Here is a 209,623-nt window from a genome sequence, read left to right as displayed (position 1 = left end):
TTCACTCCTGGCTTACAGGAGCCATTAATTTCTCTCCTCCACAGAGAAGAAGTCTTACCTCTATTTTAACACTCATCTTACTGGAAACACCACCTTTCCCCTTCCTGTCTGCCAGTTATATCTGATCTTCTCATCCCAGAGGAGCCCAGAGCCCTGCAGCAAAGCAGCAGCAGCGCAGCATTGGCCAGCAAGCAAAGGACATGTCCCAGTATCAGGGAGGATTTGGGGTCAGGAGAAATGTTCCGTCTGTGTGCACACCCATGTGGATTCCAGCAACAAGAGCTGAGGATCAGCACCCTATGGTGGTGGCACCTATGGACCCACTGGAAACTACTGGGGTCCCCAGCGTCATGGCATGGGGTGTGTCAAAACATCTTGATGCTCACACATATGAGGGCTTGCAAATTAAAGCAGTTTATACCTTCACCCCTCCAAAAATACAATGGTGGGACTGGTACTTTGGAGCAAAGCACCGTCTCACCAGGTTTTGCTGGTGGTCTCTCCAGTTGCCTCTGCAGGGACAGAAATTTTGGCAGCCCTGGCAGGACTTGACCCATGCAAACCTTATGAAGTTCAACAAGGCCAAGTGCAGGGTCCTGCACCCGGGTTGGGCAACCCCCCTTGTCCATACCGACTGGGGGATGGATGGATTGAGAGCAGCCCTGTGGAGAAGGACTTAGGGGTACTGGTGGATGAAAAATGGGACATGAGCTGGTAATGTGCACTTACATCCCAGAAAGCCAATCATCTCCTGGGCTGCATCTAAAACAGCGTGACCAGCAGGTCCAGGGAGGGGATTCTCCCCCTCTACGCTGCTCTGGTGAGACCCCCGCTGGAGCACTGCGTCCAGCTCTGGGGTCCCCAGCACAAGACACATGGACCTGTTGGAGTGGGTCCAGAGCAGGGCCACAAAAAGTGATCAGAGGGCTGGAACACCTCTCCCATGAAGAAGGGCTGAGAGTTGGGGTTGTTCAGCCTGGAGAAGGCTGCAGGGAGACCTTATTGTGGTCTTTAAATATATAAAGGGGGTTCATAAGGGAGATGAGGAGAAGCTTTTTACCAGTGCCTCAAAAGGTAAGACAAGGGGCAGTTGTTTTAAACTGAAAGAGGGTAGGTTTAGATAGGACGTAAGGAAGAAATTCTTTACAATGAGGATGGTGAGAGGTTGCCCAGGGAAGCTGTGGATGTTCCATCGCTGGAAGTGTTCAGAGTCAGGTTGGACGGGGCTTTGAGCAACCTGGTCTAGTGGGAGATGTCCCTGTCCATGGCAGGGGGGTTGGACTAAGTGACCTTCAATGGTCCTTTCCAACCCAAACCATTCTGGGATTCTGGGATTCTATGCCTGCAATGGGGCTGGACGTCCGGGGAGCAGCTTTGCACCACTTGGCAGTGGCTCACTGAGGATTGGGGCATTTAGGCTTTTATCCCCATGAAGGTTGGTCCCACACTAAGTGTTTTGGCTGATTGGAGAGCAGGGTGAGGTCTCCATCTTTGCACTGGCTGACTGCAAAACTCCCCTTTCCCAAAGAATTAGGGGACATATGGGGTGAAAATGAGATCCTGAAGGGTTTGGTTTTTTCTTTCTTTATCCATGAATTAACTTCTGTTTTCCCCCTTCTCTGGAGCAGAATAAGCTTTTGTTTAAGGCAATAAGCTGCAGAGATACTGGCTTCTTGTGTTTATGTTTTCCATTTCCAGGCAAATCCCATTTCAGAGCCCCCTGAACGCGAGTCTGGGAACTGAACATCCCAACCGCAGCGAGCCGCGGTGGACTGAGGATCAGAATAGAAGATTGTTTTTACACAGGGGATTTAACAGCCTGGGTTTGGCTTCTGATGTCCATCCAAAGCATGCGGGTGGAGAAGGAATGCTCTGTTTTCAGTCTGCAGTGGAGTCACTGTTTTAATTTTAGCTTCTCCAGAGCAAAGCTGTAAGCAAGCCTTTACCAAAGCAAAGCACCCTATGGAGGCTGGAAGGGGCAGAGGAACCGGAGCCTCCCTGCTCGTCTACACGTGGCACACAGGGGTACTGGGGTGTCCCGTCCCCTGTCCCCCCCCCGCCACTGGTGATGCTGAGCACCCAAAATCCATGTGTCCCTCTTAAAAACACTGATGTGACTCATCTGTGCAGGTCAGAGGAGGTGTTGGGACATCGTGTGGCTGCCGGTGCTGACGCCGGGAGGGCAGAGCTGAGCTCAAGGAGGAGCCATGAATGCACCAAAAGGACCTTCATTTTGCAAGAGCAAAGCTCCATCAAGTGGTGCCAATAAACCCCCACCAAAACACAGAGGAGCTTCAGCGGGTGCAATTTATGTGTATGGCAGGAAAAATTGATCCCAGGAGAAATCAAGCAAGTTTAATTTCCTCTGTGGCTTTCCATGGTTGATAGTTACTGCTGGACGTGAGCATCAGCCTCTGCTTTGCTCGCAGCTCACTGATGTCCCAGCGGGTTGGTGCTGCCCGCAGAGCTCCAAAGCCCCTTTTGGGAGAGCAGCCAGGTCAAAATGAACCCCAAAAGGTTTCAAAATTTCACCACCTTCTTCCTAAGCATCCTTTCCTCTCTGCAAGGGCTTGCAAAGAAATAGATGTTGCTGCTTTTCCTTCAATAGCTGCTGTAAGATCCAGCAAATGCCCCTGCTCACTCACTAACTCGCAACTCAGTATTTGTTGAGAACAGTTTGCTTCCCCTTTCTTTGGCGGTATTGTGAAATTCCCGAAACCTCATTGCGCCGAAAGGATTTGCAAATGTTTTTTAGCAATGAACCCCTGAGCGGCAGGTTGTGGAACGTGGGAATGTTGCAATGGCAGCCGGTGTCGCAATGGCACTGGCCAAGGACAAGCACAGGTCCCTGGCTGGGTGTGCTCTCCATCCAAGCTCCACCAAGCAATGCTGGTCAGCATTGCCAGCTGAACAGGCAAACCATTTTTCCAGCGCAAACATTTACAGTTGTCAATGTATGGATTTCTTTCATAACCTTTCCAAGCAGGGAAAAATCCAATGCCCAAGTGCTTGGGGAGCAAAGTCCTCCCCCCTTCACAACTGAAGCTGGACCGATACGAATTTTTTTCATGTGAACAAATATTTATGGAGATGCTGCCACGGTCTCATGCCAGCTTGGTTGTACCCTTTGGAAATGAGGCACTCACTCACTGCAAGGGAAACAGCCACGGAAACCAGGAGCTGGTGGAGTCCCGTGAGTCAGCGTGGTCACAGACACCTCCTTGTTCAGTAAAGGAAAATGCATTTTGCTGTGGGGTGTCATCAGCCCTTGTCCCCTGCCCCACAGAGCAGAGGGCTTGGGATGTTGTTGGATTAACTGAGGTGTAGCTGCTTTTGCTGCTTAGAAAGGTTTATGGTTCGTGGTCGGTCCTTGCTGCCTCCAGGCAAGCTCAAACCATCCCGATTTCAGCTGAGGAGAAAAAAGAGGCTTTGCTCTCTCTCCCCACTTTAAATATCTTGGAAAATAATTGCCTTGAGTGGGAATGACAGCGATGTGGAAGCACGCAGATCATTGCTCTGATTTCTCCCCCTCCCCAAATACATGTATTTAGGTCTGCATGCAGCTCGTGCACCAGCAGCGAGACTGCAGGCGAGAAAGAGGGCAAAAAAATAATCATCACAGCAGAAAACCAGTGCCCACTTGATAAATGACAGTGGCTTTTCCTTTAGGATCGTGCAGCAGTTTCTTTTCCTGTTACTGACATTTTCCTCTCTGTTTTCCATCTAACCCAAGGGACATCTCCTTCCCTTGAGCCTGCGCTCCTGAGTCCTGCTATTATCAGCAAAAATGCAATTCTACAGTTTGTTTGCCCTTGGGAAGCACTTTTTTCCCCTCAAGTTAAAATAGGAAAAACTTTTTGGAGAAGTAACTTTCTTCAGTGGTAAATAGCCACCGAGCTCCTCTTGCAGCTGGAGGCTGAGCATGTCTGGGGGTTGCTGTATGAGCAGTGCTCTCGCTCCGATTTGCAGCAGCACGCAGAGCCCAAGACAACGTCAGGAAGGGCTGAGGCTGATAAGCTGATGCTCCAAACGGGCTAAAAACAGAAGTGAGACACAAAAAGGCACAAAATAAGCTCCTGGATGGTGAGCCTGAGAGGAAATACTGCCCAACTGCTTGACCATAGGCAAGGTGGTTTATTTGCATGCATTTGCATCTACGTCAGGTCTCCACTGCACGGCAGGGTTACAGGGCTGCAGGTTGCAGGGTGCAATCTCATTGGCAGGGGGTTGGACTAGATGACCTTCAAAAATCCCTTCCAACCCAAACCATTCTGTGATTTATTGATTCTTGCTTGAATAGATCTTCCTTTTCCTGCAATATTGCCTTCTTCCTCTGACACATTTGCAGAGAGCAGCCGTATCATCTCTTGGTGTGCAAGACTAAGAAAACTCAGCTGTTTTGGGCACCTCTAGTGAGAGGCTCTCCATTCCCTGGAGTATCTCAGCAACCATTCCCTACACCTCTTCCAGTCTGAATTTATTTATCTAACACAGCCATGGCATTGTGCATACCATTGCAAGTTAGTTTTCACCACTATCTTGTACAATGGTGTTACTTATTCCTCGTCTCTAATAGAACCTGTCCTACAATCCTCTCTGCGGTCAATTTTCTCTCCCCCTTTTTTTTTTTAATTCTTTGTATTGCTTGAGTCTAGCCAGCAAGCTGCTGCTGCTACTAAAATTATCTCCTCTGCCTGCTGCTTGGCCCGTGTCACGCCTCCTCCTGAAGCTTTGCATCGGCTCTTGGTCTCCTTCCACAGCAAATTCAGATGCTGCATCTACCTCCTAAGTGCCTGGCTGGGTGAGCCCCTGCCACCTGAGCAATGCATTTTGCAGAAACAGGCATCTGGACAGCCATGAGACTGGTCCAAGTGGGAGGCAGAGATGTCAGCAGCTGGAGCTTGGATTTGGGTCTTCTTTCTAAATCAGCGGCTTTTGTCTTGCAATCAGCTGGACTCAGAGCTGCGGGCGTTATGAAACAGTGTGGGTTTGTGCTTGGGTGAGAGCAGTACAGGTCCATGCTATGGCCTAGAAAGGAGGTCCCCATGCTGTTCTCCTCCCATGGACCTCTGTCCCATCGTTTGGACTCCTGAGACTGCATGGTGAATCTTATTAGCAACAAGGTTAAGCTGAAAAATAAACAAGGAGAAGGAGAAGGAGAAGGAGAAGGAGAAGGAGAAGGAGAAGGAGAAGTTGTTCTGCAGCCACATCACATCCCATAAGTCCATGCCATGGCTGTACAAGTGCTGGTGCTGGTGCAGGAGGGAACTGGGAACTCAGCTGAGGATGCTTTTCTTCACGATGCTTCAGCAAAAGGATGCAGGACACAACCACTGATGTTGGGACTGCACATGCAAGATGCCAGGAAGCTGACAAGACTGTAAAAACAGAGGTCAAAAACAAGATGAGGAGGACACCTAAATCAGAGCCCCCAGCAGGGTTCTGCACCTATCAACCACCCCAGGAACATGCTTACCTTAAAGCTTCCCATCTTCCTTGGGTAACCTCTTCTCTGGATAGCTGGAAAATTCTTCCTGAGCTGCAGAAAATCTTCTTTGCTGCAAATTAAGCTAATGCCTCCTTTACTACCAGCAGCGAACATCAAGCACACTCAATTAGATATCTATTTCTAATATTATTTCCCTTCTCTTTTTTAATCAAAACCTGAAAATCTTTCAGCTTTTCTTTATAGGTGAAGTTTTTTTAAACTTTTACTCTTGATTTTTCCCTTCTGTCTGGATTCTCACCAATTTTTCTACATTTTTATTGACATGTCTTCCTGAAAGCTTGATGCAATGCTCCAGCTGAGACTCAGAGGTGCCCCCAGAGAGAATAATCACTCTGCTGTCCTATTCACAATGCTCCTGCAAATGGATTCCAGGCAGTGCTGGGTGTTTTAGGCAAAGCAGGAGGATCCAGGAATCCTAGGAGATCCCTGTGCCTTTGTAAACCCACTTGTGGGAGCAGGTGGCAGAAACACCAGTGCCTCCCACTCACCCTGTCATCAGGTCTCTGCAATCTGCTGCTGCAGCGCTTAACGAAGTTTGCTGTTTTAGCTTGTCTCAGCAAGTTTATGGAAAGCCATCGAGAGACTCTAGACTAAACCAAAGCTGATGAGGCCATGATTTCAAGTGTGCGAGCAGCTTAATTCAGTCCTATTGCATGCTTGTCACTGGATCCGCAGTTCGGGTGGTGTTTAAGGCCATTAGAGAATTAGCACCATGTTTATTCTGGGCTGAATGAGACAATTTAATTTCTCTTAAATGTGCTACCCTCCCTGGGGCGTTTTCTCACATGCAGACACCCTGCCAGTGCAGCGTCAAAAACCTACACTTGCTTTTTACTGTTTTTTTAATTAAATTAGACTTACAAACAAGTGTCGTACAAGCGTAGTGCTATGAACAAAGAACAAGTGCCGTGAATTCCTGTAGCTTTCAGATGTGTTGCTTGTAAACGGGCATCGAGTGGCGAGGTGGCTGAATGGGTAGTGCTTTCTCACAGTGTGCTGAAAAGAAAAAAAAGAGTTTGAGTGATGCAGCACCCTTGTCTCTCCTTTGCCCTCTGCATGCATCTCAGGGGAGATAGGTGCAAGTACTGCATGCCCCGATGCAGGATGCTCCTTTCTGTTCCCTGGAGAAGATCCAGTTCATGGCTAAAATGGTGTCCCTGCTCCTCTGGATGCCCCCGCCCCACCAAAGCTCTTCTTGTGGGGAGGACCCAAGGAAACCCCAAGGAGCATCAGAGGAGGATCCCAAGTGGCCCAAGACCCTCCAGCAATGCCTTACCCCATGCTTTCCTTTTTCTAGTTACATATTTTGGTGTAGATTGGCAAAACAGGGCCCACTGCTTTTAGCTCACTCTTTCCTGAGGTTGGGTTTTGTGGGAGTGGTGGATACATAGCTTCCCTATGTTAAAAATTAGCTTTTCCTCTGCATGTGTTGAATTAATTTTAATTCAGAGCAGCCCGTTCTAGCTCATTTATGCAAGCCACTCGAATCGTTGTGCCAGCACAAGGGAGGGAACAAGCAGCTGGGAGCGGAGGAGGCTTCTTTTGGCAGAAGTGCCAATTTCTGCCAGTTTAAAGCGGTTATGAAATTCTGGGTGGGGCTTCGTGATCAATTGAAGCTGGTCTGAGGCAACCCAAAGGGAGGAGATCTGCCACCTCTGCCTGCCTGGTCCCCAGCCTGTTCCCATACATGCAGGACTTTGCAACAAGAGAGGCTGCAGGATTTTTCTGCAGTCTTAGGGCTTCAGGGAAGGCTAATAAGGGCCAGACTCCCCGACTGCTTTGTATTTTGAAGCCTTTGCTACCATCTGCACAAAGTGGTTTATTCCTGCAGGCTGGCTCTTCCCCATATTCCACCGCGGAACTGCTTTAAAAGGCCACTAAACACGCTGTAAATAATTTACTAAATCTACCTTTCTGAGCAGGCAAATCTTGGGCTTGCCCCGGGGACGTTATTTGATCAGAGCTGGGACAGGCAGAACTCCCTAACTGCGACGGGAAGCAAGATATCCCAAGGGACAGCTTCTGTTTTACATGATTTGAGGTTGATGATCAGTTGCTTTTATAAAGTTCTCATCATGGGAGTGTATAGAAGGAAATAGCGTTGTGCTGGTACAGCTACTTGGCTCGGCTTTTTTTCCCCAAATTGTTTAAAAAATAATTTCAATCTGTTTTTTTATCTCCCTTGCAGACTTGAGATTCTGTTATGGCTTTATTTAAAGTTATGGGTTTTATTCCCTTAGGGAAGAAGGAAATTATTCGGAAAACAAACTCCTTAAGGACAATGTCCATATAAATGACATTCTTCTCTGTTTGTGCTCTTAATTGCATGGATACACTTTGTGGATACTCCTGATTTATACTGGTAACACGGGGCCACCTGACTTTCAGGTTGGGACACGTGCTCTGAGGGTACAGTTCAGGTCAGAGAAAGTCTTTTTAGGGGACAGGGACTGGGACCAGACCTAAGAAAACTGCCTTCTGCTCTCGATTTGCCCCTGGTTTCTGGGAGGAATTGAGAAATGAGGAGGAATGTGAACTGCTCTAAGAGCTGCCCATGAAACGTGTTACAAAATGTGACTCGCAGAGCCACTCACCCTGTTTTCTTGCTTAATTAGAAGGTGCAAACTCCTGTGCCCAGACGATGTCTCAACATTACCCCGACTGCAGCAGCTATTTTGCTCTGCTGCTGCTGAAGCCTTACCGGCACATCTAACGCACAACAAAGCCTTTAAATGAGGGACCAAACTTGCCCGTTCTTGCAGGAAGCTGAAAACATCTATGATTTCCTTCATTACCACAAGTAACCTTTGCAGCTTCGGGACTAGTTCTCCTGCAAAACGTTTTAAACAATCACAGCCGCAGTATGAGAAATAAGGACTTTGCAAGGCTGATGTGTGAAATTAAAGTGTTCTTTCTGGAGATGGTCCTATAGGGTCACCAGGAAATCCTCCCCCTCGTGCCTGCAGGCACAGGGTGGGGTGGTGGCGGGCTGTGGGCAGACACCAGTGATGGGAGAAGGCAGAGATGGGCAGGGGATCACTGGCTGGGCAGGGGACAGGGGATGGGGACAGCTGGACCAGGCTGGGATGGGGACAGGGGACAGCTGGGATAGCCCAGGCTGGAGGCAGGGGTTGGGGACAGCCGGACCAGGCTGCGCTGGGGACAGAGCATGGCTGAATGAGGCTGGGCATGGGACAAAAGATGGGGACAGCTGGGCCAGGCTGGGATGGGGACAGCTGGACCAGGCTGGGATGGGGACAGGAGATGGGGACAGCTGGACCAGGCTGGGAGGGGGACGGGAGATGGGGAGAGCTGGACAAGGCTGGGAGGGGGACGGGAAATGGGGACAGCTGGACCAGGCTGGGATGGGGATGGGAGATGGGGACAGCTGGACCAGGCTGGGATGGAGATGGGAGATGGGGACAGCTGGACCAGGCTGGGAGGGGGACAGGAGATGGGGACAGCTGGACCAGGCTGGGATGGGAACAGGGGACAGCTGGACCAGGCTGGGATGGGGACGGGAGATGGGGACAGCTGGACCAGGCTGGGATGGGGACAGGGGACAGCTGGACCAGGCTGGGATGGGGACAGGAGATGGGGACAGCTGGACCAGGCTGGGATGGGAACAGGGGACAGCTGGACCAGGCTGGGATGGGGACAGGAGATGGGGACAGCTGGACCAGGCTGGGATGGGGACAGGGGACAGCTGGACCAGGCTGGGATGGGGACAGGAGATGGGGACAGCTGGACCAGGCTGGGATGGGGACAGGAGATGGGGAGAGCTGGACCAGGCTGGGATGGGGACAGCTGGTATAGCCCAGGCTGGAGACAGTGGCTGGGGACAGCCACACGGGGTCGGGTTGAGGATGGGAAATGGGAACAGCCGGACCAGGCTGGGCAGGGGCCGGAGGAACCGGAGCCGAAGCCGGAGGGACCGAGCCGGGCACAGAACCCGAACCCGCTTCAGGCCCCGGCCGGGCCGCGCTTAAGGCCGCGGCCGCCTCCGTTGCTAAGCGACGGGCCGCGCGGCGGCGGGCGCCACGTGACGCGGCGGGCTCCACGTGACTCGGCGGGCGGGCGCCGCGCGCGCTCTCACGTGACGCGGCCTTCAACGGCCGGCGCTGAGGTGATGACGCCGTGGGTGCGGGGCGGTGCGGGAGCGCTGCGGGGATGGAGGAGAGGGAGCGGCTGTGGCGGCAGATCCGCCTGCTGCAGGGTACGGCCGGGACGGGGCCCGGGAAGGGAAGGGAAGGGAATGGAATGAAGGGGGGGCGGGCGAGCGGCTGGCTGTTATGAGGGAAGTCCGGGGGAGGAGGTGGGGGGAGGGCGGACGGGCTGTGAGGGGACCCTGGAGGCCGAGGGGGGAGGGGCGACCTGTGAAGGGACCCCAGAGTCTGGGGGGGTGAGGGGAGGGCGGTGAGGGGGACCCCAGAATCCGGGAGGGGGGTGGGCAGGCTGTGAGGGGACCCCAGAGTCTGGGGGGGGGAGGGACGGACTGTGAGGGGACCCCAGAGTCTGGGGGGGGAGGGGAGGGCGGTGAGGGGGACCCCAGAGTCCGGGAGGGGGATGGGCGAGCTGTGAGGGGACCCCAGAGTCCGGGACGGGGAAGGGCGAGCTGTGAGGGGATCCCAGAGTCTGGGGAGGGAGGGACGGACTATGAGGGGACCCCAGAATCCGGGACGGGGAGGGGAGAGCGGTGAGGGGGACCCCAGAGTCTGGGGGGGAGGGGAGGGCGGTGAGGGGGACCCCAGAGTCGGGGAGGGGGATGGGCAGGCTGTGAGGGGACCCCAGAGTCCAGGGGGGATGGGGAGAGCGGTGAGGGGGACCCCAGAGTCGGGGGGGGGAGTGGAGGGCGGTGAGGGGGACCCCAGAGTCGGGGAGGGGGATGGGCAGGCTGTGAGGGGACCCCAGAATCTGGGAGGGGGGGAAGAGGGCGGTGAGGGGGACCCCAGAGTTGATGGGGGGGAAGGTATGGACTGTGAGGGGACCCCAGAGTCCGGGAGGGGAAGGGGAGGGCGGTGAAGGGGACCCCAGAGTCCGGGAGGGGGATGGGCGAGCTGTGAAGGGGACCTTGGAGTCGTGGGGGGGGAGGAGGGTTTTGAGGGGGATTCTGGGAGTTTGGGGCGGGGGGGGGGGGGAATAGGGAGGACCCCGGAGGGGGAGGGCTGAGGCCTGGGAAGGGCCCAAGGGGTGGGGGAGGTGGAGGGGACCCAGGAGCGCTCGGGAGAAGTGGGGAAGGGAGGGGACCCAGGAGTCTCGAGTGGGCCGAGGCAGGGAAGGAGTAGAGACCAGAGAGCACTGAGGGGGGTTTGGGGGTCCCTGCGGGGGGGGGGGGAATCCCCATGCTGTTGGGCCCTGCAGGGCCTGTGACCTTCCTGGCTGGGGGAAGGGGGTGTCCCCTGCCCCACAGCCCCTGGGGCTGATGGCTCAGAGGTTGGATGTGTCCCTCGCCCTCCGTCCCTTGACTCCTCAGCATGGCAGAGGAGCATGGGGGGGGATATATTTGCGTGCCCTTTCCTTGCTCTAGTGAGCATCAGCACTTATTCTTAGCACGAACTCGCTCTATTTATAGACCCCAAGGTAATTTTTCCTCATTAGTAAGGCCACAAACTCTGCTTGGGCCTTGCGGGGGATCTCCTACGTCAGGGGTGTGTGATGAGAGGGAGGAAAACGTGGTCCTCGCCTCCTCCAGGAAAGGTCTGCTGAGGCTGCTCTTCCAGCAGCTCTGTGACTCCTCGTGTAGGAAAAACTTTTCTATGTTGACACGTGCCTAAAATATAAGCCTCAAAAATCCTTTGAGAATCCCTTTTGTTGGAAGAGTTTTCTAAACACTGAGGCTTAACAGGCACAGGCCCTCCCTAATTGACATGTATCTATTATCCAAACGACTTGTTAGTAGACCCAAGCACTGGGGAGATGTGGTGGTTTGGCAGAGGGATGTTGTCCTGGTTTCAGCTGGGATAGAGTTAATTGTCTTTCTAGTAGCTGGTATAGTGCTATGTTTTTGAGCTAGGTATGAGAAGAATGTTGATAACACACTGATGTTTTCAGTTGTTGCTAAGTAATGTTTAGACTAAGTCAAGGATTTTTCAGCTTCTCGTTCCCAGCCAGCAAGAAGGCTGGAGGGGCACAAGAAGTTGGGAGGGGACACAGCCAGGACAGCTGACCCAAACTGGCCGAAGGGATATTCCATACCATGTGACGTCATGCCCAGTATATAAACTGGGAGGGGTGGGGGGATGGCTGCTTGGGGACTAGCTGGGTGTCAGTTGGTGGTGAGCAATTGCACTGTGCATAATTTGTATATTCCAATCCTTTTATTATTACTGTTGTCATTTTATTAGTGTTATCATTATCATTATTAGTTTCTTCTTTTCTGTTCTATTAAACCGTTCTTAACCCACGAGTTTTACTTCTTTTCCTGATTTTCTCCCCCATCCCACTGGTTGGGGGGGGAAGTGAGTGAGCGGCTGTGTGGTGCTTAGTTGCTTAGTTAAACCATGACAGATGTGTAGTGACTCAACAGCAAAGCTGGGGCCACCTCAGAGCCTCCTTCTTGCTGCTTTGAAGAAGAGCAACAAAGCTGGTGAAAGGTGTAGAGAACAAGTTCTGTGAGGAAGGCTGAGGGAACTGGGGTTGTTTAGCCTGGAGAAAAGGAGGCTGAGGGGAGACTTATCGCTCTCTACAACTACCTGAAAGGAGGTTGTATGGAGGTGTGGGTCAGTCTCTTCTCCCAGGTAACGAATGATGGGACAAGAGGAAGCGGCCTCAAGTTGCACCAGGGGAGGTTTAGATTGGATATTAGGAACAATTTCTTCACTGAAAGGGTTGTCAAGCACTGGAACAGACTGCTCAGGGAAGTGGTAGAGTCACTATCCCAGGAGGTATTTAAAAGCCGTGTAGACATGGCCCTTAGGGACACATGGTGGACTTGGCAGCGCTAGGGTAACAGTTAGTCTCGGTGATCTTGAAAGATTCTGTGCTTTGTGTTTGGGGCTGGTGGTGGATGTGCTGGGCTACATGCACGAGCAGACCCTCAGAGACTGCTCTGAAAAGATATCTGGAAATCAAATTAGCAATTTTAAAAAATTAGGCTCCAAAAACAATAATTCAAGCATCTGTTTTGGCACATAAAAAAGATCGTAAAGGGGCAAAAGGTGGCTGACAGCACTAGTGCAGTGTGTTAAGGGTCTGTTGGTAAGTCTGTGGTTTAGACCTGCGTTGAGCTGTCCTGCAAAATTGCTTTTGTTACTGACTTTCATGAGTATTGAGGGGGATATTTGTTTTAACTTTTTCCTTCCAGCACTCATTATCTGAAATATGGCCTGTGCGAGTCTGCATGGAGCGATAGTCCCCACTGCAGCGTGAGGAAAACCAATGCTTTGATGCTGTCAAACTCCCATGGGACCACTGATTAACAGATGCCGTCTTCTTCTCTTTAGGTCTCATAAATGATCATAAAAACACACATGGGGACGCGCCGCGACCGCCGCCATCCGCACCACCGAGGTGGAACAACCCCCGCCAGCCCGCCTTCAGCAGGAGGGGGACGTTTTCAACCAGATATCCCCAGCAGGCTCCCAGGGATTTCCAGCTGCGCCAGGGTCACTCCTGGAGGAAAAAATATTCCCTCGTCAACCGGCCACCGGGATCAGTGTGTGATGTTGGAAGCAGTGGAAGTGCCAGCACGTCTCAGGCTTTTGAAAGCCATGGGGAGAGCCAGGCCCCTGAGCCACCAGAATTGTCCCCAGAGAGACATGTGGACTTAACCACAGATGGTAATATAGTTGTGGGGATCCAGCTGCCAGAGAGGGCTGGCCCGTTTGTAGATATGAAAGGTTTTGCTGATGTGGGTTCTTACTGTGAGTTTTCTGGGCTCAAAACAGTGGTCACTGCTCCAGGTGACAGTAAAAATGTGCAGAAATCGCTGTACGCAAGCCGAAATGAAGAGAGGAGACCCTCTCTCTCTGTTTCATTTAGTTCATCTCACCGGTTTGTGAGTTCAGCGTACGTGAGCGTGTCAGATAAGCCTAGAATGGTGCATCTGGCCGGTGATGTGGCCAGGAGCTCCCCTTCCTCCTGTGGAAGCACCAGTGAAAGTGCTGTGACACTGAAATCGGAGCCACAGCAGCCTTCGGTGTTGCCAGATCACGAGCTGGCTCGGCACTTGGTACGGAGGAAGGCAGAACCGCCAGCTCTAGGGCAGTCTAGTTGTGAGCAAGTCAGGGATGCTTTTGGAGAGCCGAAGCTCCTTGGAAATGGTGAGACATGCTCTAGACCTGTGCAGGCTGCGACTTTGGTGGTTGGGATGACCAGTCCAGCAAAGAGCAGGTTTTCTGTAGTTCCCAAAGCTGCCGGTCTCCAAAGAGCTGCCTCAACATCCACCTCCAGCAAAGCTCCAAAGTTCAGGAAAACTAACTACACGTGGGTTGCAAACCCTGGTAAATGCTCTCGTCCTGTGAAGAGATGGGTAAGCCCCAGAGCTTCTGAAAGTGCCAAGAAGGTTGCTGGTGGAGCGGACAGAGGTGCTAAACTATCCCCAAAAGCAGACTTGGGAGCAAAGCTGAAGAAATCAGGATTGCAGCCCAAACTGGGTGTTTCTCCCAGCAAGTATAAGTGGAAAGCCTCCAGCCTGCAGACCTTGCCTTCCACCTCCAAGTCAGCATTCAGGTGGCAATCTGAGGATCAGAAAAAGCCTCCAGCCCCCAACCTCCCTCGAGCCAACACCGCCCCACCGACTCTGAGTGCTGTGTCTGTTGGTCTCAGCGGGGCGAAGTCCTCCTTCGTCGATGCTGCGCTGTCCAGTTATAAAGTGAAGAGTCGGACAAAAATCATCAAGAGAAAAGGAAGCTCGGGGTAAGTTGCTGGTTGTCTTCGGAGTGGTATCATTGCACTGGTTGTATTTTTGTGTCCATTGGCTTCGCATAAGTTGTGGCTATAAGTGAAATTCCAACAAGGGTTGTTGTATACTGGAGGGTATATTTGCTTTTCTCCTTCCAAGTGCAGTGACTTTGTTCTGTCTGGAGGCATCCCGCTTTCCAGGGTTGGAAGGCCTTGGTTTTTAATTGTCTGTGTAACTCTGACTTGAACCTTCGAAACAGAGCTGGGTTTTCTTCTCATCTCCCATCCCTGTTCTCTGAAGACTTTGCTGCAGCATGTAGGAGACTCCTCCCTGACCCGAATAACAGACTAATATTCAAAGGGAAGGAAATAGCTGTCTTGATTTATTTTCAGACTCCCATAACCTTGTTGCATTGGGGGCTGGGCAGAGGAGGAAAAGTGGCTTGAATTGCCGTATCGTGTGTGGTCTGTCCCTGTAAAGCATTGTGCAGACCCTGGGATGGAGCAGGTATGGGAGGTGAGCTCTGCATGCCGGTAAGAAGTGCTGTCCGTGATGCTCTGCTGGTACTTCCCTCCCTTGGGTGCCATCCTTTTGTGCCATCCACCATTGTAGCCCAAAGCATCCTCCCTGAAGGCTCTTGCTCTTCCTTCTCCTTGTCAAGTCGCTGACAGATCTGTGGCTGTTGTAGCTACCTTGGGAGAACGTGCCGTGCCAGACCAGCAGATAATCCTGGGGTCTTGTGGAGCAAGTTCTCCCCCTGGCCGTGTCTGACAGGGACAGAGTACAATGGGAAGGTTATAAATGAAGCTTGGCGGAAGGAAAAGGCGTGTGGGCTGAGTTATCTGCAAAAGGGGTTTGCACTGGGCTGGGAGTTGAGGGGAAACAGATAAGAGATTGGGACCAAACTCTCTGAAATCCGGTGCGTTGTGGAAGTGCTGCGAGGGCTTTGTTACGTTGTGCTCTCCATGGGAAAGCTGTGTTTTGTGCTGCTCTTCTCGGCAGGGCTGGATGCAAGCCCAGCCTGTGCTGCAGGGAAGGGATAAGTGGGATGGGGTGACGGTTGGTGGCACAGCTGCCTGACCTCTACTCTACCACTGAACTCGGAGGTACCCTCAGTGTAGCGCACACGTGGTTTGGCTCCTTTCTTGCTGCAGTAACGCCAAGCCTTGAGCCCTTGAAAATTGAGGACTGTGGCCTAAATAACTAGTTTAAGTGACACAATGAGCTGGTAACATGGCACCGACTGAGAATCTGGTGCCTCGATTACTGCTTCTGTTTCCCAGATCCTCTGCTCACTGCTTCACCACAGGTTTCCATCCTTGCTTTGCCCTCCTGTTTTGCTGGGGAATGTGTCTGTGGGTGGATTGTGCTGGGAGGATCACTCTGGAGCAAGGTGTCTGCAGAAGCTGGGATTGTTTTGGATTTTTTGGCAGTCAGGGAGATGAGACCCCCCCCCCTCATCTCACTAAAGGCCAGCAGAACTAGGGAAGTGATTGTCCCCCTGTACTAGGCACTGGTGAGGCTGCACCTTGAATCCTGTGTTCAGTTTTGGGCCCCTCACTACAAGAAAGACACTGAGGTGCTAGAGCGTGTCCAGAGAAGAGCAACAAGGCTAGTGAAGGGTCTAGAGAACAGGTCCTTTGAGGAGCAGCTGAGGGAACTGGGGTTGCTTAGCCTGGAGAAAAAGAGGCTGAGAGGAGACCTTATTGCTCTCTACAACTACCTGAGAGGAGGTTGCTAAAGATGTGGGTGTTGGTCTCTTCTCCCAAGTAACAAGTGATGGGACAAGAGGAAACGGCCTCAAGTTGCACCAGGGGAGGTTTAGATTGGATATTAGGAACAATTTCTTCACCGAAGGGGTTGTCAAGCACTGGAACCGGCTGCCCAGGGAAGTGGTGGAGTCACCATCCGGGGAGGTATTTAAAAGCCATGTGGATGTGGTGCTTAGGGACATGGTTTAGTGGTGGACTTGGCAGTGCTAGGTCAATGGTTGGTCTCAATGATCTTAAAGGTCTTTTCCAACCTAAACTACTCTATGATTTTATGATTCTGTCCTCTCCCACGCATCTGTTGAGCAGAAAGCAGAAGGGAATGAGTTGAGTTAGGCTGTCAAATACCTCATTCTCCATCTGTGCTTTGCCAGAAATTCATCACACTTGCTTATTTACTTGTAATTTTCTGTTCAGTGCTTCTTGTCACCCTTGGGTTAGGAGAGCAGTGTGGAGCTTGGTGACCTAGCTTCTCTTCTCAGCTCTGGGCAAGGGGACCAAGTGCATTTTGGTCACTCTCTACTCTCTTCTAATTGTGTGGTGTTCCCCTTCATAGTTCCCCGACAGATAAGAAGAACAGCTCCTCGCCCACCATGCCTCTGAAAAGCCACTTCCATCTCAGGAAGAAAAACTCCTTGCGGGGGAAACCTTCTGCGACGCTGAAACGCTCCTCGTCCAAGGGCCTGGTGCAGATCACCAAGCACAGGCTCTGCAGGCTGCCAGCCACCAGGATGCAGGTCTCCACCAAGGAAGGTAGGAACAGCCGTTGCAAGGGGTGATGGTGCTCTCTGACTGGGTGCCAGTGAAGCGGTTCCAAGGGAGGGTCTTGGATTTGGAAATGGGTTACCAGGTCCTCCAGGAGATGAATCTGCTGTTGTTGGTCATGGAGCAAATGTTAAGGAGAAGAATTTTGGCTGGAGTAAGACATCTGCCTTACCTCAGAGCTCTCTTGTGCATTGACATCTCCAGACAAGGCCATTTTAAAGCTGCTTCTTGCTTTTAACGTGGTTTTGCTGGACTTGCAGGCATTGAATAGGAAGGTGCTCAAGGAGGGAACGGGGCGGCAGAGGCAGTAACACATCTGTAAGACTAATTTCCCTTTTTGCACTGGGCAAAAGCTTGTGCATGTCATGAGATACTCCTCTAGCAACTACAGACCTACCTAATGCACCTGTATCCCAGTGCCATATCTGCGGGCTTCTAGGTTTTGTATGTAATTTGCTTAAAATAACAATAATTAAAGGAATACCGGGTCCATCGTGCTTGTGAACAGGTATTTTGCGTCCATGTCCTGCTGCCTTGGGTTGGCAATGGTCAGAGCAGAAATCAGCTGCTTGGGGCCTGGAGAGCTGCACCTATGTGTGCGTGAAATGGTGGTGTTTCTGGCTCAAAGTCTGGCTCCGCTATTCAGTGTTGATATGATCACGGACAAGTGGCTTCGCTCCCTTGAGATTCAGTTTTCTCAAATGTATATGAAGTACGTTTTGCTTGCGTGCCTGCGCTGTGCTCGTTCGTGTACGGCAGGGTGGCCAGTGACACTGTGGGTAGGCATTGCTTGAGTGAGGAAGGCTGTTTGGGCCATGACATAGCTGTGATCTGCCTCCAAAAGTAAAGCTGTTGAACCTCTGTTTTCAGGAAGACAATTCTGTGGTTTCCTGCTCTGCACTTCAACTAGTGAGTTTGCATGTGTGATTATAGGTGGTTTTTTTGCCTTCAGACAAACAGCTGTGTTGAGATCTTGCTGTGTTTTGATGGATGAAAAGACAAGAATGGGGGCTTGTGGTTCAGGAAAGGGAAAACCTTTTTGTGGCAGGAGAAGAAAAAGATTTTCCTGTTCATGTGTTTTTGAAGAGGGGTTTGGAGGGATAAGGGGGACACTGGGAGGAGAATTTTGGATCTGGCGCTTTAGGCAGTGGGCAGTGACTCATGGGAGAGGCAGGGGCAGGGAGAATAAGATGTGCATTTGTGCAGTTGCATTGATAGTCCAGCATTCAAGCAGTTGCCTGGCTTTGGGGCTGTCTTGCTCCATTTAAGGATGTCAGCAAACCCTTTGGTGTCTGGAGAGGCATGAAGGCTGCACCTCCAGACACTGTGGTGGAAGTTTGCATGCAGTGCTTGAAGGCAGCACGTACGGTTGGAGGTCTTGGTCATACTTGCACTGTGGTTGCTCTTCTGTGATCTGTGAAACCAGAGGTGGTGAATATAGCATGTGGCCAGATCCAGCTGTGATGGTAATGTGGGGGCAACAAGGCTTTTCTTTCTTGGATGATGGTGATGTGTGGGATGGGGAATGCAGCCCTTCAGCTTCCCAAGAACTGTCTATTCTGGGGTGAATTTAGGACTCGGACCTCACAAACTGCTTGGTGGGGACCTTTCTCCAGTGTGGCATGTCCAGTATGAGACATTGAATAAATCTTTTTGCTGCAAAGCACAGTAAGTTCTTTAAAAAGGAGCTTGCTGAGAGCCTGATATGAGCAGCTCTGCTGTAGGCTCTGGAGATACAGAGTGATTTGGGGTTGCCCCCCTGGGAGCCTGACTGGCAGCTGCCAAAAGCCTGTGTCTTTTGGGAATGTATTCTGAATCCTAGTTCCTTGATTGAAGGTAATGTTCCCATACTGAAAAGATTCTTGATCTTAAACTGCATAGGGCTGAAAATATGTAGATAGAGCAGAAATATGGTTGTGCTCCTGGGTTTGTTCAAAATAAAGTTGGCAAATAAAGAAGTTTAGAGAAAGTAGGAAAAAAATGGAATATAGATCTGAAAGTGACTTTGGGAGAGCATGTAGATCATCCCCTGTCCAAAAGCGGATCAAATTATCAAACCATTCCTGATAGATGCTAGCCAAGCCTAGCACAGACAAAACCGTGGTTTATAAGAGTTATGAGTTGTCTGCATTGAAGTGACTTAATGTTATTTTCAGCTTGAATCTGTGCACTTCTCAGTCTTAGCTCAGAGATGTGGAAACTAGTACCTGCTTTAATAAAACTTGGTGGCCATGCCTCGTGGTTCTTTTTCTTTGCAAACTGCAGTACCTACTGTAAAAATGTGTCTTGATTTTTTTCTTAAAATGACTAAAAGCAAAAGGAAATGTCCTGCCTGCCTTTTCCTGTGTGTGTTTGTGCATGCACACATGTGAGACTACTCTTCCTCACTTCATAAATGCCACAAATCCTTTTTTTCCCCGTGCCTCGCTGTGCTAGTGGGAGCACGGACACTGATGCCTTAGACGGTGAATTAAAAATGCTTCCCCACCATAATTATGAAATGGCTTCTAAACTTCTTTCTTGCTTTCTGCAGTGGAGAGGAATTACACTCCGGTAGATGAGCCATTATTTGGACTGGAAAATGGACTGGCAAGTGGCACTGGGATCTGTTCACTTGACGCTCTGGAAGGACTCCTCAGGCTGCCTTTCTCCTCCCCAGGGAGGAGGTTACAAGGTTGTTTCTGCTGTGTTTGCTGCTGCTTTGTCCAGCCTCTCTGCAGAGCTGAATTAAATACATCTTTCTGCTAGGAGGACTTTGTGCAGTTGAGATCTCTTGCTGGGTGTGTTTTCTGTTGACATGGTGACTGTGAGAACTTGGCTGCATGTCCTCTTCCTGGAGAGGTTCTCTAAGATGCGACGCAATGATGTAAGTTTGAGAGTTCTTGTCACCTTTTCTCTACTGCACTTAGAGGCTTTCCCCTCGCTGCTGGAACATCAAGTGCTAAATGCTCATATCATACGGGTAGGTGGTTGCTGGTAATCTAACCTCTGTTGTACCATCGTCTCAGGGGATCCCAAAGGACTCGATTTGCTCCTTCCCGTGCCATTGGCAGCTCTGTGAGGCAGCTGCTGAGTGATGCACGGCTGCTTTGCTTCTCCAGTTAGCAGAGACATTCAGCAAGTCTTGACTGCTTTGAAATTGCCAAATGAATTTTGGCAGGGTTGGTGCTGCTTGCTGGGCATCCGATTATGGCTGAGGAGCAGCAAGGTGCCAGCCCCACACATTCCTGCTCTTACCTTCCTCTTGGCAGCAGCAGCCTTGCCTGTAGCATGGAGGCTGAGCGACTAAGTCCAGCAGACCCTGGCCCTTCATGCTTACCTTCATAATTAGCCTGTGCATTTGGTTCCTTTGATTAGAATCGAGTTTATAGGTTTGAATCCTTTATACCTTAAGGCTTTTCTTTGAGAAGGTTCAATCCTAGGCAGTGTATTTGCAGCTTAATCTGTTGAACTGTTCTTATGCTCTGGGTTTGTACAGCTGTTGAATTATTGCTGGAGTGTTCCTACATGTACTAGGACTCTTTGCCCAGGGAGACATGTATGGTCTAGTACAAAAAGCCTGTTAGATGCTGGGCAGGGATGTTTTCAAGGCAGCATCCCAAAGTCTGATGAGAGAGCCTAGCCACTGATAGGGCTTGGAGCAACTCAGACTTCAGTCACATTTAGTGCCTCTAAACATACAATTATGTATATAGTGGTAGGTGTCTTCTGGTTTCACAGTGGTCCTATAGTGAGCTGGTAATAAGTGAAGGCTTGTGGGTTTAATTCCTGGCTCTCAGGTTATCTGAGAGGTTTTGGGAGAGTTGTATTTATTTCTCTTTGCTTGTGCAAAGTGGGGGATTAATCAGGTGGTAAGAGTTTTAAGTCTTGCCATTTCCTGCAAGACAAGTGCGACAGGAGTAAATGGGGTACAGTGATGTTACTGGGAGCCTCTGGGAGCAGAGTGGGGCACGAATGGAGCAGTGACACGGATGTTAAAGTCCCTGGCTTGATGCCAAAGCAACACACCTTGCCTCTCTTGCTGGGAGCAGACTGGTGACAGTCCTGGGCCAGCTGAGCATCTTACCTCTGATTATTTTGTCGTCTTGAGTCTGGACATGCACAGCCCAGCTAACAAACTGATTAAAAAGCCGAATAAGTCATGCCAGGCTCATGATCCCACTGGATGGATGTGATCCCACTGGATGGATGTGGTCACGCTGGAGCCTGGATCTGATGGGTGCTCATGTCTGTGTGATAAGTGAGCATCCAACATGCCTGCATTCCCATGGAGCTGTAAGATCCCAGGTCAGACAGTGTGTGTGTGTGTGTGTGTCAAGGCTGAGGACGGAAGGACAGCTGGGGAGGAGAGTGCCCTACTTCATGCACTGCAACATGGGTGCAAAAAGCTGGGTCGGTCCCTTTCTTCCCGCTGATGCAGGTGGCCTTGTGACACAGCTTTGCTGTTTTCTCGTTTGTCCTGTTAAGCAGGCTTTTGGGATATGTGGCATGAGCTCTGTGGTACATACCGAGGGTATTGGTCCTGCCTTTCCCAAGCGTGTAACGCCCTTTTTGGATCCAAATGGACCTGCTTGATCTTATGCAGTGGGGCAGCTCTCCCAGCCACTGCCAAGACTTGGTTTCAAACTGGTGTTTCCCGATGGTCTATATTCAGAGGTGCTTGCCTCTGTGGGAATTGCTGTGTTTTCATTTAAGGTTCAGTAATTGTATTAGAGAGGAAATGGAAAGTGGCAGACTGGTAGCAGTTCTCTTGGGATTATTTGGGCTGCTCTCATGACAAGCATTATACCTGCAGCTGTTATCAATTAACTCCAAAATACTCATTTGATTAAGTGGAACATTTAATAACTGCTCAGAAATAAAGGTATATCCCAAACTGAAGTAGTTCTGATGGGACGGTAGAGCAGTGAAGCATTTCTAATGCAGTTAGTGGTCTGCTCATCCAGGTATTTTAACGCAGGGCTTGTGCTGGGGTAGAATGCATGTGTAGGAGGAGCTCAAGTGCTTGACCAAAGCAAAGAGGAATAGAAAATGTTCTGTTGCTTAGTGGAGCCAAATTGATGTTGATAAAACAGCCTTTAGATGTTGGACTTCTTGACCACTTAGTACTTAATATTAATGTGCCATTAATATTAAAGAGATTTTTTTTTTTTTTTCTTTCTTCCTATAACTTCTTAGGCTCTTTTTGGAGGGAAGGAGAACTTGGAGATAATTGCTTTGCTGGGAGTTGTGACTCCACTTGGGTAACACACCCCTGCTTTGGGCATGGTGGTGAAGCCTGATGAAGCTGCTGGTCTTCCCCTTGTTTGAAGCGGCTTCACGACTTCTGCACAGGGTCTGCTTCATTCGGCACCTGCATATTTCAGACTTCTGTCTGAATGTCAGGCTTCATGTACACATTTATCTATAGAAGTGGCAGATCAGGCTGTCTCACTTGCCTCTGGTGTAGGCAAGACAGTTTGGATCTGAATCAGGGATCTGGTAGAAGAGGGATAAAAGGCAGTGGTTGCTTCTCTCCTTATCCAGGGAAAAGCTGGAGGACCAGAAAGGATCATCCGGCTGCTGAATATGGTCCTCAGGCCACTGGTGCTACTGTGTTGCGTGGAAATAATACAGCCTGTTTAAATGCAAGCTGAAGTTAACTATGTGATTTCTATTTTTTTCTTCAAACATATAGATATATATATATCTGCTTTTTTCAAATGACTTGCCATAATTGGAAGTGCTCTTACAGCCTGAACTTTTAATTCCCCTGTTAACTGTGTAGGAGTTGCGCTGGGGAGATTTCTGGGCTCTGCCCTCATACTGCAATCCCTTTTCAGATGCAAGAAGCAGGGGGAGGCTAGCTGGTAATTAAGATGTGGGTGGAGTTTCCACGGATGGCAATTCCTCCAACCGTATTTTTTTTGGCATCTGAACCAAAGGATTTGATTTGGAGAATAAATACTGGGCTCCTGCTCTATCATTTGCTGGGTAACTTTCCTGCCCATAATGGTATGTTGTAATTATGTTGTCTAAATGGCAAATGTCTATTCTGAATTGGCTTTCTGTTGCTTATTTGTTACAGCGAATAGCCAATATAATAAAATTGTGGTGCGTATGTTGGGACAACACCGCTTTTTGGCCGTGTGCTGTCTGATTAGCTTGGGCAGCCTTTATCCACTTTCTCCAAACTGGAGATGGGATTATTCCTGAAAGTGCAGGGGCGTGATCTTTATATGGGCAGTTTCAAGGGAAAATACCAACTTTGAAGTGAGGCTTGGCTAATCCAGATGCGATAGCAGAGGGATGTGCCCGCTCCTCCTGTACTACAAGTCCTGTGCCAGCAGTGCGGATGGTGGAGTCCCCCCTCTTTCCCAACAGCCTTTTACTTCCAGCTCTAGCTGGTCGCTTATTTGAAGTCTGGCAGGATGAGGCCCTTTCTCAACTCTTGTTTTTGATGAAAGACAGGTGAGTGCTTGCAGTCGTGAACCTTTCCTCACCCCTGCAAAAAATCAATGCTGTTGCCCTCCTTGGCTGCCGCAGCTCTTGCGCAACGTCGCTGTGCTGGTAAATGTTCACCCTGCTTGGGCATTTGGCATGACAGCGCTGTCGTTTCTTATTCCCCTGGCTTTTTCTCTAGGAAGAACTAGAAGTAAGTGCTTAAAATTAAGATTTTCTTTCTTCTTTTTTCTTATTTCTTTTAATGTCAAAGATGTGGCAGCTCTATGGATGGGGAGCCACACCATGCCTGTTCACCACATGTCCGGCACTGGAACGGTGGCTGTACGCTGTGCTCCGACAAGGAAGAGAATTGGGGATTTCGGGGAGTCTCTTGTGCAGCCCTTCCTTCCCCACAGCCCTGCAGAGGGCACTCGTGCCCCTCGCATCTCCCCGGTCCACCTTTTTCTGGTTATTGATGGCCTAATTTCGTCTTTATGTGAAAGAAAGCAGATATCAAGTAATTTGCAGCAATAACCTGCTAATGCTGGGCCAGTATCAAAACTCCCATGTTCATTTCAAGTGGCAGATAAAACACTAATATATAATTATCCTTGCAAATTGGATTGTTTTAAATAACCAAAAGGCTATGGCCAGGAGAAAACTATCCCATTTCCCTTGAGTTACTATTGCAGTGTAATTGCTGCGTTCAATCAATTTCCTTGGCATTAGAAATTCCATCACAATCAACATTAAGCTTTATTCATTGTGATGGCTAAGAGCCGGGCCATTTCTCCTCTTTTCCTTAACTGGCAAAATTAATCAGGGAAAAGATTTTAAACATTTACCCGTGCGAAAGAGGTCAGCTCTGCCACTATATTGCTCAGCAGATAAGGGGGCTAATAAAAAGAAAATTGAATTACTAATGATCGCCAGGAACAGAGTATATAAAACCTGGCAATCGCCCGGTTCAGGAAAAAGGAGAATCAATTTTCTTCGGACAAGGTGCGCTCGTTTTTTATTTTGGCGCATATTATCAGCAATTTAATTTGAAAGCGCATAAACAGGAGGAAACAGTTAGAAAATAATGAGCCTGAAGGTGTAAAATGCTGCAGGATATATGCTGTACACAATTTATTTGGCACAACAGATAATCACTTTAATTGAATTCAAAACTGCATTGTTCAGCAGCAGTGCGGGCTGCCCGCCTCGCCCGGGGGGATTACAGAATATTACAAAGATGCCGGCAAGAGGCTCCTTGGTGTCTTTTCCCCTCTGTAATGTCCCCTTCCGGGCAGGACTTCTCAGCCGTGTGCCTGGGATTGCTTAGGCGCAGTCACAGCTGGCTGAAAGCAGAAGATGGAGAAAGTGAGAGGCACATTTCTCTAGGGACCCTTCCTTATTGTCTCGCTATGTATATTTGTTTCTTAAATAATTTGGTGTTTGCCGGGTTTGATAGTTCGGTGCAAGATCATCACGTAAGCGTGCAGCGCAGAAGCTGGTCATGTCGTCTTCTGCTTCAGATGAACTTATTTTGCTGTGTCCCAACTGAACCTCCTGAGTTAAAAGCCTAACTACCTCCTCCTACTTGTAGGGATCTCCTGGTCTGTGTATTAAACTAGCTTTTAAGTAGTAGCTTTTGGATTATGCCTGGGAGAGGTGGGTGGCGGGAGAGACGCGTTTGCTGCTGCGGGTCAGCACGATTGCCGTGCGAGGAGCTGCGCTGCGAGGGATGTCTCTCTGGCTGTGCCGCGGAGGTTCATCCTCTAATTTCTTTTGTTCTTTGGGTTTGGAGAGCGGAGTGGACTCGTGATGGGGTGGGAATAATACCATTACTCAGCACTTTGCCCGTCCAGAGCGCTTTGCAGGCATTAACTAATGAAATGGTGGTTTGGTAAGGTGGCACAGGAGGAACCATGTTACCATCTCCACCATACGTGTGCATTGGCAAAGGAAGCCAAATAGATGGGGAACCACAGCAAGGACCTGTCTGTGGCCATGCAAATCCATGGCTGGAGCAAGAGTAAATTTTGAGCCTATCCTTTGTTGTATCTGCTACACGCACAGCTAGCAGACTAGTTTTTGTGTTTTCCCCCTTTAAAATATTCCTTTCCTCCTTATCTTTGCCTTTCTCATGCTCCAGATTGAGATAAGACAGCAGTTCGTGTTACAGTTCCCTGCTTGTCCTCTGTTGCCACCACCAGCATTGAGGCTGGCATTTGTGAACGTGCTGGACAGAAGGAAATCCTATTTGTATTTGCTTCTTTCCAGAGAGAAATTCCGTCAGGGTTTGTAAGACCCGCTTCACCCTGCCATCTGCAGAAGAGTTTCTACAACTCTTTAATTTCAGTCAGAGTGATGATCACCTTCCAAAAAATTCCCTAAACCCCAATTTCTCTTCCTGCTTGCTCAATAATGCGAGCTGTGTGGCATGAGGGTGTTGGGACGGGCAAGGGGCACTTGCATGGAAAAAGGCTGGCGGCAGAAGTGGAAGGAGCTGGTTTGCATTACTCGTGCCCAGGCGAGTGCAGAAAGTAAACGGGGCGTAAATGGTGAGGAGTAAGTTATGTCTGGCATCTGAATGCTCAGCTGCTGTTAATTTTATTGACACTGGGTGTTTGTATCCCTCTGGCAGCTTTGAAAATCCCAGCAATGCATTTTATACCCCCTTCTTTTTTTTTTTTTTTTTTCTTATGACGTGAAGGCCAATCAGTAAATATTTCTAATGGGGAGATTCTTGAGGCACTGTGGTTCAGGATTTTTTTTTTTAGCTGTATTCCTTGCTTTGTATTTTTTTTTTTTTCTTTTCAGTGAATTGCACAAGGTGTTGCTGCTGTTTGTGAGGTGACATCTGAGATCACGTTACATATGAGTTAAGCTGGTGTGACGTTTCTGTTACGTCTTATTAGAAGGAGTTAGAGGCGGCGATCCCTGCCCTCGAAGGAAGCCCTTGTATCACGCACAGCACCGCTCAGGACCCATTGGAGGTCGTCACGTCTTCTCTGCTCCGTCATTAGTCTCATCTTTCTGAGCAGGTCCTTCCTAGCTTATCTGAAGCCTTTGCAGGTTCGCTGCTCGAGGCCAGCAAGGCTAATGTCATTACGCTGTCATACGTAGATTTGACCTTGCCCATAAATCATTATGTTGTCAGGTTTCTCTTCTCACTTTCGCTGGCTTGTCCTTGGGAGCCGGGGTGGAGTGTGGCTGGTGAAGTGGCTGCTCACTTCTTCTCAGTAATTGGGAAAAGTTCACATACTTGGCTTTTTGCCGGCACCGGTTACGTCAGTATTCGTAAGTAACGGTTTTGGGTTTCTGGCTTTACTTGGCATTTACAGGTGACTTGTCCCAAGCTGCAAGAAGAGCTGCAGGCAGCCAGCAGTGGGGATTCTGTTTTCAGAGCCCTCTTTTAAAAATAACAAGCTGCTTTGAACGAGGGAAGTCAGCCTTGCTAAACGAGGAGGTGTCACCATGTAGACAGCCTTCTCCCCAGCGCTCAACTCGAGTGCTCCAGCGTTTGGATTTGGAGTCAGGTAAAATAGTGACTGCAATAGGGGGAACATCTGGACTGAAATGCGTCAGAGACGTGATCTGAAGGTGATAGTCTGCCTCTAGATAAAGATGAGTGCAGGGTGCTCCTTGTGCAGGTGTGAGACCTGTGGATAGACCTCTGCCAGGGTAAAGGTGTGGACCAAGTGATGAGGATCTGGGGAGCAGCAGGCGATGGCATATAAAACCACTCGGCTCTTCACATAGAGTTCCTTTAAATTATTCTTAGTTTCTGTGTCTGCTCTTTCTCCCTTTTCCTGCAGAATTCAAACTGCATGGTCAATTTAATGTTGAAAATCACATCTCAATACCTGTCTCCCCTATTTCAGAGAATCTCCCGTACCCATGTGCGCTGCCAGCTACCATTTGATTGTGAAATGCTGTTAGTAGCAAGAAGCTCTTTGGGGAATAGTCTATTTATAAACTAATAGGAAAAATATTTGGCTTTGGGGATGCATGACATCCTTCATTGGCTATGACCCTTGATATTTTCAAGTCCATGGGGGGCTCTTCTAAGAATTCAAACCTTTCAGGGATGGCATGGTGCAAAACAAAAATAGAAAAAAAGAAAAAAAAAGAAGGGGGGAGAGGGGAGAAATACAAAACAGAGCAGTAGGTCTTAGCACAGCGGTATGAGCTTCTCCCTTGTCCTCCTGGGGCTTGCGTCATGTCACTTCTTGGCGAGTGCCTGTAACCTGTTACTCCAAATAACACATCCTCAGATCAGGGTGGCACAATGTAATTTCGGTCATCAGTGCTTTCTTGTTGAATGCTGGATGTCTCTCCTTGCTGTTATTTTTTATGGTTGAGCTAGTATTCATTGCTGGAAGGGCAGAGAGTTGATAAAAAGTCTATGTTTATAGCTAGTGCTACTAAAGAATAGAGTCTGGATGCTGTTGTGCTGACTTTATGAATGCATAGCGTGTGATTTCTGTGCTGTTTGGGATATTTTTTTTGTTTGGAGTGGTTGAACGCTGCAACCTTTGGTTGTAATTTTGAGCTGGGTTAGTCCCTCTCTTGTCCCTAGCAAGAGTGCTCGCATGAACGGGTTTGTCTTCGTGTGGATGCTCAGGCTGCGTACTGAAGCTTTGAAAACAGTTTTCACCGTGTCTGGCTCTCTCTGCTGCTCTGAATTGTGCTGAATTTCAGTGCTGCTGCCTCTTATCCCCTTGGTTGTCTTTCCTTGGGCTCTTAGAGTAAAAATAAGGAAAATAAAAGCAGGCATTTAAGGCACTTAAAAGAAATACGAATGCCTTGGTAACCTGAAGCTTGACAGTGAGTCTCTTTTTCCTTTTTTGTTTCCTCCTTTTGCTGTTTTCTTTCACCTAATACACAAACTGACTGAAGGTATCCCCAGCACGGCTGCAGCTGAAATTACTGATGTTTCCCGTGCTGTGAACTGATGCCTGTGTGGATGATCGGAGTATCCTCCGCAGCTCTGTCAGGACTCCCCAAATCCCGCACCAGCAGATGCTCGACTCCCTGTAAAACCTGGGTAGGTTTCTCTGTTCTGCTTTCTGCTTCCCGTTCTTTTCCAAATCCCTATTTACAAGTCTTTTTTTTTTTTTTTTTTTAATTTTCTTTTGCAAACACTTTCCATTTGATTTTCTTAGTAACGACTCACAAGCTTCATATAGCGATTCCTCTCTATTGCTGCTGAGCTGAGTTAGAAGCCATTCATTTGAGGACTTTGCTGCTCACTTTGTGTGCTCTACAAAGCGATATAAATGAGTAATACCCCTCAGAATATGTAACAGATGCATAAGTGCACCTGGGGTAAGTGCTTTGTGGACTTGACAACATCTCACGAGTCCTACAAAACTGTGCTGTTGCAGCAGCTTTTGCGGTTTCAAGTTTCTGCTTTAGTCTAAGGGATGGGGAAATGCATTTACTTCAGTTGTCAATGGGAATTTTGCTATTGCCCCCAGGAAATTTGCATTTGAGGAACGTTTCTTTCTCCTTTATGCTTCTGTATAATCCACACGCGTGCGGTTTTTGGCAGACTTCTATTTTGGATCGTGCTTGGGATTGTTTTGAATAGTATCAAGGAAGGGTGTTGTGTGGGTGTATAGGTCCAGATCTGTTCTCAAAACTGATCCTACATGTTATCAGCCCTTAAGCCTGCCCTCGGGGGCTCTCCAGTGCAAAAGGGCATGAGCATACTTGGACCTATAGCATGGGCTATTAACTCCTGTGTTGGTTGCGATGGTGAAGCACGTGCTATTGCTCACTGTAGCGGCAAATGTCCTGGGACTTCTTGTCCTTGAGTGGGACAGAGTATGCCCAGGCAAGTATGTGTCTGTGGGTGGGACATGCTGTACAACTTCGTTTTTTCCCTGAAGAACGTCCCCAAAACGTGTGAGGTCTCTGTGGTAAAACCAGCAAGCTGGTGTGTATTGGCACCCCATTTGTAGCCTGGGTAAAAACCAAAGAGCTCTCCTGAAAAAAAAAAAAAAAAAACCCCAGTAACTACTGAGGTTATTGAAAGGTGCAGTGCTACTGTGTAATGAACGGCTTCTGGTTATAGGACAGTGGCAGCTGCATTTTATGGAGAAGTAAGGGAAGGTCCAGCTCAAGAACCTTGTTGAGAAGGTCCAGTGTGGTGCCAGCCATCTCGGGGCAGCCTGCCTTCACTGGAGGGGCTGTAGAGCTTCGTGTGCCGCAGGATGCTCTGCTGCATCTCCTGCTAGCCTCAGCTCTGAGCTTTGGGATGACAAGGAAACGCTTGAGTCAAAGGGCCCAGGTTGAACAGCTTCAAATGCTGCTTTGGAAAAAAAAAGAGATGAAGTCTCTTCTTTTGAAGCTGTTTGAAGAAGAGACGAACCTCTCGCCCAAATGGTGTTTTTTCTTGGCTGGGTCATGGTGATTGGGTTGATTGGTGAGCTTAATCTAGTGATGATGACTTTGAAATGGTTTCCTTGCAAGGTGGTTGTTTGCTTAGTTATTAGGAAAGCAAGGTGCTCGGTGTGGAAGTATCCGTTATCATGAGAAAAATCAAAAGGGGATTTGATAGGGTGAAACAAGTTCATCAGAGATACCACTCTCCATATATATATGTGTGTATGTGTTTTTAAAATAAGATTTACTCTACTATCTCAACATTAACTGGGGCATTTTACAGTGCTCCCCTTCTGTGAGCTTCCGCGATCCATCATTTCCCTGCTAGCATGCTGTAGTGGCTGTTAGATTTTACTACACCAAACACTGTAAAAGGGCATTAGAGCAGTTAAATCTGGAGTCTTGCTTTCATAAGGAAAAAGAAAATGCTGAATTAGGCAATGGAAAAGGCAACCACAGCGATACTTTAATCTTGCATAAATTATCAGAAGAGTCAGAGGCTAGCAATTTTATGTATTGTTATAGCTCTGCTAATTAATTATTCCAGAATAATTGATGTTTAGAAAAACCAAAGTTTGGTCCTTTTCTGTCTTAATGGACTACGGTATTTACTTTCAATATGGCAGCTGTATTTTTTATTATTCTTTTTTTTCTGATGTGGCAACACTTTAATTTTACCCCCCCCAACCATGGGGTTAATGCAGTAGCTTTCCTAAATACATACACTCTAAATGATAACCAAACAGGGAAATATTACTCCACAAATCGTCTGTGGGTCTAACTCACAGTGTTGGCTTTAGAGTGAGACATTCCTGACATCCAGGGAAAGTTCAGTCTCCACCATGAATATTTGAAGGATGAGGTGCTCTAAAGAAGCCGAAGAATTATTTAAGAGGCTATAAAATGGTCTACAAATTGAGATGAAATGGTCAACACGCTGAGAAGATCTGTGCAACTGGAACGAGTAAGTTGATATTTTTCTAGAATAAATGGTGAAATTCTGACCCTGTTGAAATTGTCTGGGCTTAAACTTTTACCCTTATGCTTCGGGGTATATACATTTTAAACCTTAACGTTTGCTCTGGCTCATGTACTGGGGCTAGGGTAACAATGTGTCACAGGTTTGTATCTCTCTCTATGTATATAGATAGATATAGATATGTATAAATATATAGGGAAGCGAGCAGGGGAATTTGGTAAACTGTGTTATATTAACATTGCTGTGTTAACATTTTGTTAATGTGACAGAATTCATGACATTTATTCAATTTCTGAGTTAGGGATCAAACTAGAGACAAATTCCACTTATGGAAAATTGAAGTATAAACCTTTCAGAAGTGGAACAGCGGGACTTGTTGTCATGTAAATAATTTCTTGACAGTTGGATTGTTTTCTCAATGTCATGCTTTGTAAAGGGTAAGTAGAAAATCATAAGACAAGAAGAGGTCTCTGCCAGCTCATAAAAAATGTTTTGCCCTTTTAGCATGCTTTCTTCATGCGCTTAAAATAAAATTGTGGTGCTTTGGTATGGCATGCTTCGTTCAGGAGGGACCACCTTGCAGAAGGGTGGTGCTGACTGTCTCGGAGCACTTCCCTGCCTCATTCTCTTTATCAGAAAGAGGAGGGAGACAGCTGAGGGATGCCTGGAAAAGAAAAATGCAGATTGGAGAGGATGATCAGGACCGTTATTGTTGAGATGTAATTAAATATTTAGTATTTAAATCATGTCTGATGTTTGCCTAGTAATAGTTAAGTCAGGACACTTGCTTTGGGATGGTAGATTGTCAAAAATAAGTACTTTGCTGTGCGTTGCAATGTAGGGAGCAGTTGAGCCTGCGGCTCGTCCTGGTCCTAGTTTCTAGACTTGGCAAGTTATTATCAACTTTGTGCTTAGCTTTGAATATTCTCTTTGATAGAAAGAGATTACCTTCCTCTGAATGGTGGAATTGCAGAGCTGCTCATCAACATGTTCATCTCTTTCTGGAGAGTTTGGATTCGTTGTTTGCAAAAGACTTCAGATTCCAATAAGCTCAATGCCCCGAAGTGGAGCTTAGGAAACCTATAAGCACTGGAGTTCCAGTGTCCTTGGATAGTGTGCACCTGACCCAATGCCCTGGAAGGCAACTGGTTCAGTAGTGGCTTTGCTAAAAAGGGCCTGGGGCTGTGTTGGACCCTAAGCTGGAAGTGCCCAAAATGTCCTCTCCTTACAAATAGAGCAAAGTGGATTGGGCTGTATTAAGAGGAATATGTCCAGCAGATTCAGAGATGGTATTAACCCTCTTTGTGGCACTAGTGGGGTCATACTGGTAAACAGTGACTGGTTTTGGGCATCCCAGTTCAAGAAGGATGTGAAGAGATGGTCCAGTGGCAGAGTATCTTGGGATGACCTTGGGCATGCAACCTAAAATAAGAAGCTGAAGGTGCTGGGCTCACCTTGAGAGACTGTGGAGTCTCTGCCTTTGGAGGTATTTCAGATCTGGGTAGATGAAGCTGTGGCTGCCCTGATTTGGTGGTGTTGATGCTCATGCTTTGAGCAGAGCGTTGAGCTGGAGACCTCCAGAGATCCCACCAAGATTTCTGTGATTCCAAGGAAGTAAGTTATCTGCTACAGTGCTGAAGTTTCACTTTACGCACCAAAATCCCTATGCAGCTTACTAGGTTTTGCAGCGTTTGTGACTGACGATATCAAACCTAGCTGACAAAAACATGCAATTCTTGTCTAGCTGTGAAGACGTTACCACCAACAAGACTGGTGCAGAACTGCCACTGTGTACTAGCTTCACAGTCGCGTCTGCAAGGACTGGAAACTACAAAAATGCAGGGATGCTGTGCCAAAGCCCTTTTATTAATCCTTCCTGAAGAGAATGAAAGTAGTTGGAAGATTCTCAGCATTAGGAGTTGATTCTGGAGCACCGTTGTAAAAAAAGGAAATTGCCTTTGCCAATGATGATGGTACCATGTTCTCAGATGTGAAGGTAAGGACCAAAGCAGGAGCAAACCCAATGACTTTATTTCGCTGCTTGAGAGGATCTTTAATCTAGCTGCTAGGTCTAAGTTAAGCCAGAGCTCCCAGACCACAGCAAATGAAGATCTTTTTTATGGACTCAAATTAATCTCATATTCACAAAACTGAGCATTCCACTTAGCACGATTGCCTCGCAGTAGCCCTGCTGTGGCTAGGGCTTGCTTTATTTTGCTTGTGCTGTTGTTCCGTGCCATTATTCATGCAGCACCAAGGCTGTAAATTACCCTTTACAGTCAGGAGAATGTGCCAACCAATTAATATAACCGATGTCCTGAAGAGCTGTTGATGGAAGGAGTCTAGGAAAAGAATGATGCAGAAGAAATGCTGGCTAACGAGCAACTAGGTTGGCTTGTGAACAGGTAGGGTTTGCTGTGACGTGCTTCTAAAGATTGTACTTAATGCAAATTTTCAAAATTGTGTTAGGGCTGAATGCTTTTTCGTGTGCCTTCGCTGCCAGGAGCTGCTCTGTGATGCGCTGGTAATGCAGACATAGCCCCCCCATCTTGCAGGACAGCCTTTAAGTGCAGAGAGAAATCACTTGCTGCTGACTGCTTGGAGTCTTTCCATTTACCCTCCTGGGAAAAGCAGGAAAGGGCGATGGATTCTGTGTTACTCCCCAGAAAGGTTTGTGCACAGTTTACATGGGAAAGGGGAAGAAGGGAAACATAATTGAGAGCATGTGAAGTAAATGCATCCTGTGTCCTGAAAACTTATTTTTCTTGTCCTGGATCCATGTGGGGGCACCAAAAAGCTGCTCTGCTTTTTCTGGATTTTGCAAGACTGCATGTAACCCGTCTTCTGGTGCCAGAGTAGACTGAGGATCACTGTAGAGCCTCAGCAAGGACATGGAAATACCCCTTAATATGTGTTTCTCTGCTCTTCTTTCCCCAGCTGATAGTTTGTGGCACATCCATCCCCATCTGCTGCTTCCCGAGTGTCCTTCCACGCTGTTGTCTGTTGTTTGTAAGGAGTTTGGACCTCCAAGATGCTATAGGTGCCTTGCTGGGATGAGGGCTGGTTCTTCCTGAACCCTGGTACATCATGAGCTGGTGGGGATCCCGCTCCTTGCTGCTGCCTGTAGACATTGCTGGGATCAGCGATTAAAAACATGGCTCGGCATGGGCAGATTGGGCTTTGCAGTTTCTTTCCGAAGCTTGGGAAACATATGCTTTACGGGGTTTAATTTCTTTTCTTAGCACATCCATCCCCTCCCCAGCAAATTTCAGCGTCGGCGAGGATGTGTACTGCAGAGGACAGGTGAGGACAGGGCAGAGCGGTATGTGAACAAACACTTGTTGAGCCGAAGGGGTTAGAAAAGCCAGGACATACAATGCCAGTAAAGCGATCTCTGCTCCCCAGCAATTCCTCCCCCCCGTACCAGGGGGATGCCCATCCCCAGTGACTCTCCCACTGTCACCACTTTCCTTCTGGGGCTGGGCAGGGCGTGGGTGACATGCCATTGCCTGGACATCGTGTAGGGAAAGCAGCTTTGTTGAAAAGTGCCCTAAACCTGATATCCCTGTTTATCTCTTCGCAGTCCCTGCCTGGCCCCTCTAGATAAACAGGTGCCAGCGCGTGCAATTCCCAACAGCCGCTTTGCTGCCTGAATAATGCTGAGAGTGAGTTGTGTCTACGTGGGGAGTTATTCGTGTCTCCCTTTGGGGCTGGAGCATCCCTGCGGCAAACGGGCCGTGACCCTGGAAACAGACCCAGGACTTGTAGTTGGTTTGGGGAGGCTGGTCCTGGAGGTGTCGTTGGCTGCTGCCACCCTCAAGAGCTTGCGGGATATTTATTTTGGAGCCTTTAGACTCGCGCAGGCAAGCTGTCAGGCCTGTCCGAGCCAGGGGAGGCAGCGTGTCAGCTTTCTAATAAGGATAAAACCTCCTTGCTGTGCTGAAAAGATCTCGTATATGGCTCGAAAGGGTGCTCTGACTGACAGCTCCAAGGCTATTATAGGACAGTGAAAACTCCTCTCTATTAGTGCTGCAAAACTCTGCAAAACGGGTTGTTTCTAGGTGTGTGTAAGACAGCCCAGCTGTTTAGACTCATTGGTAACTTGAGAAATGCCATCCTGTGCCTTTATTATTTTGCTTTATTTCCTGTCTTCGTGCCCTGCGAGGATCCCTGCTGCCTCTCCCCGTGCTGGCCGAGCGCTCACATGGCGCAGCTTAGCACGGTGAAGCCGTGGCACCTCTCCTGGGTGCTTTCAGCATTGCTTATGTTCCCCGAGAGGAGCCAGCGATGGGAAAGCAGAGCCCCGCTGCTGGGTTGTTTAGTGTTCTTGACTTGAAGATATTCCTGAATGAAACCCTCTTAATTCCCACCTGAATGCTGTGGTAGCGACATAAAGCCCAGTAATAAAATGTAATGAAGAATACCAGCGTGAAATCAAGATGTTAAACCTCTGCTGGTGACAGGCAGTAAATCTGCAGCCTGGTGTTTCCCTTTGCTTTTTAATATATATTAAAGTGGGCAGCTTGTTTTATGTCTTGTCTCATGGGCTCTTAAGCGGAGCAGTGCTCAGTGCTGGGTGAGCGGGACTTTTTCTGTTCCTTTTCTTCCACGCTGTACCTTGCAACTTTGGTCTCCTGCTTCAGTGATTTTCCCTCTAGAGACTTCTGGTTTTCAGAAGAGTTGCTCTTTGGCTCCTGTGTGTTTTAAAGGCTTTGGTGCGTGGGAGCTTTCCTTGTTGCTGCGTGCTAGCCAAGTTGCAAATTTCTTTTCAGAGCAGTGAATGGCGTTAGATCTACTTTGTTCTGTGTGACCCATTGCGCTCTCTCTCTCTCTCGAGGCCTGTGCTAAGCAGCAATGGTTGGGAAATGTGGACATGCAACTTGATTTCTTTTTTGGAGTAGTTCAGATTTATTACTACTTTTTTTTTTTTTATTTGTTAATGTGGTCCCAGATTTTTCAGGCTTTCTGGTAATATGTGGTAGGAAACATGTGTTCAAATAGTTTTTCTTTAATATGTGCTGTGTCTTCATGATTCCCAGACAGTTATACCTTTAAACTGAAGGGACACTTTTCTCTTATTTTTCCTTTAATGGTTATTCAATATGAATCCGCTTTCTGTTGCGTGTCAGTAGCTGCATGTGCCGAATGCGTGGCTGAAAGGCTGTTTTCATACTAAGTCGTGCAGGAGAGGACCTTCCCTTTTCCACACCACACTGGCCACTTTGTGTGTGCTGACACTTCCTTTGTCCTGTCCTCCCTTCTTGAAGATATTAGTGCGCATCCCGGGCTGCTTGGCTGCCTAATGCTTTGCTTTTTCTCTTTTAAATATTCATGTGAGCAGAGTGGCTGGGTTACTTAATGGAGCAGCATGGTCTTTCGAATCCAAAGCAGAAGTGGACTTGTTGTCAATAGCTTTTAAAAACTTTTCACTAATCCGGCTGATAGCCTGTCAGATTGACATATTTCCCCTCTTTTAAAGTTTAAATGAATTCTGGTGCAGGAACGGTTGCTGCTTATAAACATGGCCTTGATGTGCTGTGTTGAGAGAAGGACAGCCTCCATAAAGGAGAGGAAACTACCAATCCCCCACCAGACAAGGAGATTATCTGCTATGGAGAGGATCACTTACATGCCTGAGGAATTTTTGATGTGTTGCTTTACCTGTAAACCCTGGACAAGAAAGTAGTCAAGGTAGCAAGAAAGCAATTCAGAGGAAGAGAAAGTAGAGTTGAATGGGTATTACGAATATCTGCAGCGCTGTGGTTTAACGAACCCTTGATTGAAGAGTGGAATGAGCTCTGGGCTGTCATGTGTTGTGTAAACTCCCTGGAGAAAAGTAACTCATCCTTCTCGGGAGAGGACTTTCCCTTTGCTTTCTCCCATCTTTTTCTGTCTGTGGGGTCTCCAGATGATGGCTGTGCTGACAGGTTGTCATTCCGGTGATGTCTCTGTGCAGTGCAAACAAGATGCAATATTGTTTGGGGCTTTTAAGCACACTGGTGGCATGAGCAGTCATGTCCAGCTCTCATTTCCATTCAGATTTACAGTTCTCTGCATCTCTTTCAGGAAGCTAAGGGTCTTCTGCAACTTGCTGCCTCTTTAAGTGTAAAACCCTTCATCTTCTCCCCCTGTCACTGGAGAACTGACTAAAGATTGAAGAAGCTGAATGCTGTCCTTCCTTCTGCAGCTTCAGGGCTTGCAAGAGTTCCTCTTTCCAGCTTGTTTTATTGGCTTCACTCTCACCAGTCTCCCATACACTGTTGTACAAATAAAGGATTTAACTCTCCTGGATTTGTCTGGTGAGTGACAATAGTAACACTGTGGTGTAGAATAGTAAAAAAGGCTGGGCTGGACCCAGGTTGCTGTCTAGTCTCTCCCCTGCTCAGTGCACAGCCACCCATCTACATTGTTCCTGCCTGGTGGGCATCTAACCCTATTTTAAAGACTTCTAGTGATGGAAGCTCCACACCCTCCACATGGGTAACTTACTCCATTTCTTCTTTGGCTGTCACTGATGCTTCTCGAGCTAAGCGGAGGTGAAGGATTACAACTGGCTTTCCTGTTTATGCATCCCACTCTGAAATTTGCCTTTGTGCAACCGCATGACCTTGTCAGAGGATGAGCGAATGCTGAACGACATAGTGACAGAGGATTTTCACTTGCTTTGTTGTTTGTTAGCACTTCCTACGCAGCTCTTGTGGCAAGGGAAAGCTTTTAGGAATGGCCTGGTGCTGGTGTCCTGTGGTGGTAGTGCAAGGGCTGACGAGGCACAAGGTTTTAGATCCTCAGACAGCTTCCAAAAAGTTGGAGAAAGGATGGGGAGAGGTGAAGTTAGAGGGATTAATAGGGATTAATGGTAATAGGTGTTTGGTGTCTTTATTCCTCAGTTTACTTGTTTTAACCTGATTTGAGCCTGGCTTTCATCCACTGGTTTGCTGGGGACCATCTCCTGTGCCTCTGGGCTACAGAATTGCTGCGGTGCCAGTACCGATTAGCGTGTGCGTGAACGGTCGTGCCTGGGATGTCAAAGACTGAATTGATTTTTCAGCTCCGGTAAAGGATTTCTCTTACACGTGCTGGTCAGGTAATGTGAAGAGGAAACCAGCTCTGGGCTGGAGCGCTCAGACCTGCTTGGGGAAGATGTAACGGCCTCTCACTCTGCCGTTTCCCATCATGAGAGATGTCTCTGGGTGAGGAAATACATCTCTGTGACTTTTCCTTCTTCTAAGCGTGCTGGGCCTGTTCCTCTTGGTGACTAAATGACCAAATCCGTTTTATTCTTTAAAGTCATCAACTACTGCTTCTCAGAAAGGATAAAGGTGAGCCACTGCAAGGAGCTAATGAGCCTAGAAAAAAGAATACTGAAGGAAGAATCATCTCTTCTTGTCAGACAGGACTATCTCAGGGAGGATCAGAGTTTGCTCATGGCTCTGTAACTTTGGGTGAATCATGTAATCTTGATGTTTTATTTTTTTTTCCCCTCTTTGGAGAGGTATTAGTAATATCTCTGCAGTAGATTGGGGCTCTATTCAGTATTTGCAGCTTGCTTTGAGGTGCTCTAGAATATCGCTCGGGTTATTTAAGAGTAAAATAACATGCTGCAGGAATGTCAGAAATTCTTCAGGGAATGTTTTTGTTTCTTACAGCTCTGCCAACCAGTCTACTCCCACTGCATTCAGGTCACTGGTAGGATGAGGGCTGGAAGTCTGACTCTCCTGCTATTAAAATAGCCTGTAGATTTAGGAGATCACGCCTGACACATGGCCTGGAGAGCATAATTTGACGTGGCAGCTGAGTGAAAAATGCTGGATGCGATTTTTATTTTCAGTGCATGCAGATGCAACAAACAAACCACAAACAAACCACAAAGGAAACCAAAACACACTCCCCCCCAAACCAACAACAAAACTTTTATGTTAAAATCAACTGGGGATTCAGACAAGATACTAGAAGAGGGGGGATTTATTTTCCCAGTTCTGTAATTTCTGATGGCCTGAAGAGGTCTTCTCTGCTGTTTGGTAATACTCTTAAATTTGAATACCAAACATCCCTGTAAGACCCGGGGAGTGTCCTTCAAATACATTTAGAGTTGATTAAAACCAAACAGCTTTCACTGCTGCTGGATGGAGTTTTATAGACAACCCTGCAGGCTGCATCAGTGGAGGCTTAACTGTTCCTGGCTGGTGTTGTTGCAAGTAATTTTCAAGCCACTTTCAACCTAATTTTCAAGGACAGAAGCAGGCATTTCAATTACCTGAATAATTGGAGGGCGGGGGGAAACATTTGCGTGGGGAAAGGGGCCTGATAGAGCAGGCTCGGAGCCAGGAGACTTTGTTATTAATATGCACTTCTGCCGTTGATTCCCTCTGTGACCTTGGGGTAAATGCTTTTAACAGTGTACCTTGGTTTTGTTGCCTGTGTGATGGGAAAAGCAGACCCCAGCGCTGTGAGATCTGGGGGGGGGGGGAAATTGCCTATGAAACAACTGTTCCTGGTATTCTTTGCTACAGACTTTGCTGTTTGCATCTCAGCTGGCCAAAGATGGTTTGCTGTAGGCTCCATACTAGCTCAGAGGGTTTTTGAGGTTTTATTCCCTGATGTGAACCTGATGCCAGGTATGACTGCTCTACTGCAAAAGTCAGAGGTTTGGACTTTGAGCCCTGATCCAGCATGGCTGGTTGCCCATCAGCTGTGCTGTGGTCTGGCTTAGTGGGCAGATCTGGATGCAGAAGTCTCAAATTTTGCCTCTGCCCTCTGTTCTCCAGGCTGGGTAATAGCTGAATGGATGGGTTGAAGGCTATGGTGATGTTCTTGGCAAGTTGAGCAGTTCCTCTTTCTAAGACCATGTAGTTACATGGTGGAGGAAAGCGTTAAACCCAGGACACTGGTCTTTCTGTCCTACCTGGAGGAAGGTGGTGGTGGGTTTGCGGGACTGCCTGGGGAATGCTGAGGCTGAAAGGAGATGCTGAGCCAAGCTAAACTGAGACTTGTGCAACCTCAGGTTTAGTACTTGACCCTGCAGCATCTAAATGAAGCCAGCTACTGCTGGGGGAGCTGACTTGCCTGTGTCTTCCTTTTCTGAAGGCTGGAAGCTCCGAGAGTGCCTCAGGTAGAGTGCTGTGAGGTCCAAAGCCAGTCCACAGGTCCTAAATAGTTTACTCCCCTCTAAGGCTGGTCTGGGGTCACACTTGTGTTCCTGGAAAGGCACTTTGTTTTTGCATAGTCTTGTCGAGAGCAGTCAGGGCATCGCAGGGACTTTTTTCCCCGTCTACCCTGAGCGCTCCTGCCCTGGAGGTTCCAGGGTTTTGTTGATTATGCAAGTTATTACCTCACAGAAGATACAAGGGAAACTATTTGTAGAAGGCCGTGAGAAACGTTCAACTAATGTGTCTTTGCCACCACGTTTTGGAGTGGCTGTGATATGCTGGCAGCCGGGTACCGCGGCTCAGCTCACGCACAGTAACTCATTGGCCATGGTATTTCATTGCCTGTCTCGATGGTAGGAGTGAATTGGGATGAGTAACCTTTTGTTTTAAACCCCAAAGAATCAAATTGCAATCTGAAAGAGCTATAACAGCATAAAGCCTGCGCACTGGTCTTGTTTAAACCTGGATTGGGTCTATTCGGGAGGTCCAAAGCCTTAACGTGAGGATAAACAGATTATGACTGTACCTGCGTGAAATGTAGGTGCACGCCGCCTCTGAAAGCGCCAGTGCTCGCAGGAATTGGGCCTGCGAGCACTCTCTGACCTGCTTCAGTCAAAATGAGCTGGCTTAGCAAAGACATGGTATTTAAACCGTCTCGGTTAACGCGGCTTATATTGACTGATGCCGATTAAGGGGCGCTCACGTGAAGAGGAAGGTAATTTCTGGTGCGGGAGGGATGATGCTGCTGGATAGCCGGGAGCGCGCTGACAGCCGTAGCTTCTTGCAGGTGGCGAAGCGAGGTCTGAAAAAGATGCTGAGCCTGGTAAGCCGAAGCCATTCCTGTCCTCCTGAAGATGCGATTGCCCCACGTGGCTACCACAGGAGAGAGCTTGGGGTTGCTTTGCCTGGTGTTGGCTGCTGCCGTAGTGTGTGTTAGCCTGGAATAAACACGAAACTGTGGACATGTGTCCAGGCTCTGGCTCTTGTCTGCTAAAGAGCTTAATGTTCCCCGCTGGTTTTTATACTTGGCCGATCTCAGACTGTATCAACAGATGGACAGAGGTGGTGGAGGCAGTACATTTCTAAAGGTTTCATGGAAATCCGCTGGGCATGGATAAGTAGCCTGATGGGACTGATTAGTACCCTAGAAAAGCAAAGAGCCATTGCCCTTCTCCGTGGGCTGCCTGGTCCATCTAGGTGCAGCTTCATGTCATCCCTGTGTCCAGCCAGTATGCCTGGCATGGGGTGTTGGGGTGAGGTATGTGGGTTCCAGAGGCAGACAATGGGTGCTTGGAAGGGATGCATCTATTGATGTTACTAAATGCCTGATGCTCGTCAGGCTCAGGAGCTTGTTCCCCTCTGCTCTTGCTCCTTCCTGGGTGCCCACTTGTGGCTGTTGTTCCTATAGGTCCTTATTCCTGTAGAATCAGAGGGGCATTGGAGAGATAAAGCATAAGAAAATAGGGAGAAAACTGAAGGGTTTTGGGGATGGCAGAGGGGAGTGGATGAGAGCCAAAGAAGTGGGGAACTGGAGGCAGAGAGAGACTGGCTAGTGTGTCTGTGGGCTTTCAAATTAACTTGGTGACCAAGCTGGCCCATGGGCTTCTCACCAATCCTGGTGGGAAGGGCTTCCTCAGAAGCATGTTGTGCTTGGGTGGGAAAGAAAGGGATGAAGCATGCACAAGCTCCTTAGATATGTCTCTGAAGAGTGGTTCGGAGGTATGTTGGTGGGATGTCCTGCAGCCTGCTCAGGTGATGGTGGGTTGGGGACCTGAGAAGAAGCTCTTCGGGGCTGGAGGTGGAGGATGAGCAGGGACTTGGGACCAATGCTGGGGTGAGCTCAGTGAGGGCTCTATCAGTGAGAAAGAAGAGACTGAGGATGTCGTATGAGCAGGTTTTTGAGGTGTGAGAGGAAACTTGGAGGTGTTGCACTTCTCCAAGGGATGCAGGAGGAAGCTGTGCCATGGGGGGACCCAAGCAGAAAGGGAAGGCATCAAACTGGGTGGGTTTTTTTTGTTTTTGTTTTTTTTTGCTCTTGCTTTCTCTGAGTTTGGAAAGTTTCTTTCTGAGGCAGAACAGGAGAGCAGCATTCTTCCAGTGTGTAGTGGTGTTAATTGGTTTTTGTTTGAAATATTTACTGGATGGGAACATCAGTGATGATCAGCTCTCCCTCTAAGTGCGCCTGGGGAGCAGGCGTTGACAGGTGACATTCCTGAGCAGCTAAAAGTCTCCGTGGTGCAATCATGGGTGTATTTTAGAAGTGCTGACTTAAAAATAAAAAGGTTTATGTATCAGCCTAAATCTTGTCCAGCTCTTCTGTTTTCTTTTGGATTTCATGGAAATGTTTCATGTGAACTGTTTAATATTTTTTGATCTTTGCAAGTTTTCTTGTAAGGCTAGTTCAACTAAAATACAGTGCAAGGTGTTTTGGTAACCGTAAAAGTCCATTAAAAATATTTTCCAGCTTATTTGTTCAGTTGTGGTGTCAGTGAGTTCCTGGTACCTCACATGCATTCACAGGGGAGGAGACATGTCCTCCCTAGGTGGTGAAGATGAAAGATGGGTTTGATTTACTTTAGGTTCCTGGGCAACCTTCATCACTATTATGTATCCAAGCCCTTTGCAAGGGCTAAAAATCTTCTCTTAGAATTTAGGGAAATATTATTTTAATTGGTTAAGGAAGACCTGATGATAAGCAGGATCTCTTTGTTGCAGTACGAGGAGGAGATGCATTTTTGGGGGCTGGCATGTGTTTGGTACGTGTGCTAGCCCTTGCAAACAGCTGAGCGGTACCAAAGGAAAACTGTTGACCCCCGAGGTGCTGAACTGCATGCGTGGCCAAACACTGTAAAACAAATGTGACAGGCAAGCCTGCACCTGAAGGTGTGGAAACCTCTCAGAACAGAGTGTTGAAGGAAACTGTGGTCCTCTCATTTATCTTTTTGATAACAGGTGGAACTTTTTTTTTTGTCACGGAGCCCAAAGATTCTTAATTTTCTGAGAACCTGGCTCTGTAACTCTACTAATTGCTCTAACAGAGTTGTATTTTGCACAGGTCCCGCAGCCACAGCGTGCATGGGGCTGTTCAGAGCAGGCAAGTCCTTGTCGAGAGGTTCTCAAAGCTTGGTTTTACAGGTACTGAGCATTGCAATCTCAACGAGATGGAGTTGACGTAGAGGAATGATGTGCTGGGGGTGATGGGGGTGAGGAGGCAATGCCACTGCCCGGCTGACGCTGGTGAGGAGCGCAGCTCAGGTTGCATCCATCTCCGGTGAGTGTGTGTCCATTCTGATCAGAGGGGTGCCGAAAGCGAGGGGCCTGGCCAGAGGGGATCCTTGGAGCAGACCTCCTTTTCGTGAGTCCCCTGAGGCTTTTCTTGCCTGTGCCATGTGGCCCCGTGCTGTTGCGCTGCCTGGGTTGTTTTCAGCTCTGGGAAGCTTGCTGCGTGTATCCAGCACGTTCCTCGGGAATGCGGTAACCCCATTCCTTGGGAATACAATTTGAGCTATGACATAATCCCTGGAGCAAGTGAAGAGCCATTAGCAGCTTCTTCCTTACCACAGTTGGTGGAGCGGAGCTGCGCGTCTTGGGATTCTGCTCATTCCTGGGTATTTTCTCATGCTCCAAACACTAACAGGTGGCACCCTTCACCGGGGAATGGGTGGGGGTGAATTATGTTTTAAATCATTCAACACCTCGGTATGGCTTCCCCTGTTTGTCTGAATTATAGCGTTGACCTCCAGAATTCATTATGAATATGCCCTTAACGTCACCTCAAACTTGAGACTGGAGTGCAACAGGAGAACCCCATCCCGGAGCATGACATTACCTGCATCCCAACAGCTGTCCGAAAGGACTCATCTTGTCTCTCTTGGGAAAGAGAGAATTGGGGTAAATGTGAATGAGAAGGAAAGGAGCTTGAGATGATCCCAGCTCGAATTACAACTGGGTCGCAAGTGTTTAAAAACATTTATGGAGAAGAAGGTCTGGGGCCACGTGCGGTGCGCTCTGCAATGATGGGTAGGGTTCAACACATTTAGGTGCCGGTCTCTAAGTTCACACGCTGTCCTACAACCCCCTGCACGCCTGTTAGGGTATGAGTCCAAGGGTCCATGCCTGCCTGTTCTCTGTGCCCCCATGGGTGAGCATCGCCTCTGTCTGTCTAGCTTTCCCTTTCAAAAATGAGGCTAAAAATTAATTCCTTTTATTAGAGATGTTAGCAGAGGATCTCAAAGCACTTCATAGGGAGAGCTGCTGGGTCAAAAGCAAGTGGTGTGGCATGGTATCAGCAAGGGAGAAGGGCTGCAGGGAGCAACACTGGCATTTTCCTTTTTAGCTTGGGAATAGTGAACAGTTGGGTTTATGTAGTCAAAATGCTGCTTTTCTCAGCTGTCCCTGCTGCCAGTCAGTCTCTTTCCAGACATGGGATTTTCTCTGAATTTCCCTCTCTGGAAGCAGATACACATTTAAGCCCTGAGAATCTGTGTGCTCAGTCCTTCATCTCCTTGTTCTTAAGAGTTTTTTTTGTTACTTCCTCCACAGCACCAGGGAAGAGGGACAAGATTTAGCTGGTTATTTTGAAGTTTATCGCTAAACCTCTTGGCCAGCGGGTCCCAGCTCAGTGCCCAGAGAGCAGCAGGTTGCTTGGGAAATGCGTGTGGGAAGTAAAGAGCTTAAGATGAAGGACAAGGGGAAGAGTAAAATGAGATATCCACCTGTAGCTTGCTGCCTGCGGGACACTTCCCTGAGTGGTACCTTGGTAGTGAAACATCACTTGGAGCTGGCGTAGACAACGGAGGTGGAAAGCAGCAGCACCTCTACTAATACTCCCTCCCTTGCTATCTCTGAGAGCTGCCTCTGTGGGTGAAAGGAGGGGGAATGGATTAAAAAAATAAGTAATTAGTGCAGATAGAGCTCTGCTGTAGGCTCTAGTGTGCATTAATTAGTTGTCCTAGCAATTGTTGCATTGTTAGGAGAAATAAACTCATTAAAAGCTCTTTGTTTTGTGTTTGTTTGGCACCTACTGTGATGGGATCCTGGACAATGACCGCAATTCCTCTGCGTGCTGGCGTTGCAGGCAGAAAACACCAGTGAAGGAAGGCAGGCAGGACTGCTGAGCGACTGCCAGCAGCCTGAGTGATCCCATCGAAATAATTCCACCGTAAAGTAGATCTAGAAACCTTGTTGCCAGGCCAGAGTGATTTTTTTGCATTCAGTTTTTAGTGTGTAGCAAGGCCTTTTCAAACCAGAGCGATACATGCGGGGAGACAGAACCATCTAGAGGATGCTGCCTCCTGTTCGTCACCTTTCCCCTTTCCCTGCCTGCATTTCTTGGAAGGATTAGTTCATAACCTGCAAAGCCTTACATGAACCTCTTCTGCCTTCTTTAGTGTTGGAAAATATGTAGATCTGTTCTCTGATTCAATTCCAGCTCTGAAGACTGTCCCGGCAAGTTTTTCTGTTACTCCCTAGAGCATCCCCAGCTCCTGCTGTGCTGGTGGCAAAGCAGTGTCACGTCATCACCCCTCTGTACAGGCTGCCTGAATTATGACCATTGTGGTTTAAGGAGAAATATTAATAGAGCATCTCCCTTCTCATACTTTACCTCTGCCTTATTTTCCTTCCTGTAAATGTGCTCTTGTTTGTGCTGGTCTCTGTGCTGTCCCTGCAGCTTTCTGTGCTGGGTTTTGGTGCCGAGCAGCGTGATGGGCCAGGGCTGCATATGCAGTGGCAGGAACTTCACCCCTGTTAAATTCAGTTCATTATCTTTATTTGCTCCCAGATGCTTTCTGCTCCAGGTCACTGCTCCCTTCCCTCCCCGACACTTCCCAGGGAGCACTCTGCCCCGTGAACAAATGAAACCGTATGTCGTTTGCTAACTGTTGGGGAATTGTAGGGAAGCAGCGGCTTGCTTGGAAAGCTCCGAGTATTTTGTGCCTATAATGGAAAACAGTAAGTGCTGCTTTCTTGGGTCTTGTTGTGGGATTTCAGGGGATTTTTGTGCAGAGGAGCAGCAGAGGTGCAGCTTGGTGGAAGAAGCGTTGTCTCTGACTGTGGATGCTCACTGTGGCTCCTTTGGATGCTGCCAGTTGTATTGCAGCCAAGCTTTGATATCCATAATATTCTGCACTTGCCTAAATATCTGTGTCTGGATTTGGTCCTGCGAACAAAACGTCATGTAAATAATTACCATGATTTACTTATTTATTACTTACTTCCAAGTGTTAGTTTGGCAAGCCAGGAAACTAAAGCCCTTGCTTATGCCCAGGATGGGCAGAGAGCAGGCAGCAACAGGAGGAGAGGAGGCACATGCTAGTGCACACTAGAGGGTCAGCTCAGGCATCAGTTCCCCTGAAACTCTGATGTGATCTTGGACAAGACACTTGCTACCAGATTTTGAGGGTAGGTTGGGATCCACAGGTGAAGCTAGAGAACTTCAGAGGTCTTCTTGAGCCTATCAAAGGAGGCAGCAATAAAGATTTAGATAATTACCTAATTAAGGCAGTAAGGCAGTGTCCTAAAATGTGTTCAGTGTGCTGGGACAAGGAGGTTGCAGGAGGCAGCAGGTGAGGGCTGTCCTCCTGGAGGGATGTGTTCAAAGGCTGTACACCAGCACGTGAAACAATCCCAAACCTGCATTTCTTCCAAGAGCTGCTGGCCAGTCATGCTTTTAATCCAAAGGTTTGCTTGCTGAAAGAGGTACACGCATTCATCCTCTGCACGGCCAGAGGGTGCGGGCAGGGAGGTTACCCATGGTCGTGCATAGATCGGGGACAGAGCCAGAATTAGAACGGGCATTCCTGCCTCTCGTCCTCTGGTCGTGTAGCTCTCTTCTCCTTGGCTCCAGCTTCGCCCTTTGTTGGGGGTTGAGGTTAGGTGCTTTAGACACTCAAATTATAAGTTTTGCAGCAGTTCGAATGGTACAGATAAGACTTTGATACAATCTACAGTGGACTTTTCTCTGCACGGTTCAGGCAGTTTGTAGGCAGGGTGGTTCTTGCCCTTTCATCTTAGGTAAAGTTTGTAGTAAACCAACCAAAAATATCCTTCACCCTGGAATAAAGAGCCTTTTCTACCTGGTAATGTGCAACCGAGTAGCGTATTAGATTTTTATCAGGAATTTTTAATGCATAACAAATTGAATCAAACTGAGGCTTGCTTTGGCGCTGGATGACTGCAAGGGCCCTTGAAAGCAGTGTGCTCCCGGGCCGTTACTTACTTGGGGCTTAAATTACCGCAGGCAAAACCCCTGATACTTAGTTTGCCTCTTGGTGCTAACTCTGGTCCCTTCCCAAAGCTGTGGTTGTGACCCACATCTTATGGTCCTTGCAGGCCCTTGGTCCTCCCAGGGTTGCTGCCTCCTCTTTGCTAGTTCTACAACAAATAGCGGGTTGGTGAAGGGCTGCAGCTCGTGGCATGTTTATGCTGGTGGCTGGAGCAGTCCACCTGCATGGCTGTGATGCTCCAGCAGTTTGTCAGTATATTCTTCTATCCGATTTTTCTGAATAATACTGTGGCACTAAGCAGAGATGAAGGAAATAGAGCTTAGGCATTTTTTTTTCTCTTTGAGGATGCTTGAGCACCCATGGGGGAAGAGAGCTGGGAAAGGATAAGGGAGCATTGCGGCTCAAGGTAACTATTGCATTGTTATTATTTACATCACTGAAGCAGCATCAATGTTGCAGATACACAACCCCAAGCATCCTCATCCCAGAGTGTTTGCAGGTTGAACTGTGAAACAACAGAGTACAGATGGATGTGGCAGGTAAGGGAGGGTGTTGTAACTCCCTGTGGGAGAGGATAGGCCTTTCTCTTTGTTCTAGCAGTACTTAAAGTAGTTACAACTCTTGCTAATTAACTTATTTTTCCCCTCCTGTGCTATTCTATGGTTTTTTTTTTTATGAAGTTGTCCTTCATTAATGGATGATGTTTTCTGTAGCTTATATGCCATGAACGGTAAAGAACATTTCAAGAGTGTCACACACGGGTGTTTTTGAGGTGACACTTGTGGTTCTTGCTCTTTCGAGGTGACACTTGTACATCTTCAGCACTGGCCTGGGAGAGTGGCTGGCAGTGCCACTGCTCTGCACAAGTCTGCTCATCTCCGATCACCCAATTCTCATGTTGAATCAGCCCATGGAAAATGAACGAGGGATGTCCTGAGCTGCTCCTTTACAGGGTTTGACTCCTGGAAGGTGGTTTCTGCAGGCTGTGGAAATGTTTCAGCTGAAATCCTTAGTGAAAGCACCTGCTCCAGCCATCGTCTTTTCCCTTTTCCATCTCTTGTGTCCATATATAACAGCAAATGCTTCCAGCAAGAGTGATGAGAATTACCAATTAGCTGCCTGTGAGAAAGCAAGGGAACACCAGCTGTGAGCAAGCCACTTTTGCCTCCCAAGACTCACAAGTAACCCTATCCCCTTCCCAACTTGCCTCCCAATACCCTGGAGGATATACCCGACCCAGGTGGGTGTATCACTCATGGGGGAAAACGGAGAGATGGCACACGACTAAGAAGGGAGACAGGGAACAAGAGAAACTTCAACTGAAGGTTTATTCTGGTGCGCAAGAGCTATCTTTACCCGTCTTGGCTCAAGACGGCACTTCCATTTGTAAAGTCCCTACAGAAGCATCCAGCTTGGCATCCGACTCATGACAGGCATGTTGGCCCTGGCTTGGCCTCCTTGCCGCAGCTTCAGGAAGCTTCTCGCTCCCTTCACAGGTGCCTTTCCAATTTTAAGATTTGGTTCGAATGCGTAGAATTGATGGAATTTGTAATTGAAAGCTATAGTCAGATGCAATTACCGTAAATTAAAAAAGCATCCAGGGCCGGCACAGAGAGTTGTTGGCATCGGGGGCCTGGAGATCAGGGCTCTTGAGGCCAACGGGGAATCATGAGGTATTAAAAAGGGATTCGATGCTTGACACCTCCCTTGGTAATTTTTGCTGTGATGATCTCACCCCAATCCTCTTGTTGATTTGCCACTTGGCTCATCTGACTCCTTGTGTCTTGACCCCCTCTCCAACCCTTGTCTGTCAATCTGGGTGGGCTCTGAAGGGTAATTAGTTGCAGGAGCTGATGGAGGGCATCATGTTATTGCTGTGGCCGTGCTCCCTTCTCCCTTTCCCTGGATAAAATCCCTGCTCACTATCGGGTTGGTGGCACTTGCCCTCCGGCAGGTTTCCCTCAAAAATCAGAACTAGCGGTGGGGAAAATCTCATGAGGTTGTGCCACCAGTGCTGGTTTGGATGCAGACATGTCTCTGGGGTGCTTAGAGCTCCTCTTTGGCTGCTAAGCTTGCGTGTGAGTCTGCTCCATGCCTGGAGGCAGAGGTGTTTCTCCTTGGGTTTGGACCTTTAACTGCTCCATGGTCGATGTCTCAAGGAGTGGCCTGAGGGTCTCTGCTCCCTTGTCTGGTGGCTACTTCTGCTTTCCCTCAAGTAATCCCTGAAGATCAGCTCCTAAATCCTTCCTCTGAGTTAGGAATGGGCTGCTTCCATCCTGCTGTGCCTTTTCTCACCAATAATTTTGCAAGGCTCTTGGCACTTCGGGATGCCTGTGGACTGAGAATTGGGGGCAGAGTTGGGCAGCATGTCCAGGCGTCTCAACTCTTACACCCATCCTACCATGTCCATCGTGAGATCGGCCTCAGCATCAGAAAGGATGCTCTGGAGCGACTCCTTTTTCCTTCCTTCACCAACAATGTGTCTGTCAGTGACCATTTGGAGGCTGGATGTACCAGTCTGATTTGGATACCGCCTGCTTAAAGCTGGTCCCCCTTGCTCCTCATAGTGACAAGGGCTGTCCAGGTGCCCTCTCCCAAATGCAGGTTACCAAGCTCCAAGAGGCAGCTCTCCTGATACCACCTATACCTGCACATCTCCCCCCCTTTTCTTTTTTGGGCCTAATCCAAAGTTCTGAAACAAATGGGAAGCTCTTGGTCAGCATCCGCAGCTGTCTGCGTGCTAAGCCCGGCAGCTTGTGATGAGCTGCAGCTTGCAGGAGGCAAACAAGTGGTGTGGGGTTTTTTTTTTTTCCTTCCCCCTCCCCTTTTGCCCCAGGGAATGCAACAGGGCTGGACAAATCCAGGTGTCTGATTAGCCACGCTTAATTAAGAGCCCGGTATTCTGGAGTGAGCCTGATGGACTCAATGCAGTCTCAGCAGAAGGGAGCCTGGAGGAAAGGCTCAGCTCTTCCCCTGCGGGCACAGCACATCCAGGCTGTTTAGCCCTTCTGGAATGCCATGTCCTCGATCTTCCCAGTTTGATGTTTCTTTCAGAATAAGCAACAGGGAAAGGTATCCCAAGAGGTTGGGGAAGTGGCAAAACCACAAGTTGTTGCTGGCAGCAGAGCAGAATGTTTCTGCGCCCCGTGGAAAGCGTGGCCGCGTTGGCTGTGCCCTGGTTTGTGATAAAACAGGGTTGCTGTGTGCGCAAATACACTGATTTTTGGCTCCTCAAATTGCACTAGGAAAACACCGTGCCCCCTGCCAGAGGGTGCATTTAAAGAGAAGTAAACATCCCCCTCCCCATCCTCGAATGCCCCTCTGGCTCGCTTTCGTGTCGGGATATTTGGTTACCGTCCTTGCTTGCTGTAAAGCCTCTCTGCGCTGCTGCCGTACGCCCCGTCCCCTCCCTGGGACAGGAGCCTTCACCTTGGCAGCTCCTTCAGGCAGGAGCAGCCTCTCTGCATTTTATTTCTCTGCCTCATTGACTCCCCATCTGTTTTCAGTTGCCGGCTGCAAATGTACCTATTCCTTTTGGCTTTTGCCTCTTTTTCCCTTCCAGTTTTCGTTTTAATTGTAGCTGCGTTGTTTAACTCAGCATGTTTCCAGTGCTGAAACTAGGAGCAGCAAGAAAAGAGGTTTGCGAAGGGAAGGGTGGTCAGTAAATAACCTCACCAACACTACAGGGTTTGCTTGCTAGAAGATGGGCTCAGCTGCCCTGGAGGTGTTCAGCCCAGGGGACAACGAGAGTACATCCTAAAGGCATCATTTTTTACATGACTTTTAGAAGTACCAGGGCTCAGCCCAGCACCACCAGCTTCCCCGACCGCTCTGGGGTAGTGAGCTTAACTCCGTGTATGTCTCGCTCCAGTGAAAGCAAGAAGAGGTCTTTTCAGTGGCTTCCTTAGTTTGGGATCAAGCCAGGGTTTAATTACACATTTCCTAATTGGAAAGGAAAATTCTGAGCAATATGTAGCTACCCACAGCCTGTTCTACAAAGTTTTACATTCACATATGCCTTTGTCCCCCCCTCTTTTCAAATTCTTTATATATAATACTTGTTATAAAGCATATTCAGGCACAGGCGTGCCATCTATGGAAGGAAATGGCTTTTTTTCTTCCCTCTTTCCCCCTTTGGATTTTGAAAAGCGGATCCGAAGCCCGGTACATGCAGACCCTTGCGCGGTGCGGACCCTCACACCGCTGGGACCCGCGGTGGTACCCTCTAGGGGGCACGATGCACCCGCGTTCACACTGCACGCCGCCGGCGAGACCTGTGCCTTTTTTGCAGAGAAGGGATTTTTTTTATTTATTTTTTTTTTCCGTAGAAAACGACGGTAGGGAAATGAACTGAGAGTTACAAGAAGCAGCAAAATATCCGTGTGTTCAGCAGGAATAGCAGCCTGGCCAGAGCTGGTGGGCTTTTACCCGTCAGTGATGCTCTGCTTTAATTTTTGCAGTGGTTTAAGATGTGCAGCTTGCAAATGCTCCTGCATTTGGTTTTAATCAGTCCTGGAGGTTTAAAAATCACCCAGAAAGCAGCTGCATTTTGAAGCACGGTTGTTTTAAACTAGCAGAAGTACGAAGGGCAACTTTTTAAAAAGTCAAATGCAGCTAAATAAAGGATGCAGTTGTGCAAAAGCCCTTGCGCCCATGTGCAAGCTCCAGCTCCAGTGCAATGGGAAGGGGGACAGGCAGCTACATCACTTGCACAGGGACCTTGAAAGGTTCTGGCTATCCTAATTTTTTTAAGACAGGCACCACACGTGATTTCTGAGCTGGCTTGTTGGAACTTTGCATCTTTCTTTTTAAAACAAACCTAATTCAACTCTTCTAGCCCCAATAAAGTGAATATTAAACCAGGCAATGCTTGTGACCTCCTCTTTGGTTAAACACCCATGACTGTCACCGTGCATCCAGGATAATTTGGGGTCTGTGTCAAGGGGCAAGAATTTAATTTAAACAGTGTGCTGTTTGTTTTTTTTTAACTGTTACGTAGCTTGTATTATTGAGCTGCTAGGCACGAGAACTAGTAGCATTAATACGCAGAGAAAATTACTCTATGCACGGTAAAAACCTTTCTGAGTAAATCCTGTTTTCCAGTGCTCCTGTAATTACCTCTTGCCTCGCTGTGTCTGATTACTGTGTTAGAGATAGAGCCTGCATTGCTTTTGTACTGCCTCTGTGATGTTTCCTATTCGGTGCTGATTTCTGCCCTGTTAATTGATTCCTAATACCGGTGAGTTGACCGGTCATTTTTATTTGATCGTATTATTTCAATAAAGCCTGAACCCTGCCTTCCCATGCGTTTGGGAGGGTCACTTAAACTTGTCACTCTGTCCTCTCTGCTAGACCACAATTAATTGTTTGCTGGATTAATTGCTCTATCAGGCAGAGAGGAGATGGTGTGGCATCACCTCTGGACCCTGTGGTGAGGCTCTGGTCCCATCTGTACAGGGTTGATACTTGAAGACAAGAGCAGAACAGTGGAGGGAAAGGCTCCACCGTTTAATGAAATGCATCTTTGCCAATCGGTCCCTGCCGACCCGGATTGCCTCGGATTAAGATGGCAAATAGCTGTCTTCGTGCCAGAGATATTTAGTGACTGACCAAGTTAATGGGCTAGCAGAGGGCTGGCAATTGTTCCTGCTTGTCTAACATCGCCTGCAATAGCCCAACAAATACAGTTGTGCATGGTGTAATTCCCACAGGCAAATCAGTGGCATACAGGATGGTGTAGATAAACCTGGGTGCCTGGACATCTTGCTTTCTGGGTCTGTAATTACACAGCGGGTAACGATGCTGCTGGAAACAGCCTGGGTCTTTGTTATCCCTGCAAACCTTTTGACGAAGGGTGGCTGCACGAGTAATGAGATGCATGTAAAGGACAACAAGAGGAGGGAATGATATGCAGCCCCCTCCTTTTGAGGGCAAAAACGTGGGATTAAAAAACCCAAACAAAACCATCTTACAAGTATAATTTTAGTAAGCGTACGCATTCAATTTTTATGGCATAAAATTCCTTCAACTACAAAAAAAACCCCAGCAACCCCTGAAACTCCTCCAAACCCTCACCTTTCCATGAAGCATCCTTTGGCTGGGATTTTTTTTTTTCCATTCTTTCTCTTTTATACTTGCCCATGAGGATTTTGTTCTGGAGAGGAGGACGGTGAGGCACAAGCACTGTGCTGTAACTCTGCTTCAGCCCGACACTGCTGCATCTGCCTCCTCCCCGACACATCCTTCTTGACTTTTTCTGCTGGTTCAGTTTTTCTCCAGCTAGTAATTGTTTTAGCAGATGGCGGGATAAAGTGATGCTGACCAGGAAATTACCCGTAAGCTGAGAGCAACGGCGCCTTTATCCATCACAAAGCACCGAAAGTCAGTTTTTGGCACTGCTTGGCTTGTCCAAGGAGGGCATGGAGTTATGGAAAGGGGTGGGAAAAGCTCTCCAGGCTCTTCCCTGGGCCTTGGTTTAACAGCATGAGGGTTTCTTGGGGAAAAGGCTGTATTGGTGATTTAAGACTGCTGTATTAGTGATTTAAAGTGGTTTTGGTGATATGCTGCAAAGCAGTGCATATTTCTGCAGGGCAAAACTGGGTGCTCCCGTGGCTTCAGGCACTGGGTATTTGGTGTGGGAGAGTGGGATCTCCCGGAGATTCCCAGAGGAGCAGGGCACACCCTTTGGAATGTGTTGCCCTGCCAGTGCAGGACTCTGCGGAGCACATTTCTCCCACGATTTTAGCACCCAAAAGGGAGGGAGGTGAAAGATGGAGTATTGCATGCGATTAATCTCTTCCTCCCTCCTGCCCTGTACCCCTTTTTAAAGGATATCAGCTGGGTAAATGCTGCTCTGGGAGCAGAGCCTCATCTCCCCAGCAACTGTCCCAGGCTCGGCAGAGCACGGCACAGCCGGCTGCGGTGTCCGTAACGCGGCGTGAGTGGCGTAGCTGGTAAGTAAGACACTCGCCGGCTCACTACATTGTGAAGTAATGAAGTGGAAATGAACTCCCTGCCTGGCGAGGAGAGGGGGGGATTAGCTCCCGACAGCAGCACTCGGCTGCGGAGATTGATGGGATGTGCTGACGTCGGGTACCAAACACGACCATCTCACTTTGGCGAGCAATTAATCTAAAGGTTCGGTGATCTGTCATCCTCTCCCGCTCCCTGAGAGCCGGGAAATTTGTTAGGAGAGTTTGCAAAGAGCTTCCACATTGCGGTTTTTGGCCGGTCGCTCCCTCCCCTCTCTCCTTCACCCTGCAGAGAAAGAGTTGAGGTGAGAGGCAAAGGCATCTTCTCGCTCTGCTTTGCTGGGGCAGGAGTTTGGGGGCAGGTTCAGAGCTTTTTCGTGGGACCCCACGTCTCTGAGCATGTGCCTGGGCATGTTAATTCAGTGACACACATGAGTCTAAATGTGCTCAAGCACTTGGGTGAATCTGCAGGTATAGGAACTGCATGATATTTAAAAATTGTTTTACTACTGATTCTTTTTTTTAAAACGTGGGGCCAGAGAGGAGATCGGGTAAGGAGATACATCATCCCCAACTTTTTACTGTTCCCCTTGTTCCTTCTGAGGTAGCTGTGGGGGGTAATATAGTTGTTCTCTGCCTTTCCCAAAATGTTTCATGGACCCCTGAGGATCTGCAGACAATGGGTTGAAATAATGGGATGAAACATTACTGTGCAAGATACCCTCCTAAACCCAAACCCAGCCAGCTCCTCGTCTGTGGAGACGTGTTCCTTGCAACTGCACGTACAGTTTGACATCTCTTTTTCACTCTGCACTTGCTGCAGCCCTTTGCAGGGCATTTTTCCAGCCATTGATTTAAAAATATGCATTTAATCTGAAGGCAGGAAGGTTGGTGACTGCAAAAGTGATGGCTCAACTGTGCTCCTGGTACCAGGCCGGTCTGCAGGGTGAATAGCTAATGCATTAATCCGCTGTGCTGGTGAGACCAGGGGGGATGATTTAAAAGCAACTAGCCCGCTGCTCCACTTAGGACAGTCGAAGAAATGTCAAAGCAGCTTTGGGAGGAAGAAAAAGGTTAGTTTGGGTTTTGGGGGTTTTTTTTGAGTTTTATCCTTGATTCTGCTGTTGATCTCTTTGTCTGGTGTAGGAAGAGTCTGTTTGCCTTTCTGCACCCCAATTTTATTGTCTCTTAAGTGGGGAAAACACTGCTGAGAAGTTGAGGACTGCTGTTAAAAAATTCCTCTGAGATATCCTAAGGGAAGGACAAAGTATTCTCCATTGCGCTCATCCCTGAAAGATACAGTGAGAGAAGGTGCCTAGAGGTGGTAAAAGCTTTGAAAATAATGTGCAGGTGGGGAAAGATTGCTGAAAACATAAGAAATGATTAAGGAGGGGAAAAAAAAGGAAGAAAAAAGTTGGCCCTTAAGTTCAAACATCACTTTTAAACTGGCTGCACAGGGCCAGTGCACCTGCTTTTCAAGACCAGGGGCTTATTGACTGTGAGCAGATTTAATGGCACATAATACGTTGATGGCTATTAGGTGCCGGCCGAGGCATTGCCTTGCCTGTTCGGTAGCTACCACGGGCAAGCAGGCAGCTGCCAGCGCTGAGACGGGTGCTCCAGGTAATCGCTGGCTGGGACTGCGTGGTTTTTGCTGCCATGCAGAAACGCTGCCCGTGACTTTCTCTTTGTGTGCTGAGATGGATACTGTGATTTTTGTGCTGCGATGCTGGAGGAGGTTTTCTCAATTTTTTTGGGTAGCGCTCACGCAAAATTAATTTGGTTTTGGGAGGTGTTGGAGGATTATCGATGTGGGATTAATTTGATACATGGTTTTTAGTCCCAAGTTAAATTGGTGCTGCCTTTTAATTGACATTTTGGCTTGGCAGAGGCTAAAGCACCTTTAAACCTCAGCTAGAGATTTTTCTGCATGGATTTGCAGCAGAATTAAACCCAAACGCTGAGTGAGGATCCAGATTAACCATGTTTTATGGGTGAATCTTGGGTGGTGGAGGGCAGAACAGTCCCTGGAGCCTGGGACCTGGGCTGGGGCTGGTACTGGTATTAATAAAAGGGCAGCACAGTCGTTGGTCCAGGCTTCCTGCACACAGTTGCTACAAATCCGGAGGCACAACCGGCATGCCATGTTAATGTCCTAGCGTTTAACCCCCGCCCCCCTCAGCAGGCAAGGATGCCTCGCAATATTAATAGCTGTACAGTTTGTGAATTTACACGGCTGTACCGAAACCTGACGCCGGCCGCTTTCCCACATGTCGCCCTGCAGACGGACAGAATTACTTTGGAGAGTCACTGCGAGCTTGAAAACCCAGTGCCGCCGTTTCCAGTGCTGGCAGCCCCGATGGGGAGTGAAAACTGCAGCTCTTTTGTTTACATCCTGCTTTAATCTTCTCTCCGCTGTTTCAGACCAATCCATGGTCAGAGGAACAGATGTTAAATTGAAGTGAAGGGAGTCCTGAAGATGAGGGCATCAGTGATGTCCTCTGCTAGTTTTCCACCATGGCTTGCAGCAAGTTGTCCTGGCCACTCACTGCCTCAGTTTCCCCATCTGATCAATGAGGCTATCACCTTAATGCTACTGAGGATAAAGCCAGTAACATGCTGTAAGCTGCTCAGATGGTCTGGTTTTGAAGGGAATGGAGCGTGTCGGGGTGGAAAAGCAGCTGCATGTGTTGCAAAGCTGTGTGGTACTTCGAGGCTAAGCCCTCCTTGTAGCCAGGCGGTTTCTTCCAGCCCTTGCAGCTCGGGTTTGTCCTGCCTGCGATGGAAGCAGTACTCTCCCCTTTGTAGACCTTCTTTTCCCAAATAGGTGCCCTCCTTTCCATCCCTTGCTCTGGATAGACTTCTGTTCCCAGAATCGAGGGAGCAGCAAGCCCTTCTTCCTAATCACCCTCCTTAATTGCCCCCAGGATGCCCTATGCTGCATGGATAGGGGAATTTCTCCTTCCTTTAAGGAAAAGCATCTTTCTGCAGGGGGCTGGAGCCCTGAGGAACAAGTCCATGTCTGAGATGGGCACAAGTATCAGGTGGCTGAAATGCTCCTTCAAGGTGGCAGATGGGTGGGTCGACACCTCCCCGTGGCTCTTTTGCTGGGTGCTCCTTTAGTGGGTGGGTTCCTGCAGCACAACTGTCCCGTGGTGTTGCTCTCCAAGCTCTTCTGGTTGCTTCAAACCTCCTCAAGCTGCAAAGTCTATGAGATCCTCCAGCGCCTGGCACTGGGGCTCCGCTGGGTCTGCTGAGGCATTTCTGAAATGCCACCGTAGTCACGTACCTTGGTGGACGTTTGGTCCTGATGTTTAAAAGGAGATCTCAGCCCGCATCTTGGGTAATTTTCATTTATTGGTCTCCAGGCAAAAATACCTCTGCCCTCTAAGCCAGGGGTTTCTTTGCCTCGAGAGGTTCTCTACAGACATTATCACTGCAAATTCATGCTCATTCTCCTTTCTTCTTTCTCAGCTGGCTCTGCAAATTGCTGTGTAAATGCTCTGAGAGCAAGAAGTCAGACCTGCCTCACCTTTTATGTCTTTGCTGCTGTACCATTAATGCTAAACTGTTTGGGCTTTGCTGCTTTAAATATTGTGTGATTGCAACCCCCCCCAATAATTAGATGCTATCAAGAAATTGTGTGTGTTTTAGGGTGATTTCAGAGAATGTATTGTCTTGAAAATGCCGTTGCAAAAGCAGCTGCTGAGTTTGAAAAAATCTTTTTCTACTGCCTCGGCCAGAGTGAAGGGTTTTGCTCCAGGATGATTGCTCCTTGGCTCGGGGGAGTGCTGCAAACAGTCTGTACCCACACAGCATCGATGGGAGGGAAGCGAGAGCCATTTTGCAGCCGGGCAAAAGCTTATCGCTTGCCCACGATGACAGTAATAGCAGCTGTCAACCTGCTCGTGGCTGCTCTCAAAAGCCGTGATGATAACTTCACGTGGGTTTCACTTCGACGGGAGCAGGATGAAAGGGGTAAGCCCATGCAGAGGATTGCATTAGGAAAGCTGGCCAGTGAGGGCTTGCTTGCCGAGTGCTCTGTAGGAACCTCATTTTGCATATTTTCCCTATAAACTTGGCAAAGGGAAGGCCGAGCTTTGCTATTTTTTGCTACTTACTTTGTATTGCCTTGCACCCTGCTCCTCTTTATAGAAATAAATACGCCGGAGGTATATTTTGTCAGTGCTAAGTGTTGCTGTTGCTTTGCATCAAATGTGGTGCAAATTACTGAACCCTGTATTAATAATTGCTTCCCAGGTTGTTATAAATTTCCATGTAGCTAAATATTGATATTCCACTCCAGCTTTATTGATAGGCATCCTCCTGGGCTGCCATATTGTTCCAGGTTTTATGAATATGAAAAATCAAAGGCGTAAATAGCTTTGAGCTGGGTTGTATTGTTTTACATCTGAAACCACTTGCATTAATCAAGGGGGAGGTTTGGGGTTTATTACTCTGTCAACCAAGAGCTTTCGCTACGTGACATTACAATACCAAAGGAAGGCGGCAAGCTCGCCTGGTTGAGATAACGGATGATGTTATCTGTGGGGGGATGCAGAGCGATGCTGGGAAGCGGTGTCGCAAGTTAACGAAGAAGTTTTTGAGCTCTGAACAGGGCATGGATGGTTTTGCCCACCTGAGAGCAGCTTTGGCAACTTGTCAGGAGCCTGCAGGCACTGTGTACCGTTTTGTGTCATCCTCGCCTCGAATCTGGAGGAGCTGCTGGAGGGGCTGGCAGATCCCCGGGTGCAAATGAAGCTCTGTGTGGAAGGTGCTGCTCCCCAGGTACCTCTTCCCGCATGCCTCGGGGCTTCTTGCTGAAGCGGCTGGTGATCCTGTGGGCAACCAGGCACCCTCCCTTCTGATACCTGCACCTAGCAGGAAGGGAAAAAACCTAAAGAGACAGAGGATAAGAAGAGGAATCTGCCTTGTGCTGCTCTGCTCGCTCTCCCCAGCCTCTAATTGCTTGAAGACATGGCACTGGTGCTGTCTGTTCCTGGGAGCCACCACCCTGAAGGAAGCACGTTGCTTCCCCAAAGAGACAGCCAACGTCTGGGGACCTCTCTGCCGCATCTGGGACTTGCACAGGTACATCAAGAGGAGAAAATAATCCCCGAGAAGCATCTTTGCAAGGTTTTGCTGAGCTTGTAGGAAGATTGTGCTTAATTGATTGTCTTCTATTATTCTCAAGTATGTTTAGGCCCCTCTGGAAGACTAGTTCGTTGGACTGGTGCTGACTGAACGGGGAGTTGGGCAGACACCGGGGGTAGCACGTATTTAGCTCCTGGAGAAAAACAGTCAGCTGGCACATGTTATCCCAATGCTAGAGGTACAACGCTGTCAGTCTTGCCTCCCATTGAAGGTGCAATCTACAGTTTCTGGGCTGCCCCTGGGTCTGGCCTAACTGAGCAATTCTGCTTTGATCGAAGGTTAAAACTGTCTGGCAGCCTTTTCCCTCTGATAGAGAGACAGCGGGAAAAGCCCATGCTGGGGTGTTTTGGCTGGCAGACAAGTCAGCTTGACCCATATGTCTATGTACCATCAGGCGTGAGTGCCCAAGGAAGGTTTTCATTTGAGATTGTGTGGCTTTCTGCCTTGAATGCAGTAACGCTGGTGGTAAAGTTACCACGCGCTTGGCTATTTTTTCTCAAGCCAATCTTTGCAGCAAGCTAGGCTGCTGTGCATCTGGTTCCCGAGCGCAACAGCAGCTCTTTGAGCTCCTTTTGCAGCCACTGAGTTGTAATTCTCAGCTTTTTTTTCCCTGTTAATTTTTATAATTACTGTTAAAACCTGGCCCCTGATAAGGGGACTAGGTAGACACACTGGCTAGGTTTTATTACAGAACCTGCTCTTGCTAAAGAAGTTATTTTTGCTGAAGGCTTCCTTCAAACTGCTGAGTCAAGACAATGGCTTGATGGGATAACATCTTCTCCGCTACCTTCTGTTCAGACCCTTGAGCCCCATTTGCCTGGGTAAAGACGTTGTGTTTCTTGGAAGGCAGCTCGTGTTAAAGGAGCCTTCAAGCAAATGCGGCGAGCTCTTGCTGGAGAAGACGGCATGCGTGTTTATAGTTGGAGGGTTTGACCCCGGATCCAAGCATGACGTACCCTGAAGCTGAGGGTGATGTAATGCTGCCGAAAGTTGGTTCCCCATGTTGACCATTCCTTGGGGTTCACCAAGACCCACAAGTGGTTTGACTTCTCCAGCTGATCTTAGAGCTGGTCAGTGCTTCCCTCGCAGAGGTGAGACCACCTTGGAGCTCGGTGCTGGTGGTTAGCTGCTCTTCACTTGACTTTTCAAGCAGGGGCTTGGCCAAAAGGTTACGCTGTTCAACGGAGCCATCCATGAAGGGTGCGCAGAGAGGCTTTGAGGGGGGTAAGTGCGGGGCTTACACAAAAATAGTTACGCATCAGATTGAAATCATTAATGCCCGTTGCCCGCAGAGACTAATTAAGGAGAGCTGCAGCTGTTTTTGGAAGCACTTTGTGGGGATTACACAGTGAGCGCATGCTGGAGGAGCTCTCAGAGTGTGAAACATTAGGCAAGGCATTTCGTGCCGCTGTGTATGCAAGCGCTGCGCCCCGAAGAGCTGGGGGAGAGGGGGGGCTGCGGGGAGAGTGGGACAGAGTTTCCCGAACTGTTTGCTTGGAAACGGTTTGCTTTTGTCCAAACAACAGGCTGTGAGTGGTGACAGCCCGGCTTAGGCACTGTGACAGATCATGAAGCCTGGGTATCTAATGAAAAAGGCTAATAAGGTTTCCCCCCCTGCCTCCCCCTAAAAGCCTGCTGCCTTTTCCATTTGCCTCGTGTGGGCAGCGGAGCCGGCAGCCCCGCGAGTGTGGTGGGGCAGGTCGGGGTGTTGCTGCTTTGCTCTGCTACACTGGTGTCTGTAAACAGCCCATGGGCAGGACCTTGCATTTGCTGTTGCACTTGGTTATCTGCCTATTCGTGTTAGGACAGTGCCAAAATAGCTGCGTGCTCAAAGGGGAGGGTAAACAAATCCATCTGAGCTGGTTTTGCCCCTGCGGCGTCAACGCCTCGTGCCTGCGGTGTGATGCCTCCTCCGCGCCGCTGGCTGCAGCTGCCGCTCGAAGCCTCCGTTGCATGTCACATCTGAAGAGGTATTTCATCGTGTGCAGTTGCATCTCGGCAAGGCTCGGCTGTCATCCAGGAGGGACTGGGACCATGCTCCCATGGCAGACCTACCTGTTGCTCCTTGCAGTCCCCCGACCTCGTGGTTCACGTACCAGCGGGTGGTTTTACCTGTCTTAAAAGGCAAAGACACATTGTGTGCAAAAGCTCCTGAGATCTGTGTCTGAAGAGCACTCTGTGCTGGTACTTGAGGACTAGGAGTATTAAAGCTGCCTGGATAATCAGTGTAGTTTCTAATTTGAGTCACTTTATTTTAGAGCTGGAGTAATGCGAGTGCCCTGCAGATCCCCTGGGCGTGCTTTCGAGGGTGCTCTGCCTCCCGGCTCAACCCTGGCTCCTTGTTGTTGTTGCTCAGCTGCTTTGTGGGTCTGCAGAGGTCCCTTTCGCACGTTGTTCATCTTGGCAGTGTTGGCAGCACCTGGAGCTTTGCCTAGCCTGAACTGGCCCCAGTAGTGTGCGGCCATCATTCCCCCATCTCCTGTCCCGGTGTGCAACTCCCGATGAATTTAGCCAGCCTGCAAGGGCAGGATTCAACCTTATTTCATACGTTTGCTGGGAACTCTCTACCCCATCATGCTAAAATTGTGTTGTGCAAGATTTTCTTTATTCCTCTGCTTGAATTTTCTGGTTATTTTATCTACTTATGTATCTTGGCTTGCAGAAGATTGTGTTTTCTGCACGTGGGATGTAAAAGTATAGCATTTAATTCTCCAGCACCGTGGGTCACATTGGGTTATTGTAAAAGAAACGATAAGGATGCATTGTAAAAACTTGTACTGAGTTGCATGGGACTTCTGAGCCTCACCTGAAATCTTTCATTCTGTGATCTTAAACCCTCACAAAGCAGCACAGAGTTTATCATACTGGATTAGATTGTAAAGCCATATACTCTGGCCCCGTGCCCAAGCAATAGCCAGCACATGGTTCTTCTGGGAGCTAACATGAAAACTTTTGGAGGCGTCGGTGAAGTTGAGAGTCAGGCTTGGAATCCAGCTATTCACATGCCTTTGGTGAGCTGCCTGGTGGCATGCACAGAATCCCTATAGCACTGGGGATTATGGTTTTATGGTTTGCACGTGAGATTTGCTGTGAGCTCCTCGTTCTTTTTATAGAGAGACTACTCTGGGGGTGTTTCAGCGAGGGGATTTCTGACCTTTGAACAAGAAGCCATTGAATCGTGGAGCGGTGCAGAAAATCCAAAGTGACTTTGCTTGGTGGTCCTTGTTAAAATTCAGCTGTTTCCTGGTGTAGGACATCGCTCATTGGGGTGATTTGTCATTACCATATGCCGGAGCTGTGCTGAGAGATCTATTTTGGTGGGGTGCCCTTGCCTTGCATCTTGGCGTTGTCAGAGAGGGTGCAACAGCCCTGACACCCCTAGGAGACTCTTCTCCTGGAGCTTGCCAAGAGAAGTGCCTTCAAGTGAACTTAAATTTAAAGCCCTTTGCAGAACAGAGTGATGCTACAGGCCAGGAATTTGGGAGCATGAATTTGGGTATTGATCTAACAGGGCTGGTGATAAGTCTAAAAGAGGTGATAGAAGGCAAGGCAGAAAAAAAAAGCATGGAGAGGGTTATGCAAATAAGAAGTAACCCAAGCAGTGGAGTATTTTATTAACTAATAATACTCAGCACTAATTGTCTTTATGAGACTGTGCAAACATTAATTAAGCTGTTACCACCTGTGAGGTAGGTAAGGAGGAATACTCAAGTTTTATGCACAGGAGAGCTGATGAGGCTGCGCTTTTGCAGGATACTAAAATCTGTGCCTGTTGTAGGGCACTGAGGAGTCCCATGGGTTTCGGTTGGGCTCTTTGCCAACATCTGCACGAGATGCCCCATGCGATGCATTGCCTTCAGGTTGCCTTCTGTTTTTTAAGCAGAAATGGGACTGCTGGTGTAGTTGGATATTTATGAGCTATGTGAAGGTCAGTTTTGAAAACAAAACCACAACTCGTATTGTTTTCTTTTCAATTATAAGCATCTACACTTTGTACCAGAATGGGATGCTGGCATGACAGCTTGGCAACCCCACGAGGAGTGCCAAGAAGTTACGTCTTCTTAAGAAGAAGAAGAAGAAGAGGAAGAAGAAGATATGTCTGTGCTTAGCAAGGGAAAGGCTGCCTTGTTTTTGGGAGACGCTGTAGCAAGGGTGTGAAAACTTGCTTAATTGGGGTGAGAATCGGAATATTGTCTGAGCTGAATCAGAGCCACAGGAGCAAGGTGGTCCGTAGGGGAATTAGATGAAGAGAAAATAAAGGAGGGCTTGTTCAGGACCCTCGGAGCTGTGTGGCCAACAGGTAAGAAATTGCAGGTCAACTTTTTCTAGTGGCTCTTGGCTCTTTGCAGGAGGAGGATGCTAAGGAAAAGAATGGCAGGCAAGTGGTTTGGCTTTTCCCATATTTACCCCAAAGTAGAGCTAACACTGATGTTATCAAGAGAACTGCTCTCCTCCTTACAATACTGTCTCTTCATCCTTTGGTAGGTGGGAGATAAGGTAAGGTGTTGGAAACTTCCTTGAGAGAGGTGGAATAAGAAAAAAATTTAAGGCTTTTTGGGAGATATTGTGCTGAAAACATGCATGTGTTTGTGTGATGATCTCGTTAAATCTCTCTGGAAATGGACAATGTAGGGGGAGTAATTGATATTACAGTAAAGTCTTACAGCTGCTGTTTAAATCCTGTGCATGTACCTGTTCTCCTGGGCTATCAGCAAGTGTGACAGAGCTGCGTCTTGCTTATAATACCATGACAGTGCCAAAAGGCCCCGAGTGGGATTCGAAGAGGTGCCGTAAGTGTCTTGGCCAAGGTGGAGAGAAGACCTGAATGGGCTGTCGTGGTCATCTTGGCCATCGTGGTGTGCACGTGCTGTACGGGGACATCCTGGGGAGCACCCGTTGGCACCACAGCAGCACATCTTCCACAACATCCCTCTGCATCACTCGAGCAGGCTGCGAGGGGACCTTCTGGCCCAAAGAGCTGAAACCACCTGTCCTGAGATTGGTGAATGTCAAGAGGCCAAGGATGCAAGTCATACTGTTGGACTGATACATACGAAGGAGAAAGGAGCCAGTTTTCATCGAAAGGTCTGGAGAAGGGGAGACCTGAAATAACTGTGCTGAGAACTAGGACAGTTGTTGTTGCTGGAACAGCTCGGTAATTGTAGGAGGCTGGTCTGGGAATGTGGAGAGCGTCACTCCTGCCATGGTGTCAGGTTGTAGTTTGTTAGTATTTGCCTTTGCAGCCAAGTTTCTCTTCTGGCTTTTTGGATGAAGTTGGTGTTAAAAGTTGGAGGGTGGGATTTTCAAAAGCACGTCTCTGGGGGGTTTGCTCACCTGCCTCTCACAAGCTCTTTAGGAAACCATGGCTGTACTCACTGATGGGTTGTCACTGAATGTAAATTGTTCCAGCCTCTGTCTTTAGTCTTCTACTGGACTTCACAATTTGAAAAAACACAGCTGACAGTCGAAATGGAAAAAAAAAAATCCAGCAGGGCTTAGCTGAGCCCATGCTGGGGAGCAGAGGGCTTTCTTGTATCTGATGCTTTAGGCGCTGCTGATTGGAGTGATTCCTCACCAGTTTCTCCTTCCAGGCTGTCGTTCCCAAACCTGCTTTGCTCCAAATGCTTAGAGAAAAATGACTCACTAAAAATGATTAAGCTGAACTAGACTGTCTTACACAAGGCAGGCAGCAGATTGCAAACACAAACAATTACGCTCATACCTCTGGTGCAGGTTGGTCATGGCAATGTCCTAATGCTGGTGAGATGCAGCCAGAGCATCTCACCATGTCCCAGGCTGCTGTCCTTACCACTGAGCAGAGCCCAGCTGCTCCTGGGGGTCTGGAGACTGAAGAGACACTGCTGCTCTGAACTGCACTGTGGAGACAGTTTTCTCCCAAAAGGCTGTAGAAAGGCTGGTTCTGCTACCTTTGGTATGGAGGGTGGGTGGTGCAAGGTCCTCCCTGGCTTAGGAATTACCCTCCTCTTGTAAATAATTGTCAGTGAGAGGTTTGAAAACAGTATTTAATGATGAAATGGAGACCTGGCAGTTTTATGGAAGATTCTTGCAGTTTTTTCTCGTTGGCGCCATTATCGGTGGTATTTCTGGCCCTACTTTAATTTCTTTTCCTGGATCGAATGTTCATCATACTGGGAAGTTGACACCTTGGGCTTCTCGCCGTGTGACCTTTCTCCCAAGTGAAGTAACGAAATAGCAAGGAAAGAAAGGCTTTAAGGAAAGACTCCTCTAACTTAAATTATTTTTGTTTATTGATTTAACCAACACAAAGGGGAACTATTTGCCCCCTCCCTATAAAATGGGTCAATATTTCTTGGGCTGCTTCCCCTCTGCAGGGAAACACTGATAGTGGAGTGAGAACAGAGGATACCATAATTTCCCTTTGGAAATCTTTCTTTATTTTTCCTTTTTGATAGTTCTTTCTCTTGAAATTGTCAATGCTGTTCCTCTGCAAGGTGTGGTGGAGCTGGGTACTTTGGGACTTGGCAATCAATGGGGCTATCGTGCACTTAAGTGCGTGTTGCACTGCCTCTGGGGAAGGCAGAGGGGTTTGGTACCGGGATGGGGCCTGACTCAGACCTATAGAAACCATGGAGGATGGCTGTCGGTTTTAGCAGGACTTGCCTTCAGCCATCTCTTTGGACTTGAGCAGAGGTTTTGCTCTGTGTAATGTGGAACACTGGCTTTTTGGCTGGTGCAGGGTGCAAAGAAGTAACATCCCTCTGAGAAGCAGCAGTCGTGTCTATTCTTTATAAATAGTCACGGTTTTGTTCCTTCTGCCTGTCTTGCTTCTGTTGTCCATGGCTGCCCATACTCCTGCCCTCCTTGTAGCTCTTCCTTTAGTGGAGAAGCAGGAGGAAAGAGCTGGTTGGCCTTCATCCCAAGTTCATCTTCCCTCCACCATCAAGATCTGATGGTAGCTCCTGTCCTGGGTCAGGATACAGGCCCTTGTCCATTGCGGGCTAGCGTTTGTGCTCTAGGATGAGGGTTAGTGCGACTCCTTGCATGGCCGGGAGCTCAATCCAATGGCCTCACATGGTAGTTTGGGAACCACCACCGAGCTGTGACTCTGGTGGGTATTATTAGAAATGATGTGGTCACACTTAAGCCACAGAAACGTCTCTTGGCATTTGAGTACTATTCACTGTAAAATTATCCCCCTAAGAGAGAGGGGGAAACACGGTTGCTTGGGTGGTGAAAGGAGACCCAGAGCTAGCGGTGGTTTCAGCTCTGGATTTGTGCTGGGGAGTTTCCAAGGGCACCGTGTGGTGAACTGGGCTTCCATGTGGCTTGTGTGATGTATGGAGTTATGCAGGACTCGTACCCGGAGGATTTATTTGTAGGCAGAGGTGGATAGTAGCTGTTTCTCCGTCCGAAATAAGTATTTGGTTTAATAACAAGCAAGACCACATGCCCTTTCCCCTGAGACTACAGAAAACCCTTGTAGTGCTGTCAATAAAAAGATTTTCTGACAGCCTCAGAAGGGAAATGAAAATTTATCAAATATTACCACCCCTGTCTAGGATGGCTTGTCAAACTTGGAGGCAGGAGACGCGAGATTTCTTGTTCTTCTTTCCCTCTCCCACACTGACATCCCTGGGTGATCCTGAGGACGGTACAAGGGGAGCGCTTTGCTTGCCTGTCACTCAGGATTTAGAAAATTAGGTGTTTATTGGAGGCAGAATCTAGGCACTACCGGAGGTTTGTAGTAGCAGAAGAAGATGCTGTTTCCTTCAATGTGTGCTATTGGAGAGGCCAGGATGACTGCTTTGGGCTGCAGCGATGGGAACCTCAACATAAAGCTCTTGACTGGAGGGTAGAGATAGGATTATTGACGTGTGGGGTAAAACAGCATTTGTTTTCAACTGCAGATGGAAACGTTTCTTCTCCGTTTTGCTCCCTTCTTTGTTAGCAGCCTTGGATATAGCAAAGTTAATTGGGACCAGGTGATTTGGCGGTCTGACCTTTCCTAACTGTGGTGTCTCTAACTTTATCGTTGCCTTCGGGAGCTAAGAAGCCACCAATGCCAAAGCTTTCCTCTTTCCTCCCTTTCCTAAAAAGACGGTGTGGGGTTGTCTTTGTGCCATTATGCTAAGAAATCATGGCTGGAAGGACCTTGATCAAAATCAACACACAATCTCATGTAGTGTGGTGCTTATTTCAGATTTCCTGACGAGGAATGGCTTGCTTGAGCCATCCAGGTAGCCAATGGAAATTTCCTTCTTGTAATCCTCTCTTACGTTTTTAACACCATAAATTTAGATGACCATAGGCATCATGTGGACTTCAACCACGTGAAGGTCTGGTCATCGTGTTTCCATGGTTTAGGCTCCCTCTCACTATCCCCACCCCAAAGAGGGCTGTTTATTTGGATCAGACCCATGAGAAGATTTCACTTGCGGTGCAGGAACAGTGGTTTTGGCTTGTTGGGTCCCACTTAAGACCTAGTGGTGTCAGTTCCTGCAGCTCTGACCATGGGATGGGGTGGAAGGGTAGGGTTTGGGTGCCTCTCAGTGCCATCTAGCCCCACAGTAAGCATTCAGAGCTGTCTGTCAGTGGAGTGCTGGAGGGTCCTTTCTCCTCTAGCACAGATGAAGCCGTGGTCTTTGGGGAGGTGGAAGAAGTGGATGCATGCCAAACTCACCCAGCTGTATCACCCAAATGGGCAATACAAGCAAATAAACCACATGCACTGATGCTTGTGCATAGCTTAGGCTGTGAAAATACTTATTTATAGTAACTTAACGGATCCTGTAGCTGCTTTAAGCAAATGAGGACATTTCTTTAAAGCAACAGCAATGTTCTTCCTCCTTCCCTCACCCCTCCAAACTCTCTTGAAGTTCTAGCATATGAGTTAGCACATGCGTTTACTGCTGCCTGTGTGCATGCGGTGGCAGGCCTGAGTCTCTGGTGGCAAGCCACACGTGTACTACTTCCAAAATAACTGAGGGTAAAGTGGCCACAACCTTGGTTTTGAGAGTGGAGCTTCTGAGAAGCAAAATAATTGCTTGCCATGTAAGCTGGATTCGGGAGCAGCATCTATCCCCAACTTCATTTGTTGGAAGCAGCTCAGATAAAAGGATTTTTCTCCAATGAAATGAAAACTGTGTTGGAGAGAGGTTGCAAAAATTGGAGAGGCCATGTTATCGTGGTCTCCTTGGTGGACATGCAAGTGGAGGTGCAGAGAGAGGTGGGCGGCCACAACAAACTCAGCTTTGTTCCTTGGGAGATAGCTCCTCTTCAACCCAAGTTTCCCTTGGTACAGCTGAGTGTCTCCTTGGCTCTTACCTCCTTCCCTTCATGCCTCTTTTTATGGCTCAAAAGTAGCTTCCTGTCACCCTCAGACGATGGTTCCCTTCCTTTATGCCATTGGGAATTCAGTACAACATCCCTAGAGTACCGAATTCACTCCAGACTGTGCATTTGTATTCTGGGAGAAGACTTTTCTTTGGTGCCAATGCAAAGTTTTATCCAGTCTTTCTCTGGGAGCAAAATGAAATTAACTGACGGATGCTGTGGTAGATGGAAACAGGCCCCAGTGTGGTTTGTTGGCTGCCTGCGGCAGCAGACATCTGCATGGACAGAGATGCTAGCAGCGCTTAAGTTTTATCTCTATGGGTTTTTTGAGGGAGGATGCTGAAAAGCAATGCAATCTCCATAGCATCAGGTGGGCATGAATTCTTCCTCCATTACAACACTGCAGCTGGAGATGCTGGGTTTTCTCCTTCTCTCCCTAAATGCAGTGCTTTGACCCTGGGGAGGAAGGGAAGGAGTTCATGTGGATAAACCCATGCCGAGCTGGCAGTCCTGCATGTTGAGGGTGCCTTGGGCTGCTACCTCCCTCCAGGATCAGCGTTCGGTGATTTCTTTCCAACACAATCCCCTGATCTGTCTACGTGAGCATTTCCATGCGAGGATGTGCTTCTGAAGCATTGTCCTGGTCTTAGATGCTTGTTGGGATGATCTGAGTATGGCTTGTGTGCTAGGAGATGTGCGAGTCGGAGGAGGCAGGTTGGTTTTCCCAACTGGGGAAGTGTCCTGCAAGCGGCAAATTTCTAAAAGTCGCTTCGAAGATAAAGAGCTGGGATAGAAAAGGCACCTAAATGAAGGCGCATGCTTTCCTCTTCTTCCTTCCCATCCATTCTAGGCTTTGTAGAGCGATGGATAAAAAGGGGGGAAAAAAAAAAACCAACCCACCCACAATAATCTATAGCAACTGTCACCCAGCAAACTACTCCCATTTCATACGGATAGGTTAGGTGTCAGCGTGCGATCGATGGCTCTCGTACAATAATTATAAAAACTAGCGGGTTGTGTTGCTTGAGTGAGTTTAAGAAGAGTAGGGTCTCAATCTTTCCTCTAATAGGGCTTTGACAGTCCACAGCGCAGAGGCTTCGTCTTAGTCTGACAGTGTTGTCATTAAACACCAGGTAGTGTGGAACAACAGAGAACACGGGTTCGGAGCGCCAGGGAACACGCGGCTTTGACAGGAGTTATTTGTCATCGAGGAGCTGCCCAAACTCCTCAGCCTGCAGTACGGACGGCTGCTTAAAGTGACTTATTGCCCCTGTCTGCAGCTGCAGTTGTGATTTGATAATCGGTAAATGTTTGTCAAAGATGAATTCCTTCCCTGATTCAGTGCTGTGCTGGAAAAGCAAATGAAAAGCAGGGAAAAACATATTGAATGGATTAAAGACTGGGGCAGGATGAGGATGACGGAAACAACAGGTTTCCCAGCTAACTTGCCCTCTTTCCTTTGGGGAGGTAAAGTGTCAAGGCTTGGGATGCTGCTGCTTCGCTGGGGGACGAGGAGAGCTGCATCCATTATGAGGGTATTTTTCTGCAGGCTTCAAAGTTCCTGGAGCTGCATGTTGCATTCCTGTGCTTGGTCTTGAGAGATTGCAGACCGGTGGGGAGTGATGGTCATGTTCTTCTTTGCTTAACGACATCATGGTGCCTCTGACTTTGGCTCTGTTCTGCTCTGCCGGTCACTATCCTGGAGGTTTCAAGAGTAGTTTTCTGATAAGGAGAGCAAAGTATTGATTCTTTCTTTCCATTGACACAGTGCTCATCATGCCTTTTAGCAGATGCTTCCCTTGGCAAACACGTGTGCGCATACTCAGGGGTTGCAACTTGAAGTTGAAACCTTTTGTTTCTTTTTTGGATGGATTTGGAGCCTGTCCATTGCCTGCTTTATACAGAAGTTTAGAAAGGAGAATTGAAAGGGTCTTAACAGACCTGCTGCCTGCAAAGTTTTCCTTCGTTCTCACAGAGTTTATGCAAGTTTCTCTGCTGATGCTGGAGTCAGGTCAGGGTCTTTTTAAATGGATAGTTAGGAAAGGTAAAAGCTGGGTGGCCTTCAGTTTGATAAGTGGCTTTGAGGGTGGGGGAATACCAACGGATTCAAATTTCTCCTTGTTAAATTATTGAAAAAAAAAAAAATTAAGTCAATCCTAAAGCACGAATGCAAATGGATTTCCAGCCCGACAAGTGCTCCCCGTCGTTTCCTGAGGCAGAGCCACCTCTCTCCGTGCCACGGCGAGGCGTTAACACGAGATTCGTGAACCCATTTGATTATAGCCGGGGTTTTTCTAGTGTCTGAAGTGCTGAAAACGATCAAGAGCAGGAAAAGTGGAGTGATTTATTAGACTCATAAAAATTCATACTTTGTTATTCCAGTCGTCTTCCATCTGCAGCTTGTTAGAACGAGAACCCCTGGCAGCTCCCGCCGTGAGGCCGGGGGGAGGAGGGCATTTATCAGCCTTCCTCCTGCCATCCCGCTCTCATTTAGAGAAATGGACCCAGCTCCTGGAAACACATTAATAATCATTCACTGAAGGAAGGGGGAAAAAAAATCCACCACCCTCTTTTGTTATAATAATAAGGGTTGTGTTTGAACAAGGTCCAATGCTCCAGAGACCCATTCAGGCTCTTTAACATGGGCTGTAGCCGGGAAAAGTGTGTTTAGTGTATTAAGCATGACCACCTCTCACTAGTCCCAGCGGAGAGGTGGATAACGTGGTGTCTTCCCATCCTTAGCAGGCTCATCTGCTTCTGCGACATTTGGACGGGGCCACCCTGGGGCTTCTTGGGAGCGGGGATGGAGATGCGGTGGAGTTGGGTACCAGCGGGTGGACCCCAGGGTGGGGATGTGTTGCCCACCCACCAGCTGCTGAGAGTGGGAGCGTGATTTCAGGACCACGCATCTTCTTGGGTTACTGGGAGGTGTGTGACAGGTGATGTGTCTTCCTGTCCCCAGCAAGACCTTGTTGGAGTCTATCCATCTCTGCCTCTCTGTATTTTGTGACTGGAGAGAATAAACCTAGACATTTGCCAGAATTTCTGTTGCAGTTTAAATATTGATATTAAAATTGTAGAGCTGAGTCAAAGATGCTCTATTCTGCCAGTTATTCTCCATGGCTTCCCAAATCACCTGCCTGCAGGTGCTAGTGTTGCTCTGAAGCATGCTGACCCACACCAATGTAATACAGCTGAATCTTGCGTGGGTGATCGGGCTGGCTCGTGGCAGCCACTTGGGACCACACAGGCAGCCATCTCAGCAATATACATTCTTATCACTTGCTGGTGTGTCTGACAATGCTGTAGCCACCACCTATTTGCTACAGCTTGTGCAGCGTCTGCAAATTTGGCTGCAGCCGAAATTCATTTGAAAATCACTGAGCATCCCGAGGAGGCAAGAGCTGTGGAAGAAGCACTTGGTGGGTCTAGAAGCATGGCTGGACGCTGTGAAGTGCTTTCCATCCCGCTGCACTTTTAACACAGGCTTCAGTGTGGTGGTGGTCCTCGTGGAGCTGCCCTTATCTTTACGGATGGAGGAATGGAGATGCCACAGCACGTGGCTGTGTCCCAGTCCTTCCCCACTGGAGTTCAACTGGAAAAATTAATTCTTACTACCATGACTATAGGGGATGCAGAACCCTGTGAGCAACCGGATGGTTTCCTGCTAGCTGGAGGGAGGGGAGCACAGCCTGTGATGTATAACGTGCTGACGATTGGTGTGTAATGGGCTACCAATCATCAGTAAAGATCTACGTGTATTAAATCAGCGTTAGCCTTTCCAGGACCGGGAGACATACATCATGAATCTTCAGCACTATGTGCAAGATTTAAATGCCTAATTTAGTATGATAAAAAAAAAAGAAAAAAAAAAAAGAAATCCCCAGTGGTGTGGTCCAGGGGAATGGTACTCACAGAGTCACAAGCAGAAAGTCTCTCGCTTGTTGGGTTTTTGTGGCGTGCTGGTTCGGCTGGCGTAGGGCTCGTGGCGACTTCCGAAAGCAGCACTGAGGACTCAGTCCGTGCTGCTCTGCTTGCCAGCTCTTGCAGTGAAGTGCTGTGTGGCAACTTGTGCTCGGCAGCTCCAGTGAGTTGTTAGCAATTACCTTTCCTAAATGGAGATCTTGGCCCTGAGCATCTTTAGTCTGGTGCTGGCAAAAAAAACCCAAAACACAACAAAACCCAAAGAAACCAGGTCCAATAAACCTCCTTTATATGCAGCATCTCAGCTGTGAATGGAAATGGGGATGGGAGGTTGCAGGCCCGCGCCTGGGGTGAGAAGGAACAGATACTTGCTGTGCTGCTCGCAAGTGCACAGTATTCCCAGCATGTAGCAATAAAAGTTTGCATTTTTCCCCATTCCTTGTAAAAAACCCCAACATGCTGAACTACCAGAATTGTCTCACTTGGGCAGCAGAGAAATTGGCAACGACACTTTCTGTAGGGAGACGTCTGTACTGCGCCATGTCAGTAGACGGGTCATGGAGGAGATGGGTGGAGGAGATGGCAGAGGAGATGGGATAGATGAACCAGATGGGTGAGTTGATCAGAAGAGTGGATAGATTGATTGGAGAGGCGGATGACCTAATTTTCTCAGTGCTAATGTGCATACAGGTGTACGCTACAGAGGCAGGAGTCCCAGCTAGCATGGATGCATGGTGGTGTCTCTTCCCCTAGTTTTTGTGCAAAGGAGATATTGCGATCCTGCTCCTTAATCTCAAGAAGGAATTACCAACCTTCTGTGATGCTGTGTGGTTTCCTTCTCTTGAACTTGTCCAGCATCAGCCACAGCAGTGGGCTGAAAGGGGAGTGCAGGTCCTCAGCCTTTCGGGAGGCTGATCCTGAGTGTCTTTTGCAGCAGCATTTTTCCAGGGAGTTTCTTGGAGCTCTCTGACTTTCACGTCTGCTTCTTTTCATTCTGCTGCCTCTCCTTCTCTCCTGTCATGCTCGCTGACAATGTTTCCTGGCTGGCAGTATTCTCCTTGCCGTGCCATTCTCAGCTTCTCCAGATGCTCTCCTCCTCGCTCCCCTTCTTCTCCTTTCTTCTCAACAGCCAAGGGATCGCCTGGTTCCCCCATGACATCTCCACGCATGGTGGGGCTTTCTTAAACCTTTGGATTATTTCTAAATAGGGAGTGAGAGATGCTGTTTCTTCCTTTGCGTTGTGCTGTAAGCTTTGTTGCTGTCTAACAGCCTTTAAAGTAATCCCAATGTAAACGTCATCTGCGTTCTGCTTCAGAGCATCTAGATGTTCACTTGGATTAGTGTGATGGGTTCTGGCCAGCAGCTGGAGGAGCTGTAACCATTGCCAGGTCCTGCGGGTGGTATGAGATGCTGCACACGTGACGCTGCTGATGGGTTTTTGATATGGTGAAGTGTGTCACATCTGAAGAGAAGGCTCAGGGAAGATCTTATCAATGTCTATAAATACCTGAGGAGGGGGTGCAAGGAGGATGGAGCCAGGCTATTCTCAGTGGTGCCCAGTGACAGGGACCAGAGGAGGCTCCATCTGAACATCAGGAAACACTTCTTCACTGTGAGGGTGATCGAGTGCTGGCACAGGTTGCCCAGGGAGGTTGTGGAGTCTCCATCCGTGGAGATATTCAAAAGCCATCTGGACATGGTCCTGGGCAGCTGGCTGTAGGTGGCCCTGCTGGAACAGGGAGTTGGACCAGATGATGCCCAGAGGTCCCTTCCAACCTCAACCATTCTGTGATCTCTTTTCAAACCATTTTTTGGATTCAGTAATCACAATTCAACCATATTTTGAGAAAGTAAGCAATTAAAAAAAAAAAAAGAAAAAAGGTTGAACAAGTAGGAAGGAGAGGACAAGCTATTGAATGGTCCAGGTGCTGTGATTAAAATGAAGCTTGTTCTCCAACACTGGAGTTCCTTCAGGGCAGCACTACCCAACCCTACCTGATGGTGACAGTGGGTCTGTGCCCATACCGAGGCACACAGGTGTATCTTGCAGTCAAAATGAGTGGAGAAGACATTGGAGAAACGTGGAAGAAGCAGTCGCCCTTCTGCACTGTGGTGGACATCATTGCCAGGTCCGTCACCTCTCATTCATGGGTCCACACCCAAGCAGAGGTGGCAGGATCAGCGCAGGGTTTTGCTCTGGGGAGGTGTATGAGACCGGTGAGCTCTTGCCAGCCCCAGGCGCAGGGGGAAGGTGCTTGTCCTGGCCATATGAAGGGGCAAGAGGGTTTGATGCTAAGCAGAGAATTGGGAAGTTTCTGAGAGTTGTGATGGTTTCAAACTGGCTCTGGAGTTTCTCAGTGAAAGGCGAGCTGTGTTTTCACGGACTGCTATTAGGCTTGCTTTGATATCTGGAAAAAGCCCTGCAATCAAACGTTATTCCAGTTCCTGTTGTGCAAAGATTTTACTCCATTCCTGGTGTGTGTTTGTGCCATGCTCCGAGTCAGTTCGTTGCCCAAAAAAACCTGGATGAAAAGCTCCTAATTGAAGTTGATTTTTGGGAAGTGTTAGTCCTTGGTCTGTGCCCTGCAGCTGGGAAAATGAGATTGTTTTCAAGTTTGTTTAAACTTCATAATGAATACCTTTCAGCACTGCAGCCTTTCTTGGGAAGATGGACATGGTTGCAACCATGACTTGAGGAGGAAGAAGCAGGCAGTCTGATGAATGGGCAGAATAAAATTGGTCTAATACGAAAATAAGCTTTTTGTGAAAGCTTGGTAAGGTTTGTTTTTATTTGCCGTCTCCAAAGCAAGAGGACCTGGGTTGGTGTCTGAGACTCTCAGCTTGTGTGTGATGAGAGCACATGGGCAAGGCTTTGAGTCCTTGTTGGGTCTAAGGCAAGCTGGGACATAACTCTTAATAAGTTCTCCTTTAACCATGTCCAGTGGTATTTCCATGCTGAAATGTTTCTTTTCTGGAAACAAGTTTCCCCAGGGCTCTCTCTAGACTTCTGGGGTGCTAATGAATTTTGGCTTGGTGAGCTTTTGGTAATCATTGAATCATAGAATGGTTTGGGTCGAAGGAACCTTTGAAGATCATCTGGTCCAACCACCTTGCCATGGGCAGGGACATTTCCCACTAGATCAGGTTGCTCAAAGCCACATCCAACCTGACCTTGAACCCAAGGATGGGGCATGCACAACTTCTCTGGGAAACCTGGTCTAGTGTCTCACCACCCTCACAGGAGAGAATTTCTTCTTATGTCCAATCTAAACCTACCCGCTTTGAGTTTAAAACCATTGCCCCTTGTCCTATCGCTACAGGCCCTGCTAGAAAGTCTCTCCATGTTTCTTATCAGCCCCTTTAAGTATTGGAAGGCTGCAAGAAGGTCTCCCTGGAGCCTTCTCTTCTCGAGGCTAAACAACCCCAACTCTCTCAACCTTTCTCCATAGCAGAGGTGTTCCAGCCCTCGGACCATTTCTGTGTCCCTCCTCTAGACCTGCTCCAGCAGGTCCATGTCTTGTCTCATGCTGGGGACCCCAGAGCTGGATGTGGTGCTCCAGAGGGGTCTCACCAGAGCAGATCAGAGCAGAGGGGGAGAATCCCCTCCCTTGACTTGCTGGCCATGTCACTTGGTTTTTCCCTGACAGCTGGGTGATGCTTTCCCCATTGGTCCCACTCCGTATTTCCAGGAAACAAAAGTCCTGGTCTTTTTGCTTAAAAAGAGGAATTTCAGGTGCATGCCGAGACACATGCAATTCATTTGAGTAGTATATGTGGATTTGAACACCTTGCCTGCTAAAATGGTTATTCCCTGACAGCTGATCTCCAGCAAGTGCCACCTTACCAATGCAGTGTCATCCCTGATGGGTTACGTTAACTTCATCTTTGCCTGCGGTCCGTTCAGTGTAAGGGAATTAGTGAAGCAGATTTGGTATTAATTCCCCAAATGTTCCTAGCTGAAAGCGGCTGCCGTGCTAAGCAAATATTGCAATGGGTTTGGAGCCCGCTAAAATGTTTCAGCTGCAAAGCCCGTGCTTCTCTTGTCCTCTGTGAATATTACAGCCTGAACAGCAGTCTTACTTGGGGTCACAGGTAAAGCACTTTTGATCAATTGGATTTATTTCCTATTAAGCAGCAGTTCATGATCATAAACCATCGTTTACATTCTGGTATAAATAGCCGTCGCTCTTGAAAGAGCTCAGAACTGAATGAGTGTGAAAATTAAATTCCCCTCTTAAACCGAAGGATGGTCCTTTTGGAAGCTGATTCCAGTAGCAATATAATTAACCTCTTGCTGTGCCATTCTGTGTGAACATATTGAACACGCTCTGTGATAATCATCCCGTAATACTGGTGTCTGCTTTCACACTAAATTCGTAACAGTATTACAGTAATCCCAAATCCTTTTGTTAACTCTAGGGACTTGGCCAAGTTGGTAGCCAGAACAAAAGGCATCGGAGCTGCGCTGCTCAGGGCTGACATCTTGCAGGTGCTTCTGGTGTAATGGGAAACACCAAAATGATTTGCTTCTGGGTGTAGGAGCTGCGATGAAGCTTTATTCAGGTTCACCCAGAGATTTATCCTCATTACAAGGTCATTTCATGCATGATCCTTTAATACAACTCTTGAAAGGTCCATGCATGAGTTGGGTAGGTCCACAACTTCTGGAGCTGCACAAGGTTTTTTAGGGCCATTGGAGGCAGAGCTATGCTGGCTCTTGGTGACTCTTAGCTTTTAAATTCTGAGACCCTTCCTTTTTCTCGTAAATTATTTAGTGTAATTGCTATTATACACTCTCTGCTCCCGCATCCTGTCCCCAAAACCAGCTGCTGCCCTCTTGGTTTAGCCCATCTTCTCTCTGTCTTTCTCACTTTTTTTACTCCATTTGCTGTGTCCTTCCCATCTACAGTATTTCTCACCCAGGGAAACATATGGTGTTGGGGATGGGGATATCCCCAGGGACTTTGGGTGCCGGGGTTACTCTGCCACCTCTGCGCCCAACAATGACCAGAAGCCTCTCCGAGATAGCAATGCTTGGCAAAAGGAAGGTGAGTGTTTCTTTACATCTCTCTGTCTATACCAGGGTAGTTCACCCTCCTGGTTTCAGGGAAGATGCTGCAGACATCGCTATTTTATCAGCAGCAGGCATCAGCATTATTTTTTGTGAGGCTCCCAGTGCATCCTCAGCGGCCCTGAATGTGATGGCCGTAGTGTGGGACCGGCAGGTTGTGCAAGCACAGCACACCTTCCAGGATCCGGATCAGCATGTTACCCTTCAAGTGCTGTTTGCAAAATACCTATTGCTGTGTACAAGTCGAACATTGGAACAAGGCAAAGCTGCTGCTCAGCTTAACAGAAGAAAACAAAACTCACCCTAAAAACAGACCTAACCTCTGCTAGGTTGCTGCAGGGCCCCTTGCCATGGAGATGTGCCGGCAGAGCTTTCTCAGACCTCCCTGCTGTGCTCCAGCCTCTTCTGTCACTGCAAACCCCATCGTTCCTCAACTCAGCGCTGCTCTCAGTCTCGATCATAAGTGCTAAAATATTTGGGATTGTGTTTTCTTTTAAAAAATATTGGAATCCCTAACGTGTGAATGGCGCAATGTTTTAAAATTCACTGTGTTTAAGGAAAAAGAAAAATAAATGTGTGGCACATCCCATCTTCAATGTGCCTTGCAAAATTTTGTTGGAGACCCTACAGCAAAGCAGTGTCTTTGTACGTAGTTATGTTTTCCCCTCAAGAAATTGAGCTTAAGGTATGCCTCAACTAAACCACCTATTTCACAGTTGGAAAAATAGTAATGGGAGAAGAAAGTGGGATGTAGGGTTTTAAATTCCAGGATTTTTAGCTTTCCTCCTGTTCTGATAGTGTGACATCACTTCTCTTTAGAGATTAATTTTATGCCAGAAATTAAGGTCTCGAGTCCTTCACTAATGAATAATCACCGAGAAAGCATTGTTTCTGCTGCTGTAGGAGAGCAGATAACACAAGGCTCTGGGTTGATCACAAGGGCAGTGGTTGGGACCCCTAATCCCTGTAGTCTGCTGTCGCAGCGGGAGGGGAGCTGCTGTATCCTTGCTGCCAGAGTTTCCCACGGTGCTTTTGCTGTTGAGGTTGCTCCTGGCTGCAAAGGAGCTACCAAATTTACCCTTACCTGCTGGTGTGGGGTCACCATGGGGGTAATGGAGGGACAAGGGTGATGCTTGGTATTTTCCCTGTGTTCTTCCTCTGTCTCTGCATGCTGTTTTGCTGAGAAGCGGAGGGCTGGTGGGTATCACAGCTCCAGCATCTGAAGCTCATCTGCATGGCTGCCCTGCTCCCGGGAGCTGGCTGGATCAATGCCTCTCACTGGCTTTGACCCTGCACCCCTTGCCCTTCCATTGTATTGCATATGGTGCAAAATAGCTTCTTGCCCAGTGTATCTTGGGAACTTACTAGAGATCCCTCCTGAGGCAGTTTGCGATGAGATGGTAAGTTCCCAACGCTTTTTCAGCCTGCAGAGCCTGTTCTGGGGATGCAGAGTGAAGGTGCTGGGCTCAGTGGGTCAGTGACTATCTTGGCAAGGCTTAGCGAGTCATTGGCTTGCAGTGCGGATGAGAAAATGTCTGTCTTCCTTGGTGTGCTGTTGTTAAACTGCTCTTTGGTAGCGCTGCATATGCCTCCAGTTTACCTGCAGTTAGGTAGTTTTGGGGCAGGACAGCTGCAGCCAGCTCCTTGCGCGCTGGAGAAGTTTCCTGCCTCTGTTGCGTTGTAAGATTTCCTTTTCTCCTAATAGTCCTTGATAACTTAAGCTGCACGTTTCCATTTCCCACATATTTCAGATACAAAGAGGTGAGGAGTTTGCTATGGATTTGTATTATTGCTGTTGTTGTCTGGATTCTTTTCGTCTTATATTTATCATCCTGATAATAGAGTTGTCCTGAAGCCACACGTCGCATTTTAGAATAGAATAGTTCAGCTGGAAGGAACCTACAGTGATCTTCTAGTCCAACTGTCTGACCGCTTCAGGGCTGACTAAAAGTTAAAGCAAATTGTTAAGGGCATTGTTCAAATCCCTTTTAAACACTGACAGGCTTGGGGCATCAACCACCTCTCTAGGAAGCCTGTTCCAGTGTTTGACCACCCTCTCAGTAAAGAAATGCTTCCTAATGTCCAGTCTAAACCTCCCCTGATACAGCTTTGACCCATTCCCATGTGTCCTGTCACTGGATCCCAGGGAGAAGAGCTCAGCATCTCCCTCTCCCCTTCCCCTCCTCAGGAAGCTGTAGAGAGCAGTGAGGTCGCTCGCCCCTCAGCCTCCTTTTCTCCCAAGTAGACAAACCCAAAGTCCTCAGCTGCTCCTCACAGGACATGCCTTCTAGCCCTGTCACCAGCTTTGTTGCCCTCCTCTGGATGTATTCAAGGACCTGAACATCCCCCTTAAATTGTGGGACCCAGAACTGCACACAATAGTCAAGGTGAGGCCGTACCAAAGCTAAATCTTAGTCCACCTAGTCGGCAGTTGGACTAGATGATCATTGTAGGTCTCTTCCAACTGGAACTCTTCCTCCTCCTTCTTTCTTCCTCCTTTCTTCCTCTTTCTTCCTTCCTCCTTCTTATTATCAGTACAGCGGGATAATCACCTCTTCTGACCAGCTGGTTCTACTGTGTTTGATGCACCCCAGAACGCGGTTTGCCCTCTTGGCTGCCAGGGCACACGTACTGAGCCTGCTGTCAGCCAGCACCCCCAGATCCCTTTCTGCAGGGCTGCTTTCCAGCCACTTCTCTCCCAATTTATACTTGTGTCCAGCATTACTCTGTCCTAGGTGCAGAATCTGACATTTGTTCTTCTTAAATTTCATGCCATTGGTGATTGCCCAATGCTCCAATCTATCTAAATCCCTCTGGTAGGCCTCTTGACCTTGAAAGAGTCAACAGCACCTCCCAGTTTGGTATTATCAGCAAATTTGCTAATGACGCGTTCAACTCCTACATGTAGATCATTGATAAGAACATTGAATGCAACCGGCTCTACGACTGAGCCCTGAGGAACACCACTGGTGACCAGTCGCCAGCCAGATGTAGCCCCATTCACTACGACCCTTTGAGCCCTGCCCTTCAGCCAGTTCTTCGCCCCGTGCACCGTGTACCCGCTCATCCCACAGTTGGACAACTTGTCTGGAAGGATGCTGTGAAGGACAGTATCAAAAGCCTTACTAAAATGCAGAAGAACTACATGCACCACCTTCCCTTCATCCATGAGGTGCGTGACGATGTCGTAGAAGGGTATCAAATTAGTTAGGACACGGTCTTGCTGGGGCTTTTCAGAAAGGAGCTGCGAGGGGCTCGCTCCATGCCTCAACGCTGGTCACCCCAACCTCCATGTGCTCTTCCCTAACCCTGCAATGTCCTGCTTAATCCTCTGCTTCCACACTGCTTGTTAACGTTTTGGTTAATGCTGCATGGTGCAGGGCAGCTTCCCAACCTGTTTCGCAGGTGTGCTTGCAAACAAGGATGCTCCTCATCTCTGAGCGTGCTGGGAGAGCAAGGTAAGCTAGCAACCAGGTGGTCTTGGGTCAGAGACAGCTTTCCCCGTGGAAAAGAGGGAGATTTGGTCCCGTGCCATCCCAGAGCATCACAGCACGGGGGTGATTTTCCTGCTGCTGCAAGTGCCTGCTGCTGTAGCGAGGGTTTGCTTTGGGTAGCAGGTGAGCGGCAGTTTCGTTCTGGGAGCTGAGGAAGAGATAACGATGGTTTTTGCTGAATCTTTACTTCCAGGCCTGGAGCAAATCCCGTGGCAAGGGTGTTTGTGGGATTCATCTTTGTGTTAGAAAGTGTTTGCTTTCAGAATACCCTTCGGCAGAGATTTTCAGTTCTTTTTGGAGCTGCTTTTGGTTTTGAAAATGTTTTTTAGATCCCTGCTAACATCAGAGCCTGTATCAGGAGTTATGGCATGCTTGTGGCGTCCTTTGCACATGTACTAATAGTCCTTAGCCCTTTATTTTTCTTCCTAATGGCTGTCTTTGATAAAGCAATGCAGTTTTTTCAGAGGTTTTTGGCCTCTTCTTTGCTTTTTTCTTAGTGGACTCGTCATGACTGAGTTAAAAGGGCCCCTTAGGGTGGCCCTGCTGCATTGCTTCACATCCCTGAGGTTTCCTCCAGAGCTGGGGACAATACCGGCATCGTATCAAAGGTACAGCTTCTGCTTCCCAATTTGCATTCGTTCCCGCTCTCGTCTCGCTTCCAAGTGCTGGAAGATCAATGTACCTGTCACTCACTGCTTCCCCGGCTCGCTTCAGATTGGGGTTTAATAGCAGCAGTGGCAGCAGCTCGGCGTTGAGCTGCTGGTGGTCCAGCAGAGACTCATGCACAGGAAGGTTCGTGGTGGCTGATAATGGAGGGTAGGAGACCCAGTAGGTCCCAGGTCATGTCATGGCCTATAGCACCGATTACTTTAGGTTTTTTCCTATTCCTGTGCCCATATCGGAAGCTTTTTCTATCCCATACGCTTTTCCAAAAGCTGCAATAATTTCTTGAATTTGGGAATCTGCACTCCTGAAATTACCCTTGCCTATTTAACTTTCTTTTTCCCAGCAGTAGGTGGACAGGATTTACACCACCAATATTGTGGTTTCCCTAATCCACCTTGAGCAGCATCATCTTCCCTTGCCGCATGGACTTGCACGCTTGCTCGTTAGGGCTCGGCTGGCTGACGATGCTGGCCCGTCCCTGGAGAGCTGCTGTAACAGCACAGTCACGCAGAAATAAATGGCTCAGGGTGCGGCGTTCCCCACTGCCTGTGTGAGCCCTGTGTGATAGTAGGACTGAGACTGTTGGACCTGGTTCGATTGAGAAGCAGGCAAAGTTAGCTAATATCTGTCTCTGCTCATTTTCTGGCAGAAGTGAAGGATTTAAATCTAATGAGAGCTTATAAGGATGAAGGATTTGGAGTAAATAACAGCAGGTCAATATTCTCCCTCCCCATTTTTCTTGCCATGGGGGTAAATACATCTTTTTACAAAAGGTTTTACTTTTTTTGTTGAAACTTCTTTGCAAGTGATCTTAATTCTCCACTTTGTATTGGGGTTGGAAAGAAGCTATCACTTTTAAATGTTAAAACTTCATTCATTTGGGGGAGACACAGAATAGAAAGAAGAGGCAATCTGGAGTGGTTGGAGAATATAAAACTTTAAGGTGTAGTGGTGCTTATATATTTTAAGGATGTCAGAAAGCAAGTCAGACCTCATGTTGTTTCCAGCTCTCCCACAGACATCCCAGGAGCCAGCCCTGTTTTTGCTCTCCCTGCTTCAGCTTCCCTGGGGGTTGGTTCTGGGTACCTCTCGCAGCAAAATAAGAGCAGAAATAAGGATCCTCGTAACCATGTTGCATTCAACCCCTTTCCTAGAGGATGAGTGCATTCATCCCAAAGGATGAGGTGGGTCCCGGATCCCATCTGCTCGGAGCGCTGTGGCAAGAGGTTTTGGCAGGAAATTGCCCATCTCAGGGTCAGCATTGGAGTTTGCACCAGGATTTTTTCCACGGGCACAGTAGGTGCAAGTGGTGCCTGGGGGATACACGGCTCTGAATAAAGCACCAACCTCAGCAGCGCGCGACCCGTTGCGATGGGCACGGGCTGTGAGCCCTGGCTGATAAATGATGCTCATATCCCATTCAAATATGATGCAAGCAGTTTTTTTGTAGTTTGTCTTCCATTGCGGTAGTAAAGTTTTTAATTAGGAAAGCTAATGAGATCGATTAGTCATTAGAACTGACCTCTGGATCTCTGCGAGGAGTGTGCATGTGTGCGCTGGGCTGATAACGGGGGACGCTGGGGTATTGTTTGTAATAAAAGCGTAAAGTGTTTGATTTGAGTGAAATGTGCCACGGGGAATACATCATGCGGAGAAAAAAAATTACAACCCTGGGAGCCTGTAATGAAGGGAATTAAACCAACATCCTATCTAAATAACATGATTATCTACACAAAACCCCTCAGCTAGCAAGTAATAATAGAAAACTGAGCTCTTCGGAGAGTCTCTTTCAGGAGGTGGTTAATGCTGGAGCCGTGCACGCAGGCACTTTCAGAAGAGCAGCTTCGGCATGAATACACCATCCAATTACCGCTGGGGAATAGAGTTTACCAGGTGCCAGCCCGTTTGTGCAAGGAGGGGGGGGACGCCTGCAAGCCGCAACAATTTGGGACCTGTATTTCTTGTGTGAGCGTGAGGCAGGGGACGATGTCAGGCAGGAGTTTGATGAGGTTCTGGGTTGATTAGTGGCAGCTAGAGCTTGTGTAGGGGCAAAAAAAAAAAAAAAAAAAAAATCGTTAATAATGTATTCAACAAATTCCCAGCTTAATAATTTTGTAAGGTCAGAGCGGCGGAGGGAAAGGGTCAGCTTGTGCTGTTGCTGTTCAGGGAGGATGCGGGATTGTGGATCTCATCCCTTCCCTGGTGCGAAAGAGCTGCTTTGGGTATGTGGTTGATGCCATATCGTGAGAGGCTGGATACGTCCATGCCTCCTGGGTGACAAGGGGATCTAGTAGTTGGCCAGCCGGTTCACCAGCCCTCATGGTAGCTGGGATTTCATCGTGTGTGTGCAGTGTTGGGCCATGCAGGGGTTTGCACGTCTGTCCTCTTGTTATTCCCATTTTGCAATCCTAAATACAGTTCCCTGAAGCAAAACGCTCCAACTTTGCCAGTGCTTGCGAGCAATTATAATTGTAATTAGGGCTTGAACCTTGCAAAGGGCTTTAAAAAGCTGTGTGATGGTGCAGTTGCTGCCCTGAAGAATTTAGTCTGGTACAAAAAGTCCCAGGACGGGGAAATAGTGATGAAAACCTGTTTGCTTTCTGTTTTATTTCCTCTTTCTTTTCTTGCCTCACCACTAAAGCAATGGGTGTCTGCAATTCCTCTGGTCATCAAATCATAGAATGGTTTGGGCTGGAAGAAACCTTTGAAGATCCTCTAGTCCAACCCCCCTTCCATGGGCAGGGACATCTCCCACTAGATCAGGTTGCTCAAAGCTCCATCCAAGCTGGCCTTGAACACTTTCAAGCATGGGACATCCACAATTTGTCTGGGCAACTTGGTCCAGTGCCTCACGACCCTCACAGTAAAGAATTTCTTCCTTATGTCCAATCTAAACCTACCCTCTTTCTGTTTAAAACTGTTGCCCCTTGTCCTGTCACTACAGGCCCTGGTAAAAAGTCTGTCTCCTTCTTTCTTATAAGACCCCTTTAAGTATTGAAAGGCCACAATAAGGTCTCCCCGCAGCCTTCTCTTCTCCAGGCTGAACAACCCCAACTCTCTCAGCCTTTCTCCATAGCAGAGGTGTTCCAACCCTCAGACCATTTCCATGTCCCTCCTCTGGACCCGCTCCAAGAGGTCCATGTCCTTCTTATGTTGGGCACCCCAGAGCTGGATGTGGTGCTCCAGAGGGGTCTCACCAGAGTGGAGTAGAGGGGCAGAATCCCCTCCCTCGAAATAGTGGTCACGCTGCTTTGGATGCAGCCCAGGAGATGATTGGATTTCTGGGCTGCAAGCGCGCTTTGCTGGTTCATGTTCCATTTGTCACCCACCAGTATCCTGAAGTCCTTCTCCACAGGGCTGCTCTCCATCCCTTCGTCCCCCAGAATTTACTGATGCTGGGGATTGCCCCGACCCAGATGCAGGACCTTGCACTTGGCCTTGTTGAACTTCATGAGGTTGACATGGGCCCACAAAACATCCGGTTTTATTTTAGTTTCTTTTAATTTAATTTTTATTCCAAATCACCAGAAGCTCTTTAAGTTACTGGCATTAACTTCCTGGCTCTTCAGTTTGCTCAACATTTACCGGTTGACTTAACGCACCCTTACTTGGAGCGTACTTTGTAGCGCTGCCGGTTTTATAGAGTCTGGCTGGTTAACAGCAGCGTGCTGGTCTTGAAAGCATCATCAAAAGTCTGCTGCTTACTGCGACGCTGCAGAAAATAATTTGCAGGCAGGCATTATTTTGATGCATTAATTAAGCAGGGGTCCCGCATAGGAGTTAGGAGGATGTAAAAGCATCTCTCTTAAAATAACACTTTGGTGTGAGGATCTGGCTTCATGCATGGTGCAAACAGGGGCTGGAGGTCCCGTATGCTGCGGTGTGGGCAAGTGCAATGCCAAGTTAGAGCTGGCTGGGCTATTTATACCAAACGCCTTCCAAATTTTATTGCAGCCATATAAAAGAGATTATTTGCATCGTGTTGTCAGCGTGCTCGGGGCTTTATAGGCAGTGTTGAAGGCTGTGAATCCCTCCATACGCTCCTTGCTCGGTGATCATTTATCTTACAGTATAGTATCAAGGAGCGTTGCGATCGTCGTCTTTATTATGAAAAATTCCAGTGATTTATCTGTCGTGGCAGAGCCTGATTTTCTCCTTCCCCCTATCGGAACTTGTAACTCTCTGGCTGAGTTTGGGAGTGGAAATTCGTGCTACGGGCTGCCTGATCCCTCCTGAACCCAACGCAAGATGCCAGCTTGCTTGGGAATGCACAAGAAGGAAAATATTATCCATATTAAACTGTAAAGACACGGTTTGCCATTACCACTGCTGCAGGGAGATGGGGAAAGTGCTCCGTCCGCTCTAGGGAACGAGATCAGCTCTAAAATGCATTTCCCTATTTTTCTTGTTTCGATATCGATCCAGCATCCTGAGATTACCAGTTTACCTGGAATCAACCTTACTCTCCCTTCTCTCGCAGACACAAACATGGGGACGGGTACAACATTTTCAGGGGAAATAATGATTCTGCTTTTCCCCTCTCAACCTTGCAATAATTTTAATTAGAGTATCTCCAAGAAAAACAGCCGGCCCTTTAAATCAGTTATAAAACCAGAAGACTTAGTCTCAGCATGTAGTGTCAGCTTTAATTATCTGGGCAGTTATAGCTGTATGTTATAAAAGTCAGGCAATTAGATGCATTCCTTAAAGCCGTGAAAAAAATTGCTAGCTATCAAGTGGAGGAAACCAGAGTCAAACATATAACTGTTAATTGCATGAAACATTCAGCAGAATAAACTGGTCTGTAGATCATCCTGCAAAATATGATGAAAACGGGAGTGATTAAATGTGTAATTCTGTTTCCAATGTAGATATTGGGGGTCAAGGTATTGGTGAATGCATGATTCACCTGGTAGAGTTTTGCTGCCGGGCTGGTAAAGCTGAACACCCCCCAGCTCATCAGAGCCTTTCTGTTACCATGAACCATGGTGGTCCCCATGCTTGATACACCGCGGGGGTCTTTTGCCCCTTTTGTGGGTGCTAAAGAGTTGGGTGTAGGACCTACATTGGTGAGGTCCCTTCTGTCCCATGCACACCTGAATTTCAAGCCCTTTTTTCCATTTGTTTTCTCATAGGAGCCAACTTGCACTTCATAAGGAACCCCCCAGCCAACAAGGTGATAAAGACACGCTACAGGATAGTGAAGAAGAACGTGGTGTCTCCAGCCTCATCGTCCTTCAGCAGCCCAGTTCCCAACTGGAAGACGAGACGCCCCGTGACATCCAGGTAATGCTTCCATCCCTTGAATGCAGCTGGTTGGGACACGAGAGCCAAGGGAGCTCCCACGTTGGCTCCGTGTTATTACTGTTACATGTTTGTTGCTTAATTTCTCTATTTGTTTAGCTGCTTCCACGCAGAGTTTATTGACTTAAAGTGTAAAATCGTATTAGTAATCACATTAGCCCGAGTCGGCGGCCAACAGCTTACCGCAGTCTGTGACTTCATATTTATTCCCTGTTTGAATTAATTGTTTCCATGAAGCAGTTAAATAAGCTGTAAGGAAGATGAATAAACGCACACAGCTTTTTACATCAGACCTAAGTAAACTTGCTGCTTCTTTTGGAGATAGACGTGGCCTCTTAATTAGGGATGGTCAAGCCTGCTAACGAGGCCAGACCTTCCCTTTATAACATTATTGTGTATGTTGGTGCTACAGCGGAGCTTACTGAAAGCGTGTTGGAGGCAGATGCCCCAAACCTACACCAGGAGATAGGTGCAGGCACAGACTTGTTTATTCCTGGGTTATCTGGGCGGGTGGACCATCAGCTGGGCCCTGTAGCAAATAATTTGACGTGCCAGCACCCATCTGAAGAAGGGTGTCACCAAAGGATGGTGCCGAACCCTTGAGTCTGAGTCTTCCTTAAATCAGATGTGCTGACGTCTGTATTTCAGCTATGAGCGAGCTGCAGCTGCCTTAGCTGGTGGAGATGTTACCAGGGAACATCTCAGAGACCAAGACAAAGCCTGGAACTTGTGTATAAGCAGAAGAGTCATTACGGTAATTGATGCTCTAAAAAAAGGCACTATTAGAACTGATATTTTTGGTTATAACCCAGATTCAGGCTATTCTTAGGCTGAGAATGACTTCTCCTCCCCTTGACATGCTGGTTTGCCACTCTCGCAGGCAATATTTTGGGCAAAGAGAGCCTGCTCTGCTCTGCTATGGGCTTGTTCGTTTTATTATTTATTCCAGTGTAGCAAACCCGAGGAGCTAGGGGATGCTGCGGGCTGTCCCCCACCATTGGCTCCTCCGGCAGAGTAGAGACACGGGTCGGCATCAACACCCTGCTCCAGGTGGTTTCTTCCAAAAGTTATTTCCCCCCAGCAGTGCCCCAAGGATTGATGACTTTTGTGGTGGGTGCTGCGGAGAAACGAAGATTGCGGTGATTGTTTTTAAAGCCTAACTTCACCTGATTTTTCCCTATACTAAGTGAATTTGGCTTTGAGTTTCACAAATATTGGTATCTGAAGGGAAGGTTGGTTTTGGAAGACTTCAGGGTGATAAGGCAAAGTACCAGGTAAACAGAGAGATTTAAAAAGGTGTTTATTTTCAACCTATTTTTTAAAATATAAAAATAGATCTATTATTTTGTCTGGTTTTTTTCAAGCAATTAGTAGAGAAACTCTGGCCTCTGTTTCAAAGTGCTGCTTCTTGAATGGAAACAGTGGGATCCTTTTGGGCTAATGGCTGATTTCCACCCAATTTTTTTTTCAGTCAATCTTACCTGCTCTGCCTCCTCCTTTTTCTTCACCTTCTACTTTTGCCTTTGATATTTTCCCACCTGCACATCATGCCCTTTTATCCAGTCCAGAGATCCACATGTCTCCTCTTACTGCCCCCCAAAAGTGGCTGGTTTGCCTCCTCCAATTAGTGCTCCCCTTGTAGGTGCCACCTCCATTTGCACGTCCTTGGGGCCAACTTCTTGCATTTCCCTTTCCACAAACAAACCACATATTCTTTTTCTTGCTCCCTTATCCTACTTTTTCACTGAATCAAGGCTGCATGTGTGTGCATCCTACCTGCCCGTGAGAGTTCTTGCTTGCTCACTGCTCTTAGGCTATGATAGAAAGCTAGACTATCAAATGAATAATTGTTGCATTTCTTCTTTGGCCCCAAAAGCAGCTTTTTAAAAACATTATTATTAATATTTCAAAGTGTGGCTTTTGCATTGTGAATGTATAAGTATGTTACAGTAGAATCTTAAATTGTATTGCTTCTTAGAGGTTCATAATTTGCTGCTGATAATTATGGTGCCTGGTATTTTGTGTGCAAACGAAGACTTTTTTCTTGTGGCTTTTCATCTCCTGTTTCCTCCTGCAGTGTTGGTGTAACGCTGACTCTGGTTCTGGTCACTCCTGTAGCTACAGTCACTGCTGTGCTACTCAAATTGCCCCTAATGAGTGCATTTACATCCACATCAACATGAGTCTTGCCCTTTCCCATCCCCAGCTCAGTTCACTGCTCTTTTGGTCCTGAACCAGCTGTTTTGAGCAAATCCTCCTCTTTTTATTTAGGTGGAAACAGCTGCTGCTCTCTGTTCCTGGTAGAGGCAGTCCCGTTCAAATGACCCTTCTCCCTCCGTCACTGCCCTCGCTGCAAATCCTGCTCATTTATTGGAGAAAAGATTGATTTTTGTTTCTAGTTTTTGTGACGGTGAAATGTTCTGCGACGGATCTGTGCAAAGCTGCTGCTTTACTGTCTCTCCGCCATTACTGTGCCTCAGCTAGGACTTTGAAAGGGAATATGTGAGCCAGGCAAGGCTTGCCCTGCTCTGTAATCACCCCAGTTTTATTCCTGGGAGGGGAATTTGCATCTTGTACCTGCTGTCTGTTGGTGGATTCGATTCTGCAATGGCTTTCCCAGCTGGTGAAACTTGATGATGTTTTCGCCACTTGATGCTCTTTATAGCGAGAATCATTGTGTCATACTGTGACATGACGCTGCCCAAAACTATTATCCCATTGATGTACGAGCCCGACTTGTGAAACCCTTTCAGGTGTAAGTGGTAAGGGAGCGAGAGAGAGGCTTATTTGTAGCCATATCAAATTTAATCTGCTGCCCCTTGATAAAGTGCAGATGCGTGTGTTTAGTCCCATACTGTAATAGACGACTAACTTGGTTGCCCAAATTGGTGGTTGATGCCCCATCCCTGGACAATTTTGGGCTGGATGGGGGCTCTGAACAACCTGATCTAGTTGAAGATGTCCCTGCTTATTGCAGGGGGGTTCGACTAGATGACCTATAAAGATCCCTTCCAACCCAAACCCTTCTGTGATTCTATGAACTTCAGCCTTAGTTAATAGAAAAGAACTCGTGCTCTGACTATTTGGCTCAGGTTCTTCTCTCGCAGCTTGTTACTCCAGATCTGGATGGTTGATGGATGGAGGACTTGCAGTAAGAGCCGAGGAAGGCAGGAGCTTCAGGCAGGGGATTCAGACAAGGTTAGAGCAGCAGTCTCCAGCTGCTGGGTGGTAGGTCTTTCTCAACCAAGCTGGGATTTTGTGGAGGAGCAACCTGTTCATGCTGCCACGATTGGCTGAGAGCTCCCACTTGTAGAATAATTTTATCTGTATTAATCTCTGACTTCATTAAAGGATGTAGTTTAGATCTTACAGCTGTTGCAGACAAATCTTGATAAAATGCCATCAGCAAATTAAAACAATTATATTTTAAAGAAGCAATAAATCTCTTACTTAGTCTCCCTATTACCTTCGTTGTGTGTGATCAATCATCTGGACTGTCTGGAGCAAGCACATGGCAAATGCTTCTCCTATAGTTTTTCATGTTTTTTTTTTTTCTCCATCGTTCATAGCATCCTCTTGGATCTATAACAAGCAACGAGCCAGGAACTGCTTTCTTGCTGCTTTGCTTTGCTTTTGCCAAAACTATGGTCAGCTTTGGTGGTGGCGGGACATGCTGTGCATGCCTGCAGCACTGGTTTAGTCACCTCCTCATTTTTATCCTTCGGTGTGTGTCATACTGAATGGTCAACTATTTATTCTTAATATCCTTTTCACCTTAAGCCAGAAGTGTGATGTTAAAAGGCTGGTGGTGCTGCAGTCAAGTACTGCTCCCAAACTGGTTTCTAGCTGAGGCTAAGGGGAAATTCCTACTATAAAATCCAGGCTTTGGGCAGTACAGAAGTGATGTGCAGGGGTTTTACATGACCACTGATCTTTTCAGAAGTAATACAATGCCTTAATAAACTTTAGGCAGGAGCTGTGTTCTTGTCCATCTTGTGAACTTGCTGTCAGTAAAGAAGTTTATGAGATTCCCTCCTCTCTTTTTGGGTATCTGTGCTGCAGTTTGCAGCAAGAAACGTTGCTGGGGCATCTGGGACATTGCCTTCGTTGTTGATAAACTCCCCCAAATCAGCAGGCTAAGATGAAGAGGGACGTGTCTTTGGGAAATGAGTGACAGGAAGAGTCGCTGCAGGTCTGGAGGTACCCGCTGCTAATCCCTTGGTGATGAGTTGCGTTCTCCCCTTATTGCTAGGTTGCATTAAACTTCGCCCTGCTGCTGACTTTTCTTAGAGGCGATAGATGGGAGTATATTTTAAATTAATTTTACTACACTTTTTGTAATATTTTTGTTTTAAATAGATTTATAAGCAACTTGGGGGCTATTTCTCCAAATTTATGAAGATAATTTTCACTCTCTTGATAAGGTTAAATTTACACCTGCTATTTCCATATTAATTCACATTGCTAAGTGGATCTAATTTTCTTCCGTTCTTCTATCTAGCGAGTGTGGCCTTTCCTAATGCAATTTCCCCCTCACTAAATCACTGTGATCGGGAGTCATGATCGAGTTAAATTAACTTAAATTAATTTACTTAATAAGAGCTCCAGATCATTGTGAATGAGGTTAAGATTTATTGATTCTCCTTTTCACTCCTCCCCCTTATCTCTCTCTGCTTTGCAGGAGCGCAGCTCAGAAGGGCTGTGATTTGCTTGCCTTAAATTTCATTTGCTCCTATTGACATTGCGGTTGGTCATCGCTTAGAAATCGCGGGGGGATGCCCTCTCCCCGCGCAGCCTCTCACTGCCGGGAGAGGGCTGAACGAGTTGCCGCGGAGGAGTTGCGATGGAAGAAGCGGTACGCTGAGCGACGGCGGCGATGCTGCTTCTGCTCCCAGCCTCTTTCCGTGGTTCGCGTGGTGTCAGCAGATGCAGCCACCAGTAAAACCAGGATGCCTGGGTTTCACAGACCTTGCCCAGAGGCAGCAGAAGCCTTCTGGGGCTGAGGGTGCTGTACGATTGTGGAAACTGCTAGAAAGGTAGGTAGGGTGTTTGCCGTTGTGGCTGGGATCCTCCACCCCAACGCACCTTGTCTGGAAGGAGCAGATGAGGGTAACGGCAGGAGGATACTCCTGGCCGTTGCAGATACCCCCCCTTGCAAAGCCACGTGCGCCACCGCAGGGACAGTCTTCTCGCAAGGGGAGCGGGGCAAAGGGGACAAACCCAAATGCCATTGAGTATCCGTCCCAAGGCAGCAGTGGGAAATGTCTGTGCCCCTGTACGGGGGATGATGTGCCCGTGATGGGCTCAGCCAGAAACTGCCAAAAGCAACAGAAAGGAGGAGGAGGGTGCACCAACACCTGCAGGAGACCCCAGCTCACCCTCTCATGGAGAGACAGAGCCACTTCAAGACACATTTTTGGGAGCAGAGAGACCTATGCTTAGCAGCTGATGCTGTGTTTATAGACCCCCGATGGGTGAGTTAAACACTGACCCACTTTGAAGAGTTTTCTTCTAAAATACTGATGCATGTGTTTAAAAGAAAAGTAACCTGTCTGCAAATAATAGTCTGGCCCTGATGGGGAAGCTCAGATATTTCCTTCAGAAAACTTAGCAGCGCCTCTTGAGGGACAGTCCTACCCCTCCAGCACTATAAATAAGTAAATAACAAGATAATATAACATTTGTCAGAGAAATGCCTGCTCAGTAGAAAAGAATTGTCAGCAGAGGATACGCTTGTGTGATTTAGTTTTGTTTTCTTCTTTTCTTTCTGTTTCTTGGCCTGGAGCACATTGAATGGACTAAGATGGAAATGAGAGCCTTCTGGCCTTGACTTGGGTCCTGGCCACCCACTCCCCTGCAAAGCCTTTAGGGTTTTGCGCTGAAAGGTTAAGTGGCTGATGCACTAAGGGGGTGACTTTTCCCCCAAGTCCCACGCCGGGGTGCTGAGCTAATTTCATGCAGTCCCTGCCATCCTCTCCTGGGGAAGCCTTTCAGATTTTCCTTGCTACATGATCCCATTTTGCTGATGTCTTGAGTCCTGTTACATGTTTCCTTGCAGAAGTGAAATAGTAGTTTCACCTCCTTGAGACAATGGTATCGCGTGGTCGGGAAGAATGTTCTCCTTGCCACTCCGTGGTGGAGTATTTTCCATGTCTGACCAGGGTGAGTGGAGCCACAGGTGCCAGTCTTGGTGTGCTGTCAGCATATAAGTTAACTCTTTCTGCCTAAACCCTTGGGGAAGGGAAAGATGGTTGAACAAATGTCATGGGTTGCAAGACAGAGGCGTGTGTACCCCGATGGGTGCATGCCAGCACGGCTTTCCCAGATCAATTGCTAGATCTAATTCCTGCAGAATGCGGAACAGTATGTGGCTTGCTGTGAATACTAGTTGCATGGCATGAACATGAAAACTCAATATATCCTGTCTTTTTTGGGGGAGGAGAGCATATCCTTGTGTCTTTCCAGGGAAGCTGTCTCTTCCTCTCTATGTACCTCTCATTATGTTGCAGTCTGGGGCAACGCAGAGCAGCGAAGCCCCTGTTGCACAGCATCTTAAACCCAAGTGTTTCAGTGTGCACCAAGTCATTTACCGTAATCCAAACAGATGGGCAGCAACATGTTAAGCCACAGTAATTCAATAGCTTCTGAGCTTTTTGGTTGCACTCTAAGGCTCCCCAGGAAGTCCATCTGTTCTGGAAATGGGATGGGTTCACCCAACTTTTGTGACATCTCTGGAAACTGTTGAGAAGTGTTTGAGATACGCTGCTGCCTGTTGCTTGTACAACAACCCAACATTGAGTAGCTTTGCCCACGCTGGCAATTACAGAGCCAGAGTGGCCCCTGTGGGCAGTTTATTTGTGTCCAGTTGGGCATGGTTTAGCTCTCATCTCACCTGTCAGCATTAGGGGAAATCTTTTCTCCGCTTGGTGTGCTTTGCTGGTGTCGTGGTTTAACCCCAGCCAGCAAATAAGCACCATGCAGCTGCTGACTCACTTCCCCCCCACCCAGTGGGATAGGAAGAGAACCGGGAAAAAAAAAAGTAAAACTCATGGGTTGAGATAAGAACAGTTTAATAGGACAGAAAGGAAAAAAATAATAATAACAATAATAAAGTGACAACAACAGCAACAATAACAACAATAATAATAATAGGATTGGAATATACAAAGCAAGTGATGCACAATGCAATAGCTCACCACTTGCCAACCAATGCCCGGTTAGTTCCCCTGCTCCTCCCAGCCCCAGTCCCGCCAGTTTATATACTGGGCATGTCGTCACATGGTATAGAATACCCCTTTGGCCAGTTTGGGTCAGCTGCCCTGGCTGTGTCCCCTCCCAACTTCTTGTGCCCCTCCAGCCTTCTTGCTGGCTGGGCATGAGAAGTTGAAAAATCCTTGACTTAGTCTATACACTACTTAGCAACTAAAAACATCAGTGTGTTATCAACATTCTTCTCATACTGAATCCAAGACATAACACTATACCAGCTACTAGAGAGAAAATTAACTCTATCCCAACCAAACCCAGTACTTTTTTTTTTAAATTCCTGATGCATCTGTGAAAATACAAAATCCAGCAGTGTCATACGATGGGATGGAGACCAAAAGGTGCATCGGTTTAGTGATGGGTGGTGGAATTAGAAGCAGGTTAGCAAAGCAATTTTCAGTGCCAGCTTTGCCCATGGTATGCTCTGTGTTGGCAGAATCCTTCTCTCTCCATCCCTAACCAACCGTCTCAAAAATCTCAAGGTGGAGAAGCCAGAGGCAAATAAGTGACACCTGATTATTTCTCCGTGTTGCTAAGCAGACACTGCTCTGATGTATTTACTCAACATACCTCCAGGAGAAGTCATCAAGCAATTTTGGAGAGCAAAGATGCTGCTCTCCATGTCTCTTCTAGATGATGCAGGGTCTGGAGATGTTTGTGCAGTTCTCCAAGAGGAAGACACGTTAAATCACGGCACGTTCCTGATCCCAGTGGGTCAGTGGTTGGGGTTGAGAGCTGACAGCGGGGTTTGGGACCGTAATGCATGATGGATGGAGCAAATCCTTATTTCTGTGGTGCTGGGGCATCATCTCGAAAGTTGCAGAGAAGACGCAGAAAACTGTTAACGTAGGCTTCTACCGTTGATAATTGCTGAGTGCTCTGATGGGGGGAAGCTTTAATCGAAGTTATCATATATTGTGAGCAGACAGGGATATTTTTTTTTTTTAAAGATCTCAGCAAAGGCTGTCTTCTCTCCTTGGTCCATTTATTTTTTCTACCAGTCAGTACCTTTGCGTTAGCGGGGAGAAGGGGTCCAAGACGTTGGATCCTGACCTCCCGCAGACCAGTTTAGAGCACAAACTGGACTGGTGCTGTGGTTGAGATGCTGCTCTTCAAGCTGGGGGGAGCCTGCAAGGACCAGACTGTAATCTTCAGTTTTTTGGGGGGGGTTTCAAGCACAGCTTTATAAGTTATTTATCTTGTTTAGAGGGTGCTCCAGTGGGATTTTGCCTTCTCTTCTCCTGGTGCCGATTGCTCCTGGGTCTCCCCTCACGCAGGCGAAGGATTGTGAGCATCATAACCCTATGGGCAGAGGTTGGGGCACCAGGAGTTAATTTTATTTTATCAAGATGATAAAATACCCCTCCGCCTCCCCGGCTTTTGATGCGTTAATCTGAAAAAGGAGTCGAAATGTGACTAATGTCCTTAAAGTTCCTGTCAATTTTTTTCTTCCCAAATTCATTTGACATGAAAGTGAGAAGTAAACAGAAAGCCTGTGTTTAAGCAGATAACTTGGAAAGCCTTTTCCATCACATTTAAAAACGGCCGTGTCATGGATTCTGCGAATTGGTGGGTTCTATTTTGTTTTATTTTATTTTGTCTGTGTGGTAAATTTTCTTTTAATAATCTCGACGTGGTTTTACGAGGTTTAGGGCTAAGATTTTTTTTGAAGGGATGTTAAACCATTCTCCAAAATGACATCTCATTAAAGTGAAATTCATCTGCTGGGATTGGAGACATTACAGGCAGGAGGAAACTGTGGCTCCCATTTGAAAATACGGTGGTTTTTTTTTCTATAGGAAGTACTTTTAATCTTTTTAATGAGGATGGTATGAGATACACAACCCCGTATTGTTTCTGAGAAGCCCTGACATCTGGCCTAGCATAATCCAGTTTCTGTTAGGGACTAGTTTAGAGGCTTTAAAAAACAATGTCGCCTCTTTTGGGCAAAGCTTGGGATTAATCTTTCATATGCTCAGTGCTCCCCCCCCCGCCTTGCAGAAAGACAGGCACTTTATAACACTCAGTATCCCCCCCCCTTTTTTTTTTAGATGTCTTTTTTTCTTTTTTTCTATGTCCCCCCTTTCCTTTCCCTTCCTTTCCCCTCCTTTTCCCTCCTTTCCCCTCCTTTCCCCTCCTTTCCCCCTTCCCCCCTTTCTCCTTTTCCCCCTTTTTCCTGTTTTTTTTTCTTTTTCCTTCTTCCTTTTTCCTTTTTCTTTTTCCTATTTTTCTTCTTTTTTTCCTTTTCTTTTTTTCCTCCCCCCCCCTTTTTTTTTTCTCCCTTTTTTTCCTTTTTTTTCCCCCTATTGCTTTCTCCCAAACCAGAGCTGACAGCTGGGTGCTTCACCAGCTGACAGGCTGAGCAGCAAGATTCAAGATGGGCAGCTTTGCAGTGGGAGCTGGGGGCTGTACCAGCCCACTCCTTGCCCTGGCTGCCCCCCCCCCCCCCCCATCCTCCCAGTCCCCCCAGTCCTGTGCTGTGCTGGGGCAGCCTCGTTTTGCTGCTTTTGCATGAATTCGAGGCTGCCGGCATTGCGGGGAGCATTCCGGTTTCCTCCTCGAAGGGTCGGCCACAGTAATTGAGCTCTACTTCGGAGGAACTAATGAAAACAAAATAAAAACGGGACTCAGAGGTTAACTACCAGCTTTAAATGCATATGAAAATACTTAAGAATAATGGGATTTTCTTTTTTTAATTTTGGTTAATGGAGTAGTCGAGTTTTGAATGGATTCTATTAAAAATAAAACTGTCACATCCGAACCTGGGGAGGCAATGATGGGTTATTTACTCGGCAGGGTGTTGTGTTGATCTTGGAACAGCCCTTCCCTGGAGCCTGAGGCATCCTTCTTTGGGGAGCACACTGTTCCCTAAACCTGGATCTTGTCTTGCTGGGAGATCCTGCAGCTTCATCCTGTACTGGATCTGTGTTGGCTATGAGCAGAAAAAGGAGATGCTTGACTAGTTTGGCTGAAAAAAGGGAGAACTTCTGCTTTTTTTTTTCCTCCCTTTCTGAATTAGTGGGGTATAGCTGATAGCCCTCGCCTTATGTTATTTGGGGCAAGTGCCTTGCATTTTCTGCAGAGGTATGGAAAATAACCTTTTTTTTTTCCTGTGGGCATAAGGCACTTTGGGATAATCTGGCTTCTTATTTGGCTGCTGAAGCGTGGCTTTAGATCTGTAGCCCAGCTAATGTCTTGCTCTCTGGATTTAGGGAAAGAAATGCAGAAAACTGGGTTTTGGCTATAGGGAGATCGTACAGATGTGGAAACGGTGAGTGTAGTTGAGAATAAAAGCGACATCTTCTTGTTTAGCGTCATCGGGGCATAGTTTTGCTTTTGTAACACTTAAACCCAGCCAAACACAGATGTCTGCTGTAAATTAAAGATATGTAAGAGGTGGTTTCCACCACCAGGCTCTTTCCCAGTGTCCACTGAGAGCCATCCTCCTGGCGAACTCCCAGCCTGGCGCTGGCTTTCTGCCGCATGAGATGTTGAACTTGCTGTACCCTCTTGGCCTGAGATGCCCACGTTGGGTGGAAAAGAGCTGGAAGCCAACCAGTCCGTAGCTTAGATAACATATAAATGGAGGGTCTTCCTTCTCTCTCATTTTTTTTTTTCCCTTGAAAACAAAGTGTGATGGTACAAAACCACTGTAGCAGAGCACCGTATTGTCCCTCGTGGCAGGCATCAGCTGCATCCTCAGCAGGATATTCATCTGGGTCAGGACATTGTTTCGAAGTTGGTCTCCTGAGCAGAACATCTCCAGTTGCTGGGCTTCAGGTGGCTTCACAGACCAGTCTTGGAGGCTCAAACTCAACCCCTCATAGATGAAACCGGTCCTGAGGATGTTCTCCAGCTGTTAGTGGGCACTGGGTCATCAAGGCCAGGCAGGAACAAAGCAAAGGACATGTTTTTGCTGAAATGGGTTTAATTTGTAGTGTGGATGTTGGGTCCTCAGCACCAGGTTACCTCTACAGATCTACTCTGAAGGATCCACACTACTTGCTAGAACAGGTATGGCTGGTGTGGGTCAGCAGTGTGGGCACCAGCCAGGACAAGAAGATTTTGGATCCATGATGGAGTCTGTGAAAGCCTGGTTGATGCAACCTCTTTCTGTTTTCAGCCTGCCACCTTTCCTCTATCTCCCTGTGAGAATGAATCCTTCATGCTGTGTCCTACTGCAGGCAGAGAGAAGAGGAGGTTCCCTGGGCCAGGTGATTTCCACTGTAAATGTTCATTCAAATCCCAATTCCTAGAGAGCTGAGCGGGCTTGTGAGCATGGCATCATTCTGCACAAATATGGAGAACTGTATTACACCCGTGATGCTCATTTGACCAAAGGGTTCTATAGAAAAGGATAAACCAAAATGAAACTGAGCTAAAAAAAACAAAAAAAAAGACTCTGCAGTTCAGTAAGGCTGCAAGAAGCGCTTGTTTTGAGAAATGCGGGGGAGTAATGGTGGGCTTGGGGCTTTTCACACCAAGCCGACCATCTCCCAGTTGTATTGTGGTGCTGCACAAGCGTTACCAGCTCCCAGGGCTGGACACGCCAAGTAGAAAGATCCCGTAGGGACTAAAATCAGCACATAGGGCATTGCCTACGTTGTGTAACAGTGCAGACGTGCTCGCAAGTGGTTGCGTCGCTTCTCAACGAGCTGCCGCTCATCAGCAACGTCTTGCTGACTGGCTGCTCCCACCCCGTGGCATATTAAGCTAATATGTTTTACTTAGTGTTTATAATAGGCAGAGAGCACACGCACAGTCGGTTAGTAGAGGATTTGCTGATGAGTGGTAATTCATTAGCTGGGATTTTTTTTCCCCTCTTTTGTGACTGCATCTCCTTGCTTTCAGAGTACAGCAGCTATCAAAGAAAAGCAGAACATCCTTAGCGAGGAGGTTTATACAGATTAAAAGTTAGGAGTTTTCAGCTGCAGATCAGCAGTTTTGAGTTGAGGCTGGATCATCTGGTGCAGGAACTCAGGTGGGATATGTGAAAGTTTGTGCCCAGGCAACCGTAGAGGCCATCTCCAGTGTTGGGGAGCCCATCTTCAGGTGCTGGGATACCAGATTTGAGATGGTCCTTTCCATGCCATGGCTTTGCAGAGGGTTTGCTGCTCCTCTGCACAGTTGGGTCTATGCGTCATCTCCTGGAGCCTCAACCCAGCAGCTCTTGTAACAGTGCTTTGGGGTGGCAGTGATCTTTGCATGATGAAGGCATCGATCGCTCCCTTCCTCTAGGTTATGTCCAAAATACCCTAAACGTGATGGCACGTACGTGACTAGTAGGTCAGCGCTTGCCCTTGCTCTTCATTTACTTGGAGTCCACATTGAGGATCTTGATATGCAGTGCCGAGGTGGAAAAAGCACTTTGAACTCAAATCATTAACTCCCAAGAAAAGCACAGGGAAAGCTTTAGTGGAAAAATGTTTATTACGGATGTTATAATGTTATTTATGGATCAGTATGCAGGTTCTAGGATGGATCCTGGGCAACCAGGGCAGGTGCCACGTGGAAGAAAGCGGAGGGTTGATACCCTCCTTGTCCAGTCTTGGGGACACATCTCGCTCCAGGTCACGCAGGGACTGAGCGTGGTGATGCTGGGAATTGAAGCAGGTCTCCAGAGCTCTTTAACCCCTCTCGATGCTTGTTCTCACTCTGTCCCAGGACATCTATTTGTTCCCGCCCAGGTGCTCCAGGGTAAAATATCTCATGAGACTACAAGGTTTCAGGTACTGCTGTTCCTTTTGTCCATCCAAATTCCCCGGATGCCAGCTGTAGCTTTAAAAAAAAATACATATTTTATATGATAGTATTCACCCTTTCTAACCCAGGCTTTAGCAAAAATACATATATTATATGATAGTATTCACCTTTTCTAACCCAGGCTTCAGCAGCAACTGAGTAGTCTGGCCAGATGAAATCTGCTTGGGGATATAGTTTTCCAAATTGCACACATGCCATATTTAAAACTCATTTTGAAGCAGTTCTGAACCTTTAGAAGTGGTTTTTCTAAGGCTAATAATCCCTCCTAACAGCATCCCATTTTGAGAATATTTTTTCCGGCGCTGGGTATTTACACAGTCACTGATTTTTCACCTGACAGTGACAGCTGCAGGAGTGAGTGATGTATTTAATTTCTAAATTTCTACCCTACTAAGAGATTAGTAATGGCAGAGCTTCTTTTTTTCCACCCCTTTACCCAAATGGGTTTTGCTATGAAGGGTCGTAACTTCTCCAGCCTTTTAGCAGATCGATGCAAGAAGTTTTCCTGTGCAGATTCTGGTGTGAAAGTTGGTATTTAAAAAAAAAAACCACCATGAAAAAAAGGAGGAAGGGGGGAGTGCAGAATGGCTGAATGGCAGCTCCGTGCTGCAGAAATGACCCAAATCACTTCTTATCAGCTCCCGGTGATGGTAAAATTCTGATACCTTTGTTTAAACCTCGCCGCGAGCTGCTGCGCTGAGCCGAGTCCAACTGCTGCCGGCATCTGGGCTGCCCGCGCCGGGCTGTGCCCGGGCAGGTCTCGGGGCTCGGGAAAGAGCGAACCGGTTTGCGGGGGCAGAGAGGTCACTTGGCAATCATTTTCAACTGATTAATTCTTTCCAGGCTAAGTAAACATTTAGTCTTCTTTCAGGCTGAAGGATGGATCCATCTGTTTCTTCCTGGCGTGAGAAAAAAAATAAAATACTCTAAAAAGGCTGGAAAAAACTCCTGGATTAGCGAACGCAGAGGGATGCGCACGTCGTGGGTGCTGCTGCTGCTCTGAGCAAACCCTTTGCTGGCAGCAAGCGGGCTGCAGAAAGCAAAGACCAAGTGGATATCTTGCTCTGCCACTTCATTAATCAGCCGTCTGTTAAAAGCGCAGCTATTTCCATGTCCTTATAGGCAACAGCTAAGAGGTAAAATGGCTTAATAGGATACAAAAGTCAAGTCTGGAGGATGGTGTGGGGCTGGCTTGCAAGCAGGACTGACCCTTCATAAATAGGATCTCTGAGGGCTTTGCTGGGCAGCAACAGCCATTCTCCGGGGGCTGGAAAGTGCTTCATGCAATGGGGAGAAAGAACAGAGGAGAAAGATGCTGCGGTACCCACGGCAGCAGGCTTATGCATCTCTCCCGGCGTAGGTCAGGTGCATTTTGCACTTGGGCTGAGATAATGAATATTTCCAGTTGAGTTTAAGTGTATGTTACACTCGATATGGAGACAAATACCTAAATAATAAGTTATATTCATACCTTACTGTACACCCAAGACCTACGTAATCAGCTTTCTCTATCCCTGGGCATTTATTTCCTTCCGCTGCCTTTGAAATAATCAGAATTAGCTTGTTTAGTACTGAGTAATACCACTCTGGCCAGTTTTAATCTCTCCCCAGCAGAGCACTGTGGTTTCCTCTTTCTACATCCAGATTCTCTGTCTGATGGAGGTTGCTCTGGGACGAAGCCGTGGTGTTTCCTCCAAACCTCGGGTTTTCTTTGTTAGGGAGTGTGTGGTTTTATATTGGGTGATCTTCACTGAGCAAAAGTAATGCAAGGACTTGTAAGAGGTGCTTTGGATGTCTCTAAGCACTGTGAGAAACTTCTAAATTAATTTCTTTTAGCTTGCCTAGCTGCTGTAACATCAAGGTGGGGAAATAATTTGTGGATTTATCCTCTGCCTGCATTACCGTCCTGCTTCTAGGTGGAGCCAGAAGTGCTGCTCATGGCTTAGGCTTTGCAAAGCCTCTTGCCCGCTGCCGGGCAGGAGCATCCTCTCCTTGGCTTTCCCCTGGGTCGGATCCTGGCACCCCTGTGTGCGGCAGAGCTGGGTTTCAGCACGAGGCCGGATTTACGCCCGCCCTTGGCACGGGTGCCCCTTTGGTGGGGCTCGCGGCAAAGCCGACCATCTGTACCCGGCAGCTTCCCCGCTCCCCGTCCGTCCGTCCATCCATCCCCAGGCGCCGGCCGGGCACTGCAGCATCTGCAGTTTGCGCTGCCCGCCGGGCTCGCCTGGAAGGAGGATTTGCAGAAGGATACGGGGAGGTCTGAGAGGTCACAGCTGTTAAAGCTGGAAAAGTGGGAAAAAAAGGGCCAAGGGGTTCCCGAACTTGGCATGAGTGCCGCAGCCACCTGTCTGTGAGCATCAACGGTTTTCCAAGCCGAAATATGTTTTGATTGCAAATAATTTCCTTTAACACCCCCCCCCAAGATATCTAGATTTAATAATTGCTTTTTGAATTATTGGTAGCAAATTCAGATCAGTGCTGCCACAGGCGTTCCTGCCATCCTCTGACATGGAAAGGAGCGTGTAAATGGAGGCGATGAGGGGTGAATCTCTGGGGAAACCCCAAAGCCGTTCCGGTTCAGGATATTTTATACGGAAAAAGGTTTTATGACTCGGGAGGGAGGAGCAGGGAGTGCAGAAGGCAGCATCTCTGCTTGCTTTAAATTCCTTTTAAAATGCAAGAATAAAAGGGGGCAAAGGGGAAATGTTATTTTTGGCACGGGAAGGAACTTCCTTTGTGGGAATTGCATTCATGAGTGAGATGGCGGGAACACTTTCCCGTTCCCTCCTGCTAACAAATTCGCAGTCTCTTCTGCACCTAAAATAACCATGTTTCAACTCAAAACAGGGCTCAGCACTGCTGCAGTGGGGATCAGGGCGTGGGCACCTGCCCTCAGTTGGGTGGGAGAGATGGGAACATGCTCGGATGCTCCAGCATGGAATTCCAAAGTAGTGAGTGGTTTTTTTTTCCCCATCCATGTAGAACTATGCGTGGGACAGGGTAATGGCTTTGGCAAAGTGAGTTAGAAAGTTTCCTTTCTGGTTTTATAATTTATATTAGGTAAAAATCTCCTTCTGCTCTTTCTGTTAATATTAGCAAGCCTGAAATTTCCTTTTAAGCATGAACAAGAAGGATGGGAATTCAGGCAAGCAGCTGAAGGTGCTTCAAAAAAGGAGCACATCCTTGAGGAGTAAAGAAAAAGCAGATTGAAAAAATAAAATATGAAAAAAATGTGCATCCAGGTTCCTTCTGAGCACTTGACCACCCCCGCCTTGGACCTATCTACAGGAAGGAATATTTTTTGCATCAGGGTTACTTCGTTTCTGTGTGCGAGCAGAGCACTTGCATTGCTCTGAACAGGGAGGGGTTTGGTGATGGAGGTGGTGGTGGGAAGGCAGGGCTCTCGTCTTCTGTGATCGGTGGGATCCACCACTTAAATGTTCTTCAGGAGCTTAGAATCATCAAATCACAGAAAGGTTTGGGTTGGAAGGGACCTTTGAAGATCATCTAGTCCAACCTCCCTGCCATGGGAAGGGACATCTTCCACTAGATCAGGTTGCTCAAAGCCCCGACCAACCTGACCTTGGTTCTCCACAACACAAGACGATGGGCAGGCCGTTTTCTCCTTGGTGAAGGTGTTGAAATGTAGCATTTATATGTGGATCTGAGTGTCCTGTATCTAAGGTGCTATAGAAATGTGTTTTCTTTTAATTACGCTTTTGGCCATGATGCTGTTCTGAACTCCCGGGGCTTTAAGAATAAAAAATCTGATGAATAAGGGGGAAGAAACAGGACCTCCTTGGACAACACATGAAGCTGTGTGGTTGGCACTAACGAGGCACGCTCTCGCTGCTTGTAATCACAGAGATTAATCCTTTATTATTGATAGGTTTGTGTATGGGCAGTGTGAGTGTTAGGCAGCACTGCCTTTACACCCTGACCTGCTCCCCAGTTCCAGGGCACGAACCAGCTTGCAAATGCAAGGGAGGGCAGGGTTTGTGTTGGCCGTATCCAGAGCCGTGGCATCGCACTACCCAAAGTGCTCCAGAGGTCTGGGGTCTGGCTGGGAGGGTTTCTCAGCAGAGTCTCCGCACGATATCAGGTATGAAGCGCTTCGGCGAGCAGCTGAGAGCGCGCTGCCCGCACAGGGAGTGGGGCTTTGGGCTGCTGGGAGACTTTTTGCCTGCGTTTGTGAAACTCTCGGCTCCTATTTTGCTTTTTTTCTGTTGGCGATGCTGAAGCAAGGCTTCCTCCGGCAGGTTTTTTAAAATTTTATTTTATGAGAACAGTCGGTTATGACTCCCCAAGTGCCGTAAAAGTTAATGTGATAGTCGCTCTGCGCCTGTGCTCATTTTTATAATTTTTTATTTTATGAAACAGGACAGGGAGCTTAGTGACTTATTACTATTCATTTCGTTTCAATGCAGTAAATATTGATTCAGTTGGGGGTTTTCAATTTAAACCACTCGGCGATTATATAAAATATTACTAGCCTCTGAAATTATGCTTACCGATCCCTTCGGCTGCTCATTAACGAAGGAGTGCAATTTTTAGATCCCTTTGCTTTCATCATTCTAATAAATGGGCTAAGCTCCCTTTTTGCACGGAAGGTGCTGTAGACTCAGCTAGCAGGGGCTTGACAGCCTCGATGCAGCTCTTAATTTGGAGCCGGTTTCAAAGGATTTTTATTTTTTTTTTTTTTATTTTTTTATTTTTTTTTTTATTTTGAGGCATGTAGGTCTCTTCCTCTGATTCTTCAGCTGTGGCAGAGCTGGGGAATGACAGCTGGGATAAATGGAGCTGGTTCATTCCTGCACTGTTCAAAGTGATGTTTCGCAGGTTTCTCCCACCGTTGGGTCCTTGGGTATTGCCTGAACTCAAAGGACCCGTTTACATGTGTCGCGAGGAACAAGAAGTGTGGGAAGAGAGAGAGGGGGAATGAAGCCTGACCAACATAATTAGCAATGGTAGAAGGGTCTTATTAGCTGGTCACTTGGGGCCTCCTATGGACAGTGAGTAGTCTCATGGCAAAACACTACGTGAAACTGGCTCAGTCAACCCACAAAGTGCTGCTTCGGCATTGTGTGGAGGCGTTGAAATGTGTCCTGATAGGGATGGGGTTAAATAAGCCTTTGGAAAATTTCTTTGGTGCCACCAGGGGCTCAGTTGAGAGCTGGTGGTGGTTGGGCTGTGGGCTGGAGATGTTGCCCATCCATAGATGAGCCTGTTTGATTTTGCAGGGGCTTTCCCTTCCCATTCTTAGACCTTCCCATCCCCACAGCGTCCCATTGAGCCCTTTGGAGTGCAGGCTCCTTGCCGTGCTCCTCCTGGCATCTCCTCACTAGAAAAACATGAGACCATGATATCCATATTGGAACAGGCTGCCCAGGGAAGTGGTTGAGTCACCATTTAAAAGACGTGTAGATGTGGCACTTAGGGACATGGTTTAGTGGTGGACTTGGCAGTGTTAGTTTAACGGTTGGACTCAATGATCTTAAAGGCCTTTTCCAACCTAAATAATTCTATGATTCTATAATATGCCACTTGCCCAGAAAAATCAGGGCAAGCTGCTTCTCCAGCTTCCCTGTCCTGAGGCCACGGAAAGCAGGACAAGGCCAGGTGCAGGATGTCCCGATGGGATTTCAAAGAAACTAAAAAATTTGGTCCTAGGGGAAAGTCCCCACATCCAACAGTTGAGTGTTGTCAAATTTTGGGGTTAAGCAGCTGGGCAGGAAAGATGAAAAGTGTAATTGTTGGGGAAGAAAGCAGCTGCTTGTTGCAAAGTGCCTTCAAGACAAGAAGAGGGGAAGGCTCAGATTGGCCTGAAGTTGTCTGCTCCTTTTTAATGCAACTAAGAATACGCAACAGGCAGGAGGAGACTCAGAAATCATCTGGTTTAGCAAGAGCTGCATTAATTGGATCAATGCTAATATGTGATTTAAAATACATTGTCAATGGAGCAGAGTATTTGGCTGAGAACCTGGTGTGACGGGTGAGTTACGATGTTGTATCTCTTGGGGCAGAGACGTTCTTCAAGTTGTGCTTTGCGCAGCACTTAACCCTTGGTGGACTTCCCCAAAAACAGGTGGCGATGTGGCCAAAAAGAATCTGGATGAGACTTCAGATCAGAAAAGAAAGAACTAAAACTCCACTGCTGTGCACACTGCCATGTAGCCAACCTACATAATTAAACACTGTTTTAAATACCACTTTTAGGCCGGTAGTAAACTACCTTTGCAATAATCAATAGATTTTTAGACTGCTTGCATATTTCAAACTTGCCAGCCCAATCTCCTTGAATGTTTCATAGCTAATCTTATCAATTTGTTGCAGCATGATTGAGACCATTGCAGTGAAGGTGACCGCGAATGGCTTCGCTAGAATGCCTTTGTGTGAGTGGACTTTTGTCTACTAAATTCAAAGAATTTATCCTTTTTTATGCAAACCTTGAGTGTAATAAGCTCATCAGGTTGTTGGGTTACCTATTGCTGTAGATGAATGAGTTTTATTTTAATACTAAGATTGAAAAGGAGTTTCTGAAGTCCTGCTTGAAGTATACCTTGCCAATATTTGAGGACTTAATTGGTGTGTAATGATAGTACGATCATGTGGCATTGCAGCACATGGCACGCACTGGGAGTTTTGGAACAAGGCAGAGCTACCACCGGAGACTGACAGAAGTTGGGTACGAGCTTCCCTGGATCCCCCTGAAGTCCCTTCTGTGCGCTTCACCCACTTTAGGATTTTTAATTGCTTAGTAAAATCATTGAATTATCGAATCATCAAAGGATATGGAAGTGACCTTTAAAGATCATCTAGTCCAGCCCCCCTGCCATGCAGGGACACCTTCCACTAGATCAGGTCGCTTAAAGCCCCATCCAACCTGGCCTTGAACACTTCCAAGGACGGGGCATCCACAACTTCTCTGGACAGCCTGCTCCAGTGTCTCACCACCCTCATCATAAAAAATTTCTTATATCTTGTCTGAATCTCCCATCTTTCAGTTTAAAACCATTGCCCCTTGTCCTGTCACTACAGGCCCTGCTAAAAAGTCTGTCCCCATCTTTCTTATCAGCCCCTTTCTATACTGAAAGGCTGCAAGAAGGTCTGCCCGGAGCCTTCTCTTCTCCAGGCTGAACAACCCCAACTCTCTCAGCCTTTCCTCACAGCAGAGGTGCTCCAGCCCTCGGACCATTCCCGTGTCCCTCCTCTGGACCCGCTCCAACAGGTCCATGTCTGTCTTGTACTGGGGACCCCAGAGCTGGACGCAGTGCTCCAGGGGGGTCTCACCAGAGTGGAGTAGAGGGGCAGAATCCCCTCCCTGGACCTGCTGGCCACGCTGCTTTGGATGCAGCCCAGGAGACGATTGGCGTGCTGAGCTGTGAGCGCACGTTGCCAAATATTTTGGTCTCTTGCAACGATGGTAAATAATGTACCAGTCAGTTTGCGTTCTGCTGGTGTGGTTTATCTTGGATGCTGAGGAACCAATTTGGGCTTCCCAAAGCGAGATAGCAAGTAGGAGATTTTCCTTTAATATTACAAAGCCAGGCAGTCGCTCTCGTTTGTGCCACCCAGGAACACGATCCTTTTATTGCAATGGAGGCTTGCGAAGTCATTTGTCCTTGTTGATTGAGTATTTATGATGGGAGCTCTGGATGGTGTTTCCCTTAGATTGAATTTCAGCAGCTGGCAAGAATTGCTCCAGTCCTCCCCGTAGGTCGCTTTTCGCCTGTCAGGACACATAGCAGCATCTTACCTGTTTATTCTTGTCCCTTGATTTAATTCCTGGTGTAGGTACAGCCCAAGTGTGGGGATAGGTGGCATTTCTATACTGCCCTATATGTATAGATTGGCCTTCTCCTCTCCTTTTATTCTTTAATTTTTTTTTAGCGCCTGCTCAATATTCAAGGAACATAAAAACATTCACCACTTATCATGAGCTGTTATCACAACAACTCTTCACAATTATTAATAATAGTGCTTAGTTTCGTGTATTGCTTTTCATTATAGCTCTCGAGGCAAATAATAGATGCAGGGAAGTACTGCTAATGGTCGAGTCGCAGGCTAGGAAGCAGCAGAGCTGTCATTGCCTCTTTGTGAAAGCAGGAGAGCAGGTTTTGAGCCATTTTTGTCGTTCCTGGTGGTCACCTACCAAAGGGGAACTGCTTGAACATGCTCCTCTGAACTGTCCTGTGTCCTCTTTACAGACCGTGATGCCTATGAAGATGCTCTATGGGCAATTTGGTACCCCTCTTGCATGGGGAGCTGTGTTTGGGGGAAGAACAGGGTAGATGTGAGCAGGTGATGATGTGTTCTTGTGCAGCCAAGACCTGGGCAGGTGATGTAGCCTGACCAGTCCCACCAAGGTGCTGGGGAACCCCAGGACCTCCCAAACCTTTGGGGTATGATCTCCCTCCTTAGAGGTATTAAAAAACCCATCTAGATATGGTCATTGGCAGCTGGCTCCGGGTGGCCCTGCTTGAGCAGAGGGTTGGACCAGATGACCTCCAGAGGTTCCTTCCAACTTCGACCCTTCTGTGGTTCTGTGATATCTCCTCAAGACCTCTGGGCATTGCTGTTGCAGATTGTGGCACATCATATCTTGGGGCTCCAGGACATCCAAGGGTATTTGAGATTTCACATCAAAAATTAGCCTGGGGTGGGTGGTTGGACTCACCTGCTGCAAGCCTGAGATGGCTTGTTCTTGCGTGAGCCCCGGGAGACCTGGTGGGTGAGAGAGCTCCAGCTCCCATGTTTGCTCTGCAAAATAGGTGTTTCCAAACCCATCTTTGAATTTTCTGCCCTGTGCTCCTCTGTGCTGCTGGGTTTTCACTGCTTGGTGGTGGTTGTCCCGAGCTTGAGTCCAGAAAGCAGTAGGTACGCGAGGTTTGGGTGATGAGCACCATGCTGCTGGGAAAGGCGACTTGTTTCTTTTCTTCTGCAAGTTAGTGGTGGTTTTTTTTTTCTGGTTTGGGGGTTGTTTTTATTTTCTCTTTTCCCAGCTCAGCAAGGTTCAGCGGTTTGGCCTTGCACACAGCAACACGTAAGAAACACCCGGTTTAATTTGCGGTTAGATATCTGTTAAGATTGCATCCACTTCCCCAGTCAGCACTTAATTGGCAAGTCGCTTGATTTAACAGCGTGGGAGCCGGCACCGGAAAAATGGCTTGAATAAATCACTGCCTGACGCCAGAAAATAGATATAATCTCAACATTAACTACATTAATAGTAGCAGGAGCCGAATTAAGAAAGCCATAAAGTATAGGCAAGAGAGTATAAATTATAGCCATCTCGCTGTCTTCTTCTCCAGGCTTTGCTTTCCTTCGTTCCCCAGAACCTCGACCAGCCTGTGGCATGCAGTTGTGCGGGTGTTAACTCTCGTTGGGGACAGGTTGTGGTTGTCTCCGTTGGGGATGGAGAGGAGCAATGCCCCTAGCCCACACCTTTCCCAGTTTGCGTCGCATCTTTGGGGCCAACGCCAGAGTTGGTCTAATCAGTTTTAGTGGCTTAATATTGATTTCAAAAGGATCCAGAATGGGAGGTAATTGCTCTGCTGTTGCAATCATGCATTTCTTTTCTTCCCTCCTTGGCCCTGGCCACAGCCATGTGGTCATTTATCATCCTCTGATCACATATATTTTTAACATGATTATTTTGGGCTGGGCAAGGGGAGGCAAGACACTTCCTAATGATGTGGAGGGAAAGCTTTGTTAGGGTACCAGCTTCACACATATTCACGTGGTGAAGTGGCCATCCCCCCAGGTCCTGGGGAACCCACGGCAGATCCCTCAGCTGTTTGCTTTTGGGTGTCCGTGCCATTGTTCCCAGGCTGTTTTGGGGAAAACTGGGCCTTCATTTCCCATCTGTGAAAACAAGGGAAAGCTGCTTAGGTAAGCGCTGTGAGGATTTGTTTTCCCTGATGCTGTTGCTGTGGGAGAAGGTGGCGTTCACAACTTCTTCTGCTCTTCAGGAAAGGTGTCCCTCCAGCTTTTGCATGCCGTGGGGTGCAAAAAAACATCTCAGCTGTTGCTTTTTCCATTTGTGCTGCTGTTGGCACTTATAAATTTGGAAGCATATCTGCTTGGTTGTTTCTTTTTCCTTTCAATCAGGTGTTAGGTCCCACTTTGGTCCAAAAGATGATGTTTTTAGGTTTTGCTGTAAACATAGTGGAGACACTTGGGAGTCCTGGGATGGGGGTACTGGCCGAGCATCCTTGTGAGGACCAAACCCGGAGTGGGGAAATGAGCTAGAGGTGCTGAATTGGTACCTGCCTGCTTGCATGTTTGTGCCTTAGGAGCATCATTAAAATCCTTTCTCATCTACCTTTGTGCAGAGGGGGATGATGTCATGGAAGTGACCCTAAGTACAAGTTACATCCCGCCTTAACACATCGTGGAGGGTCATGTCAGTGCTGTGATCTGGATGCCTGGTTTGGGTTCATTTAGGAAGTTTTCTCCTTTTTTTTTTTTTTTTTTTTTTTTTTTTTGTTCCGGAGCCATGAGTTGCTCTGGGTCTGGTGCCAGCAGAGGGAGACAGCTCTGTATGAGTCCTGCGTGGGAAAGGCTGATGACTAATTTAGTTTTAATGAGAGAGCAACAGTGAATTTGTTCGGTCTTCACATACAGGTTGAACACACTCACATCGCTTTGCAGCACCAACATGCTGAAACTGGGGACCGGTGGATTTTACACCCCAGAGCCGTCAAAATCCTATATAACAGAGCAACCTTATTAGAGATGTCTCTGCATCCTGCATCAGGAACCAATGTGCTGTGTAGGTTCACAGCAATTTCCCAACAAATGCCACAAACATTTTGCACATCATTTTGCTTCTGTGCTGGACCCCCCTTTTCCTAATTTCACTGTACAATCCCTGATTAAGGGCATCTCTGTGCTGTTTGGAAGCACGCAGGACGATGCTCTCGCTGCTGGGGCTTTATCTAGAAGCTGTGCATGAGCGACGGCTTTGGCAGACGATCATCCAAACACCTTGGCAACACATTGAACGCTTGCCCTGCCTATATGACCAATGCATGTGCTTTTTTGCTGGGTACCTGATAAATCGGTCCGAGAGGCACACAGAAATGATGCTGCTGTCTCGGCACCTTTGGAGTTGTCACCGTGCTGAGATTTAACGTGCTGACAGCTCGGCATGGATGAGGTTCCCTAGCAGGCTGGTAGATGACCGGCGTGGCTGAAACGTGCCACGCGGCCGTGTTTTTTTCTGCAGGCAGTCTCTTTTAAGCGCTCTAACTAGCAGAGCCATCTCGGAGTTAGTGGAAAAGCTCAGAAACTCCTCTGAGCATAATAGTAAGGTTTGCTCGGGATGATGCCATCAAGCAGTTGATTTTAGAAGCCAGATCCTGAGCCCAAGCGGGTGATTTTCATACTAATTGGTATCAGTTTTACTATTTCTCTGGCCTGATCTAAGGGGACTGTGTGTTTGTAAACGGTGAGCATGCACATAGAGATGCTGAGTGTTGTCAGCAAGATGCTGTTACACGATTAAGTGCAGATGCTTTTTCCTTATTGCTTCCGTGAAAGCTAGAACGGCGCTTCCCAAGACAGGGGAAGCTCTCGGAAACATCCACATTAATTTAGGCACGGCTGGACTCTGGCTTGTTGTCACTCTGCTGTATGAGGCAGCCAGTGCTGGAGTGCATCCTGGCATTTGCTGTGCTTTGCTCGCCTGGCGCTGGGATTTTTGGTGCTGGCAAAGCCCTTCCCTTGTGTGGGGCTTTGCCCAGTGCATGTCAATGAGCTGCTGGTCTGTACCGATAGGCATATAGTATATATTTAGATTTATGCTTCATTTCTGTTCACAGGACAATTGTTGGGAACCACAAGAACTGTTTTTTTTTAATGGGGTGCAGACCATACCCTGTCTTTCCTCTGTCCTGCTGCGTTTGGAGCATGGTCCCATGCTTGGGGAGAATCATAGAATCATCAAATAGTTCGGGTTGGAAGGGACCTTTAAAGGCCATCTAGTCCAACCCACCCCGCAATGAGCAGGGACATCTTCAACTAGACCAGGTTGCTCAGAGCCCTGTCCAATCTGACCTGGAATGTTTCCAGAAATGGGGTGGCTACCACCTCTCTGGGCAACCTGGTCCAGTGTTTCACCACCCTCACCGCAACAAATTTCTTCCTTAGATCTAGTCTGAATCTCCCCTCTTTGAGTTTAAAACCATTACCCTTTGTCCTATCATTACAAGCCCTGCTAAAAAGTCTGTCCCCTTCTTTCTTATAAGCCCACTTTAAGTGTTGAAAGGCCACAATAAGGTCTCCCCGGAGCCTTCTCTTCTCCAGGCTCAACAACCCCAACTCTCTCAGCCTTTCTCCATAGCAGAGGTGTTCCAGCCCTCGGACCATTCCCGTGTCCCTCCTCTGGACCTGCTCCAACAGGTCCGTGTCTGTCTCATGCTGGGGACCCCAGAGCTGGACGCAGTGCTCCAGGGGGGTCTCACCAGAGCAGAGCAGAGGGGCAGAATCCCCTCCCTGGACCTGCTGGCCACGCTGCTCTGGATGCAGCCCAGGATACGGTTGGCTTTCTGGGCTGCGAGTGCACACTGCTGGCTTATGTCCAGCTTTTCATCCACCAGTATCCCCAAGTCCTTCTCTGCAGGGCTAGCACGACCTTCTCAACTTCCTAATTTCCAGCCTTTTGGTTCGGTTGCAACCTGCTTTACAAAGTCCCGATAGCTCCCCTTGAAATGGATTTTTAAAAGCGTCATCTTACGGCGAATTTTCCTTTCCATCTTGTTGTTTATTAGGCTCTTAAAGGGAAAGCTTGTAATGCATCCATTGATCGAAATACCAATTGAATAGATGTGAGCACATAAAATAGTCCCGACCCTTTAATAATGGAGCAATATCATTTGTAATGTAGGCAATGCAATTAGTATTGCTAACCAATACACTGCCCCTTGATGGGTGCCTTTGAATCATTTTTATACATTACAGTATATACCGAGTGCAAGCAGACTTCCTTTAAGTGTCTGCCCGTTGAGTATCTTATATACTGACTCTCTCAGAAGTGTTGGACCTTTTCTCTTTCACTTGGAAGTAGATCTAAATTCTTTTTTTACATGTATTTATAAAATATACATGTATACATTTATAAAATATATATGTAAATATATATAAGTATATAAACTTATCCAGGCATATGCAACACTTGTATTAATGTATTTACTGCCTGGATCATTTGATTACAGGGATGCCAAGAGTTCATGCTAAGGAATCAGAGCTGACAGCGCTGCTCCAGTCGTTCTGTGGGTCAGCTTGTAAAAGATGCCTAAAAGCCACAATATGGGGTATATACATGGATATGTAACAACTGCCTGCTTTAGATTAAGAGAAATAAGCCTGCAGTAGAAACATATGTTATTTGTTCCTTAGGATAATATAAAGGCAGCAAAACCAACTCTCCAGGGAAAAACAAAAATCAGAAGAAGCATTTATACACTGTTTTCTATGCCTTAGTAGGTAAATTAAATTTACTTTTAAATGTTGCATTGCCATGGATATGTATCTATCCCTGTTAAAAGCCCCTATAGCCATGGGCATGCAGCTTTCCAGAGCCGGCCGGGAGCTGGTATTTTCTCGGTGGATAATTCCCTTTAGCACAGCCCCACTGAACTTCTTTAACCTCTTCCATGCTGAGTCAGTGCCTGACGCACGGTTTTCCATTGAGCCCTGCTGCCTGACTGAGATATTAGTTTGCTTTAATTAAAATATATCAGCTGTTCTTGCTCTTCTTAGTATTATGACTATTTCCTGCGTGAGAAAAAGAGCATTTAAAAAGAAGCTGTCTCTGGAAAATGCAATTATGCCAGGTATTTTTGGAAAGCAGGCAGGAGGGAAAGCCTCGAGTGGGATTTGGCTATATGTCTGGCTGATTATTTTGGAAAATATTCAAAGTTGAGACTGTTTTGGGTTTGAAGGTGATGCAGATGGCTCTGTCCACACCATTGTGGGTACGGATGCAGCGTTGAAATGGTTTTGAACCTCAGCAATTAGCCTTGTGGGTTGACCCTGTTGTTTAGGATTTCCAAAATGAGCTTATCCTTTGCACAGTGTGGATATAACTCGATCGTCGATCTACTCGGTAATGCAAAATGTAGGAAACGCCCGCTGTACGGAAATGCACAGTGTTTCGATCCGAGCGGTGATGGTGCTTGGCGTTTGCACGATGCTTCGTACAGATTTGTGCATTAGAAAAGCAAGTGGGAAGGTGCAATATTGCTGCGCTTGGAGCACATCCGGACATCTGAAATATGATTTACTAAGCTCCAGTATGAGCAGATGAAAGAGTATCACTTCTGTGCCAGGATGGGGGAAGGTCTATGACCTGCTCTCACTTTCCTTCTCATTTTAGAGGACCTTGTAACCCATCACTGAGGGTGGTAGGATCCTGCATTGGAGGGATTAAGCGTTAATGTCCTATCCCACGTGGACATGGGACCTGGCGCTGCCCAAACAGTGTCACACTCAGCGTGGGTGCCCGGCTGGAGTGCGACTTAGGTGCTAAAGCCGGTAACACCTGCCTGTCTCGTATGCTGAAAGAGATCCATTTCAGCTAATCAGAATTAAACCGTAATGAACTTTGTCCAATCGTTTGAGCTAATGGGGGTAAAAGGAATCTAATTAATGGGACAATGGTCCCCAGTCTTCCTGGTATAATTACTGATCTGCTGCAGCATTAGAGCGGCGGGTTGGAAAGCTGAGTATTAGGGGTTGTCAGCATTTCCATTCTCAATCTTAGCTTAAGCGGTTTAACGGGACGCTGTCATGGGTTTTAGGCTGAAAGTTGACCTACCTTGAAAACAGCTTCATGTGGGCAATCACGTCTTCTCGAACAGGTCTTTTGTCTTTTCTCCAGGCCAGTGTTGCAGCGGAGACGTTTTTATAGTGCAAACTTTGCTGGAGAACTTGAGTAACTTTGAAGTGTGTCAGAAGATCCTTCTATGACTCTCCGTCGGTGGGATCAGAACACCTTCCTGGAGACAAGCCAAGCAAGGTGGTTTCGAGTTGGGCTGTCAGATGAGCTGGGAGTGAGCAGAGCTGCTTTAGGCTGGGCTTGGTCAGAAGATGAACTTCTGAAAGATGGGGAGGAGGTATCTAACCACCTGGAAGCTCTGGAGAAGAGTCTAAGCACAAGGAACTGAAACAGCCAGGGAGATGTAGGATGAAGGGGGAATTGAAGCTATGGATTATGTAGGCAGTATTTGGGAAAGTGTGAAGAAAGGGATGTGCAGAGATAGGGGGAGAAATGAAATGGGAGAGAGTAGCCCGCAGTGCAGAAGACCTCAGCAAAACCCTGCTTAGTTCATACCTGAACAGAAGAGTCCACTGAGTCATTGGAGTAGACACGGTCTTGGCCAGAAGCACTGTGTAGAAATCCCCATGAATCTAAAATCCTGGCAAATAGTCTGAATGCAGTTGTCTTGGATGAGACCCTTTGGTCATGAGGTGGCAAAATAAACTGAATTGTTGTTAACCATGGGGGAAGGTTGTGGATGAAGACAGAAAATAAGAGGCCAGAGTAGTGCCAGCTACCCTTTAGGAAAGCAAGAGCCACAAGAAGATGAGTGATTGAGACCGCAGCAGCTGTTTGCTTTCAGGAACGATGATGAAACATTAATTACAGGAAGAAGCGGCATCCTGCCGAGAGTAATATTGTCCTACTGGCAGCTCAGCAAAGATGCATTTAAACTGGCGGAGCCGGGCACCTTCACACGGGTGAGGCTGATGTGATAGGGGCGCAGAAAGTGCAGAAGGAAAAGCCGTGCTGGTGCCTGGTCGTGGGTCTAGAAGATTCATGGCAAGAAATGAGATGGGTGTCATAATATCTCTCACAGGGTACGTATGCGGGTTGGAAGGGACCTTAAAGATCATCTAGTTCCAACCCCCCGCCATGGGCAAGGACACTTTCCACTAGTACAGGTTGCCCAAAGCCCCCTGGCCTTGAACACTGCCAGGGATGGGGCAGCCACAACCTACTTGGGCAACCTGGTCCAATGTCTCACCACCCTCACAGTAAAGAATTTCTTCCTAATACCTAATCTAAATCTACCCTCTTTCAGTTTAAAACCGTTAACCCCATATCCTATCACTGCACTCCCTGATCAAGATCATTCCCCACCTTTCCTGTAGGCCCTCTTTAAGTTCTGGAAGGCTGCTATAAGGTCCCCCTGGAGCCTTCTCTTCTCCAGGCTGAACAACCCCAACTCTCTCAGCCTGTCCTCACAGAGGAGGTGTTCCGGCTCCCTGATCATCTTCGTGGCCTCCTCTGGACCCGCTTGAGCAGGTCCATGTCTTTCCTATGCTGGGGCGCCAGAGCTGGACACAGTGCTCGAGGTGGGGTCTCAAGAGAGCGGGGTAGAGGGGGAGAATCCCTTCCCTCAACCTGCTAGCCACAATGTCCCGCATTAGCTTCTTAAATATCTCACCACCTCTGAGTGGTGGCACTCGCTGGCTCTTTCTGGCATCATTAGCTGACCCTCTTTTAACATCCCCTCATCTGATGCTCTCCTGTGTTTGCTGAGGATGATAGGAAACGGTTGTGCTTGGATCATCTTCCATCATCATTCTCACTGGTATCAGTGGGTTTTTCTTCTCATCTTGCTATTCCGTCCTGCCCTTCAGTTGCGAGCTTGTTTAGGCAATATGTCTCTTTCTAGCTTACAAAGAGAAGAAATAAAATTAAAGATTGCTGTTCTCCAAAGCTGGGAGGATGGGGGATAAGGTGGGCACAGACGTGGGAGCAGATGCAGTGCAGATGCAGTGCCCTGAGCCTTTATATATAGCCTTGTATCCCTTCTTTGCATTGGGGAAACATGAAAAATTGTATTAATTAACTAACCTGGAGTCCCTCCCAGTCTGTAAACCTATCTCCCAGCCTGCCAGCTTTGGGAAGGGGAGCGCTTCTGGGTAAAAGTGTCTTCCAAGAATTTTGAAGCATTTATAAATGAGAAAGGACCAGTCCTATAGGCAGGTTTGTAATATTACCATAAATTGCCTAAATACACAGTTCAGGCTGTGTGTGACACTGCTGGGAACAGGAATAACAGCAGGAAGATTGCAGATGTGGTGGCAAGCCTGTTGACATGCTGCTGTCTTGCATAATAGTTGAAGATGAAGGGGCTGGAGAGGAAATGCAGTCGTAGGGAGGCTGAATGTGTCATGGGACGTTAAAGGTTATTTGCTCCATTCAATTTGTTGTTGCTGCTCAAGCCATTAACCTCTCCTGTGTTCTTTGGCGGTCCTTGACCAACAAGTGATACCGTAAGCAGATAAGCAGATACAGCCTCAGGGTAGACGTTGTTGCTCACTGTACCAGCTCCTCCCTTTGATCTTCCCTGGAAAAAGGGGTTGAGGCATCAGGTGAGTCTTAGCTTAGTGAGTTGGATAGGACTCACTGCCAAATCACCCCTCTGAGGTTGGGCTACATGGACAATTGGGGCAATTCAACCAAAGCTGGGATTTTTACACCGATTTAAGTGGAGAGGGGACATCCTAAGTAACTTGAAACCCAGCCTGGTTGGACTTCTTTCTCTGTGTAAAATCTATGCAAATGATTTCAGCTGGATTAATGAAATTGGTGAGTGTACCTGTACCAATGGTTTTGGGGTGTCTGTGTTAGTTTGCACGGCGTGGTGTGTCATCCAAGAAGGCTCTTGGTGCTTTGGCTTTGTGAATCTAAAAAGATTTTTTGCAGCCTGCAGCTTGAATAGGCACTGGGTGAATGCATCACCCTCAGGGTCTGGGGGTTAAAACCCTGAAAGCATAAATCCGTCTGCCTTTGGTTTTATTGCTGTCTTGTGTGCTCCCTTGCGGTGTCTCAAAGCAATCTAGGGTTGATAGCAAGGATGCAGGATGCTCCCATTTGGCTTTCTTGGTTGATTAGGTAGCAAACATTTGCCCTAAGTTTATTAAAATCCCTCCTCTCTTCCCTGCATTTCATCTAGTTGATAGACAACTTCATAGCTTGCTCCTACAGGAAGATGTTTGCAAAGGAAGATGGCCATGACCGTTACCTGCTCCTGGTCCAGGGCTTTCATTTTTACGGTTGCTCGCTGCTGTCTGGCACATAGCTTGAGTGAAGCTATGGGAGCAAACTTTCTCATGAGAACTTTTGAGGCCCTTCTTGGTGCTGTGACCCTCCACTTTTCACCCTCCTCTAAATGAGCATCCCGCCACGCTGCTTTCTTAGGGGAGTGAAGGAACAGCAAAAAGTTTGGGTAACTAGAAGATGGATAAAAAGGGAGGGAGGACTCGGTCCACTGGGATAGCAAAAAGACTTTTGGCATCTCCTGTAGGTGAAACAGGCTACGTGGTTGCATCCTTTTTGGTGCTCTCCAGATTGCCTTCTGGACAGTCCAGCTCTAGCTGGTGATCTGCCCTGAAAGGATCTGATCCATCCCTGCCCTCCCTGCCTGGCCACGCCAGTCCTTCAATGCAGCAAGTCACGAGGCAGACGCTTTCCTCTGTTCTCCGTGCATGGCATGTAGAGCTGGTTTTGCAGCCAAGCTCTTCATCTCTCTCTCAGAAATGAATGAGGTTGCAAACAATAGCAGTGATTTAGCAAACAGGAGTGATTTTGGGCAGGCAGAAGAGCTCTCCTCTGTAACACTGCCGTAAGCTCCTTGAGGCGACAACTATATCTCCTCTGTGTTTTGTAAAGTCCTGGCGTGGTTTAAGTGCTTTCCCTGGCACATGGGCTCACCCTCGCCAAGCGACCGAGAGCATGAGCCTAGTGCTGCAGGGCTGCCAAATGCAGCGTGAAGCCTTCACTGTGTCTTTTCTTGGAGGCAAGCAAGAAATGAAAGGGAATGCCAGCGTGGGGCTGAAATGCCTTCAGGAGAGAAATGGCAATAAATCCAGTGGGGGGAAATAATGGTACGGTAGAGAGAAGGGATGCCAAACAGAGGGACTTTGACAGGTTGGAGGACATGTGAACCTCATGAAGTTCAACAAGGCCAAGTGCAAGGTCCTGCACCTGGGTCGGGGCAATCCCCAGTATCAATAGAGACTGGGGGATGAATGGATTGAGAGCAGCCCTGTGGAGAAGGACTGCTGGATGAAAAACTGGACATGAGCCGGCAATTTGCGTTTGCAGCCCAGAAAACCAACTGTATCCTGGGCTGCATCCAGAGCAGCGTGGCCAGCAGGTCCAGGGAGGGGATTCTGCCCCTCTGCTCTGCTCTGGTGAGACCCCCCTGGAGCACTGCGTCCAGCTCTGGGGTCCCCAGCACAAGACAGACATGGACCTGTTGGAGCGGGTCCAGAGGAGGGACAGGGAATGGTCTGAGGGCTGGAACACCTCTGCTATGGAGAAAGGCTGAGAGAGTTGGGGTTGTTGAGCCTGGAGAAGAGAAGGCTCCGGGGAGACCTTATTGTGGCCTTTCAACACTTAAAGTGGGCTTATAAGAAAGAAGGGGACAGACTTTTTAGCAGGGCCTGTAGTGACAGGACAAGGGGCAATGGTTTTAAACTGAAAGACTGTAGGTTTAGATAGGACTTAATGAATATTTTTTTTTACAATGATGGTGGTGAAACACTGGACCTGGTTGCCTGGAGAAATTGTAGATGCCCCGTCCTTGGAAGTGTTCAAGTCAGGTTGGATGGGGCTTTAAACAACCTGATGTAGCAGGAGATGTCTCTGCCCATGGCAGGGGGGTTGGACTATGTGACCTTCAAAAATCCCTTCCAACTCAAACCATTCAATGATTCTACGAAAGCCACTCAGTTGCGGTGTTTGGCCAGTGAAGCCCCTCGTGCGAGGGCAGCACAGTGCTTCCCCTGGCTCATGCTCTTGGGGAAAGAAAGACACGAGCTGGGTCCTGGCTTGCCTGTGAACCATGTGTAGCCCAAACTGTATCTTTTTCTGCAGGCTTAATTAGGCCTTTTTACAGACCTAATACTCCCGTTTTTAATCCCCAGCTTGGAGTAGGATTTATGACACTGGGGACGTTTCTGTCTCTGACTTCTCCCAAGCTGTGTGGGTGGTGAGGAAAGACTGACGTGGCTCTTGCATGGAGTGAAAATGTGACATATTTAAAACTGTGGTCAAAACAGGGGGTATTGAATGAGTCTCGCAGCCCAGAGTGAAGCACTGCTGGGTACTGGGGTTTGTTTGGGGGCAGATGTAGAGGGAGCCTGTGTTGGCTGTCCTTCAGGGTCCAGGACTGTCCCCAGACCAGCTGTGGGGTGATCTCGTGGGCTTGGCTGTGCACCGGCTTCTCAGCATGTACCATAGGGTGACCCTACCTTGGAGAGCTGGCAGTGACAGTGGGGTGAAAAGCTGGAGGCCCGTAGAGACTTGTCAAATCTCACCTGTCAAAACCCAAAGATGTGGCTTACGGAGATGTGTCTTTCTGCATCTGGACATGAGGACTCTGTGTGGATCTCGTCCCTTTCCTGGTTCTTCAGCTTCAAAGGAGGAAAATAGTCCAGAGAAAAGGATGAGAAAAACTGGGGAAGAGCAGAATCTGATCCTAGAAACATGTCAGGAACCCCAGATAATTTCTGCTGGTTATTCCCTTTTGTCAACTGTTACCAGCCTGCAGCAAAGGCTTCCTTGGTTCCCACCATCATCATCTCTACCTGGACCTGCTGTCATCCGGGGTGGTTTCTGGCTGGATCCTGGGGATGGGGGCTTCAGGGCTTGGCTTTACCCCGAAACACTTATAGAGCTACCCAGGGAAAGCCGGGTGCAGAGGTACCCCGTGGCCATAGCCTGGAAGTGTCAAGCTTACATTAGCTGATTTTGGGGTTCACTACCACTGTAATTCCCCCTTGCTGAGCTACCAAGCCTGGGCCTTTCCCAGAGGTGTCCCATCTCCTTTCCCAAACCTTGTAATGTTTGAAGCATTGGATATTGCTGTTGCTGCCCATGCTCTTGCAGCTGGCTCAGAAATGTCATTGTCTTCCCATGGCCTGGTCTGGTCCTTTGTGATGAGGATCGATGCAGTTGATGTGGTCTCAACTTCATTTTGGGTGAACAGCTGAAAAAAATTTAAATTTTATGAAGACGCTGGACCAGGTTGCCCAGAGAAGTTATGGATGCCCCATCCCTGGAAGTGTTCAAAGTCAGGTTGGATGGGGCCTTGAGCAACCTGATCTAGTGGGAGATGTCCCTGCCCATGGTATGCGTGTGGGTGGACTAGATGATATTTAAAGGTCCTTTCCAACTCAAACCATTTGATGATTCTATGAAATGTTCCCCATCAGTTTAGCACAAGGTTGGCTGTAAGTTTTACAGCATTTTGAGAAGGCACTGCAAGAAGATTGGGATATTATTTTCATACCTGGGTCTTTCCCAGTGTAATTATTTGAGGAGACAAAATCTCCAGCCTGTGCAAGGATTGGGGAGAGGTGTCATGCCTATGAGGTGTGGAAATTGGGAGAAACCACAAAAAACGCCTCAACAATCCTGCATTGCAGGTGTAATCCAATGTTTCTTATATAACATGCAGCCATAAAAGCTTCTTCGATGGTTTTGATTGCAGGATGAAGTAATGGGTTGAACTGTGAAGAAGAAATGCATTTAGATAGCTTTGATAACAGCATTGGCAACAGCATGCAGGAGAAGCCAAAAGCTTTTAAATAGATGGAGAAAATATTAAACATTTCAAAGGCAGTTTGTATTGTTTGCCGATGGTCCTGGTGGCTTTTCTGTTAGTGTTACAGCTCCTACGGTGATGAACGTGGCACATGGAAGGATGTTTGGGGCCAGGGGAGGAGAGGGGCCCATGCCACCGGGGCTGCCAAGGGAGGTCAGCGACTGAATCTTGCCAAAACCAGGACAAATCAACTGTATCGTAGTGGCTGGTCATCTGCTCCTCCACCGTATCGCCATCATACATCAGCACTACCCACCAATCAAGCGATCCCATCCCCATTATTTCAGCCCTTTGCATGTGGCCACATGGTACCGTTGCAGCTCACTATGATTTAATTGCTGAGGTTAATTAGGATTTAAATCCACAAGATGGAAACCCTTGATTTCAGTCATCAGGTCTAGTCTTGTTCCCCATCTTTATTCACCAGCTGTTTTTCTGGAGGAATCTTTAATCTCGTTGGTTGAGAACCATTATAATGTACCTGTAACTATTTTTCTTTCGCAAGTCAGGAGGATTTATTAGGTAGGTACATCTTTATTTAGGCAATTAGGTAGCTTAATAGGTACTCATTGAGGTTCATAATTTTTCCCAGGTTTTGAAAATGGTAAATGAGATCTGTGCTGGATTATTTTTTTTCTTGAGATTAACATTAAGCTGCATTTGTATGGAAATTCAGATTCAATTGAACCAAATTAAAGTAGTTTTTAAAAGTGTTTGTTTCATAATTAGAACTAATTATTGAAAGTAGAGAATTGTTTATGGATAAATTAATAGGTTATTGCTGGTCACTATGTATTTAAAACTAATGGATCCCCTGTGTTTATGTTTGTATATTGGAAGAAGACACGTGCTTTTCTATTTTTCAATTTCCGATCACTTTTTCAACCTCAAATATCCTAGTCAGTGAATGGGATTGTTTGAATAATCCAAATGAGGTTCTTTAAATAAATTAGGTCTTAAAATAGAAAGTGTTTATTTGAGATTTGACCTTTTTATTTTTAAGAAGAAAGCAATAATATATATAAATCAATCATTTTAATGGAATTACTTGCTTTTTTCTGTGGATTTGGGGTCCTTAGGCAGCTGGTGGGTGAGGATAGGGACGTTGCAGGAGATTGGAGCAGCTTCCAAGGGGAACTGGTGCAGGAGCTCAGAGGACTGCTGGCATGTTTGAGGAATACTTTTAAGCCTAAATCCTGTGTTTTGTTCTGCGACGTGCTAAGGAACAAGGATATTGTGATTTTTTTTAATTTTTTTTTTAGCTATTTCTCCCAAATCAGGGTTTTGCATTGCCTCCTGGGAGGCTTGGGATGGACGAGGTCCCTCCTGCCTCACTGCTCCCTGGTGCTGTCCATAACTGTTGCCCCAGTTATGATCCGCTTTTTCCTCAGGAATCAAATGCCAGCATGCAAATGTGATTTCTTACTATGTAAGGATTACTTTAAAAAAAATAAGTTAAGCCTAAAGAAGATATCCAGAAGTAAAAGAAAACTATCCTTTAAGAGCCACTTGTATTGCCGTCAGCGCCAAGAAATCCTCTCCGTTTCAGCTGGCTGAAACGCCGTTGGGATGTTGGTGCTCTGCTCTTGGTTTTGTGTTTAATTTATATGTATCAGATACTCTAATATTTCAAATATGGGTGCATTTATGCAGGTGTTTGTGTGGGTTTTTTTGATCAGATGGTCTTGTGTGTTGAGTGCGCACCCATGTGTGTAGCACGGGGGTGTTAAATCTGAATATCTCCTACAGCTCTTGCTGTGTGCCGGGGCGAGTCATCCTTGTTGCTAACCCTCGCTTTCCACTTTGGCTTGGAAATCTCCCTTTTTTTGATCTATTTAAGAGGGGAGCATATTCCAGTAGTGGCACTTGCTGGCTCCTTGTTGAAGTTTTGGTGGTTTTCTTCCATTCTGAGCAGCTTTGCTATGTTTGGAAGCAAGGAAAGCAAGTTGAGCTGGGCATCAACTGACTGTTGACTGCACATTGTCTTGCTGAGCCCTTTTCTCCCTCTTGGTCCAGTTTTTGCTTTGGTTTACTGGTCTGTTGGAAGAAACATTTCTGTTTCCTAAGCGATGTGAAGTTGGTCTTGCAGAAAAGGCTGGAGGAAGGACCCAGCATTTCCACTTTCTAAATGAGGTGAAGTCGGTCAAGCAGAGAAGACTGGAGGAAATTTTGTATTGGAAATTGTGTGGCCAGCAGGACTAGGGAAGTGATCGTCACTTTTTACCTGGGGCATGGGTGAGACCGCACCTTGAATACAGTGTTCAGTTTTGGGCCCCTCACTACAAGAAAGACACTGAGGTGCTGGAGCGTGTCCAAAGGAGAGCAACAAAGCTGGTGAAGGGTCTAGAGAACAAGTCCTGTGTGGAGTGGCTGAGGGAACTGGGGTTGTTTAGCCTGGAGAAAAGGAGGCTGAGGGGAGACCTTATCGCTCTCTACAACTACCTGAAAGGAGGTTGTAGTGAAGTGGGGGTCGGTCTCTTCTTGCAAGTAACAAGCGATAGGATGAGAGGAAATGGCCTCAAGTTGTACCAGGGAAGGTTTAGGTTGGATGTTCGGAACAATTTCTTCACTGAAAGGTTTATCAAGCACTGGAGCAAGCTGCCCAGGGAAGTGGTGGAGTCGCTCTCCTGGGAGGCATTTAAAAGACGTATAGACGTGGTGCTTAGAGACATGGTTTAGTGGCGGACTTGGCAGTGTTAGGTTAACGGTTGGACTTGATGATCTTAAGGGTTTTTTCTAACCTAAATGATTCCATGATTCTTTGAAGGACACAGCAGCTTGATGTTTAATCATGGGAAAGAGAATAAGAAAAATCAGACTTGGTCAACACAAGCATCTACAGAGCACTGGCATGAAATGGCCAGACTCAGGCAAAGTTGCTCCTGCTTTGAAGGATGCAAGGGAAGAGCCCAGATCTCAACCTACAGATTGTTTTATCAGCCTAGGACCTCCCACTGTAACTTTTTTAGCACAAGACACTGTGATTTTCCCATCACACTCGGGCCCAGCGTTGGTTTTGGACCTCCGACATCTACGACTCTGTTTTTAAACATTTTTATAGCATTCCTCTACCCCCTTTTCATTAAAAATTTTTCTTCCCCTGTCCACCCTGGGGGTGGGGGAAAGACAACCCTCAACCTTGTGTAGTCAAGGTTATGGCGATAAATTCTGTAGCATTGTCACTTCTATTCGGAGTAAATTGGCTGGCCGCTTTCGGGCTGAAGGGAAGATAATTTGCTGTAGTATTTCAAATGGATTAGAAATGGATTTGAAGGGAAAGTTCATGCCTCCCATTACAAAGGCTAGAAAGAAGACTATCTTAAGGCACTGTTCACACTCTGGCCTTCATTATCCACGCTTAATACCTTTCCTATTTTCCAGCGTTAATGAAATTTCCTGCCGGAGCGGGCCTTCTGGACGGACGGGAGGACTCTTTAGATCCACGGGCTTGTGCGGCAGAAAGGGAATTACAAGCCCCTTGTGTCGAAGGGCCGGCGTATTCTTCAGGTCCTTGGCCCAGCTATTATCTCATTAATTTTATCCTCTTTTCTCAATACAGTTCATTTCCAAAGGCCGTCCTTTCCATTAGGGTAACAATTCAACGGAGAGCTGTGACACCGCCGCCAATGAAAAGCGACTGGGTGTTTGGTGCAGCTCCTTGCCCTCCGTTACAGCCGTCCTTCCCCTCTCCTGCCTCGCCGGTGGCTTTTCCCCATGGCTGCTGGGTTAGATGTCACTAACGGGGAGGGGGGCACACACTAGCAGTTGTGTTGGGGCTACACAACTGCTTGGAAGCAACAATTTGGCTTAAGAGGAAAACAGACATTTCCTATGGGTGAAAGTTGGTCAATTAAGCTCCCCCCCTGGCTCTTCTGTATGGGCTCAGGCTCCACCAAGATTTTTTAAATCTCTTATGGCTCCTATAATATACATAAATAGAATAAATATTCTAATTAATATAGTAAATAATAAATATCATAAATATTCTACAAAATAATACTCTATAAATAATACATGTGGCCAAAGCTGAACCCGATCCGTGCGTTCAGCTGCCGAAATCCCCCGCGAAGCATCGCCAGCATTTCCCGGTGAGCAGCATCTCCTCTCCCATTGTGTTTGCATCGGGACCCCCCATGATGGCATGAACATCTACGGGCAGGGGGTCCCAGCAGCCCCAGGTTGCATCCCCCAGGCTCACCCCCCTACAAAGTTGCATCTCCAGTTTCTGGGGAGCGAAGAGTGGAGGAGGTGACCTCTGAGGTTAAAGGGGAATAAATACAAATAGTGAAGTCCCCTTGGGAGGTGTTTAAGATGGGTTTATGGGGTCCATTGCACCCCACGGCAGGTATAACCCCCGTTAACATTGACTTTTTAGATAGGAAGGTTTCCAGGTGAGGAGCTGGGCTGGTGCAGAGCCTCCATGGAGGCTGAGGGGTGCTGGGGACATCCCTGCTTGGACACTTCCACCACCCAGAAGGTGGAAATGGAGATGGTCAAGCCTCCAGCGAGCTCAAGTTGAGCCCTTGGTTGAGACTTCAGTCCGGTGGCCCTTGGGGCTTTGGCAGCCTGAGCAGATGTTCTGCGGAAGCTTTGCTTGGAGGCCACGTAAATAGTCATTTTTCTACCTCAAAAATGCAATGACTACAAATTGGAGGAGGTTCAGCCCCACTCCCTTTGTGGAGTGAAATGCTTTTCGATACTCTCTGCTGAAATCCTTGAAAAATCCCAGCGGGAACATCCCTAACGGGAGATACGATGCCCGTGGTCCCTTGCCTTTGGGGCTTGCCCATCCCTAAGGACTGCCAGAGAGAAGAGCACGCTGCTGCGCACATCGCTGCTCTGCTCCTCTTATACTGGCTTTTTCTTTTTTTTATTAATATTGCTTTATAAAAGTATAAAATGTTTTATAATCTGCAGCTGTTGCTATTTGCTCGGCAGCTGCTACCTGCTTGCTCTCTGCTCACATACCAGGGGTCAGATGCCACCGGGTAATAACTCTTGATAAATGGTGACTTTCGAACAAGGAGCGCCGGAGTGTGCAACCACTTCAGCGGGTTGAGTGAGTGCAGCAAAGCGAGAAAATAAATATCCTGAGGATTCGCGGGATTCAACCAGCCGGGCTCTTAAACTGGTGCTTAAACCAGCACTGTTTAGGCTCAGGCGGCATGAGCAGCCCCTGGGGCTACGCACAACTTGGGTTTGGTTGGATTTTATTGATATTGCAGCCATAAGAGGGGTTTTTTCCTTATATTTTTTATTTTGCACCCTGCTGATGTTTTTCTAAGGAAGTGCACTGAGGATAGGAGCAGTTCTCTAAGTTATCGTTTGAGGCAGAAAACCCCTGTGCTGGAGAGGTAGCAAGTATATGCTCAGGGACGTGTGCCCGTTCCTGGAGAAATGGGGAGAATTTGGGGTGTGCGAAGCCCAGGTTGATTATGGATGTACAAGGAGAACTGAAATCCGTGCAGGAACAGGCAAAGCTGCTTGTTTGGAGCATGCTCTTGGTGTAGCTTTTGTGCGTCGTCATTTTTGGGGTTGAGATGTCTTGAGATATGAGGCCCAGATATTATTTCATATAAATATATATATATGTATTGTATGTGTATATATATATTATTGAATATATATATTTATATTCTCTCTATATTGATATTAACTGTAGATAATATGTATAGATATGGAGATATCTATAGGTATATAGCTATATAGATATACAGATAGAGACATACGATAGAGACATAGATATATGTCTATATAGATATCTATAGAGAATGTATAATTCAATATATATTGAATATATCTCTATATAGATACAGATGTTATATATTTAATATATAGATATATCTATACAGATACAATCTCTGTAAACATACATAGATATTTTTCGATATAACTTATAGATATATAAGATATAGTCTATGTCTATATATAGTCTATAGATATCTGTATACATCTATAGGTATATACAGATTATACATATCTATAGATATCTCTCCATATATCTCTATTTTTATAAATATATATATGTGTGTGTGTGTATGCATATAGCGGCATGTCTCTGTTAAACACAAAGGAGGCAGAAAGGCTTTGCTTTGGGTTTTGGGGCAGTAATAAGGTTTTGCTCCCAGTGGAGCCAGAGCTTTGAACAGCTGTGGGAGGGCAGGGGCTTTCCCAGGGCCAGCACAGCCCAGGATTTGGGGCTGGGGGCTGCGAGGAGCCAGCACAGCAAAACCCCCGTGCCCTGGGTGCTGCCTCCGCTGTGCCCCAGCCCAGCCTCTCCCTGCAAACTGGAGTGGGGAACGTGGGTGAGCCTGGGGCTTCTTCCCTCCCCTCTAACAGGCTGAAAAAAAAAATTAAATATAGGTCAGATGTAATCATATTATGTACATATAAAATAATACCTATATATCATATCTATCATCTCTAACTATAACTGAATATATATAATTCAATATATATTCAATATATCTATTCAATAATATCTGAATAATATAAAATACTAAAAATAGCAATACTATTCAGGCCGTGTATCTCTATCAATTATCTCTAAATATTATTGAATATATGTATTGAATATAGGTATTGAATATCTCTAGATATTATTGAAAATATATAATTCAATATAGGTATTCGGTGTATAGATTCAATAACTTCTAGAGATAATTTATAGATAGGTAATATATAGATTTTTATGTATAAGTATCTATTTATTACTATATGTAATCTATAGAGAATATATTTCAATATAGGTACTCAGTATATGTACCATAATACATCTCTCTCTCTGATTATATATATGGAATGTATATAGAATTATATATATCCAATAATCTCTCTATATCTTATATAAAAATTTATTTTAAATATATAATACATATTGTATATATGAAACATATATATGTATTATGCATATATACACATATATATGAAATAATATCCAGGCCTCATATCTCAATCAATAACATTTTATAGGCGTTCTTCCATGTTTTCTATGTCAAAATCCAAGTAAATACATCAGTCACTAGCCATTCCCTGGGTGCTGTGTGTATCTGGGGATTATGGATAGCACAAGCAAATGCTCGGTCTCCGACTCTTACTCTGACTATTTCCTTTGCAATCAGCAGTTCTGGCTGTTTCTGTCCTGCAAACTTGGGAGTTTTCAGAGGGCTTTTTTCCAGCCTTGTTTTCTGAAGAAGACTTTATGGATCCTCCATGAAGGGACTGATGCTTATAGCTCAGTGCTGGGCAAAACAGGAGTCCAAAAGCCATCGGCACGGCAGAGCCCATGGATGGTGGCGTGGAGCATCCCTGTGCCCTCCTGAGCTGCTTCATCGGGAGGAAGAGGAGGAGGAGAGCTGGAGCTGGGATGGGTCTTGTCACAGCCATGGCGGTGCTTTGCTGTATTACAATACCGTTATTAGAATCACAGGATAGTTTGGGTTGGAAGGGACCTTTAAAGGCCATCTAGTCCAACCCCCCTGCCATGAGCAGGGACATCTTCAACTAGATCAGGTTGCTCAGAGCCCCGTCCAGCCTGACCTGGAATGTTTCCAGGGATGGGGCATCGACCACCTCTCCGGGGAACTTCTCTACCTTCGTTGTAACAAATTTCTTCCTTAGATCTACTCTGAATCTCCCCTCTTTTAGTTCAAAGCCATTACCTCTTGTCCTATCACTACAACCCCTACTAAATAGTCTCTCTCCAGCTTTCCTATCAGCCCCTTTCTATATTGAAAGGCTGCAAGAAGGTCTCCCTGGAGCCATATCTTCTCCAGGCTGAACAACCCCAACTCTCTCAGCCTTTCCTCACAGCAGAGGTGTTCCAGCCCTCGGACCATTCCCTGTCTCTCCTCTGGACCCGCTCCAACAGGTCCATGTCTGTCTTGTACTGGGGACCCCAGAGCTGGACGCAATGCTCCAGGGGGGTCTCACCAGAGCAGAGCAGAGGGGCAGATTCCCCTCCCTGGACCCGCTGGCCATTAGGTACTTGATATCATTTTTGTTGGCTGCATTAGGCCACTGATATGCCATGAGACCTTTCTCCAGGTCCTGCAGCCAATGCTGGCTGCAACCTCAGACATGCAGAAGTTTGCCATCAGCTGCTGGGTGGTCAACGGGTGGCCCTAGAGTCCCTCCTGCCATCGGTACCTTCACACAACGATGCCACCACTATGACTCTTTGCAAGTAACCTGGTTTTGTAAAAATTAAGACTTGATGCTCCTCTCCAGAGCAGTTTCATGAGGACCAAGCCCTTGGGGAAACTGGAAGCGGGGCAGCAGCTTCTTTATGCAATCCCCATCCCCTCCGCAAAAACCAGGCAGCAATTTTCCGAGCTCGGTAGCCAGTGGCAACAGCCCGATGAAATGAATAGGCTGTCACGCTAAGCACTAAGAAATGTAACTATTACATTTTACAATTCTCTTTTTCTTTGCAGCACATGTTCATTTAAAGGTAATGCTCTCCGGGGTTTGCATTCTGCTGATAGGATAGCGGGATCTTAATTTACAGATATTCTCCAGTAATGCGCGGTTTATATACGTTCTGCTAATAGCATTATGAGCATAGTTTAGACTAATACAAAATTAGAGCTCTAATTTGCATAAACAAATTACTGTTTGGATTAGCGCTAAATGGGGAAGACGACTGATATTTGAGGAGATTTGATTTGGCTGCAACAGCTCTGTTTGTATAACAGCGTATGTACGAAAATGAGCTGGGTGGCTCCGTGTGGGTTGGGAGGGAGGTGGGATGGTGCAGGAGGTACCAGGTCATGAACTGGTGGGGTTTTTGGTGGCAGCTGAGCCCCTCTGGGTCATATTTGTCACTTCAGAGCTTACTGATCCTTCAGAATAACCTAATGGGCAGCACTAACCGGATCGCAGCTCCTGACCCATTGCCATTCCGTTGCCTCGCTACAGGGTTTGAGGATGTAGGGGAGAGATGGGGAGGTGCAGAAGGGTCCCCAACGCTGCCCACTCGACCCCGCTTGCGTCCCAGCATCCACTCCAGGTGATAGATGGACGACAGCAGCGGTCTTGGGCAACTTGTCACATGCAGGGATGTAGCAAAACCCTTGCAAGAGCCAGATTGGGGGGGGGGAATAATAATATCAAAGTTATAGTGCCTAATAATAATAATAATAATAATAATAATGATAATCAAAGCTTGTAGAGCTCCGTAGAACTTGGCTAAGCTCAGGAGAAGGTCCCGTGTTGCTGATTCCCTCATGGGATTGCATCCACATTTCTTTGCTGCTGGGGTTGGAGCTGCAAGCCAAGGGTGTGAGATGGAGCGTCAGCCCTGGCTGCGTGGATCCTGTTTCGGATGCACCAGGCTGCCTGTTAAGAAGTACATACCAGCAGTGTGAATCGAAGCCACGCTGTATGTGAGGCATCGGGGTCGATGGCAAATATCTGTAGAGTTTAGGGACAAACATCTTGCTGTGTCCTGGCAGGTTATGGTTGGGTGGGGACCTGACCTTCAGTGCATGGTCTCTTCTCCTGTGGCATTGCTGTGAGTGAGCCAGGGGAAAGAAACGGCTTTTTGTTGCATGGGGGAAGCGGTACTATGGGGAGAGTCCTTGCAGGTTGTTTTTTTTGGTGTAAATCACGGGGAGTCAGAGCAGCTCCTCTGTCTACAGCGAAACTACATGCGTGGTTCTTCCCTGCATCACCTCCATCCTCAGGCAGCCACGGGTCTGCTCACGAAGCAGCAGCTCCTTGCAATACCGCCTCTAGTTTGGGCTTACCCTGACTTTCTTTTGTTCTTGTAGATCCCAGCTATTAAACCAAATGCGCCCATCACCTCAAGGTGGGAAGTCCCAGCATGTGCAACAGAGATGGAGGAGTAAAGGCTATCGCTGCATCGGTGGGGTGATGTACCGAGTGTCGGCAAATAAACTCTCCAAGACGTCCAACACCCCTGGCCGGGGCAGAGACCTGAGCACCAAGACCCCCGGCAGAGCAGGTGAGCAGCAAAAATTTGTCCCGGTCTGCATCCAAAATCTGTTGATGTCCCAGCTTCAGCGTTGAGGTTGGTTTTTACCTGCTTATTCCCAGCCTGCATGTTACAACTCATCCTCTTGCCTCGCAGGAGCCCAGACACAAAGGTGACGGGCATCCCGCTGGTGCCAAAGCGCATCCCCTAGCTGTTCTTGCTTTACGGTAGCACTGAAGGGAAAATAATGTAGAAGAAACAAAAGGTTTAAGAAAATTGAGGTTTTTCTCAACTCAGGCTTAGTTCAAGCTTGTAGAGTATTGTGCCATTAAACTGGTTTCTTTTTTTAACCTGAGCAAAGTGCTGGGCAGCTTCAAACAGCACCGCAAGGTTAAATGTATTTGAGATGCTCATCAAATTACCTTCAATATTGACCTAACAAAAGCTGGGAGGATCATTCTGCAGATAACTACGAAACAGGCATTTCGACACAGTTACCGGCTTTACATTTAGCTTCAATTAAATTTGTGTTTCAGCTCCTCTTGTACTTGATGCCTCTAGTGTGGCTCTTAGGCAAGAGCAGGTTTTAACTGTGCTTAAAGTATTTTTTTGAGTTTCTACTTGGGGTCAAATATTTTTGCTCCGTAACTGCTTTATTGACAAATTTTGGGGACAGTTAAGCTGGGAAAGGCAAAGTAATGGCTCTGTGCTATTGTTTTTCTTTACTGGAAGGATGAAGGGTGCAGAGACAAGTATGTTCACGGAAGATGCTATAAATGAGGCAATTTAATGCCAGAGTCATTGTACGTGTGGTGGCAAAGTGAATGAAGAGGGGCAATAAATAGCACAGTGTTGTTGAGAGGTGCAGCCTCTGAAACTGCCTGCATCCCGGTTTGTGTGAGCATGATGGGGCATCCTGGGTAGTTTTAAACCCACAAAGAACAGGGATTAGGGAGGGAAGGAGCTTTGTGCAGGCACAAAAATCCCATCAGCAGGAGAGCTGAGCAGCTCCGGGAAGTTTGAAAAGCATGAGACAAATTAGGAGCAAACAGCAACATCTCAATAAAGAGTAAGTAACAGCCCCCTGACGCTCACACGCAGCCTGTAAGTGGCATTGGAGGGAAAATGGAGAGAGAGAAATTAGGGGCAGGCAGGAGAGGAACGGCCGGTGATGATAAATCCTTACTCCACATTGTCGCTGGTGGGGAGGAGGGCAGAGATTTAGCTTAAACTGTGGATTAGCTGCCCCAGCCACCTGGGGGTGGGAAATGAAGATGCCTGCAGATGATGGCAGAGATGAGGATGCTGTGGTGGCCAAGGGGGCGCAGAGCCGATGGAGCATCACTTTCAAGTAATCTCCCTTCTGAGAGCATTAAAGGGATGCTCAGCATCACCGGTTTGGGGACGGTTTGCTGGTGGTTTTGCAACTCAGCTCTTCTCAGAACAGATTTTTGGTGGCTGACTAGCCTGCAACATTGTCGTTGCTGCTGGCTCTGCGAATAGGTGTGTGCATGCTCGTGAGTGTGTGTCCATATGGCTTGTTTTGAAGTCTGCGATCCTACCTGCGCGCTGTTAAATCCTTGGCTTTGGTGCTGTGTCTGAAGAGGATGGGCAAGGATCAGCCTTCGGAGGCATGAAAAAAAGGCCGTCAAGTGAGCTGAGGGGTCTGTAGACCAAGCAAAGTCTGGTTGTCAGTGACATTGGATTTTTTCAAGAGCTTTGCTAACGGCAGTGCGATTTTCCAAAGTGTCTGAATCAGGGTAATCAGCTGCACAAAACCAACTCGAGGGTGGTTCTGGCATAAGCACCATCCCTGGGCATTGAAGCTGTCACCAAAGGCAGCAAACATCTTGCTGGAGTGCAAGAAAAGGGGTGAAACCCCCAAGATGTGGGCAGGGAAGATGTTAGATGGAGCAGGTCTGGTTTTGGGGCCAGGTTTCAGGACAGAGTTGGACCACTGGGAAGGATCCAGGGGAGAAGTGATGGCTGGAAGGACCGGAAAAGTAGAGGACCTGGGTCTGTGCAATCTGAAGAGGAGGAGATGGAGGGGCTGCAGGTCCCCAAGTTCATGAAGAGCTGCCAAGCAAAGGAAGGATGTCTTCTCCATGGCCAGGTGGAGCAGCCAAAAACCAAGGGGCTTAAACTGTAGCAGGAAGGGTTCAGGGAGAGCTTTCGAAGCACGAGGATTATGAAGTGCTGGAGTAAGTTGGCTGGGTGGACTCTGAAATCTTCATTATTGGGGTTTTTTTTTAAAGAACAGGTTACATGAACTTCTGTCTGGGGAGGACATAGGTGGAGTATGTCCTGCCTTGCAGCAAGGAGGTGGACTTGACTCAAGCTGCTGCCTAATTTCTAGTCAATGCATTGGTGGCTTTAATGTAGGTGCTGGGAGATGGTGGGAGGACTGAACTGCCCACCACCATGCTTATATCACTGTTTCTGCTGCTGTTCAGAGCACCAGCATTTCCGAGGCAGCTTTTCCCAAGCCCAAATCTTGCACATGCCATATTTAAAATGCTTGTTGCAGACTATTTTTTTTTTTTTCATTTATCTAAGTGCAAGAAAATCTCTAAATTTGTCTGGCCACTGGGAAACAGCAAAGTCATGTGTCGGCAACTCAGCAAAGGCTGATGGATTCAGCCTGTCCATGAATATCCACCGCTGGGCTGGGACCAAGCAGAGGAACACCAGCTTAGAGTGCAATATCTGGGAGAGGTATTGAGCCAAAGGTATGACAGGAGGGTTTTTGCAAATTCAGGCATCGGCATTGCTCTTGGGGTTTTGCTGGGGGGGATTTTGGGTATTGGGAAAACCCTGGGGCTCAAGCCTTTCAAGGAAACAGCGATGACTTTCAAGGGATTTAGTTTGCAGAGGTGACCTAAAGCAGCTTTAAAACGCAAAAGATCGATAAAAGGCACAGGGTGAGCGTGCACCAGCAAGCACTGGATAGTTTTGTAGATAATTTTCCCCCTTTTTGATCTCAGTTTTAAAATAATGAGACTTTCATGGAGATGTGCAACAGTCTCGAGGTTAGCAGGTCAGACCTGCTGGCTGGTGGTGGGGTGGGAGCTGCTCCCCATTGTGGCTTTACTGGGAGTGATAGGGCATGGAGGAGATGCGATCCCTCCCATCTTTCCTTCCCCACTGGTACCACGTCCTTTACTGAGGTCTTGTTTAGAGAAACAGGTTTAATTAGTGCTGCTTTGGGACAGAAGGTCCCTTCCAGGGTTATTTTCTATAAAGTACAGACCCATTTTTTTTATTTTTTTTTTTAAGATATTTTGCTAGTCTCCTTCCCCCTGCCATGCAGTGCAGTGGGTTTGTAACCATAAAGCCTTGGTAACTGGTGTGTGTCAGTATTTGCATGTCATCTTTCAGTTCGGGCCATAATTCATCCTCCTTCGCAAGGATGGATTCAACAGATACCGGCGTCTCTTGCTTTACAATAACTGGGGCTGGCAGGGTGGAACATTTGTGTGTGCTCATCGGGTACGAGCCTTCACACGTTTACTGAATGCTCTGTGTTTTTGACACTTGACAAAGTTTATTTAAAAGATGAAAAAAACAGCTTTTCCTTTCCCTTCCAGTGGCAGACGCTGTGTGTTTGGGGTAGCAGAGATGGGAAATGCTCCTGACAGTTTAATAGCTTGGAGTTTACTTACAGTGGGTTATAATTCTGCTGTTTGCCTGAATTTATTGGGTTGGTATTTTGTCTCTTTGTGGTCCGACTACAGTAAGAAACGTGATGCTGGTTGCTGCGGCTGATCCATCAGTGCCATCACACTGTCCCTGCCAGGCGAGCAGGATGGGCAATCTTTTTGATGCTGGGGGTAAGTTAAGATTTGGTCCTGGGGATGCACCTCCTGCAGCCCTATGCTGTATCAGGGTCAATCTTGGGGCTACCAGGAGGGATAAAGCAGCTCATTCTTCTCCTGAAGCAAGGGGAAGAACATGGGTTTTGCCACGGCTCATCCGCAGCCTGCTTCCTTATCAGCAGTGTGGCATGGTGGACACCCAGCTTGGGGACAGGGGAAACATCATTGCAAACCCAGGAAAAGTTTCTGAAGGTGTTTTGAGCATAAAGAAGCTCCGTGGAGTGGTTGGTGTTTTGGGGCATCACAGTGGTCCATACAGCTGCTGAGAATGGTGCTGTCGTCACATGTGTGGCTCTGCTCCCAAAGGGCTTGCTGCAAGTTCTGTGCTTGTGTCCTGAACACTAAAGATTAAATACAGAAATAGAAAGACTTCTTGCCTTCGCAGCTGGCCGGTGAGCTCAGATGTACTGTAACTCAGCTGCTCAAGCAAGGATGGAAGAGGCTCAGAAGAAGACATCTAGCTGCAAATGCAGGGCATGGACACCCGCTCCTCATCACTGTGCAGGATGAAGATGGAGTATAAAACATGGAAAAGTGCTTTACCCCGGGATAACTAGTTATTTCTGCAACGATATATTTTTCACTTTGCAGAAGTATTAGAAAATAGGCAGCGGGATGGTGTGGAAAGCATTCAATACGTTGCAATTAATTAAGCAAGCATAATAATTGGGTTTCTCTGCTCACAATGAACCTTTCCTTCATTTCTTTCTACAGCTGCTAAGATGTTATTCAGACACTTGAGGAATTTCCATGAAATTGGGGAAGGAAGCAAAAGGTCCTGGCAACATAGCATTTCACAGAGAAATTCAAAAGAGAAAATAAAAAAAACCCGCAGCCCTGTACAAGATTGAAAGCAGCAGAAACCAAATTAAGGTTTGACATTGTCTGGAAAACAGCCCTGACCCCAATCTAGGCAAGACCCGCCACCGCTGCGGTGAGAGGTATTGCACACCGTGAACCGGGGCTGGCTCCGGTGGTGTTTTGCCGGCACTCCTGTGGTGTTTTGCTGGTGTCCAGGCTGCTTTCCATGGGCAAATCCTCACCTGCACGACTTCCTCATCCTCAGCTGAGGTTTTACCTCCTGGGAGGTGTGAGGGAGCCCCGGTGGGATGAAAGGCTGGTGGCTTTGGGGGCACTCCAGTGTGGCTAGGCTTCACCTGCTGGAGGGGTGCTCATGGGTGGCAGCCAGCCTCTTGAGCCACATGGTTTTATTTATTGGTGGTTTTCAATTTTTCTCTACAACCATAGGATCCAGAAGCCTTGGAGATACCCATGACTGCTGAGCTCCCAAAGGTGGAGGTTTAAGAGGAGCTTTAAGTTCTCCCAAGCTGCCGATGTATGTCTCCCAGTACAGCCATGGCAGCGTCGGATGGCAGAGGTGCAAACTATTTCTAAATACATGATTGAGTTCAACCTTCCAGGGCTGGGGGGCTTTCCCTGCATCTAAACACACTCCCTGTCTCCACCCTGTGGCGTAACATCCCCTCCTGCCTCAGTTTCCCCACTCTGCTGCGACAGCATCTTAGTAACAGCTGGGGAGACTGAAGATGCGAGCTTCTCTGCTGCGTCACACTGAAGATGGATGACTGATGCTCATGAACGTGATTTCAGATGCAGTGGGAGAACTCCACACTCGGCGAAAGGAGGAGGAAGATAACACGGCGCAGGGAGCCATGCGTTGGAAGAAAGTGCACTCTCGGCTCCTTGTTTACCAACTAATTTTAGAAGTGCTGAGTGCTGCAGAAATGCACTTTCCATGTTTGCAAGGATGATAAAGTGCTCAGCGCCGCTGTCGGGCTGGCCAAGGGCTTGCGTGAACGATGCTCTCTCCTCTGAGCCGCTTGGCTTTTTAAAAAAAGAAGAGAAAGCTTTAAGACTGGACACCTTGAACATGTTGGGACTGAGTGGTGGAGGGGTAAGGAAGAAGTTGGTGGAGAAGAGGACAACCCAATGCACCAAGGTGTGAGAACAGTGAAAACTGGATTGTTGCTTTCCTTAGGTTTCAGCTGGTTTTGGTGTTGCTTGTGCTGGAGTGCACTTCTGCTCAGTCCCTTGGAGCTGAATTCCCTGGCTTTGGGATTGCTCAATCCCTTGGCCCCTTCATGCTCAATCCCATGGGTTTGGGATTGCTCAGTCCATTACCCCTCTTGAGCTCAATCCATTGGCCCCTTTGAGCTCCATCCCTTGTCTTTGGGATTACTCAATCCCTTACCCCTTTTGAGCTTAATCCCTTGGCCCCTTCAATCTCAATGCCTTGGCTTTGGGATTGCTCAATCTCTTACCCCTTTTGAGCTCTATCTCTTGGCGTTGGGATTACTCAATCCCTTGGTCTCTTTTGAGCTCAGTCCCTTGGCTCTGGGACTGCAGACACTGGTGGGAAGAGACCTGGTGTCCTTGAGGAGCACCGCTGGATCCAGCACCGGTGTAGACGAGAGCTTGCAGAGCTCGGGAGATGCTCCGCAGCAGCCGCTCCAGGCTCCTTGCAAGCATCAGCTCACACAACAACATCTAACCAGGACCATGCTTCATTAATTGAGGTTGCTTCGTGAATAAAACATTCGTGACTGCCTGACCCAGGGACATGCATGATCCTGTTAGGAGCTGGGGTGCAACCGGGCAGGAGACTACAAAATGCTTTGCTCATGTAGTGGCAGCTCATCCCTTCTTTTCCTGTTACCTTTAGAGAGTGAGGGCTTTTGCTGTCCGGTGAGTAAAATAAATTACCCCCAGCAGCTGCTAGTGCTGATCATCTGAAACAGTGGAACCCACTTAAATGAATAATAATTAAAGAAATAAATTTCCCCGAGTGCCAGCCTCAAAACTTTTTGTTCAGCAATAAAGCGAAGGAGAGCCTCGCAAAATGAATCGCTTGGCTGTTTCCGAAGTAGGCTGCCTGCGCCGCGGCGGGCACAGCGGGGTTATAATGGGACCTGTTAAAGGAGCCGGCGTGGTTAAAGGAAGCCTTTTCCTGGGTGTCAAGGTCATGTTGGAACAGACTGAGTAGAAGCAAGCGTGGCTAATGGCAAAACCCCTTCCCTTGATGAGCAAGACTAAATAACGGGAAGCTGGGATGACCCTGTTATGGTCATCCCCGAGTCAGAGCATTGGCTGGTGGAGCTGATTGTCTGCCAGCTGCAGTTGCCTGGGCGAAGTCCTGGTTCTTTCCTTCCCTGTGTAAGATTTCCATAAATTATTCTTGATTTGGGGCAGTTGAAAGAGATGGGCAGCAATGGGCTCGGCGGTTTCCTCTGTCCCCAAGGAGGGTGACCTGCATGGCTGGCGCTGGCTGTCACCCTAACATGATGCTCTCACCCTCTTGTGCATCCCTTGGCTCTGCCACATCCCAGCTCTGTGACTTGTCCCTTTTTTTAGGTTATTTCAGTTTTCTACAGTCTTTCCACCATATAAAAAATAAATTACTAGATAAGATGCACAAACAGACCTTTCCACATGATGAGGTCCTGGTCCTTGAGCTGTGCCCTAGGAGCAATAAAGTCCTTCCTAAATAATTAAGCAGGTAATAATTAACTGCGCTCCCTCCATGCAATATTTGCAGCTGATTTTTAGTGCAAAGGAAAACTTCAAGCGTTCTTTTCGGTGTGCATTTGTTGCATTGCAAGCTCTTGGACAAGGGGAAGCTGAGCAGGGGTGTTGGAGCTGGATGGAAGCATCCTGCTCCCCATGCTGGCATCCTGGAAAGCACCAACTGCTGCTCCTGAGCACGGTTCCCGGGCTGCCAAGGCAAATCTCTGCCAACCTTTCCCTGGAGGAGAAGGACCAGGTTGCAGTTGAGGGACCCCTCAAGCCCGGAGATATGTTTTGGGGTTATGGGAAATAAAAGGTCCTAATTAACGTATGGGTGTTGGTGGAGGGGTGCAGCACCTGACCCGCTCGTTTTAAACATATTTTGTGGTTGTGGAGCCTTTGGCAGGGATAAATTGTGGCTCTTTGCTCTTTTCCATCAAAAGCTGGAATTTCGAGCGGGATGGGCTGAGCAGAAGCAAATGCTGTGGAAAACACCATGGGACCGCTCGGCTGTGGATTCCTTCAGAGGAGCAGGGGGAAAAAAAAGGAGTTAGGCTGTAGCCCCCGCTATTAATCATAGCTGTAATCATGCATTTAATGAACATGACAGCTCCTGCTCCCTCTGGAGAGACGCGTCGAGTCTCACGGCTGGGTTAGGTACAACAATCACTTCTCGACGCTCGCGCTTGATAACACCGAGAGCCGCCGGAGCAGCCAGTGTCAGGTTGGGATGATGCATTAAGAGAAACAACCCCGTTTGCATGGGCTGCGTATTTCCTTACAGATGATGCGCTTCAAACCGACTAAATCATTAAGAAGGAAAAAAAAAAAAGCAGAGAGAGAAAAACACCTGTCCCTTATGCAGGGTATAAAATATCAAGCCTGACGCCGCCGTGCTGTGTGTAATCAGTTAAAAAGCCCTTAATGTGCAGTTCTTGATGCTCTCCCCAGCAGCTTTTATTTTTTTCCTTCCTTTTTTTTTTTCTCCCCCTGTTGTTCCCACTGCCTTTGAGCGTGCACAGGGGAGGAACTTGCCATGCCACTTATTTAAATCTCTGCAGCAAGGGACTTTTGTAATATAGAGGAAAGCGTAATATGGGATGTGTGAGTTGCTCTCCTGATCCGACAGGACCGCTGCATCCCGATGCTGATGCTCTCCCCGGTTGGAGAGCAATCAGGGAGAAAAACAGGATAGATTTGGGACTGGCATCTGTCCTGCAAAATAAAAGTGTGTTATGTCTGGACCAAATGAGACTCCCAGAGAAAAGAGTCAAGCCCTAGGGGTATTATTTTGGCTTTTTGTTTAATTTAGTCAAACTGCAGCAAATCTCAGTTCCTAATTTTTTAATTTAACCCTTATCCAGTTCTCCGGGTTTTTTTGCTCAGCCCTGGTGTCACACTATGTGGGCTACTTTGATGATACAGATACACCCTGAATCTCCCCTGTCTGCAAAATATCAGACGCTTTGTATTTGTTAATGCAAATCTCTTGGTAGCAGCTCCAACTGGGCATCCTGAGTTGATAACCACTCTAAAAATCAAAACTTGGGCTCCTTGGACCTCCTTAAAGGTCTGAGACATCAAACCCACTCTCCTGCATTTCCTCCCTTGCTGCTTTGGTGCTCACAGAGCCTTGCTTGTATTTAAACTTCTTTTTGCATGATGCAAAAGCTTCTAAAAATACCATCGTGCCGGAGCCTGAGTTTTCTCCATAAATCCCAGTCGACAGCATAATGTGTAATTACGGAGCTTCTTAACCGGCAGTGTTACGGAGCCACTGGGCTGTCTCCTCCTGGGTAAATATTTAGGTGGTTTTCTAATAGTTCAGAGAGGATTTGCATGTGGGGTGACTAATTAGGTGGTGGGAAAGCGTGGATGAAGAGTTTCTTTGCCAGCTGCCAGTCTGATGCTTTGCCAGACCTGGTTGGCATGCTGGACGGACGCATCTTACCCGGATTTTGCCGTGGATGGGACTGGCTCTCGGGCGGTTAAACTGCCTCCAGGCTGTGAGTTAATTCACAGTAAGAGCTCGTAATGGGAGACGCACATTGCCTGTCCACGTATAATAGCATGACTTCTTGCCAGAACATAAAAGCTGGGCAAACTCCCCCTGCAAACATTATACCATGGATGTATTTTTTCTATATATAAATTAAAAACCAGTGGCATGAGGCTGTTGCACCCTTTATTTATTTACTTATCTATTTATTTCTTTAGCGATTCCTCCTTTCTGGCCAAGATGTGGCTGTCAGGCTGCTTTAACTAAAAGGATGGCACACAAGCACGGGAGCATGTTCGTCCCCGAGAGTCCACTTTTATGCCCGGGTATTAAATATTCAGAGAGATTGTCTGCTGCCCTGGGGAGCCGGCTCCTAGTGTAGCCCGTCCTGCTGAGCTTGCTTTAAGGAGCATTAAACATAATTGCAAAGGGCTGAGGGATGCTCTATCCTTACCCTAATGGTCAGACTTTAATTTGGGTCTTTCTCCCTGCATCAGCTGGGAGGTCAACCTTGCTCGAGCGCGCTGGCCTCTTAACCCACGTCCTCGCTAAAAGATGCTCTGCGGCATCTTCGGAGCGACCCAAAGTTGATGTGCACTTATTTTAGTGCTGAAAACTAGTTGGAAAGACGCTCCTAGAGTGAGGCAGCTCTGTGATGAGGGGGAAGCCAAAAAACAAACGCAAAAAACCCCTCAGCGGTAACTCAAATGCCCGGTTGATACTCGACGCGCTTGCGGCAAGCTCGAACGCGCTTGCCGGTGAGTTGCACGGAGCTTGCTCGATGCCTCTGATCGACAGGCATGTGCCGCCAGTGCCGACATCGCGCCTGCGCCAATCGCTTTTATTTGCAGAGGGAACAGATGGGGCTTCGCCGACGCCGGCAGCCCGAGTGACAGCTCGCGCGTGGGGAGAACGCGCTGCCGCACTATCAAATTCCACTCACTCACTCCCCAACATGCCCGGGCTGGCAGGTGAGTGACTGAGCTGCTCTCATACCACCTGGAAAGCTGAGATACGGCCTTTATTTTCAATTCATTCTTTCCTACGCCAGTCAAGGACAATTTAATTATGTGCGTGCACGTATCGAAGGCAGGCGCTGGGCTTCCCCGGCCGGCTGCGGGGAGCAGCCAAGCCAAGCGTGGAAATTTCCTGGACTGACAGCGCAAGCGTGCAAGTTGCCCAGAGGGGTTTTTTGGCACGTTCAGGTGCCAAGGGGAAAGGTCCCTGCTGTGTTTGGAGCTGGCAGGGAGCCCTTTTGCTGTGGACGCACAGGAGGTGCTGGCAACGTGGAGGTCCGTAAAGAGCATTTTCACCCATCCAGGCTCTGGGAGCTGCCTGCTTTGGGTTAAGCAATAAGATTGTAGAATCATAGAACGGTTTGGGTTGGGAGAGACCTTCAAAGGTCATCTAGTCCAACCCCCCTGCAATGAGCAGGGACATCTTGAACTAGATCAGGTTGCTCAGAGCCCCGTCCAACCTGACCTGGAATGTTTCCAGGGATGGGGCATCGACCACCTCTCTGGGCAACCTGGGCCAGTGTTTCACCACCCTCAGCGTAACAAATTTCTTCCTTAGATCTAGTCCGAATCTCCCCTCTTTTAGTTTAAAGCTATTACCACTTGTCCTATCGCTGCAGACCCTATTAAAAAGTCTGTCCCCTTCTTTCTTATAAGCCCACTTTAAGGGTTGAAAGGCCACAAGAAGGTCTCCCCGGAGCCTTCTCTTCTCCAGGCTGACAAGCCCAGCTCTCTCAGTCTTTCCTCATATGAGAGGTGTTCCAGCCCTCTAATCATTTTTGTTGACCTAAGATACTGAGAGCTGCATGAGTTCCTGCAAAATTTCTTGATTCTGAGCAAATTATCTATGTTTTCCTCTTTGTTTCCAACAGCAAGGTTGCATTGTACGCCCAGTCCTGGCTTCTCTCCATCCGGCTGCCTGAACAGATCAGCTACGAGCCGATACATCGCCAGGTCTGTACTTGTGGGGAGGAATGGCGTGCTCCCCCTCTGGATGCTGCTTGTGATTTATGCTCAGAACGGTGTCAGAAGCTTGAGACGCAGCTATTTAACTGGCTGTTTATTTGGTGGAGCTCTGGCCGCTGCTTTTCCCCCAGCCTCTACAAGGTAGTTGTAAGCTCAGCAGAAAGCTGCGGTTTCTGCTTGGAAATGGTTTGAAAGGTTATTAATGGATAGCAACACCTTTCTGCAAGCAAAGAATGCCAAATCCTGCTTGGAAAGTCCTTTTAAAAATCAACTGTATTGTTCTCAAGCAGTATTTTGGGTTTTTTACCCCAACTCTGAGAAGCCCATCTCAATTCAGCCCAGCAAACCTGCAGGTTTTCCTTCTCTCTGTCCCACCCACAAACTGGGAACCTGCCATGTGGCAACTGGAAGGCACTGTGTATGGGAGAACGACAGCACATTGCTGGTGTTCAACACCCTGCCAGCTTTCTCCTTGCTTTTTTTTTTGTGCTACAGCTGTGCCACATGTCATCACGGCCTTAAGCATCAGTGTTTGCAGACAAGTCCCTCTTAATTGTAGCAGACTAAAATTTATTCCCAAAGTGTGTCTGTTCCAGATGTCTGTATACAGACGTAAGGCCAAATTCTAGCTATATTTTATCATATCCTACCACTAATATCAACTGATTTAAAATCTACCATCGGAGTTAATTGGTGCTAAAGTCCAGCTTCGAAATGGTTTCTCTGCAGATCAATGTGTTGGTGACCTGGCCAGGTATCACAAATAGCCAAGACGTTGACTATGGGAGAGCCTTTTTTCAATATCATAATTTCAGCAAAGAAATGATCTTTTTTTAAATGCTTATCATGCCATATCATGGTTTGCCTTGCATTAGCTTTGGAAGCACCTCAAGTGCCAAGAAGCAATTTGTGGTGGGGCTTGGTGTCCCCCAGAGCCATTTGTAATGTGAGAGGTGGTGGCATTTGTGATGCTGAAATGAGACTTTCACATTCAGTATTTTGGCTGTATGAAGTTGTCTTTTTCTCATTCCATTTTAACTCAAGAGCTGCAGACAACCAGTAATTATAGAGGTAAAAATATGCATTCACCCCTAAAATAGTTTTCTTGAGCAAGTATTTATCGTGGGTAATGCTATTGTGACCCTTAGACCTGTGTTTCTCGCACCAGGAGGGCCAAGACTGTGGAAATACATAAACATTATATAATATTTATGTATTATACATATATGAAAATAACTTTATATATAAATATTTATCCTTAGTCTCTAAGGAAGCAATGCATACAGCTACCCAGAGAACCCAAGGTGAGTGGCTTTGTTTGCCCCCATCCAGAGCACTGTGTCCTCTGCAAACTTGAGCTGACCGTGCTGTACCATCTAATTATCTGCTCAGAGAGATCAAACGTGCCCTCCGTAGTGTTGCATTCACCCAGATCTCAACACTTCCCCTCTTCCTCCTGGTCCCGTACAACTCTATAGCTGCTGGGTAATTACCTCTTCAGCTGGAAGCTTGTGGGAAACGTGTGCTAAGCAACTTTTTATATCCTTAAGTAACTTCTAGTGGTACCAAGCAATTAATAGCGAGTTTTTCTGATATCTGGTGTTACCTTGTTTTTCTGCGGCCGTCACGTAGGCCCTCATTCATTGAGGTTCATAAGCAGGTGCCCACTTGAAGTCCTTGAATAGCAGCAGGCCAGCTGGCAGGGACTCATGCTGAAGTGCCCTCTAAGTTGTTCAGCGTTTGCATCCTGTACTGCACGAGCCCAGCATGGGAGAGGATGTTTTCTGCCTCACCATGTTCCCCAAAACTGCAGGAAGGTCTCTCCATGCTCATAAAATCATGGGAGAGAATCATGGTTATGGAGGTGGGAAGGGTTCTCTGGAGAGCTGTCCTTCCTCCTGCCCCAAAGGCCCTCTTGTTCTTCCAACATATCTCTCTGAGAAGGTCTGGTTCCACCTTCTCTACACCATCCCATGAAGAAGTCACAGAGGACCATAAGATCCCCCTTGGCCTTCCCCTTGCTGAGCAAATCAGCCCATGGCCTCTGCTGAGATGTCCTGTGCTCCAGCTGCAATCATCTTGGTGGCTTCCACTGGACACACTGCCATCCATCACTGTCTGTGTTGTACTGGGAGCCCCAAACTGGACCCAGTGCCCAGCTGTGGTCTTGCAAGTGCCAAATAGAGGGGACACATCCCCTCCCTCATCATCCCAACTGCATTCCTGCTCATACAGCCCAGGATGTGGTGGGTGTCATCACCTCAAGGGCACCTGGCTGATGCCTGGGCACCTTGTTGTTCCCCAGGGTTGGCTTCTGCAGAGGTGCTTTCCAGGAAGTTGGCGTGATTTTGTACCAAATGCAGATGTTTCCAGGAAGATTGGCCTCATGAAGCAGATTTCTAAAGATTCAGGGTAAAGTTGGCCAAAAATCAAAAAGACCTAAGAGCTTTTGGCCCAGCACGAACTTCCTGAATATCTCGCTCTCTCTTCAGAGTGAAACTTGGGCTCCTCTGGGATTTCAGGTGCTGTTGAGCTGTCTTCTCTACGTCATTGTTGTGTTGAAGTTGGAGATGTAACCTGACCCTGTCTTTCTCATTTAGCCGTGCTGTTCAGCGGAGTTTGGCCATCATTCGTCAAGCCAAGCAGAAGAAAAAGAAGAAGGAATACTGTATGTACTACAACCGCTTCGGCAAGTGTAATCGCGGGGACAGCTGCCCCTACATCCATGATCCAGAAAAGGTGGCCGTCTGTACCAGGTATGGATAGACACAGCAACCGTATGCTTTGGCCCATCACAGTAGACTGGGCCGTTGGTTGGCTTTGGTGCTTGCTCATGTGATATTCCCCAGGGAAACAACCTGATAACAGAAATGTAAGACCACGAGGACAGCTGTTCTGGGTCAGGCCTAGGGTCTACCCAACCCTATTGGGTTGGCAGGTAACCTACAGGAGGAGGACAAGACAAGGCACACAGAGAAGAGCTCTTTCTCCTGGCTGGGACCTCTCAGCTTCTGGCAGTGAAGCCCTGCAGCCTGGTAGGGTTTGTTTTTCAATCGCTAGAGGTTGCCACCAAACCATCATCATATAATAGTCAGCAGATCTTTTTTTTTTTGTGAATTTATTTAGTCCTTTCTTTAACACATGGTATTTATGACAGTGGGTTGCACAACTGAATTATGGACTGTGTAGAAAGTGCTTCCTCAACTGGCTGCTTGACTATTGTGCTGGGTGCCTCCTCCCTCGTGGTTTTTGAGAAAGACGGAATAATGATTCCCTGATCACCTTTTAGTCACCACTTATAACTGCATAGTCCTCCCCTCTCTGTCCAGACTTCCCAGACTGGAGAATGATGGTCTATTTAATATCTTCTGGTAATTTTTCCCTAAAATTACACAGCATTTTACAGCTATTAATGCTAATAAAGCACCACACAACCAGCCTCCAAGTTAAATACACACATTTTTGTTGTTCTCCACAACCTGTAGGGATTACAGAAATATTTATTTCACATTTTGGAGGTGGATACCATCACCAGGACGTTTATGTCTTACAAGTAACCTTCCATATCGCAGTACAGAAGCTCTAAAAAAATTAAAAAATCAGAGTAATGTTTTAAGGATTAGTAATAAAATAAAATTAACATTTCTTAAATATAATCAGAATAATAGTCCTTAGTGACTTACTTACTGCTGTCAGGCTGAGGATGCCATCAGGGTTTGCCAGGTGGAATTTAGAGGCTAAAGCATTTAGCCAGTCCCCAAAGAGACCATCTGACTAGAATGATTTTGTGGATCCTGGGTAATACCTGGTACCGATGTCAGAGCGGTGCAGATCTGAGCAGAGTGACCTGAGAGCCTGCCTTTATCATGCACCGAGTGATTTCTTCTAGCAGCATTTCTCAGATCCTCTTGGATCCGTGCAACAGGTTTGAATCCTTCAGCCTGTGACGCCATGCAGCTACGAGACTTGGTAATTTATTACAGGAGAACTGATTCATGTTGCCAGCTCATTATACCTGCCCAACAGTTGATTAAACTATATTATTAGTCGTTTAAAAAGTGTAGAAAAGCCAACTCCACTGATGAACTCCTTGAGTAATTTCTCTGTAAAATTGCTGCTGTGCTAGAAATCATTTGGAGGTTGCACAAAGCTTGATGGGAGACCATATAGGGGGGAAAGGTGATTTATTGTTTTTTTAACTGATTTCACTCGCTTTCACTCCTTCTCCTATAACACATCCTCATGAACACTGAGACGCATGTGTCCGAGGTAGCTGGTCAGGATTACTTCTGGTGACATAGAGGACAAGGGATGCCAGCTACTGAGTCCTCGCTTTGAATCCTTGGTTCTTCTTATGCTGGTGACCAAGTCTGGTTTTGGGCTGTGCTCCCTGCATACTTCAGGAATTGCTGGTCCTTGAGGTCTTTTGGGTCTCCATCCTGCTCCATTTCTATGAATCACTAGAGGTAGAGGACAACACTGATTTTCTCCTAGTCTTGTGTCTCCTTACCCTGGTGCTTTCTACCTCCAATCCTGTTCTTCAGCTTGCTGTTACCATCTCTTAATTTTCTCAGTCTGCTTTTGGTTTAGGGTGTCCTTTATTTTCCAGATCTGGTTGTTTTGAGGAGGTGCACATAGCTACGCTGTGATTGCAATCATCTGCAAACCTAGTTGCCATCAACCAGCTGGTTCTCACATCTATATGTTCCCATTTATACTTTGTTCAAACCATTCTCAATTTTGTTTTATTTTTAATGAATCTCTCCATGCTCAGCTCTACATTTACCCAGATTTTATAAATAATGCTGGGGGGCATATTCTGTGCTCCAGAACCTCCCTGCAAGGCTGTGCAACTGAGAGCATGTAACCCTGCAGTCTCCTTTCCTGGGGGGTTCAGACCAGTGCTCTTCCCACGATAATGTGTATTTTATTAATCAGCTACCACACTGGTAGCTCCTAGGAAAATTTCTGAGTCCAAACATCCTCACATGCTTTGGGATCTTGATTTCTGTTGTGCGCCTGTCTCTGCTCCTCCTGGTTGTTGGCCACTCACACCCGGAGGTCCTCCTGGTGTTTCATCCAGCTTCTGGTGTGATCAGGGCTCTAGGAAGGACCTTTCTCCTGAGAACATCATCTCTGAACCTTGGGGTACAGGCCTTGCTCTACCTACTAATGAGCAGCCAAATACAGTGAAAGAATAAAATCTATCGGGAAGTATCAGCTGCTCTTCTAAGAAGAAGGACTCAGACCAATTTAGGGTGTGAAATGGGCTTTAACAGCAAGCTCGGCAGCAGTCCTGTGTTTGTGGCCTTGGGGTAAATGTGGTAATGGGGCAAGACAGATGCTTGGTGTTTAAAGTGGCGTGTTTTGCGACCCACCTCGTGCTCAACCCTCTCTTTCTGGTGTATCTACAGGTTTCTCCGTGGCACATGCAAGAAGACAGACGGGACCTGTTCGTTTTCCCACAAGGTGTCCAAAGACAAGGTCTGTATGGCTTCCCAACGAGCGCGGTGCGGCTCTACGAGTGAGCGGACCTACGCTGGTGGTTGTAGGGAAGTCTGCCCCATTGATTGCTTCCAACAGAGTTCGTTTGTAGTTTGCTTGCCAAGCTGTTCAGGCTCACCATAGGGTTGTGAGAGCAAAGTGTGCCTCTTCAACCGGTGCGGTGAATCCGTAGATGAATGCATTAAGCAGCGGATTGGAAACCAGAGCACCTGGGGTTGCGTTGGGTAATGTGCTTTGGGTTAAGGAGTGCTTAAACTCCAGGGATCGGAGAGAAAGAGCAGAGGAGAAGTGTTTAATTGCGTCTAATCCTTAGCTACCTCCGTAAGATCACCCTTCCCTCTAAATCACCCTGTGCTGGGGTTGGAGGAAGAGGATGTTTTAACATACAAGAGCTTGGAGGTAAAAATTAACCTTTCTAAAAAGCCAGGCAGTGAAACTAGCTGGCAAAATGGCTTTTGAGTTCATCATCATTTTCAACCTTCTTGATGCATTTGGGGCTCTGCGGTTTTATTACACAGAGTGAGGTGGAAGAATAATTAGGTTTTCTTTTAGTGATTATCGGTTGACGATTTAGCAGATTAACCTCCATTCAGTGGCTAGGATCTCCGGTCGGACATAGCTTTGGAGACCTCAAGCGTTGAAGCCGAGGCGAAGTAGGTGCTGAAGGTTAAGTGTAGCTGCGGGTCCTTCACTGAGCTGGGATGTGCTTCAAGCACGTATTTACATTTCAGCTTTGTTGGACGGATTTGGAGGATCATTTCTCTGCTACAAAGGATCACCCAGACAACAGCAGTAAGGTTAATCCTACCAAGGTATTGAAACGCCAAGCAGAGTGGTGTCGCTGTGTGGGGAGCGGTTTGTGATCGGCTCTGGTGTCAAGGCTCCACTGTTGGGATGGAGATGCCAGAAACGGGGATGCGAATGAGGACTGGTTTTCCCAGAGAAGCCCATCAGGCTCCGTCCTTTGTCGTGTCACTCGAGGAGTTTGCAGCCCCCCTTGGCTGTATTTCTGGCATGTCATATGTCGAAAGCAGCTTTGTCAAAGCTGTCGCAGCTGTGCCTGGGGCACGGCAGGGACCGGAGCTCGCCTGAGCCATGCCAGATCTGGAAGCGCTGCTTTTAATTACTCAAGCTTTGGTTATTTAGTCCACGCCCTGTGAATTGTCCTAATAGCACCTTCTTCTCCCCACTCCCTTCGAGCATCACAGTCCTCCTTTTCCCATCTACGGCATCATGTCGGTAATTACAGTGCAATTACTGACCTGTAAAGCATTTAACCCATGGGATGTCGGGTCTCATCAGCATCTGGGACAGGACCTTTTCCAACAGCATTTGCCTTTGGGCACGCAGTTTTCTTGTCTCCCTTTCCCTCCGTTTGCCTAAGGCACGTTCGTTGTCAGTGGGGAGCTCATAAGTTATCCTGGCAGTGAGCAGAGTTGCTCTGAACGAGGCACAAAGCACCATATGTTTTTTACATGTATCTCTCTTCAGAGTCACTTAATCACGAGTATATAAAATAGAGAAGATAGACTGGGGACAGCTGTACTCCCTGACTCGTGGCATGTCAAAGGAGGGATGGGGATGAGAATTGATAGAAGGAAAAAGGGTTGGTTGGTTTTTTTTTTCCTTCCTATAACATATAGTTAGACTTCAGAAATAAAGGAGACAAGGAAGAAGGAAGCTTTGCAAAGGGACTGGCTGTTGGTGTATCTAGAATTGTTATATTTAATGCAGATTTGGAGTGGATATGGGGCCAGCAACTTCTTTTAACCTGAGTAAGTGATGTGCAAGTGCTAACAGCAGCACTCAACCCACTGCCTGCGCCTCTGAGCCAAAGGATTGATATTCATCCAGACTGCACAGGACCGTTGGCTTACATCTGTACCAGCGAGTTAAATGGTATTTTAGCAGGTGCCGGAGCTTGGTTTTGGTCCCAGGGCAAAAACCTGGGTGAGACTTGGGAGTTGGAGGTGGCCGAGGAACCGTTACAGTTGGTGGTTTATCTGCAGCCATGTCCATCAAAGGATGTGATGGCTGGATGTGGATGGCTTTGTGCCAGGTGGTCTTGGTGCGTGGAAATATTTCTCAGCATGTTTAATTTGCTGGTGGAGATGTAGCCTCAGTTTCCCCTCTAGAAACACTGGTGTGTCTTGGTACCTCAAGGAGGACCTCAGGCTTTTGGCTTCTGGGCTCCATTTTGGGTGTATAGGTGGAGAATGATGGCTGCAGCATGGCATGGAAAACTCAACCTTTCCCTTTTAGCAGCACCTTGCCCATTAGGAATTGGGGAAGAATAACAATAATATCATTGTGGTAATAAAACTGAATTAAAAACAAGTGGTCATGCTGAAGTCTCTTGCAGAAGAGCTGGTTTCCTGATGGCATTTTGGGGACAGAATCCCAAGGAAGGGGTCTCACGGGGCACAGGTGGCCTCTGCCCATCTCATCTTTTTCCCTAGCAGTTCACCGCTACCGAAGCATCCTCTAAACCCAAGATGAGTCATTAAATTAACAAGCCTACAAACGAAGCAGGCAGGTGCGAGCTCTCTTACGTGCCTTAGAAACAAATGCTTTCAGAGCACATGTTTCTGGCCATGCATGTCGCGCTCCGTGGGGAAGGAGGATTATTTTTCGCAGAATTAGGCACCCCGGGGATGGTTCAGAGGTCTCCGCTCACCACCTTGTCTTCAGCGCGGGCTGGAAGAGAAACAACCTCCTCTGCAGAGTTCAAGCCTGTTTCAGGGTGATTTATAGCTGCGGGGATGCTGCTACCCAAAGCGAGAGGCGACTTTGCTTTTCAACTCCCGTAGCTCCCTGTTAACCCGGGTGATTACTAGCAAAGGTGGCGTTAGCATCATTTATCAGCGGCGGAGAAAGGCAGGTGAAGTTGCTCAGCCGAGGAAGGCAGCGGTTTCCCACCGCTCGTGGGTTTTTTGGAGTGGATCCCACCTGCTCCTCAGATGAGGGATTGGGGGGTCAGCTTGTTTTTGGCTATTTGAATTGGAGTTTTAATGCAATGAAGTGATTTTTTTCTTGTTGTTAATGTTGATGTGGTGTCACCTGTGGTTTGAGGGTGTCCGGTTTTGCTGATGCCCTGTTAGATGACTCTTGATTTCACTTTGTGGTTATGGGGGGGACACCCCATAACCTCCTCATCAGAGAAGCTTCAGGTTATTGTCGTCATGTATCTCACCTCGGTGTGAAGTCACTGGGGATGGGGCCCCGTACCCAGTCCAGGAGGTGGAGGACCAAGGGCTTGCAGGGCTTAGCTATTGGTTTGAGGACCACGGTTTTGCTGAACCTTGGGGTGATCCCGTGCCTCAGTTTCCCCACTGAAAAATGGGGACAATCCCCCTCTTTTCTACGGGAAAGCTGCATGGGTTCAGCTGTCACAGCAGCGGGGAGCTTTTCCCCATACTAAGCAGCAAACCCCTTGCTCCAAGCAGAGGATGCTCTCTGGGGTGGAGGGCTGCTCCAGATGGGCACGATGCTTTGTAGATGCTTTCAAAAACCAAACTATCCCTCTGGCAATGGAAAAAGGAACCTGGAGGAGAAGGGAAGCTGGCAGTTGGGGAATTTTGCTCCACAGGGTATGCAGGGCAGAGCCCTCAGCTAAAGGAGCATCCGTCGAAGCAATGTGCAGGGAATTTCTCCACGACGGGGCAGAGCCACCGGCGCATCCTGGTGATTGAGAGAAACTGGTAAATCTGAACGAATGGGTTTGTGAGTGAAGGTTAGCGAGAGGCTAGGACTCGGGCAACCGCCCGCTGCTGCTACAACAGCTTTTCCCCTTGAGGAACTCGAAAAGAATCAGCATTTTTCTCCCTAATAGAGCTTCAAAACTCTGTTGTGAGCAATTTGGAAATTCACGTTGAGTTTCGGGTTCATTAGCTGCTGGCTCCAAAGCGTGTACATAGTCAAAGCTGTCTAATACGGACGCACCGCACCAGTGCCTTGAATTAATGTTATTGTTATTTGTGTGGACGTAGTGGGGTGCAAACAAGGTTAATTGAAATGAGAGTGCTGCTTCCTCTTGATAATGGCTCAGGCTTGACAGCTAGGAGGAGTTTAGTTTTGTAGAAGAGCTGCCTTTATTATCCCTTTTTATTAGAGCTAATTTGGGCTCTATATCAAAAACTACATTAAGGGAATCATTTACGGTCACACCACCACCACCAAAAAAGATAGCCCCAGAGCCCTGTCCTTTATGTTAATGTCTGCAGTTAAAAGACAATTAAAAATAAACTCTTCTCTTTAAAGCACCCTTTGTTTTCTTTCCTCTCTGCTTCCCCCTCCTTCTATTTCTCTCTTTGGCTCAAGTGAGCCAATTTAGTTAAAACCCTAACGTGCCCTTCAGGGAAAGGGATTTTTCCGGATAGCCTCAGCTGTGGTTATTGCAGAATTGTAAATATTAGTTTGGGGATGCTCGGACTGGCGGGACTGAGATGCTACCGAGTTAACGGAGGGATCGATACTGTGCCGAGCAGTAAGGAAATTCGGCGTGTAGGCAAGCAGCAACGGATTGAGCAGGAGGAGCCGGATCGGAGTCGCAGCGGCTTCGGGAAGCGCACGTTCCCGTCAGCAGCTGCCTATTTGGGTCGGGAAGTTGCCTGTGGTAGCCGGTGAGTTAAGGATGCTGAAATATCGCAGCAGGCTGGTAATTTGTTTTTAATTGTAACAGCTGGTGGAAGGTGAAGTTTGTGGTTTGAGGACGATGAGGATCCTTGCTCGTTTGCTTTTCCCCGTCGGCTGTTGCGCTGCTAAAGCTTGAGAGCGGCGAATGTGGGAGCGGGGCTCTGCTCCCTGTATCTGACCGCTCTCCTCCTCGACCACTGCGGCAGGAGCCTGGGCTCCCCTCCTCCTTTCCCTCCCTTCTGGAGCATCCCTCCTCCAGCGCACAGGGACAGGCATCATCACATCGCTCACAGCCCTTGGGGGGTGCCAGGCTGATGCCTTCACATGATGCAGCCCCCCCTAAAAAATGTTTGCGGAGGTGCAAGAACTTGTTTTCCCCCTTGCTAGGACCCACCTTTTGGAGTCTTTCTCTAACCACATGCTCCGCACCCTCCAGCCAGCTCCGTATCCATGGAAGAGCCACATAAGGGGGGCACCCACAGGTGCCTTTGCGGTGGCCAGAACCCCCAATGGGAGAGTGCAGCCAGGCTGGTTGTGAGCTCTGCGCCAATGTTCCCATCACAGCCACTGCATCACCCCTTGGGAAGGGTGTTCTCGGTCCTTGGCCACGCGACGGTGTGCTCAGCTCAGTGCCTTTTGCGAGTGAGGAGCCCAGGGAGCAGCCGCCCCTTCTCTCCTCTTCAAGGTTAGTTAGGAGAGTGTTGGCAAAAAATGAACCTGCCATGTGCGTCGTGCCAGCAAAGCCCTTGTGATAGCAGAGTTTATTACGATTCCCCTGTCCCTTCCTCATGCTGTACAGAGGCAGTTTTCTTTCTGGTGGCAGTTTCATGCTTTCCACCCTGTCTCCAGCATCCTGAAGGATGCTAAGGTAAGCATGTTCGTCCCCTGTGCATATATACACTGGGACCATGTAATGTCAGGGAGCTGCCTTGCAGAAGACCAATAGAAGAGCTAAAAATACCTCTGGGATCAGTGGCTGGCAAAAGGCGTGTATTTATTTTACGCATGTCATGGTTTTATTTCAGTTCTGGGTGTTGGAACTATTCCTAATCATGAGTCGGGGGGAGCACTAACAGGTTTCTTATCCTCTGCCTTTGCAGATGCCAGTGTGCTCCTACTTCTTGAAGGGGATCTGCAGCAACAGTAACTGCCCGTACAGCCACGTCTACGTGTCCAGGAAAGCAGAAGTGTGCCAGGATTTCCTCAAAGGCTATTGCCCCATGGGAGAAAAGGTAAAGAGGGGACCAACTCTTGGGGTCCCGGGACAGATGCGCCTTTGCCGAAGCCACAAGCTGTTTTTCGCGCGAGCTACGGCACCAAAGGGAGCCGTAGAGCTGGAAGCTGCTGAACACCTGGATGTGATGAACAGCAGTCCTGTGCCTTTCCAAAGGGTGATGGGCAAAGTGGCTTGATTGCCTTACAGGCAGGAAAAAAAAGGAAACAAAGGCTGCAGCTCACAACTGTCGTGCTGGTGTTTCCCCAGGAAAACCTTCCCCGGGGTGTCTGTGTTACAGGAGTCAGGTGCCTGAGCTGATAGCACCTGCCCTGAAAACTGCTCAGTTAAATAGATGAGAAGTGAAGAAAAAGGCTTATGAGTTTTATATAGAAAAACCATAGACATTAATGCTTATTTTGCACGCTGGCCCGTGACAGGTTAAAACTTGAGCCTTAGATCTTGTGGCTCAGTCTTAGCATCAAGAGCACCCTTGCTCACCTAGCCTGCAGCAACTGAGCCTCAAGCTGTGCCCAGATATGTACCTGGGGGCTTCGTGGAGCCCACCTCTAGGTCCTGGGGGCCCTCTGGTTTAGATCAATGCACTGAAGTCCTAGATGGACTTTATGTGCAACCTGGGTAAACTTGCAACGTCGTCCTTGAGCTTATGGCACCTGACGTAATCCACAGAGCTCGAGAGAGAGCAGCTTTCCCAGAGCAGACCCTGGAGCTGGCTGCCACTTGCTGGTTTCCAAAGGAATTATAGGGCTGTTACATGCAAAAATAAGAAATTTTGAGGTTTATCCGACATCTCGTGGCTCCCTCCGTCTTTGTAAGTGTTGTGAGAAGTGGGTGACAGTGAGCTCGGTTTATTGGTGGCACGGAGCTACGCTGCAGGATCTTACCTTTCCTTAATTGGTGGCAAAGGGACAGGGTTGGCCATGCTGATGTTCCCCTGGGAATCAAAGTGACTGTCCTATCTGACTCCTCTTTACTGTTTTCCATTAATTTAATAATTTTTTGGGCCTCTTAGTGTGAACCACTCTTTCATTAGTAGAGCATGTGGTTTTCTTTTGAGTCCCATGAACAAGATATGGGCCACCTTCGCTTGGTTTCCCTAAACCTGCAAGGTGATGCTGTCACACAGAGTCCCCAAGCAGTCATAGTTCAGAAGGGGCAGCCAGCCAATTTGCCACCGGGTTTAAATAAAGCAAAGGTGGACTCTGAGATTTATGGAGATGATGCTTTTCTGCTCTAGTTGAGAGCTGCCAGGCTTTTCTTTTTCGGGCTGGGTTATACAGTGGGATTTCTGCTTATCCTTTGACAATGTTCATCCTTTGACCATTGTGGCCAGCAGGTCAAGGGAGGGGATTCTCCCCCTCTGCTCTGCTCTGGTGAGACCCCCCTGGAGCACTGCGTCCAGCTCTGGGGTCCCCAGCACAAGACAGACATGGACCTGTTGGAGCGGGTCCAGAGGAGGCCACAGAAGTGATGGGAGGGCTGGAACACCTCTTCTATGAGGAAAGGCTGAGAGAGTTGGGGTTGTTCAACCTGGAGAAGAGAAGGCTCTGGGGAGACCTTCTTGCAGCCTTTCAGTACTTAAAGGGGACTTGTAAGAAAGAAGGGGACAGACTTTTTAGCAGGGCCTGTAGCGACAGGACAAGGTGTAATGGCTTTAAACTAAAAGAGGGGAGATTCAGACTAGATGCAAGGAAGAAATTTTTTACACTGAGGGTAGTGAAACACTGGCCCAGGTTACCCAGAGAGGTGGTAGATAACCCATCCCTGGAAACATTCCAGGTCAGGTTGGAATCCTGAGGCCATCCTCTTCCCTCTATCTGTTTCCCTCTGGGGAGACTGCTAGTTGCCTCTAAGGCATGTTTGATATGGAAGAAAACATCACATTTATGTCCTGGCTTGGTTCAGCTGCTTCCACAAGCTGACAGCAAGTGAACAGGAGGAGACAGTGAAAGTCTCCTCCTTGAGCTGGAGACTCCAGGTACCACGCTGAAAACACGACATGAACTTTGCAAGCACTGCTTTAGGTTGGCTCTTCGGCTGAAAAAAAAGAGCCGCTAATGAAACAATCATTTTGTTTCATTAGGTGCAGGGCACCATCCCAAATATGCCCCAGCGGGCCTATGGAATGATATTATTTTATTGCATTTAATAGATAACGCATGAATAAGTGTCTGCCTAAGCATGGTTTTGCTTAGACTTGCTGCTCCTGGAGGTTTCTAACTCCCTCGTGATTTCGGCTGCTTTTCACCAGGGCAGTTGCTGGGTTGAGCAATCAGATGCTTCTATCCATGTGCTGCTCTGGGCTGGAGCCCCAAAGGGCTCTTCACCTCCTTTTCTTCATCCCCGTAGCATTTGTTGGCAGAGGTGCAACCCAGCAAGAGAAGCTGGAAGTGTTCAGTGCCCATCACCGTGGCGTCATCGTGCAAAGCCACCAGCCTGTCCCAGAACCCAAACACAACGGCGGATGGTGCCTTCTGCAAGGCAAACCCATCTTTTCCCGAGGAAACTGCTACAGAGCAAAAACCAGGCAAAAGGAAGGGGAAAAAAAGCCAAAAGTGAGAGCTTTAAGGAAAGCAGGACATCAGCGGGAGTGAAGGGAAATGCTAATAAATTAGTCTGTGCCTAATTACTTTTTGTGGCAGTGCATGGAGGGGACTGCGTGCAGGATAAACATTTCCTCTGAAGGAAAACACTTCCTCCGAAGGGATCCTGCCACCTCCCTCCAGCACAGCACTAGCCACGCAGGCAGGGTCCCTACAATTATTTTTAAAGTATTCCAATTTAAATGAAAATATAAAAGAGATATTTAGAATATTTATTCTATTAGTAAAAGTGCTTACCGTGTCACTTTTAGAGTGTCAGAAAAGCATTCTCCTACAGATGATGGATAGCAGCCTGTAATTATATATGGGGAGAAATTGCTGAGCGGGCCATATTTAACTGGGGAGGAGAAATACCAGCTTGGGCCATTAAGGGTTAATTTTATTCTCTAAATAATATAAAAAGTGCTGAGTCCATGCCTTTGCTCAAAGTAGAAAGTCCTCAAATGGACCCCGGAGAGTTTATAATATTCTACTGAATCAAGTAAAAATGTTAACCTTGCTTCATAAAACGATGGCTTGTTAAAGATGCGCAGTCCCTTTTCTTTTGAATAATTTAGGATGGGAGTAAATCTTCTCTCGTTCTGCCTTTCCCTGTCCGAGGAACATCGAGAGCCGTCTGCCTGCGGTTTGAACCGCAAAGGGTGCGGATGGCAAAGATGTGCAACACCGGCATAGCATCCTCGGCAGATAAACTCAAACGAGGACGGCCAGTAATTAGGAATTTAGGTTCTTTTGTGCTTGGCTTTGGCACACTGGGCTCTTCTCCCAGTTGTGTTTTCCTCTTTGTGCTCCGAGGAAGAAGCATGATTTCTGATTTTTATCAGACCTTCGTAAAAAATGTCCATTATTATCCATAATTTATAAAGTGTTGTTGGCAGTGTTGCCTCTTAAGTACTTTCTAGAATGTCTTACAGGATGCTCAGGCCAAGTTGATCAGCCTTTGACCCATCTCATGGGCCATCTCCAATTGCATGAGTCTTCGTACAAATGATGCCGGGACTGGCCCACTCTGGCTTCATCAGGAACTTAGAATTAAGTGAGAAAGCTTTAAATTTGCATTCCCAAGTCCCTTTTTCAGGAATATAGACTTGTAGAGGGTAAAGGTCCCTCTGCCCTTGGGGAGAGGGGACAGCTCCTGTACCAGAGTGTAACCACGTCCTTCGTTAAGAGAATGTTGCCCCCAATATTAATCGTATCCAGGAGGGAGCTGGTAGCAGAGCCAGGACCTTGATTTCCAGCATTCTCACTGGTTCCTCGGTCATGGATTGGGAAGTTTTTCCAACCTGTACGTACTCACGTGGACCTACAGCTTCCTGAAGGGAGTGTAGGAACCGGCAAGTTCAGCTTGGTGAAGCAGTTGGTGAAATATGGCTCCAAATAGTTCTGCTGCCTAAATCATCTCTAAACACAATGTCATACATGTCTTAGCTAAAGCCATGAAGTGGTGCCCACCCTGGAAGTCTCCCTGCTGCCTTGCGTGATGATCCCTGACCTTCACCAGCACCACGAAACAGTCACGCTGGGTAAGGCTGGTCCCTCTGGGCTGGTCACCTCCACTGGAGGAAGCCTGAAGGGGGAAGTGGGAAGAGAGGAAGAAAAGGGGCCTCTTGCAGGTGCTCCCCAGGGTTTTCCGAAGACGTTTTAATGAGCTGCTCTACGGTAAAAGCTCCTCTCTGGTTCCCCATCCCTCTTCCCATATAGCCTGCATCTCGGCTTGGGGCATGGGTTCACTAGGAGAGGACCGGGTGAGGCTGGTGGACACAAGGGATGAGGTAGCCAGCGAGCGAAGCCATGGAGGCATGTCTCCTGGGCCTACGGAGAAGCAGAAGATGTGGTCGTGAGTGGGCTGCATGGCCAGCGAGCCTGGAGGAGAGATGATCAGCTTGTCCGAGAGACAATTTCTCTGCCAAGCCGCTCTCCTTGCTGCGCCCACACTTGGCTTCTGAAATAATACCCAAATAATACGAAATAATACTTGTACTAAAGGAAACTGTAGGGTGAAAAAGTGCATTGCACGTCGGGCTGCTGTCGTGATATTGGATGGCTAACTGTGAGCCAAGAGCTCTGCGTGGCTGAGGTCTTGGACCTGGGAATTACGGCAAGCGCTTGCATTACATCCATAGATGACCCCAAGGAGCAGGTGCCGTGAGATTTGCTTTACAGTCACAAAACATGACTTACTGGGAAATAAACCGTATTTGTAAGAATCGTGGCTGGGGTGGGTTTTGGTGCTGGCGTCCTCCAGCCCTTGCAGCGTGTCAGAGCAAAGGCAAGCGAGTCAGCCTGGTCCCCTCTAACTGCTGCATCTGTAAAATTGTTTTGTATTAAATAAGCTTTTCCCCCATGGTGTACATTAGCGAGCGTGCCGCATTAAATACCTATCTTCATATTGTTTCCATCAGCTGCCTTAAAGCCTGTGGGTAAATTGTTCCCCCGTGGGAACTGTTAAGCAGTAAGACACAGTGAGATTAAACAACGAGGCTACCGTGAAAAGGCACGGGGAGATGTACTGGAATAAATCATGGGTAAGCGGGGGCTCCGTGCTCCAGCGTTTGCTGGTAACCCATCCCTCCCAGGGACCCCGACCAGCACAACCAGCCCCGTCCCTGACGGTGAAGCTTGACTAGGGGACCTGCCATCGCAGCAGGGATGCTCATGGTTGACCTGGGCTGGGACTACCCGTCAGTCTCCTAAAATACATCTTTTCACTCCTGCTGAGTTTCTCAGCCAACAGCCTTTCACCAGAACTCTGATTTGCACCTTATTCACATAAAATAGTGGCAAAGTTCATGGTAGGAGGGTTAAGTCTGGTTAGCCCACACTGCCCGAGGAAGTGCTGCTTACTTGGGAAGAATCATTTTCCTCCCCCAGGTGGAGTGTGGTGTTTTTCACAGTGGCAGCTGCTTGATTTTTCTTAGAAAATTCAGATGCGGGGACTTTTTCTTAGCTGACGCCTTGTTTCTTATTTGTGTTTCTCTAGTCTGATGATGTGTTAGGTTGGTTATTTTCTGCTTTTCTGGTGGCAGTTTAACAGGTTCCTACCATAAGCTTATTTCATGTGTCTGATACATTAAATTTAATACATTTATTTAGGAAAAGCCACATGAGCTGTGTTAGCAGCAGCTAACAGTTAAATGTCTTTGGGGTTTTCTCCTAATTATCCAGTGCTCAGTTCACGATGGAGAGTGTCAGCCTGGGGTCCTTGTTCCCCTTAATCTGTTATCACAGAAAGGTGAAGATCAACGCTGTTCATATTGCATGTTCTCAGCTGTTTTTTTGTTGCCTGCTGACTAAAACAGCATTTTTCTTTTCTCACAGCCAACAGCCATCAGATATTGGACTTTCTAGGTCTTTTTTCCCCCTCCTTTGGTCCCAGGTTGACCCCCAGCCAGCTTGCCTTTTCCTTGAGGACATGCAGTCATTGAGGAACCTACCTGTGCACGTTCATCCAGGTAGTTGCTGTCTGATTCCCAGCTCTATAGTTACACTCCATCTCCATCTTTCATCAAATCATCGAATGGTTTGGGTTGGAAGGGACCTTTAAAGATCATCCAGTCCAACACCCTGGCCACGGGCAGGGACATCTCCCACTAGATCAGATTGCTCAAAGCCCCATCCACCCTGACCTTGAACACTTGCAGTGATGGGACATCCACAACTTCTCTGGGAAACCTGGTCCAGTGTTTCACTACTCTCATCATAAAAAATTCCTTCTTTAATATGCAATCTAAACCTACCCTCTTTCAGTTTAAAACTGTTGCCCCTTGTCCTGTCACTACAGGACTTGGTAAAAAGTCTCTCTCTTCCTTTCTTATAAGCCCCCTTTCTATGTTGAAAGACCCCAATAAGGTCCTTCCGGAGCCTTCTCTTCTCTCAATCCCAGCTCTTTCTTCCTAGGAGAGGTGTTCCAGCCTGCTGATCATCCTGGACTTCTGTCCCAGGTGGTCATGGTGGCCACCACAGCACCTGTCACACATAGTGTGGAGGTAAAGGACGCTGGCTTTCCTCTTTCTGCAGCACTGAGAGACTTTGTGACAACAAAAAACCTGGAGGTGCTTAATGGCAGAAGCTTCTTGAGTCTAGCAAGTGTAAGGATCACAGTAAATTATTAAGGTGCGTATAAATCCTTTAGGAATGATTTCTTGCTTCTCCATCCTGCTGTTCTGATCGGTTGTGCTCCTTCTCCCCAAGGCCCTCATTGCTGTGGTCAGGCTAGCGGTGGGACGGGAGCTGCTCTATGCTCGCTGCTGCCATTTCAGAGCTCCAACCTCTCCCTTAGAGGAGAAGCACGTGGACATATCTCTGGATGAAAAGTCCATTGAGGGTTGTTAAACATCTTCTGGCTGTGGAAATCCTGAAGGTCCAGGCTGCTCCTTAATCTTGTCCCTCCAAAACTGGTACTGGCTGTGGCCAGAGAGGATCTGGGAGAGGCTTTGGATATGTTGGGGGCTGTGAAGAGAAGCACCCCAACTTTGCAAACAACCCTCCCCTTTCCCTCCAGGCGTGCTAGCATCGAGAGAGGCCGTGTTTTGAGGCTGAGTTTCTTCCAGATCGGTTTTCTGGGTGGCAGCCTCGTACCTGTTGGTCTTCAGCATTGCATCAGTGGGTTGGCGAAGGTTTGCTCCTCTCCTGGAGGCCCTTCAGATACTGTGTGAGACTTTAAGCAGTTCCTTCATGTGCATATCATTTGGCCCACGCTTTTAGTTTGGGCCTGACTAAGAAATTTCAAATGCAGATGATTTTTCTTTCAAATTGCCCCAGGGCTGATGCCTGGAGACAACTAGCTTGCGGCAGGAGCAGATTTACCTGGCTCGAAGCACTCATCTCCAAACTCCGTGACATTGTTATGCTGAATTAGACCCAATCAGGCTGAGAAGCTCCTCCATGCGCAGCTACCAGGGGGGCTGTTTGAAGTGCAAGAAGTTTTAATATAAAACCTCTCCTCTTGGTATTAGCACGGGGAGGGATACAGGGAAGGCTAAGCTTTGAGCCATCCGGAATTTTCTGTATATATCTTGGCTGTACCTCCATCTTATTCCTTTTATGATCCTATCACAACTGCTTCCAATTTCCTCTCCCCTTTGATTCAGAGAGAGCTGGTGGCAGCAGGACACGCTTGCAGCATTGGATAGGGAAGGACAGGATCTTGCAGAGGGGCCATGGGGAAATGGCGCTGAGATCGATGGACCTCTCAACATGATGAGGGGCTGCCCAGGAGGGAACAGGGTGAGGTATTAAAGCTGTAAATCAGTGCAACGAACAAGCTGGTCAAAGGGTGGAGAAGAGGAAGAGGAGAAAGACTTGCCTGATTTTGCTGCTTAGAGACATACCACTTTTCTCTTCCATCTTTGTGAAATCTTTAAAGATGACCCATGTGGGGATGGGCTTGCTGAGCCCCGACATCCCGCTCTGTACCTCCTTGTCACCAAACACATCCTGCGCTGGGAATAAAACTCAGTTCTGCTCCTATTAGAAGAATCAAACCTCAAACAGATTTCACCGCCTGCGTTCATGAAAGTTGGGCGTTAGGGTCTGGACATCAGCAAATTGCTTCTTCTTAAGAGATGATCCATTTTATACACTTCCAGCAGGAGAGAGTGTGATGAGGAGGTGTCGCATTAAAGCATCTCCGCAGCTTCTCCTCCCCCTTCTCTTGCTTATGTGAGGGAAAGAGACATTTAAGATTTAAATTTATCTCCGTCTTGCACACAGCTGTTTTGGGCTCAGGTGGAGGAGAGGTGGTAGAAACGTCTGGTCTTAGCTACGGAGACGCTGGTTGCATGCCTGAAGCTGGTTTTAGAGGTTACAAGCCCTCTCTGGGCTTTCTCAGGTAGGATGTCAACATGTGTGCAGTGGGAAAGAAGAGAGGAGTTTGCCAGGTGGATGCATCGGCATCCTTTTTCCTAGTGCCAGAGCAGGCTCAGCATGGAGAGCCACTGGGGCATGGCTCCCTCACCTTCATTTTGACCCAAATTGTGTTGTGTCTGTTTGCCAGGAGTTTTTAGTTATATTTTAGGCATATCTGCAGACAGTAGCCATGTATCCACCTGTTCCAGCTGTGGGTTCATGGTCTGCTGAGTGGACTTCAACTTTCCTGATGATTTTCGGTGCTTGCAGGCATGTCTGGGTGGCACTGGAGATGACTCCTGGGCAGTGGGGCAGCCCCTTCTCTGGGGTGGGAGGTTTGTGGCTTACCGTCTCCCATCATTCAGAAATAGCTGATGGAGAGCACTGCCTTTGATAGCTCTTTTATAGTCCACTGCAGCTGTATGAAAATCAACTACAAAAGCAACTGCATTTCATTTAATTTTGGCTCTGGTTGACAGATGTTTTCTGGGTGCTAGAGTTGCCTGCTTGATTTGTTTTTTTTCCTATAATGTTTAGCAGAAATCTTAAGTCAACAAACTGGTTAGTAAATAAAATCTTTATTAAAAAAAAAAAATGGATAGACTTACTAATGAGTCTGCTCGTAAGATCATGAATGGTGGCCTGGAGCAGGCTGAGATCTGTCCGGGTGCACCCTGTTGGCTCACTGGGGATGTTGAGTCCTTGTGCATCTCCTCTGGGCAACGATGGCTGTGCTGCTGATAGTAAGTGATAAATCTCGGTACTGGCAATGGGAGCTTTTCATTGAAAACACTTTGTAGCCTGCAGAGGAGGTTTAAAACTAATCAGGTTTCTTCCATGCCCAATCCTACCCGTGTATCACTGCGGAAATCTTTGTGGGTTTCCAGTTGCATCTTATTTACCGTACTCTGTAATGGCATAATGAGGGTTCTTATTGCTACTTTAATTTAACTGTAGTATCTTCAACAGCATTCAGATGCTTACATTAAAGATGTTGCTTATCAGGGCAAACTTGAACTGCTTAATAGCCTGGACTAGTTGATAATAGTGCCTAGATAAATACTGGTCTGTGATTTTCTCTCTTGCACTTTAATATCTTTGTAGAAGAAGGTGCATTGCAAAACATGAAAATTAGAAAGTCCAGGGGAAAAGCAGTCGCTGAATCATGGCTATAAAGTGGGAATATACTGATGAGGCAGAGAGTTCTTGATTTCAACCTGAACTTCTGTACAGATGAACGCAAAGAAGAGCAGATTTCATCTTTGCTTCCCATGCTGGAATCTCCCTTTGTTTGCATCTGTTCTCTGTTGTCGGACGATCTCTGCGTCCCATGAGCGGTGGGTGACACCTTCCCTGAGCCACCTGGAATCATGCATGTGGTGGTGCCCCTGTCATCCCTGATGCAGATGACACTCTAGGGGATGTCTGGTGGATGTCTGTCTTCCTCCATCCCTGACGGTGATGATTTGGGGTTGGCAATTACTGTCGATGAGTTCCCCACATGAAACTGGCTCCGTCATGGGTTTTGGGTGTGATGGTTGAGATTGTGAGGTCTCTGATGGAAACAGGGTTCCTCAACAAAGCAGTGCAGGAAATGATTGAATGCCGTAGATGTTGCCATGCAGCGTTGAATGCTGGGTTGGGGATTCACCTTCTGGATGGCTGCATCCAAAGAATTATAGTCAATGGCTCAATGTCCAAGTGGAAACCAGTAACAAGTGGTGTCCCTCAAGGGTCCGTACTGGGACTAACAGTATTTAATATCTTCATTGACGACGTAGTGGGATTGAGTGTGCCCTCAGCAAGTTTGCAAAGGACAGCAAGCTGAGTGGTGCCATTGATTCCCTTGAGGGAAGAGATGCCAAAGAGAGGGACTTTGACAGGCTGGAGGAGTGGGCCCGTGTGAACCTCATAAAGCTCAGCAAGGCCAAGTGCAAGGTCCTACACCTGGGTCAGGGCAATTCCCAGTATCAATACAGGCTGGGGGATGAAGAGATGGAGAGCAGCCCTGTGGAGAAGAACTTGGGGATACCAGTGGATGAAAAATTGGACATGACTCGGCAATTTGCGCTCGCAGGCCAGAAAACCAATCGTCTCCTGGGCTGCATCCAGAGCAGCGTGGCCAGCAGGTCCAGGGAGGGGATTCTCCTCCTCTGCTCTGCTCTGGTGAGACTCCCTGGAGCACTGCGTCCAGCTCTGGGGTCCCCAGCAAGAGACAGACACGGACCTGTTGGAGCGGGTCCAGAGGAGGGACAGGGAAATGGTCCGAGGGCTGGAACACCTCTGCTATGAAGAAAGGCTGAGAGAGTTGGGGTTGTTTAACCTGGGGAGACCTTCTTGTGGCCTTTCAATATAGAAAGAGGGCTTATAAGGAAGATGAAGAGAGGCTTTTTACCAGAACAAGGGGCAATGGTTTTAAACTGGCAGAGGGGAAGTTTAGATTGGACATAAGAAGAAATTTTTTTCCGATGAGGGTGGTGAGACACTGGACCAGGTTGCCCAGAGAAGTTGTGGATGTCCCATCACTGCAAGTGTTCAAGGTCATGTTAGATGGGGCTTTGAGCAACCTGGTCTAGTGGGAGATGTACTTTTCCATGTCAGGGGTTTGGACTAGATGATCTCTGAAGGTCCCTTCCAACCCAAACCCTTCTGTGATTCGATGATTCCTCCTTATGTCTGCGGCTTTGCTTCTGTGGTGGCTCAACTGGTCCTGGCTGCTTTGGGAATGGAGTAGAGCTGAGTTGCACAGTGTTGCTGGCTGGTCTTCTTCCATCCTCTTGGCTTGCCTTGTATCTTTTATTTATATTTTGGCTTGCGCTGTCTTCCAGCTTTGTCAGAGCTGTGGGGCTCTCCTCCAGGCTGATGCAGGACACAGACAAAAACCAAGCCTGGAAAATCCAACCACTGGCTGCTGCCACTCCAAGCAAAGCTCTTGCCAGTCTGCATAGAGCCGGGGGTGAGGAGCAAGACCAGGCAGGAAGCAATTCCCAAATGAGATGATACATTTGAAGAAAAAAAAATCATTGGAAATGCTCAATTATGGTACTTCTGCTCCTGCTCGGATCTGAAGCCTGGAGGTTTCACGTGCACCCGTGCTGGGGAGGTGAAATGCTCGTTGACATAATTTTGCTATGTGGGAGATTCCAGTTACAAAGGAGTAACACGCCTAAACCAGGGAGCAGCAAGATGAGAGGAAACAGTTGACGGCAACTTAGAGCAAGCTGGCAAGAGGTGGTGGAGATGGGATACGAAAGAGAACCCCATCCCTTAGGTGATTTTTATTTGGGCTGGGCCATGGCGGAGGAATGGATGCCGCAAGGACAAGGCTTTTCCTTGCCCCCTTCAATCCCTCCCAGCTATTTTGCTGGCTCTTAAATACGATGTTCCCAGTGATTTTAGAAATCACAGTCTGATTCTTGCTCCAGCTCCAGAGGTATTTTAGCTCAAATGCTGTTTTATTGCCTGCAAATACCAAGGGAGAGGGTTTATGGCTTTGTGGTAGATCCTAGAGAGCATTAGGTAGATCCTAAATCATAGCAAGCATTTGGAGAAGGCCATCAGAAGTCATCGCTTCCCTGCAAGCATTTTGCTAGGGCACCAAACTCTGTTTTGAGGGCAGAAATCCGTTTTGGAGCAAATTCCTTGGTATAATTGTCTCGGCTACATTTCTTCATCATTATTCCACAGTCTGGATGATGGTCGGATGTATCGTCCTCCGGGTTTTAATGACAGGGAGCTGGAATTTTTTTTAAAAGCTGCTTCCATCTGCACCCAAGTATAAAAAAGCCATCAAAAAAAAGCTATTTACTGGCTGTCAGTTTGGAGCAGCATCAGAAAACAGCTCCACCACCTCCAGCGATAGCTTCCCAACAGCCACTTAGTGCTGAGACATGGCGGGTAAGAGGGACATTAAAACAGCCTGACATCAATCCAGCCGGTTAATCCTGCTGCTTGGCGATGGGGCTACCTGTAATAGCTCGGGCGAAGCTGCGTGGATGTGCAGAGGGCTTTAAAAAATAGAAAGCACTTGAGTTTGGGGGATTAACTCGTGCTTTTAATGCTCCCCTTCCCCAGAAGGTCTGCTTGGTGCTTTTATCACCGCTGTGCTCCGGGTTTCCAGGCAGGTGCTGGACTCGTGTCCATCACGGTGGACGGAGAGATGAACACAGGTCCAAGGAGATGGGAAGATGCTCCAGCACTTTGCCATCTCTTGTCTGTCTGCTGGTCCCTTGTCACCTGCCATCCCTTGGTGCTGGGAAAGGAGAGATCGAGCAGTCAGACAAGCCTGGTGATACTCGAGAAGTTCAACCTGGGCAAACTGCTGGTGGAATGGAGCTGGGAATGCCGGGCTGGATGGGACCCCTCATTCCCCCCTGTAAGGTCAGTGGGCAGTTGCTGGTCGGCCCAGTAACCCAGCTTCGCCTTCCTCCCACCCTCCGCTGCCTCCTGCCAAGCTTGTTCGTGGAAAATATTAATTAACGTCATTCCCAGGGCTGAGCCGGCACCTTCCACCAGTTGCTGCCTCCTTCTTTGCCAGGTCTGTGCTAAAGAAGGCTGTGCCCTGCAAACCCCCTCATCCCCGTCCGGCTCCCCGTGCGCGTCAGGGTCCATTGGGCCATTTAAGGCTTTGTGGGTCGTTAGCGGCACCTTGAATTTCACCCAGAGCTGCCTTGGCAGCCAGGGAGGAGTCCCGACCACGGGAGCTGCCAGCCGGGCACTGTCCCAGCACCGAGCACTGCTGCCTGTCTGGACTGCGAGGGGAACCCCGGAGCAGGGAGACCGGGATGGCAACAGCATCAGCAGGATGATGCCATCCTCATCAGCACCCGACGTAGCCGTAGGGTTTCTCCCCAGGGCTTTTTAGGGGTGCTGTGGGTTTTCTGTTGTCTCTGTTGGAAAGGACCGGAGGCTTTTTTCTCTTTTTATGGTTCAACCTGCGGGCTGGCGGGGGTCCCACGGGGGTATAATTAGCCACCCCGACAGGTGGAAGGGATCGGATGGCCCCCAGCATGAGGGTGCGCCCGTCACCCCGCAGCCCTGCTCGGCTTCACCCCGGCTGACACGCGACGGACAGCAAACCGCCTTATAGCAACCCAGCCCCAGCATGTTTGCTCTGGCATGCAGGGCAAGAGCAGAAGAGCTGCCGTAAATAAATAGAAGGGGCTTTTCCAGTCACCGAGCCCGGCGGGGAGGCAATCCCAGCCTCACCATCCCTGCCCTAAAACAGCGGTGATGGACGAGGTGTTACGGAAGAAGGGCCGAGCGCTGGGAACAGCGTGGAAAAGCCATTAGAAACTTGAGCTGAGGACACAACCCTGGGATTAGTCGCACATGGTTTGTTTTCTTTATTAAGTATCTCTTTGCCGTAGAGCCAATAAATGTGGTCTGATACAATGATTGACTTGGAGGTCAGTGCCGGTGAGAGCACTGGGCAGGTGGTGTATCCCAGTCCCGACACCAAGCTGGGACCATGGCACCATCCCCCCCCACCACAAGGATTTGTAACTGGTCCCTCGGGTGCCCTGCTGGGAAGAAACAGCTATGTTTCTTGGCTTTTCCCTAAATTAGCTTCATTCCCCAGCACAGCAGCATCACTGCCGGCTGCAAGGGTGATGCATCCATGTGGCTTTTTGAGGCCAGAGCTCTTTTTCCTGCTCTTCTCCTCTCCAAGCCCGTTTTGTGTTGGAAACCACTATACAGAAGTGGATCTTGCATCCTTGGGCAGAGGCTCTGAAGAGCTGCTGCCCTGGCAATAAATAGCAATAATCAACATCAGGTGGGTTTGTAATTAATAGAAAGCTTTCAGGGTGTCACCGTCATCGCATGGATGGAGATCTGGAGGTGGTGGTGGACTAGAAACCTTCCAGCGTGCAGTAGATCTGATGTACCATCAGGCCAACTTGCCGTCACATGAGATGGGTGGCGTTGAACTAGAGCTGGCCCCAGCTATAAGGACAATACGGGAATTATTTCGTGTTGATGCCGGTCAGAAACTTTGGCACACAGCCTAAGAACCTGATATTGTATGAAACATAAAATCCTGGGATTTTGCTCATGCTTCCTTTGGGATCCACTTGGCCTGGCAAAACAGGCTTGGCAGCTCTGCCCGTCCCATGCCACCGGAGCTATGTAATTTCTAGGCAGGCATCATCATCCATTGCTGCCCATCCAAATAAAGAATGGCTTTGGGCAAAGTGTGTGGGGAAAAGGGGAATGAGAAGATAAACCATAGGGGTTTGCAGGTCTTGTCCATGCAGATGATCTCAGCTGGCCCCGCACCATCTCAGCTTTCAACCTCTCCAGCTCTCCGTCACCCGGCAGCCCCTGCGTTCATCCCAGCCTTCAGTCCCTAACAGGCTGTGCCTTTATTTTTCCTCTCCCCTAATTCTGTTTCACTTATTTTTTAAAGCAATTATCAGGTTGAGGGGTTTGCTTTTCTACTCACTAATATTTTGGGAAAAATTACTGCCTTTGAAAGCTGTCCTGTCACTGCCTTTTCCAAGCATTTATTCTTGGTCCGGGCCGTATCCTGTCTGCTGGTGGAGGTGTCCGGACCAGCGTGATTTGGGAGGGAAAAGGTAGAGAATAGCGAAAGCTGTTCTCCCAAACCTCTGCTTGATTCAAATGTGTGTTTTCTAGGTGGTTTGCAAGAGAACAGCTGCTTAAACACATCTTTCTGCGCTGGAGGAGATGGTTTTCCCATACCTGCTCTTGCATGGCATACCCAAAATACGCATCAGCTTTACCACCAGCTTGGGACAGGCAGGAGCTGGCCTTGCCTGCACGGCTGGGATGCTCTAGTCTCTAGTGATGCTTTTCCAGTGCTGGTCCATGAGTGGAAGAGAGCAAACCATCTCTTGGGCTGCATCCAGAGCAGCATGGCCAGTAGGTCCAGGGAGGGGATTCTCCCCCTCTACTCTGCTCTGGTGAGACCCCCTGGAGCACTGCGTCCAGCTCTGGGGTCCCCAGTACAAGACAGACATGGACCTGTTGGAGCAGGTCCAGAGGAGGGACAGGGAATGGTCCGAGGGCTGGAACACCTCTGCTATGGAGAAAGGCTGAGAGAGTTGGGATTGTTCAGCCTGGAGAAGACAAGGCTCAGGGGACACCTTCTTGCGGCCGTTCAATATTTAAAGAAGGCTGATAAGAAAGACGGAGAGAGACTTTTTACCAAGTCCTGTAGTGACAGGACAAGGGGTAACAATTTTAAACTGACAGAGGGTAGGTTTAGATTGGGCATAAGGAAGAAATTCTTTACTGTGAGGGTTGTGAGACACTGGATCAGGTTGCCCAGAGAAGTTGTAGATGCCCCATCCCTGGAAGTGTTCAAGGCCAGGTTGAACGGGGCTATGAGCAACCTGATCTAGTGGGAGATGTCCCTGCCCATGGCAGGGGAGGTGGACTAGATGATCTTGAAAGGCCACTTGCAACCCAAACCATTCTGTGATTCTATGTTGGTATGAAACACAGGATTTTGGAGTAATGACAGAACCTGGGCACTGTTTAGAGATGACTCTACTTTCAGGTTGCCTGTTGGCTTGTAGACTTACTTGCCATTGAAGCTCCTTCAAATAGAGGGGGAAAGTCATAGGAACTGGGTTTTTAAATGAATTTTCAGTGGAAAAGCAGTGCTGTCGCTGTGCTGTCCCCCCTATTGAGCCAGTGTCCGTGTGTCCATCTGGATCCCCAGCCCTCCTGCTGCTCAGTGCCATCCCCAACCTCCAGCAGACGAGCTCCTTGCTCTGCTGCCGACTTCAGCGACCGGCCCCAGGCGGCAGAGCTGCCCAACCCTTCTGCCCTTTTGAGGAGAAAGCTTCCACGGCTCAGCGGGGCCGCCGCTTAATCCCAAAGGTCAGCACAGGGAGCTGCTCCCATGCCCCCAAAGTCAAGTTGCATTAAAAGGGCAGGAGCTCACCTACTTCCCGCATTGTTGGGAAGATGCATTTTTATAAACAGGCGAGAATGATCACGCTGAAACCCTCCCTGTGTTTCTCTTCCCGTGGATTTGTCCCTTTTTCCCCCAAACCTGTGCAAAATTTGAGCATCTGTGCTACCCTGTAGCAAGGAGGTTTGCAGCGTGGGCATCCAAGAGTGGAAGGACCCACGTGGGGAAAAAGCAGGCTCCGTCTTTGCTGGTGGAGAAGGTGAACAGGTGAATGGATCTTGGTGTTGTGGACGCTTTGTTGTGCCATGTGTGTTGGGTTGTGTCTTGTCATGGGTGTTGCGGTGTGATGCCTGTCGCCCTGCGAGAGCCAGGGTGGGATCATCAGGTGGGGTGGGACAGAGCATCCTGGATGGAAGTGGGTCCCCCTGGACATCATGGGGCTGGGCAGAGCTCCAGGACCTGCTCCTACCCTCCATCCCTGGGGATACATTGGGACGAGCTCTCTGAATTGCTGCGTGTTGCTGTCATGGTGTTGGGAACAGCTGGAGATTAGGGAGAGGCTGTTCTTTCTCCCACCTCCTGGCCAACGTTCCCAGCCACCCAGACAGAAATCACACCTGAAGGCATCTCCTCTGCCCTGCCTGCATCTCTTCCTGCCTATCCTGCTGCCAAAACCTGCCACTTCCCAGCAGAAAGCCTTGTCCAGGGGAAGCTGTGGAGCACTGCCGATGTCTCCCTCCCACCGGCACAGCTGGCGGCTGCGGGGATGGCTGTGAGCGTTGCTGCTCGGAGCCACCAAAATGCCAGGCTGGGAGCACAGAAACGTTTTTAGGGCTGAACATCTTGATGCCATCTTTCTGCCAGTGCCGTGCCGTGACCGTGGCCCTGGACAAGAGAGCATCGGCCAAGCTCATTCCCAAGGCCTAAGCAGAGCGGGTTGAGCTCCAGCCCCGGGCCAGTTTCAGCAGCAAGGTGGTCCAGGCAGCAGTCCCAAATAAGTCCAAAAATGAACATGCTTCGTTCCTGCTCTTCCCTGCTCCTTTCCACATCCCAAGCATGTCTGGGACAGGAAACACCCGTGTACTCTATGAAACCAGTTTCTCCAGCCCAGTTAACCTCTTTGGGACCTCCCAGCATCACCACCTTGCGGGTAGATGATTGCTGTTAAGACTTTGGTGGTTTGGGTCTGTAAAATCAGGCACTTGGAAAGCTGTGGGTGAGTGTGTAATGTCTCCCAGAGAAGAGTATTATTTTTAATAGTATTTTGGCATGGAATAGCATTTTGATATGGCAAAGGAAGCACCAACACATCCTTCTCTTCCTTTAGCAACGTGTTGGTGCCACCTGAAGGAACCCAGCTCTGGGAACCTGTGCTCCCTGCCAGGCTTTGGCTGCTTTTCCCAATGTTGCTCTCTTTTTCCCTCACAGTGCAAGAAGAAGCACACACTGGTTTGCCCCGACTTTGCCAAGAAAGGTGTCTGCCCCAGGGGTGCCCGGTGCAAGCTGCTGCACCCCCAGAAGAAGCGTCACCCAAGAGAGGCAGAAGATGGGGACCGCAACGAGCCCCCTTCCAAGTGGAGACGGGTCTGGGAGGAGACGGGCAGGTAGGAAAGAGCAGAAGAAACTCGCTTTGCTGCTCTTAAAACAGTTTTCTTCCCAACCTGCTCTGGATGCTTCCTCTTACAGACGTGTATCCACCTGTGTGCTGGTTTATTTTAAGATGTTGCTGATGTGGGTCACGGGGGTGTCTTCTTGATAGAGCCACCACGGGCAATAGGGTTGAGCGGAGTCCGTACCTGGGGGAGAGGTCTCCAGGCAGAGCTGATGGAGAGGAAAGAGAGGATAGCTCGCATCTTGCTACCCGATGTGTGCCAATTGAGTGTGGGTATCTTCGCCCTTAGAAATGTGCCACCCAGGGCTTCATCACCTCCGGGTATCTCTGAGGCTTTTGTAGACCTTCCTCCTGGGAGATGGAGGAGCCCTGATGGAGCCTCCACCACCAAAAGTGGGTACAGCTTATCCATAGCTCTGTGGGCAACTGGAAATCATCATCCCTCTTCCTCTCTCTTCCTCAAGTCCACGGCGGAGTGCAGAGCTGAGCCCTTGGCGTGGTGGGGGGGGGCTTGTCGTCAGAACTGGACTCACTGCCTGAAGAAGCAGAGATGGAGATGGACATGGAGATACAATAGGCTTTGTAAAGCCTTTTGATGCTGGGCTGGTTTCTTGGTTAATCCTTGGAAGCTCTCTGAGCTCTCTCTGGGCAAAGACGATGCTTTTGGGTGCTGGGATGGAGCCCACAGGCTGAGGGACACATTGATCCTCGTCTTCCCCAGGGAGACAAGTTTTTCTTGAGCATGGCACATCCTTGCCTTCCTCTGCCCTCACCCCCAAGCCCTGCCTACAGAATGACTACATCCCAACGTAATTAAAATTAAAGCCAAAATGAAATTTGGCTTTAAAATCCAAAATCTAAAAGTCCTGGTTAGTGGGAGGAGAAAATACCAGCTTGGGTGCTTGGCTCCTACACGTCTGTCTGTGGCAGGACGTGGGGGTGAAGGTGGGATGGAAATGGAGGGACGTGGGAGCTGTGCCCATCTGGTCCATGCTCTTGCCTGGTCCTGGGCCTCATCCTGACCCTGCCTTGTAAGGTAGCAGAGGGGGATGAGTGCTTAGCGGGCTGTCCGAACTTATCCCGGATGACAGAAGAGCCTTGGAATGACACCCAGCTCACATCCCCGGTGTGAACAAGGTGTAAAATAGCTCCTTGCTCTTTTTAGGTAAGGAGGCATGAGTGCGGGACTGGGTGGCGGGGAGGCACCCCCCTCCCGTCCTGGGGACAGCTCCTGGCATCCTCTGCTGCGAAAGGAGCACGCCCGAGCTTGGAAGCTGCTCGGGAGGGTCTTTTTTCTTTTATTGGCACCATCGTCGGAGATGTTGAACGAGCTGAAGGTGTCACATTAGCTGGGCTTGGAGGAGGGCAGCAAGGTTGGGGCTGAGCCAAGCCCAGCAGGGCATCTCCGACCCATCCCTGCTTTCCACACTCTCCATCTCCCCTCTCCTCTGCTCGTTTAGCCCAGCCGGCACCCAAACAGGAGCCCAGCACCTCCACAAGCATCTGAGAGCCGGAAAGGTTGCAGGGAAGCGCAGGGCAGGGAATCCAGTTGAGGAGTGAGAAACTCTGGCTGAATCCGAGCTGGCTCCCAGGAAATTGGGGATACAGAGCAGCCTGGGTTGGAGCTCGGAGAGCCTCCATGTGCGGCTCTGGTGGTTTATCCCAATCTCTTCCATTGCACATGATGTTGCCAAGAGGGATCATTTTATTTTTCTTTATTATTTTTTGCCTCCTGCAGGAATGATCCAGCTCAGCTCCATGATGATGGGGAAATACCTGGACCCTCCAGTGCGGAGCAAGAGGTGAAGTTTTGGAAAGAGACGGACACTTCACCAACCAGCTGGCTGCAAAAGCTGCCGTCCTTCATCTCTCTCCAGTCCTCAGCATCCCCCAGTGATGAGGGCTACAAAGTGGAGAAGGATGAGGACGAGCCAGAGGATGAGCCAGGTAGGAAGCACTTGCTCTGCTTTTGCTCCCACGTGCTCCGAGCTGCTCCAATTCACTGAGCGGGAGAGTTATTCTGAGGCTCCTCTCTGTGGATTTTGGTGGAATCAGTGTTCCTTGTGAGTCGCCAAACCAGTTAACGCTGGGAGCCCAAACTGGGATGGCAATTGGAACTTGCATCTCTGTGGACACAGGGGCACGAGCCCCTGGCTCTGCTCCCAAAATCTCACGGTAGGATTCTGTCCCCATCTTTTATCGTCGCTTCCTTCCTTATCCTATAAATTATTCAATGATGAATCCAGGCTCGTTCCTGTGGCGGAGCTGCAGTGGTCCCCAGTAGGAGGCTGTTTCAGAGGGATGCAGTGATGCTCTGCCTTACTGCTGGACCCACAGAAGGACCTCTGGACCATCCATCGCACGTGTTTCCTGGCATGAAATAGATTCGAAGCTTTGAAATAAAAACATCCCTGGTGGGAGGTGGGTTGGGGTGTTTGCAGCTTGCAAGCTCAAAGGAAGAGCCGTGTTAGTCTGAGATGATTTGCTTTATTCTTTTATTAAAAGGCAGGGGAAATCAGTAAAATTTTTGGAAAATGCAGTTTTAAGATGAGAAAAACTTCTTACAAACTCCAACAAGTGAGAGCGAACAGCTTCTGCCTCGACTTTTTTTTTTTATTTTTGGAAAAGTTCAGGGAAATGTTTCAACTGTTTGAAACTGAACTGACTGTGGGAAAAAAAAGCAGGGGAAAATTGTTGAAGCAATGAGAAGAAACGTCTTTGTTTCTCTGCAAAGCGGCTCATGGTGGAGGTTAGGCTGCATTTCTACTTCTCCAACATTTTTCTTGGTTCCTTCTCTCCTAATTCAGCTCCTACACTGGAAAGTCCTTTAATCACCAGCAGCTCTGCAGGAAGGGACAGGACTTTGGGGCACTCTGGGGATGTGTCTGCGGGAGCAGAGGTGATGGAGATGGAGAGGCAGAGATCATGCCTGGTCCTTCCCGGCGCTGGGTGGGAGGTTTTTGACGGGACGATGCTTCATGCTTTCCTTTTCATCTCCCGTCCCTCACTGGAGGGATGTGCAGCAGTGACATCTCCTGAGCACCATCGCAGAAAGAGAGGCAGCATCTGGCTCAGAAATCAAAATATTTTGTGGCAGTAATGATGAAATCCTCACTGCCAGCTTGGCTGGCACAAGATGTGCCTCAGTATGAACGAAGGGCTGGAGCATCCCTCCCTGTCTTTGATCCCGAGCGTGCAGCCAGAGCAGAATCCCACTGGGAGAAGGGATGAATTCAGCACCGAAAGCTGGGCTGGGGTGTTTGCCCAGTCATCTGTAAGCGGGTACCGCGGATCTGCAAGGCTGTGCCTGGCTCGACCACGAAGCACTTCGAGCCAGGGAGGGCTGAGATGCCTTAACGCTGTCGGAAAGAAAATTCCCAGGATTAGCAACATATTCCTGAAGTCACAGGCGAGCGCTTGTGCTGTCGAACAGTGGTGCGGTGGAAACAGCAAGGGACTTCTCCGGCTGGGAAAGCTCCTCTGTGCAACACGGGGTGAAGCACTCGGCTTCCCTTTCCAAGGATTTCTTCCCCCCGCACACCTCCCTCCTTCCCTCTCCTTGGCCCTGGTTCAACTCCCTTTTGATCTTGGCAGCAGGGCCAGGGAAGCGCTCCCAAAGCAGCAGCTTAATCGGGTTTTTTTATCTCTGTGATGAAGACAGAGCAATTAATCCGTGGACAAGAAAGTTGTCGAAATGCCCTGGATTGCACTTGGCAGCCTGGAGTAACTCAGTTGAGAGGGCAGAGGCATCATCCTGGCAGTGAGGGCATCCTTTTCCTTTTAACTCTGGTTTGCTCATTCAGGGGATTAAGATTTCCAGGCGTTTTGGGTGGGAGGGTGAGTAGAAGAAGCTGGTTCGGTCCAGGGATGTCAGGAGGAAGACTACGGGGAGCTAGCGGGTACGGGGTCGGGGCACACGTCCCTCCGTGCTCTTTCACCTGTGCTCGGGGAGCACGTGGCATTGGGAAAGCAGATGCTGGAGGATCCGTAGGAAAGGAAAAACAGGCAGGAATTTTAGATGACTGTAAAATCATCTGATGATGAAGCAATTCCCCTGCCAAAGGGATGCAGCGATCATGCACGATGAGTCCAGGCGCGAGGATGCTGTTCGGTGCCCGGGTTTGCCCATGCCTGGTGCTGAGATGCGCTCAGTAATTAATGTCTCATCTCAACACACAAACGAAGGGGCTTTGGGACACAGCAGCAACTGGGGACCACCATAATCTAGCAAGAGAAAAGGAGCCCTGGCCACTAAGAAGCCATCATCCTGAGAGGGCGCAGGATGAGGCCATTGATGCTGCTAAAGGACCAAATGCTTCATGGTGGCCAAATCACCTTTAAAGCCAGGACTGGTGCTTGTGAGCTTGAGGTGCTGTTTTGAGCTAAGCGGGTGGTCAGGATGAGTCCTTGCATAGCTCTAGGTAGTAGCTGGTGTTGGCGATGGGATTTGGGGGTCTGCACCTTCCCCACTGCAGCCTTTGTATAAAGGATAATATTCAGTTTCTGTTTGTAAAGCCTGAAGGTGACACGCAAATTGTCTGGGTAGTAAATAAGGAGGAGGACAGGTTATTATTACAGAGTGAGCTGAATTGCTTGGTTAAACGGTCACAATTTGAGAAAATGCCCTTTTAATACTGGTAAATGCAGGACGAATGAAGAAAAACCCTGGCTCTGTGTGCGGGAGGGTTGGAGTGGGGGTTTGGAGATGACCTTTAAGGACCAGCATGGGCAACAGCATCAGCTTGCGGGGGTCTCGGTGGGGTTCTGCAGCCTCTGGCCTTGGGATATAGAAAAAGGGGACTGGAAAGGAGTGATGTGGTCAGCATGCATGGAGCAGAGCCTGCTGTCGTCCTCCCATGGGGAGGGTTCCCAACCTGCAAGAGGAGCCTTGTAATTTGGGGTCAGAGGAGTCATTTGAGGGCGCTGGTGCTTTTCGAGCATCCTCCGAAAAGCCCATCCATGCAGCATGGGGAGAGCAAACCACTTCCAGCCAAGCATCCTGGCCAGGAAGGGTGGGCTTGGTGGCATCTCCTCCTTCACCTCGTTGTGTTCTCCATCCAGGAGGGCAGAGCCAGAGGGAGCACGGGCTCCCCTACCCCTCCAACACCCGTTTCCAGGTAATGGGCCTTTCCATATTTCACCTTCCAGTTAAATAGCCTGCGCTGGAGCCTAACTGGCCTCCCCGCACTAATTGTAAGCAAGCGCACCAATGCAAACCATTCCAATCGAGTGCTAATTTAATTAGAAAGCACCCATTTTAGTTAATTTGTTCGAGAAGATCACTGAAAACTCCTGGAGAGAACAGATGTTCCCCTCTCCCCCGATGAACATTCAGGGGTTTGTAAATGGCTCCACTCAGCCTTGTTTAGGAGAGAAAAGAGGATTTTATAGCTGCAAACGACCCTTTCTGTAAACATTTTACAGCTCTCTGCACGTTTGAGTGACGATAAACCCCTAGCAACTCGGCGGGCTGCAAATTTGCGACCATACGGCTATCATTTTATTGTCATATTTCACGGTCGTAACGTTAATGGAAGATGCTCGCTACAGTCTTTTTTAACGGCTCCGCTGAGCACGCTCAAACGCTTTGGCTTTGGAGGAATTCGTGGAGGTGCAGCGCTTCTGGGTTTGTTTACAGCTTTCACTTCTGGAGGAATAACTTTGGAAATGCAAATCTCCTCTCTTCTCTGCCGGGCTGGACCCATGCTTGAGAGCCACCCTCAACAGGGCATGTGACCGCGGAGATGGGCAACACCTTGGTCCCAGATCCTGGTCTGACCATCCCCAGCTCCTGGAATTTCGGAGAAAGCCGGTACTGCCAGTCCTTGCGTGCATGTGGCTGGTCCCCCTCGGCTGCCCTGAAGGTCCTGTTTCATGTAGCATCTCCTTTAATGCTGCTTCTGACACCAGCTCTTTGATCCAAAGCTTGTTTTGGCAGCCAGGTAGGGCAGCCAACCCTTTTGATCGGTGTGAGCCGGTGGCAGAAGATGCTCTGGAGCCTTCGAGAGACCATCTGCATGGTTGGAGTTGGAAGGCTAGGACACAAGGGGGTTGTCCTGGGATAACAGGAGCCAGCATCCGCTGTCAGCTTTGACCCCATCGGGACTTAGTGCAGTTTGCTCCTCTTGGTAGGGTCATGGAGGAAATGTTTTTGTGGATAAAATACAGGGAACTGGTTTCTCTGTGTGGTCACAAACATCTCCTTGTACATCCTGTGCTCCAACCCCGACCATCTTGGTGGCCTCCACTGAACTCACTCCAGTATGTCCGTGTCCTTCTGTACTGAGGAGCCCGCAGAGCTCCAGGTGTGGTCTTGCAAGTGTTGGATATTTTCACAGCGCTACCAAATCAGCCCAATCCTGAAAAGTGCTGCTAATGAAGCATTTAGTGCATACCTCAGTGCTGAACTCGGACTTCTTCATGATAAATCTGAAGCCTTTTGTTTATCCAGGGGAACAATTTTTCATGTAGTTTTCTTATATTGATCCATTATCTCTTGTGCATCTCCATGGAGAGTCTGGCTCCATCTTCAACCACCTTTAGGTAACAGAAGACAGAGATTATTTGAACACAGTTGAAGGTAGTTGAAGATAGCAATTCCCCATTAGTCTTCTCCAGACAGAAACACCCCAGTTCTGTCTCTTCCAGCCCAGTTACCTTCAGGAGGCATCTGAGCCACCTTGGACTTCTCTGAGGACCTTGAGTCCTAGCTGGTAGGGAGCAGAGGTCTTGGCCTTCTTGGTAGGGCTCATTGCCTCTTCTTGGAAAAGGTGTTGGCCATGATATCCAATGTCATGGCCAATGGCTGAAGTCACAGGCCAATGGCTGTGCCTGCAGCTGGTCCACCTCCATGGCTTCTTCTTTGGGTGGGACTACATCCACAGCCTCTTCTTCAGGTGGTCCACCTCCATGGCCTCTGGATCTCCCATGACTTGGCTGAGGGCAGCTGTTTTGTCCCACACAGTCTTCCCAGCCTTTCTTCTCCTCCTCTATATATTTCTCCTTCAGGTTTTCTCCATTGACTTGTCATTGACAGCACCCACTTTCTGAGCAGGGTCCTGGTGGGTCTCCCCCACTGCTGGTAGGGGTGTTATGGCCAACTGTTGTCAGGCCTCTCTTGGAGAGTTGGTCACTGGAATGGACCTCTCTTCCCCAGAATCTGGCCTAGGTGCTGGAGAAGCTCTTTTCTGGGCCTCCCAACTTTTGAGGAACCTGCTTGAAGGTCTTGGTGCATCACCCAAAGGGTGGCAATAACTCCTTGACTCTGCTGTACCCCTGCTCGCTTTATGCCTCCTGGGTGCTCACAGCAGCAAGAAACTCAGCAAGCTGTGGAGCCAGATCAGTGGACCATCTAATACGGGCTGTGGGACAGTGGCCGGTGAGGTGGTTTGTGACATCTCAGGGCCACTGAGATATGTGCCTGGCTTGGTCACCCACCAGGTTGGGAAGAGTGAGGCAGACAACGGGCTGAGGGCTGCTTTGCCTTGGGTTATTCCCATGAGGCCTTTCGCTTGCAGAGAGCCAAGGGGCTCTGCAGGGCTGCTCCTGGTCCCCTCAAGAGTGCCTGGGACAGATCAGACTGATGGGAGATGGTTGCAGATCATCTGAGATCTTCGATCACAGTAATTTTAGCCTCTGCAAGCAAGAGCAGCAACTGAACTCTTTATGCGGGAACAGGGGTTTTAGCAGGATAGTGGTGTTTGACTTCTGCGTGCCTCAGTTTCCCCATTTGCCGTATTCTTCTAATTAGCAAAAGCTCTGAAGCTCTGTTGGTGGTTTGTGGGTGGCTCGAGGAGCTGCAGGGTGGAAACATCTGGGAGGGCTGGGGATGAGTTTAGGCATGAGAGGAGCAGATAAACCATCTCCTTTGTGTTTCGGGGGCAGCTACGTGATCTCCACGTGGGTGTGTGGCTGCCAGGGTGCTGCATCCATGTGCTGACACCGAGGCTGTTGCATGTCACGTGCCATCTGCTCGGAGGTGTGGGCCCCCATGATGGACTTCTGCTAAAGCAGAAGCCACGAAGTCTTCTGCCGCCAGAGCTTCTCCCTCTTCGCAGGTTCCTCCGCTGGCCCCTCATTCTGCTCTGGCGACCGATCGACTCAGGATCCACGTGGCAGGACCTTTTCCTCAGTCCCCGTGGAGATGCCACCAGTTTGTACGGGTTGACCACACCACAGTCATCTTCCTTCCCCTGCGATCCTGGGCCATTCTCAGGTCCAAGTCCAACCCTTAGGATCACAGGATGGAAGGGACCTGGGGAGGTCATTGAGTCCAACCTCCTGCTTAAACCTGTCCAACCGCGACAATGAGGTCCAGCTCACCATGTCTCTGCTCGTGACAGCTGAGAAGTCAAGGACATGTGGCTGAGGATGTGTCGCTTGGCAGAACCTCTTCAGAAGGCATGTAGGAGATAGCAGGAGTAGGTGGAGGCACTTTGATGGTCATGGTGAGAGCTCATGGGAGTTACAGGACCTCCCAGATCCTCAGCAGAGGATACCAAGGGGACAAGGACAAGCTAAGGAGAGGAAGGGCAGCAGGACACCGAGCCCTGAAGTCTGCAGGGAAAGGAAAAGGGAGTTAAGAGCATGCTTGATGTACCTCCTCGTCCTTAAATCAGCCTTCCCCTGAGGTCTTCTGCTCTCGTAGGATAAATTAGCAAGGTCCAGACAGGGAGCAGGAAATCTCCATCTTCCTTCCTGATGGTACCCATGAACCCTCCCTGTCTCATGGCTCATCAGCCAGGAGGGCTCTGGAGCAGCGTGGACCTTGGTGGTACCTTCCCAGCTTTTCTCCTGGCACTTGGCAGATCTTTCTGGTAATGGAGAGGATGATCTGTGCGCCTGGCAGGTGGCGATGGGATGCTCCTGTGCTCTCTTGGATCTCCTCCTCACCTTTGCTGGGTTATCCCACTGCAGGTGGATGCTTCCCTCACCAGCCCCCTGGCTGACGCGTGCTTCATCAGGCATGCAGGGAGAGTTTAATGAGAGAGCATCAAAACTCTTTTATAACTGAATTAACAAACCTCTAATAGAATTGCTTTTCCTAATGCAAAAATCTATCGAGCTGCAGGTAGCGGGCTGCACCCCTCCCTTGAGCAGGACAACACGTATCAGTCTAATTGGTTTCCTGTTAACGGGCTGGATCTGCTCGGGTCGTTAGCAATTGCATCTTCTCCTCCTGAGTCAGCAGGTCCTTTCGGTTTTGGGGGCTGTTTGGTGGTGGAGGTCTCTGCAGTGGGGGAGGTTTCGGTTGCTTTCATACACCCTGGATAGTGGTTTCAGACATCTTCTTGGTCATGTGTGCTTCCTTCCCAGCCCAGAGATATTGGTGGGCTGGTACTCAGGCTGGTGGACCTCACCAAGGGGACTCCCGGGTGGACCTTGCCCGTCCCTGTGCAGCGATGTGTTATATCTGGCAGCCCTTGCCTCCATCCCTCCATCCTTCCATCTCCATCCCCTACTAAAGCCCTGATCCTGCTGCAGGACACCATCAGGCTTGGGGTACCATCAGGCTTTGGGGTGCTGCAGATAACATGGGTGTTGTTGAAGACTGGAGTTGGATCTTCTCGGTTTTGGTGGTTCTGGAAAGGTCCAAAAATCCAAAATTTCACTGCTGTTTAATTTCCTTATTGCAAAGTGGCCAATTTAGTTGAAACTTCCAGTAAACCCGATGAGTGCTGTGACTTTTTCTAATTGGGCTCTCGCTCTCAATCAGAATCATTGTTTCTTAGCCCACAAAAGGCTGTTGAAATTACTCTTCTCTGATTTACTTTCTGCCTGGACCAAGCCGCCTGCATGTTTCCAATCCTCTTCCCTGATCGATTTGCAGGCGACTTTCAGACCTGCCAAGTCTCACTCCTTTGCCAGGATTGAAATCTACTTCTTCCATATTAATTTTTTACCCATTTTTTAGGGTCTCGTCCACCTGTGGCAGAGGGTCTGGAGACCAGGGCTTTTAGACTTGACTCAGGATTTCTGAAGACCCCTCTTGTTCAGCCCACTGCCACTTGGCAGCCCTGTTGTTCCACCCCTGAGTTATTTAATGACCTAGAAACTGGAGATGGAAGAGCTCTCTGAGATGGTGAAAATCCATCTTCTTCAGGGTAAGCTTTAGCTCACCAGTAAAGGACAAACGTGGTGTTCACCGTACGTCATCATGGCCATGTCAACGTGTACCACCAGACCAGAAAGCATCTCTGCATGCCCGCAAGCCGACAAAGCCTCTCTTCCACCACTGCAGCTCATGGCTGGTGTTCTGGTTGCTTTTTTCCTCCGAAAAGAAGGAATTAAGGAGAAGAGACACAGAAAGGACCTCCTGGCACAGATGTCCTCCTCTGCAAGCATGGCAGGAGATGGGCACTGCTGGGCAGCGGTGGGACATCTACCCCAGCCCGTCCCCACTTCAGACATCCTGGTTAGGAAGCAAGAAAAGATCTGAGCATTTTTCCTTCTGGACAAAGCTTCTCACTACATCCCAGCCTTGATCTTTCCCTCACTTGAGGGGCAGAAGGTCTGGGTGGAACAGCAGCAGGGTGAGTTTTTGGTGCAGATTGTCTCACCGGATGGATTTAGTGCAGGATCAAGCCAAGGAGATCCAGCCCCTCAGCTGCTTCTTCCATGTGAAAAATCATTTGCTGAAAATTCTGGGGCTTAGCCCTTGCTGCTTGCCTTTCCACCCCGCCTTTTGTTCTTGGGCTTTATTAAAAAAATAATAATAATTTTAATTTATTAAAAAAAGGCATCTCCCAGCCTAAGTTTCTCTGGGACCTGACTCTCAGCCGAGCACTTTTGCTGCCAAAGGAAAAGCCGTTTCCAAGGCAGATTCAGCCTCCAGGTTCCCCCAAAGCGTACCGGGAAGAGGTTAAGGGATATTTTTCCTTTGGGAATGGGGGCAAAAAGTGTGTGTGAGGGGGTGGGACATTTCTTCTTGCGGTGTTAAACCTTGAGCATCTGGCAGGAAGATGCTGGGATGCGTCTTGATGCTCTGAGCCGTTGGGTGGAAACTTTTGCATCCCCTTTTTTGTATTAATAACCAGAGCATTAGCTGACTGGCTGTTAAAAAAGCTGCTAATTGCAGCCACCTCATTAGCCCACTCTCCTTTGGGAATGGGATTATATTTTTTATTTGGGGCCATTTTCAGACAGGGTTAGCTCTCAGGGAGGAGCAGGGCAGCTGCGGGTACCGTGCCCCATGCAAAGCCCTTTCCTAAAACCCGGCTGGATGCAGGAGAGGACAAAACCCCTTAGGAGCATTGGGAAAGGGATGGAGACCAAACATCCCATCAGGCTGGAGGTTGGTTGGGAAGGGAAAGCATCAATATAACCAGCTTTCCCTCCGGCAAAGCTTTTTATAGCCGGATGGTGGAGTTTGAAAAGCTGCAAGCGAGCCGTCTTCCCCTGCATCCTCTGGCTTTGGGGCTTGGGTGTCTTCCACAGTGATGTGGGACATCTCCAGCCACTTTCTTTCTCCCCAGCTGCCTTCCAGCCTCGCAGTGGGGGAAGACAAGCAATTTTTTAAACCCTCTTGTGATCAGAAACAGTGGGCAGGGAGAGAATTTGGGGACAAGGACCAGACCCACCTCCTTTTATCCCCCATCCGAGGGGATTCCCCACCTTTAAATCCCTTTAAGTCCCCCTGTATCAGCATCTGGATGAAACAATTTTGTTTTAACTTTCCTGTCGGGTGCAGCTGGAGCCACTCGGCTCGGCAGCGTCTGGGGGAAGGCCAGGTTTTATTGAAAAATATAATGGTGCCACCTGAAGCGTGATTTACTGCACTGTCCACTCCTCGGACTTGATAATATATTTCTATTAGATTTCCTTCTTTTCCCTCCCTTCTCCTCGCGAAGAGTGGCAAGTTTCTCCATCTGCCTGACACCTTCTTAGGCTTAGGCAAAATAAATGTTGATTTTCATCAGGAGGAAGAGCGCTGGAAGTCCTAATTCTCCGGCGAGGCTGACAAGCTCAGCAAAAGCCGCCCGGCTTTCGATGGAAAGCTCGTGATCCAGCCCCAGTTCTTCTCTTTGGAAGCTGTTCAATCATCGTAATGAAAAAGGGGTTTCTTAGCCTGGCTTTCGCTAACTAGAAATTATATACCTGGTTCCTGGAAGATGAATTGCGTGGCTGCCGAAATGCAGAGAAGAAAGCGGGGGGAGAGAGTGAAGGCGCGCGAGATGCGACCCAAGATTGATCACGCCATTTGCAGGATCTCCCATGCACAAAAGCGGAAAATATATTTTCGTTTGCTGGGGTGGGTTAAGTGACACCCCTGTTTTCTCCAGGTCCCCCCCGCAAGCCCCGGCTTTTGTGGCAGGGAGTTTCGGGATTCAGTGTTTGCCCATCCCCGGCTGCCCCCCGCGGGCTGAGGCCTCCACTGCTCCATCCTTTTCAGAAGCAGCATCTCCCTCCATCCGAGGTGAGAAACTGGACCAGTTTAGTCCTTTTACAACCTATTTTGGTTTTATTTCGTTATTGCCATCCTTGATTTTTTGAGGAATGCATTTGAAATCAGGCATGGATGCTCTGAAAGCACCTTGCCTCTGTGAAACCCCGTACCGAAGTCAGGAAGTTAATTACGGTCGATTTAAAAAATCACTTTTCTTTTTCTCCCCCCAAAAAAGAAATCTATATTTCTACTTCTATAATCATATTTGCTTTGAATTGCAAAGTGTGGGTTTCATAATGCTGCGCGGATATTAGCTAATGAAGTTTCCTTGGGGGGAATCGACCTGTTTCCACCATTCTTGGACCAGGGCCGCAGTCGCTGGTGGGGCAGGAATGAGGAAATGCTGAATTTGACCCCTTGGGGTTGATGGGCCGCAGCTCTGCTGGACCCTAATTACAGCAACTGGGGCGGGTTTTGGAAATCCCAGGCTGGAAAAACCATCTGGCTCAATGCAAAAAGGATATTTGGGGTCAGCTGGAAAATTAGGAGGGTGGTAAGAGGCCGAGCGGGGTGCGATGGGCGTCTGTTCGGCATTGCCGTTCCCTGAAGCCAAATTTGGCTGCGTCGCCGGTGACTAATAGCTGAGTCCGTTGTGGCTGCTGTGCAGCCCTCTGATGTATGGGTGTTATATTAAGGGTGGAAAGGTGCTAAATGAGCCCTCTTTATTTTACATAAATTAGCTCAAAAGCTATGTATCACTGCCACGACGGCTTAGACTCCGAGCAAGTTTGTTTACCCAAGTTTAAAAGCAAAGAAAATCTCTTGGTGACTCCCCGCTGTCGGATGCTGCTTGAGTTCCTCACCCCTTCTGCCTCCTCTGCCCCAAAACCTTCTCCTTCAGTCTTTCAAAGGTGCCCACAGTCCCACCTCCGCATTGGGCATCATCGTTTGGGAAGTGCGATGCGGAGCGCCGACGCTGGGTTTTTGCAGAAACATGGTCAAGTTCCGTGCTGCTCATCCAGAACATAAGCATCTGGAGGGCGGTTGGGCTGGATTCCCTGTATCTTCTCTACGTTTTTTTCCACCTCCTGTAATCCCAAGTGAGAGGGGACTTTTCCCACTAAACCTCATTGCTCAATGAGCTGTGGGATCCTTTTTTCTGGGAAACCTCCTCCTTTTCCCGTCCCCATTCATCTCGGTGTCTTCTTGCCCAAGCAGCCACCGCTTTCCTGCCCACCCATCAGTCTGGTAGGTAAAACCCCATAACCACCTCTCCGAACCCTTCAGGGAGGGAAAACAGGAGAAACTGAAGAAAGGTATTGTCCAGCGTTGTGGCTGAAATGGAGAAGGACTTCACGTCGTCCACCCTGGTCCGTGGGATGTGCCTAGACTCGTCCTGCAAAGAGGTCACCTTCCAGAAGCACTTCCTGAGGTTTTGGCTTTATACGAGCATCTGGGACCCTCTTTTGGGGAGGCACAGTGCTCCAGCAAGCTGAAGTCATCACCCGGAGCATCTTGGGGGGTTTGGTCCCCAAACCTTTCACCGGCATGAGTTAACCTCTTGCTTGCCGCTGCTCTGCTCTTCCCTGCTCCAGCCCAGCCCTGGAGCAGGTCACGATGCTCACGCTGTGCCGTAATTTGAAAGTTCGGCTACTTTTTATTTTCTTTTTTCACCCATAACTTGGGGATTTTGTGCTGATTCGCTGCTCTGCGGTGGAAAGGGACCTGCGAACGCCTTCGTCCTGTGCTGCTTGCACGTGGCTGAGGTTGCTTGGGGATTTGGGGAACCAGCTACCTCCATTCCGGCCATGGCCAAGGGGGACATCAACTCTGGGCTCAAAGGGAGTCACGTCCCCACCCCAAAGGGACCAATTCTGCACCGAAAGGCTGGGGAGGAGGGGACTGCAGGGCAACAAGGCCAGGCTGAGCACCACGCTGGGGACACACGTGTCCCCACCAGCGGGCTGGCAGGGCAGTGGGGGACCCTCAACCATTGCTGTGGGCTTCGGGATGGGAGGCATGGGGTGCAATTAGGTGGGCTCGCTTATTTTTCTCCATTTGTTCACTAATTAATCCTTCTCGTTGGCAGAACCGTGCCCTCTGGGGCAGCTTTTACTCTCTTTTCCCTGAGCACGAAGCGCTGGGGTTGCAGGAGCAGCAGAGGAGCGCGGGATGCTCCTGCGTCTGCATCCCGAGGGATTTCCAAGGCAACCCAAGCCAACTGTGATGACTTTCTCCTCTTTTCTTCCTTTCCACTCCCAGGCACTGCCAAACGGAAGAGGACTTTGCCACTGGCATCCTTGCGGGACTCTGAAAATGCCCGTCTTGAGGAGGGTGGCAGAGGTGAGGCCAGTGGGTGCTATTGGGGTTGGGTGCTGCCAGGGCAGAGGACCACCCGCATCCCCAGTGCCTGTGCCCATCTCCGGTGCGTTAGCCCACCACAACCGGGCAAGGAGAAGCCCAGGGCTGTCCAGACGTGTGTCACCCACCTCCCACCATCACCTTTTCCTTTCCTCCCTCCAGGCAAACGGCTGCAGATCAAGCCCCGTCTATGAGCAAGACCTGACCCCGCGGCAGCCGACCAGCTCAGGAACTGCAGAGCCGGGCACGACCTGGCACCTACCTCAGGACGCCGCGGCCAGAAGCGGCACCCCCTTCTCATCTTGCTTTTCCGGGACATCATTTTGGCAAGGAGCCGGGTGGCAGCATGGGGAAGTGCCACCCGTGCCTGCAGGGAAGCAGCTTTGTTTGACGTATTTTAATTTGCCAATAAATTATCTTTTCAGCCGGTTTATTGAAGGCAAGCCCTGCCGTCAGGCTCCTTGGATGCTTGCGGGGCCGGGAAGAGGCTCCCATCCCCATCGGTCTTCCTGCAGATCGCGGCTCTGCTGCTGTCCCGGACACGAGGTGACACGGGGACCTGAGGAGCTTAATGCCATCACCAGATGTGCCCGCATCCAGGTCAGCCACTATATTGGGGACAAGTGTGGCCGGTGGTCAAAAGTCACCGTGCCGGGTTATAACGGGGTGTAAAGCCCCCGCACGGCTCAGCCCCGGTCTCTCCATGCCCAGAGGCCACCTGCATCCATCCCGCTCCATCTCCTTGGTTTTGGGAGGAGATTTCTTGGAGCGGAGCCGTGTGCCAAGAGCATCCCTAGTGGAAACGTGTGTTGGGAGCAGTGCTGAGCTCACACCAAATGCTCCTGCAGCATGTCGGGGTCTCCCATGGCCGGTTGCACCCTGATCCCCACCTCTCCCCACCTTAGTGGGAGTTTGGTCTCCCTTGGGAAACCCAAACCAGCTCTTTGGGGTTTTTTGGGGGGTTCTTCCAAATCCAAGAAGGAGCAAAGTACGGAGGGAGCATTGTACCGAGCCGAGTACTGCCGGCCACGCAGCTGCCGGCGCGACGGGTTTTTGCATCTGTGGGTACAATTTCCACGGGGATTTCAGGGCTGTCCCCCCGCCACGGATGCCATTTTGGGGGCAGCTGCAGGATCTCCCCTTGCCAAGAGGTGCCAAGAGCCGAGAGCGTCCGTGCGGGGCAGCCGGATTTGCCCATCCACTGCCCCACAATTGCAGCACCTTCAGGCAAAACCCTGCGGGAAAAAGGCATCAGCGGGGACGTGGGTGAGCACTGGGACTCCCTGGGGACCCAGCACCCAGGTGCGCTTGACGGTGGGGTGGGCGACGGAGCCACCACAATGCCGTGGGCTCAGGTGCGCCGGCGGCTCTGGCAAAGGGCTGACGGCTGCGGTTTCGCCCCCCCGGCACCTGGGCAGCGTGGGTCCCCACGGGGGTTTCCCTTCCCCAGGTGACCCCCATGGAGGGGTCTTGTTATCACCCCACATCTGGGATGCACCCCCTTGCCCGGTTCGTGGTGGGGGATTTATCGCCTGGTTTGGGTGACTCGGGGCATGGCGTGCCACCAAAAGCATTAATGCCTGTCACCTCCCTGGGCTCCGGTTTAAGGATGCTGCCCGCTGCTGAACTGGCAGCTGGTGGGGGGGGTTAGTGCCACTTGGAGACCAGTTTGGGGTGGCCCTGTCCCCAGCATCCCCCCAGCCATTGCAAGGACCAGCAGGTCTCCCCCCTCGGGGCTGCCCTCATACCCCAGCGTGTGTACAGCAAGCTGATTTTTTAATAAAAACTTTGTCTTCTCCGTTGATATTAAATGTCTTTTATTAACCTTTGTGTTTTGATATGTAAATAAAGAGTTTCTTCCCCGGGATGCCTGGTCAGAGTGTGGCTTTGCTCTTTTTTTCAGCAACACTGCACAAACACCCCCTTGAGGAGCTGCCTAATGCAGGTGGAGGGGCCACTCTAATCCCCAAATCTTTAGAGGTTTTTCATTATTATAACTTTTTCCCTCCTTACCCAGAAAGGATGTTTCTTCATGTGGTGGTTTCCTAAAAAAACCCACCCTAAATTCACTAAAAATCACCCCAGCAGAGAGGATGATGCTGCGAGTCCCCAGGGATGGCCAGTGCAGGGTGATGGTGGCCGGGAGCTTCTGTGCTTCCCGTAGCCGTGGTTCCCTAACGAGCAGGCTAACGGGGATTAAGGCTCGCTCTTCACTAATTAAGCGAAGCAATGAGTAGCTTGCTGAGAGCCGCGGCTCTGCCGCCCACCGGCGCTGCTGCTCCCTTCCCGGGGAGGATTGTAATTTATTGCCGGCTGTCGTTAAAGCACTGCTTGGGGGTGATTAATTTCCGAGCAGGGATAAACGCGGCCCCTGGAGAGGTGTCGCTGAGCCCCGGTGGGTTCCCTCGCTGCCTCCAACAGCCACGACGCCTCGGTGATGGGCCCCGATGGGGGTTTATCCATCCTTTCCCATCAAGCCAGGGATGCTGTGGCGGTGGGCGCATGGCTGGGTTGTCCCACAGCCCTGGCAAGGATGTGCCCTGGGGGTACCTTGGCTGGAGGGCACCATAAATATTTCCTGGAAAACCCTCCTGCGGTGGGTGCTGCTGGCACAGATCTTGGTCCCCAGCTGGAGAAGCTGGTGCCGGGCTACCATCACCCACCGGCTCACTTTTCTGCCTGTCATCTGGGTGGCTGTCCCCTGGCGTCCTTCTCCTCGATGCCCGTAGCTGGTCCCACCACGGGCACAAGCCTCTTCGCATGATTATTCCCCTTCCCAAAATGATTTCTGACCCTTCTCCGTGCGGCGACACCCGGGTTCGTGCCGCGGGTGCTGGTAGAGCATCGCCAAGATGGTACCACCAGCTCATGGGGTGCGTCATGGTAGACACCACCCTCACCACGGGGTGATGTCCTCACGAGGGTTCCCTGGGGAAACTGAGGCAGCACCCACGCGGGTACCCAGGCACCCGGCCCCGCTCAAAGGGTTAAAGGGGCGCAGGAGCTGCCCACTCTAAAAGCAAAAGGTGACGCCATCCCACTGCCATCCCCTGGCCACCAACCTGGTTATGTCACTCGACCGCCTGCGAGTAAACTTAGATGACCGGTTCGGTGTGACGGGGAGGGCCGGGGACATGCTATGGGACCCAACCACGTTCCCCCGGCCACCCCACTAAAAATACCCAAGGGTGGGGGGTGTCACTGGTGAGTGATGGCCCCGTTGGAGCCCGTCCCGTTCCTAATCCCTCCGTGGCTCCCGTCCCATCGTGGGTGGCAGCTGCTGATGGGGGCCGGGTGCCCCCAAGGTACCAACAGCTCCGGGGAGGAACGTGGTGCCGGGGGTAGGGAGGTGGCACCGCATCCCGGACCACCGCCCCATTTTCCCAACGTGGGTCCCCGACATCCCACTGCACAGGGGCACTGATGCTGCATTCGGGGGTCACACAATTAAGCGAATGGGAGTTAAAAACACCCCATGAAAAGGTTTTTTTTTGTTGTTGTTGCAAAAACACCAAGTTGCCCTCTTTGTCCGCTTCTTTGCCCCCTTCCTCAAGTTGCGGGGGGGGGTGTCCCATTATCCCCTGGCCAAGTTTGGGGTCTCCAATATGGGATATCCGATATGGGATAACTTCCAGCATCACTGGGGTTCTGAGGGGGACACGTGGGGCTTTGCCTGCATCTGTGACCCCCCCCCCAGTCTGCCCTGACTCAATTTTACCTTGATAGGAGGAGAAAGATGGAGAAGTGGACAACAAGCACTCCAAACCCTCCAGAGGCTGGATCCAGTAAAAGAAATGATGTGGGGTTTTAGTTCCTGGGGATGCAATAGGATAAAGGTTTTCATCCCCTCCCCAAAAAACCTTTTTTGCATTAATTTGGCCCAAATAATCCCTGCTTTTGAACAGTCAGCTAGCACCCTTGGAGGACAGTGTCCCCTGTCCCCAAGTCGCCAAGCGGGGATGGCCATCAGCTGAGCGAGGGGACCGTCACTCCCCTCTCATCCCATGGAGCTACCTGTGGGGCAGGATGAGGCCAGACTGGGATGTAGTGGGACCCGGGCCGCATCCTGTGGGCGATGGGGATGATCCTGGGCCCCAAAGGGGATCGCTGGGTGGCGGGTGGGTGTTGATAGCCTCTGTGGGATGAAGCTGGTCATCTCTTGGGGTTAGGTGGGACATCTCGATGGCGACTTCCCCGCGCCTCAGTTTCCCTCAAACACCTTGGTGTGGGGAACAGCTGTACCCACAGCTGGAATCAGGCTGCTGTTTGTGCCCCATCCCCGGCCTCAGTGCATGTCCCCGTCCTAACCCCGACCCCAACCGTGACCCCCTGCCCCCCGACACTGACCCTAATTAACCCCAATTCTCACCCAGACCTCCCCAAACATCCTCATCCCTCCTATGCTGGCAGCTCCAGCAGCCACGAGGTGGCAGGGCTCGGAGCAGCGTGGCTTCATCCCGGCCAGGGCCTCATCCTGCAGCGGGACTGAGCACCCCACGGCCACCCAACCCACTGCCGTTCTGTGCCGGCGGTGCCTTTTCCGTGTGCTGGGATGGCGGTCCTCGTCCTCGAGCTGGTGACGCTCCTCGCCACGCGTCAACCGTAAACGTCACCTCCTGCGGCACGAAGCCAGCGGGAGCGACGAAAACGGGCTGGTGGGAGCACACGGAGCTGGCTTTGGTGAATGAGGCTGCTCCTCAACCACCAATGTCTTGTGGGAACATCAAAAAAATAAAAATCGCCCCCCCCCCAATATATATATATATTTAATATATATATAAATATATAAAATATATATAATAAATATATAATATTTTTCTGGGGAAAAATTATGTATTATTATATTATATATATTTTATATTATATATTATATATCATATATGATGTATTATATATTGTATATTATATTTTTATATTATTTTTTTTATATATATATATATATATGTGTGTCTGTCTGCAAGGATGGCAAGCCTTCCTTATGCCCTGGGAAGGATGCTGGGCTGCTCCCGCCTGGGAAAACCGAGATGGGGAAGGGGCTGCACCCCAACATGGGGCCTGATCCCTCCCAGCAAAGCAGCGTAAAACCTGATTTGGGCTCAATCGTCCCCATTTGGGGTCTTTCCTGTTTTGTTTTTTTTTTTTGGGGGGGGGGGGGAGGATGAAATTCTAATTTCTTTGCTATTTTCCCCTTCACTCCTTGCTCAGCCCGCCTTGGCCCCGGGCTGGTTGGTGGGAGCCAAAAAGCGACGGCGGGCAGCGCCGAGATTGACAGCCCCCCCCCCGCCCCCGGGGGCGTTGCCATGGGGATATGCAAATATCACCTCTCTGATAGGTGAAAAGCGACTGCGCCCCGCCTCTTGAGGCGGGGAAAGGGGCGTGGTCCCCCCTTTTTTTCCCACCGCCCCCTCGTATATAAAGCGGCGGGTTCCATTCACCCGCCCGGCAACGGCAGCGCCGAGCACGGGCAGCGGACGGGCAGGGTGCAGGCAGCGGGGGGGGGGGGGGGGAGTGCGGCTCCCGCCCCCAGGGCGCTGTGCCCGTGTCTGGGGCGGGGGGAGGAGGAGGAGGAGGAGGAGGGCAGAAGAAGGCTCTCAGCCCAGGGAGGTGGGGCTGGGGCAGGTGCCAGGGGAGGCAGGAAGGGGCGGGCAGGGCGCTGCCTGCTCCTCGCCATTGGGAACCGGCCGCAGGCAGCGGCGGAGCTTTGCCCCCGCCGAGCCGCAGAGTCGTGCTGGAGAAAGAGGAGCCGGTCCCGCACCCACGGGGGTTTCGTTTCCCGGTGGTGGCGGGGTTGTGGGGCCGGGAGGGGGGGGGGGAGAAGAGAAAGAGAACCAACCGGCGGAGGGTCTTCAGAGTTCGGGTGCGGAGCCCCGGACCGAAGCCCCGACGGAGGTGTCTGCCTGCAGCCCGGAGCCAGAGTCTCTTCGGAGGGTCCCGGAGCCTGGCTGAAACCCGCAGAGGAGGATCCCGGAGCTGGGCTGAGTCCTGTCGGAGGGTCGCGGAGCCCGGCTGAACCCCGGAGCCGGGCTGAGCCCTTGTCGGAGGGTCGCGGAGCCCGGCTGAACCCCGCAGCGGAGTCCCGTCGGAGGGTCCCGGAGTGCGGCTGAACCCCGCAGCCGGAGGATCCCGGAGCGGGGCTGAACCCCGTCGGAGGGTCCCGGAGTCCGGCTGAACCCCGCAGCCGAGCCTCGTCGGAGGGTCCCGGAGTCCGGCTGAACCCCGCAGCCGGAGGGTCCCGGAGCCGGGCTGAGACCCGTCGGAGGGTCCCGGAGCCGGGCTGAGACCCGTCGGTGGGTCCCGGAGCCGGGCTGAACACCACAGCGGAGCCTCGTCGGAGAGTCTCGGAGCCGGGCTGAGTCCCGGAGCCCGGCTGAGCCCCGTCGGAGGGTCGCGGAGCACCGGCTGAACCCCGCAGCCCGACTGAACCCCGCAGCGGAGGGTCCCGGAGCCGGACCGAGCCCCGTCGGAGCGTCCCGGAGCCGGGCTGAACCCCAGAGCGAAGCCCCGTCGGGGCAACCGGTCGCCCCGTAGACAGATCCAGCGGAGCCCCGATCGGAGAAAAATCCCACCCCCACCCCCCCAAACCCAGCGGGACCCCCCTCCCCACCTTCAACCCTCGGCGAGCGGCGGTGCCCGGGGGAAATCACCCCCCGGTCCCTCCATGGACTGAGATGGCCTCGGAGCTGGCCATGAGCGCGGAGCTGCCCACCAGCCCCCTCGCCATCGAGTACGTGAACGATTTCGACCTGATGAAGTTCGAGGTGAAGAAAGAACCGGCGGAGGCGGAGCGGCTGTGCCACCGCCTGCCCGCCGGTTCCCTCTCCTCCACCCCGCTCAGCACGCCCTGCTCCTCCGTGCCTTCCTCGCCCAGTTTCTGCGCTCCCAGTCCCGGGGGGCAACCGGCACCCGGTCCCCCGACCACCACCGCCGCTTCCCTGGGCTCCAAACCGCAGCTGGAGGAGCTGTACTGGATGTCGGGTTACCAGCATCACCTCAACCCCGAAGCTCTCAACCTGACGCCGGAGGACGCGGTGGAAGCGTTGATCGGAGCCCCTCACCATCATCATCATCACCATCAAGGCTACGAGCCTTTCCGACCTCAGCCTTTCGGCGGCGAGGAGCTACCCCCGGCTTCCCATCACCACGCCGGCCATCACCACCATCATCATCATCACCTGCGCTTGGAGGACCGCTTCTCCGACGATCAGTTGGTGAGTATGTCGGTCCGGGAGCTGAACCGGCAGCTGAGGGGCTTCAGCAAGGAGGAGGTGATCCGCCTCAAGCAGAAGAGGAGGACCTTGAAGAACCGGGGCTACGCTCAATCCTGCCGCTACAAGCGGGTCCAGCAACGGCACATCCTGGAGAACGAGAAATGTCAACTCCAGAGCCAGGTGGAGCAGCTCAAGCAGGAGGTGACCCGCTTGGCCAAGGAAAGGGATCTGTACAAAGAAAAATACGAGAAGTTAGCCGGCCGGGGGTTCCCGAGGGAACCCTCCCCATCCGCCGCCCCCAAACCCGCTGCTGACTTCTTCATGTGAGCCGCAAACCCGGGGTGAAGGGGGGGTGGGGTGGGGGGGTGTCCCCCTTTTTTCCTCACCCCCTCCGTGTGGGGAGAGCAAACCCTTTGCTTGTAAAAAAAAAAAAAAAATCAACCAACAAAAAAGTATTATTATTATTTTTTTTCCCCCACTGAAATTTTTTTTTGGGGGGGGGGGAAGTTGAACAACCCCCATCCCTCCCACGCACCCCCCTCCCCATCGGGACTCGGAGCCGGGGGGGGGTCCCCGGGGAGGAAGAGGAGGAAGAGGAGGGGGGGGGCAGCGGACCTGGAGCCAGCCTGCATGCGGGACGTGTACGGCGTGCTGCTCCCCCCACCCCCCGGGAGCATCAGCGCCATCCAGGTGGCTTCTATTCCCCCCCCCCCCTTCTTTATCCTGTGTGTTTTACCCCCGATTTGATTTTATTTTTCTTTTCGGGGGGTCTCCACGGATCATCCCGGGGGGGGCCCCGGCAGCGCTGCGCCCTGCCCGGCCCCGCCGCCCGCACCCCCCTCCCGGCCGGCAAACCTGAGCCACATTTAACTTATTCACCCTTGTAAATATGTAGAAATTAGTTAGTTTTCTGCCTTTTTTTTTTCCCCCCCTTGAGCCTATATTTTGCTTGGTGATTTACGAAAAAGAAAAAAAAAAAACCCCAAAAATCCTTTAGAAAAGAAAAAAAAAAATACACGAGTCTTAAAAGTTTGTATGTAATAGCATGCAAATAATATCCGAGTTAATTTAACGATGTTGGGAAGAAGCCGAATGCACTATATACAGGAATCAATTGGGTTAAATAATACTGTTTTATAGAGATTTAAAATTATCTATGCTCTTAAAAAATAGTGGGGGGGAGAGGTAACAATTCTAGGGTGACCTGAAAGGCAATATAGTAATATATGGACTGCAAACGGTTGGCTGCTATCTCACTATGCACCAGATTTATTTATTAACCCTCGGGAAACGGAATATTATTTTAACCTCGATGTTGAAAGAAGGAAAGAAAATGCACATTATTTCTTGCGCAAAAAAAAAAAGAAAAGAAGAATAATTCGTGCAATTGTGCTTGGAGCGAAAGCGGGGCCGATCCTGCGCGGAGGAGCGGGGTTTTTTTTAACAAGTTGCTTATTTAAAAAAGAAAAACCATAAAAAAAAAAAATCTTGGGGAAAACACAAGGGTCTTGCGGACAAAGCGAGCTTGGGAGCCTGGTGCATTTTAGGTACTGATCGTGCGAAGCGTTTTTAACGACCTGTTGTTTCGATTTGTGACGGTTTTAACGATGTTGCATCAAGATAAAAACTTATATTCAACTAGAGCCTGGGTCGGGTTTTCTCTCAACTTGGTGGTGGTGGTGGGGGGGGGGATCCCCAGCCTTTTCGTTTGGGGTTTGCTGCTTCTTCTCTTTGAGTCCTGGGACTGATGCAAAACTCTCCCCGAGCAAGGGGTTGCGGCGTGGGGGGCTCGCAGGGATAAATTCAGTGTTGACCATCACTTGCGAGCCAGGGACCACCATCGGCTTTGTCCCACTGAACTCTGGCTTTTCACTTTTCCTGCCTTTTTTTCTTTTTTTGTGTGTGTTTTTGTGTTGGGTTTTTTGGGGGGGTTGATTATTATTCCCCTCCCCCCAGCTGGGTATTGCGTTTGTTTTTGGTTTTGGTGTTTTTGGTTTTTTTTTTTTCCCCGGCCGGAGGGTCCCAAGGTGCCCCAGAGACTTTTGTACCTGCAGCTGCTGAAAAGTCACCTTCGCCCCAGCCTGGATCCAGTTTAGTCCCAGCTTGTCTGACACCGTCCCGATGAGCCGCTGGCTTGATTTTAAACGGTAAAAAATGATTTTTCTTTCCCCTTTTTGGCTTCTCCCTTTTGAGTTCTTAATTAAGGGAAGGGGTGGAAAAAAAAAAACCAAACCCAAACCAAACACACACCTTCCCTAAAGGAAAACTTTAGGGTTGGTATTTTTTACAAATGTTTTGGGGTTTTTTTTGGGACTGTTTGCAGGGACATATGTCCCTGGCAGCTCTGCTCCACGCTGCTGGGAAGCCTGAGCACGGCCGCCCCGCTCGCAGCTTTCCCCAGCCGTGCCGGGCTCAGTGGGGCAATTTGCAACACAGCCCTTGGTCCACCATATTTCTGAACAATTTATATATATTTTTTTATATATATATAATTTTTTTCCTCCTATATTTTTGCACGAGGCTCAATCACGGCAGGTCCCCGGCCGGCTGCTGCCCCGGCACGCTGACTGCGGCGTGTTCCTTCTCCATAAATCACAGCCGTGCTGATGCAAACCCCCCCCCCACCCCCGGGACTGGGTGTCCCCAGGCTTTATGGGGTGCGTGTGGCCCCAGGACCCTCTGGTTCTGCCTCCCCTGCACCCCCAAACCTCCCCCCCCTATTTTCATCATCCGCTTCAGGCTTGTTGGCGTCTTGTTTTGTGTCCAGAGGGTTTTTGAGTAGCCTGAGCTTGGCTGGATATCAGGCTCGGTTTTTGGGATGGGAACTGGGATGCAAGGAGGGACCCTTGCCCCGTGCCTGATGCACCAGGGCTGGGCAGAAAAGGAGGGCTTGGGTGGGGGGTTCACCGCCTATTCCTATTTTTATTTAGAGCTGGGGAAGCTTTGCAAACCTGACTCTAAATAAAAATAACCCGTCCTGCTGCCCGTGCAGCCTCTCGCAGGTCATCACCTCCTCCCCCTGTTTTGTTTTGGTTTTTTTCAGGGGGTTGAACAGCAGCTCTCCAGTGGGTTACTCCCCAACTTTTCCTCCCAACATCCCCCCTGGCACTTTTTTGGGGGGGAAAGCACTTCCAGCTGCCTGCTTTGTGACTAAATAAGGAGAGTTTGGGGAGGAGAAGAAGGGGTTTGGGGCCAGTGCCTTCCCCAAACCATCCTGGGAACCTCCGTGTCCCCCCCACCTATTTCCTTGCCCCTGGATCTTGCCGTGGTCCATGCTCCCAGTGGATTCATCCTGTGTATTCCCAGGGACCAGTGCCCCCATTTCCAGCTGCGGTGGGGCTGGCTGGAAGAGCAGAGCTGGCTTTGGGGCTCTGCGGGGTTTTGGGGGGAGCGCTACCCTGTGGGGGCTCACCCTGGGGTCCGGTGTGATGCTCTGCCTGTGGGGTGGCTGCCATCGCCTCCTGCCTTTCCCCGTTGCCTTGGCGGAGAAAAGGCAGCAGTTTGGGGCTGAGGACACCTGATTTTTCCCTGTTCCTTCTCGGCCATTCTGCTCCCCTTCTCTTTGATTTATATATACTTTTTTTTTTTTATGGTGCAGCAAGCTGGGGAAGATGCAACCTGGGTCTTACTGTGTTGCTGCCCTGAGAGCAGATTATTTTTTCTTTTCTTTTTTTTTTTTTTTTTTGTAATCGTGGTGTTACTCTTTCCCTTTTATCACCGATCCTCTGAGATCAGCTTTGGGCCAAGGGAGCGGGGATGTTACCCCCAACTCCTTGCACCGCTGTGATTTTTTTTTCTTCTTTTTTTGCTCCCCACTGATTATTTTTTTTTTTCCAGCACCTCCTGGAAATCCCCCAAGCAGGGGAATAGCCAGAGCAGGGCACGGAGTGTTAACTGCTACCCGTTAACGGTGGTCCTCCATGGGGAACCCCATCCCATGGCAGCTCCCTGGGGAGATTTGGGGGCAGAATCACACCCTTCTGCCATGTCGCAGCATTGGGGTGCAGTTGGGGACCCCCTCGGTGATCCCCATCCCCCTGACTTGCTCCGGGCTGCTCAAGCTCCTGGTACTGCCCGGGGGTGGCTGTCCTGGATCTGGCCGTGCTCCTGTTTGGTGAATAAATAATAAAAACTGAAGTGGTTTATGCCCAAATGGGGCTGGTTTATGACTTGTCTCCTTGTTGGGGCTGGGAGGGCTGAGCCCCCCCCGGTAATGTGAGGGCAGGGGAGGGTCTGGGTGGTCCCCCGCTTGGTTTTGCAGCATCTTTTGGGGTGTCTGCAACACGTTGACCTTTGCTGCGGGACCGTGCGTTTGTGCAGCGTCACGGGGCTGCGTGTGCGTGGTCGGAGCGTGTCGGCACATGTTTTGGGATGGGGGGGTGGTGGTACGGGACGAGGTGGCACATCGGCGCGCGTCGCCTGTGCCGCAGGGCTGCGGGTGTTCATGGGGTGCCACGTCTGCGTGTTACAGGAGGGCGCGTGGGTTTTTGGGTCGCTCTGACCGCTTTTTAAAGCTTTTTTTTCCGCATTTCTCCCAATCTCTGAGCGGGGCTGGAGCTTTCTTCCCCAAGCGGTCGCTGGTCTCTGGGGGCTGTACGGGCTTGCAGGACCTCGGGACACCATGTTCTCCCTCCTGCGAGGAGCTGTAGCCCCCTGCACCCATCCTGAGCGTCGCCTGTACCCCAGCTCCAGCCTGGGTGGGGGGGTGAAAGCAACAGCCCCCCGGTCTCACCCCAGCCCCACGGGGTGCACCAAGGGTTGGCTGGCTTTTGGGGAGGGGGTGTGGGGACAAACTGTGGGGGTTGGCACATGGCCCTCTCCATACCACCCTCCCACAGCTCTTTTTTTTTTTTTTTTTTTTTCCCAACCCATTTTTGAGCTTTACTCGCACCGTGACGCGCGCTCCAAGGCACCATGGGCGTCGCTGGGCTGGGAAACAGCCGAAACTCTTCCAGCCGTCCCTGCTGAGGGGTTTTACGCCCCTCTTCCACCAAGCAGAAGGGTGATTTTGGGGGGGATGCTCAGTCCCAAACACAACAGCACCTTGCCCAAGCACACACATGGGTGCCCGGAACCTCTTACAGCCCCCGGTAAAGTCACCCACCAACCGGTGCCGTGCGCTCCGCGGCATCCCCAAGTAGCGATTAGCCAGATCGTTGCAGATAACAGGGTTTCTGCAAACAGGCAGAAAACCGCAACAGGCCGATCAATGCGGCATCGCCAAAGTACCCCTCGCTCCTTCCTCCTCAATTATTGATGCTAATACCCGGCAGGTTTGCCACCGATCCGCCGCAGCCTGTTCCGCACAAGTCCCGACATCTTGGTAACATGATAACGCCAGCCCTGGGATAATAAATCATGGTTAGGAAGCAGGGTGGGTTGCTGGGCATGCACGAATTTGGGGCTATGTTCACTCAAAAAGCGTGAATTAATTAAATTCCCATCAAAATAAATTCCTCCAACAAAACAAAAGCCCTGGCGCTGGCTCCGAGAGGCCGTGCGGGACAAAGTGTCCTCGGGGCTGACCCACGGTGAGCTGTGCCCGGGCTCAGTTTGGAGCTGGTATTTTTTTGGCTTGAGACGATCTTTATATTCCGGCTTGGTGAAGTTTGCCTTTTGCATGTTCCCTCCTTCCAGTGCTCCGGGCCCGGCTGCCTCCTCGATGATCCCGCGTCCCTGGGAGCCAAACGCTGCCCTGCTCACCATACATAAAAACATATATATATATAAAAATACATATATACACATAATATCACCTTGGCAAAACAGAGCTCATTTGCTTCTGCCAGCTCATGGGCTCGCTTGCTTTGGCACTTGCACGGCTCATCCCTATGGCTGGGATTTATTCCGAGCAAAGCGCAGAGCCTTCTGCCTTCCCCCAGCCAGCACATCCCTGTTGCACCGATATTGTCCCTAACCTCGGCGGGAGCTGACGTCCTTCCCGACAGCCGGCACGCAAGAAACCTCCACGCATACCGTGAACAGGACCACAGCTGAGTTTTGATCCCAAACTCCTTGCTTTTGGGTGGGTCTGCACTGCCCAGGGATGATGCTGCTGCAGGACATGGGATGCAGGAGGTGGGATGGAGGAAGTGGGATGCAGGAGGTGGGATGCAAGGATACAGGACATGGGATGCAGGTAGTGGGATGCAGGATATGAATGTGGGACGGAGGAGGTGGGATGCAGGATGTGGGATGCAGGATATGGAATGCAGGATATGAGATGCAGGAGATGGGATGCAGGATGCAAGGATACAGGACATGGGATGCAGGTAGTGGGATGCAGGATATGGGATGTAGGTAGTGGGATGCAGGATATGGGTGTGGGATGCAGAAGGTGGAATGGAGGAGGTGGGATACAGGACATTGGATGTGGGATGCAGGTAGTGGGATGTGGGATACGGCACGTGGGATGTTAGATGCAGCATGTGGGATGCTGGATCTGGGCTGCAGGATGCAGGGTATGGCATGCAGGATGCGGGATAAGTAATGTTACAAATACGATACTGGACTTGGGATGCAGGATATGGGGTATACAAAATGGGATACGACATATGGGATATGGGATGCTCCCCTGCAGCAGCCCCCTGTGGCTGCATGAGCAGTCCATGGCACCGCGTGTTGGCTGTTATTGCCGCTGTGCCAGGAGGAAGGGGAAGCCCTGGATCATGCATGAGGAGCAAGAAGGAGCCCAGCACTGCCCAGCCCACCCTTCCCCAACCGGACAAAGTCCAGCGAGGATGCAATGCTGACAATTACCAGCAACGTCAAAGCATTCCAGGTATGTTTGATAACAATTTATTGGGTGCTAGCACTCATCCCTACCCATCTCTGCATGCAGGTGTGCGCACTGATATCCATGAATGCACGTACGTGTGTGACTGTGTGTGCAGGTAGTGGGATGCAGGAGGTGGAATGCAGGAGGTGTGGGCATAGGGAAACCATCTCCATTGCCAAGTGGGACACAGGCAAGGACAGTGCCAGTCCTCAGGTCCAGTGGTGATCAGGTCCCATCAGCCATGGCCCTTTGTTGTCCCAGCTGCCCACGCAACGCAGCTCTCCTTGGTGTCATCATCTCCAATGCCTAGACATCCCCTCCTCCCTCACGCTGGCCCCACAACTCCTCATCCCTGCCTGCTCCCCAATTAAGTCGTCAGCTTAATGCCTAATTACCCACCTGGTAAAATCCAAAAGCTCCTTGAGGTTTCCTTCCCCCAATCCCTTCTTCCTTTTCCATGGATGAGAGTGGGGGAAAAGGGTCCAGGCAGGTAAAGCATCCCCCCCCACGGCAACACCAGGTTATTTATTCATGTAACAGGCCGAGGCTGGAGCGCAGCTCAGCGCAGCCCTGGCAGCTGTCTTCTCCCTGGGAGCGCGAGCTGTAATTTGCACAAGCCAAAATAAACTAATTGTTATTTTCGATTTACATAAAGGGAAGGGAAGAGAGGTGGGGGAGGCAGCTAGGAGGGCGAAGGGGAGCCTCACGCTGACAACCTCTCCTGGGCAGCGTGTGCCGTAGGACCAGCTCTTCCCCTGCTCCCGTGGGTCTTATCCTGCCTGTCTGGGGGATGATGCTGGTAGCCAGAGGGGTCAACAGTTATGGAGATGGGGAACTGGACCATCAGCTTCTTCACTACGGGGACAGGGCTGCTGACCCGCTCCAGCTGCAAGGTGCGAAGCCCGTCTCGATGCAGGCACAACCCAAAGGGAGAAGACAACTACTTTCATCAACTGGCTGAAAGGAAAGACTTGCTGGCGTCAGGCGACTTTTGGGGAGCTGAGGTAGGTTTATTTGGGGGGTTCACTTTGGCCATGGCGTGTGTAGATCAAAAAAGAAGGGGCTGGTCAGTGACAACCACAAAAGACAAAGCGGGAACTCGAGCTGAGGGGACACCCTACATGTTCACCGTCCCTCTTACTTCTTAGCACAGGTCCTTTGCCTTCTGAGGTCTCTTTTGGGGGATTTTTCATGCCCAAACACCATTCACCCCAGGAGTTTATTGCTCCCACTTCTGCTTAGTTGACCCTCTCTCATTTGGACACCAGCAGTGAGCATCTAGCCCTTGGTCGTACTGCTCAACTGATGGGGTGGCTGGAGGGGCCATCTTGAAGGTCTTCCTGTAGGAAGACCTTAGACCTTTGAGACTTTCAACCGTTTTCTCAAGCGAGAGCTGCGGAAGGGCACCTGGTGGGGACGTGTTTGCTGGATCTGGGCTTGTGATGAAGCTGAGCGTGATGCTAAATAGCAGAGGGGGTTGTGAGCGCTCCTCTCTCATCAACTTGGGGCAGCCCAAGGGCTCCTTGGGCCAGGGAGGAAGAAGAGGAGGAAGAGGAACACATCCATAGTCTCCTGCATTGGAGGGGGTCAAGGTTGGAGATGCTGGTACTTACTGTCTCCAGCAGCATCCCCACCACACAGCACAGGAGACCCCTGCCATGCTGGCACATCCTGGGCGGCTTTGTCATAACACTTCGAACGAGACGTTGCGGGCGTTTAATTTAGATTTACGCCGACAGGTTCTGTCCGTTAATTAAATATCAATTGATTGTTCGGAGAACACTTCCTTGGGTTTATCGCGTTTCTCAGAGACAAATCAAATTGCCATGTCATTAACTTGCAGCTATACAATCCATACATAATTACTGTCTTATTAATACCTTCGAGTTACGAGGAAGTTTTAGGCAATTAATATTTGTGGGATAGTTTGTATCAAGTTAATTCCGTCAGGGTTATGTTAATAATGTGGACATCTAATAAGCTGGATAATTAACGTCTTTCTCGTTAGCATCTTCTCAGATGCCAGTTAAATGTCAGGCCAGTCTTTGTGGCCAGGCTGCGTTTAATTAAACATGTTATTACAGAGGGACTTGTGCCTGTTACATGTGAATAGAGCCAGGTAGGAGCAGCACAAGGCTCCAGCCCTACCTCAACTGCAGATGCAAAATGGGTTTGGGCATGGTTTGGAAATGGGATTTAGGGATTGCTCACAAGCTAGGGTGCAGGAGGAGGTATTTTTTTTGCCTTGCAGGAGAGTCAGAATACTGCCCTGATCAGTGTTGGTCCATTGTTGCTCAATTCAGAGCAGGGTTTGGGTTTAAGGGTTGGTCCTCCCAAAAAAGTAGCCAAAGCTGTGGAGTCCCTGACATGGACATGAGCACAGTGGAGTGGGCAAGGGACCAACCACCATCTGTGACCACATTTCCCCAGCAAGCCCAGTGTTGGATGCAACTCCAGAAATGATTGCCATGAAAATTCAGGCAAATCTTAGGCTCAGCTTGAGCCAAAAGGTGACCATTTTGGTTGGGTTTCTTCCTGGGCTGGCAGAAGGTTTGCCGGTGTGCCCCAGCACTGGGATCATCTCACCCCACGTTGCTTCCCCGGGACTTTCATGCTGCCTCATCCCTTGAGCTGATGCCGCGGGGCAGATCAGCAGGGAAACATGGCTGTGTGTCTCCATGGCAGGAACTGGTGGGACATCTCCATCTCCTGGCATGGTTGGTGCCGGATGATGCCCACAGGACAGGGATGTGCATCAGCTGTACAAGAGGTCTTGGCCATGAGATCTTCACCGGGAGATGTCCACGACCCGGCTGAGCCTGGATGTCTCTGCCCACAGCCTTCCCTTCCCTGATGCTCATGAATAAATGATTGACCCTATCTACCTGGCCTGTTTGTCTTTGTGAAATATTAATCAGCTGCTGATTAAGTTTTAAGGAAGGGAGATGTTGCCCAGGTGGGTTGCCGTGCTCCAGCTGCCCAGAGGCAGCAGGTTCAGGCTGGGAAGCAGTGGAGTTGGGATTTGCTGCCTCCGATTGCTCCGGGAGAGGGCTGGGGAGAGTTTTGCTCCTTCTCTGCTCATGTCTGGGCTCCTTGCAAGAAATCCTTGTAGGGTTGTGGAAGGGGGAGGATGAGGCTGGGCTCAGCTCCCTTTTGGGGAGGTGACTTGTTGCACAGCATAGCCTAGCACCTCCAGAGCACACCAGAAATAGTTGAATTCAGGTGAGGAGGCTCAAGCCTTGCCACCATGACCACAGAGGACTAAAAAGGCCTCGGGTGACCTGAATGATGTCCTCCATCCCTGGTGGCCGCAGAGGGATGTACTGCCTCCTTTCAACAGTGAAGCCTTCCTGGGACAGCATTGCCATTGGGAAAAAGCGGGAATAACCCAAAATTTAAATAATTTTCCTTTATGGTTATCCATAGTCCCTAAAATAAGGGCTCTGCTGCTTATATTTCCTCCCTCCCCTTTTCTTGTCTCACTGCAAGGGCAGACAGGAGACACTCAGGAGCTCATTTTTGATTGCAATTAGGAGCTCAGGTAATGCTCTCCCCAAAAGGGTTCTTGCTGAGTGTGGCTTTTCCCTTGCCCTGTGCTGGGACAGGTTGGGGAGGGAAGGATGCTCCACCAACTGGTGTGCTGGGAGCCATGCTCACACTGCCATTGCAGACAAGGTTGCCCCATGCAGCCTCCCTGGCCAGAGGTTCCTGCCCCATGAATATTTCAGGAGCCAGGGTGGGGGTTCCGAGGGTCTCCTGGGGCAGGGCGTTAGTGCAGGCTGAGGAAGCACTGGACAGGTAGAGGAGGAGTGAAGAAAACTGCAATGAAAACCAAGCAAAAAGGTGCCAAAGCCACAAGGTCAGGTATGAAATATTGATGGGGCTGTGCTGCGCTGGAAGGGAGGTGTGGAGGTCCTGGTGAAGCTGCGGTACCCCGGGTCTGGCTTCCTTCTCACCCATCACAAATGCACAGCTGGCAAAGTTTTGGGCAATAGTTAATGATGTATGAGCCTAGTTTTGCAACAGTTGGACCCACCTGGCACCTTGGCTCCCTGGTGCTCCTCTTCTGCACACCGTAAAAGGTGGGTGGTGGGACTGGGAGGGGAGACAAGGTGGCCCCAGCATGAGTGACACTGTGTGGGCTGGGCCCTGTGGGAAGCACTAGATGTGGTTCTGGTGGTGGGGTGGTTGGGTGGGAGGGATGGACCACTGGACAGAGGTGGTTGGGCGGGAAGGATGGGCAATGGGATGGAGGTGGTTGGGTGGGAAGGATGGGCAATGGGATGGAGGTGGTTGGGTAGGAAGGATGGGCAATGGGCTGTGGTTCGTTGTGGTGGCGGTGGTAGGGATAGGCAATGAAATTGAGGTGTTTGAGTTGGAGGGATGGGCAATAAGAGGCGGGTGGACTGTGGGAGGAACGGGCAACGGGATGGAAGTGGTTGGATGGAAGGGATGGAGCCTTTAGGTGAAGGTCTTTCCCAGACAGAGACTGCATTTCCCTTTTTGGGACAGTCATGTATCCTGTTTGGTCCCCTCCATGCCCTGTCTGTGCGAGCAGCTCAGAGGAAGGGCTCCTGCCTGTGGGGTCTCCACCAGGTATCTTTCCCAAATCCACCATCATGTCCAGCAGAGAAATCAGCCCCATGACCAAGGACCAACTCCTTCCTTCCCTGCTGCCATATATCCTGATTCCCCGCTCCACAGCCCCCTGATCACCCCAAAGATGAAGTTCCTGAGCTGGTGTTGAATCAACTCTTCCTAGAAATAACACCCCATCAAGAGCTGTATTTTCTTACACAAATGATTTCCTTTTGCCTCCGTGCAAGCTCATTAGCATTCCTAAACATGACCGTATGGATCGATGCGGTGCTGGACCAACGCACGGCAGTCGATTCCTGTTTGCCGGGAGACTTTGCTTCCCCGTCTAATCAGGCAGGGCCCAGCTGACGGCAATGTCTTTCTCCCTGCTTTTTGCTCTGGTATTGGTCACCTGCTGATTAATTTCCAATGGGTTAGTTCATCAGCGAAGGAGGCTCTCCGGTTTAATTAGAAACGGGTAATATGAGTGCATATTATCATGCAGCTGTCCAGCAGTGGGTTATTGCGGAAGCGTGCCGGGAGTGTCAGCTTTTCTTAAAATAAGATTTAAAAAAAAAACTTGGAATAAAAGGTCTCTGGTCTTTGTGCTTGCAAGGGCAGCGTCCAACACGGGAGCTGATGTAAGTAGTTTCATTGCCACCTGCCTGAGCCCGCAGGCAGCCTGCCCCAACCCTCTCCACAGGCAGCTGCCTGTCGCAGGCGTCTTGTTGGGATGCTGTTCCCGAGATGGCGCGTGGCACCAGATATTAGAAGACGGAATGACGCTTTGCTACGGACCCTTATGGGATGGGAGGGCAGCACCCACGCTGTGCATCCCAGTGCCAGCCTTGCCCCCGTGCCATATCGTCCCCTTCCCAGGGAGCTACGTGGCGCGTGGGTCCGTGCACTTGTGCTCGCTCCCGCCAGCTTCGCTGGCTCCGGGTCTCCTTGCGAGGAGCTGCTGAGTCAGCAGCCTGCACATCTGCAGCGTGGGATCCACCGGAGGACGATATTAATCAGTGTTTTTCTCCCGGACTTTGGCAGCCTCCCTGCGTTCGCAGCTGTGCCTGCGCCCTGGGAAATAAGCTCCAGTGGCTCCAGTGCCTGCTGGGTGCCGCACCCTGTCCCCAGGTGCTTTTGGGGCCGTGGGGACAGATGTGTCCCCCTCCGGTGGGCGAGCTGGAAGGAGAAGAGATGCTGCTAATGCCCCAGTGATGGGGGTCCTGCCCTGGCACCCCTCCCCAGGCATAAAGGGGCTTAGTCCCTATCCCTTCTCAGACGTGTTAGTGTTCCTTGGAGCATCTTTGGACATTATCTCCACCAAGGTGAGCATCCTGCACAGCACTTGGTGCTGAGCTAAGCAGCATCGCCAAGGTCCCAAACCCTCCCCATGATGCTCTGATGGGGGGGAATAAGGTGTTATGGGGCATGGGAGACTCATTAAGATGGAGGTACCCATGCTGCCGGCTGCACCTATCTCCAAGCACATGGTCCCGTGCTCTCACACCATCACCCAGTCATCATCTGGAAGCTGGATGAGGCCACGTGGATAATTAGGATAATGCATTGTACTAAGGTGATGCTTCCCCACCAAGGCAGCGCTGAGCTCTTGATGGGCACTAATGACTTTAGCCTCAGTGGGAATGGGTGGGAGGGGTTAAGGAGAATCTTCTCCCAGTAAGGACATCAAACCCCATTCTTGGAGAATAACTTTTCCCAGTGCCTCAGTTTCCCTGGCTGCAAATGTTGGGGGAGGCTATGGCTTGGACCATCTAGCTGAGGGTTATTTTATGTTGTCCAAAGGAGTTTTGGGGCAGGGACTGCCTTGTGCATGTGCTTTCAACCCTGTTTTCCATCACCTGGATTTCCAACCTCTTCTCCCATACCTTTGTTCCCAGTGGTTGTGGTTAGAGGGAGGCAGCACTGCCGGGGAAGATGGGGGAAACGGGATGCGGGAGCTGGGCAACTGCCACTCCATGGGCATGGGGACACTTCAGTGGCAGCCAGTGAGGACAGGAAGGATTTGTTCAACCCTTGCTGGCCCTACGGGTTTTGTTTTTGTGCTGTGCTCCCTTCCCCATGGGCATTGGCTCTCTGTGGGGGTTGGAAGCAGGAGGGGTGCAAGGGGGGGGAGCTCAGTGCAGGCTGCTGCTCGCTCACAATTGCTTTGTGTTGTGGTGTAATCAGCACTCACTTATTCTCTTTGATTTTTTTTTTTTTTTTTCTCCTTTATGTTGTTGCTATTTTTCATGTTTTCACCGTGTTGGCAGTTTTCTCCCCCCATCCCTCCCCGGCTCCCCCTTCCCCTGTGATATACCAGAAACCTGAGACCAGGAATCGTCCCGGTTGCAAAGGACTGTTAGTGGGTCACTGGTCTCCTGCTGTGGCATCTTCCAGCCACCACTTCCAAGCTGTTAACCCTACTCAAGCTGCAAGAGCAATCCTCTGCACATCCCCCTTACCCCTGTACAGCTCCCCATGCAAACACCCCCAGCAAGCCTGAAATCTCCCAGCAGAAGGGCCAGAAAAGACCAATGTGGGTGACTTTGGGCTGGAGAAAATGGCTTTGTGGCATTTAAGTGGTCAGACTGGGGATGCTGGATGCTCTACTGGGAGGTAGCCAGGGAATTTATTGCCCTTTTAGGGATTTGGAGTAACATGGCTGTAGTAGCTGTGGGGGGAATGGGGGTGGGATGGAACATTGGAGGATGCTAAGGCAGGTTTGCAGGCAGCACAGCACTATGGGCAAAGCCAGAGCAACAGTGCAACATGGTATTCTGTGGCTTTGGGTAGGGTTTTAAGCACTAAAGTGCTCTGGGATACTGGGCGGCATTAGGACGTTTATGGCAACAGGGTGGGACTGTCCTATGGCGGAATGGTGGTGCTGTGAGCAGCAGATCCTTCTGGGATGCTGGGGACAGTCTCGTGGACACCAAAATGTTGGGGGATATTGGAGGAGGATTTGGGGCCAAAGTCTTTTCAGGGACAGGGGTGGAGGTGCTGGCCAGTGCTATAGGCAGGGAGGTGTTTGGGGGTAGCAGGATTAGACCTGTTGGCCCATGGCTATAGAGGGACAGCGGGTAGGATTTGGGACACCACGGAAATCTGGGATAAAAGGTGGGATGGTAGGTGTGCTCTTTTTATCAGATATTGGAGATGAAGGGCTAGGAAAGAGATTTATATTATTTTCTGGCTGGATCAAGGGAAAACGGACTATGGAATATTAGAAAAAAAGCAAGGGAAAGAAAATGCAGAGTCTTGTTTTCTTGAAGGCAAGTCCCAGAAAAGGACCATATTTGACCTTTTCAGTGCAGGGCAGAGGCTGAAGGACTCTTCCATGCCAGACCCTGCACAGAAAGGGGCTGCACAATGGCCGATGCGTGCTCAGAGGTGGCCTGGGCAGCACCCGGAGGCTCTCCTTCTGGCTGCACCCTGCCTGAGAGCTGTTATGGGAGAACAAGGTGTTTTGCTATTTCTTGGCTTCGTCCACGTGCTGGCAGGGAGAGGAGAGGGCGAACCATTTGTTCCTCTCACCTGAGCATGAGATCTCACTTTCTGCATAGCAGCTTGGGTTTGCTCATCGGCATTACTGGCTTTGCTCTCCTGTTTTTGCGTTTCCTTCAGAGACCATCTCATCCCTCAGCCTGGTGGCGTGGGGCTGTTGGCCACCACGGCCACCGCCTATCCCAGCCAAGCTGCTCTTGTCCCGCCATCCCAGCAACTCCTCCAGCCTGCGGAGGAAAGCGCTTACCCTAGAGGTTTGCCACCACTCCCTAAAACAAGGGGCTGCTAAGGAGAAATAGCACCACAAAGATATAAAGGTAACATTGCAAATGCAAAAGAAAAAAAAAAATCATTATAGCTAAAGCTAGGCTGACTGTTCTTACAGTATTTGGGGAGGTATGCGTGTCTCTCCCTACTTGTTTGTCATGCGAGACTATCAGGAGCACTCAATCTCAACCTTTTTGATCTTTTCCCCAAAATTCATCGGAGGATGCAGAAAAGTGGATCAGCTCCTAAGCGCCGCATCAAGAAAGTTGCAGTTTAAACAGATTTTTTTTTCCTTCTGATGGTGAG

General features: G+C 48.9%; 2 protein-coding genes across 4 annotated transcripts; both read left to right on the top strand.

Annotated features, from left to right (window-relative positions):
• The first annotated feature begins 9,614 nt into the window (after positions 1-9,614).
• On the top strand, positions 9,615-188,843 carry ZC3H3 (zinc finger CCCH-type containing 3). 3 transcript variants are annotated; one of them, XM_075024077.1, is made up of 15 exons: positions 9,615-9,725; positions 12,952-14,365; positions 16,677-16,873; positions 17,756-17,794; positions 19,419-19,559; positions 86,771-86,921; positions 131,371-131,564; positions 142,822-142,903; positions 145,516-145,671; positions 148,330-148,399; positions 154,156-154,287; positions 172,053-172,228; positions 173,975-174,183; positions 186,884-186,964; positions 187,145-188,843. In XM_075024077.1, exons 1-15 carry the CDS (start codon positions 9,680-9,682, stop codon positions 187,174-187,176), a joined length of 3,120 nt encoding a protein of 1,039 aa, XP_074880178.1. In that variant the 5' UTR covers positions 9,615-9,679; the 3' UTR covers positions 187,177-188,843. The 3 variants fall into 3 exon arrangements, with proteins under 3 accessions (XP_074880178.1, XP_074880179.1, XP_074880181.1); XM_075024078.1 differs by lacking the exon at positions 17,756-17,794; XM_075024080.1 differs by lacking the exons at positions 17,756-17,794; positions 19,419-19,559.
• Positions 188,844-192,579: 3,736 nt separating this feature from the next.
• MAFA (MAF bZIP transcription factor A) lies at positions 192,580-195,661 on the top strand. The gene is made up of 2 exons (XM_075024076.1): positions 192,580-193,024; positions 193,166-195,661. Exon 2 carries the CDS (start codon positions 193,651-193,653, stop codon positions 194,515-194,517), a length of 867 nt encoding a protein of 288 aa, XP_074880177.1. The 5' UTR covers positions 192,580-193,024; positions 193,166-193,650; the 3' UTR covers positions 194,518-195,661.
• Positions 195,662-209,623: the final 13,962 nt, after the last annotated feature.

This window comes from Buteo buteo, chromosome 3 (assembly GCF_964188355.1).
Source record: "Buteo buteo chromosome 3, bButBut1.hap1.1, whole genome shotgun sequence".
In the NCBI taxonomy this organism is placed as follows: Eukaryota; Metazoa; Chordata; class Aves; order Accipitriformes; family Accipitridae; genus Buteo; species Buteo buteo.
This window is presented reverse-complemented; position numbering and strand designations above follow the sequence as displayed.

Excerpts from the sequence above, each read along its gene's own strand:
- ZC3H3 (XM_075024077.1), top strand. The coding sequence starts at position 9,680 with ATGGAGGAGAGGGAGCGGCTGTGGCGGCAGATCCGCCTGCTGCAGG. Across the intron at positions 19,560-86,770 it reads CCCAGGGAGGAGGTTACAAG|GAGCCAACTTGCACTTCATA; the intron begins GTTGTTTCTGCT and ends GTTTTCTCATAG. Across the intron at positions 131,565-142,821 it reads CAAGACCCCCGGCAGAGCAG|CAAGGTTGCATTGTACGCCC; the intron begins GTGAGCAGCAAA and ends TGTTTCCAACAG.
- MAFA (XM_075024076.1), top strand. The coding sequence starts at position 193,651 with ATGGCCTCGGAGCTGGCCATGAGCGCGGAGCTGCCCACCAGCCCCCTC.